The sequence below is a fragment of the Pipra filicauda genome, unplaced genomic scaffold (assembly GCF_003945595.2).
Source record: "Pipra filicauda isolate LSUMZ 115617 unplaced genomic scaffold, ASM394559v2 scaffold112_size3218982_pilon, whole genome shotgun sequence".
Lineage (NCBI taxonomy): Eukaryota > Metazoa > Chordata > Aves > Passeriformes > Pipridae > Pipra > Pipra filicauda.
The window spans coordinates 297,973-577,153 of NW_024103574.1; the positions used below are offsets into that span (position 1 = coordinate 297,973).

The window sequence follows — 279,181 nt, forward strand, 5'->3', positions numbered from 1 at the left end:
CATAAGAGTTAAACCAATCAGATCAGAGGTTCAGGAAACACATTTTTCTCAGGTCATCTTAGCAAAAATACGGGTTAAGAAGGAGTGTTTCTCATGAAGCACAGTCTTTTCTTTTAAAAAATATTTGCCATTGTAAATCATTTTAGTCGTTAACAGTAGTGAAAATGCCTTTCATCTCTTCTGATTTTTCTTGAGAATTTGTTTTTGTTCAAAAGGTCCAAAGTTGAATAGAATGTGATGAGGAGTTTGAGAGACTTGCAGTAAAGAGTCTGGAGTACACAAGGACTTCCTATTAATGTCTTCTGGATTTCCTAGCTATAACAACCTGTGTCTGGGCTAGGAGCCCAAATGGCTGGAAAGAGTCCTTTGTGTTCTAGATGCCTAATTTGAAATTTCTGGAAGTGTTAAAAGCTTTTACACCTTGATCAAAATCAAGAGGAACTCTGGCAGTGAGCATAAACATTATCATATACTCCTATAAGCATCCTGAAAAATCAGGGCCTGAGTATTTTGGACCAAATACCTGGGTAAGATTATAACCGTCATTCTGTGCTTCAGTCCTCCCTTTGTAAAACGGACACACAACTTCCCCTTTCTAAAGGAATCATGAAAATTAATGTGTAACGTTTGAGAAGCATTTTGCATGACAGTAGTGAGTAGCCCAGATAAGCCCATGTGGAAGTGAAATTTTCTCTAATTAGAGCAGGATATGAGTATTTCCCACATAATATGAGTTAGGGTCACACATGAAACAACGAAGCTAAAATGCTGAACTCTAAGAACATAACCCATCTGTGCAGTGAATGAGGCAGTGGTCCTGTAGGAAAAAAAACCAGCATGTGATCCAATAATTAAAGACTGTTCATGAAACATTGCCACAAAGCAGGGAAATGCTTTTAAAGGAGCAACCTTAATGCTGGCATTTCCTGACTTGAAAGTTTCATTTTGCAGTCTTAACATTTGAAAGATTTTTTATGACACATAATATATGCCCACTTAGAATAAGTGTATGCATATATTACATTAAAATTTTCTAAAAATCCTTTAGCATTTACTTGGGGAGGACTGCTTTTTCTCCTTTTGTCCAACAAATGAGGTCTTAACAGTTAAGAGAGCTATAAGGACTGCTTTAAGGAATTATGCAGCTCAAGATTCTTGGTTTAAATTTTATGGTGCGAAGAATGGGCTGTTTTATATTTGCCAAAAACAAAGGAAATCTGGAAAAAAATGAGGAGGCTTTTCCCCTTTCCTGACAACACACTTCTATTATGACCTGAAGACTCTGTAATATCCATCCCTAATGCCCTGTCATCCTCCTATAAATGCTGAAAAGTGCTGCATTTTGCATGAGTTTGTATGCTAGACATTTTTATATCAATGCTAACTCACCGAGAAAGGCAGAGGCTCAGTTTGTAATCCCAGGCGAATGTTTAAAGGACAACTTAACTGAATACTGTATAAGGACATGGAGTATAAACTATGGTGTCTCCTTGTAAAATCCAACCAGTACATGAAGCTGTTAAACAATGCAGTGTAAGTGGGTTTGTGTGGTGAATCTTCACAGGTGCACAGAGTTCAGTTTCTTGAAGGCTGGCCATGCCATGGAGCAAAGAGATACCCTGCACAGGAGACCTTGCTTTCTCTCAGCTCCAGTTCGCATGAGGCTCATTTCCTAGATCTGAAGAGTGAATGTTTAATAGCAGTCATGTCACCAGTTAAGTGTACACAAAACTCAGTTTGTCTTTCCCCTATAGTTTCTCTATAAATGCTACATATCTGTCAGAAGTTTGTTTTGAGAATCACTAGTCAGGTAAAAATCTCCATTAGCAGAGAAAAAGCATGTCTGAGACCTAAACTAGCACTCATGCAAGTCAGTTGGCAGGGGATTTGATTTCCATATGAACCTTTCCACAGCCCACAGGCTACTACAAAATCATCAGTCAAAGTACTCCATCATTTCAGCTGTTTGTATTATTTTTGAGGGCATGCCACAAGCAGAAAGCCAGAAGTCACTTAGATATCTGACCAGTTTAGTACCATTCCTGAGGCAAACCATCATTCTTTTGGGTACCTGGTAATTTACAAAAGTTAGAAAATGAAATGTCCTTCCAGGCAGGTTATGTCACACCGTGGACAACTGTGTGTTCTTGCATTTTTATCTTAGGAACATGCCTCTGGCTGGATTCATAGACATAAGACTGGAAATAATACTGGGTAGCATTCATAACTGCTTCTAAATACCTTTGGAAATAGGGATCTAGGGAACTGGTTGCATAATTTAAATCTAGACATCCACTTTGGTGATTAAGCTAAGCAATTGTACTGAACAGGGCCAACCAGAAGTCTTTAGAAAATGTTAATAGAATTAGTCATTTGAGCGTACCATAGAATAAACTGATAATCTGTTTATGTACATGGTTCAGCATTCAGGCAGAAATTAGACATTTCTTTGCTGTACCACTGCTCTCCCATCCCATATGATTCCAGGACCAACATAAGAAAGCTCAAAGATTAATATGACTCTGGTTTAGTGCAGAGTTATACAAAAGAGAAACAGAGCATGATGCAAGGCTTATGCAAGGTAGGAGTTATTTTTCAGGTAAGCAGAAAGCTGGTGGGTGGAAATTAGCATTTATTTCATATCCAACTTAATCCTAAAATTCAGATCTGTCACATTGCCTGCAGCATAATCTTTCACCTCCACCTTCATGAACCTGCACACCAAGTATAGTTGGTCAGCAGGTCTCTGAGTCCCCAAGCCAGTACGGCACCAAGGGTCACAGGGAGAGAAAAATGCTGCAGCATTTGTAGCCCTGGAAATCATCTACTCTCTCTGAGTAAAAGATGCCTCTTTTGACAGATTTAACCAAGCAGCAGCCTGATATCTACCAGATTTCAACAAAAATATCAGAGAGTCAACTTTCAGAACATGAGAACATAATTATATTTAGAAACCAGCAGATCTCTGAGACCCCACTACAGAATTCATATGCTCCTTTATTACCAGTTTGCTTCTAAAGAAGCAAATATATAGATTTCTATTTCTATAGGGTCACAGAAGAACATACAAGCTTATTACACAGATCTGATATATTTTAGATAATAACTTTATACAAGCAACAGATGTGATTTAATAGAAGTCAACTGTCTGCTTTTCCACACAGGAAGCAGAGGGTTTGAAAATATCTTCATAGAAAGAAGAGGCAGGAGGGAACGTTGTCTGATTCCCTGTAAAATATGCTATCATTGAAATACATTTAACTAGTCATCTTCTGTTTGGGGAATTCACAGTGACTGAGTTCCAGTTCATTACTTTGTCTGTGGTGCTATTGCCAGGGCCTCAAAACCAGTAAGATGGGTCTAACCCCAGGTTAGAGAGGCTACAATAGCTGAAAGGCAATTATACTGCAGGAGAAATGTTGTCCACTAATCAGCTAGCAATCAATTACTAGGAAGAGAAGATAACCCTATCCCCACTCAAGCTCTTCAGTATTAATAGTGCCATCATGTAATTACTTCAGGCATGGGCAGGTGCATGAAAGGACAGACTCTACAGTACACTGCGTTTAAGATTAATGAGTTCTGTCAATTTGCCCAGTAGACATCTGATTCTTCAGCTTTATGTAGCTACTAGTTTTACACATGCCTCAGGGCTTTTTTTTCTGAAAAAAAAGCAACTACTAATTTAAATACATCCAAAAAATATCCATCTTTGAAAAATCCCTAATTTTACAAGTAAGACTGTACCAAAAAGATATCTAATGTGAATATCAATAGAGCATGTTTTCCTAGTTCAGTTATTCTTTAGTCAGAGTAATTAGTGAAACACAAGGTCCTATAAGCATATAATACCTGCTAGAAAAACTGACAGCATACAATCCTGCAATCACAACATTCTGAATTTCACACACACAATCAATTCCAATAAGTAAAAAAAAAAAAAAAAAGAGAGAAGAAGAAATGTTTCAGTAAGTGAGTCACTGCTCAGAAACCAAGACAAAGCAAATACAGAAGCACTTTGCTGCTAAGTTAGCAAACATGCTGAATGAGCACAGCTTCCAAAAGCAGAATCATTCTCTGTGACAAGCTACAGCCCACAGAGTTAAGTCAGGCATACGTAGGCCTATGGGTCAAGAGAAAAATGGCTTAAAATAGAATTTCTATCTAGAAAGTGGATTCTTTTTCCTTAAAGTTACATCTACTGGAGTAAGCAGTAAAAGCCAGTTTTTAAGGAGTTCTCAAATGAAACACGACTAGTTTTTAGAAACATTTTTCCCATTTGGTAGGTGCATGAACAACTCCCATCCCCAGAAAAATATGACCTATTAAGGATTTTAAGAGACCTTCACTCTTACTAAAACCCTGTTTCAAGAAGGTGCTTAAACACTTGTCTAAATCTCTCAAAAATAATCCGAGATATTTAAAGTCATTTAGCTGCTTAAACATGCAGACAGTCTCTCAAAGATCCTCTTAGGCATCTCTCTGAAAGTTCAGACTCTTAAATACCTTTGAAAATCTGGCTCAAAGTACTTGGCTGCACACACACAGAGCCCTCGTGAAATAGCACACTGATCTCCATTTGTATTTTTAAGTGCAGTCCATCGATAATAACAATAAAATAATAATTTTTAAAAAATGGACTGGACTCAAAATAGAAAATTCCTGTACTACAGTTATGGAGATTACCACTCATCAGCCAAATTGCATTAACTATAATCATAGGTAAGGTCCACATCCTTGAATTGTAAAAACTTATTTTACTAAAAGTTATAGGAATTATGATGAAGGTAGGAAGCACTAACTTTTTTTTCTTCCACTGACTTGGGTTGAATTTGATCCTAAAGCACCAGTGCAGTTTCTGCAGTATAAATCTCACTGGCTTGTAAACAATCTTTTCTTGTTTTTATTTTTCAAAGTATTTCTTCCAAAAATTTAAGCCCTTAAAATGGGCCTAAGCCAAAAAATATGAAAAAAATTGTTCTCCAAGCTTTTCTGTGACAGGTACAATAACTGGCCTATTTACTTCTCTCCAAAGTCAATGTCATCCTGTTTGTTCCTTTTCTGTTACTTCTGTTTGATTATGGAAAACAGCTAGCAGTATGTATTTTTTTACTTTCCATCTAATGTCACAATTGACCACCCACAAAATCTTTCTCAAGACTACATTTATTGGATACTAGATTCTGTTAATTAATTCTCTGGATTAATTTCTTCTGAAGTAATGTTATCAATTGTTTCCAGTAAAGAAAAAGCAGGCCAGCAGTAACTTGATTTTCGCATAAATGGATTATGCCTAAACAAATGTAGTGGCTGAAGATACCATTGATCCATGCTCATTGGCTGCTGCTGCTGCTTCAATTGTTATTTGATATGGTAAAGGACAACAGAGTAGGAAATGGTTTTGATCTCAAGCAACTGTTTCTAAGAAGATACCAGCAACTCTCACAATACATAACTTACAAAATGTATTCTATGCATTGAAAAGCATTAATCCTTAAAATTATAACTATTTCTGAGACTCGTGGTTTGATCCTGAAAGATGCTCAAGTTCACAGAAGACATTTGAATTGAGGCTACTCAGTATGCAATAAAAATGTGTGGGAATTGCCAGGGGGAGGAACTATTCTACAGATTGAAGAGTGACAAAAAATATGAAGTGTCCTTGAAACTATGAACTGGATATCATCAGTTAATTATTTAACATAGAAAGGAAAATACTGCTGCACTAGACAGCATTAAATGTTAAGCAGAGACCTTCAAAGACATCATGAAAACTTAGGGGTACCTCTCTTTCTGAAAGTTAGTGGGAAATCATCACCAAACTTGGGGTTTTTCTATATTTCAAAATACCTTCTTTTCAATTTCTTGTAAAGTTACTCTTGGAAATGTTGGTTTGATATGTTGTATTCCTTCTGCACTGAGTGTTGTACGGTGGCATCAAATCCAGAAGTCCAGTTTTGAACATTATTCTTTCTTGACTTTGTTCAGCTTTGACCACAAAACAAAGCTGAGTCGTCTTAGGGTTGCTACAATTCATGTCAGCTGACAAAAGGTTCAAAGGGTATCGAGGAGGCTATTCCTTTCAGCCTTCGAAGGTGGGAAATGGACTGGGCTGGAAAAAGAACTGACCTCTGTATTTAGGTTCTGCTTTTGTGCTCTCTCTTTACCAGCATGACACGTCACTGACAGAGTAGGCAGTTTTTAGCATGAAGATGCAGGAAATTAAAGTTCAAGACAAGAAGAAATGAAAAGTGAATGGAAAACAAATCTCAAAAGGCTATTGAAGATACTACTGAATCCATTGAATTTTATGTTTGATGGCAGGGATTCCTAAATTTATTTCAGTCACAGTTACTGGCATAAGCAGCACTAAATAAGAAGGAGATAAACTCCTATCACTTCCTCCTCTCTCATCTTACCTCAAAACTTTCTGCTGCATAACCTCACTCCCTCTGGCACAGAATGCCAACACCTGCCCTGAGCTAACGGCACAGATTAAGGTCTCGGGCTCTACACCTCCCTAACCTTTCCATACCAGTGTTGGCCACACAACTTCATTCCAGATATAGAGGTTTTATTTCTTGCCAGGTTGCTGTCAATGCACTGGAACAGGTATAGCAGACAGAAGCCCATGGCCCAGCTGGTTGGGCCAATAAGGTGCTGTACAGCTGTACGAGCGGGAAGCAGCTCCCACAGCCCATGTACTTGGTACTCTACAGTGTGGGAATGTATTTGTACAGATTTGCCCTGGACACTCACAGACAAACTCTCATCTATTTTGCATGTCTCATTCTCACTGGCTTCTAGAGATAAAATGGAATCTGTACACATATTTCTGTCATGTCAGAAAGCAACCCTTAATGTCTGCTTTCAATTCTGATTTGCGTGGCCTTATTTGGCTTGCCTCTACAAAACTCTTGCATCTATCTTGAAACATTTTGCTCCACCTTTGATGATGGTTTTACCAACAAATCTAACATTGAAATACATTACCTCTGCATCTCATACAGACTCTAGGCAACATAAAACAATCATTCTTTGTATTTTTATTTATGAAATTTTAGTAAAAACAACATCTTTTCAATGCAGAATCTTCTGAAGCTGCACAGAACTTGAACATTTTTTAAAACTCGCCATAAATTCAGATAAATCCCTGCTATTCCTACTAAAAAACATGTAGTAAATATTTAAAATTTTTTCATATCTCTAATATTTACAGTCAGAGCAGTCTTTACATACTATGTCTTTCATTCTCAGTAATTCATTAAGAAAACCTTATGATACAAAGAGGAATCTGCCTGGACATTGTGAGCATTCACAGTTCTTGTTCGTTGAACTGCTTAAGATGTCAGTGTTTATGAAAGGGTTATCATTGTAGGAGACTTGCAATGTAAGTCAAAGTATGTCATAGTAATAAGCAAAATAAGACTGAAGAAGTTTCTAACTGTTTCAGTTCCTGCTCAGCAGAATAGCATCAACTGGTTAATATACTCAGTTCATTTGATTAATTAGCTTCATAAATTAGTGCAAATGATCCTTTTATCTCTGTGGTATTAGCAGCTTTCTGTTTTGAACATGTACTCTGCCTGCAAAAATAGTGACTGCTTATTTAATCAGTCTGCTCCTCACATAAGAATTTGTATCTTCAGAATCGTACCTATTAACTAGTGAACAAATAAATAACCATTAACATACTATTTTTACTCATGCTAGCATTGCAGAGACAGTAACTAAAGGAAAGCAAGATAAATTCAACACATGCATTATGAAGACTTAGTTTTATAACATAAACGTAACCCCAAAATTGAATCATTCCACAAGGAAAAGAATTTCCTGTATTCTGCTTACAAAAGATATGGAGATTACCTGGCTATAGCTGAAAGCAGAGTTAGACCTACTGATACTTTTATTCCTGATAATTATGCTGGAGCCAGAAAGCATCTGAGTCTGAAATTCAGAGACCACCGGAGACTGCTGAAGAGGCAGTTCAGAAATTCGTCTTTGACATGTCATCTCTGCAAACATAATAGGGAATCACCGACATAAATAAACAAAGAACCTGCTCCTACTTTAGCACTACATTTTTCACAGTACTGTTGAAGTACACAGCAAAGGCTGAAACATTATGAAAAAAGAAACAATCTAGCCTTGCTGTACATACTTATTCACTTATCATGTCATCAGCCAACTCCCTTTCTGCCAGCAGAAGTGAGCAGAATTGTTGAACAAGCATTCATGCTTCTCCTCCTGTTTGTCCTACTATGACCACAATATTCACAGACCTACTTCACTATGTTTCACATTTCTCTTTACCTACTTGCACTGCACCCTTCACAGAGCACGATTTCCTCTTAATGGTTATGCAGGACAAGAACGCAAGATCACTTCTGATTAGCTTTTTCTATCCTTTCATGGTCACAAAAAGCCCCAAAGAACTTGTCGTACTTGTGAGGTGCTAGAATAACTCACACTTCCTTTTCATCATCCATTTCTACTCGATACAGCCATATGCGAAATATTAGAGAAAACAAATTTCACTTTTTGTGGTGAGGTGGGGACCTATAGTTGGTAAAAAAACCTCACTTGCACTATAAGGTTTAAGCAGTTAGAGTTTTTAAATCCTTTCAAATCAGAAACAAAAGGATTTGAAGAATACTTCTTAAGACAATGTTATAATTTGTGCTTAAAATTACCTTTTTCATGAAGTTAGTTATAAGGTGTACCAGAGTTATTTTCGATAAGCACAGAGGACTCACTGTAGTGGACTTTGGTCTACCCAATTCCCATCTGATCTATGCAATTGCTAAGAAAGTGCTTGTTTACTGCACAGCTCCTCTGACAGCTAGGATCAGCTGCTAATATTACCTGAATACTTTCTGGGTGTCAAATGTAAGAGATTTCAACCAGACTATTTTCTGTAATATCTTTTTTGTTTAGTGTACAGCTTTACTGAATTCCAAATTCAGTGCACAACTCGTCTTCTCAAACTTGAAGGAAGTAGACGTGAACCTGAAAAGTTTAGAACTGCACTGCTTGGGTTAATCATATGCTTATAAGTTTTAATGTGCCTGCTTTTGTCAGACAGGCATATTTTATAAACAAAGTTACACACAGAATTAGAACTGCACCATAGCTTTACTGTTTCATTATCATTATTCTTTTTTCTCTGTACCCTACAAATTGAATTCCCTCTATCTGGTAACCTTATTGGACAACTTTTCCTGACTGTATTTGCTGCTTTGTTGTGCTTTTTGTTTTGTTGGGTTTTTTCTTTTTCATTACTAATCAGTTCTTCCAGAAGTGCTCTTGAAAGGAACTATACATATTGGAACTATACACATCAATGGATCCATTGATGTAAGTCTAAATAATAAACTGAGAAAAACAGGTAGGATAAAGACAAGGAAGGAGTGGAGAATATTTTAAATAGAAATGTGAAACTTCCTCTACAAATTGAGTTGTATCATAGGAAAGTTCAGGCAGAAAGAGACCTCAGGATGTCTCTAGCCCAAACTCAAGCTCACAGCAGGGCCAGCTTTGAAGTCAGATCAGGTTAAACAGGGCTTCATCTAACTTGATGTGAAAAACTTCCACGGATGGAGACTGCACAGCCTTTCTGCATCTGCAACTCTATTCCAATGCCTTCCTGTTCCTCAAGAGAAAACAGTTTTCCCTTACATCCAGTTAGAATCTCTATTCCCCCCTCCAAATTGATGCCTGTTGTTTCTCCTTCTCTCCCCACGCCCCACTGTCAACAGCCTGGCTCCATCCTGCTTAGACCTCTGCTCAACTTGTCCCTTTATCAAGGTCCTTCCTGTATGAAGGGGCACAAAAACTGGACCTGGTATACTTGATGTGGTCTTCATGGTCTACAGTGCTAAAGGCAGATAAATTATAGTAATTCTCTGGAGTGATCCCCTCACCTCCACTGTCATGTCTCTTCTAGTCTTTATTTAAAGTAGCTGAAAAGCTTGTAACAACAGCTCTTAGCCACAGCTCTGCAGCAGAAGAGGTGTTAAATGCAGGTGCTCTGCCTGTAAAAGTAAGTCTCTCAAAGGATGGAAGAGGACTCTGTCACCATGAATACATTTTAAAGAGACTTTTTTAGGGTTTTTTGGTCAGAGTTCCTCATTAGGAAAAGGAGCAAGTTCCACAAACAGCCACTGCTGCTGTAGAAGGGCTTGCTCCTCCACACTGCTTTTTTTTGCTCACCAACTGGTGGGACAAGCTTAGTGTGTAAGGCAGCTACTTCAAAAAGAAAAAGGCCTCTTCCAAGTCATCTTTAAAGAGAGCTAACCTCATTCTTCTAGAATTTCTGCAACTTTTTAATGTATGTTTCAGTATTACAAAATTGATTTTTTTATTCTTTCTTTTCATTCTCCCCCAACACCTCTCTGCTCCCTTCAGTTTCTGTAGATCATGGTTTTATATTCAAAGAAATCTCTTAATACTAATCAGAGAGATTTACCAAGGCAACCTGAAGGCTCCAATTCCCAGGTTGCATTGAATTCCTGAGAGAATCTGGCTCCAAACTCCTCCAGGTGCTTTTTTAAAATGTCATTCTTAAATTAATATTGTGCAACTGGAAGTATTTGCTCTGAGTATTAAAAAAAAATCTTTGCTGTTCTGCTAGTTTAATTTTCTAAACATTTCTTCTTACAGACTGACTCAATAGCCACATCAGGGTAAACCTAAGTGGAGTAAGAATAAGCTTCTCATTCAGTCACACAGTGCACTCCTGCTTGATTGGAATGGATATTGTACATAATATGTCCCTGCAGATGTTTTCTCCAGTGGGGCACATTGAATTTCATTTAAATGCCAAGGCTCAAAATCTAAAACAATGTGACTTTAACAAAAAATCTGATGAGGAATTTGATGAGAAAATGGCAAGAATTCCTGTGGCATTTGGGTAACAATTTCAAGCCTTCATTTTAATAGAATAAACAGGATCATATTTCATTCAAAACTGGCAATGAGATGAGCTTTGGGTATTACATTGATATAAACCAATAAAGAATTTGCAAATTTGAAGCACTAATTAACAGACACAATATTAAATGAAAAAAGTTTGCTCCAGGGGCAAATATATTTTGAAGACTTTAAACTTTTATTAAAAGACAATTTTGAATAGCTTCTTCTGCATTTGACTATTTTGTTAGTTTCAAAGCGGGGGAGTCTTGTGTTTTTAAACTAGCATGTTTAATATAGTTGGAATATAAATGAATAAAATAAAAGTCTCTCTTTTTCTTTCTGAAATAATAACTCAATGTCATGTCACTTCACGAGAAAAGAAAAATATCTCATAAGTCGAACCTACACAGCTGAGAGCTGTGTAAGAGGATGTTAGTATTTTATTATCTACATTGAACTGCAGTGCTATTTCTATTGAATGATTTTTTTTTTAGTCTTATAGTGCTGAATCGAAAAGCACTCATATTTAGAACCTGACTGTACTATTATGAGAGTCCTAGGAAAAATGTATAAACAACAACAAAAAAAATTGGAACTTTTGGTTTACTGGTCACATATGTACCATAGTAAGAAGATTTTCTCTACCTAAGTGCAATGCTGCACATAGTAGCCTTCTTGATACTGCAATATCCAAGACTTATGTATCTAAAGACTCATACTTCAGGAAATGGGAATGTCAGCTAGAATATTAAGGAATGAAATCTATGAGACCAACCTTCAGATAGGATACTAGAGACTGTTTTTTGAAACAAGTGGTTATTTCATCCTAAGCATAATACCATCAAAATCTGCTGATGATAAAGTCACTTGCTCTGACAACTCAGCAGCTGTGCTTCACTTAAAAGTTGTCACATATTTAATTCATTAGCAAGCCAGCTACCTGCTTCAAGAAATTAAGGATTTTTTCACTTCCAAATGTAAGTTATCATTTTCTCTTTTACACTCTGTGTGATAATTGTGCACCAGTATCTAATCCTAGCAGGTCCATAGTCCCTTGTACCTGATCTTCGGTGATGCTTCAATTTTTTCTAACTGCTTTCATTTTTTTAAATACAGTTGATTGTAGTACCTTTTTTTTTATTATTTAAAGGAAAATTATGAGGTAAGTGTTTAGAAAGGTAATTGATCTGTAGTCTAGAGATAAAAGGCCTGATCTTTCCTTCTCATACTGAGTGTGCATCAAAGTCAAGTTGAAGCACTTCACATGCACTGCTTAATGAAAACTTGTAGAAAATGGAATATAAAAAAAGCCATTAGCTATAAAAATAAATGACAGGAAGTTCTGCAATCTATTCACTGGCAATTTGTGTATCGCTTGTATTCAAACCTATACAATCTACACATATACATGCAATACTGCCTAAGATTTATGAACACCTGATTCACAAAATCTCACACGTTGCGTGTGTAATTTGTATGCCCATAATTCTACATCTGAAAAATGCCCGGAATAATTTGGGGCAAGGATCCAAAGTGAGGAAGCTTGTATATTTTTAAAATGTAGACATAGAAAGCCCCCATAAAAACAAATGCAAAGTCTGGAGGCAGAATGAAATCTGTTCCTCCCTCTCTACATCAATGCATATGTCAGAATTACAGGGCATAACCCCACACTAGACTAGCGATCTTTAATTTACAAACAGAACATCCAGGCTTCCTCATGCATCTATCCCAAATTTATAGCCTGGTTCAAAAACCAAGGGAGAACCACCTCCTTGGAGGCATAAAAGCATGAACTGTGAATAGGAACACACATCCTCCATGACAGAAGTCAGAGCAGAAGGCCAGGTCAATACAGATACGATCTGGATGGGAGAAGGAAAAGAGGGTCCCTGTCCTATGTGTCATGCTGGGTGCGATCACATGCTCCAAGACATGTGGAGGGCAGGACAGAATCACAGAATATGCTGAGCTGGAAGAGGCTCATCAGGATCATCAAGTCCAACTCCTGGCCCTGCACAGGACAGCCTCAAGAGTTACAGCATGTGTCTGAGAGCATTGTCCAAACACTCCTTGAACTCTGCCAGGCTTGGTGCTGTGACCACTGCGCTGGGGAGCCTGTTCAGTGCCCAACCACCCTCTGGGTCCCCCTAACCGTCTTCCTAAAACCACACCCACATTACTAAGGAGTATGTTATCTTATATTTACCATGAGTTAAGAGCAGTCAAGCCTGCAGTTTGCAGATGGGAAGGAGAAAAGTTAGCAACACTGACATACAGGGATCCCAAATCCAGCCCTATCAAACCAAGCAAACCCATACAACACAGAACTGTATAAACTCAGCCACAGTGTACCCAGGCTCAGGTCAGCTCAGGCAGAGCAGACATGATTAACACAAAAACTTCAATAACACAGCTGGAGAACTTCACTGTAGAATATAATACTGATCACAGATTTGAATCTTTAACAGTGCAACTTCTTAATCCCACCATTTTTTTACACTAAGTACTTGTAGGGACCCTTCCACATAATAAACAACCTGAACTATACCAAGGAAAAATTACAAAGTTTTAAAACCCCAAAACAGGATTTTAAATAAACACTTTGTGCAACTTCTTTCTGCCTGTAGTTAGCTAGGTTGAGAGCTTGCCAGCCATAAAGAAACAAATGGAGTATTTAGCCACAGAAGGATAACTTCCATAACTACAAGAAGGTCTAGATCTTGCAAAGAAACACCTACTTTGCAATGTCAATAGGAATATGAACATTTTACGAGGGTACGTAAGAGTCTGCAAGAATCAGGTCTCAGAAAGATAAGATGTACCAATGCTATCAACTCTCACATACTTTTCTGGATTAAGGGAGAGCTGTTTCCTAAACCAAGTTCTATGAGTTCATGCTTTTCACTTTGATTTCAATACTTTTAACCTGTTCTGAAAACAGCCAAACTAGATGAACCACAAGTATAGTACAAAAGGCCCTGAAACCTCTATCTTAGCAATTCACATGTCTTAGTGGAAGAAAACACAGCACTTTAAATGTGGCAGAATTTACTGACAACTACGGAAACGAGAACTGCTGAAATCAACCAGTCAGCCCAAGAAGCAGCTGTATTTGTTACCCAGAGTCACTCTTCTCTGCTTTATATTCAAGCTAATAAAGAATCCAGATGCTTATATTAAAAATCTTTAATATTTCTGAACATGGTGTCCTAAGTAAGGACAGTCCCAAGAAAGCCACTGAGGAAAAGGACAAATTTAATTGTGTATTTTTGCAAAAAAATGCTTCAGGTTGTTGAAACATCTATGATTCTTGAGTAGCTATCTGAATTGGAAGTTTTGGATGTAAAAGAATAATTTACTACATAGTAATTGTAATTTATACTTCTTAAAATTCTTCACTTCTCAGATTCTGGCAGAAGTATTTTAGAAATTTATCTAAGACATGGTTAGATTTTCAGTAGTATGGCAGTTGACCATCTTCAATAGCAGTTCTGCTCTTTTCCATAGTCATTCCAATAAGAAAAGCATATTACTGGAACCATCTCATTCTAAACAGCACAAGCAGGTACAGCTTCCCACCAGCAGGCAGCAGGAGTTTCAAAAGGAGACAAAAGAACAGGGAAGTGTTCAACAAATTCTGGAGATTAAGAAAATTGTGCTTACCTTAGATTTTCAACAGTAACATATCAGAACCAGGTCAGACTATTCAGTCACAGTTAAGCAAAGAATTTGTTTAATTTTCAAAAGCTTTCAGTATTGATTTAATTCTGCCCTCACCAAAGTAAGTGGGAACTGCTAACAGGTTTCAGCATCAGTCAGATGAGTCTTGAGCAATTTTAGAAATCTGAGCTTCAAACTCTGCCACCTTGGTCATTGTTCAAGTACACATGTACAAGGTGTTTCTTGACTTTTCTTCCTTTCTGCCAAAATACACATATGAATGCACATATAGACACAACAACTGAAATGAAGATTTGAAGTACTCATGGGATTTCTCCCACTTAGGAAAAACAAAACCAAAACAAAACAAAAAATCCAGGAAGAACAGTACACAGATCTATTTCACCCACTTTGTGGGTGGTATAGCAAACTTTATAATTATGGATTTCAGAAAGCATATATTTTAAGCTTACATACATATCCATTCCATAACATTGTTCATGTTTTCACAACTTGGAACATAGCCCTTCAACAACCCAAAAGAACATGTCTGTTTTTAAAACAGGTACAGTGCTGACTAAGCTGCCAGGAAAGGTGAAGAAGTTACTTTATGGGTGAGATAGAATGTTTAGAATAAAGTCCCTATCATGACTGCCCATTGATTTTTCTCGTGAAATAAAAAAATCTGCTCTCCTCCACGCTTGGATTCAGACTCAGGTCTCTGAATTTGAAAAGACATAAAGAAAATTCTATGTAAGTGTATCACAAGGATTTCTGAGAAAAGGAAAATGCTGTGTGTGTAACAAGCAGGCCTTCTGTGAAAAATACAAACTAGCCATATCCACAGAAGGATATTATTGCTAGAGAATTAAGCGACTGTCCAATTAGAATCCCTCAAAGAAAAAGTGGCTTAAAAAACCTCACACATCTCAGGCAATCAGTACCTACCAGTCACTCAAAGCAAATCTTTCCACTTCTCAAGTCTTTCAAAACCCATAATAATTAGAAATATACAGAGCTCCACTTGCCAAACACCCTCTAGACTCTTTTCTTGTAGGTTGCATTTCAGAACACAAGTTTCTGAGAAAAGGCCCACTATCTGTCCCTCTTCTGTAGTGTGTCACACTTCTTGGGCAGTTTTCATCTCCCTGTCCCTTTTCCCCCAAGAATAGCACCACTCAGAATTGATGCTCACATCATCAAGATCCATTTGAGACTAACAGACTTCCCTCCAGCATATCCATTGACTTTTCCTACACCCATGTCTTCTCCCGTTATCAATTTACTCATCCACATGTAATAGCAAAGCCAGAAAACATGGAGGTTTTTACAAGATTTCCGTATAGAGTTCTTTTTGGGAGAGTAGAAGAGTCTCACATATAAACATACTCGTATAGATATATACTCATGCATGTGCATTCACACATAAAGACACTAAAAATCCACATTCATTTCCCTTTCCTGAACCTTTTTCTGGGCTCAGGACTCATGGGTCAGTTCTCTCTCAAATACATACTTTTGAATAGCAACAACTTTTTCTCTAACAGTCCACATCCATTTTTTGAAATGTGTTTTTCCCTTTTTCCCTCCACATCAGTTGTTTGCCCATGGCAGGCTGTACAATGAATTTCCTTCCTCGTACCCTCCCCTGACTCAAGCATTCTTTAAAATGGTTTCTATAATTTTTTTTCTTTATAACCCCCAACCATTTTTCCACTGGTGTCCCTACAAGAGGCTCAAATAGTCTCCGGCACATAAATCAAAAACCAATCCAGATTCATGTATTTCACATACACAGATTATGCAAGCAATTTTTCAGTAATAATTTTCCAGTAATACTTTTCTGTTCACAGATTCTTTTGATTACTTTACTTTGCACGAGAAATGGTTTAGTGAAACTCAGCCCTGTGTGCGCATGCCCAGGTGCTGCCAGGCTCCCCTGCCAGGCTGCAGCACTCTAAGCAAAGCCTCAAGTTTTCAAGTTTCTCCGGGACCATCATTTGTGTGACAGAACCTTTTATGTTAACTTCCAGACATTTCTAGCAAGTATTTACCACTGATTTTGCTTACACAGAGAATATCCTGTTAAAGCCAGCAGAAGGAAAAGAATCAAAAGACTCTCTCTGCACAGACTAAGCTTTGATTAACCTTGGAGGTTAGAAACTCAGCCAAACATGTGACTTCAAAATTAGAACTGTTCAACAAAATTAAAACAGATAAATGTTATGCTTATAAGAGAAAAGAGAAAATGTAACAAAAGATTTTTCAAGGCCTGAAACATTAGTTTCAGTTAGGCTTTCAGAAATCAATGTATCTTAGTATGGGGGATAAGTTCAATTTATTGCTAATATCAGCTGGAGCTTAAAATGCTACATAGAAATTTTTTGATGCTTGATATCATATTTAAGTTAGGTAAATTACTCATAGTATGAAAACATAAACTGAGGCACAGAAATTCATGTTCTTACCTGAAATCACACAGTATTAAGCAAAGCCTACTTTAAAAACATAAAGCACTTCACTTAGAAATTATTGTTGATGAAAATCAAGTACCTAATTATAATCAAGTAGTAACAAGTTAAGCTGTCACATGAGAGTAAAAATGAAAAACACACTGAAACCTGCAGGCTTGTTTTCTGGACGCAATATATATGGGCTTGGAGTGTTTTCCAAATTATAAGCTCTCATTAAAGCATTATCTAAAATCAGGAAATACATCGTATAGTATATTATTTGCCCAGAGCAGTCATCCTCTCCTATGAAAATAGGATACATCCTTATGTACATTCTATCCTGTTCCATGCTTTTTGTGACAGTGTGCTTCTCCTTCTCTGTCTCAATCTGATCTTTATTTCCCATAAACCTGCTCAAGTGATAACCACCACTGGTGGTCCTAATGGATGGTCTGGTCCTGATGGCTGCATCCAGCTGAAAGTGGATTCAGGGGAGCCAGACACAATAGCCAAGGACTAATTTGAGCAATGTACTCTCCTTAACCACAGTGCTGGGCAATATCCTGCTCCAGGCAAATCTGGAAGAAACTAACCTCTGTAGCTGGTAGGCAAACATGTCTGTGAGTCAATCATCTTAATCCATAAACACTGGACAGCCCAGGGTCCATTGAGCTCTCCTGCATGGCAGTGGGCTGCACATCAGGATCAGTCCTTGAATATGCTAAAATAATCCCTATTGTGTCAAATACTTGGTAAGTGAACTGGGAAAAAGCACACCAAAGCTTTGAAACCTTACCTAAGTGATATAAAGGAATGATTGTGTGTATATAATCCTTTAGACATAAATCGTTGACCAAGTCTGGGACTAAATCTGGATCCTGACACACCTTAACTCCCGTCTGAGGAGTTCAGAATGCAAGGGGGTCCTTTCTGAACCTCATGGCCCAAGAGGAGGGTCTCAGACAGTTCTGTCTGACTCAGTTCTCTAGGCAGTAAATACTCAAATGTACCTTGCCACACTTCTTGTTAAAGCAGTAACGTTTACAGTAGAACTTTGCTAACTCACTATCCCATAAACACTGAACACTTCGTTTCTTCCCTCTTGCAAGTGAAGCACATGACTTCATCCGTGACAGTTTTCCACCAGTTTAAATAAAAAGTCATAATGAAATCTACCAATTTTAAAACTATTACACAATATTAATTCTTCAAGCATCAGCTTTAACTATGGGCCCCATCCTGTATGGTGCTGAGTGTCCTCAGTTGCAATTTGACATTCACTTTGGCTTAAAAACCCATAAAATTGATTACAATGTCACATTTGACTGATAAATGCCTCAGAAAAAGTCATAATTTTATTTAGGATAAATAAGAGCAAAAGGTAAAAAGCCAAACAGATATGAAAACCAGTGTAGCTTCCCCACGGGGCACTAGCACTCTTTTTCATATCACTGCACTGATGGAAAATGGCCTAAGAAATAAAAAGGAAGACAATGAGTCTCTCAGTTGGAAGTTCCATAATATGTAGTCATTTATTTCCTTCTGAGATTGTTCAACAGACAACAAAATCTCTTAAGTTGGTAAATATTAAGGGAAAGGAAGAATGCAATTTTTTTCTTTGACAGTTGTATAATATCTAGGTATAAAGGGAACAGTTGACACCAATATTTTTCATGACAAGTTGTATGAACAGTGAAGTCATACATCTTTAACGCAAAGTTAAAAAAAAAAAATCTACGTTATTTAGGGTGGCAGAAAGGGTTGTTCTCTTACTTCGAAAAGGGTTTGTGCATACTGTGAATACAACTCATTCAACTGCCTGACATCATTATATGTAAGAAAATTTAGCAGGAATACTTCAATAAACATGACACCAGCATTTTTTTCCTATTTTGGTCCTGAATGTGCCAACATCTCTGCATACCAGACTAATTAACTATTACTAGCAAAGACTGTTTACATTCTAATACAATGAAATGGGAAAGAAGTCTCAGAAAGCTCATCCATTAAAAAAACCCCAGTACAGGTTAATTAATTTTCAAGGCTAAAAAGCATCATTAGATGATTTTATTTGACCTCTTACACAACACAAACCTTAAAATGTCACATGGTTCTCCTTACACTAATTCAAATGACAAAATACTACTGTCTGACTGCACATCTGCTCCACCTTCCTCAGAACTGTACTTTCATAGTGTACAGAAAAATATGTGCACAATGGGAAAATGAAAGGTTTTAATCTAAAACAGTAGCATTTCCCCTTCTTACAGAAAACACTATTTGTTTGGTACAAGTAGTTATTTTGCAGCCAGCACTAACTAGACCACTTATTATTGTAGCCTGCCCAATTTCTCATCCAAAACTGCAAGTGGTATCCAACATCTACTGAGAGCCCAAGGATACAAGAATTAGAGTTGTAGTGGCTCTAGCTCAGTGATTCTTGCTATGCAGTATTTGGGCTTTGCTCCATTACAGAGAAACAGATTTACCGCAACTTGTGGACGTTCATTCAAGCTTCAAGCAGCAGATAAGTCAGCCCCAGCAATGATGCATTACAGTATTTATTATATTGACAGAATGATCTTTCCGTTATTGTTCATGTGGATTTACTGACAGGAGGAGAGTAAAGAATGAAAAGTAGTGACAGGAGAACAAAGCTGACAAAAGGCCAGAGAGCAAATGTTGCCTTATGTTAATCATGAGGCTATAAATATGTGAGTATTTTTGGCCGAGCAACTTCTACTGGTTAGCAAAAAGAGGATTTTAAGATTTTTCCTCTCTCTCCATCCTAAGTTAAGCACTAGTCTAACTTCAGAATTTCAAGACTGGTAAACCGAAGTAGGCAGGCAAGCCTCCTACCAAACCGACTTGATACAGATGCCCCGCAAACACACACTGTGCAGTGACTGAGAAGTGGGAGGAATCAACAGTCAAATAACAACAGGTCGTGTACAGTTTTCAGTACTAAAAGCTCCAGCTGACGTATCTGCTAATCAAAGAGATGGGTTGGAGACATGTTTTTCTCAGAAACGTAAAAATGTCTACAGTAGAATTTTTCATGTTCCACATATTCATGTTTTGTACTTGTTTTGTATTTAGTATTTGATGTCAATAGTGGATTGTTTTGAAATGTACCTTAATTATATTAATAGTAAATATGATTGATGAAATTTATTAAAAAACTATATTTAGGATGTGGGGGAGCTAACTATTAAATTACTATTTTTTAAACTCTTAAGGAGAAAATGCTGATAAAGTTCTATTACCAAAACAATTCTTCAGAAATAAGAACTATGAGGGCTGACATTAAATCAATTTGAGAACAGTAGTAATTTAAGGGAGCTTTAAGGTTTATGCTTTAACTTTATTAGTCAATTCTGAAGAAACAAAAAAAATAATTAAATGGATTTTTTTCAAACTGCAGCATAACTCAGCTCTTCTAGGACTTCTACCATATGTGCTGTTGAAAGCTAACTTCCCCTTTTAGTATGACAGGTAGAATTGTCACTTAGACCATCAAGCCATTAAACTAGTTTTTAAAAAGTATTTTGTAGATTCTATAACATTCTAGAGAATTTTCTGGTGCCTTTTCAATCAAGAAAATCTTGTTCTATCTGACCTTCCGATTAATGGCCCTGCCTCCTGTCTATCATACTAACACAGAATTTGGGGAATAGTTAGAATTCAGCTGGAAGCAATATAATTTCTACCTTTGTCTTTCTTTTCTGGACACTAATGGCTTTTAGTCAGTCCTCTTCACTCAGTGTATGACACATATAGGCATTCTATTTCAGTTGTCCATTAACTTCAAGCATTACGACAAGAACAAAGCAACTTCTTGAAGTTGATTTCAGCTGTACGTATTGAATTTCCACAAATCCTTTGCTTATTACGTGCTGTTTTCAATTACCACTAATCTGAGTGCAACAGTATCTATGACTAATTAAAAGTGGCTGCTTAAACAAATAAAAAGGTCATAAGGTTTGTGGATTCAACATTAGTGTTACTGTTCAATTTCTCTATCCATTTCTGTTTGATTTTTTTTTTCTACAAGTTATCTACCTTTTTTAAGGAAGTACTGTGGAAAAACGTCAACAACCAGAAAGCTACAGTTGGTCTGAAGTCTAAGGCCTTGGCAGGTACTTGACAGCACTTCCTCAAGACCATGCAAATAACAGACTACAGAGAGCACTTATAAGCAGAAAATAATACATTTCCATGGACACTTACAGGATCATTGATATAAACTACTAGGGGAAAGAGATTCTATTAGGAAAAGTGACGCCTGTAGTCCTACAAGGTTTTTAAATAATATTACTGCTCTTAAAATATTTATCACCAAGATGCAAATAAAAGCATCTGTAACATCCTGTGAAAATAACATGCGTTGGATGGCTTTTAGAAATGTTTGACCGTATTAAAATTTTATTCAGTTGTACCAACCTGACATCTGGTCAATGTCTGTATTAAGTCTGCATTACAAAGCATTTCAATTTCATTTTTATTCCTCATACTGTTTAAAAGAAACAAGAAACCTCCCAATTCTCTTTAAAGGGACACTAATAAGATAGGAAGTCTCTAGGTATTGCTGAGGAGTTTGAGAAGCTCTCGGCTTCTCAAGAACTATTCTTGAGAAGAACTGGAGAATTGTTGGAGCTTCTATAGCCATACAACACAGTAAGGTTCCATTTGAATTTAGGTGACATTTAGGTCTATGTGGCAGAGGTGTTTTTTTCTGACTCAACTGTATTTTGTGTGATTGGGCTCTGGTGGAAACTAACAGCAATTTGCCTCTTCCCTAGCCAAATTTTCCCAGGACCAGCCACGTTTGTGAAATAACACTTGCAGTCATGCTCTTCTGTGTTAATGACACAGTGTTCTATCCTAATCCTTAGGCACATACACAGAGACTCAAAATAAAGGAAGCATATTTATCTTCTACCTGAACCTGAATTTTGCATTGGGTATTTTGCACACAGTGGTTTGTACCACCTGATACTTCCAGATGTACATGAGCCACCTTCTCTAGTTTCTCACCTTGGGCCAGACCAGGAGTAATAGACAGCTATGTTCTAACCTCCATGACATCCTGGCCTAAAAACATCAAAGACCTCTCTTCAGTTGAGTGAATCTGCAAGACAATGAATAAACCAAACTTTGCTCATAAATAATATGAAACCTTGGACGCAAGAAAGTATTTTACCGATCTGAACTATCTGGTCATACTGCAGTAACCAAAACAGAAGAGGCACCACTCATTAAGGCACTAAAACATTTCATATGATGTGCATTTAAATACCCATCAGTCTCAAACCACAAACTTGCTGCACTTGAAACAGAATCATTCTCCACTACTTCTCTCTCTATCAGACAACAAGCAATATTCAAAAGATGCCTTATTTCAAAAGCAGACTGACTAAACCTATATGTAGAAACTTCTGTGTTGTGATAGATTTTCTCCCTATTCTTGTTAGCCCTTTGTCAGAACTCCTCCCTGCAGAGCAGCAGTATAATAACAGCTTTGCGCTTCAATGAACAATCATCTCCTTCCAACATGTGTACCTTAGGACTTATTCCCTGAGTGTCATCCTTTCCTCAGCCATCCACTCAGATTTTAAGAAAACACAGTCATCATTGGGACAGAGATGAGTAAGAGATCAGACCAGTAAGTATCAACAGGAAGGACCTTTTCCCTCTGATCCCAAGACTTCTCGGTTAATCTGAATCCTACAGATCAAAGAAAATTGCTGCGTGCATTTCAGACATTCAACCCTGCACTGAACCCTACAAAGCCAGCTACTGTCTGTTCAGCTGCAAGGTGCAAAGTTGGTGGTGGAAGTGGAGATAGGATGGTGGTGTCTATGATAAAAGGCAGCTGAGAAAAAAAAACAATCTGTCACACGCCCAATGCCAGGCAACTCAAAGTACTCATCTTCATATAGGCTGATATCTCAGGTGCTCTGAAATCAGGGTAATGGGAGGTAGAAGATTTTCCGAGATCTTCTATGCCAGTTATTTGTCATTATGAATATAATTTGGTAGGTGAATTGGAATTACAGACTGAGATATCAAAATAAACTACAGAAATAGCCCTTTAAAACCAGCTATAAAGCAATGGGGTTTTATCTTCTTCCTGAGAATAAAATTTTCCAGAGTATGTTTGCGCTTGTAACATAAGCTAATCACACAGGCTAACAGCAGGAGGTAAGTTTAAGCTCTCACAGCAAGCTATAGCAAGGAAAAAAAAATCAACACGAAGCTCTACAGGTAGCTGCAGAGTCCCCATGGATACTTACTGCTCTGCTTGCTACTTCAGTCCTACTTCATAGCAGTATAGTAAGAGCTATCATCACCTGAATCATTCTGATACTCTGTTTTCCAAGAGTACTTTCTCCCTCTGTCCCAAATGCATTCAGTCCATCCCCTCTAGCAGCTTGCTGCCACCTGAGCAAGGTTTAGCTTATACATGCTCATGTAATTGGGACTGTTCATTTTTGACTGCTAAAGAAGACCTCACATGATTGTCTACGTAACCACAACCAGCCCAACCACCTGCAAAAGGCCACCACTTGGCACTATTCGTCCAGCTTGTGTTTGTTGTAGTTAAAAACCTGTAATGCATATTTCCAGCTTGAACTATATAACAAGTGTCTATGTAAGACTTTGAAAATGCACAAGCTTTTCAAGTCACTGTTTGTTAAATATGGGAGAGAATCAACCCCCTGTTGCCACCTCTCTTTCTTCCTTACATGGTGTGACTATATAGTGTATGAAAATACTTTATTATATTCACAGACAACGCAGCTGTGTAATAATGTTAGCTTCGTCCTTCAGTGCAAAATTTTTTTTTGCTGACATGTGTGTCTTAGGACCCATAATACTGAGACTTCTGAAAATAGTGATTCATTTTAAAAATTTCATTTGAACATCTGCACTAAACAGAATTTACAAAGAAAGAGACATTATTCTGATCATACAACTTCACTGCTTTATGCAGCCTCCACTGCTTTGTGTTTCCTACAGCTCAGAGTCACCCACAAGGGATTATACTAAAGGCCACCTCTTTTTCTGCATGATGCTAGATCATTTCCAATTACAATATAAACCTAAATTTCAAAGTAAAAGGCATTTCATTCTTAAGATTAGTTAAAAATGTTAAAATGCCTAAAAAACTCCAGCCATTAAACATATGAAAAGGAATTGCTGAAAAAACCAAGCTCAAATCAGAAACCCCAGGGGCATGTGCATGTCTCAGGCTGGGGGTATTAAAAAGTGCAATGAGCTGCAGAGCATTTTTTAAAGTAAAATGCTTTAAACCCTTGAGAACTATATACCTGTGTATGTGTATGCCCATACAGACATACACACTGAAATTAAGGTAACTTGCCCTCATCTGCCCCGGTGCAGCTCTTTCTGATACCATGATTGAGGTCATGTAACAGAAGGAAATCGCACCAGCTGAGATAGATGACTCAGGTTCAGATGATTTTGGAAAGCATGGGAGAAATAGAAAGGTGAATTACAGTGTAATGACAGAAATCAGTTTTTATTTCAAAATTTAGATGATGGATTTATATGACACATGAGTATTAACCAAAATCACTCTACAACTTTAGAAAGTGACTGCATTATAGGCTGAAGGAGAAGATATTTGCAGAGATAGTCAGTGGTACTAAATGCAGAGAGCAGAAATAAGACAAGGAAATGCAAAAACAATATAAGAGACAGGTCTTATAAAATATATACACCAAACTGATGACAAATTAGCTTGGCTACATTAAAGTTCGGCTTTAGCATAAGATTGACAATATAAGTAAACCCAAAAATGTTTAAGTCATTTTTCTAGTATACTACAAATTAACAAAATCACAGATACAGATTTCATCTAAAGCAACCAGTATTAGCTGGATGAATAATGAAACCTCTTGTTCTAGTAACATACAACATCTTACCATAAATGTTCCTAATAGCGTAGTTTATCATGAAAAGTGGGACTCAAGAAAAGCTGAATGGAACAACTAGGTTGTCTATAACCTAACTGTGACTAAACAAATAACTGGTAACATTTCCTTCTGATTAGATAGTGTCTGCATAAATTAAAGAATTATAATTATGTCAGGAACTACATTTAAATGAAGCTGATTGTCAAACACTGGGAAGTATATTGTTACTATTTACTAAAAATCCACATACATAAAAACTTTGCTTACTCTTGTTTTACTCCCAGCATGCAGAGTATATTAACCTGTCCAACTTCACATAGTAACCAATTGTGACTATTACAATCCATATAATTTATCAGATTTTAAAAAAAAATTAAATCCAAGCAACACCTTTCCATATGGCCAATTAGTGAAGTCATAAAATGCAGCAAATATATGATGCCGTATTGAACATCTGTGCTGGTTATCCTATGGGAATTTTTAATAAAGGACCAAACAGCATATTGATGTTAATTCTATGTTACCGGGACTTTAAATAAAAAACTAAAATAAATAGCATCCATTAAACTGATCATACTGTTGTAACTCAAATTGTGTTTATTATGCTAATGGAACATGAAATTAAGAAAAAGACCTTTATGCCAGTGGAATTAATTAATGAGCTTTATGAAGGCATTGGGATGTAATTTATTTCTAGATAAGTAAGTCTAATTTGCAGTTCCATGGGTCTCTGCAATGCTGATTGTAATAGTTATTCCTGCAGATGTGCTGCTCACAGCATGTCTTTCCATTAGAACTGAACACCTCATTATATAAACTGTACCTAATTAAACATAATACAGTGGTGACTTGTTAAACTGGCCTTTTTAAGTCAGCAGCTGCCTAAGCTAATAATATCGTACACAAGATTTATATCATCTACCATATAATACTGATATTAAAATATACTGCCCGAGGGATTGACAACTAATTTACCAGTAAGTAACAGGTATACTTCAGATTCTGCAAGGAAGATTAAAGACTACTAGTCTATAAAACTCAAATGAATTAAAGTCTATTCTGAGTTCTAAATAACTATGGAAGTTTTTTAATAACTTTTTTCTTCTAATAGGTTATTTTAAAAAACATAATCAGAGAATAACACCTTTCCTTAGTTCTTTCCCCATATATGATGGAGTGTTTTTATGTGGTTTGAATTCTTACAATATTTGAACACAATTAGGTATGTGCAGACTCCCTTTGTTTGTTTCAGGCAAAACAAAATGAGAAACCGCAAGAGAGAGACGTCTATTTTGCATGTTTGATTCTGTGACTATTGTTTGATTCTGTGACTGCTCTGTACATGTCATTTCTACCAAAATGTAGATATATCTCATATTCAAAATACGACAGTCTGACCCCAGGATGTCTATTTTGGTCAGAAAACAAGAAATTTAGAAAATACATTGAGAAGAGATTGAGTCTCTCATGAGGTAACATAAGAATATTTGAAAATTAGACAAGAACAAATAGTTTGGATAAACAATGTCTGATCATAAAATCTTCACATTATGCATAGACCCTGTGGTTTAAGACTTGTTTTCTGTTTCTCTCTTTTTCAGACACTGAATCAACTCTCACTTTTATATTCTAATGTAGAGTAGCATTACTTTTGTTCTTCTCATTGTGCCAGTCTCTGTATGAAGTGGATACGTTTTGCTCACAGGTGTATCAGCAGAATGACATAGCTATGCCTTTTCCCCACAGAAGCCTGTGATTCTTTAGTTTTTGCTCAAGTATGCAAAACTGGCTCGTTTTCCATTAACTCTTGCTCTAACCCATAACTACACCAGCTGAAGAAATGTGAGCAGTTCTGCATATTGGTGCCACCTCTCCCTCTGAATGAAGAAAATGAGGCTCAAATTCTAAACATCTTTTCACATGTGCCACTTAAAGGAATACCTTTAAAACACATATAAATTTAGTCAAAGACTTGAGTCCACTGATGTCCAGTATCAAGAATCAAGGGCAAAATTCAGAAGTCTCAACATGTTTATTCAGTAGGGACTTCTAAAGTTTCTGACAATATTCACTCTCTTGCACAACCTTTCCTTGCACAGAGAAGAAGTTAGAAAACACACATAAAAAAGGAAACATCATCATATTACTTGAGGCCCACCACTTTCTTTGGATTCTCTTCAAGTTTTGGAGGAAAAGATTCAGAATTAGATCAGCTTTACTCTGAGTCACTTTCTCTGTCTTACTGAACACATAACAAAAAGACAGCGTTCTTAAATAAACCACTGCTTTATCTTTGTTTTCAGTAAGCTGTGACAATCAAACCACAATCCTCTTTTAAAAAAGACTGCTGCTCTGATAGCAAACTCTATCACTCTCAAACCTTAGTATCTGCAGTCATACTTTACTTTTAAGTTTTCTTGGTAAAGATAGTTTGAAAGTCATTCGTGCCAGAATCCCTATATCATTCTGGACCATAGTGTGAAATACATGAATCACTGCAAATTAAGGTAAAATTACAGTTTGAACTAAAGTTACAGATTCAGAGAAGAAAGATCTGTCCTGTCTTACAGGATGTGCATCAAGTAACAAAACTATGTGCAATTTAACTTTATTGGCAGAAAATGAAGAACAGGCTTCCAGACTGAATCAGCCTGTACACAACTAGCTTATGCTACCAACAGAAAGGGGGTTCTTGTGGTAAAACTGACAGCAAGCTCAGAAGAAACACAATATTCCAGGAAAAAGGACAAAGCAGGGAACTTATGGTTAAAAGCAAAGCCTGTATGAGAAATAATTTCACTGTTTCCCATAATCACTCTGTTTAAACTCTGTCTTTACCAAGGCTGTATTTTAATTTCCTGTAAGTTATCATTTGCTTCGTGCTTTCAAGAGAGTCCTCTGACTATTTAATTCTTGTACTTAATTCTTGCTTGGGATCTTTATTGCAAAATCTTTCATTATAATCACTGTACTAAAGCAACTATCTTTATTTTAAAAGATACTGTTTCAATGCAAAACAAGGACTCTAATTTTTTCCTAGAAGTCACATTTAAACTGCCTCACTATCTCTCAGTAACCAAATATGAAATGTAACAGAACAGCAACATTATTTGCTGTGAGGGTAAAATTTAGCAGAATCAATCAACAATAAGAAGAAAGTAGGACTTCGTGAGCACTAAGGGTCCATTATAATTATTATTTTTAATTAAAGTATTCCAGATACACATTAATTTTCTTTGCTCACTACTTTTATTGTTTGACTTGCCTTCAAATGGGAACTATGAGCACTTTGAAAAATGGGTTGAAAGTCTGTCTTGCTTCACAACAGATTGAGTAGTTACTTCTCCATCCGCTGCCAAAATGCATTTTAGTAACATATCACAGCTAAACTCCTCCATGACTCACCACAGATGTCCTCTGTTTGTTAAAGCAACAGAAAACTAGGAAAATATTTTCTCTATACCCCCATCAATGAAAGCACAGAAACCTTGAATTTGATAAGTATTTTCAAAAGTGTTGTTATCTTTAAATTCACAACCTTTATTAGTGTCTCCAAAAAGAAAAGAAGAATCTTGTCATTGTGCTCCCCAACTACATAACAAATTTTAAAAATATTAAAGGCAAACAAAAGTATGATAAAATAAAACACAAACCTTTTGATTGAGATCCATAGATGGTTTATGCATTTAATTAAAATTTCAACATTTTATAGAAGAATTTTACAGTTTCTTACTCTGCCTGGATCTGGAAAAAAAAAAATTCTACATACAACAAGTAGGGTGGATTTACAAGCCTACTGGTGTGATAGTTTTAGGAAATCAATAAGATTGAAAGAACTATCTTGATAATTTGATGCTTATGTGAGCTGAGCTTCTAAAACCTTTCTGGAAAGTGACTCACAACTGGTCTGATCTCACAGGTGCCTAAGAAGACAGGCTTGAGAATTGTACTGTCCATTTAACTTCTTACTTTTACAGTTAAGCAGTACTACACACAAGCAGTTAATCCTGGAAGCATAAAAAAGATCTCAGACTGTTTCTTATAGCTGGTCTTCAACCTCCTGAGGAGATGAAGGAGGGCAAACAACTGGGATCAACCAAACAATGTTCTCAGGAATATTCCTCCCTAGAGAAAACTAAAAATATGCAATATGGTGAGCAGGGAAAAAAACTATTCCATATTAAAGACCTCACAAAAAGACAGTTATTTTAGCCAATTGCTGCTACCATAAAGTCAAAAGAAGCTGTTGGATGAAAGAAAACGTTATGAAGTTATTCATATCTTTTCCTTCCAAACCAAATGCAGGAGCCTCTTGTCCACTGCATTGCCAAATTATCACAGATTCTCTAAAACTTTACTTCTCTTCCTGAAATTCTTCAAAACATAAAAAAAGACTTTTAAAAAATTGCTAACATATTATTAACTGAAAAATTAGTATCACATGGTGAATTAGGACGATTGCAGGAGACATAAACAATACCTTCTTCCAAATAACTCTACAGCATCCATGTCTGGGGGAAGCAAAACCTCCTAATCCACACTCAAGAGAGCTGAAAATCAAGACAAAAGTTACATTCACTAATGCCCTGCACTATCACTTCTTCTCCAACAGGACAAACATTTTGAGACCCTGAAAAATACTGAAGCTTTTTTCTAATGATTGGAAGACAAAGAGAGTGTATATGTATGCATGTTACTTTGAGTTCATTTTGCTGCCTGAACTCTGTAACACTGAGAGGTCGCGCAGACACCTTGACAACAGACCTGACGGGTTTGTTAATTGCTGACAAAGTTACAGCCCTAATATATTTTCAATTATAACAATATTTTCATGATTTGAGAGGTCAGTCTCCATTCCCCGTGTGCATACCATAAAGAACACTAATGAAAGGCTGTGAGAAGAATTCAGACAGTTGTTTCTGCTCCCATCAAGGACAGAAATTTCCACTCAGTTCGGTGTAAACAGAATCAGGCCCTTCATGTGTGTATTAAATAAAGCAGACACTTCTGCCTCAATCTATTCTGAATACATGCTTTTGATGCCACAAAGGAGATAAGATGATCTGATAAAAGTAATAGATGAAAGTATATTATTATCTAAACTATCTCTATTATAAGATATAAAATACTCTGTAGTGTCTGTATGTATTACCATAAGCTACAGTGAAAGCTGACCTGGTTTCTAGAGGACAGATTTTTAAGTATGATGCTGCAGCAATTTTTGATGACATACTTTCCTACAACATTTCTCATGCCACTGAAGATTAGATATGTCTGCAAAACACAATATAAATACAGCACCAGAATTTTATCTTATCCCTCGGCCATCAGCTATGAAATAAATGTTTCAATATTGGTTTATATATAAATAGGAATCAGTAGGACTTCCTTGGAATTTTTTCAAAAGACAGACATTATTATTATTGTCATGTCACTAACAAGAATTACTACTTTTTAATTGCATGTTCTCTTTCCTCCCTCTCAGGAGGGTCCAACGCAGAATCCCTCTACAGTATATTTTAAAAGCACTGGCATTCTGAGTTAGATTTCTCTAGCTTCAGAAGGAAATTCTCTTAGCATCAGGATGAAAAACAGTAAAAAATCCAGAGAAGGAAGCACAGCTTCCCCAGTGATGGAATACCCCCTTCAGTAGGTCACAAATCCACAGGGAGAGACAAGAAGGTGGGGTTTGTACACAAGCTGGCATTTGTGGAGAAGAAAAGTAGGCTGTTCTCATTTAGATGGTGCCTCAGGAGACACACAGGGTAAGCCAGTACAATCAGGTGACATTGTTTTCAAGACCCAGAGCACCACTGAATGACAATTTAATACATTAGGAAGTACATTGGAGCAGACCTCAGCTAGGCATGTGCTCTGGAGACTTTAAACTCCGTAAGGAAGGCCTTACACGAGGTGAGAATGAAAGGAATTGTTCTGACTCTACAAACAGAGAATCAAGTCAGAAAGGATTTTGGCAGAAAGCTACTGGATGATTACTGTGTGAAGGAATCCCAGGCACACTGGATCCCAAAATAACACTTCCCCTTGCCAATCACCTCCTAGTCTCTGGCCTGCATCAATTACTGGAACACACATTCCATAATACTCAACAGTGCTGGTGTTAGTGAAGTTATTTTTCCTGAAACTGAGACCATCACAAATTCAACACAAAACCTAAGGGAAAGACAGTCAGTGGGAAAAGCTAAGAGAAAAAAGCCCGCAAAGATGCCTTTGATTCCTCCTCGCTGCATAGTGAGCCAGATTCTCAGCTAATGCATAGCCTCATTTTTCCATTCATACCTCCTGAGCTCTGATAATCTGTACAACTGCTGTGTTTAACAGCAGGGCTGTTAAACCTGTAGACCCAGCCTTAGCACTTTCCAAACCCATACAAGCACATAATGTGGTGAAAGGTCATAGAGCTGCCCACATTTTTACCCTCTGCCCAACCATACCACTACTTCAGCCACCTCTGAGCTCCAGCCACCAAGTTAGTTGTCAGGTTTAATCACTGAGTCTTTGTACAAAAGCTCAGTTAAATCCAGAAGCACACACACAAATTCCAACCTCCGGTGAGAAAAAAGAATGCATATTTGTGCCACTTTTAGCTTTTACTGGTTTCCCACCAAATCTCTTAATATTTCTTCTGACATACTCCAAATTTTCAACTTTTGAATAACTACATTTGCAGCTCTGCTAATTTTGCTGCTTTGGGAACACAGCAAAATCTGGCTGCCACAACTGTGGTTCTTTTGTGTTCAAAACTGCATCACTTATGTATTTAAAAATACATATGATATTTATAAAGCCTACTCAAAACATTACTAAATTGTCCCATTTTCATATTTTCATGACAATTTATATGTTTTCCATATGGGCAAGTGCTGACAATATGATACAAGCTTAATGGAACAAACTGTGGTTTCTCTTTATTGTCTTGGCATCAAAAATCTACACTTGTATAAAAATAACTCTCTCCACTATTTTCCAGGGATGCTTTTTCATTAATGCAATTTTAAGTGCCGCTCCCTCTCTCATTTTACTTAAAAGTGTGTCAGAAATTTTCACTGCTCACCTTACCATTGTATCACCACTGTATCTGAGAGCAAATCTATTGAAAAAAGCAGCTGACATCCAGAGTGTGCAGAATTATTCAGATGAATTTTCTGTAACTCATTGCAAGTTCAACAAAAGACTTGGGTTTGGGAGGGGAGGGAAAGGTGCCTCACTCTTTTTATCCACAGGCAGACAGAATTCATCCCTGCTACTTCTGTTTTCTCCTTCCAGCTTTCCAGAAGCAGGAAGATCTAAAGCTGGCAAGCAGTAAGAGAAGCCTGTGTGCTAAAAATCTAAGGCTGAAAAGCTGACAGTAAATGATTTCCTTAAAAGTTCTCAAAGGCTCTGATACGGCACTGAAGACTCCATCAGCATCATACGTATTTCAGCCATCTCCATCCAGTCTTTGCTGCCTCCCTCTCCCTACCTAACTGCAAGGCTGTCCTTTCCTTCTACTTTTCTCCCCTTCCAATTACTGCAGTTCTAATGTAGAGAAAGCTTTCCCTAACCTGAAGTTCCTTGCTAGGCAATCAGATGAGCCAGCTTTCCCTTCATTTAATCCAGCTCCTACACATGCTTCACAATATGACAGAGATGTCAAATGAGCCATCCACAAGGCCACTGACAGCAGGGTCTGGGGCATAAGAGAGGCAGCTGATGAAGAGGAGATTGTTAGAGGGAGTCAGGAAGCCATAGGTAATATCATGAGTGCCCTGCTGAAAACTGACAGCTTAATGGGTATGATACTGCCAGTTATTTTATGTACCTCAAGTCTTGATCTTGAATAATATACTTACTACTGAGAAGCTAAAGTGGAAAATACATTTTGCCAGAGTTAATAACAAAGGTTGATGCTACAGAAATTGTGGGTAACAGGTTCCACCTCAGTCTAAAATGTTTTACTTCCTAAGAACTGAATATTGATGAAAGTTGCTGTGCTGATGAAGTAAAACCAAGTTAGTTCACCCACAGATAAAGCAGCTGGTATCATACACAAACCTTCTCCTGGACAGCCTCTCTCTAGGATAGGCATTGGACAATCTGTTTAAGAAGCAGGCTTAAAAGATAGTTGACTCAGACATCCTCCGAACAAGCTTCCTGTTAACTAACTAGAGATACTCAGCACCAATGGGTGCTTCCTCCTTTGAGGAGAAGAATGCAGCACTTCCACCCATCTGTTCTCTTTTGAGATGGCTCACCTCAGAGACAGTACTGTACCTAGACACGCACATACTTCCATTTGTCACCTGACAGGAGAAAACATACCGCACTAGAGCACTGGAAAAGTTCATGGATTGTAACTTCCTTTTCTTAGCAAGACTTATGTTTTATCAGTTACGTGGGAAATGCACTTCAGGACAACCTTATTGCTCCCTGTACACATCATCCCATGGTCACAGCAAAATGACACTTTGTACTGGTTTGTGCTGGACTAGAGTTATTCTTCTTCAGTAGCTGGTATGGGGCTGTAATTTGGATTTGTGCTGGAAATAATGTTGATAATTCAGGAATATTTTAGTTATTGCTTAGCAGGGCTTACACAGCATCAAGGTCATCTCAGCTTCTCACCCCACCTCACCAGGGAGTAGACCAGGGATGCACAAGAAGTTGGGATGGGACACAGCTGGGACAGTTGACCCCAACTGATCACAGGCATATTCCAGACCATACAGCACTATGCTCAGCATATAAATCCGGGAGGAGAAAAAGGAAGGGGGGAATGTTTGGAGTTATGCCTTTTTTGTCTTCCTGAGTAACCATCATGCCTGATGGAGACCTGCTTTCCTGGAGATGGCTGAATACTTGCCTCCCTATGGGAAGTGGTGAATGAATTCCTTGGTTTGCTTTGCTTGTGTGCACAGCTTTTGCTTTACTTGTTAGACTGTCTTTACCTCAACCCACGAGTTTTCTGACTTTTCTGATTTTCTGCCCCATCCTGCTAGTGGGGGAGTGGGCAAGTGGCTGTGTGGGGCTTAGTTGCCTACTGAGTTAAACCCCAACACACTTCCATGAATGTAAATAGGAGTGAAAGCTTCAGCAGAAGTCTCCATTGCTGACATTCTCCAACTCATTCTCTCCTGTTTAATCTGAGTCATGTTTTCTTCACCCATTGTCTTAGTTTTCCTCATTTCATTACATTTGCTTTAAAAGTGCTTGTGGCTGAGGTCTAAGAAAGTTCAAGTAATAATTTCTTTCCTCTTTTTATTTAGCAGGTATTTTAAGGATAGATCTCTCAACAGCATTCATAAGATGAACATTAGCAGCAAACAAAATGAGCTTCTGTGGAACAGAACCTAACTTCTCTTAGTTTACTTCTGTTTTTTTTTTTCATATTAGGCACAGTATTCATATATAGTTTAATTAGGACAAATTCTCTGCTTGCTTATGATCTCATCCTTTGCAAAACTACCATGCTAGTAGTGTTGAATAGGCTATAAATCATTCTGATGTTCATGCATAGTGTTGAATTTCTCTCACCAATTAAGCAGAGTTTTGGAAACACTCTGAATCCAAAAGTTCACATGATGAAAATTTTGGCACAGAGCTGAATTTTCTCTATTAAGATTCACTCCACAGAGTAGTAAGTTATATTCTGCAGTGGTTCATTTGTCACCTAAGCGGAGTCTCGATTAAACACCTGTCTGTTCCTCTGATGTGTCAATAGCTTGTATTTCAGGCAACTCATTGCTCTGTTACAGGGAGAAAGTTTGCAGACAGGAAACTGCTTGAGTCTATTCTATGCAGTATAATAGAACTACTAAAATTAGGTAAACTTCCAGGAAGCTATACAATGGAATGCAATCACTACCTATAGCCTTAAGTCTTAAAACTTAAAAAAAATTGCTCATTTGTTCAAATAGCAAGTTGTCATCAGTCTATGGGTGATTTTTGATTTTTCATGTAGCATCAAAACCTACCAAGTTTGATTTGGAGTTTTCACTTCAGGTTTTCATGATAAAAATGATTTACTAGTCACCAAAACCATTAATCAAATAATAACTTTTAAAATTGTATTGCAGTAAGATGAAACAGTATAGAGTACTGACCACTGACACTTTCCTAAGGAATTTTGTTCCTGGATGGACAAATATGATTTTTTTCTTTATAAGGAAATTAACAAGTGGAAGAAATCTGTTCACAGGGAAAATGAAAATAGATATTTTTGCTATTTCTCCAGGTTGAATTAATAGTGCTAACACTTCCAGGGTAACCTGACCTATTACAGTAAATGTAATTCCTTGCTTTTCAACAAACCATTTGAAAATTAGTTTTTCCACATTATTAATCATACCGTTAGTCAATTTCAGTTACATCATCAGCTTCAAATGTTCTTTTTCTTCTGGCACTTCTCTGCATTTCACCCTTGAAACTTGCTTTGCAGTTAAAACATCCATGCCAAAAGGTACTGCACCATTTGCTAAACGTTTTATAAAACAGAACCAGAGTACATGTATTAAAAAACCACTGAAAATATACATATTTTCAGGAATAATTACAGACTGTGGTCACACTGCTTTAGTGCTTATCAGAAATTCAACAGTTTTCTCAAGCGGACAGTAGGGTTTGACCAGCCCTGATAATGTTTACTAGATGATTTGGAATTAAAAGCATTCCCTTCTGACTCTTCCTTTCTTTCAACAGATGTATTTGAGGTGTACAAACACTGAAAGTCTAGACTTCTTTTTACATAAATTTGATTTTTCTACCTTAATTATTGTTGATATTGTACATCATTTAGGTGTGATTATGTTATATTTAAGTATTCCTAAATTAATTCACATTAAACTAGTTACCTAAATTACAGTTGAAAAATTATTTTAATGTGACATCCTGTTAATTTCTTCCTTTGGTACTTCAGTTCTGCATCCCTGGGGCAATACAACCATATCCCATCTAATGTAAGAGTTTCTAAGCTCCAATACAGTACACAAACTTAGGATCACAGGAATTGCCATACATGATCAGAATCACAGGCCATTTAGTCTCACATCCTATCTCCTGAAGGGAAGATGCTCCAGGGCAAGGTGAAAGAAACCCAGCAGTAGCAATAACAAAATATAACTTGCAATGTGGACATCTGACATAAACAATGAAAACAGTGATTTTAAATACAACTATCAAAAGAACAGAGATGAAAAAACCAACAATAAGTAATCACTTTAAAGAACAAGGGACGCTTCTGTTATGCAAATTTTCATTCCATAGAATCATAGAATAGAATCATAGAATCAGTCGGGTTGGAAGGGACCTCCGAGATCATCAAATCCAACCCTTGATCCAGCACTGCCGTGGTTACCAGACCATGGCACTGAGTGCCACATCCAGTCTCATCTTAAAAACCTCCAGGGACGGAGAATCTACCACTTCACTGGGCAGCCCATTCCAATGTCTGATTAACCTCTCTGTAAAGAATTTCTTCCTAATATCCAACCTAAACCTCCCCTGGCAGAGCTTAAGACCATGCCCTCTTGTCTTGCTGATAGTTGCCTGGGAGAAGAGACCAAACCCCACCTGGCTACAACCTCCCTTCAGGGAGCTGCAGAGAGTGATGAAGTCTCCAGTGACTCTCGATACAACAATGATACTCCAGTATGTGCTACAACTAAAATTATTTCTCAGGACATAGCTATGGGCAGCAGAGAAAAATGTGAATTTATTCTATATAGTGCTGTTTAAGAAGTGTTTCCAAGTGGGCCACAAATTTTTATTCAGGAGAAATGCTTTTGCTTATGCTAGCTGAAATCAGTAGTAAAACTAATTGTACTGCTTTTGGTTTAGAAGGGCATAATGGAAAGCAGAATTCAGCCATTGTGCACCTTAAGACAAACGTACGCAGTCTGTGAACCATACAGAGGCTAATGATCTCAATCAACAACAGAATAACAGGAATCCAAAGGTCTGTGCACAGAGAAAGCCCTGACAATGTCACAGCTGCAGAAGTCCCACTTCTCTCACTCCATCTTGAGTATAGTATTTCACTAGGGCTGAAAGGTCGGATTTTTGTTCCCATCTCTAGGCAAGACTCAATCCACACAAAAACTGAGAAGAGAGACCTTGGTTCTCCTTCAGTGGATACATTCTTAACAGCTCTCTTCCACATCTTCCAAGAGAAGGCCCTGCATAAAGGAAGCTCCTTACTGAAGAAGGTTTGAAATGAGCTTCCACAAAAAGCACAGGTTTTTGCAATAAAACCTGCATCAAATTTTACAGAAAAGGGAAAGCTGTTCTTGAAGTCCATGAAATCAAGCCTTCTAGCAGTGATAAGACTCACTCCACATAATGGAACTTTGTTTTTTAATAATTTGTATAGTAAAAGATATTCAACTTGGAGATTTTTCAAGAAACTATGTTTGGAATGTCACATGACAGCCCAGAAACTCTAAATCTTTTTAGCTGTACACCTTCTGTGTATACTTTGCAGTACAGTCTAATTATGTAATCACTTGTCAATATCATCCTTTTTCTCCCACAGGGACACATGTAATATCATATATTTAAATTGCCATAATGGCCCAGTATGTATTTACCACAGACTTCTTTGTGATTAAATTCTCATCTTTCTTCAGTAAATATTTTATTATTTTAGTCAGCAGTCATATACTATAGACTTGTTTGTTTTAAGCAGCAGCAGTGCTGCCTTCAGTTCAGTTTTGAAATGAGATTTCACTTTGAAGCTAACTTAGCTGTGTGTACAAGTATCCTAAAAAAGCAAGTCACATCTCACAGTGTTTTAAAGCTTGTTTATGAATCTGACAAGTAGTCAAACTATGCAACAACAGTGGCCAGCCCATGACCAACAAACAACACGGAATATTTAGCTGGAAAAAAAAATTCTAGAATTTTTTCTCAAATCCTGGAAAATGAAAAATACATCCAGAATAGAGTTTTGTTCTGTTCTAGAAAGTTAATTCAATGTATCTACCCAGATTATCAGCCAGGCTTGAAATATGGATGATCACACCTGCAATGTAGAATAAACCTGCAAAGTGGCTGTGACTTATGGAATTATTCACTAGGAAGTACTCAAATGTTGGTGGATAAGCAAATTCACGCTTTGCCCCTGACCATGAGAACAGAATAGAGACCTGTGGTTAGAGATTGCTGTAGTTATGAATGCAGATTTGGTTCATGCACATTGAAAAGCTGAGACAAATAACTGATTTGCCAGATTTTCTGGCACATACAAAGTGTTCAACAGCACAAAATGCAACATTATCTGACGTGATGTAATAATTGTACTTCAGAAATAGTAGCTGACAATGTAGACAAGAGTTGCTTCTTAGAGAGATTGTATAAGTGTGACATTTCTTACCTTTTGAATACTTAACCTCACTCTTGCCTCATGCATTTACCATCAGGGCTGTTGAAGGAGTGTGAACAAAAACAATGGAGCAGAAAAGAGCAGTCCTGAAAACGATACTGTCCAGTAAGAAAAGATTACAGAAAGCTGTACAATCTTGATGGTAGTAAATTTATTATTTTGAAATCTCCAGAAAATAAACTCAGAATATGTAATAACTATAGTACTGTCAGAAGTGGGGCATTATTTGCAGTATAGGTGCATAAACACTAACAAACTAGAGCTCTCCCATATTGGTAAAGGATAATTTAAGGAAGGTAATTTTTTCCCCCTTACATCTTTCTTGATGAAACAAATTATTTCCCTTTCCAGTATTTTGCCTCACCCATCTCTGAGAAGTAGGGAGTTTGAGCTTCCAGCCAGGCTACATAATTTACTAGTTACTATACTCATTAGCATAGCCAAAACTGACACAAATGTCCCTTGTAAAAACATTCCATTTTCTATTTTAAAAGGCATATTAATACATGCACAGTATTTCTGTGGCTCAGACACAGAATATACTCATAATTGAAATTGTTCTTATGAATCCTTTTCTCTCCAAGAAAGTTACTGCCTTGGCTGAATTTTCCTTATGGAGTCATCCCATTTCTGCCTGATAGAGATTCAAAAAAGTCAGACTTTCTGGGAAAATGTAGAAGGCCAAAGAAAGGGCACACTCACTGAGATCAGATCCAGTTCTGAAAGAGGGAAAGTCAGTTTAAGATTTTATAAAAAAAGCTGGTTTGACATAGGGTCTTCCTTTGTACATAAGACAAGTAACTTTGAGAAACTGTTTCACTGAACCACATATAGGGCCCTGTAGGGTTTTTTCAGATGAAAGGAAAAGATGGCAATGTGATCTGCACAGGTGTCAACAAGAGTCTAATCAGACAACACTGGGACTGCAGAAGGCAGGCACTGAACTACAGAACCATTACTGCAAATGATGACAAATAGGTGGAAACAGCTTGGTTTAATGGTCAGACCTCAAAGTGAACTTGCGAGATCTATATGCAGTAAAAGCCTTTAATGCTTGTGCACTGAGAATCAGTGATATACTAGGGAATATGGAGTACCACAGTGCTATTATAGTATAGGTATTTCTAACAGGACCACTACCTTAATGACTTCTTGGTAGATGTGTTATAATGTAATCAATTGTTGGAACACGTGCGTGTGTGACGCCTACAGCGTCATCCCTAAAAACCGGTTCAATCAGAGGTAGACTGCAAAGACTGATGGAGCTTTGACATCTCTCACCTCTATAAGGCTTTCTGTGACTGTGAGCACCTTACTGTTTTTATAAGTCTGGTCTATGTCTATTGGAACACAGGGACTGATTTCTACATGAAACAACACAGCTATGTATGAACTGCAACTGCAGTTTCTTGTAAAAAACATTTACTCCATCTCATTCTAAATAACTCCAGATCTGAAATACAGAATCATAGAATCACAAAATCACTAAGGTTGGAAAAGACCTCTAAGATCATTGAGTCCAACCTAGTTCCACCATGTTCACCACTAAACCACACCTCCGAACTAAACAGGAAGTTCAGATTAACAAACCTTTCTCTATCACTTCTAGAAAAACTTGGATCCCATTTCCAAATAGATAAGAATATTTACAGAAAAATTCACTCAGAAAATTGAAACAAATCTTTGGAGCCTCATACACTTCAGAACATGGGTATCCTTAAAGCAATAAACTTAATTTCCCAGATCTGCAAAAACAAATATATTGCCTTAATAAATATTTTCAATTGTGTGCCATGCAAAGAGTCTGTTGGCAGGGTCTTGATCCTTTACACCAAGAAAACATAACAGGAAACTCCAGGGAAACAGAAACATAACCAGTGCTGGACACACAGTGGGAGGTGCTCACAAGTCCAGTGCAGATCGTAAAAGGTGTCTAAAGGAAATTGTTCAGTTTATTACTTCTTACTTAAAAAGCAATATATACCTTTGCTCAGGGCCTGGGAACCAAAGAATTTACGTACGGGTAAAGCAGAAGACCGAATGATCCTCAGCTGGCCAAACTTACCCACTCTCTTCATTGAAGTACCAAAGCACAGAATTTGACACCCCCCTGAATTTGTAATAATCTTAGTAAAAATTATTTCCATACCTGAGACATCACTGGACAGAATGTTTGCATAATGGTTCTGAAATGCTAGTACTATGGGTGGATACTTTATTAATTTTAAACATAAATATAACTATATATGAGACAGAGTTTGGCTTGAAGTATCCCTCATCTAATGAGCGTCTTATAGGTTCAATCATAAACAGCAAAATAGATTTTTTTCCATCGAGTAGAGGGTTAAAGAATCAAAGTTTCAAAAACTATCAATGGCATGAGATGACCAGCTTAAGATATCATAAAGACGCTTGATCACCTTTGAAAACCTGGAGCAGGCACTCAAATCACTCTCCACTCTTGAAAAAATACCTTGCTCTCTGAAATAGCAAAATGTAGAGCTTGCAGTAGTCACACCGCAAGAATAACATAGAGGAAAATAACGAAGGTACTAAGGTGACCAAGTGTGGTAGAATTGTAACACAGAAGGAAAAGGGCACAGTCCCATTGCAGTTATTCAGTTATTCATAAGCATTGATTTCTTTTGTCTATGTGTTTCAACGGGGACAGGTACAAGGTATGTTGAGTTGTTCTAGTGAAAGAAGGTTGCACTACCCATCATTGACTCAGAATGTAGGAAGGGCTGTGTTTGGGCATTCAAAGGGGCACAAAGAAAGCTTGCTACTGCTCCTCCTTCATTGCTTCTTGCAATGAAGTTAAAATGTGGTTTTTTAGACAAGCCATCTTACAAGATAATTTCTCCTAAAAAATAAACTCCTAAAAAATGCTCTTAAAAAAATGCCTGATCTATGTTTTCGGCCCACATAGATATTAAACCTAGTTTCCTAGACCCTGAAAAGCTAATTATGCATTCAATTAGAGTTTCTTAATAAAGATTAAAACTCTGAAGTCTATTACAGGCCCATATTTAATTCAACTGCCATTTTATCCACGCCATGAAAGTGTGAGTGGTAACAATGAATATAAATTATAATACATGCCATAGAGTGAATGCTATTTGTCCAAGTACGTTACTATAAAGAATTAAATTTTGCTATCGGTTCCATAATCTAGTTAAAATTGGTATTCTTTATTTGGTCTTTCAATGTAGTCCAATTTCCTACTTTGAAAAACAAATTCTAGGGAATAAAGAAAAGAGATTAATTTATCATTAAGACTCTGCTTAATTGAAGTCAATTCCGAACAAACTTGAATTCAATTTCTACTCATTAAATTGAATGTGCTCTGCGTTTCTCTCTGCATTGCTTTGAGCAAGCAGCTGAGAACAAGGGACTAACATCAAAATTATTAAATTGAGGAGATTTTATTTGGTCTTCACATGCCAGAGCCGCTTTGATGAGGAGCTGTTTTGGCACTGAAAGGAAACGAGAGCAGCTGGAGGAAAAATCAAATGAAACTAAGCCTCGGAAAATTGAAGAAAACGCAAGCTTAATAATATTTAATAATTAAATTTCCACAAACAATAGCGGCAAATGAAGTAATCTGCAAAGTCTGTGAACTCATTTGCATAATTGATGCCGGTCCCCTGTAAATGAATAATGAAGATAATAAAAGATGTTGCTAAAAATGGGCACAATAACAGCAAATTTCATCAAGCCGCGCGCTCTGATTAATCTGCTCTTGCAAATCAGCAGTGAGGGGGGACGTGTGATTACCCGCGCGGCGGCCGGCAGCAGGCGGCAGCCTGTCCCCGCCCCAGCCCCTGCCCTATCGCTGCCCCTGTCCCTGTCCAGTCCCTGACCTGTCCCTGCCCCAGCTCCTGCCCTATCCCTGTCCCTGCCCCGTTCCTGCCCCAGACCCTACCCTATCCCTGCCCCTTTTCCTGTTCCTGTCCCTGCCCCAGCCCCTGTCCCTGTCCTGTTCCTGTCCGTGTCCCTGCCCCAGCCCGGGAGCCACCCCCGGCGTGGGGCCGCCTGCAGCCCGGGGGCACCGCACGGCTGCGGCACAGCTCCGGGGGCTTCCCATCCGCGCAGCCCGGGGGCGAAGGCGAGCTGGGAGCTGCCGGGAGCCGCTCGCTCTGCCCACCGCGTGGGCTCGTACAAAGCTCTGCCGCTCGGGCTGCCCTGAGCAAATCGCGGCGTCCCGTTCTGCGCCTTCCCGCAAGCCCAAGCGTTCTCCTGGCGAACGCTGTGCCCGGTTGCCCAGGTGAGGGGACACGGTCCCGATGTGTCATTGTCTGGAAGGGCCCTTCAAGGATGGAGAAGGTCAAGCTCGGGCCGCTGAGCGCCCGCAGTTTCAGCGCAGCCTGTCAGTCCTACCAACACTCCTTTATTCCTAAGAATAAGGCTTGCGATGTGTATAACCACCCAACCTTCACGCTGATGGAGCCCCTCATGGCAGGATGCATGGCCCGACACTTCACACGGCAGCCTCTGCTCTACACAGATGAAGAACAAATGCCACAAATATGAACTGATGGCCAGATTATCATCTGGCTCACGTGCTGGTAGCCATAAAATAGTACTTTAAAACTTAATACTCAGTTTACCCTGATTTAGCTACTCCCACGAGGGTCCAACTCCACAGATTTCACCAGCATTAATTAGTGCTTTTCACAAGACTGGGATTTTTCACAGATCGAAAGAAAAAAGAAAAAAAAAACTGAGAAAACAGTGACGCTGCTTTCTAAAGCTGATGCGTAGGCTGGCAATGGACACTGTGCATTGGAAGCAAGCAAGTATTCCAAAAAGCCGTATCTTTTTATAAGACAGCTACTATGCTCTTTTAAAGCATTTAGAAATAATCATTTAGGAAGAAATTATGTCATTGGGATTACTTATAGGAATATTCACAATAAAATATCTAGGCAAAAATAATAATTCCACTGAACAATTCTGCTTTGCACAGAATCCAGACATACAGGTATATCACTTGTCATAAACACAGAAAGGTGGGAGAATCAAAGTCAAAAGGAAAGGTTTTTAAAGATTTCATGGCTTGATCCAAGAGTGGTAAAGAGGATTTACTGGAATTCTTAATAGATAAATAGTTACACTTTGATATTAGGCTATAACTTGGCATATAAAGACTCAAACAGAAATGTAATTATTTTTTAGATCAGTTTTGGGGAAAAGTTTAGTTCATTTTTAACTTAAACAGTTGTAAGAAAAAATTAAGTTTGATGGCTTGCAAAATTTTCCTATATTTATATAACAAAACTTTGATATTAAAAATACGCATTTTCTAGCAGCTAAATCATGTTGAAGATTAAAACATCACACACTCCAGAATTTCTGTACCAGAGCCACAGCTGAGGATCTGCATGTATCTCATCATATTGACAGTACTAAGCATAGTTAGTATGGGGTTTGCTTTGTTGTGTTTTTTAAAAAATACTTCCAGTTGTTTTAACTAATAGATTTCCCAAATTTTTAGAACCCTAAAACTTAGGGGTTTGTCGCATTTTTCAAAAACAAGTGACATCAAAAAAAACTCATTACATGTGAACCTTAAATCTGGAAGAGCAGAGCGTGAGCTTTGGAAGAAAAGGTAGATAACCATGCCAATTTGTATGAAAAAATTAAAAGTAAGATTCTCTCCATTCTGTCTTTTCCCACTGCCAGACAGACCTCTTTCAGCCAAGGCCCAAAGGTGGGATGCAATGTGTGAAAAATTCAGAACAACTTCTGTAGCCCCAATACCACGACTCATTATATTGTGTAAAATATGTCCAATAGTAGAAGTGAGTGAGTGTCAGTGTGTGTGAAAAAAGAGTGTAGCATGGGCTAAATGCAGTGACCTTCCTTGTAATGTGAAAAGTTTGAAAACTATGTCAACAAGCTTCAACAACACTCCTTACAATCAGAGCAAATGGAGAAGCTCAGTGGGATAGTAGTCACAGATTTTCAAAATCAAAAAGCAGATGTTTGATTGATTTAAGATAGTACTTGCAGTTCTTAGATACATATGTTGATATAAAACTGATTTTATTTTGAAGAATCATCTTTTATTTCCTCCTTTTTTTTTAGCACTATCATTGTTACTCTGTTAAAAGTCATTATCAAAACATCTTTGTCTGACAGTAGGAACTGGGAATAATTAGATTTAGTCCAGTTCAGTCCAGTGACTCTGGTGCATTGACTTAAGACCTGACCATTGTTGACTAATTAATTAAAAGGATCCTGTATCAGATGCAAGTGTTGTGATTGTTTTTAACACCCTACAGTAGTCTTAGTCAGAAAAAAATATTCTAGTTTGCTATTCTCTGCATGGTTTAGTTCTGGTATTCTCCATCTTTGAAGATGGACAACTGTGTTGTTAATTCTTTGCCTTTCCAGCCAAAATATTGTTTAGAAATTAATTAGTAAGTTCGCACCTCAATGAGGTGATCTTAGCTGACAGTTTTCAGGCAGAAGCAAATTACCTTGCTCTCAGTACAGACTGTATGAGCTCTCATTGCAATGGGAGGAAAGGACTAAGGCTCATTCTTCCTTTGCCCCTGATTTTTACCATTCCTAAGTGGAGTTTGTGGGTTTTAACTGTAGAGCCTCTCAGTAAATCCAGCCAATGTCTTCTTAGGCTAAGTCAATCTGGGAAGTTGTGTTAGACCTTTTCATACCCTCCTTATCATTCAGCTGCCATGCTTCCCTCTATTATAGTCATAGTTAACTTGTCAATGTGCTTGTTAAGAAACAGGATTTCTTTGACCACTCCAGCTGGTTTTTTTTCATTGCATCTTGAAATTGTATATGATAGTCTTCCATGCTAACTGGCTCTAAAAACTATAACCTTCAGCTCTGTGTTCTGCTGTATTTCAAAAAAAGAAAAATTAAAAATTGACCAACTAACAGGACTTCTATCATACTTTTGGAATAGACTTCTTCCTGTGAGGGATTTCTCCTCAAACCTTACACCATTGAATTTTGTGGCAATTTTCATATTTTAAATGTTCCTTTTTCTTTTTAATTGCTAGTCTAGTAGCTGTTACTAGGAGAAGACATAAAAAGGTGTCACATAAACTTCTGACCATGGCTTAAAGATTGACAGAAGTATCACTAGAGACTGTATTTCTTCTACCAGTTCTCATAACTAGGGCTTTGGCTCATACTGTCATGTATCTAGTCATAGCTGGTGACATTTGTTTATGTAATGTGCTTTTTTCTTCTAGTAAATGAGGAGATTTATCGTCACGCTATACTAAATTCCATATCACAGCAAGTAGCAATGGACAACCAAAATAATCTCATTGGAAAGCTGATGTTGAAGGGTTATTTTGCCAAAAAGTTAAATTCATGACTTAATCACACAAACAGCATTATATAAAATCCAAGAGGGAAATTTTCATCCAAAAATAGTAGTGTCACTAAAAAACATTCCGGGACAATTTTCTCTGGCTTGTTCAGCATCATCAAACCATTAATTCTAGGTGATACTTTCAATGACACTCCCTCAGAGGAACAACATTAGACATTCACTTGTATGATCTTCACCTTGTATGAAGAGAATGAATAAAAAATGAAGTTCTTCACTGTGAACTATTCCCTGACTAGCTATTTTCATTTAAAATAATGTTTATTTTACTTTGACAGTCTGAAGGTTAAATTAACTCTGAGTTTTCTGTTCTTCTACTGTGAAGCTAGTGGGAAGACTCAGTGCATACTGCTGCCTCTTAGGATGGTAAAGGAAGCGATAACATACAGCCCAAATGATAATACTCTTAACACTATTGAAAGTCTAAGTCATAGATTCATCAAAAACTTTCTGACCAGTGATACTTTGTTCTGTCAAGAGCATTCAAGATCTTGATTACTAACACAGAGGCATGGGAAATAAAAATGAATTAAGATACTGTTTCAAAACAAACATTTTCAGGGATGTTTCCTATTCATTCCACACCACATGGCTACGTACCTCCAGTAGAGATACTGTTCCTGGGCCAGAGATGGAAAGGATTTAGGTTCTTGTACATATTTAAGGATTTGATCTCTATACTGGATTTGCTACCACTGCCTAAACAGGAGAGGTGGTTTTGATCACTCTGCCTATGAAAAAAGCATAAGTGTATTAGTCATGCATATCCCTTTGCCCTTCTTAATAACAACCTTTAAGTAAAATTTTGGACATACTCTGCATTATAGATTTTGTAATTGCCTTCTCCCTATCATTAGTGAATATTAACTGAATTCACACGGAAGGAGAGTTTTCTAAACAATGAGGATCAGTCTTTTAGCTGAGGTTACCAGAATCTATGTGGGAATAGCACGTGTCACTGCAGTCATGTCACAAAATACATACACTGCACTGGGAAGCTACACTGAGAGAGCCATACCAGCTTTTTCTAGAATAAACCTGTAAAGCAGACTGGTACTGGAGATATTTGCTACTAGCTCATACAGAAATGAGTTCAGAGCCTTTTGAATTATTTGTTCCACACTCTAGCTGATAAACCACAGCCTATTTATTACACTATTTATGCCTCATTGTTCAAAATTCACTTGCCTATCATGAAAGGCTGCTACATTGTTAAAAAAACGTAAATCTTAAATACGCAAAGTCCTAGCAACTCTATGTAGAATATCTTTTAAAAGTATATCTACAGTTGGTTATTCAGACTGACTACTTGTCTTAATTTATGCAAATATAGCCTATAGCTAAAAGCTTTGTATATTTGTTTCCCTGTGGTATTAGTATTCAAAAAAATAGGACATTCTTTCAAGGGCATTTTATAAACACAGAACTATAATTTATATAGCAAATTAAAGCTCATACAAAATGTGTGCACTGAGCTACAGATTAACATATTTAATTTTAGTATTACCTGCAAACCTATTTTTTTCCATGCACTGCTCTAATTAGCCATATAAAATCAAGTCAGTATGTTGTAAGCAATTATTTTAGTGGGAGTAGAAAGAGAATCTGAATTAAATATATGGCAAGAGATAATATCTTATGGAAATTAATATACTCATTTGTGTCAAGAAAAATGTGTTCTAGCTAAATTTTATAAGATAGTTTGGAGTTCAAACATATGACTCATGTAGAAGTTGTAGTTTTATAGTTATTAAGATGTTAGACTGTGGATCTGCTTTTAAGTTCCTTATTAATGTGCCAGTGCTCATTCTTTGATATCTACAGATTGTCAGTAACTACTGACATTTCATATTGTGAAATTCCTCCTATTATGAATATTCACTCCCCCTACAGTCAAATGTGCAAACTGTTAGTAATTCTGTATGTTAAAAGAAGGTTTTCTTCCATCATTTAAATATATATATCATACTTGGCTCTTCATATTTTTATTTTTATAACTATTTATTTAAGAGAATTAAATTATGTTGAAAATCAAAATGTAATTTTTCTTTCATTGAAATGGAAAAGGAATCATATAAACAGTAATTTTTTCTTCCCCATTTTACCCTCAAAAAGTATGAAAGCTAAATATGAAAATTCTGTTTAAGGAATGAGAAAACAAAAAGTGATCCATTGTGATAGTAAACTTCAGCTGTTTCCTCCTAATACAGTTCCCAATTTTGATGGGATTCAGACAGCAGAAACCATTTTCTAGCAGTAAGAGCATTTAGCTGATCAAGTTGCTGTAATTCAGAATTTTACACTCAATTTTAATTGTAGAGTCTGCAGTACATGCCATAGTTAAGTTTCTTTTGTAAGAAGGATAACAGACCCAGACAATTCCTCCTACTTCTTGCTCATGATCTCAGAATATCCAAAAAAGATCAATACTAACCACATGGAAGTCTGATGACTGCATAACGATCTTGTGGCCTTAAAACAACTCTTCCCCATTTCTTGGCACGGAAGTTGCTGACTGACATAGCTGCTTTATACCTCCACTCTGCCTTGGGAGAATGATAACATAGAATTCTATTGCTTGGAAGGGCCTCCCTACGAAAGCAAGCAGAAAATAAAGTCATTTAGAAGAGATACAAAAAATGGAATTATATTTTTGCCTTCTTGCCTCCAGCATCATATAACAGAAGCTAATGCACAAGAAACTTCCTGGATCCAGAACTGTGAAGGAAAGTTTTCCCATCTCATGAAAATTCAAAACTTTCATATGATTTATTGTTTCATATCTGAACAAATCAGTGGGCACTACAAAAATACAGTGTACAGAGGCATATCCTAGTTCTTTCTTTAGCCTTCTCTCACATCCCAGCTGAGCATCCTGGCCACTTGAAGTATGAGGTAAGTTGTTCTCAAACTTCCCACTGAAGCCTTTTCATCTTCCATAAACAAAAAATTTTCATTTTATGAACCTTTACGTGGACAGAACAACAACTACTGACCATTCTTAAGCAGCTGTATTTTATACATATATATAAAAACACATATATACACACACATACACATACTCCTATGAAACAGCTGGATTTGGACATCTCTAGTGAAACTCATTCTGTTTTACAGATCCAAAATAGTTTCCTCCAACTATAGGAGGAATAATTTCCAATCTTCTATATTACAGTGTACAAGTAAAAGGAGTGTGAAAAAAATATTTTTATTTAAAACTTTCCTTAACATTATAGGACAAATTGGCAACATGGCCTCAACCCAGACTGTAAAAATATGTGGAAGAACTTCAAACGTGACAGCTAAACCTTGCACTCAACATAAAGTGCAGTAGGAGTGACAGAAAAAGTGGCAGACAAATTAAAGAGCTACCTCTGTTTAAGCAATTTTTTTGTGACAGCATTTTAAAAGTTTGCTGGGCAATTACTCTAAAATGACAGCGTACTGCTGAGCAGGTAGTGCACTGAGAACATAAAAGAACTTGTCAATAGTTATTTCAATAGGCACTTTCAAACTCACAGGAGCTTTAGTATACATCATTACATCATTAAAATATTAAATTATTTCAGCTATCACAGATGTAAAATTGTTGCTACACCTATTTTGCTAATTAACTCTGACATTTATGCTTATGCATAAATGTTACATATTTCAGAGATGGTTCATTTTTACATGCTAGTTACTAGTCTGTGGATTGAATCAACATGCTTGTAGTATCAGAATCAGTTGCTGTACCGAAATACAGCAAACTTTTGGGTCACTGATGCGGTCTTGCATTTAATTTTTCTTCCTCACCTTATTCAACTATCTAAGTCCACCTGTTGGGGTGATGTAAAGAAATTATTTCCATGTAGCATTTTAAAAGCATGTTCATTCTGTTGTACCAGAAATTATGTCAAGTATGAGTTGTGATTTTCTTTCAAAATAAAACAGTTAGCCTACAAAGCAAATACAAATATGGTCATGTAACAGAAAATACTCAAGTAATATTACTAGAAAAATATTTTGCATCTGCTTTATATTACGTAACTTCTGTGTGCTTTTTTATACATATTTACTCAATATTAATAACGGACCATTTTGGAACATAGCCTTGTTTTAGCATTTTAAAGATTCTCTGCATATTTCAGTAAAAATGGAATAGGTTTTCTCTAGGAAAACATTCTCCTCTGATGAGTGTGGCCAAATTTCCAATAGACATTTTTATCAGTGAACTAACTTCTCCCTAGTTACAACAGTCCAACTGGAGTGTCAAAGAATGACTTTTGTAACACTTGGGCTAAACCTGCATGTAGGCAAAACTCCCATCAAAATAAATGGGAATCTCTCCTACAGTTCTGTTTCTGAACATGTCTACACATATGCCAAACTTCAGGCTTAAGTAGCCCTATTGAAGTCCACAGGACCACGTGCCTAGAATTAATCCCATATAAATTTGTGGGCTTAAAGCCTAAAGAGGGAGTCTAAAACTGAGCCTTACAGGAACAATGGCTCAGAGATTCTAAAAGGAACTGTTTAGGAAAACTTACACTCAGACTGCAATGCCTAATTCCTCTAGTCTCCTTTGAAAAATCTCTTCATTTGCTCCAGTTATTTCCTGAGTAGTTCAAGGCTCCTGTGTGACAGGCAAAAAAAGAGAAAAGATACCCTCTCTGCTTTAGCTACCTCCAGGATTCATGCAGGATATGAATAGTTTTGATCCAGATCAAGCTCTTCACTTTATCAACTGGCATAAATATCTAATATGATAATGCTAGACCTGTATTCATTAGTGCTTTAGTCAATGAGGACATGTTTGTAATGGTAAGACACTGTCATTTAGTGGGGAAAAGATTATTTAGTGACAGGTAAATTATTGCTATATCTCATTAGGAATGTTATGTTCTTGTGCTGAGCTAAGACATACCAATTGCAAAGAGGTAATCATCATAATAGCATCAAGATGTTGCTATATTTGGATATGATTTGAGCTCACCACTGGATCAGCCCATTGTCACCTACCAGCCTGGAGTACAGGGAAGATGCTGCTCTACAGTGACTCAGGCACAGAGAAAAAATACAGACCCTACTATGACCACCTACTAGATGTATTTAGCAATTTGTTTCTAGAAGCCTGTGATTTTAAAACTGAAGGGTGGAATATTTTGAAAGTTTCTGAACCTGCAAGGAAAGGTATCTGATTTATCCAGCAAAGCAATCTGTCTACAGTAGAGTATTCTTATTTTGTGATAGTTGGTATCTGACAAAATTATACAAGTCTGCAAGCCTGAATCAGTTATATTAGATCATTTTGCTTGATTCCAGTAGTAGAAAGGGATATGATATCCATTTGCACTCCTTTTACTGCTAGCCAGCTCAGTCAGTCTTTGTTTAATAAAATACTGTACCCTCCTAAGGAAGATGTCAGATGTAGCAGAATTGTCTCTGACAAACAAAAGTGCCACAAAGGGTTCAAAGACTCCTACATTTGATGAAATTCTCTCTCACAGTAGGAGGTGTAAAGATCTAATATACAGAAATTCAGAAAAATTTCTTCTCCATTTTCTTACTGTAGTGGGAGTTCTTCAGGTACGAATGGCTAGAAGGTGTTTCTAAGTAGATTCCAAGGCAGTGCTATGTGCCAGAGAGTATCTCTCGTGTTTAATCTTACTCATAGAACTGCAAGTTCATTTGTTACATTAAAAAACTGGGTTTTCATCCACCCCCTGGATGCCCTTCAAACTCCCACAGACATGGTGACAGTGTTGCACAGTGATCCCCAGGACTTCCCAGGTCACTAAGAAAGGAAGAAACATGTTCTTTTCTTGACAAGTCTACTGACTTGGGCAGTTCTGAGAGTTGGTCATTTTCTCGTTTCTGTTCTCCTACACAACAAATAACCCAATACATACAGCTCAGTAAGAGCGTTTTCCTACGCTCAGAAGAGAACAAGCCCTTTGGTTACACTGGATCCAACGACAGGTGAATCATTTCTTTCCTGGAGACCTAGGCACAGTTTTCTTCATTTCTGAATGACCAGGCACAGTCTGGCTCCAAACAGATTGCATTAAATTTTAATAATTGGACTAATCTAAACAACTTTTGTTTTAGACTAATGATGTGCATGGCTTGCATCTGCAAATACTTCTCTATATATGCTTATATTTTAATTAGATAAATTAAAGTTTTACGTTGTTATTAATCTGCAAATTATGTTTTAATTCACCTGTCACATATTTAGCAATATCTAATGATCAAACAGAAATTTTAAGATTTTAAAATTACAAAGAGAATTGTCATTTACTAATGCATTCAGCAATCATTCAGCTTCACAGCTGAGTTATGGTATTCCAAGCTTTTTGGCTATGTCCTACTCTCCCTCCTGTAGCCAATCAGATCTAACTAAAGATCCTTGCTTGTTATTGTTTTAGGCTTTCTCTTCCCTCAGCAAACCTGTGGAGAGTTAATCACAAAGTATAATGAAGAAATTAGTAATGAACAGCATTACTAACATGGTCCAAAGTATTTCTACACCACTATCAAAACAGTTGCCCATGGTGAAAAAGAGAAGCCTACTGCCATTATAAAAGGAAAACAGCATCAAACAGCATTTCCTTTTCCTTGAATATTTCCTCAGAAGTAGGAAAGAAAAAAAAAATGAAAGAACTGAAGAAATTGCATTCTTCTTCTAAAGGAGAAAATATTTAAAATATTTTAAAGTCTATACAAATCTCCCATTAAGGGAATCTAGAAATCAGAAGAATGTGTTCCCATTGGACCTGCACAGAAATTTCAGTGCAATTATTAATACTTTCCAATTAATTTCTGGTATCCTTTATCCCATAAAAGCAATGGTGAACACCAGTTCTAAGAACCAAAACTTTCCTTAGATCGGGAGCTCTTCAAAATCCTGTGCTTATAAACGCCAGCTGTTTCTCTCGTACAGAATCAGCTGTGTCAGTACCATCAAGGTACCAGCAAGGAAGTCGTAGAAATAACTCTCCTTGATGCTGGGGAGAAATGATAGTTCCATCTGACCTGAAGTGATCCTGAACATCACCTGAGAGTTCAGTTGATCTTACAAGCAATTCTCTATCCCCCTGCTCTCCTGACTGTACCAGTCTCATATGGGATTTGTTGGATCCATCTTGAAGACGACAGAACCTTGAGACATCAGACTTTAGATCAGAAATACTAACAATATTTCCTCCTGTTGCGCAGCTAAAATAAACCATAAGTAACATCAATACTTCTAGTATCAGGCATTCTAAATGCAACTAAAATTTCCCATAAAAAGGAAGTCAGTTTTTTCACCCTGATTAACTGCACTGACAGAGGAACCCCTCTTGATTTACATTACCTTATAAGAACGAAAAATTGCTATTATATATGCCAAAATGTTACCTGATAAATTTTTTAGAATTAGAGATTACACCAAAATATTTTCAATTAAATCTAAAAACAGAGAAGCAAATTTAAGCCTCTAATTCATTAAGGGTTAAACTTTCAAGGCTGAAGGTCATATGTCACTTCTGGGGGGGATTACAAACAAATCTAAATGTTTCACCATGATTTTCGCATCATAGGAAAATGTGACAGTACTAATAATACATGGTATGATATACTGCTAGACACGTTGGACAAATTATGTCTGCTACTGAATAAATGTGGAAGGAGTCTGCATCAGAAAACTTCCTGCTGGGTCACAAACATACATCAGGAATGGTTTGTTTTCAGCACAAGAAAAATTGCCATTGTCATACTCCAAAGTGAGTGTAAATTGTTTTATTATAAACTCCCTGTTGGTCCCTGTTTAACTGAGAAATCATTCAATCTAAATTTATCTTTTCTCTGCATGGCAGTGCCATGTGTTGATATCACCAAACTCTGCCTCAGTAACAAGACCAGCATTCCTTTAAAAGACAGACTGCCCTCTTGATCCTAAGCAACCTTGCCATACATTAACTCTTGGTTTGCCTCCACTTACTTTGATTTGTAATCCAAGGCTCTCAATTTTACGAAGACAAGGCTTCATTGTTACTGATTCACAAGGCAATCAGTCTCCACAAACTTCCACCATGCTTGGCAATTATACATGTATGTATATGAATATACCCATTTCGAAAACATAAAACTATTCCCTATTTACATGACCTCTTGTAGCTTCAACAGAGAGAAAAGCCTAGTCCAGATTGGCAATGATAGATAAACCTATTCTGGCCATCCTCCATTCACTTGATTTTCATTTGATTTCCAAGTGAACTGACCTGCTTAAATAATGCCACTTAAATGTACACAAAAACAGTACGTAGCCCTTGTGGTTCTCCTTTACATTTGTCACTCATCCATCTTGTCTTTAGCATCTGATGGGAACAGGGGAAGTGTCAAAGCCCCAAAAAGAAGAGTGAAGCAACCACTCAGCTATCACAGAAGCTCTAATTAGTCTGAGAAGGTCTTAATGCCTGTCTCCAAGAGCTCCACCAAGGAAGGCTTTGTTGAGGATGTAATTTTTCACACTTAATGCTATGAAATGTCAACCTGAAGCAAAATCAAATCCACCGCAACTAATGTCACAAACAGTTCCATTATACCATTAAGAGCACAGCTGAGTAAGCTTTAGCAGCTTACTTATCTGCAAAAGATTAAAAGTTATATACTTGGATTTATTTCCATTTGCTTTTCTTATGTAAACATCTGCCCACATTCAAAAGAGGACAGAGTTGTTCAAAACAAAACAGGAGGATTTCTTTCATTTTCCTTAATTGGCAATTACAAACAAGCAAGTCATCAGACAACACTTCTACCCACTAATTTAACCTCCAGGGAATAGGAATATATTTTGTATCTTACCACTCTTCACTGAAAACCTGGAGCAATTTGTATACTTTCTTTAAGAAAGAAGGTTGAAAGACAGCATGTTGCTAGAAAAGGTGGTGATCCAGTCTTTCCTGTATCCAGCTTCTCTTATGTTCTCACTGACCAAAGTTGCAGTCAGTTTAGTGTGACTTGCACAGGCAAGCCAAGCCAAGAAGAAAGCAGAAGACAGTATTGCTTCTCTAATTATATTAATGAAAGGCATCCTTAAAGCATATAATTAATTCCCCTTTTATAGGTTTTCCAGAAGAGGATATCTAAGGAAGGCCATAGCAGAAGGGTGACTCTTCCCTTCTGTTATGCTTTTTGTTTTTAAAGAACCCGTTATCTACTGGATGGAAAAAAATCAGCAGTCCTTCTAAATCTCTTTTTAAAATGGGATTTTTCCAGTTCCTCTTCTGGAACCAGGTTTGGTTTTTTGGGTTTTTGTTTGCATATCTGGAGAAAGTAGGAGCCACAAGTAGTAAAAACGATAGTTTACTTCCAGGTGATTAGGAGATCTTCCAAATTAAGAAGGGCGTTTGCCTATTGTATTTTTGCAGTATGCAGAAATTTAAGCAGTTATCTGGAAAGCAGGTGTTAGAACACAGCTTTGACACAGCTAAAACTGAGAAAGGCTTATTTCCTATGACAGGAAAGAGAACCCAAGTTTGCCACTGCCCTTCTCCTGCCTGATTGCTGTTTTTCAGTTCAACAGCACGTGACGGAGAAGCTGCGAGTGTTCCTGAAGCACAGGCAGACTGCTGCTCCCCACGGCAGCCAGTAGGTCCCAGCCAGGCCAGCTGTGGCTAATTTAAGAAGTCACAGGTGCAGTAATAATCTAACAGCAGGAACTAAGTCATCGTGGTTATTCTTTTGGATATAGAACTGCAGCTAAAGACTGAGATCTGTCTCGGGTATGAACTTACATCAGACCCTGTAAGACAGTTAAAGTAAATGTTCAGCAAGGACCTCAGAAGTTAGAGAGGAAGAGAGAATGTAGCTGTACTCTGAGTTTTGGACATGTGTGTATACTGTATTATTTTGAAGATTCCCTAGCCTAAAATGAGACAAAAATTAAAAATATTTGTAATGAACTGCAGTGGCAAGTATTCCTGCTACTGGCTTTCTTTCCTGTTGGGAAAAGTAGTTTGTGAAATATCATTAGACAGTTTGCTGTAGCTGCATGATATTTGTTTATTAAAACCCATTGATGTAAATAGGAAGCAAAACATTGCATTTGCCAATAAAACTATTGCTACAGAAAATCACATATCATCACAGTTATTATCATCACAAGGGTGTGCTCCAGAGAGTGCCAATCAATAGGTTGTGGGTTTTCTGTTAAAAAATTAGTGTGTCATGATATTCAAGCATAACTTTAACCTCCCTTTGGACAAGCATCTAAAAATGAAAGAAGAAATTATGCATTTGAATAGAAGAGCCTTAGAGAAAAAAGAAGATTTATTATTAATCCAAGTCAAGAGCAATAACTGTGCACACAAGAAATGCATCCAAAATATGGTATGTTTGGTGGTAGGATCTCACTTATCTCAAAGCTACCAAAAATTAGAAATCTCTTAATGAAGTACAACTGTATCATTCAGATGCAAAAACGAAGAAAGTGTTCACCTTGTGAGAAAAGCAGCACAGAGACCCCATTAAAGGAGATATTAGAGTTGGAGGATGAAAGTTAGGAAACCACTACAGATAAAATAGGAATAAAAAAGCAAAAGTGCACATTTGATTTCTGAAAACTTTTGAAAAGGTACCAGTTGAGAAAAACAAAGGGGAAAAAATCAAAACAAAGCTTGTTTTCTGACATTTCCCTGCCAAGACCAAAAGAAAATACAGATAGGAAAAAACAAAAAGCATTATCTGAGGATGATGTGAACACACTAATTGGCAGGCTGTAGAGTGAGTAACTCAAGGGACTTACAAGGTGAACAACATTCTGAGTGCTGGGAGAAATTACTTGTATGTTAATCATTCACAATCTGGGAAAGAATAAGAACGCCTACCCATTCCTCCATGATCATAATTTCTGGGGTTTATTATGGTGGGAGTATTTCTTAAATTAAAAACATGAAAAAGTAAAAAAAAAATACTTTGTTTCATAATACATTTCATTGCTATCATTATTCAATTAACATAAAGTCCTAGACAGAAAAGATCCTTTTTTAACTGAATCTCTTGGGTTTTTTTCAAAATTCAGCTAGTCAAGCTATTTATTTCTATCTGTACATTTTAAGAAACATGTTCGGAATGAAAAATATCCTTTCTAAAGCTGCTTTTCCCCCATCTCCAATGTTGTTTATTCTAGCTGTGTGTTACAGCATAACTGTAGTGCACTAGGAACACTGCGGGGGGCAGGGGGGGGATGGAGGGGTTTGGAAAGGGCAGCTGGTTCAAGGTTAAGCTGAGATAAAGCCATAACTTGCTTTAGACTTATCTATGTCTCAGCTGTGCAATATGCCCCTCTCTTCTTGCTGAGCTGCACTATCTGATTCTGATACTGTGATACTATCAGCTGACAGACATCTTGAGCTTCATTCTTGCCTCTGTGATTTCAAAAGATGAAGTATGGACAAATATTTAGCAGACCAAAGGAAATTTGGAAATAATTTTGCTAGACAGTTTTATAGCAATCTATTTCACAACAATTAGTAGTTTCAAACACAAGAGTTAGCTAAACCTGCTTCTTGTAGTAAAATAAGTACAATTATTGTTAGTGAAATTAAGGTTTCATTAATTCCCAGTTCATTCTTAACAGTGTCTTGGTATTTATATGTTATTCCAGACTATTTTAAACAGACTTTGCTGTTTGAAGTGCCCTATGAAATATTTTCAAAAGTGACTAACTGCAGAAACAACAGGAGCACAAGTGAAGGTAGGAAAAACCTGCAGCAGAAAAAAAGGCTTTAGGGCCTTTATTTTAGAAAGCCAAACACTGTCTTAAGCACAGGAGATGGCTAGAAAATCCAGAGCAGGTTTGAGAAGATTTCAGTTGAATTCTGGAACTACTAGGTAGCGCTATTACCCAAGCCACCAAACTTCAAGAGGCTTTCAAAGGTTTAGTTTTGGCCCACTTCAGTGCAAAAGCCATTATGTTGATTCTAGAATATTTTTGTCTTCCTGCATTACAGAAACAGCTAACAGTGCTCTACCATTAAAGACTCACTAGAGCTTTGAGCTTCAGCTGGAATGAGTCCAGAGATGCTCACATCTGGTTTTATGCTTCAGTGACCACTGAGTCTCAGCAAAGAAAGTTAATAGTTTGGACTTTGATCCTGTTCTACTCTTATGCCATAACTATTAAAAGACATATTTGTATTCTGTGTCCCATCAACCATTCCAAAATGTCTTCTCAAAAGAACATGTATTTCTGAGAACAGCTTCAAATAGTTTAAGTTTTGTGTTGAGAACAAAGGACACTGCTTTTACAAGTAGATTCCACTTACATTGCTCCTGCAGCACCCATACCTGACATGTTTTGTCAGAGCTTCTGATTCATAAATCTTAAATTTATAGCAGACAACTATGAGCCCAGAAATACTATAACTGTAAAATACTTGCTTCTGATTTGTTTTATTCTATTTCCTTGATTAAGCCTTATTACAGGACAACTGGACCTTCATTACAAATGTTATGCAATATGCAAAATCTGTAGGTTTTGTTAGTCCACTACTTTTTTGATGGCAAAAATAAATTTTCCTAAAACAAAACTAAAAATTACTTATGAGCTATCCCCTGGTCTGTTTTCCATTCAGCATCTACATATTCAAGGTAAACCAAAGCTTAACTCCACACAGTACAAAAACTACCATTTAAAATTTATTTATGTTCAAAATGACCTATAAAACTTTTCTTCTAAACCTCAGCTGAGGTATCAATTGCTTAAATATATTCATCACATTTAGCAGAACCTATCATCTCTTCTGTTCCTATTTAGTTAATAATTACTTTTGCCAGCCACAGGAGAATCAGAAGAGCTTTCTTTTGAGTTATTCACAAAGTGGTAGAATAACACATGCAGATACAGCAGCTGATAACATAAGCAGGGTCAGTATTAGGACAAACTGGCCAAAGAGAGCAGCTTTTGGCATCATTTTAATCAGTCCTTGGGTGCATGAAATGTCATGGAGTTTCATACGAAATGAAATTATCCCTTTCTCTTAGCTTATTTTTGTTCCAACTAATCCTCTAACTCTTTATTAAACATTATCTTTACCATCTGCTCTGGGTGACTGTTCAACACCTTGCAGAAGAACTCTGGGCTGATTGGTTTTTATGGGCAACATGATCTGAGTTTTATGCACATACTTAGGATTATGTCAAGGACAAAGAGGATGAATAATCCATTAACTATAATAAGCAAGAACCCATATCAGTGCAGCTAGAACATGTGTTATGTTTCAAAAGCAAAATATGAATTAGAGATATGTGGCTCATAAAATACCCATACCCAGGACCCTCTCTATACCAGGACATCATTTCCATACACACACGCTCCACTAAAGCATTTCTGGAAGTGACGTTTAAGTCTTGATGTATCAGATTTCATAGTGCTGAAATGGCATTTCCAGGCCTACAACATGCAAAGAAATATTTCTGCTGAACTGGGCATTTCCTCTAACATGGAACAGATGGTAGCCCCATGCACAGGTCTTTCAACCACACCTATATGGTCAATAATAGAATGTTACTCTATTTTCATACTTTTTGTAAGCCTCTAAAATAAATCATCAAGGAACTGCTACTGTTTAAAGTCACAGTCTAAAAATTTACATTTAAAGAAGTAATTGTCAAGGGTCAGTCAAATGTTCTTATCAGTTAGATCCAGTTATTGCTTCCACTCTTTGATTACCACAACCATTAAGATAACATTATTATTATTAATCATAACATTTAGTGTAATGTGTATCAACCTACCAAAACCTCATTTGACACAAAACACATAATTGTAGAAGTTTCACTCCTTGTTCACAACATTTCACATAATTACTCACCTCTTTCACTTTTCTGCATCTGTCACAATAATTCATCTTCCTTCAGCTAACCTTTCAGACCAAAGTATTCACCCTCTCTTTCACTATAAAGGTTTATGACCCCAAAATGAACAACAATTATGATTGTATTTGATCACAGTATAGTAAGAACAGAAAATATCTGGACAATATGTCTTTCTTCATCTCCCTGCAGAAGGTTTGCAGCAGATATCCTTGCAGTATGCTCTAAGATGTAATGACAGACTACTCTTCTAAACATTTTCAGCAATTTGCTGAGAATTATTTGACCCACAGTGAGCAGTACACGTTACTGCTGTATCATTCTATACAGGAAGGAAAGGATCAAGGTTTTCTACTGGTTTAAGTCATCTGGATTCTGCTGATTTCAGTAGAACTGTTTTAACTTAGGCCAATGGTGTGATCTCTACACTTCTAGAATCAGTGAAGCAGTAAGGACTCTGAGAGAGAGAGACATTACTAACTACTACTGGATATCCTGCTGAAGACTCTGAGGATCGTGCACCTGAGAGCTTTGACTGGCAACAGAAGGCTGTATTAAATCCCAGTATTCAAACATCAGTACTCCACATGCTTAGGCTGACCAAGGACCTTGACTTCTTTACCTGTTCCTGTAGTACCCACTAGGGGCAAAACAAGTTAAGAAGAGAATCACAGAAACCATGCTCCATAAACCATACTCCAGACCACTGCCCTCAGAGCTCACTGGATTACAGGGAGATCAGATTAGACCATAGCTCATTTACCGTATGGGAACCTGCTCAAGTTGCTTACCCTAATATAAATCTCAAGTGTGATAGGTAATAGATGAAAAGATACACAGTAGTTGCATAGCTCAGGTTCTTGGTAAACTTATTTTCCTATACTTCCAGACTAGTGACCAACTTGGAGGCACAACCTATTAAAAAAAAAAAAAAAAAGAAACAGCCAAAAGAGCCCAAAATAGTGTTATATTAAGCAGCAAACAATAACCTACTATTTTCCTCTCCAATTCCTCTAGCCATAGGCAGCTTTCAGTGACAGTCAGACACAAGCAAGGATCACTAGATGCAACACCGCACATTTCTTTCCTCTCTCCCTTTTCCTTTGCTGAAGTCTTTCAACCAGGAATAAAATAAAAATTCACATTTCTACTTCATCTCAAACACAAGCACAAAAGCCCTGGGAGGTGAAGAAGGAAGTGAAGGGAAATGGTATCAGAACAGTATCTTCGATACAGACACTTCAAGCTGAAATCCTGGCCTCTAACCATTGTGGGATTTTTGCCCCTGTCAGAACCACACTTCACTACTTTGATTAGTTTAAACTTGCTGTTTCACATTCTCAGATTTAAACAGCCAGCCTATTTTTCAGTTAAATCTATTATATGTTGGAATCCTTCTGTTTCACAAGAATAGGGGATAATGTATGGCACAATATGACACATATTCTGAGTGTTGTCTACATTACTGTGTATGTTTATGTCACAGAATTTCTCATGTAAATAACTGCTTAACACACATGTGCACATGCACACATACACAGAGTTAGAGTTCTTCTTAGACTAACTAGTCTTCATGAATCCCAAAGTTCAGAATACAAACACCATTACTAAATGAAAGAATAGAAGTATACATAATATTCAAAGTAAATCCCATTTAAGATAGGATGTTTCTATTCTTGAGTAAACAGAAAAATGGGTTCCAAGTCTGGTCAGAGGTCTAGGCCACTCACCAACAGAGACTCCTATCAGCTCCCATCCTAACCACTGAACTTCAAAGACTCTTTAAAAGTATAGAATGAAGTTACTTTTTTTCTGCTAATACATTCATTAAACCTCTTCATATAAAAGTAAATTAAAGTTGCTTTTCACAAGTGTCAGTTGAAAAGTGCCAATTTTCAACCCAATGGGAATTTTAAAACAAAAGCTAAACTTAGTATTCATTCTCATCTAGAAAGTATCCCTCCCCTTCCCAAATCTTGTTTATTACATACATACGTGTGTGATTTATCTGAAGTAGAAGGACAGTGGGAGATGTAAAAAACCCCCCTCCAAAATAAAAACCTTCTAGTTATAGAAATAGGAAAACAAAAGTTAAGTAAAGTGTTAAAGGGCAATAAAAATTTTATACATATCTTAACTGTTAGCATCAGTAATACACAAAATGGATTTGGTTTAGGTTACCAGCTTTTATCCAGATTATCCAGACTATCAGCATCTGGTTTAAGTCCCCTGTGTAACCATCTGTAGTAATGTCACATGAAGGATTAGCCTTATCTGACATTTGTAATGAATATATGGATGGAAGAAGAGGAAGGAGTATGACATGGAGTACAATTGTTAAACTTTAAAATCAAGTGAAACCTCATCTTTATTTGTTGATTCTAACTGTGGGTTTTTTTCAGTTTTCAACATTAGCATATGTATTAAAAATCAACATATCCCCGCTGATTTTTTAAGGAAAGGCAGACAAAGAAAAAATATTTTTATATTTGACCTTTTAAACATAATTAGAACATTAAATAAAAATAAAGCCTACTTCACCATGTTCAGTTATGACAGATGGGTGTGATCACAAAAACATCAAAGGCAGGCTTATCCTAATCCTGTAAAGTGGTAAGTGCCTCCTGAAAGGTCCTGAGTGCCCTCTAATCCTCCTGAGGATAGGATGCAAGTGCATCAAGAGGTAATGGGAGCAAGTAACAGGGGTAACGGCAGGCTTTCCTGTCCCTATGAGGAACAATGCATACCAAAAAACATCTGATACGTTAGGAAATAATGTGATTTATCTAAACACAGAGATCAAAAAGTGGGAAGATGCGTGTTTATTTTCCACTCTCTGTGAACTTATATTACATTATATGCATAGCATGACCTTAGGCCCACACCACGCAGCTCTAATACAGAAAATCTGGTTTCTCGTCCAGGCTCTGTTATCTGTACAACATTGCACAGCGCCCCAGGACACTGTACTTACCCCTTGGCATCAGTGTCTGCTGTCCACAAATGGTGAAACTGAAGTGATCTCTTCCTAATAGACAGTGAAGTTGTGCAAAATTGACAAGATGTAAGAATTTATGACCATGATTAGTTTTAATGCATTGGAATGTATAGTGAAAAATCGAGTTTTTGAAGCAGAAAGAAAAACTCAAATTAAATCCTTACAAATGGTTTGATTTTGGTGTTTTCATCTTGTGTGCAATCAACTCAGGATAGGGAAAATGAGAATAAAGGATCCTATAAACTTGAGGCAGGTAGCACTACCTTTGGAAGAACAATTGAATTGGAATGACTGTTGATCAGGTCAAGTTTAACAATAAAAGTCTTTCTATTGTAAAATGTCCAGGTGAAAGGTCTAAACGAAGATTGGGCTGAGAATTTTAGGACAGGTGATATGGGAACATAGTGAATAGTACTGCAGTGGAGTGTAGCAGCTAAAGAAACCGGGTATATTGTGACAATGCCAACCACTTCTCCCCAATTTAAAACAAGCCTGCTAAGTCACACTGCAAAAGTAACTTATGAAAAGGCACAGATGACATCTAGCACAGCCTAAGAACTAAGCCTCAGCCAGTTTTACCTTGTCTCGGTGAAACTCTAGGATGTTCCTATTGGTCATATAAGACATGGATATCTCATTTCCTTTGGTGAAATGGCCACAATTAATATTAAAAAAAGCTTCTTCATATGTGTATTATTAGATGTCGCATGTCCATGAGGTAGCTCAAGGTTGGGGTTTTTTCAAATATCCAGATACTGCTGTTGCCAGGCAGAATGTCACTAATGACTACATTTTATAAATTTGTGTGAGACATTTTTATAGCACATGCTGTATTGGCACCATTGCCCAATAGTGCATGCAATTACTTTGTTGTTGCTGTTGTTGCTGAGGGCCAAGCTCTAACAAATTAAATTTAGAGAAGGGAAATAGGCTTATATGCAAATGGAATTAAATGCTGACACAAGGATAAAACAGCCCTGGATTTAGACAGGGCTCTCCCCCCTGACTTTTTAACCAATCATTAGATTTAAATTGAGCAGACAGATTCATCTTCGATTTAACTCCACTGTAATCAATGGAACTGCAGCAGGGATGAAGCCAGAGCAATATGTTTTTGACAGTTTTTATGCAACGGCTATCCAGAATGAAGTAGATGAAACAGATTATTTTTTTTTTGCTTATAATTTATGAAATTATTTTTCCATCCTCAAATCCCTACATCAAGAAAATTAGTTAGTGCATAAAAATGGATAAAGTAGGCAGTTGCATGCCAAATACCAACTGCTGACCACAGGCTCTGTATCCAAATACGCAAAGTCAAAATATTTATCTGACTTACCTGTGATCCAGAATGACCTCCCTTAATGGTGTAAGTACAGCTGGATAATTGCACAGGTTTTCCTCAATGTCACTTGCACTGCATAAAAACAATGAAGTACATTTACCATTTCTATAATATTAGTATCACATATAAATAATTGTTGAATCTAGAAAATTATGTTCTTCAGTGATCTATAGAAGTCCTAGAAGGAATAATGACTGTTGGTCCGATCGTTGCATTATACGAGAAATGTATTTCAGTAAATTTTTAGAATCCCTGGTTGCATTTTGTGCCTTAATTACATGACTGCTCCTAGACATGGCCTCCTCCTTTACCTGCATCCACTGGCACATCTGAGGGAAATAATGAAGTGTTTATCAAAATACTTTGTAAATTAATGTAGGATCAAAGGACTCTGGCAACATGCTTTGTATATGCAACTAATGAGGAACTAGGGATCATTGCTCGTACCAATCTGACAGATCCCAATTTTTTTGGCACTTTCTTTTTTGGCACCTAATGCTCTTCATTTTTCTCTCTCTTTCTAGTTTTTCATTGCTTCTTTTCAGCTGACAGCTCATTGCTTATTCATTTATTCATGGGTCTCATTTTTTTGGTGTTGAGGAATCTTTATTCAGTGGTAAGTTCAGAGGAACAACAGTTTGTTATTCCACACAGCTGCTTCTCTGTATTAAAGCCATCAAATGATACAGAGAACTTCTGTATGGGTGTGTAGCTTTACTATTCCTGTGTCATAGTTTTCACTCTTACATTGTTTTCTCCCATACAAACTTCTAGCTGCTTTTTCACTGTATATGTACATATAATGCTATTTTAGATAACTGCTAATGGTTAACCACCTATATTTGAAGGAATTATAACAGACTTCTACTGGCTCCTATGACATGGTCACCATCAGTCAGAGTTTGCAGATGATCTGGCTGAAATACTGGAGTAGGACAATGCTTTTTACTTTGAGGCTCCTGAAGCCCCTGGGTCCACAATAGGTCATTAAGATAGGTCTATTGTCAAGAAGTCCATGCATCGAAAAACTGTTATTAACTGCTACAGTAGAGATATCCTCAGTTGGCAAAGCAGTCTTGGGACTATAAATTCTCTAGGAAAAGACAGCAAAGCAGACAAATTCCAAAAAGCAAAAATAATTTCAAACCAAACTCACTTCAGATCAAATGGGCCTGGTGAAACATATATTTTCTTTGTACGTCTTGCCTTACCTACATAAAAGCCAGAGGCAGTAACCAAACAAAGCCTAGTATTGCACCTAAATTGGCAGGATTACTGACCTTTGTTTACATTTGCTGTTCTGTAGCAAATCAATAAGGACATTGCAAAATAGTGCTTATCAGTACTATTATACTAAACAAAGGTGCTAGAATCAGGTCTGAAGCACATAGAAACTTGTCTCCCTTTTCTCAAACATATGTATTTCCTCCTTCCTCACCCAACCAAAAAAGCACAAAACATTTGCTACCACCACATTCTGCTTATTTGAGATTTTTAAAAGCATAATCAGAATTACTTCGGCAACATGCAGTCTTATCAAAATATGAACAACCAAGAGAATTACTGTGGCATCATGTATTTTAATGAAAAGCCAGTTCCAAAAAAAAAGTTAGCGAAGTTATGAAGATATAAGTCAATAAAAAGTGTGGAAAGCAATTGCTTTCATAATACAAATCCAGTTTTAAAGAGAAAGAAAAGATACTACTTTTGCAAGTACATCACTGTGTAACTTACAGGAAAAGCAAGATTTTACAGTTCAGCTACTAGTACATTCCCCCTTAACTGGTAAGCATCCACAACAGAGAAAAGGAACACATGCAAGTAAAAGGAATCGACCAAATAGAACCTGAGAGAACTTCCAGTGAAAGCATTTTACCACCTCTAATAAGATTAAATAATCATCTTGCAAATAAACAGTCCAAACAGTGTGGGGGAAATTAGTTACAATTTCAGCTCAAATTAAAATGAACCATTGGATGGCACTGAACTGTGAAACAGGAGAATCTGGATCCTGTTTGCAGTGCTGTGTCTGACTTGTTATGAGATCTCATTTGCTACACTGCCTGCCTCTGTGTCCTTCATTCGCATTCTCAACTCCGGTGAGCTACAGAAAGTATGGACCAGGTCTCATAGTGGACACATCTATGCTAAAATCCAAGAGTGGCAGAAGGGGGTGAGTGAAAACATTCCCAGATTAGCTTTACTCTCACTGGCGTGCTCAACTGTCCTAGTGAGGCTTCGGTTGCCCCAGTAAGCCACGCATAATGTCTAGCAGATTTTTGCATCCTGTGCTGTAGTCCGTGTTTCCTGTCAAAGTTCCTTGATAAAGTTTCTTTCAGTAGTGCCTACAAGTCCTTCACTCCCACCACTTACTTACAGAGTCATTTAGTGTAGGTGGCACCTGGATCTCAATGGCATGACTTAAGTACCACTTTACAACACACAAAACTAGGTGCTGCTGAAATACAAGCCACTTTCTTGCATTGATGGTTTGTTGATGAACTAGTCCTGCTTTTCTTCAAATTTGGTGTTTGGAAGAGTTTCCTGCAATTCTGAGCCATTCATACCCCATCCGCCTGGAGTGTAGATCCCTGCAGTTACTGCACTGAGCAGTCCCAGCCAGTGCATCCCCTCTGCACCAGTCCCTGCAGCACAGGCACACACCTGAAGTGTGCCAGGGAGCCCATGTATTGCCTCCCCATGCAAGCACTGAGACAGCTACTGCACAGGTGGTTGGTTAATGCCAACAAAATGATGCATATTTCCTGTGCTGAGGGGAACTGCACCTTTCAAGAACTGTATCAGTCTCTGGCAAAAAAATAATACAGCTAGGGAGAACATATTTCAATAGGAGCGAGCTAATTATAATTTTGGCTCCTAAAGCTTTCTAACAGCCAACATATAAAGTCCATCTGGCATGTCCTTCCGCCTGCCTGAAGGAAATAATCCCAATTTATAGCATAATCAAAAATCATGTTTCTATATTTTGGGGGTTTTTTAAGTTACTGCCAATACATCAGCCTATGGAAAAGCCTCAGATTGCTTTCCAAGTGATGGAGTGCCAGGAGGAGAAAGTTTCAATGTATAGACATTTTACTGCCTCTGCACCAGTTTAAAAAGCACAGAAGATTGCCTGGCTGGAAGTAAGGGGAAAAGAAGTACCGGTCAAGTAAGAACTTTGTGAATTACACAGCCCTGTGCAAGTAAGGGGCCATTGTTAATTTTCAGATTGTCGTAAATCCATTGGAGAATTTGAGACAATTCAAAAACCAATTACCACAGAAGGAAGAGAGGATTGGGCAATCAGCTGAAATTAAATGCAGCCTACAGAAACACAACCTTGCAAGAACCCAGGACTGAAATATGCTGGGAGAATAAAAAGCATACGGAACTGAGCGAGTGCACAGGTACAGTCTTTTAAAGACCAAGGCTATGTGGTACGAAGGCAGAAGATGTTGCATAGCTCTGAACACTGGTTTGCTGAGTACATCAGGATCTTACTTCTGTCTGTCAATTATATTCTAAAAACTCTGAAACTACCACAGATGTACAGGGAAGCAGCTGTATGGATTTTCACTCACTATGCCTGTAGTAATAAATCAATCAATATCTCTCAGAAAAATACTATAGCACTACTTGCCCTGAAATAGCATTTTGAGTACACACCTGCAAGGGCAGATAAATTTTTCCACATCTCATAACTAGAACGCTGCACCACAAATAGCAGTTTGCAATGATCAAAACAGCATTTATATGTCTATTTTAAGTGATGTTTCTTTAGCAATATAATTATGATTTTGATTACTTATGCATCGATGTAAACTAAATGAAGCATATTCTCAGTTTTATCAAAAAAATGTAAGTGACCAAACCTATAAACTATTAAAATGCACAAGTCTTAAATAATTAACAACATAGACTGCAGCGTGGCTCTTTACATATGTAAGAAGTTGATGTAATAATCCTAAATGACTTAAAGCCTAGGCATGCGACCTTGATTAGTAATCTTGCAAACCAAGGATAGGAAACCACATTTACTCTTCAACTGATAGTCACCTCATAGGATCTATAGCACATGAAGTATAAAGTGTAAGGTTGGCTCAGGTTCTGAGATTGACAGTTGAATAGGGTACCTTTTCTGCATTCCATAGTGCATTGTGACTTGAATGCAATTTTCTATGCCACACTCAACCATCCTACATTTGTATGCTCGGGTATTCAAATTCCTTAAAGCCAATGCTTCTCCAAGCCATCCTGTCTAACACCAGAATCTAGATGGAGGACTTTAAGTGTCTGAAGAAACTGCTACTTTCAGCAATTTCTGCACTTGCAGAAATTCTTTCTGGTTCAAAAATTAAACTTAAAGCATGCTTTGGATGGCAACAGAGACAGAATGGAAACCTGCCTCTACACACTGCCTGCTACTTCAGCCTTTGGCCTTTATAACACCAAATCCTTCAACTGTTCCCTGTGCCTCTCCTCAGCATGCATTACATTATCACACTACAAAAGGTGTAGTTTGAAGTACCAGTATTTTTTAACCTCCTTCTTCAATCTATTGCTACATTATAATGACAGATGTATCTGTTACAATTGCAAAGCATCTATCAGTCTCCCAGTACCTAATAACTATCAGCAACTACTTCCAGAACACTAATTTCCTCTCAAGGTCCCTAAGGATTTTCTGTCTTATCAGTTAAATACAAAATTCCACATATCTTTATACCTTTATTGTCTGGGTATCTTAACTACATGTCCTTTGGAGTTAACAATTCCTTGGTAGGGATCAAGTTTTTGGTCTACCAAAGCTGAGGAAGTGCAAGCATTCAGGGATAGGAATCATGTGGCAAATTTACTGATAAAATTATACATGTGAGGGCTACCAGCACTACATAGCAGTGAAAATAGCCTCCTGCATCTACAGAAAGAAAATGTCAGGCCACTGAGTCACATGTTTAGGGGTAGTGGTGAGAACAGGTAAAGACAGAATATTCAAAGAGCCATCACTGTCTCATGGTAGGAAGAAATGGACTGATTTCCACACAGACAGCAGCACTGACTGGAGCAACCACCCCTAGCGCGTCAGAGGTCTTAACTCAGATGAGTTCCTGAGAGAGGATGCCATTCTCCAGGTCTGGGGCTGCAGGGATTGCCAGGGTTCCCTCCCTGGGGCTAGAGCAGCTGAGGCAATGTCTTTGTGTGCAGCAGTGAGTTGACAGTATGCCTGATGAAGACAGCACACATCTTCCTGGACTGTAGTAACAGCATAAATCAGCAGATTGAGGGAAGGGAGAATCATCACTTGATAGACCACATCTATAATACTGTATTTGGGTTTGGGATCTCTGCCACTCGTAAGACAGTTGGTAAACTGGTGTGTCACCAATACAGTCAGAGATAGAATATGTAGAGAGAGAAAGGAGGGTAACTAACTGCATAGAAACCACCATAAGCACTTCTTGACTCACAAGTGGCTGTATGCTAGAAAAACATTGAGGTGATATATTTGATGTATATTTTCATATTTTTCTCTGTGTGGAGTTGTGGGGTTTATTTAGCTACTGTTAGGAATGGGATACTGGGCTAGAAAGACCTTTAACATGATTCGATATGAAAGTTTTTATAAAGCTTATTTTTAACGGTTTCAGTAACAGGTTAAATTTACTATCTCAAATATCCACACAGCATAATTGAAAACAGTCCCAATAATTTAAAGGGGTTTGGATTAGCTCCTGTTTTCCATAAGGAACATATGAGGTTCAAGAGACTGGAAGACAAGATGAGCCACAAGAGAATCAATCTGCAGCCATGGTCCACGAAAGTCTGAGAACTACCAAATCACTAAGTACTCAAAATTGTGTGCAAAATATGAATAAAATATTGATTTCATTAAAAATGTTAAGGACTACTTAATTCAACAACATTTTATATGTTTGCATATTTATTTCCAAATTTGCATATCTGTTTGCATATATCTTGTAAAGCTGAACGTTAATTATACTTTAAAATCATGTATAAATTGTAACCAAGAATGTTGTATGAATTTCTGAAATAAGAGACACGCTCAAGTACCATTAATTATAAACTGCCATTTAAAGCACACTGAAGCAGACCTCATATTGAAAAAATATTGAGCCCTTGACAAATAAAAAAGGCAGCAAGAGTTATTAACTGGTCTAGCTGATTAAATGGTGTCTCCTACAAGCATAGCACAGATTATTTTTTTCTCTTTCTCCCTCCAGAGCATGGCTTACTTCTACTCAGAAGAGACACATGACAACTTGCTGGCCAAGGTAAATACTGCTATAAACAGTGGTATATAATTTCTGTTTAAGGCATTCATATAGAAGCAACAGTAATATGTAACAATAGACAATACTTCGTGGGTTGCTTTATGGACTCGTGTCAAATGAGGTGAGTTGAAGTGATTTTATCACACGCTAATTAGATTTATGAAATGATTCTATGTAATTTAAAAAGCATTTATACAAGGTCAGATCTCAAGCAGCTTCCCCAAACCTAGATTTGCTAAATATACAAGATATGATGACCCGACTATCACTTAAAGTGGCAATTAGAGACAATTGAATTTCTAATAGCTTTAGATATAAATACAAGGTCAGATATCCTAGTAATCATTAAGAGCCAGGACTTTCCAAAAAAACTGTTCCTTAAGAATATTGGAAAAATATTATTTGCTCTTGTTAATTTTGAGATGTGTAGAAGGTCCATTAATACTGAAAGAACAAAATTCAAACTCTCAGCTTGGACTGAGAAGGTTCCACAAATTTATTAGTGCAAATGAGTGTTGCTGCCCTTAACAGTTGCCTATCCCTGCAAAAGGTTGTCCCCTTAAGCAAGGACAGCAAAAAGGTAAAAGTCCACACCTCTCTCTAGTCACTCCAAACCTGACATCTTCATTTACATGAACAATGAAGCTGAGTTTGCATTAATCCATCAGGCTGGAAAGTAGATAAGCAGAGATGCAAGCTCACATATCTCGTTCTGCTAGCTTTGTCTCAGGGGCGGTAACTTCAGTGCAAGGAGCAGACTGACTGCCAGGAGCAGTGAAGCTCAAACTCCTGCATGCACTATGCAAATGGGACCACCTCCATCAGCTTTAGTGATGCTGCACATACAGATTGTATTTGGCCTGCACAGATGTGGCCTGACATTGGCATGTTATCAGCCATTCACACTCCTTGGTCAAGCAAGAGAACTTGCTTCAAATCTATGGAAGCTTCTTTGCACGATCTGTATTTTCCACTAAAAATATAGGTCACTACAGTGAGGGGGAGAGCCAAGAGATGCACCATGGAAGTACAGTTCTGTGGTTACCATTGTGTTAAAGTTGGATTACAGGAAAATAACCAAAGAGCAGCTACCTTACAGACATAAAACTCTCATTTAATTCTGTCTTAATTAACTCTCTGGCGTGAGACACCTATTCTCCCTGCACATCCTTTCTTCTTCAGCCCACACTGAAGACTAAGCAAGTGGTTCCATTAGAGGACAGACATACTCTAGTAAGAGGACTACTGTTAACATTTCTTCCACCATGCAAACTGTTCACATTTGCAGAGCTGCGTTAGATTTGCACTAAATTTTAATAGTTGCGGATTCATAAAATAATGTATACTATGTCAGTGGTAAAAAATCATGGCCAATTTTCTTGCTGTCTGCAGGAAAATAATGTGAAACCCCATGAGTTCTGACTTTTGATTTTTCAAGATTTCCTAATTTTTCTGTTTCTCTTTCCGTTTTCACAAAATAGTTTGCAGAAGGAAAGAAATGCCCCAGTTCCTGTGACCTTTTTCATAAAATCACATGTCATTACTTCCAACAGTAAATGATTCTCAGCCTTGGTTCTTTCTCCTGTGCCAGTGTAGAGCTTAGAGAACTTTCTTTTGAAGTAGCAACCAGCACAGCTGTATAGAGCAAGGAACTTCCACCACGGTTAAAACCACAATGACTAAGTTACCAGCCATTTGATACTTTCCTCCAATGCCCATGTCCTTCACCTACAACCACGGAACATTTATTTTGAAAATAGGGAAAAGGAAAAGGCTGCTTCTGCTTCTTGAAACTAAGACATTCCTACAGCTGTAATTTTCCATTCTAATGAGGATCTATAGAGAATGAATTACTAAAGCATGAGACAAGCAACAAATAGTTCTCTCTCCTGATAGATTACACTCTAACAGCAACAAAATCTCATGGTTGAGGCCCTAATGAGTATTAGATAACCCATCTGTTTGTAATAGGAGCATTCTGTAGGGGCTGTAACAGAAGGACATCATATTGGTATTTTGTTACAGAAAGGTCTAGAACTAGATTTTTTTGAAGAATCAGGATCCAAACAAAGATCTTTGGATCAATTGCTGGGAGAAGCCAAAAACCTGACTCAGTGTATGCACTCAAACTCTGGTATGACTTTAAGTATTTAAGTATTGAATGAATTTCTTTTGCTGAGCTTTCATGATTATAGTTACCTATTTAGCTAAACCTGGAAGTAATTTGGCAGAATGATTTAAACACATGCTAAACTAATATAGCTTAAACTTTAACTCTTCTGTTCCTTTGTTATGGTTTGATACTTTGACACAAAACAGCAATTGTATTAAATTTGGGCCTCGGTAACTAATGAGTAGGTGGTAGTGAAATTAGTTAATAATGGTTCAGAAATGTTAATAGAGCAATTCACAGTTTGCACCATCTTTGTTTAACTTTAGTGCAGGTAGGTAATTCTTTAATGTTTGATCATAATCACTGTAGTTTGGCACATCCCAGGCTTGCAAGGCATGTAAGCTAATGTCTAATTAATATATATATAAAGAGGCACTCATCACTTCATTTATGCAAAAACTACAAATATCAGTATAGTTGTTGGTGATTTTCACATGCAGCATGCCTTAGATAACTGCTTTGAAGTCTGGAGCAAAAAGTGGAGAATCTGATAAATGTACTAATTCCTTTATACTTAGCAGCCTATTTTCAGTGTGATTCCCAATTAGTGAAAGAAACAGAGAGGAGGAAAGAAAGAAAGAGACAGAGGACAAAAAAATGTAATTTTGTCCTATTTCAAATTAAAATAAAGAATGAAGAAAAAAAAAACCTGTGAGAAAGTGAAGGGAATTTTTTCAGATGATTGCCATGCCTTGTCATTGTAGTCTTATCAACAGACCATATTTTGATCACATTTCATGGAGAACTGTGCAAAAGTAAGTTTCAAATTTTACATTTTGTTCTCATTGATTTTCATTTAAAAAATTTGTACTTACTGGAAGTAAACCTTTAAACTGTTTGGAAATGAACTATGCTTCCAGGTACTCTATCATGTGTCTCCTAGTCTTGCTTCCCCTAAAGGTGCAAAAAAGACCAGGGGCCTTAAAAGACAGCCCATCAACTTTTGGACTAACCTGCTGGCTGCAGTTGTAGCCATGAGAAAAAGAGATCTCAGACAGAGTTTTCTGGATTGCTTCCATTTTACAAGGAGTTCTCTGAATATAAGAGTGATCCACAAAGGAAAACACAGGGGTTGTGCTTTTTTGCTGGTTTTATACATTTTGCACAATGTCAAGATGATGATGTTTTACAAGTTGCTTAAAAGCTTACCTTTTGCTTTTTGAAATACAAGGGAGACCAGGTTTTGCTCAGTGCTAATTGGAGGGGATGGAAGTGCTGAACCTTTGTCAGTTTTTTTTCCTCACAACTGTTGTCGCTTAGCAGTCGAACCATACTGACTATACTTTTGTTATGCTTGTTGTGAACTTGAAGACAGCATTTTCTGTAGTGTATCAGCAATTAGTCCTGCTCAGCTCTGTGAAATCTGCTTGAGGAAAAATAAGGATATAATATATAGACAGCTCGTGGTGACAGTCCACCTTTTCATGCACGCTCACATGCACAGAAAACAGTAAGACAACAAAAACTCATTTGATAATGTCAGGAAAGGAAGTCTCTAATCTTCAATAGCTTGATTTTTGCAACCATTAGGCTAATCTATTGTGATAATGCTACTTCATCCTTGCTAACCCTGCTCTATAACTTGTAAGCAGTGATGTCAGCATTGCAAAGGAAGGGCTGCGTGGCCATTTTAACATTCTTATCACCCGCTTTCTAGCTAAGTGTCACTTTTTCAGTGGCTGTAGAAACTCTCACTGCAGAGCCTGTCCAAAATGCAGTAGCAGTTAAGCACATCACCCAAGACGCTTAACTTTGTATAGCTTTGGGTCTTTTAAACTAGCCACGTATTTCTCTCTAATGTGATATTAAAATGAGACTTACGGAGAGAGAATATGGGCAATAGTAGTCATTCATTAATTGGAGAGAATATGGGCAATAGGAATCATTCATTAATTGGATACATCAAAATTTTCCCTGAATGTGTACAGTGTTTGCAGACTCTGAGAAATTCCTGTGGATGGATAAAGCCTGAGCAACCTGATCAAGGAAGGGGTAGAATCAATGCCATTGTGTGTATATAATACAACAAAGTCTTAACTACATAGAAAGAGGTTTTCCTTCTTTTCTTTCCCTATATTGAAATGTCCAGTTTGATGAAGATAAAACCAATGTTACTGGCCTATTCAAAGACCAGTCGGTTGTATTAAGAGAAAAGGCAGAGTTCTGTTGCTTTGAGAAGTGTCTGTGCAATATATGACACCAGAGTAAGCACTGACTTCAATGACACTTGTATTTGTCATGGCTGGGCTTCGCAAACGAAGATTTGGGAAGGCTCTATCCACATTTGTTACAGTTTGTATTTGTAGTATTGCTTAATTTGGCTCTGAAACATGAACACTTCTATGACTTTGCAATCTAGTTTTCAGATGAGTTTTGCAAGCACAGCCTCATATTTCCAAATCTGTACCAACCTAATTAAAAGGAACAAAAAAATGAAGATTTCTTCCTTAATGCAAGACACTTTTCTAAAAGGATCAGTATATGAACATAAATGCATCCTTAGAGTAACTGCTTGGCTGACCTGAAAAAACAAACAAGAAATTCTGATTGTGGGATTCCCTCCAGCTGTTAATTGGAATCTCCTGAGAACCTTTCTCTTAGCCATGGTTCTGAAAATTATTTCAGCTAGGGGGCGTTCAACTAACATATTTTCCATGGCTGCACTTCAGACATCAACCTGTCCCCAGCAGACGTGACAGCAGCCTCCTGGTGAGAGCTGCAAGACAAAAACCCTGATATGTCAGGATTTTAAATTTCTCCCTTACCGTAAATGCAAGGGCCTCAAAATTCACTGTGAAGTTGTTGCAACGTGAGTAAATAAGAACCAGTATCTCATACAGAAACATGCCTGCCATTTGCTCGTGCTATAGCTTTACTATAGGCACTCTAAGGCAGGGATACCCTCAAAGCTCTCCTACTCTGAATGTAACAGTGATGTGCATGATACCAATACAATTAAGCCATAATGCACAGAACAGATTTCAGCAGCAACAATTTTGCCAGTGTAAGTTCATGTACACAAAACTTCTACTGGCATAAAGCAGAGAGAGATCATACCTCACGTTACTTTAGCTTTCCTACTTCCTGTAAGTGACAGAATTAGCATAACTAGAACCTTAAATACTTACCATTGTAACTATTATATTTGAAATATTACATTTGGGGTATTTATGGGGGCAAAAGCTTCATATCAATTAAGCCTCAGCTTCCCTGACCATGTGTCACATGTGGCTCCAGGGCACCTACACCTCCCTTGCTGCTTAAGTTTCCTTGGTGGAAGGAAGTCAGAGGAAGTTTCATCAAATGTCCACCCACCAGGCTCTGCAAGAACAGAACTTTTATTCCTGCCTCTTCAGTGTAGGCAAGACAAGTGCATCAGTGCCTTTTAACTGGCTACAACAAGGGACACAGATTTCAAAGTGTTGGACAATCAACAAACAAGATAAATATAGGTCTATAAGCATGGGTTAGATAAGGGTAGCTAGACACTGAAGTAAGGCTAAAAATTGCCTTCAGAAACTGTAATCTCTTCAATACTGATAATTCTCTGTCTGGCATGTCATAGGCTGAGCTGACTCTGTGTTGGGGCAGGAGGTCTGGTTGAGAGAATGCTATGATACCCCTTCAGTCCATATTGCAAGAGATTTCTTTTGCTGTCATCTCCCCCTCAGCAGATAAATAACACAGGAAAATACACATTGCAGCAGGTGACTCACTATATTAGTAGATGCCCTGTACTAAATTTTATATATGAGAATTTCCATAATTTCATGGGTACCACTTTAAGAAACAAAATACGCTGAACTTTCATTGTGCTGTAGGAAGTAACAGCACATCAGCAGTTATGGTATTGCATATGGACTTTTCTTTCCTCCTGGGAGTTGTTTTCCTTAGAAACAAAGCTGATTCCTATTTTCCACTTTGCTGATAACTCTGTTCCTGCATAGTTTGTACTACGGTAGGACCTATTATGCACCATTCCCTCTCCCTCCCACCCCTGCATACCTACACACTTCCTTTTTCCAGAACAAAAGCTTTTTCCAGTTATTTATGGAATCTTACAAAATTATATTTCCTATCCTTATACAGTAATATAAATCATAGTTCCCAAACATACTTTCAAAGGAGAAAGTATAATTATTACCCAGGGGCCGTGCCTCTATCAACTTTGTATTTAATCTTAAAATAGTCATGAGAGAAATGCTTTTGGGGAAAATGGGATTCCCTACCCAGTTCTGATTGAACTACCTTGGTAAAAACAATATGATTTCAGAGGATTACTTATGCAAGGATTCCAGAATCAAAACTTACTATAAATTCTGGTTATCTTCAGATACTCACAGCTACTGTCTTATGTCACAGCTACCATCTGGGATTTAGTTCACAGTCTGCAAGCAGTAATGATAGAAACTGAAGACAGGTCAGGTTACTACAGCTTAGCTATCAGACTCCTTGAAAACACACTGTGTAACCTTTAGAAAAACAAGCTTCCAATAAACACAAGAAGCAAGTTCCAGTCTCTGATCAAGAATTCTCTTATCTCTTAACCCTGGTTTCCAGGCTAATGAGACTACTTTGAGAAAACTGTCTTTAAGTGTCTCTCCTTTATGGCATCCAGAATTCTGCAGGCTGTACAGCTCATTACATGTTCTCATAATACTGACTAGCCTTGCCATAATCTGCCTCCTTGCTGCCCGAGTGTAGGAACTCCTCACATCAAATTAAAGGGCCAGAAGCACAGGACATTTCAAGAAGGACAAGGAGGTGGCAAAGTTCGCTGACTCTACAGGGAGTAATTGCAATGCTTTCTTAAGAAAAGTACTTCATCTACTCAGGAAGTCTGGAAGATGTACTTTCTAGGAGAAGGTGGTTCAGTGCTGATAGAGGTGCTAATATAAACTATATATGAGACTACTGTTATATTTTTAAAATTAAAGACATATACAGCCAATCTTTCAGCCTTTCCTCTCACCCAAAGTCAGTATTTTATTGTTTTTAAAGCTTTGCATTGACACAGTGCCGACCAAAGGCAAACACTACAAAATACAGGCACAGACCCAGCATATCACTTTGCAAAATAAAAATAGAATGGGGAAGAAGTGCTACAATGTCATGCAAAACATTTCCAGGCCTAATTAAAAAAGAGAAAAAGAAGACAATTTTAGATGGAATGAATTCTCCTTAACCTAGGAAAAGAAACATATTCAGACCCAAGAACTAGAAGAAAAACAGTACCATACACTTACATTAAAAAAAAGTGCCTTAGCTAAATTCTGTAGCATTCTGTAAATGAAGATTGAATGAAGAATTGCAAGTACCTGAACACTGAAAATTACTGTCTTTTGCTACAATCTGTAAGAAAATAGCACCTAAAACTGGAGACAAAATTTTTTTGGAACTATGAACTTTGTTTACAACACCTAGCCACACACAGACAAGAGGAGTAGAGTACTTGAGATGAAGGAGTTGTGGGGCACTGTACACACACAAAACACACAGAGCCTCAACTGATCTGTGATTAGCACAGGGCAGTGGAACAGCTCTTGATAATCAAGACTCAGAATAGGATCAGACTAAGACCAGAGCTGCTCTTGTCAGTAACAACCTTATTAAGCAAAGCACTGACATCCCTCCACATCTAAATAGAAAAATAAAACTCCCAAACACTTATTTTTATTGATTATGCCTTTCTTTTGGAAGAGTAAATTTTCAAACACCATGGTGGAGCTTAATCAGTGCCACTGTAAGCTTAGTTCAACTTGCAGTGAATTCAAGAAAAGGGTTTGCCTTTTACATTGTAGTTAGTCTCACTGGGCCAGGTTTACAGAGAGCACATCCCTCTAAATGTAGTCAAGTTGAAAACAATGGCACTGCTCATACACATAATGACAATTTTGTACAAGTAATGCTCATAGGAAGGAAAGTGTTCAGGATACAGTCCTATTGATAGCTTTTGTGGCACAGAATCACCTCAACGAAAAAGAATCAGGCAACATATACTGAAGTTTCAAAAAAGAGGAAAATATACCTTGTTATATAAAAGACAAAACTAGAGTGTCTTTGGATACTTTCTTATCATGAAAACTCAAAATAACACGGAAAAATTCACTCAGCGGTTTCAATCATCCATCCAGCATGAAAATAATTCTCTCATAATAATTTGTGATGGTTCTGAAACAATAAAGAAAACATGCAAATTACACCAATACAAAAAAGACTTGATTATGTAACTGCTTTGCTTATTTCACTCCAGCAATAAGCAAGTAAATAGACTGAATTGAACACAATTTAGCAATCTTATACTGCAAAAGAATATTCACTTGTGTTACTGCTTCAGCTACTTAAAATAAATAATTTTGGTAAACCATTACCATCAGGGGACCTTATTTAAGGTCTATATCACTGGGACTAGTTTCATCATGTTTGTGCTCCACTTCCAGATTTTCAAGACAGAATTGCTTTGTTGTTAAAAGACAGCAGAATACTTTTTACAAAATCTGTTCAATGAATTTTTAAGAGTGTCAGCATTCCATTTTTCAGAATTAATATTTTGAAATAATCTTTCCTAAGCACTTTTTCAGCGAGAATACTTAAGCATATTAGAATTTACAAGTATATTTTAACCTCCTTAGAGCCAACGGAACTTAAGTACAGGCTTAAGTGTGTTTCAGGTTATTCCCTTATATTTTATACTAAGATAGAAAAACACTGAAAACTGTATCAGGCAGTTTCCAGAGTGCACATACAAGACATTCTATACAAAAAATGGCAATATAATATGCTAATATACTTGGTTATTTCTTTTTTCATACTGTGGTAAAAAAAGACACCAACAACGTTGTTTATGGGGTTGATGAGAAGGAAAATGAACCTTTTATTCAGCTGCATGAAATCTAAATTTAGGAGAAGGTTCCTCTTTCCTGGTTCCTTCTCAGAGTGATGGACTTTCCCACACCACTGTGGATGAGAATCCACACTTAAAATCTGATTCATTAATGGTGCTTGAAGCAGCATTAACTCATCCTTCAGGCTCTTTGAGCTGTGTCAGAAGAGGTCACAGAGTACTGGTGCTGGCCAGCAGCCAGTGCCAGCATGGCGAGCAGCCAGCCATTCTGCTATGAACCGGAGGGGGTTCCTGAGAGAATGTTAGAGTTTTTCTGTACTTCCACCTTTATTACAACCCAAGATCTCCTGCAGAGTTTGCATGTACAGCTTGTGGATACCAAAGGCTATGCTCCTCTTTCGCTGAATGCTTTCATAAAGAAACCAAATCAACAGTAAGATTTTTATACAACTTCATGCATCTTAGGTGCATGAACTTCTTTTGGCCAAATCACATCCACATATAACTTTTCAGAATTGAAAATGTGAGGTAATTCCTACTTTCCTTGCAAGCTGAGAACAAATATAGGAATTAATAATACTATCTTATCCAAGTTCCCTATTTAGGAGGAAAATAATCTTCTTTGTTACAGTTTCTTGTACTTTAACATTCTTACCCATAAATTACTGGATTTGGTCCTGAAAAATTCTGTAGTAAGATTTGAAAAATTTGTACATGTATTATGAAATTAAATCAAGTTACACGTGGCTTCCAAGAAAATAAAATAATTAAAGCTTGTATATAACAAAAAGACACAGTATGGGTTATGGAGAAAAAAAATGCACTTTGGTATGGTACAACAGAAGTAGGCAATATCAACGATACATCATTTTCTCATACATATTTATAGAGGTCTATGTGTAAAGGCAGCTACCCAAAAATGCACAACACAAAAATGCACAGTTCTTTGGGAAATGGACTTTGTATAATCTGATAGAAAAACTTTACTGCAGCATACTTGAAAAAAGATTGAAAATTATTGCCTCGCTTTGAACATTTCCTGAAATGCACTGTAATATCAGTACAAAGCTGACAGCATCAATCAGGAATCTTCAGATACTTCATTTGATTTTTCAGAGAGATGAGAAAGCAACAAAGTGACTAGACCAAGCAATTCCTGATACTTATAGCACATTAATCAATCTGAAATGAACTCCTTTTGTCTGCAGCTGCAATGGTTTAGAAGATATTTCCTAAACAAATAGATAATATTTTCTTTTCTATTACAACTGATCAAACTCTGAGACTTACATGAGAATTTTAAAAAAAAACACCTAACAATACTAGTACTTTTTTTATTAAAGAGCATGCTTACAATTGTGAAATAATGGTTACAGAAGTTCAAATAAAGCTTATTTTTTAAATTCTATCTGACCTTGGATTTGACAAAATTGTATACGGGTCAAGATTATGAAAGGGATTCCATTACTTGAAGTTATCTAAGTATTGTTCAGACTGGTTTTCAGGATGAAATACTAGCTGAAGTTTGTATTTACTTCATGTGCAATCACTTTAACCTTGCTATTTGCACAGCAGATGTCTTCTTCACAAGACTACAGAAGCTATTGACTATAAATCTTGATAAAATAAGCTGTTCATTCTGTGCTTGTCAGAGCACTCTAAAAAGTCGCATAAAAGAAAACAATTACTGAACTGAGCCAAATAGTAAATGCTGATCCTAGTGCTCTTATGGGGACTGAGAGGGCTTCTGACCAAGTAAAACCAGCAGAATTAGAACCCTTGTAAGAATGTCATTATACAGAATTTGATTCAGTTGTGAAATTTAATTCATATGAATGCCAAAACTGCAGTTACAATTTTTCTAATTGGCATCATTGCTGAAATCTCAATAGTTAGAAAGAAGATTAAATGAGCATAGTAATTCTGCTACTTCCTTTATCCTTGCATCTACCCATGCAGTCATCAGTGACACAATGTGTGACTAAAGCGGGAATGGAAAAGCTTGTATTCCCATCCTAGTGAGGAAGAGAGTAGCCAAGTGCCAACTCTATAGTTCACATTAACAAAAGCCTCCACTGAGTGCTTTCCACTATCTCTGGAAATAGTTTTGGAAAGCCGGTTCCATCCATTTTTCTGCTTTACTGAGTTGATTAAGGAAGTTCGTTCCACTTAAAAAAAAGACATCAACACAAGAAGAAGGACTGAGGGCTGCAACTTCCTGTTAAATAGAGAAAGGTATGAAAAATACACAGCAGACGGTATTTTGGGCACATGTATCTTCCCAATAATGGTTGAAAAAAACTAGACAAGGTGAACTACCCTGTAGAGATGGGAATATTGTTCCTTCACTGGAGAGCTATTAACATGGTCTGGGCAAAGTTTCTAATTGATCCCAAAAAAAGTTTGGCATTTTTGAATTTAAATTAGTTGCCTTCAGAGAACTCACTACAAGGAGAAAAGTATTATCTTCTTAATCTTTGTCCACCAGGTGAAACAAAAACCCACCACTCCTGTAATTTCAATTGTCTTCTACAAATGAACTTTCTAGAAATATAAACCAAATTCTGCTTTTACTTATGTGATGCTAATGAGCTGCTCCTCAATTTTCTGAAGTTGACAAGCAGTCGGGCTATTTTCTAGGGCAAAACTGACTTCTGTGGGATACCAATTCACTAATGCTAAGCATCAAAAGATGCATTATGACTGAAGTAGTTTTTTTATACAGGATTCCATGCTTTGGCTTATAATATTCTACAGCCTCTAGGCATCTGGGAATCTCAGAACAAACAGAAAAGTTATCTGCAGCCCTACCTTAAAAGACAATGGATAAAATAAAAAATAATTTCATAAAATTGATAAAATAAAAATGGATAAAAATGATAAAATATATAATAATTGGATAAAATAAAAAATAATTGGCCAATCACACATTGGCCAAGAATGACATATGATAGTACCACCTTTAAGGCATATGTACATAGGGACAAGCCTCAAAAAACAACATTAGCATTACTATCATATGCTGTTTAACCAGCTGCACACGGGATCACAGCAGTGGGCAGCAGGAATATGCAAGCCTCCTCAAGAGCTCCCTTCTTTTTTGTCTTTTCATCTTTTCAAGGTGTGCAAAGGAAGAAGGCATCAGAGATGTCTGGATTAAACCTTTCCTTGAACCTTTTCCCTTTTGAATTTTCTCCTCATTTTCATATGACTGGGAAACACAGGTGTTTTCGCCTTGATTGGCATAAGAATTCCAACTGCTTACAAAGTATATTGACATTAACAAATCATCCAATTAGTTCATTATTATTATGAAAAGTACAGTATCGATGCTAGTTAAGGTTCGGATGAACCAACCTGCAACTGAAATTTATCTCATGTTAGAACATGAGATGTGTCTCAGTGTGCTGTACTCAGTACATGATTCACTGTGTATTTTAACTCTTCAACAAAGAACCAGAGACCTCCTTCCACTGACATAAACAGTAAAATTCCTCAGAAGAAACTGGAAGGAAAATCAAAGTTTTTACCTTGTCACATGTGGAGTTCCCTTGGTAGAGGACTTTCCCATGTAAAAGAAGAATTCAATCTTAAATTCCTAAGAGGCATAATCACTACTAAAGGATAATAATCGCTACAGCAAAAAATCAGTTATAGCAGATTGCCACTAGATGGAGCAATTTAATATTAAAATTTCCCTTTATAAAGAGTCTTTCACTAATTCACCTTTGCCGTTACCGATTTTTTTTTCCTTTTTATGCTAAGGACACTTAGAAATACTGTGTCCTTGCATATTATGCAAGTAAGAAAAGTTGTAAATAAAAAATGAATAAACACTAACATTTCTATATTTTGCCTATATTGCAGCAAAGACTGGAAACAGTGTGAGGTAAACTGCAATTGTAAAGCTCTTCAGTTAAACTGTTAATTTAATTAATCCACATCCACTAATCTTCAGAAACATTAAGCATTAAGAAATATTAAGCAGTTTATCAGAGTACTATGCTCCCTATTCACCAGAGACAACAGAACTTTTTGCCAGTAGAGATTATTCTACCCTACCCTGAACCTTAGCCTATTATATATTTAGAATTCTTCTATACTTTTATATCAAATGGAGAATTAAGAATATTTTGTACTGACATGAGAGAAAAAGAAACTTGACCTCATTAGCTTGAATCCCAATTTATATCAGTTGTATCTAAGATGGTTGTAGAACTACAGTGCCTTCTGCCAGCGTAAGACCAAAAGTTGAACCTATGTCTACTTAAATTTCAATTGTTAATTTCAAGCAAAAATTTACAGTTGTGACTATTTAAAATACTTCCTGATAACATCTATCTGTACCTTGTAAAGGTGATGTGTATGTTTAAAAAACAGAACAGCAGTGTTGTTGCTGAAGGCAGCTCTGAGGCACCAACAAAGTAAATCCTCAATGATTACATGGGTCTTACAATCCTTCTTAAATACTGGATTTGCTGGGAAAAGGGGAAGCAATAAACAGAGTTAAGGACAGCCTGCGAATGGCAATCCCCACTGGCCTCTGCTTCACCTTTTCCTTTTCAACGACTTCTGTTATACTATACTTATGAAATATTCATATTTCTGATTGATAAGCTGAATGTTATGAAAACAAGTTATAATATACTGTCTGCTGTATCTAAAGTCTGAAAGCCTAATAATACAGTATACAATTTTATTATCCTATTATTATCCTGCTTATTACTGCACTTTTCTAATGTTAAATCAACTTCTACCGGCATAGCAAGTGTAAATAACAACTGGATTTACTGTTTTGTTTAGGTCCATGGGAATATATATGCTTTTAATGTCTAGTTGTGGAGTTTTTTTCTAATAACTGTTACTATTATCTAGCACAGTTAATTAAACAAAACCCAAACATTAGGCTGTTCATGCAACTATCAAGGTAATTGTGCACTTCTGTGCTACAGAATTCAGCCATGGTTCCAAACATAGTGAAGACGTATCACTGATATATCCTCATCATGTTCATCATTATCACGACCACATTCAGCACAGGTCCAATTATCTAAGCTCTCTTATCTCAGTCAAATAGTCATTAAGGACATTGCAGTGCAATGGCCTACTAAACTGATCTCAGAATGGAGAGAAAGAATACAGGACAGGAGGAGGGTAAACCTTTTTATTTTGGTTTTAGATTATTACACTTCATTTTTATGCTTTGCTCCATCACTGCATTAGTTCCAGTAAGGGTGGGGGGGGGGTGTGCAGGTAACAGATAGAAGAAAGCAAAGAACATGTCGAGAGGAAGAGAATGAGAGCATGCTGAATAAGGCACTCCATTAGCTGGAGACACTTCTAGCACTTGTGTAAAAGCTGCCTTCATTAAAGCTAACATGTAAACATTGCAGCAAGCAGAGGTAAATGAACATAAAAAAACCCCTAAATTATCATGTTTCAAATATCAACCCAGTATACTTTAGCCCTCTCCTCCATTAACTCCACCTCAGTGTTTGCCTCTGGCTGACTGCTCCTTGACAGTGTAGATACAGAACACAAATCAAGGTTCCAAAACATTTTTCCACGTGTTCTTCAGCAGCTTCTAGCTTCATTTTTCTTATAAAGAAGAAACAAGTTCACTAACTGCAAACTACCTGCTAGGCAGCAAATCAACTTGAAAGTGTTTTATGTTTCTAATATTTCATTATGTGATTATAATAAATGGTTCAAATCCAAGGCCAGACTAACAATGTGGGATTTCAGTGAATGCATTTCAAAATACCTCGAAGCAACTTAAACCAAACTGATACAGCTTAATCCTTTAGACATTCAGTGTTTGCTCTAGAACATAAAAACCATAACATTAAGTGCTTACAAGAAAATTTATTAAACTTCAAAAAAATCACTGGCTTCTGTGTACCTAAGAAAACTAATTGAAGCATAAAAATTTAATTAATCTCTCAGATGCCTAATAATTTCACTTTCCAGTCAGAAGATTCACTCCACAATCAACATTGCAACTAGTTTCCAGTACAGAAATCTCACCTAAGCCTTTCTACACTGTGTTTTTATCAGAAAACATAAGAGTGCCAGTAGATTCACAAAAGAAAATGCCTTTGAAGAACCTGAAATGTGTGAAAGTTTCAGTTACGGCTAGTTAAAAAGGTACGTGTGATTAACTTCCCTGCTCACTCCTATCATGACCATCCCACTCCAGGGGTGGAGGAGAAAGAAGAAAATAAAAAAAAAAAGAAGGAAAAAAAAAGAGAGAGATACTAGTCTTACTTCCTCACTTATGCCTAAACAACACTTAATTAAGTGGAATACACTTTAACAAGCCATCTCTGAACCACAGGGTTCATAAGCAGCAGAACATGAATCAAAGCAACGTGAAGCTGCAGTAAATTACACGACAGCAAGTTTGTCTGCCACAGCATGAGAATAAAAAAATTGAGGGTGAGAGAAGACAGGGAGTTAAGACAAGGAAGAGAGAAGGGGAAGCAGCAACATATTTTGTATCAGCACTTTTTTGACTGTGTCTTTCTCTTGATACTGTTTGATGCAATTGTCATTTTCTCTGAAAGTTGTTCTGTTCTCTCCTGCAGATGTTAGTCCCAGCAGAGCAAGGAGAATGCAATTAGAGCTAGCTATAAACCTGCCGGGTAACTCTCCTTCTAAGTGTTCATTAGATGAAGATAGATCTGCCCTTTTAATTCAGAGACGTTGCATACTAAGTACAAGTTAATAACTACTTAGGACTTCAATCCCTGACAGAGTTACATATGCAGGCTACTGTCTCTGAGAAGAGATAAAGACATGGAGAGAAAAAACAGCCATCAAGTTAATCATGACCAAAAATCATTACCAGCTAAGACTGAGTGTCTGATGAAGTTTGTTTCAGGACCATTTGACATAGTTATATGTTGTGTCCACGAACATATTAGAGCTGAAGAAAGCGCTGATGTATAGACACTGTATCACCAGACATCACTGCAGCTGTAAATGTTTTCATGCAAAGGACCCAGTTCCTGTTTCTGTCAGTCTTTGCTGTAGATTTCAAAACAGCAAATTAAAATTGCTTGAGGACAACCAAAAGTTCACAAGTCACACACATCAACTTCCACACCACAGGGTGAGACCAGTCTATCAGTACCATGATGCAGAGGAGAACGGACACAACCTTCTGCAAACCCTGCTGGGAGCTGCTACAAAATCTGCAGTCCAGTATTCCTGGCAGCAAAACACCGCCCACAGGCAGGTCGAACCCCACCTTAGAAGAATGCAAGAGACATCCCTGCAGCAGCCTTTCAAGCACAGACCTCCTGCTCCTGCTTTGCAAAGATTTCTCTGGGGATGCCCATGTCTGACTCATCCTTTGCAATACATTTCCCTTTCCTCAAAATGCAGATTGGGACTTCAGCTATGTTGTGAAACTTTTTGTTTTATATTTGAAAGGCCTTTTAGGAATTTGATTTTCCTAGAATCATGGAAAGTTGCACACCCTAGTGCTGCATAAGACAACCTTCAATTACCTCCTGAGCCCAAATTTTCTAATGTCTATTCACAGCAACTTTAGGTCCCAGCCACCTACATTTCTTCAGAAAATCACCCTTCTTCATAACAGGAGAACATACTGTGAATCACTCTTGAATGCATCTTGCCTTGGTTTTGTAACAAACTAAGGTACTTTCAACTAGTCACCATCTGAAGGAATGCACGTGCAACTGACAGAAGTAAAGCAATGAGACCAGGAACTATCCAAAGGTACAGTTACCTTGCTTGGAATGATCCTTTATCCACATGGTTTGAAAACAACGTTACCAATGCTGCACCAGGCCTTATTCACTCAGTGCATTCAATGCAAGCATGAGAGTCCATCTGGGCACAGCTCATTGCAGAAACACCACCAAGTATAAGCTGGATCCCACCATCAAGTTTAATTAGAATCACTGGGACTTAGCAAAGGTGTACAGATCGATCATGTTGATCCACTTGTAGGCTCATAGCCTTACTGTAAAGACATAAAGCATGTTGTTATTACTTCAAATAATCCAAGCTGATCTTCTTTAGAGAAATGAGGTCTGATCTTACAGCTGGTTCTGCACAGGTAGGTCTTTCCTCTCCACAAGGTTCCAGAGACATTAACTGGCATACGGCAATTTTTCCTTGTAAGAGGATGGAAAAGAAAAACAGGAGGCAACAATAGGAATGAATCTCCTTCCCCTGGAGCACTCTTTTCTCACTGTCTTCAAATCTTCCCAGGGTCCAGAATTATTAAAACAGATAGTAAGATAAAGTTTGTTGCACTCCACTCCTCATAACATCTGCCTACTTGGCTGGGTGACTATATGCCTACACCCAGCCCTGGGTAATAGTATGTAAACATAGAAGACAAATTTTAAGTAGAACGTGTGCAGCAATTGCTAGGAGGGTTATGATTACATCACGGAAATCCACTCAAAAGTTGTAAGATTAGTTGTGTAATTAAAAGAGTAATAAAGGAATAGTTTAAGAATACACAAAATTTGCAAGCACCACAAGAGCTAAATAAACTTACGTATTCATTTCAGTTTTCTGTTTATGACATGTCATCAACTTGTGCTCGTCACTGGCAGTGGTACATCAGTAAGAGCCTCAGAGAGCTCTTATGCTCTCTCTCAGGAGCCATTTCTTAACACAGAATTCCCTTTGAGAAATCTGAGTGAAAGCCAGGTAATTAACTTTTTGAAGTACTATGGAAGAAGTGAGTTTTCAAAAAAGAAAAATTATCCACACTTTTTTTTCAATTTTTTTATTTTCTCCTTTTCGGCATTTTCTTAAATAAACACCAGCAAGTTGTTGGTCTAAAAAAGATTATTATATTAATTTATTTTTTAACTCAAAGTTCAACATGACCTAGACATTTATTTCTAAATCTATGGTGAGATGTATTATTGGAAGCTTTACAAAACAAGGATTTCTCCTATGGTCACAATTTTTTAAGAAGCAAGATAGAAAGTACTGTTCTTCATTAATATACTATTTTTTCAACATCTCCAGGCTGAAGTAAACAAACAAAGAAGGCAAAGATGTATACATTCTCCCATCGCTTTTTTTCTGTGCCTTATAGTTCCAGGATTTCATAAGATTTTCAAAGGATCCAACCTAGACATGAGCACAGTATTACAAGAGTAATAGTGCCATGTCTAGAAGTCAGGGACAACAAATGGTTGCATTATTAAAAATCTGCTGTTGGTGGTATTGGGTTTTTCTTAAACTAACGTTAGGGCTACAATTCTTTTACATAGTTTTCTTTATTTCTAAGTGAAAGAATTTAAATATTATCCCAAAGTAGACTTGAACTGTGAATTTTAGCATTACTACTTTGTGAGACAAGGATTTCCTTTAACAGGTATCAACATTACTTGCAAAATTAAATAACCTTTACCCCACCCCATTAAAAAGGTGGGGTAATTTCTGGAGTTCATTCTGGGCCTAAAAAGGTGTTGGGCTGGCCTAGAATTGCTCTGCCTCCACTCATCTACTAACAGTACATGCAGAATTGTATCCAATTTCTTCCTTCCCGAGAGTTTCATTTAGCCCATACCCAAGCACATCTCTACATTGTTGTCCCTGTAGACCTACATCACCGATTTAAACAAGCAAGATTAACCAGAAGCTTAAATAAAAAAATTACTTTTTTCCTGGTAGAGTTTTGCCAGTAATAAGCATAATAATATAATTAACTCCTATCTAGTGTTCTTCACATCTCAGTCCCCACTTCTATATGCATCACCCAGTGAAAGCAAGTTCTTCCTTAGGTGGTATATTGGACTAGTCAGAACTATTCTAAAAAGTACTCTAAATTTTGCTTACAGTACCCTGCACATTCCTCCAAGAGTTCTGTACTATGCTCAAGGGCTCACAAGGTGTTTTGCATAAGGAACACTGAAGTCTCAACTATTCACTTTTCCAGGTCTTTGGGACAAAGACTTTAATAACACGACCTGAAGAAAAGGAATAATTAAAGGCCTCAGCCAGTTGTACTGGCATCCCTTTCATTCAGTTTGCTTTTCTAGCATGCTAATTGAGTGCAGGAATGAGCTAACATAATAATGGCTGAAGAAATAGCATTCAGATATTTTAAGGCACGGGATGAACTCAGGATTCCATATAATGCTAAATTCTTGGACTTACGTACTTAACTGCCTTCTATTTTGGGACTCACTCAGAATGTTCCCGCTTGCTCAGTAATTCACTGTCACAGTACTTAAATGTAGAGCTACAGTTGTCCAGGGCTGCCTCGTGTTTTCCAGACTCTGAAGGAAGAATGATTGAGTATCAGAGATTCAGCTAAAGCAATGTTATCAACCAGTTTCTCTTTTGATTCCTGTGCCACTACACTTCTATCAAAGAATCTAGGACTTTGTCTTTCCAAGTTGCATAAATAACATCGGGAATACAAAAAAAGATTACAGGCCTTGTCTTGAGAGGGGTAATAATATGTTCTAGGCTACACTCAATAGGCAGGCTAGGTTAAGCATGAACCAAAGTCAGCTGCCTGTGTTTAGAGAGAATCTCAAGCTTCGCTAACTTTGCTTCACTAACTCATACATCTATGAATTTTCTTTGGGGCACAATCTGTGTTTCCCTCTCACCACGTCTTATAAAATACGCGTGCAATCACATTCCTTCTCCTCCTTTGCAATGGGAGCAGGCCAGGAGATGAGCTGTAGCAATGGACCACATACACACTGACAAGTGTACGAAGACACTTGTAACCCAGTCATTTCTGATTAATTCTTTATATCCTTCAACATCTATTCTCAAGACCAGTTCAAATGAAGTTTAAATACAGTTTGGAATCATTCTATCACGCTCAAAATGAGAAATTATTCTATAAACGTCTTTCTTTCCCCACCAACCCCCATCACCTTCTCCTGCAATGTGCCCAAAACTACACCATGCTCTACAAGTAAATCCATTTCATGGCTTTTGACACATGACCACTAAAGTAAGACTACTTCATACCACTGACACTGAAGCTGTGCTGGCACAAATTTTAGTATTCTTTGTAGAATAGTGAGTTTTAGACAACCAGCAAGTAGTTTTCTTCCTGAGCCTGTAGATGCCTGGCCACATAAAACAGAAGTTAAGCCACTGGCTTCATGTGAACGAAGTCTATATGTAGATTTGCATATGTGGAAGACTATGAACTACATCAAACGGCTACATAGGTTTAAGTAAGTGAAAAAGTGTAATTTCAGTAAAAATGTGCATTGATACTGTAGAACTGTCTTAGTATTACTTTTATGTGAAATTAACTGTGTGCATAAGTTCATAAACTTCTTTTGTACTGTAGCATAGTACTTCAGATTGTCAGGTTTGTTTGGTGCTCAACAGTAGAAATAAAAGCACCCTTAAAATGCTTCAAATTTGCTAGGAACAGTAGCGGTAATTTAAATGTTTACTTCTCCCATTCCCTTTTTCCTCAAAAAACCCAAAACAAACGAACCCAACCCTCCAAAGTTTAACTTGCAGTTCTAGAGCAAACAGACTACTACTGGCCTGTATCCATACAGAGATGCAGTAGTATAAACAGAACAATTGCTGATCCTTGCATGAGGTTAAATCTGTTGAAAATGCCTCAGCTTATATGAGTCTGCACAGACTAAAAAAAAACCAAAACCAGCTGTAATTGCTTCCACAGAGCATTTTGCATGAGTCCAATTAGCCTAATGTAGCATCCAGTATTAGGGTGGAATGAGAATGCACAGGTGTATAGACTGGACAACAGAAAGAATGTTTATGGACAGGTGCAAAAACCCACCAACACTCGAAACAGGCAGGAAGCTGAGAATAAATGGTCGTGTCACATGTTGCCACGAGGGAAGAGAAACCATTTCCTCCCAGACACCCAAACTGCCTTTGAAGCTCTCAGCAGCTCATTACTCCGCAAATTGACTGAATTGTGCCAGCCCCCCAAAAACCTCACCGAGCACCCCAAGTACAAACGTTTAGCCCTTTAAACTATTAAAAACGGCATTTACAGCCCCCACTCACCACAACCTCCCGGGCCACTGCTCCAGGTCCCCAGGGCGGCAGGTGGCTGCCCTCTCTCCGGGCGCTTGAGACAAGCGTGACCTCTCCTTCCTGAGCTACCTGCCTTCGCTAACCCACAAACCGAGGGTTTCACCTGCCTCCTGGGCCTAGGGGAGCCGAGCCCCTAAAGCCCCCAACACCAGGGATGTGCCACACGCCCCCCCCCCCCCCAAACTCCCGCCACCACTGGAGGATTTCCCAGCACTGGAGCTTAACGGACGGGGAAGAGGTACCGGCGGAGTGTGGAGGGAGGGAGAGAGGGAGGCGGCGAGGCGGCCGCGGAGCTGAGGAGAGTGAGGGGGCAGAAGGGTCTGAGGGGGCCGAGGAGGGTGAGGGGCCCGTGAGGGCTGAGGGGCCTCGCGCCGCGGAGCCCGCGCGGGGGTGTCACGGGGGGGTCGCGCGCCGTCCGCGAGCGAGGCCGCTCTTCCTCCCCGCGCCGTCACGTGCCGCCGGGAGCCGCAAAGCAGCGGCGGCGTTTGCGACAGGGTGACAGCCAAATGGTGCGACATCGGCGGCGGCCGCAGGCGCAGCAGCCGCGGCGCTGCCAGGGCCGAGCGCCGCGCCCGGGAGGGGAGCGCACGGCGGGCACCGCGACGCGCCCCGGACACCGCTCCGCTCCGCCAGGAACGCACCGCGGGCAGCGCTTCGCACCCCGGACACCGCTCCGCTCCGCATCGCGGGCACCGCAGCCCGGGTACCGCACCGCGCCCCCGCGCCCGGCGCGACCCCCATGAGAGCAGAGCGGGCGGCGGCCGCCCCCCCGCGCACCCCCGCCCGCCCGCCTGCCTGAGCACGGAGCGCTCCCCCCGCCCCCGATGCGCCCTTAGTCCCGGCCCCGGACCCGCCTCCCGCGCTCCCCTCCCCGCCGGCGGCGGCGGCAGCAGCAGCGCCCAGGTGCGGACTTCAAACCCCGGCGCAATGGCGTCCAACGCGGCCGAGAGGGAGATCCTCTTCACCGAGATACAGGTAAGCGGCGAGGGGCGCCCCGGGAGCGCCGCCCCAGCCCCGCTCCCCTCCCTCCCTGGCGGGGAGCGCGCAGCAGCCGCCGCGCCCCGCCGCCCCCTGCCCGCCGCTCGGCGCGGGACGCCCACCCCGCACCCACACCCAGCCCCGGGCCGGGGGGGCGGTGGCGGAAGCCCGTGCCCACCCCAGGCCTCTTCCCGCCGCTCTCCCCCGGGAGCGGAGGCGCCGCCGCCCGGTCACGGCCCCACCCCGCCGCCGGCCGCGACCCGCTTTTGTCTGCGCTCGGCTCCCTCCTTCCCCCGCCGAGCGGCCGCGTCCCTCCGGCGGGGCCTGCCTGCGCCGCGCCCCCCGCCCCGGCAGCACCCCCCGCCCGCCCCGGGGCTGCCGCGCCCGCCCCGAGCCTGCCGCAGCCGCTGTGGGGCCCGGAGCTCTCGCCCTCCCCCGCCGCCCGGGCACGGCGCTGGTCCGGGCCCCGCCGAGCGCTCCCGGGGCCACCCCGCCGCCCGCGTCAGGGTCAGGCAAAGAGCCTCCTCTCCCCTGGACATGGCACCGCGCAGCAGCCGCGGCAGCTTCCTTCTTATAGGCCTTGAAGAGGAGAAGCCCGGGAAGAGGAGAAAATGGTGCGAACAGCGTTATTTGTCACACCGCGAGGGTTCTTGTCACTACATAAAACTAACTCTAAACAACGCGCGACACTGTTAGAAGTCCTGAAGACTCGAGGGTTGGAGTTTTTCATCCCTGTAGTTTGACCACTTTTGGTTGCCTGTGCAAGTGTTACTTTTCTGCTTGTCAGCTGCAGGGTTAACAGGGTTAGATGCAATTCGGGAGCTTCACTTTTGTGTTCTTATCTTTAAATGTTAGCTCAACCTGCTACCTCTTAAGCTTCCTTGTCCGGAAGAAAGTTTGCTTTCCTTTTTTTTTTTTTTTTTAATATACGTCGTTAAGTCTATGTAAGTTGTTATGTTTAACCAGGCAAAGAATGTGTGTCTGAATTTATTAGATAGACAATTAACTGAAATAAGAAGACCATAAATGGAAAGTATTGAATTTAATGCTCAAAAAGAAAATAGAAAGGCATTTTTTGAAAAGGAGAGATTTTATTTCCCAAATGCTGTTAAATTCTCCTGTAATTTTGACTGTTAGCAATGTGCTCACTTGAGTAACAAAGGAAAAGAAGGCACAACAGAGATGTAGCAGTCTACTTAATATTGTAGCACGTGAGATGGCTGAAGGCTAAGAATCCATCTAAAATGCTGAACTTTAATCAGTGGCTCATAAGTGCTTAGGAAGAATCACTATGTTAATACAAACTTGATACGATGATGTATAAGCTGGTAAACCTGTTTGAAGTGGTGAGCTGTGTGAATAGCTAACTATGGTAGTGTTACAGGCAAGATAAATGGAAGCAACATTTCTGTAGAAGTACCAAGAGTGAGGTTCACATTACTTTAAACAGAAATGAATGGAGTATTTTGGGAATGGGGAGGGTTTGTTTTTTGTTTTGTTTTGTTGCTTTTTTTTCTTGAAAGATGAGACTGACAGTGATATTAATAAAAAAAAAGAAGGTAATATAAAAAATAGTAATTTTTAAAAAACCAAAGCACAACAACAAAACAAAAAAAATTCAGGATGGATTAGATTCTTTGATTGCACTGCCTCTTCCATTATATGTGGTAACTTCTGTATTGATAAATACAGTTCCTCGGGCAGGACAGAAAGGTAAGAAGTTAACACGGGAATCCCGGGGGTTTAAGCTTCGTGAACTGCTAACTTTTAGGTATTTTTAAGAGGAACTTCTATATTAGAAGGAAACATTGTAAAGATGCTATTTTGTTTGTGGTGGTGTATATTAGCAGTGAAACGTGAAGGCATTAATATAACTCTTCTTGGTAATACTTGAAAACAAATTGCTGTTCATATACCTGTACGTAAAAGTTGGTTTAGTGGTATGGCCCGAAAAGAAAGAGAACTGCTGTGAAGTGTGAGATACGCCATTTCACACATGTTTCTTCAGGAGGGAACTTCCTCAATCTAAAGAACTCCGACTTAAAAAGTGCTTATATGTAAAATGGGCTTTTGCTTGCATATTGCAATCCTGCGCAGAAAGATGAGGAAGTTGTAGAATGCGTGGTTGCAGTAAAGGTTAAAAGGGTCAGGTAGTTGGATGGATTTAGATCATGGACAATGGTTTAGATGTTTTGCTAATACTCGTGAAAACTTACTGAAAACAAGCTAAACCCAGTGTAAATCCCAAGCTTGTTCCTGACATGGACTCTAGAGTGAGTACCGGTCAGTGATCAATATAATACATTGCTTTCTGCTGTTGCGTGTTCTGCATGCACTTGGTTATGACAGCCCTGTGTACTCCAGCATGGTATAAGTAAACTGTTAGGCTTGGGTCAAGTTAATTAAAGTGGATCACTAGTCAAGAATCAGTTGAACTCTCCTGATAAAAAGACTGGCAGACTGTCACAACTACTGACTTAACAGGATGTGAAGTGGATTCTGAGAAAATATAAAAAACAAAAGACCAAAATAGCTAACTGCTAATAAGAAAGTGGTGGTACATGTACTTGTTTTAAAGTGTACTGGGCTTAATTAAACAGGCCTTAAATAGGCCCTAGGTTGCACTTCTCACAATGACAGTTTTGTATTTTAAAAAAGTGACTCCATAACAGATAAAGCAGTTTCTTAAAAACCTCTGCTAGCAAATATCCACTTGATATTTTTGTCCCGCTTTTCCTACAAAATATGGTATGCATTCTTTTATAAGATGTGGAAAGTATGTCTTGCTTCTTAGCAGGTTTTCAGCTGAGTTTGTTCAAGGTGAAAAATGCAACACTTATTCCTCAGTAGTTAGCAAATGCATAATATGAAGTAAACTTGGCATTAAAAATCCTCCTTTTGGTTTGTTCTGTTTAGTAGCTTCACCAGTGAAATTGCCTGATTACTAAAGATTGAAAAGATTACATAAAGCCAGATTACCCTTTTTTACCTCTTTTTATCTCCAGTACAGGTTTTTTTGTAGGAGGGGGAATGAGTTTGGGTAAGAACCACTATTGCTGATGTTGCCTTCCATTCCATTCGCTTAGAACTTTGTCCACCAGGTAAAGGAGCCTCTCCAGTGCTTGTTCTCAGGTTAATTGCACAGTCTTTAACTCTTTGCTTCCTGGTGGAAGTGGCAACCTGTTACTTCATAAAATTAAACTTTAAGGTATGGTGCTGCAGGCTGTTAAATAAGGCATCTGTGAAATAAATTTTAAGTTTCTAATGGAAAAAAAGTTTGTTCGGTTTTTTTTTCCAAATCATTATTAAAAAGAAAAGAGAAGGTCTTTTGTGAAGTTGTGTGTGTTTCCAAAGATGTGTGCTTTCATTGGCAGTGATGGTAGATGTCAGCATAGTAAGTTGATATGGCTAGGTGAACAGAAATTATTACTAGGAGTATTTAAATAAAACTATTGTGTATGCATAGTAGTTACACTTTTGTACTTTTAGATGTTCACTACCACTTCTTTTCTAGACAGTACTGTAAATCTTTTAAACTTGGGGCTTTTATTGTTGATGTTACAGGATTTATTTTAAGAAAATTTTAGGTTCACTCAAAATTGTGCTTTCAAAACAATACTTGTTTAATACGAGGGGAAAAAGAGCATATTACTTGGTTTTATTTGCTTAAATGAAATTGTTTGGTCAAGATAGAGAACTTGGGCTGTGCCCTGAAGTACAGCATGTAAGAGATCTTCAGTTATTTCAAATGGAAGTGTAAAGGACTACGTCTGGAATTAACTTTTCAAACTCAGCCATAATACATATTTCTAATATCACAGAACATTGAAAAAAATGTCTTTATTTCTATATTTGTCAGAATAAGGAGGTTTTTAATGGATATTTTGTTTTAATGCCATAGTCATCTAAGTTCCTAAGATGCTGTACTTAGGAATCTTAAAGCAGAAGTGTTATGACAGAATCATGTTTGAAATCTCTTGGTAACTTTTTTTGTTTTTTTTCAATAGTGATGAACAGTACCACAACTGAAATATAAACTGAAATATATGTAAATTAGGGTTATATGATGGCACACTCACTGTAGTTTTTTGTTTGTTTTATTTTTTCCATTTCATACCTGGGACAAGAATTTTCATAAAGTGAATGTGACTGAACTGAGTCAGTATTGAGTGCTGACTGAACTGAGTGCTCAGTATTTTGTTAGTCTGCATGATACAAATCGAACAGTTGAGTCTTAGATTATACAACTATGTTTTGTATATAAATGTGTATGAAATTGGGCACTTGTACCTTGCCATGTTGGGTTATACTACCAGATGGGACTGTGAAGACCTGTATTTCATTCCTGGCTGCTCTGCTCTCATCTAGGTGACATTAGGCAGATGACTTTGCTTACTCATGTCTCAGTTTCCTCATCTTTAGAATAGAGGTAGGGATGCTTGTTTTTTTAGAGATGAAAAGTACTGGGTATTTATTATTAGCTGTGGTCAAGTGCCTAAGGACACCATAAAAAGGGACAAGTAACCTAATTAATCTGTTTTGAGGAGGAATTGTAATTGGGTTGAACACTCAGCAGTAAGACTGCCTTCAAATGATGTTCAGCTAGAACAGATTAGCTTTCAATAATTTTGAATCACTCTTGTTTCTTCAGAAGAAGAAAATGTCACATTCAAGTGAAAATATCCTGAACTAGTCTACTGCAGTTTAGAAATGAAAATGTGTGTACAGCTGCTTGGGATTTCTTAGGCCCCTACAAATGCTTTCAGAACTGGTGGATCTAGGGAAGCGCTTCAGGTTTTTTTCCATTTGTGGATATATATTACTCTTTAAACAGTCCTCTATTCAAAACTTGTATTAGTAAAATATACATCCTGTTCTCAGTGGAACATAAACAGTCCTTAAAATACCTTTAGGTAGGTGCATGGGTGGGGTTTTTAGTTTTGTTTTGATTTAGGTTTTTTTCCATTTGTTGAATTCTGTCAGTCTGTCTATTAACATAAGAACTTGTATATGATGTAGACTTGTATACATTTGACTGAATTTTCTTTGTCAGAGTAGCTGTCTTTTTAAGACCCAGATCTGTTATTTTAACTCATGATTAATTATTAGTGATGGCCAGTAGAAAAGTATTTAGTTACAGTATGTGTAATAGTTCTTCTGGAACAGTTTTATACATTGTGAGTGGTCATTCTTTACAGTGTAACCAAAAGTCTGTAGTAGAATAAGTCGATAAACATGTCCTTTACATTGGGAAACAGTGGTTTAAGAACTTAATGATAGGATTAAGAATTTTTTCATCAGTGTCTCAGTGCTTTGCTGAATTAGAGATAAGACCTCTACTTAGATTCAGAGTAACAAAGCCTTATATGTGTGTTATATGCAATGCAAGGCTCAGTCTGCTTTTTTTGTGCTTTTGCTAGAAATCACTTGTACAACTGTTACAAAATGGTAGATGGTAGGCTTTTTATTTGTTTGTTTTGTTTTTTCTCTAGTGGATTGTAAATAAATGGGTTCAGGAATAGACTGAGCTAAAGCATCTCTCACGAGATACTGCTCTGTAGCATGGGCAAAGCATTTGTATGGTACTTTGAAGCTTTAATAATTAGTACTTGTTCTGCAGTTCCTGGTGCAAGTAAAAGAGCATCTTTGCTAGTGTTTGGTGTGGATGGGGGAGGTTCTTTTTAGAAAATGAGATTTATGTTGTAGGATCCAATCCATGACCTCTGTTACTTTGAGACCCAATTCAGAAGTACTACATTGAAGCAGAAACTAGTAGTGCCATTAGCTAACGAAATGCTTTGGGCCTGTCCTTACAAGTAACATTATATCTGATATATGTGTTTGTTTATTTGAACTGCAGCTAAACAATTATGTCACAATGACACAAATCGACACCATTTTTGTTACTGCCATTTTACACTACTGGTTACTTACTGTTTGGCAGCTCATCAGTGAATTGAACTACTTGCATGGCAGTCTGGACATGCATCCTATGGATCAAAGTGCTGCTCGGTGGATTTTCTCATGATTTTGTGGGATGATTTCCCAAACCTTGAGGAATTCTGTGACTGTGTGTCAAATTAGTGAAGTTTAGTGTCATCCATCAGCTTTGCTGGTGCAACTTCTGGCAGCTGGTGAGGATGATATGGCTGAGTTCTGTGGCAAGCAGACATTCACGTGAACAGGATAGTAGTGTGTAGTTGCAGGCTTATGTTCAGCTAAATGGACCAGCCCTGCTGGGAATCCTACTGCTGTTGTACTCTGGTTAATAGAAGAGGCTGAAATCGAGTTATTCAGGCTAATGCTTTTAACTTAACGAGTAGGGCGAGTTGAGACAGTTCACATGGTGAGTTACCACGGCTCAGTTGTGGGACCACCAGCTGGGTAGTGGTGATGTGATTGTTTTTTAAGAGCAGGCCATACCTTATATTTTTCTTGACATGAGGTGTAGATGCAGTTTCCTATAGTCTGTATCAGCATTATGCCCAGGGTGGCTGTACTTCCTGTTTACTGCTGCTGCGGTGTACAGAGCACTTCTGGAGTGGATGCACCGAGGTGGCAGAGCTGTGCTCTCATCAGTGCAGTTTGTGGCTTCCGCAGCCAGGGAAAAAATAGGACTATTAGCGTAAGTGTATTTCCTTAGGACAGCTCCATCTATACTAAAAGCCTTTGTTATTTTATTATAGATATATAGATAGCTATCAGGTACCAAATAATAAATGATTGACTGGGAAGGGCTGGGCTGAGTTATGAAAGTTTAATATATGCAGCTTTTCCCTGTTCCTTTTTTTTGAGACATAAAGAAAGGTTGATATATGTCAAGACCCAGGGAGGGTTTGCTCTGGCCCATCATACAGATCAGGATTTGAAAAAACCCTAAATGTGGACATTAAATTAGCTAAATTAGCTAATTAGCTAAAGCTAAATTAGTTAGCTTTTTCTGCCTCCAATTCCTGTGGATTTCTTTAAGCCTTGTCTTCACTGGAGATGTATTGGGTTTTAAATGACAGAGAATTTCTGACTTCTTCTCTAAATAAGTGCAGATCAGAGAACTTGAATCAAAAGCCTGTAATATGTGGTTCATGTCTGCAGTGTTATGTATGGGAGTCCGGTGCTGAAGCAAACTGGTTTTTCTCTTGAGTTTTTTCAAACACTTGTTACCCTGCAACATGGTGGTAGGGCTCGCAGATTTTAAGTTTCCATTAAACACAAGAACATGTTAACCTGAAAATGAAAGTAGCGGAATCAGTTCTGTTTCTATTGAGTAGAACCAGGGAGACAAGCTTTCCATCAACTTTCTACAGTTGTTATTAGAGTGTCACAAAATACAATAGGTAGCAGATCTATAGCCAGGAAAGGAATAATTAAGTCTGCAATACCAAGGTACTAATAGATTGTATTACAGTTCTGAGATAAATCACAGGAGTATTGTGAGGCTCTGTCAGTGTGATAGAAACACTCGCAAGCAGATCTGATCAGAAAGGAGAACGTTTTGTTTGTCTGACTACAACAGTAGTAGTTTTCTGAACTAGTGCTGGGCCTTAAACTCAGAGAATATTGCTCAACTCTTGGAATGTAAGGGCTGATATACCTTTTTGCTAGCTCTTAAAAGTTAATACTCAAAGCGCTTGAAGATGACTATCGTGTACATTTTCTTTAATGAATTTTAAAAATTAAATACATGTACATGAACTTCATAAGTACATATATAACATTCTTCTATGTACTCACATTTGTTAGGCTATTGAAATAAATAGATTATTAAAATGAATAAGAAGTGAGAGTAAGTGTAGTTGTTATTTACCTGAAATAGTACTTGCAAATAATTTTGGTGCATAGGTGTTCCAAAATTATTCTTTTATTCACCTGTATGTAATTTTTTTCATATATGAACTTCATGTAACTTTTGAGGAGAAATTGAGAGTTGATGATTAAAATAGGCAGAAAAAAATCCTTTTTTTAATTTCAAAGTACCACACGAACTGGCTAATTAAACAGGAAATCATGGTATGGTTCAGTATATCACTGCTGCTATAGTTGGCTTGTGAACTTAGGAACTTTCACATATGTATTTTTGAAAACTGTCAAAAGATGTACTTCGTTTGGTGTTTTTGTTGCAGATCACTAAGATGTAAGACAGATTTGTGATGTAAATTCAGGGGGGAAGAGTTCTGGTTGCCTCACTGACCATGTCACGTGCAGAAGCTGGACGCTTTGCCCGTGCAGACTTGAGGCTGTTGCTCAAAGAAAGTGTCAAACTTTGTCAGCTGGTACTGCTGCTGAAAGTGAGGATGCTCCATATTGTGTTGCTTTACATTTGCACAGACAGCTGTCTGGTGAACAGATTTTGTTGTTTTGCTTTGGTGGGGTTTTTTCACTCTAAATTAGATTTCAGTCAGATCAGGTTCACAATCCAGTTCCCTGTGTGGCCATATAAAGGTTTGTACTGGCATATATCAGTGAATGGTCTGGGGCAGGAACAAACTGTTAGGGGCTGGGACTGATGGTTCTTTAGGATGCTTTTTTTTGCCTGCAGTGGTGGTTCATGCAGAAAATGTTTATCAGATTACAGGCTGAGATTTACTCTCATGTATGTGGCTTTAAACTGAGGACTGGGGATAGAGTCCGATTCTGCTGCAGATGAATATACAGATAATGAACAGTCCAAGCAGTGTCCGTGGCAAGTCTTTTCTAGCTTTGTATTCTTCAAGCAGAAAGTCTCACAATATGCATGCGACAGTGAAAACCTGTTTGTCTGAAAAAGCTTTGAAAATACTGAAAATGTTGAAAGTCATGCATGAATAGATAATGTAGCTATGTTCAGTTTGATGTGGAAGGCTGAGAGCAGTGCTAAGGTTTTGTAGCAGTATGCCAGGTGAATGTAGGGATATGACCCAGCTTTATTATCTAACTTTCAGAAGTTACTGTTAAATCTTTTATGCACTCAATGCAAGAAGTAGTTTTGAAAAATCTTGAGTATTTTTGTTATTTCTCTAAAATGAAAGAAAAAGTGAGTATACAATCAAAATGGATGGGATTGAATTTTGGAGTGAAGGCAAAGTACTGTGCAAATAATACTATAAACTTACTATCCATAAAGATAAGGAAGAGAGTGAGGTATTACAGTTTGATATGAATACATCTGTCTGTTAATGAATAGCTCAATAACTGTGAGACATTTGAATATTCAGTAGGAAAAAAATCCCTAACAGTGATGAGTTGAATGTTTGCAATAACAAAATATCTCAAAATAGTCACATGAGCATCAATTAAAGCACCAGTTAGAGAACTTCGAACTATTGTGTACAAGATTGATGCTGTTTTTCGGAAGTCTAGCCAAATTTAGGGGGGGAAAGGCCTGAGAATATGGTGCAGAAATAAGAAATTTGAGGTAACAAAAGTGATTCAATGTTTTCAAAGTTCTTGTGTTCAGTTAATTTCAAAATTATCAATTCTTTCTCATTCTCCTTGTACTTACTGACAAACTCTGAGTGTATTATCTTAAATTTGTATAGTTGAGATGAAGGATTATATTTTAGAATAAACAAGGAAATTGTTTTTGATTATTTTAGGTGTTTCAAAGCTCTCTACTAAGAACTGGGTTTTGTGTAATGTGAGCTAGAAACTTTATGCCAGTCCTTAGATAAATGGAAAAAACTTGCTTGGTTCTGTTATTCTGCATACCCTTCTCTTCTACAGGAAAAGGTACATAACCCCCTTTATTATAGATTTTATGACTTTCTCTGTTTACATCACTAAGGTTATTGGATATGAGATTGAAGTTTCTTTTTCATCATTGTGATGCACATTATCACTTGGATTTTTAAGTAACATAATCCCAAAAGCATCCAAAACTATTGTTGAGAATTTAGAAGGAATGCAGATTGACTGTGTGGCCTGTTGCTTTTTGCAAGCATACTATGTAAAACCATCCACTGCTTTTCAACTTCTTATGTTTATTTATATGGGAAGACACTGCAAAACAATTAAGTGGAATGTGTTTTAAGAGGATGTTTCCTTTATAGATAGATCTGCATAAGACATGACAAGATTATTTCTTTCCTAATACTCAGATCATGTAAGCTAAAATTATAAGACAAATGATGACAAAGAAGTGTCAGCTTTTCTTAAAGCTATTAAGCTCTGCAGTTGTAAGGATGTGTGCTGCCTGCCACCCACCTGGAGCACATGGGGAAATACATGGGCATAGCCAGGTGGGGAGACAGAATACAGTAAACTGGATCTAGCAAAAGGTTATAGAAGACAGAGTCAGGGTTTCAAAGGCTTGTATTGAAAAGTACCAAAATAAGCATACTACAGATCTACAGAATGTTTTAAAATCAGCGAGGCCTTTTTGTAGGACGTGTTCTAAACTTAGTGGCAGCAGTAGGAAAGTAAAAGTACTGTAAATCGTACATGCCTGACTACTAGTGTAGCATTCTTGAACTGCTGCCCATTTGGGACTCGGCAATCTCCTTTAATGGAAGCATGTTTTCTTCAATATTTGAGTTTGTTTGTTGCTTATTTATAAGCTCATATAAAGCCGGTGTTTTAGGCTGAGAATGATTGGATGTCAAAAGTTATCATTTGCAGATTATAATATCTATATTATTAGAGATCCTTAGGAAAACGATTTAAATGTTGTTGTTGAAACTTAACCCATTATTTAATGATTTTTCTTCAAGTTGCTAGGATTTATCTTTGGTTTCTTCTTTCCTGAAGGGATGGGAACATGACATTTTGAAATATAAAACAGATAGTACTTAAACATTAGAAAAAAAAATTTCTTTCAAAGGGTTTTTTAATGGTTGTTCTTTACTTTATTCATACCAGTTAGTGGGAGTCAAACTAAGTATTTGTCTGTTGGATGAAAAATGTAGTTTTTACTATTCATTTTTATCTAGCTGGTTCAGATATGATTCTTCATCACATAAGCCACTTCACAAAGTAACATGTGGATCTTTTTTCCTTTTCATTTTGTAGATGCACTTTTTAAATAAAAGGTGTGTCTGTGGCAAAGTAGATGGTATCCACCAGCAGTTAATTTTTCGTTTTGGGGGGCAAACTCCTTTCTTGAATTCTGCATTTAGTTGTAATATAGTACATAATGCAGAAACAATTTCTGATTGTTATTTTAATTACTTTAGAAATTGGTGTTCATCTGTATTAGGATTCCATGCAAGAGAGTGAATTTATTCTCTAGCTTTAATTAAACTAATTCTAACAGATTTTTTTAGAAAGTTCTTAGAAGTTTCTTAAGTGCAAAAGGAAAAAGAATGATGGTCTGTTGTAGAGTGGTATTCAGTATCATGATCTATTTTTCAGGTTAGCAGCTAGCACTAATTCTAAAGTACCCTTTTTTGAAGTGTTTCTTTTTGCTGGGAGTAACTCAGTGACACTGTCAAGGCAGCAGCTGCCTTGCACGTGGGAATTGGTTTCTTTAACTCCAGTGTGATTCTTGAACCAGAAGACCTGGGGTATGAAAGAAAGGCAAGGGAGATGCAAGTTCTGCAAAATATCTCCCATATTTGTATTTTTTTCCCTTTCTATAATAGACAATACTTTTTTATGAACTCAGAAGTAGCATTTCTTTTATTTTGCATTTAATTAATTCACTATCAATGTAAGGTTTATACAGTACTTCAAGTAAACAGATTAGTAAAACTTAACTAGAGGCATATTCTGAATTGATTCACATACACTTTCTGAACTATACAGCTGAATTATTTTCTTCTTGGTTTACATCTGTCACGTAGTAGTTTCTGCAGATTTCCTTCACTGATTTTTGTCTTGCACTTTGCTAACAATGTACATTGAAAATATCGGATGTTTCTAATTACTCATATTACTTTTTCACTGTTATAAAATAATCTGTTGACTGTCCTGAAGTATTTTTATGTTTCTTTAGTGCAATGAATATACTTGAAGCTTAGTACATCGTGAGGTGCATCCACTGGGAATTCCTGCGTATCTGCGATACAGAAGCAGTGAGCATTTTAGTGGCATATACTGGGAATGATCAGAGCTGCTCCTTGCTCACTTAGGGTTAGCAGAAGGAAAGGGCTGGCTGTGGTTCTGGCATCTTCAGAAAATGGGGAGAGCTTGTGCCTAGAAGCAATCATGCTAGTTCATTGTGTCCTGATGAGGTAAAACAGTGGGAAGGGCATGAAAAAGAAACAAGTAATGCTCAGAGAGGCCAGGAAAGTTTAGAGTTGAGAGGATGGTAGCCTGATCTAAATATAGTATCTTAGTTTGGAAAATAGTGTAGACAGATTGGGACTGTACTTTATTTTTGTGTAGTTTAATTTCTTTTTTTATTATAGAGACTGATTTTTATTTTTATCCTGTGACTCTTGACATCTTTAATAGAATGCTTGAGAGAGCATCAAAAGAACACCCCCCACCCACTCAAAATCACCCTCTTCAAATACAGCTAGGAAATAGCCCCAACCAAATTGTAAATTTCTGTCAGAATATATGGGTCTCTTTCATCAAGTAGAAGTTATATTCCTGCTGGGATTTTTCCGTCAAAAGTTAGTTTGTATATTTTTGTCTCCTAAAGATGAGATGCCTTAGATTAGATAGCTCATTATAGAGGAATACATTGTAGATACTCTTGGGAATGCAGCAGGTTAAACTTCAACCATAAATAGCTTCTGACTGCAGTACTTTCTTTAGCTTAAAGGACTTCTTCATGAAGGTTTTGCTGAATGTCATATCTAAAGTATTTTTTGTAGCTCTTGGTTATTGATAAAGCAGAATAATCTACTTCTATTTACCACAGTTTTGATGCTACAGTTTCTGTTACTACCTAAAGCTTTTTCTCAGGCTGCTAACTGAAATGCTTCTGAGCTGAAATGAAGTGGAAAACTTTTAGCCTTGAAGAAGAATGCCTTGAAAGTTATGAGCATACCAAAATCAGTTACACTGGAATATTGGCAACAAATATTGCTAGGACGTTTTTTGAAATTGTAAGTGTGTGGGAAAACTACTGTTCATATGTGCCCTGTAAAACAGAGTGAGGCTTTTAATATTCAAAAATAGATCAATTTAGGATATACAGAGATTACATAACACATTCAAGATTCCATTCACATGGTTGGTGCTGGAAAACATATAGAATGCATGTGTAACCTTCCCTTCTCTGAAAAAGGAAGGGTATTGAGGTCACTAACAAGTATACCTCATTGTGGGTTTTCTGAATGCTCAGCAGTATAAAAAATAACATATCATTCCCCTAATTTAATGCAATTGTAAGGTGAGAACTTTTTGCCATTGGTATGTATACTTGGGTTTATAGAATATCCTATAAAATTTAGTTTTGTAGGTATGTCTGTACATGATGCATTGAAAAGCTGTTTGTGCTGCTTTATATCTGTTATGTTACAGGTCTCATTGGTGCATTGGTTATTTTGAAACCGATGCTTCCCATTTTCTATTTAACTGATATTGAAACTGTGCTGATGACAAGAGCTAGATGGAAAAGAGTCCTATGCAAGTACCTGTGCAAAACAGGAAACAGCTTACTTGGGAGATGGTGCTGAGACTGAACATAAAAAGTAAAACTTGTTAAATATGCATTAGGCAATCCTTTGCTAAAATCCTAGACTTTTTTCAACACTTCTCACTGCAAACTTCATATATAAGTCAGATGTTCATTTTGGGTCATAAGAAAGTAGATTTAATTAGAGTACTGTATTGCAGTCAGTAGGGGATCAGGGCTCCTAAAAACTAAGAAAATGTAGAAAGTTTTTAAAACCAAAACTTTAAGCAGATTTGTATTTAGAAATGTAAACTTATTAAGAACTTTTTGTAATCCATATAGTAAATGAAATCACCTGCCTCTTTTTCATTGCTGTTGTATGTAAAGCAGTAAAGTCAGGCAATTTTCTTTTGGCTTCTGGTGTAGTTTAAGACAGGGTTCTATTTCTTCATGATTCTGTAATGCCTAGGGAATTCTTAAATAGAAAATGGACATTAAGAGCCAATGAGAAATTTTCTACCATATTCTAAGGGCCAGAGAAAGAAGGATTGCAAAAACACTATTCAGATGTATCACAGCATACATCAGCGATGCTCTGTAGAAGTCTCAGACAAATGGGGATGTGAAGTAATGCTTCCATAAATAACTCTGTGTTCATCCATAAACTTTTACTGGAAAGGCATGGAATGAGATGCCTGCATCTCTGCAAGTGGAATTTTGGGTGTGGCAGCCCCAGTAGGAAAAAGTGATCTTTTCTACTGACCACCTGTAAAAGATGAGGAAAGGATTTAAGGAGACTTTCCCATCCTTCTTTTACTGCTGGAGGTGAAAGTAGGAGCAGGATTTCCAGCTGGGTGGAGTGTAGGCTGTGAAATTCAGTAACTTCACATATAATAACCCAAAGTACTGAGAAAGGGTTCTCGATCCTAGAATATAGCATAGCTCCTTGGTATAAATACAAACATACATCCCTTTCCTGTAATAACAGATTCAGGTATCAGGCTGGGAAACCCATAAGCTGTGGTAAAACCACTGTTGCAAAGTCCTAGAAAGCAAAAAAGTCTGGTTCCTTCACAAGGATCTAGTATTTAGCCATTTGGCCTCTTGCCTCATGAAACAGATGTTAGTATTATCTCTGATATGTCTTGCTGCATTTATAATGTACAAAATAGTTGGCTGCTAAAGGTGATGGCTTAATTACAGTGGAATGTAGACTCTCAACTCTTCCATTAGTTTTGCAATGGCTAAAAATAGCTCCTGTAAAATATAGTAAAGTTAAATGGACTAACATCAGTAGTCTGTGCTGAAAGTTGAAATTGCCAGAAACAAAGAAGTTTGGGGTTTTTTTCTTTTCAATTGATAATTATTCATGACAGAAATGGAGGTTCTGAGACCACTTTGTTGTGCTTTTCAGATTAAAGAAGTGTATTGGTCTTTAGCAGTGTCCTGGTACTTGTATGTGTTATTGAGAAATTCCTGTTTATTAGATGAGGATTTCTTTTACATCATTTCAATGTTAACCTGCACTAAAAGAACAGAGAAGTTCCAATTGTAATGACTTCTTTGTGTGGTAAGACATTTTAGCATTCTTCTCTTGCAGTTTAGTTAGACTGTGTTACATTGAAGTACCACCACTTGAGATGTGGCAATTGCTGATATTGTGATTTGTGGATGAGCAGAATGGTCAGTCTGTTGCATTATCTGAGATAGATAATAATGCTTTTGTAATAGAAGCTATTATATAATTTAGTTTTATCATAATAGAAGAAAAACACCTTACAAATGGGAGTGGACCTGATTGTCGGTATTAATGGCTGGGGTTTGAATTCCTTGGGATTTTATTTTTGTATTTCTGCATAGTAACTAAAACTCCTTCACAAGCAGAAGTTTAACCGCACATGTTTATCTTAACAACATTTCAACATTTTATCTTAACATTTCAACAGCTGTTGAAAATGTATAGTTGCAATGTTAACTTCACATTAAGGTAAGTATATTTTTGGATGCATGCCCAACAAATTATCACCTTTGTACAGTGTGTATTGAGTTTGAGGAGGAGTTATCGAATCATAAGGTGTGACTGTGACTCATGTCTGTTGACTTGACCTTTCTACCTTTGAAAATCTCTTCTACCAAGTTAAATATCACATCTTGTAGCTTGGTTAAGGTAATGATATTTTTTCGAACATCTTGAGCTGTATATGTCATATTATTCTGTTCTGAATGTTAGACAAAACCAGGTAAATATTTTATATTTAAAAAACCAATGAAAGCATTTATATTGGGATAACATAAAAAATTTACTTTCTGTAGCAGCAGAAATCCTTGGGTTTAGGTGTTTGCTTTAACACACACTTCCACAGATATGCTGAAACTAGTATGGGGAAGGGGGAGAGTGTTTCTGTCTTGGGGACAGATTACTAGTTTCTGTATTATTAGTACTTAGAGGCAAATTCTCCACACAACATTTGCATGACCTTAGCTTTATCTTAGATAGTTCTGTTTCTTGAGTAAGTCATGTTGGACTTGAAGTATTTCAAAGCCATAAAACAATTTCTTGCACCAAAATTGAGCTTAATGTAACTACAGAGGAATCAATCAAGTCAAACTGAGACAAGTCTAGTGATAAGAATTTCTCTTAAAAAAAAAAACAACTGTTGTTTCAGTCTCTAGCAGTAATTCAAAATGGGTGTATTAATTTCTAAAAGAAATGGATATCCATATGTACTATTTGGCAAGTATGTTAAAATACACACTTTATTTTAAAAGCTCATGCTGTATATATTCAAGAAGTAATTCTAGGTCATTAGGACAAAGTCATTTATATATTTATATGGTACAGAAAATTGCAGATGTTTACATGATTAAAACAGTAACTCTTGTGTTTATTTGAAAGTGTTTAAAATAACAAACAAACCAAAGTTCACCAATACCTAAGTCTCTTTCAATGCATGTATTTGCTATCAATTTTAAAACTTAAAAGGTTCTTATTTTAAAGCAGCCTCAAACTGTTAAACACTCAAAAAGAGTAATTTCTCTGCTGTTTACCAGTCTTCATATTTTTATGGGATCTTAAGAATTTTTCACCAAAGTATGTCTCAAAAGAAGACTAAATTTTCCAGTTCAAATTTAGAAAATGCAAAACAAGTTTGTGCATGAAATTCCTGTGTTGGCAGTAGGAGGTAGGACACAGATGCCTGTCCGTTTTCACTGCCCAGTCCAGTCCAGTAAGTGTACAGCTCCAGTTCAGAATCTGTGACTAAGGGACTTAGTCTTAAAATATTTTGAACTTGCTTCTCTTTCATTTATTGAACTGTCACTTAATCCACCTGGCTTTCCTCATCTTCCAGAGGGGTGTGTGTATTCACCACATTATGAATATATGCTATGATAATGTTGCAGGAATTAGATGAGAAATTATCATTTCAGTGCTTTGACTGCATGCATGTTGGTGAGGCTGCATTTTAGACTGAACTACTTCAGTCTTCTTGACACAGTTTTACGATACATCATTATTGGTGATATTTTCAGTGTGCAGTGTGGTATTAACATTTCATAAAATCTTTTTCCCTCTATCTTGAAAAAGATTGTTTATGTTTTGGTATTTAATAGAGTTTCAACTAATGTGTGTGGTCTGCTTGAAACCATACTAATTATGTAAAATGCAATTTTCTTCTGAGTATATTATTCTCATATATTACGAGAAGCTAAATGAAAACTAAGACTGCGAAGTCTCAGAGAATGGAGGAGTGGTGGTATTATAGGCAGCGTTTCATGTGCTGATCTTATTCACGGACACATGTTAATAAAGGTTGTGACAGCAGGCCCTGTTCATTGTAACTGGGATTCTGCTGTTTCTTTTTCACATCTGTAACTAGAAAGATTAAGGTTTGTTTCCACCATGCTGGACTCCATTGGAATTTTTTGGCAGGGAGTAGGAACTTCCAGTTACAGATAAAAGCTTGGAAACTGCTGAAGTGTTTGTACCATGCCTGTTGCCAGAATATCTAGTCACGCTTCTTGGATACTGTAGCCATCTGTGACCTCAGATTTGGGTGCTCATCACCTGTGCTGTGCCACAGCCTCCATCAAGTCCTTGTGATCGTGAGAAAGGTCACTGTGGGGATTTTCTTTCAATGTCACGTTTCTTTGCAAGCCTCTTTGCAGGTTCTTCTCCTTGTGTAAAACCATCAGAAGCTGCTACAACGAGAAACAGCTGAAGGCTGCATTTCTTAAAATGTTTTGATTCCCTTCTGTAGCAAAGAAATCTCTCTCTTACATCCCTTTCTCTAACTGCTGTTGGCACAGCACTGCATGGACACAACTTCCAGTTCTGTAAGCAAGTCTGTACTGCTCTTGGAGCACATTTGGGGGGGGGGACATGTTCTTTGTGTTAGTAAATGCTGGCCTAATCAGGGACTGTTGGTGGCTGGAAGCCTGGATGTTAACAAGGAATCCCCAGGGAATTGTGTTACCTGTTTAGATGCAGTGTTCTGGGGCGGGTCACACAGCTTTTCATGGAGGAGTTGGAGGACCAAGTGCTGCAGCCCAGCAGCTGTTACCTGAGTAAAAGCAAACATTCCTCCTGAAGTATTCATCGGGACAACAGCTCAGACTGGGAGAGAGGGGCAGAGAGGACCAGCTGATTGAGGATCTCCCTATTTTAAGGAACACTTTTTTCTTTTTTTTTTTAAATCTGTTTCATCTCTTATAGCTGGGCACTCACTGTTTGCTCACAGGAATTGAACCCCATTTAATCAGTGTCCTACTTGAATCCATCCACGTATAATGCAGTGCACTATGGATATTTCTGCCTTAAACAGCCTCTTGTTACAAAGCAGAGAACTGTGACTGAGATTAAATTTAAATCCTGATTTGTGACATGTTAGCACAGCAAACTAATGCCAAAATCTATTAAGCCTCCAAGGTTTTTTTTTTTGTTCTTGACGTTTGGTGAGTGCTGAGATCTTGACCACAATCACATTTGCTTCTGGGCAGGAGGAAATAGTCCATGTAGTTCCAGTAATCCAGACAAGCCGTCACATCTGGTTTTATGAATGACTTCGGGGGGGGAAGGGAAGTTTGCAATTGATTAACATTGTTCTTAAAATCAAAGACTACTCTAGTTTCAGGAATTACTGTAGAGAACTTCAGGGACCTTGGCAGTTAGCTCAGAAAAGCAACTTTTTTCCTTTTCCTCTTTTTTTTTTTTTTTTTTTTTGTATCCTAAAAAACTATTCAGAACTTATATTAAGAATCATAGCAGTTCCAAATCTGTAATTCCAGCTCTTCAAAATTAAATTACAAATTTAATAATGCATAAAATGAAAATCATGAAAATCTTATTTTTATATTCAAAACAAGTATGCTTATATTAAATAGCCAAGCATTTTAGCTATACTTGTCAAACAGGTTTTTCTTACTGTCTAATTGTCTGTAGCAACTGTTACTAAAATTCAAGACCATGTAAAAACAGAATGCCAATACTTCGAGGAAAACATATAAGCAATTTTACTGTGAGTTTTGATATTGTCTGGTTTGGGTTTTTTTCTAAAGGGAGGTTCAGTGTGTTAATAGCACATTGGAGTGAAGTGTAAATAATGTGCATGCACTCTCATCGGGTGTTAAGCATGCTCTATTTGAAGGCTCCACTTACCTTTCTATAACAACTCCTACCAGAGGTCAGCAATCTAAATTCTTGCCCTAGTCAATATTCTCTATATTGAATATATGATATAACGCAGTACAGTTGTACTGTGCTCTTAGGAGCAAGTCTTTGGGAGTTATTAATGCCCAGGTTTTTAGAAATATCTTTTTTTTTCCTAAGAGATGGCAGTTTGATAATCTCATTTTGAATTCAAAGTCATTCAGTTTACACAACTTAAGCAGATTCTCTAATATCTTCAGCTTCATGGTCCTCTCTTCTGTTCAGCAGTGCCTTTGCCATCATTCAGCAGTTTAGGTGTTTTATTAAATGGGATTTTGGGTGGTAGATGCAGTATCTCAAGGCACCTGCTTCACCAGTTATTTGGTTCAGAATTGACCTGAGGCAAAAGTGTAAGCGCCCTATGGGTTCTCGTAAACAGTATTACTACTTTCTTTCACCACAACAGCCAGAATAGACTGTATTATTAAAAGACATGCTCAGACCACTACGCATTATTTTCAGCAACTATACTTAAAACATTTCCCAGGAGTAGAGAAATTGAAGGCTGGCATCTTGAGTTAATCTATGTAAATAGATAGTTTTGAGCCAGCAATCGAAGTGAGGTTGAGTCTATTGCGGAGGGAAATATGTGGACTCCTTTGTTTTTCTTTTTTTTTTTTTTTTTTTGATAATCAGTAGTATCTAATTTGTGGTCCTTGATAGTTTATTTTGATAAACATAGCTTTGGTTTCATTACGTGCTGAAATGTTTCAGAAATCCCAGTGTGGCTCCCAAACGTGTATTTTCCCACTGCAGAGGTGTGCACTGCTGCCTCCAGTTGCTGGGTGGGCGATGCCGCCCTTCTCTGCTGCTCAGGCCGAGAACTGGGTCACCAGCAGCTGCCGTGCCGAGTAGTCCAGTGTTGGGACCTCCCAGCAAAGACTGGCCCTTCTCTTCTAACCAGCAGTCAAAACACTACCAGAATTTAAAAAGAAGCTGAGAATCAATAACTGGCTGCCCATTCTTTTGTCTTGGATTTTAAAGCAATGAGGCCTGTTCTCTGTTTTGCCAGCAGGAGTGGTTTAGTCATTATCTGTTCGGAGCATTTCCACTCTTAAAATATTTTATGTTAAGTGATTCTGAGAGGGAGAGTAAAGGAAGGTGCTGTGCAAAATTCAGTGATGGCTTCTTGACACAGAGAATGTGAATGATTTCTCCTGTCTTTGCACCCTGCCTGCTTGAACAGTGCAAAGGAAAGGACTTGGGCCCTGCCTCCAGCTGTTGTTTCCTGTAACAGATTTAATTTTCAGGTTCAGGGGACAGAACACCTACAGCCTAAAGGATGTGAGGCTCAACCTGGGAGGGAGTTTATCCAAGTGGGGAAAATAATTTTTTGAAAGAATATTCAGCTCTAACAAGAGACTTGTAATAGGACGTCATCAAATAAAGCTGGAATATCCTGTATTTTAAGTCACTTGAGTTTAAAAAGTGTATTTTTGAGTTTGGAGTTCCTGGAGGTGCTTTTCTTAAAGAAAAAATCCTACCTCATTTCTCTTACTCAGCTATTAGACATTCTGCCCAGTTGTGCCAGTGTGGGCATTATCTCCATTTTAAATGCTTTTGAGCCTGCTCATCTCTGCACTGGGAGGATCTGTCTCAAACCTTTGCTGCATCCCAGCAGCAAAACTCATCAGCGCAGACCCATCAACAGGCCCAGAACAGCTTCACATTGCAGAACACATTCTTGCTCTGCATTCACAGTGACCTTCAAGGGTCACAGGGGTCACTGGGGGCACAGTTGCCTCCTTGGAAGAATTTATTTCACAGTGACCTTTGTGCCAGGTGACATGTCTGGGTAACTAGGTGAGAGAGTACTTTTTGCTCAAAAGTATCATTAACTGGGAATGTTAGGAGAGACTGAAGGAGTGTCATCTGTGGCCTTTGGGGGGATTTAAAGATGAATGTTTAAATGCACGGGCAGTGTGACTAGCTTCCAGTGTTGGTATCCACAGTGTTAACTCTCAACTTTCTTAGAAGCAGATTGAAGAAGACAGCTCTGTATCCTGAAACTCTTAGGTCCAGGGACAAAGATGCTGCTAAGACTGCTTAGGCTGAGGAGAACTTTAACTCAATTACTGCAAATTTGGAAGGCAAATTACTAATGATCATGAAGATCTAATTTCATTGAAGACTTGCTAGAGACTATATTTGGAACAAGGGCTCCAAAAACCTGTTTATGGAAGAACATAACATCCCTTTAACAGATGGGATGTAGGGCTTGTAGAGGGATAAAGACCTCCCCTGTAACAAAATACGTTATTGTTCAACAGATTAACAATTAACTGAAGTCTCTTTGGTAAACCCTAGTGAAGAATATTTCTGAATTATTTATATTTTAATTACATTGTTCTGTTTGAGAAGTGTGCATTCTTGGCATAATTTTAGCATACTTCAGGTGCTATTGAAACACAGAATAAAGGTTTTCTTTTGGGTTTGGGGTGGGGTTTGGTGGTTTTGTTGGGATTTGGTTTGGGGTTTTTTAATTCCATTTATTGTTTATCTTCCTTCTCTGAACTTTGGAAAATGTAATATCCTACTTCGAGGGGGTAGATGATGAATTTATTTCTAGGAAGCTGCAGAACAGGCACAAAGGATTATGGTTTAAAAATACATACTTTTTATTTGCAAACTTTTTTTTATCTCTGTTTTTAAAGGCTGTATAGTAGTTTGCGAATCTTGACGCTCTTTTTCTACATCTGAAATTTTTATATGTTAGAAAAACAGGGAAATCAAAGATCTTAATCTAATTTGGATATGTTTACTGCTTAAACAAATAGTTTGCCATACAGTTGCTATATTATTTTATTTTCAGTTTCAGTTTTTTCTCAGAACAAAACACTCAACACATGGTTTCCTTCATTGTGGATATGCACCTTTTACTAGTTGCTCATTGCTATTGATTATTCTAATTAAAAGAAAGTTGATTCTTTTTATATGCCTATATATGGAAACAGTGTCATGTATTTCCCAGTCCAACTATTAATAGCCTCTCTACATATGCATAATTATTTATTTTAATCTGCACAGAGAAATGCACTCACAAGTGAACTTAAAGTAAATTTGCATGGGTTTTTTTCCCTTTTGTTTCTCACTCAGTTTGTCATTTCAACATTGCTTACTTCTTGTCTTTCTTACTGATAGTCAAATTCTATGGCAAGATAGTGCTTCAGACTGCTTTTAATACTTAAGAATCCTTGAGCTGTCAACTTTTTGTACTAAAAGTAGCAGCTGCGGGTAGAAATGTTTTAATGAGAGATTCAGGAAACTTATAAAGTTATAGCTGAGGACTAGCAGATTGGATCTCGCTTATGGAAGGCAGTTATCGCTGCAACGTGCACAGATTGAAATACTTTGACCTGCATTATCTGTTGTCCTATATGGTCCAGGCACAACCTTCATGACCCAGAGTCTTTTGGTTTTGTCTTTTGAAAACAAAATTACTGTGGACTATCTCTAGTGATTACGTGTTCTGGACATTCTTCAGTTTATTAGCTGATGCTGTCCTCCTTGAACTGCTTCCCAAATGTTTTCTTCTACTGTTTACTCTGTTGTATTGTTACTTTTTACAACAACAAATAGTGATAACAACTAATTTTACAGCAAAAACATTCAAAATTTTAATTACCCCTTCAAATACCTTACTGTCCACCCAATTTTTCTGAAGTCTAAGTAATTTCATTATCATGCTTAAGAAAATTTACTGGAATTTTGGTCTCTTGGGTAGTTACGTGCAAATCAGACCACATGTTTATTAAATAAATCCTGAATTAGGACTGGATCAAATTCTAAGTTCAGGAGAACCCTTCTTCGATCTTCACTCACTTAGCTCTACCTGGGACTTCTGGGTAGGATCCAGTGTCTACTCAGTGTCCAGGGTCCCTGTATAAGACAGAGGAAATTCTGTCACGTGTAATTAATTGTATTTGACTTTTATTGATGTAGGTTCTATAACATGCCCTTTGTGCTCTTACTTCTCAGTGATATGTGATTGCATACTAGGCACAAGCACGAGCTCCTGTCTGCTGGGGATCTGACATTTCATCCCTTGCTCCCTTACTGCACCAACTCCTGTTCATCACTGCAACAATTTTTTCTTTTCATTTCAGCCTAGCTTGCCTGCACAAGAAAGCAAGATTTTTTTTTGGCTATTATTATGATTTTTTTTTAAGTGAAAGGCTTTACTTGAGGAACTTCAAAAATAAAAATAAAAAACCCCTAGTAAATGTGTTTGACAAATCTTCGTAAAGATGCCAGTATTTCTTTAAACAACTGAAAACAACGCCATGTTTTTTCTTTTTTTTTTTTACAATCTTTAAAAGGAATCTATTCTAATGAATGTATAAAAATTCATCATAGATAATAATTGTTAGAAGTTAGTCTTATTTCCTATATCCATCTGGTCTATTAAAACACAAATTAAATCTAGAAAATTACAAATGTGAATCATTAGCTCTGGGGCATATAACTGCCAGGCAAACAGCCATGACAAATCCAAAAGTATTTAAATCTCTTGGTGTTAAAAATAGGCATAGTAAAGATGTCACTAAATATAAAATCTGTTGTAAAATGTAACTCCAGTGAACATGTAGTATCTTGTGAGATTGTTGCTTTAGGTCAACGTTGGTGTAAAGCCACAGTTCGTAAATGTTCTTGCAAAGCAAGTGTTTAGCATACAGGGACCTGGCTCCGGTCACTTTAAGTGTGTGGCATGTGTTGACAGAAGCAGTGTTTCCTGATGGTTATGTTACTGTTTTTCTTCCTAGGGGGATGCCAAAGGTCTTGTAACCTCTGAGAACGTGAGCACTGGCCAGAAGTTGGACTTCTCAGATACAATGGTACAGCAGAAGCTGGATGAAATAAAGGACCAAATCAAGCGGGAAATAAGGAAGGAACTTAAAATCAAGGAGGGAGCAGAGAACCTCAGGAAGGTCACAACAGATAAAAAGAACTTGGCATATGTGGACAACATTTTGAAAAAATCAAATAAGAAGTTAGAAGACTTGCATCATAAGTTACAGGAGCTAAATGCACGCATTGTTGTAACGGATCTAGAAGATGTTCCAGGTACTATGTGTTACTGTGAAATCAGTTTTTCCTCATAGCTGAGATAAGCTGTACCCCATTTCACTGGAAAAAATTGCTCTGTGAATGAGCGAATCCATAGTTGGCAAGCTTGTTACTTATGTATGTCTCTTTGTTTTGATTCACAAGTGAGTGTACAGTACTTTTGAGTTTCTAGGGAACACTGTATTTCATGGACTGTGAGTTCTTCACTTTCAGTTCTTACTGTATTAAAGTATTTTCTCAGTCACTGTAATATTTCCTAATAGCTTGTCACTGTATAAAAGCAAATATTAGTAGCTCTCCCAGTGACATTCTCCATCTTACACTGTAGGCATCAGCATTAATGCATCTTTTTATTCTATGGGAGAAAAATCTACAACATTTATACTTGAAAGTTTTGTTGGGTGGTTTTTTTTTAAACTTAAGACTTAACTCAGAAAACGTTTTTATGTTATGCTGTTTTCTGACTAACTTATCAAACATTTCTTACAGTGACACTTCTTAGGATGCGTTAAGTCTCCAGGCTTTTCCACGGCAAAGCTACCATTTTAAAGACAATTGGAAATTGTTTTCACGGAATCACAGAATGGTTGTAGTTAATGGTTTTAATTAGTATTTTCTGTGGTGTGGCAGTGAGTCAATACTAATTTTGAATGTGTTTTTTAAGAATACCAGGCTTGGTATTTTAAGATGGAATGTTGTGAAAGTAAACAGTCCTTTTTCAGCTTTGTGGAATGACCTGCTGGATACTGCCAGCTTGATGATTTCACATTGCACAGACTCTTCTTGGCAAAAAGTTAATAAATGTGCACGAGCCACTGAGGGTTTATGCGAAGTGAATGCAAACCCTAAAGAAGCTGGGGCAGCAGAACAAAAATCTGCATCGTCCCTGTGATGGAAGGTTGGTTACCATGAGAATTTAGGAAAGTACTGGCAGGACTATCTGGCCCAGTGACGTACTGCCAAGGTGCTCAGGTGCCCATGTGTGGTCCAAGGTGGCCTGCACAGTATCCTCTGTATTCTCTGCTCTTTTTTGCTTTTGATCTGTGCGAGATACAAGAGGCGGAACAGGGACACAGCTGGAATTAGTGAGGCAAAGTGGTTGCTGCAGCGTGAAATGGGAATGAATACAATAATGTGTGCTTCTTAGATAGCCACTGGGCTTTTGGTAGGCATAAAGCATTCTGTTCCATATAGCTAAGGTTTATGAAAATCTGCCTAACTGTCGACAGTAGTGTGGCTTTTAAAGGAACAGGAAGAGTGGAACAGAAAGAAAATGGTATACAAACTGTGTATAGACCAAATATTAAAAATCTGTGCAGACATAAATTCGCAAAATTCGTCTAGTGCTAGAACTCAGAAAGTGGATGAGCATGAAATGCTCTTCTTGAAATTCTCTCTTCCAGTGTAGCATTTTTAAAACCCTTATCATAATGAGTTAATGAGCAATATTGTCATTGTGCATGTCTTCGGAAGTGCAGTAGAGGTTCAAAGGATAAAAGATCAAGGTTGATAAATTTAGGTGCTTCTACATGCTTTTGATGTGTGCTAAACTTCTTAGTACTATGTTTTTAAATTCCATTCCATTCTAAGTGTTACTGGTAGATAGGTTGTACATTCTTAACTATTGAAATATGCAAGAAAAAACGTATTAATTCTGTGGAGATCTTTATATTGTCTGTAAAGATCTTTCTATTGTCTGTCTTTTATACTGTTTGCCTCGTAACTTGATTGCTTGTCTTCTTCCTCATTCATAATCAGTAGTTCATGGAGGAAGAGCATTATCAAGTAAATGTTCTGTGTGTCCTGAGACCAATGGGTGCGAGTCATCTGGGTGGTAATCTGATTTTTAACAATGAAGTCTTAGGTTTGACCTAAGGTATTAGTGAGCTTGGCCTTTGCAAAATAGGGTTGGTAATATAGAAACTGTGACATGCAAACTGTGCGTGTGCGTGTGTGTATGTACACACACTCATTATTCAGGAAGTACATAGACACATAACCCTAAAGGTCACTGCCATCTGACATAAGATACCTCTGTGGAGAGGTCACAGGTATCTCACTTTAGGAGTTCTTGCTTTTGCTGGAATCAGCAGTGAATTTAATAACCATTTACTGATGAATATGGGAGCTCCCCGAATAAGTGCATTGTTTCCAGGGGTTATCTTTATTCCATGTTACTGCTTTTCACTTTAGCTCATGTTTAACCTTCTTCTGGTCAGTTAGTAACAAGTTATTTAAAAGAGAGAAGGAAATATATGGGAAATTTTTAGGCTGTGCAGATCATGAATGCTGAAAATAAGTTAAAGAAGGGTTCGAGAACTGTGGGAGTCAAGGTCTGTGTTCTCTTTATGTACTTGAGTATTTTTCAGGGATGGCCCTGGTTTTCATTCTGTCTTACAGAATATATTGTTTGGGTTTTTGCAGGTTCTAAGTAGCAAAGTCAGGATTGAGATGCATTGAGGTGATGATCTCTTTGACTCATCAGGCCTGAACTCTGAAATTTTTTGTTCTGTTGACTGGTTGAAAGGTCATTATGGTAACTTAAAACAGTCATTTAATCTTGCCTTGTTCCTATATCTGAAAAGTGGGTGTGAACATATATTTGTAAAGTGGTCCCAAGTTGGAACTGAAAAGTGCCATGAAGCTGTTGTGACTCTTACTGTTGCTTATTGTATCAAGCAGTAACTTCTATTACTTTTTAAACAAACCTCTAATTTTTGGTGTAACTGCTTTGTCATCAGCGTAGTGTAATCAATACATGTTTGAACGATTAAGTATAGTGTTAACGAATCTACTGTAGAAAAAGGTGTTTTTGTAACATTCCATTTCAAGGAAGATGTTTTTATGATAGTTTACCTAGAGCTGAAGGCTTTCCAAGTCTTAATGCCATAGGAAATTATTTTCACAATTATTTGAAGAATTGGTACTAATCTTTAACCAAAAAGTATGGTTTGCCAAAAAGCTGTATTACTGAGTGTGAGGGTAGATTTGGCATGTGATTCAGAAACAATTTTTTAGCATAATATAGGTGTACTTTACCTTATGGGTTGCTGATGAGTCTAAGTTCGTTTTAGAAATGGGACTTTGTACCCAAGTCTGCCCTTGTCATGCAGCGTATTAGTCATACAAGGATGTGGAATTTTAAAATTTGTAGGTGAGCACTTAAAAGTAAGCAGAATCCAGCAATAAGATTAGGACAAGCCTAATGACCATTACTGCTGAAAGTCTGAGAGATGTAATGTAACATGGAGATGATTACTTCTGTTTTAGAGATGAAGAAATTTTGTATCTTGAAAACATACATCACAGTAAGACAGATGAAATTGGTATTTTTCTTGTGTGTGTAAAAAGTAGCAGTGCAGATTGTGGTTTTTAATATGATTCAGTGGAGGTGCCAGACTGAAATAGCTTTCCTACAGCAAATCACCAATTTAATTAGACATAGAGTTAATACATAGAAAATCTATACATTGGGAAATCAATTTGTCTCATAGAGCTGAAGTTAAGGTGTATAGAAAGGTGTGATGGTAGAAAAACATTGAGGGATTTGAGGAAACTGGATAAAACATGAAGAACATGAACTCAAAAAGACAAGTTCATGCCTCTTCCATTCTCCTAACTAACTTGTAAGCTATCGTCTTCACATCAAATTTGGCTGTAGGCATCACAAAGAAAATAAATTATTTCTTTTAAGAATGTGATTAGCTGACAGGGGAGTGAAGGAGATTTTTGTCCCTACAAATGACTAGGTTAATCTGTCAGACACCAGAGTGTCCATATAACACCAATTACTGCAAATTGGTAGAGGCAGCAACAAAATTGACGTAGGTAGCGACTTCTTAGACAGCAGACTCCACTTACAAGACTCATGCACAGGAATTTCATGGTAACTTTTGGGAACCTTAGTGTAGAATACCAGTATCGAAGCAATTTGAAACAATCTCCTGTGACTTTTTTATTAGTTAAAATTGACTGTTTCCTAATGGAAATTCAGTTGAACTCCAGAAGTTTCCAGGAGGTCAATGCTGGATGTTTTCTGAGCACAGAATATCCACTGCTGCCTTGGACCTTCTGATGGCTTAGTTCAAGTGCTGATCCAACCGTCTGACTCCCTGAGAAAAACCTGATGATGCCTCTTTCTTCCTCCCTTCAGCTATGCCTGAACATGCATCGCAGGTATTTCTGTTGGGTATGACACTGATGAGGCTAACTGCAATTAAATATCCTCAGATAAGATTAGCTATTTACCAAAGGGCACTTGGTACTAATTGAGTAGCTTAACAGCATGCTGCACTACCATCTGGGAACCCAAATTCAGAAAGTTACTTGGGATCCTGGATTTCACACTGAGCTCACTGAAGAAATAGTGTATGTACGCATCTGGGGAGGAGTCTCCAAAGGAAGGAGCAGTCTCAGTAGAGTAGAGTTGTGTAACTAATCTTAATAAATATAATTTAGATGGGAGTGATGGTAAAAGGCCATTTAGAAGAAAGAAATTTTTGCTTTTGAGCACTGTACAAAAACTGAAACTGAAAAGGTTTTCAGAAGAGCAAAGATCACAGTTCAGATAAACATTTCAGACTGAAAACTGCCATTGTCCTCATGTAACCCAAATATTAAAAACCAATCCATTAAACCATCCCTATTAACCTGTTCTAAGTCTGATGACTAAATTTGTATGAAAACAGGATATTGCAGGTGCTGGGAAAGCAGCACTGCAGCTCTTCCAGCAGCCTGGATGTGTGCTAACAAGCCACACAAAACTCACTAATGTTAAGCAACAACATTCATAGTTTTTCAGGAAAATAACTGTTTTACTTCAAGTTAAGTTCACTTGAAATGCATCTGTTACTTTACTTGATATTGACTGTCAAGAAGAATATTTGGGCCTAGGAGCCCAAACCTGTACCGAGCAAAGCTCTTACTGTCCTATGCAAAGTTGTATTTGAATGCATCCAAAATGGCGAGTCTTGTACTGCCTGTATTGACCAGCAGACAGGGCAAACTGGAGGATCTCTTCTGTTCCCCACTCCCTACTTACCTACTTTGAGTGAAATATCAGTTTGGCATGAGTAGTTAACCCTTGTTTAACTTCAAGCATGTACATAAATCCCATTGATTGCAATTATCTGGATGAATTTTTTGCTTATTTGTACTATGAAGATGACTAAATGCCTTCAGAGGAGATTTGAGCCCCTCTGTGTAGTGCCTTACACAAATAGATCTGAGATAACTAGCCATCCAAAGTCATTACAACCTTATATTACAAAGAGAAAGGGAAACAGCTAATACAGATGTAGCTTGTAGTGTTGCTGCTAAGATTGCCAACGCTTTCCATAATAGAACCGGTTTATCTGGCTGATTTAAAAATTTAATCTGAATTCTATAAGAAGCTGCCTCGGGCTGCTTACTGGGTTGTATTGGTAGGGGGCTGTCAGCAGGAGTAGAAGGAGTCACTTGGAAACCATCTCTGAAAAGCCGTTGATAAACATTTTTTTTTCTTTAAAAAGATAGTATCTTTGTTAAGCAACCATATTGTTCCACGTTTGGGAGTTTAGTGAGAAGCTACTATGCCTGAAGGCAAAAAATTACTTCTTCCTACCAATTAGTCGATACTGCAGAAAAGTTTCCTTTGCTGTTGGTTACTAACAGAGCATACAGTGCAACAATTTAAACTAAATAGTAGAGTGTAGGTTAGGCCCACAAGTACAGACCAATTCTTGAGATGACCCAGGTAAGTGATGTGGTTACACCTTCTCAGTGGAGACATGCAAAGGGAGATAATAACAGCTGCCTGGGCAACCTGAACCGAGCTATCTCTAATTAGTCCTTAACTTGCAACTTGAGTGTTGTTTTAATGCAAAGGGAGACTGGTTGTGTGCATCTTTGAAAGCTGTGAAAACAGACTTCAGGAGCCCCACAGTCTTCACAGGGATCATCAGAGGGCTGGGATCTGTAAGTGGTAGAGGCTTGCATCTTAAATCTAAAGTTGGTAAATATTCATTTATATGATGAATCTACTTTACAAGGAGACTTGACACTGTGACTTTCAAGTTTCATGTTTGTTCTCATTTTGAATAGATTATTAGGTGAGAATTAGTTAAAAGTGAAGACTTAAGTGAGAGGAAAGCAGATTGTTAATTTTCGTTTTACTAATAACAGATTTAAGGTAAAGCTGTTCAAGTGCAGTTTTACAGAGAAACAAAGGCAAAACATTAAGGAGAGGATCAACAACAAAACACACAGATGAGAAATAATGCAGATTTTTTTTCTTTTTTAACATATGGTATTTTCTGTCCTACCTTTAAGTAGTGAGGATGCAGTAAGAGACTTGAAGTGGCTTTGAAGTGAAGAGTGAATTAGCAGCAGAGGAAATTAAACTTCTCCTTACATGAAATCTGTATGTAGACTCAGCAAAGATTGCAATTTAGGAGGAAATTACCCAGAAAACTTGGAAGTAAAATGTATTAAATCTCCAAAAGTAGTTATCAGAAGCTTTTACAGAAGAAATATGAAATGGCAGATAAGAAATCTCCCTATGAGATCTCTTAAATAACAACTTGTAAGTTACTAGTCCACTGTGTTTTCTGATAATTGAGGATTTCAGGAACTTTATTCTTCACGCTAGTTTTAATTCGAGAAAAATTATTACAATTGGAAAAAAGATTGTACTGTTCGTACTGGGTAAATACTATCTTCCAGGACACCAATTAATGTCATTTGTCCATAGAGAAGGTATTCTCTCAGTTGTTAGGGTAGAGGGAATAAAAATTTCTAAAAGAATTATTAAAGTGGAAATTAATTTATTGACTTCTACCAAAAGGTTGGAAGAGAAGCCATTGGGACTGTAGGGAAGATAACTAAAAGGACAGTTGTGTTGGAAATAGTTGAGTGCTAGGAAATAGTCCAGTGACCTTATTTTCAGTTTGCTAACAGTTCATTTTGCAGAAGCTGACATATGAACCAGTGATTAATAGACTGGTTAAGAAAAGTTAAGGAGTTTGACTGTAATTTAATTGATAAAACTTTAATTTCATTAAATTAATCCAACAAGATGGAGATCCAAACACAGTAATATTGTCAAACAAAAAAAGCTTTATCCTTCTCATAGATCACAGCTGTTCGATAACCTATCTGCCTATATATCCAGATATCCCTGAATTCTGGTAATGTTTCCCGAGCAAAAATCATTCAGCTTTACGACTAAGAAAAAGGCTTATTTCGTCTGTTCTTAATTTTGACATAAATAGTGTCTTTAGTGTTCACACTAGAATAGATGAGGATCTACTCAATAGCTGTATCCAGACAATGCTCATTAGTACTGAATATTATTATCCAAGTTTGTTTTTAAAACACTTAGATTTAAAAGGAGGAGCATAAAAAAGCTTAGTGTAAAACTGCATTTTTTTATTGACTCGAGACATTCCAGAAGAAATAAATCTCCTTTGAAATAAAAATAGACCTGGCTGCAAACCTGCCTGTTTGACCACTCCCGGAAGTGATTCATGTGAATTAGGACATGAGTAGGAGTCACTGGGCTTTCGGGAGGCTTTTCATGTTAAGGCGCATTTGCGGTGCTTGTTGCAAAGTAGCTCTGGACAGGAGGGTCGGTCTTGATTCTTAAGTGTGATGTTCCAGTTCTGTTTAGTGTATAACTTAATAGAATAGAGTGTAAGGTGGGTTGGGGGGGAGTGGTTTGGGTTTTCTCTTCCTGTTTTTTTTCTACACACGTTACATTTTACCTTTAATTCGCAGATTGTCCCAGCACTCCTGATACTCCAAATAGCGACCCTCGGTTTTCTACTAACAACAGATTGATGGCCTTAAAGAAGCAGTTGGATATAGAACTGAAGGTAAAACAGGGAGCAGAAAATATGATACAGATGTACTCAAATGGCTCTTCAAAGGTAAGAATTTGGAATGCTTGAAGAACATGAAATAACTGGATTTTCATACTGCTGTAGTGTGACTGTACAATGTATAAACATTATGCAAATTCAGTATTTTTTGTTTGGGGTACATTTCTGTTAAATAGTTACATCAGAGCTGCTACAAATTACCATTTTCTGTTGTGGTTTGATACCCACTGAAGTGATTGTTTTATCAGTTTGTGCACATGCAGTTCAACCTAAATAACAAATCCGGCTTACTAAATTTAGTACATCTAGTAATCTTTGATCATGTGTGATTCCCTTAGCAGCAAAGCTTGGTATAACACTGGCTGGAGTCTGATGCTTTTCCTAGCTCTGCTCAAAAAAAAAAACTCAGTTAGTTTAAAATTGTAATGTGCACAATAAATACAAAAAAGACAGCATTGCAAAGTATGCTTCTGAAATGGTCATCTAGTTGTAGTTAGCAGTAAAAAGATTTTTTAATGGAAGTGTGGTAATCTAGAGGTAGCATCTGATAGTGAAATTAAAAATAATCCACACTTATTCCTATATCTGAATTTTAAATTCTTGCGCTCGCTCACTCTTGATAGCACCAGAATTTTTCCAAGGAGGTGGAGGGAAAGTGTCTGCTAACCTCTAAATGGGTTTGACATATTACATATTCCTTACTATGTAATAAAATTCATCATACCCTAGGAATCCCCTAACTCTAGTGAAAGACAAGCCAAACCTTTTAAATGAAAGAAAACAAACCAAAACAAAAACATTGACAAAAAAAGCCGCAGAAACCAACAAAAAAGGGGCTGCAACACATATTTTATTAGAGAGTCATAGTTCTCAAATGAGAAAAAAGGGAGGGGAAGATCCTCTACTTATCTGCCCCTTTACCTTTCATTTGTTACTCATTAGCTGTTCTTTTCATTTACTAAGTCATTAAGGAGATGAATTTCCAAACTAAGGCGAAACACAAGAATAAATCTCACAAGTAGTATGTAGTAGCTTGGTTATATGTTTTTGTGTCCAGACAATAGTAAGTAAAATAGAAATATTTTAAGATCTTAACTGGGGCAACACCTAGCTAGGTCAGTGAACTTACTAAAAAGAAGTGTTTGACTTGAAGAGTAGGCATCTGTGAATTATGTTAGAACTGATTCTAATCTGAGTGTTGGAAAGGGAACAACTTTCACTTTTCTGAGTGAATTTGTGCTAAGGGTTGGTGGAGAGGCAGATCACTTCGTATCTGCCTACTGTATGACTTCCTTATACCTTGAAAAAATGGCAGTGAATGCTGCTTTCTCCCAGAAAAATGAGTTTAGACGAGATGGACATAGGTGCCATCAAGTTCCTTCTGTCCCAGGTAGCCTTATCTGAAAGTGACCTCTAACATACTAGCTTGGGGCAAATGGAAGAAATACCTGGAGTGCACATTATGACTAAGGGCCTAGGAATGCTGTCCATGCACCACAGTCCCTCAGCTCCTGGAAAACCTTGGAGTCTACATCCTCTCAGGCCATATACTTAACATCAGGTACACTTAAAACTAATGATCTGCTGACCCAAATGGATCAAAAGACATACATGAATTAAGTTTCTAATAAACCCTCGGTAAGTAACCTTATAACAGGCTGGAAAAACTTAACTAAACACTTGGGCTGTAATATTGTTAGCAGGCTTGGATCAGACTAGGTAGAGAGGATGAATTCTGCCTTGCTTTATGATTGAGGCATGTAATTAAAATTTATGATTGAATCTTGAATTTGCAATTGGTAAATGCTTAAGTCAGCCTACCAAATTGGGGTTATATAGTATCTGGGCTGGAGAGAGCAAGCTGGAAAGCACAAAAGCATTGCCAGCCACTTCAGCAAACAGGATGGAAATGGTGCGTATTCATTCTCTCATTTTTGTAATGCTCAGTAGTGAGTTAGTGTGGCAGGTTTGAACCATAGACTTGAGCATGCTGATAATGTTTTAAAAAGCAGAGCTTGAAAAGAACCCAGTGTCTGGATGAGGTGGGCAAAGGGGGCAGAAAATTACAAGTTTGAATACAACCCCAGTAATCCAGTAGTTCTTTAAAAAGTAGTTGCAGGACCCTCTTTAAACATATTAAACTAATTTGTGACCTTTTATTCAAGTGTACAATATGATCTAATTTCAAATCTGTTGTATTATTTTCAGACCTAAATTTAATCGAGGGAGGTCATAATTTATTTTCTAAAAATGAAAAAGCAGTCTGTTAATAAACCCATCATCTCATGGGAAGCTTTTCCCTTTGTACTTACTCTACTTGCTTCAGTAACATTCAGCTCAACCTATTTGTACTTAAACATTTCTGAGATAAGTCATCTTTTCTTGGATATATGTGGGTTCCCTGAGATCCCCTGACAGCTTTGCAGATCAGCTTCACAGGCACTGTCAGTTCTATACTCAGAAGATGCATTGAAATACTTTGTATTCAGCCTCCAACACTGAAAGAGCTGCTCAGTGTTACACATACATTTTGATTCTGAAGATGAGATCTTCTGTCTCTTGAAAACTTAAGGATATCTCTATAATCCTGAATTGCCTCCGTTCTACACGTTGAAGGGTCAATGTGGCCCCTGAGCAAGCAAATCCATCGCAGTAAGAGGCTATGAGGGATAATCAAGAGGAGCAAGATGAAAAATGAGATAAAAGTAAAGACACAGACAAAGAAACACTGAGTATTTATACATCAGAATGATGTGTGGATAAGGTTTAATACAGGATTCCAGACTTGCTTGTAATCTGTTGCTTAAATCCTATGCTCTGCTAAAGAGAGTGGTTATTTCAAAAGTTCACATTTGTACTTGAGAAGGCACCGATTTAGGAAATTCCGTGTGATCATTAGCTCATTGGATAGCTAACATGGAATCTTAAAATATGAAAACTAGTGGTATCTCTCTGAAATGTTGATCCATACTAAAATTTAAAAGCAAGAGTTCTGAGCTTATGGTATGCAGAGGGGGCACAATTTCTTCCCATGCAACCAAAGTCTTTTTATGTGTAGATCTTGGTCTATCTACCCTGCAGAACATAGGGCAGCATTAAAATATCTGAGTGAGTAATATGTCAGGTGCAAGGTCACAGAGGAGCTCTATGAAGGTAAATTTCTCAGCATACAAATTTTTCTCACCATATGCTTCATGGTGCCAGTATTTCTAGCTCTGGATATGTGCTTCACTGCAGTTCTTTGTCTTGGTTGTGGCAAGGGGAAGAATTTAATTTCTTTAACTTCTTAAATAATTGATAACTTCATTATAAAATTAAAAATACAAGTATAAACCATGTCCATGGGAAAGTAACTTATTAATGAGGTTATTGAGTGACTACAAAATGAGTTAACCAAAATACCCTTTGGGCTATAACAAGGGTGATACTCATCTGCACTGACTGCTATTAATTACTGTGATTGATTGGTAGTGCACGGACAGGACAAATAGAGTGCCTTAAATTTTCTTACTTTTTTTTTTTTTCTTACTGCAAGTCAGATCACCTTTAAGTTATCTGGTAATTTCCAGAGTGTACAGGGAGAACCACATGGCAGCCCATAGGAGTTCATGCAAGTTCATTTTCAGGAATGTTCTCTTCTAAACGGCTTCTTGTGATACTGCTTTTGAAAACAAAAATTGGTTATCTTAGTTTATTTAGATAAAAAAGTACTGTACTCAAGCTACTGATGAAATAGGTAATGAAGTAGCCATGGTTTGTTATGTATTTACTAATGCAAAAAATCTTCAGCTCTGATTTGTTCAGGAAAATGTACTGCAGACTTATTTATAATGTGCTACATAAGCAACTTCATCTTTCTAGTTTCAATATTGAAGATCAGCTCAGATGAACTAGCACGATTACTTTTATATGGGCTTAGTCTAGCAAATTTGTCTATTACAAGAGTTCTTAGCATACTTGGAAGATTTGAGTCATTCTACATAATGTTGGGGGTATTTTACACTTAATATCTTGTCCTTTCTTTAGTATCAGCTTACAAAACATTAATTTACACATGTTATGTTTCTAGATCATGCCTCCTTAATTCAGCTTGAAGCATATACAGTTTCCATGGGAGTGGCTTACAGTCTTTAATCAACCAGTGCCTCTGTCCTGACTTGATTTCCATTAATATCCTTATGTGCTTAGATGAATTGGTCTGCTATACCAAATGAAATACATCGATTTAGTTCTTGTTCCTAAGTATGTATGTTTTGAAATTTTCAATGTGTTTTGTTCCACGAAGAAGTTTATGATTTAAACTTGTCTGTTTGTTCTAATAGGATCGAAAACTTCTTGCCACAGCTCAGCAGATGCTTCAGGACAGCAAGACAAAAATAGAAGTTATAAGGATGCAGATTCTTCAGGCAGTCCAGACCAATGAATTGGCTTTTGATAATGGTGATGGTGTAGAAAGGAAATATGAATCAATTATGTCAGAATGTCTTGTAGATATGTACCCATATGCACACAGAGATACCATAAATTTCTAGTAGGAATGTTTGACAAAGCTTGCATGAACCAAAAATAATCAGAGACTAGGCAAAACTTTGTGTTGGGGTGCCAAATACATCTGACTTGAAGGAAAATACCTTCAGCTTAATGAATTACAATCGCTTTTCATCATCCTTTTTATGCCTTCTGCAGTCCATTTTTGCTCTGTGGTTTCCTTCCCTCTTCATGCATGCTTTATTTTGTCATAATAGTAATTTTCTTTAAAGCATATTATCCTTTCATGATCCTAAATAAAAAATCTGATGCAGGTACAAAGCCTGCTTGTCACACTTAAGTAGGTTGACCTTATTACTAATGGGAGCACAGATGGAGGAGAATTTTTCTTGTCTTGATGGGTATTTAGGATAGATTTGAGTGCTAAACAACTATTTTTAAAGCAACAAAAAAAGTGTTTTTAAAGCAACCTGATTGAAATGCTCATGCTGCATTTCAGAAATAGTTTTAAATTTGCATTTCCTTGGAAGTCTTCAAAGAATAAAAAAAAATTACCTCTGAGTTCTAATAACTTGATTGTACTAGACACTTGTGGGCATATCGGTACATCTCTAAGTCTTGACATTTATTCATGTGCATTTCTGAAGCTGTATGACAATGTCAGGGCCTGCATGTATCCTAGATAATGAAAAACGTGGGTGTGTGTTTGTTGGTGTGTGAGGTGTCTGATTTTTCTGTGTTTGTTTTTACACACCCAATTTCAACACCTCATTTTAGTACATGGATTATGTATATCATTTGTTTAAAAGAAAAAGGTATTCAAGCTAGAAAGGGCTTTCAAATGCCTTTTTGTGTTTCGACTGCTCTTAGAGCTTTAAACGGAAAGAAATACATCCAGGAAATTTTTCTTTTTGGGAAATCTAAGGACTGTAAGATGTGGACATTAGAATGGTTTACCCAAACCATTTGGGGAAGGCAGTGTGTGGGATCTCTTACATTCTCTGTGCTGACAGAAGCCAGATTCCATGGGATTTCATGTGAGGCAGGGGGATTATCAGAAGCTGAGCAGGGATCTACTTGGCTACAGAGTAGTTTAAAAAATAAGTCCTCACAGTGTAATTCAGAAGTGTTGAAGTCTCAAAACCTCCTTGCCAGTTGAATATTTGGGAGATTTGGTTCTTGTCCCTTAACTCCCCTGAAGACATGTTCTTTTTCATGCGTCCTCTAGCAATTATAGCTCTTCAAGCAGTAGGATCTGTTTATTGAATTGAGGCCCTGATCAGTTATTTCTTCATTCAAATGCAGATGCTTAAAATGTTACTGTTGCTTTTATGACATACTTGGGGCTTCTCTTTGGACTACCAAATACGCATCTCTCTCTTTTATTTCTTTTTCTTCTCCGCTCTGTTTACATGGGGGAGGGGTTAATATTCAGGAAATTAAACCTGGGTGTTATCTTCATTGAAGTTTGTTTGTCTGTATCTCTTTGCAGCAAAACCTGTGATAAGCCCTCTTGAACTGCGAATGGAAGAATTACGGCATCATTTTAGGATAGAGTATGCTGTAGCAGAAGGTGCAAAAAATGTGATGAAATTACTTGGATCTGGGAAAGTTACCGACAGAAAGGCACTTTCAGAAGTAATTTATGTCATTACAATTTCTGATAGTTTGCTTTAAAGGTTCTTTCAAGAAAAAAAATTGAAATATTTCAAATTTTTGTCTTATTTTAAAAAGGCGCAAGCAAGGTTTAATGAATCAAGCCAGAAGCTGGACCTCTTGAAGTATTCACTGGAACAGAGATTGAATGAGCTTCCTAAAAACCATCCCAAAAGCAGTATTATTATAGAGGAGCTTTCATTAGTCTCTTCACCCACATTAAGTCCTCGTCAGAGTGTGATATCTACTCAAAACCAGTACAGTACACTGTCCAAACCAGCAGCTTTAACAGGTATGATTTATGGAGCTTTTTTCTTTTTTTAATCTTAATTAATGGCTTAAAGCAAGTCTTTAATGCCAACTGTATTTCTTTCTGGACATACTTAATTGTTGTTCTTTTCCTAGACAGAGGCATTTAGAATTTCCAAGTGTCTATGCACTGCAAAAAAATGCAGATAAGTTTCTATGATTTATTTGTTGACCTATTTATAATCCTGTTGAAAAAGTGAAGTTCTGGCCTTAAATTAGCTCACTGTGGAATGATATTGCTCGCATTTACCTAATGCCTTTTGTCTTTAGATTACCAAGCACTTTAAAAGGTGCATAAGTATCATTATCCCCATTTTACAGATGGGGAAACTAAGTTGCAGAAGGGTTAAGTGAATTGCCCTGGTCATACAACAAGTAGGTGGCAGAGCTGGAAATAGGCATCCAGCTTTTCTAACACAGTTCCTGTTTTACCCACTGAACTTCACTGGATTTCTGGAAGGTGAGATTTATGCAACCAAAACATGCATTATATTTGTATTCCAAAGAAGGAGATCCTAACAAACATTCATGGAACCCTTGAACACTATTGGTGTTGATTGTTCTCCTGTTGATTAAACATGGAGGCAATTTTTTTAAGAGACTTAGCCTACCTACTGTAAAGGACCAGTACATTTATTTATAAATATAAGACTTAGGAACTTCTCATAGTTGGGTTCACCTGGTTGTCCTTCCTTGGAAGTAAACTTTCAAGAGATGAACCCTACTTCAACAAAGGTCTTGAGCATTTGCCTCACAGTGTTCTTAAAGAAAAACATGCTTTTGACTACTTGGGATATGTTGCTTTATTAAATTTATTTAGTGAGTGGTCATAGAAGAATTGCTAGAACAGATAGGTTTTATTTCATGTTTTTTATCCTCACACATTTTACATGTAACTATTAAGCCTACTATTAACAAAGTAAGTTTATTACAAAAAAATCTGTAATTCAAAGGTTACTCTGGTTATACTTGTATAACTGAAACCAGAATTTAGTTTTGAAGTACTGTGGGGTTATATTTTAAAACAAAAAGAGGAACTCTTCTGCCGAGCTGCAGTGATAATAATAAAATGGAGCAGCTCTGCTTGTCTTCCACTGTGGTTCATCAGGGCCTCAGCTGAGAGTCCTTGTAAAGTTGTGTGGTAGGGGCAACGTTTTTCATCAAATGCAATCTCAAATGATCGGTGACCATGGGCAGGAAGTATCATGCCTTGGGATTAAAACAGCTTTTTTTTTTTCCTTTTCCTGTAATACCATAATCAAGAGTCAGATTCAATAGAGTGACAATTTCTCTTTAAATGTGATTTACTGATACATATGAACAGTTTTTAATAGAAATTGTCAAAACAGAGCTACATGCTTGTGAAGTTCTTAATAGTTTCACTTTCACATTGACTACACAAAGAGCTTTTGTATTGAGCTGGTTTTAAATGAACAGTGTCTTTGTGTTTTGCCTCTAACGCTTTGTGAAAAATAGAGCAGTGCTGCTGTCATACTTCTTAACGTGCATCAACATAACTTTCTGATATAAAGCCATTCCTTATACAGGCTTATAGCTTTTCTGCTTATTAATTTCTTTTTTTTTTCTAAACAGAGTTTGGGAATGAAGTATTCTTTTACCTTTTAACCTGTTTCGGAAGCCAATAGCATCTCTTTGTCTTCATAGCCTAATGCTTAGCTGTCACTTACGGCTGTTAGTTTCCTACAGGTTGGGATTTCTTCTTGGACTGGTTTCTTGGTGTCTGTTCTGTGGGCTATGATGTTGCCAGATCATTTTTAGGTCAAGTCTCACTTAAGTTTCTGTTGCAAAGGAGTACTTTTAAGTTTCATGGTTAAGTACATTTGCTATTAAAAGAAGACTGCATTTCAGCAGTGCATTTCTCACTGACACTGTGATTATGAACTGGCTAATTTCACCATTTCTAGTAGTTAATTTTGTCAGTGTCAGTGGTGTCACAGTTTTACAGATGTTATCTTCTACAGGATGAAGTCAGCCTACGGTTCTTGTAACCATCTGTGGTATTTAGATGTTTTTGTGCTGCTGGAGGAAACTCTTTTCAATTTGAACCGCAGCTTCTATACCTCATTTGGTTAAAGATGTAGAAGACCTGGAAGAGTACCTTCTTGAAGAGTAGCTTCTTGTCTCAGCTTTTATAAATCTAAATTCAGTAAAGTTGGAACAATTCAATGATTTTTAATTACGTACTAACTCAAATTTGACTTTAGCATATAGCAGGCAAATGTGATTTCTGAGTGTATCTTAAACAACTTTGTAGTCTCAAAGTCAGTATGTTATTTTTATTCAATATTAATTAGTTATATAAAACTCATGAAAAATTGTTATTGTTCCATCCACAAGATCTATTGTTTTAATAAGAAATTCAAAATTTGCAGTCTTAAAAAGTGACATTGCTTACAACTTAAACCCTAGTCAGTTAGGTTCTCAAGTGAAGAAAACAAAGATACTTCTGAGACACAGAACAAAAACTTATTTTGTGTTAATTTGGTAAATGGTTGCTCTTTCTAGAAGGTTGAGTCCCACATATTTGACTTTTGATGCATTTATTTTCAGTATATATGTCTGTCTTGGATTTGTCTTTTGATTTCATCTGATATTTCTGTTATACCCTGTGGGGGTCAGAATGTGAACTATTGCCATCAATCAATCATTAGTCATTCACTTGGTTTACTTAATAGCAGAAATCTTTGATAAACTGTTGTCTGTCATCTTCTAGGTACCCTGGAAGTTAGGCTAATGGGCTGCCAAGATATTTTGGAAAACGTCCCTGGTCGATCAAAAGCCACATCAATTACGTTACCTGGTTGGAGTCCAAATGAAGCCAGATCATCTTTCATAAGCAGACCCAGTAAAAGTAAAAGTGGGAGTAGTAGAAACCTTCTGAAAACTGATGACTTGTCCAGTTCAGTATACTCTTACTTCTCTTATTTTTATGGATATCTTTTATTTACGTTTTCATGTGCATGATGTGTTCTGTAATTTAAAGTATTAAATTGATTCAAAGCTTTAAACTTACCTGTTTCTTCACCTGTCAAGCTGTTAATAAAAGCACAACCACACTATTATGCCCATAAGAATCAGTTAAATATGAGATTACATTTTTAAGGGAAACTTACTAGAGATTTTTTTGTTTGTGGAAAATCCTCTTAAAGACTTAAACTGAGTTTGTGTACTTTACTTTCAGATGAAGTCTGTGCTGTACTGAAGCTGGATAACACTGTGGTTGGTCAAACTAGCTGGAAACCAATTTCCAATCAGTCATGGGATCAGAAATTTACACTGGAACTAGACAGGGTAAAAATGTAGCCTGATTTCATTGACATCTGTAGTTGATTTTTTTGATTAATTTGATGTTGCCTTTTATTTTTCCCCTGTTGCTGTCATTTTGTTCAAATTTCATACGTGCAAGTATTCCCATCCTTACCAGAATGAGCTGCCTGGGGTTAAGCCATTGTGCTGGGCCAGCATTCTAGAAATTGTACCTTTTCTGCCTTACAAGTTGATGTAATGTTTTTACCAACATCAAACAATTAGGATTTTTTTAGCCCATGGTAGATGGTTCTTACATTTTAATTTGGATTACCAGATTTTAGTTATTTATCAGTAAACTGTAAAAGCAGATAGATACAGTTTGGTATTTTGGTAAAGCTATGTCATAGAGTTTTTACAGTGCTTCTACAGAAGTGTTCTCGTGTAAAGCTGATCAGTGCTTCAGAAATAACAAATTCAGTCATAGTTCTTTCTTACAACTTTAAATATTACTTGAAGGGCACAAGTACTGAATTGATACCCTTGAAGTAGAATTTATGTTATATAGGTTTAATCAAGCATTTGTTTTTTAGATATCTGATAGTCACAGCATTTTAAGGTACAAGGATTATTTTTTCCATCAGTGTTTAAAATAGACTGAAAATTAAACTATATTTTAGGAGCTTAAATGTTACCTCTAGTATATGTCTAAAACATATGACAAAAAAAAAGCTACCTTCCTGTTTTTGCTTTTTCCCCGACGAGCCCCACCCCTCCAGCCCCAGACCAGACTCCCTCCGTCTAGGAAGGAAGGAAGCAGCTTTAGAGCTGCAGGTAGAGAACTTCAGGTTCTGGTCAGGAGTAGTGCAGAAAAAAAACGAGCAGATGTGGAGCCCTGAAGCCTTGATTGTTCTCAGATTCAGACTAGAACTACTCAAAGCGTAGTAGCTGCTCACACCAGCCTAGTATGTGTCATGGTCTCTGTTTAAGAACTCAGCTTTTTGGTGCCAGAACAGGACCTTGCTCCTGCTGTTCATGACCACATATTTCATGTATTTGAAATGCACAATCCAAACCCCGTCATTTTTCAATCTGTTGCTTCTTCTTATTTCTTTTAAAACCTATCATAGCTATCACAGACAGTAAACTGATGCATCATTATGGAATTAAACTGGTAACATACAATGCTGCTGTTATATTGTATTGCAGGATTCTTCACATTTTGTGACAAGCTTTTGTAACAGGCATGTAAGACAGCCTAAGAATATATAAATCCCACCAGCAAGATACAGCAGTAGTTCTTGTTAGTTTTAAAGTTTTTGGCCCTGCTTCCCGACTGTGTTACAAAACCTGTATGTACTTTTAGAAATACTGTATAAAGTTTTGCATCATTGTGTGTATGCAGGTACTGAATTGTCTGCAGCCACGAAATGAAGTTGATAGTTGTAAATAACATGGAAAACTGCTAAAGCTGAGGTTAAACTTTGTTGTCAGAGCTTGAACTCAAGTGTCTTGAACAAGCAGTATTGTTAGACAGACTCAAAAAGTCTGGTGACTGTTTGTGACTCTCTCCCTTTACTCTCAGGGGAAATTTTACACCTGTACTTTTATTTGTACACTGGTGTTCACATCTGAACTGAATTGAAGTGCCATGGTCATCCTCATGAGAGCTTGTTAGTCTGGCTGGTTAAACCCTGACAGTCCTTTAAAGTAACAGCTCTGCATCTTGGTTGTTGGATCTTACAGTGGTAACTCTTGCAGAACAATTACTAATAAGTAATTTCCTGTGTATATGTTTCCTGTCATAGTCACGTGAATTAGAAATCTCAGTTTACTGGCGTGACTGGAGATCTTTGTGTGCAGTGAAGTTTCTGAGGTTGGAAGATTTCCTGGATAACCAAAGGCATGGCATGTGTCTCTATCTTGAACCCCAGGGCACTCTGTTTGCTGAGGTAAGAATGTTTCTTTGAAGCACTTGAATATACTTGCAAGTATTATGTCGCAGAATAGTTTAAGAAGTTTTCCTTAAACTTTTAAGAATGCATTTGTTCTGAAAATTAAATTGTAACGCACATTATTTGAACTGCAGGTTACATTTTTTAATCCAGTTATTGAAAGAAGACCAAAACTCCAGAGGCAGAAGAAAATTTTTTCGAAACAGCAAGGTGATTGTTTTATATAAACATGTAAAGCTTAGAAATTGTATAGATCTGTGATATTTTTTATACAGTCTTAATGTTTGCCTGCGAATAAAGCTGTTGATAATGAAGGATTTGGCATTGCATTTAGAAATGTTTTGAATTAGAATTCCTTATTGCACATTAGCATTTAATTGTGAATAATTAGGAATTGCTAAATAATATGACAGATTTATTTTGTTCTTGATAAACTATAAATGGATTAATATTGGGGGGGTTTAATTATTATTTGTGGTAATAAGTAAGGAAATTACTTGCACCCTGTTTTCTTTTTTCACAATATCTATAGGCAAAACATTTCTCAGAGCTCCTCAAATGAATATTAACATTGCCACTTGGGGAAGGCTGGTAAGAAGAGCCATTCCAACAGTGAATCACTCTGGCACCTTCAGCCCCCAAGCACCAGTGCCTGCGACCGGGCCGGTGGTGGATGCCCAGCTCGCTGAACTGACCCTGCCAGCTGGGTACGTGATCTCTGCAGGGTTTAAGTGCTCTTAAGTGCAAGAGGTAACAGTGAGATGCTTCTGCCCTGAGGCAGAAGAACATAACGTTTGTTGAGTCTGTTTATTCTGCAAGGCTGCAGATCTTTCCGTGTTTTAATTGTGGAGATCCATTTTATAGCTAGATCCACACACATAAGGTCTGGTTTAGAAGAGATCTACATAGCTTAAAACAGTCTCTGCTGTACACTGAGGAGTTATTTATTTTCTTGTCAGTGACTCTCCTGTAGCCAAATTGGACTTTGAACTTGAGCCTGAGCCTCCACCTGCTCCACCCCGTGCATCTTCCCTTGGGGAAATATGTGAATCTTCCTCTGAGATAAAGGCTCCTGATGTGCCTTCTCAGGCAAGTAACTTTTAAGAATCTTTATGATGGATTTCTTCCCTTACATATCAGCCTATGCTCCCTTAACTTCCACATACAGAACTGTCTCAACAGAATGCTCTGACTGCTCTTGGTGGCAAACTGTTTCCATGGTTGGTGTATTTAACTCTCCAAGTCATTGGTTCCACCACGGGAAAAAAACAAAAGTCCAAAATCATTGGAATATTAAGGATAAAATGGTTGTATTGAGAAAGAGCAGAATGACTGGAGCAGTAGGTTTCATCAGTCTGTTAAAAGCTTGTTTGTCTGTATCATCTGAAAGGTTGCCATTTTAGCCTAGGTAATGAGTGTATTAAGAATTTTACACACTTTATAGTAAAATTTCTATATTCATTTGCCTTCACAATCAGTTTTAAATTTTCTGATCTCTTGTTCTTCACAGGATGAAGTAACAACTTGTGATTTTGAAAATGGCAGAAATAGTATTGTTCCAAAACTCCAACCTGAAATAATTTGTGAGCCTGATGCTCCCCATACAGACATGAAATACACCAACACCAGAGAACCTGAGGATAGAAGGTGAGACAGCAATGGGTTTGCTGTTGATCTGAATAATATTTCTTAAAGTTAATAAACGAGAAAGTTTGTGATTTTTTTTTTTTGTATTTACATAGATCACAACAAAGATTTCAGTTCAGTCTGAAGGATTTCAGATGTTGTGCTGTACTGGGCAGAGGACATTTTGGAAAGGTAAATGTCAAAAGGCTGTATCAAGTGTCAAGTCAATATCAAAAACTAAATGCAGCTCTTAAATTTCTCTCTTCTGTTTTAGGTGCTGTTGGCAGAGTACAAAAACACAAACGAGATGTTTGCTATTAAAGCCTTAAAGAAAGGAGATATTGTTGCTCGTGATGAAGTAGACAGGTCAGTTTGTGAAATGTGACACGTGAATTCCATAATTTGTTTTCTTTCTGCATGCAGCTCTTCCTGCTGTAAGCTCTACCAAGCAGTACTTGAATTGAGTGGATGAGCAAAAGAAGTTGTCATTTCCCTGTGTAGTTGGCTGCTGCAGACATGTAGTCTTGTTCTGGAACAAGGGGAGAGCAGGGTAACCCAGGAATGCTGCTTTGTTTTAGTGTCCTCACCATGTCTGTACTACAGCTCTGACTTAAAGCTGGACCTGGTTTTGATTTCAGGTTCTCTTGCAATTATTTAGTCTAATTACTGGTTCTGTAGATTTCCACCATGTTTCAGGACAACAGTGACTGTTTACTTGCAAAACCCCTGTGTTGCTTTTCTCAGCCTGTAAAATACTGTCATACTTTGTCCATCATATTTTTCCCTGTGTATACTCCACTGTTGGGAGTGGAGTTTCAATCTTTTTGACCCAAAACTGAAATTATTTTTTTTTTAATTTACTTGGAAGTGAAGAGGCCTTTACAAAACTGTTTTTAATTTTAGTGCAAGGTGTTTTTACAACTGTTTAAGGGTGAGTATATTCATTTGCAGGAAGAAAGATGACTGTATTAACAATAAGCTAAAAATTAACCAGTTAGCTTAAGGAGAAATAATCAGGAATTACTATTGATAGATATTTATAATGTTGCCACTGGTTTTCTACTTTATGTATTATATACTATTAAAATGGATTGAAGTGAATGTCATGATATCAATGCATAGTTAATGTGATCTGAGTATTTGGAAGGAAAATTATCAGGGCACAATTTTCATGGACTACTAGGTTTCCTCTTTTCATTTGGGGAAGCTAAATGTAACTTCACAGAAATCAACTTAATATGTGTGCAAGTATTAAAATCTCTCTTGGAATAAAAAAATGTTCTTACCTTCTCCTGAGGAACAGAGGAAAAAACATAAGGTGTAAAGTACCAGTAGTTTCTGAGAATCAAAAGCATTCAGCTTTAAATTGTTCCTGATTTTCTGTTTGCAGCTTGATGTGTGAAAAGCGAATATTTGAAACTGTGAATAGTGTAAGACATCCCTTCTTGGTGAACCTTTTTGCTTGTTTCCAAACCAAAGATCACGTTTGCTTTGTAATGGAATATGCTGCTGGCGGGGACCTGATGATGCACATTCATACTGATGTCTTCTCTGAACCACGAGCAGTGTGAGTATCACCCCCCTTCTGTGGCACCACGGGAAGGGCACTTTGTTCACTGGGTAGGAACTGAGGTCTTTATCACCACATGCCTCCATATTATGTCACTTCAGCCAATGCTGCTTAAGTTTTTAAGAGGGTTAGAGATTCTAACTGATTTTGTTAGAAAATGACATGCAGATTTAATGTACCTGAATCTGCATTGAATTCAAAATGTATATACAAATGTTTAATTTTTATAATTTGGGTTTTTTAAGATTACATAACAAAGCTGAACAAGAAGTAAAATAGCAGACAAAGCTAAAAAAGGAGAGAATAAGCCTGTTTAGAAAACCTTCAATGCTTCTGGCAATGGGCACTACAGAAAATTTATCCTCCAGGCCAAGCAAATATACTACAGTTCAAAGGCTGCACTTTTGCCATCTGGCTTTAAAACTCTGACCTCGTATAAAAGTAATCTGTACCCAAAAACAACAGTGGGTAATCTTCAAAGGATGGCTCATAAAAAAAATCAGTAGTAATGGACTTCACCTTCTGAAAAGAAAGACTAAATTCCATTGAAATTTTAACTTTAATTTTTTTGACAGATTTTATGCTGCATGTGTGGTTCTTGGACTTCAGTATTTACATGAGCACAAAATAGTATATAGGTAAGTAGTCACTGGCCCATTTGCAACAGAGGAATGTCAGCTATTCTCAATAGTACTGAAGAAACATCAAGTGATGCAATTTTGTTCTCAAATGTTCATTTAGAGATTTGAAGTTGGATAACTTATTGCTGGACACAGAAGGCTTTGTGAAAATTGCTGACTTTGGTCTTTGCAAAGAAGGTAATGGCAGTTAAATTTTCCTTCTAGGGGAATTCCATAGTCTGTCCTGCTCTTGACTGTTCCTTGAAAGTTTTGGACTGCCAGATGTGTTTAGTGTCTATTTACCATGTGTCATTTGAAGGGAAAAAAATACATCTCTGTGTCAGTGTGGAGATAGAAGGAAGTTCCTTAGTGGGGAAGTATTGGGAGCACCTGAGCATTGCCCTATTCTTTTTATATATTTTTTGTCAGTTTTGAGCATCACCTGTTCTGATTCTTACTTGAAAGCATCTCTGCTTTATTAAGAAGGCACACTGCTGCGTTTTACAAGTTAGAAGAAAAAGCATTAGGTTGTTTTTCTAATTCTAAACATGTTGACACTGTACAATGAAATCAAGTGCCATTATAATCCATCCCGAGCTCTTACTTTTTTACAAATTCATTATCTATTTTTCTAGCTCTGAAATAGTTGCAACTCGAAGCATACGGAAATGATGTGCAAAGTATACTATAGATAAAATTGAGAAATTATCCCAAAAGGGAAGCCTAGAAAGTTACTTTCAAGCATCTCACTACTGACCTTTTAAATAACACATAAAATAGAGGTAGAAATTACAGTGTCTTTCTCAAACCCCATTTCAGGGGGAAAAGATCTGGCAAGGTCCATTTTCTTCTCCAGTTTGTATGGCCTGCCTTCCATATCTTTTCCTTTTGGGTAGCCTAAGAGGGAATTGGGTAAATTCAGTAGGTGTTCAAACATGACTGCTGTCTTCAGTCTCCTAGGGCGAGTCCTGTGACTCTAGGTACAAAAGTTCTGTAAATGACAAAAGGAAATGAGAAGGAAAGCTCTGTGCTTCACTGACTGCTACAATAAATGGGTTTTTTGAGTTTTCTGCAGCACCTCCCCTTGTAGTGTCACCTTGTGGTGCTGATGTCCCAGACTGTGCCCCCCTGGCACATACACAGGGCTTATTTTGCTCAGAGTTGTTTCACTACACTTGATGTTTTACTTTACTATATGTAGTTTGCCACTACAGAAGCACCCAGAGCAGGCATGTTTGACTAAACCAGCGTGCTGCATTTGCTTCTACTACCTGGCAGTACCTTCTGCTTCTGCTTACAGAGCCTAAGATTGTCTGTGTCTTTCCACACAAAGGTAACTGGGCAACAGAGCTGTAACTGGAAGCTGAATTTGGCTCACTGCATATAGTTAGGGATAGAGAAACTTAGAAAGAAGCACATGGGCCAAAGGCATGGGAAGGTAGAATGGGGGAATGTTTTACCTCATTGGCCTGAGCCTTCAGGACACAGCCCCAGGATCTACAGTGTCTGCTGAAGTTGCTCTGGAGAGAGGTTCTGCTTGGAGGAATAGGTTGTGGAGTGGCAGAAAATACTGCTCACTTTTCATTATCTGTAACTTTTCAGGAATGGGATTTGGAGACAGAACAAGCACATTCTGTGGCACACCGGAATTTCTGGCTCCTGAGGTGCTGACAGAAACTTCCTATACAAGAGCTGTAGACTGGTGGGGTCTTGGTGTTCTTATCTATGAGATGCTAGTGGGTGAGGTAAGTTCTAGTAAGGTACAGTGGAGTCATAAAACTAAGAACTGTTTAAAAGGTTACAAAACTCAAGATATCAGCCTGTCAACATTGAATATGCCCTGCATTTTTGTTTTATTTTTAATTACATCATTATGTCTTAAATCAAATTACAGTAATGGCACATAACCATCCGTGTCTCTAAGCAAGAACGTAGTACATCTATGCATCTAGTTTTGGGGACCTCAGTTTCCAGGACATACCTGTTATCATCAAATTTGGATGTGTACAGTGGTACTGCTTTCAAATGCTTTTGGGAAAAATAAACTTCTTCACTTCCATTCAAGGTACAGGAGTTAACTTTAACACATAAAACTGGATAGCAGTGAAAGATTGTGCCAAACACACTAAAATAGGAAGTCCCAGTTCCACATAAATAGGCTGGTATGAATAAATCACTGTTGAGAAGTTATTTACCATTGCAGATACTGCTCTACCTTCTGGTCCGTTATGTTACAGTATTTCCCAGATGGCACAGTGAGAGCTCACGTGCTAAAAACTGGAGAAAAACTCATCATTTTGTTCTCTTTCAAAAAATATGACCATTCAACTTACTTTCACTTCCTTTCAGGTAAAAAAAGGACACAAAGCTTGTACAGCGTCACCTACATCTGTCTGGCCACTTCAAAATAGTTTGAAAACCCTTGAGCTGTAACATGTCAAAGATATTACAAAAACAAATTGGTCTTGATCATGCTACTTGTGAATGGCAGCTTTCCCAAAGAAGAGCTGATACTTTCCACATTCCCCATACACCCTGTGTCAGACTTCAAAAAAGACCACGGTTTTAGGTGTTCCTACTTCTAAAAGCACATTTTTAAAGCACAGTCCTTCAGTAAGAATCAAGGGATAATACCAAGTTGCCTTTTCTCTCTTCCTTATGGAAAGCTATATCTCTGTTTCTGGGAAGGAAAACTTCATTTCAGGGTGTCTAATTCCAAGCATTCAGCTGAGTATATGTTGTTTTCAATTATAAGTGATTTCTAAGCCTGTTTATAGCAATTTTTTTTATTAATTTCATTATAGTCTCCCTTCCCTGGAGATGATGAAGAAGAGGTGTTTGACAGCATTGTAAATGATGAAGTAAGATATCCACGATTTCTGTCTACAGAAGCCATCTCGATAATGAGACGGGTAAGAACATAATCATAATATTATAGTATCCCCCTCTTGTCCTGTTTTCTCTCCAACAATTACATTTATGAGGAACAAAATACTTAAGAAACCTTTGCTTGGTATATTTTTTTCTGCAATTAAATTTCAGACTTCCTTCATTTATACTGTGCCATGCTGCCTTATCACCTTAAATGAAAATTGTTGATGCCATTCCACTTTATTCAGGAGCATTTTTTTCTTTTTAATATGTAAAACACTTAAGGCCTGATTTTTGTCCCTGAACTGTGTTTCCTAGTTGTATCTAACTGGAAAACTTCAGCTCTCTTTTCCTAGCAGAACACTACTGCATTGACCTATTTGGTAGATTAACATTGTCACATGCATATTTTAATTCAAAGACTTCTAAATCTTTTTGGTTTTATTCCAAGTGGGGCAGGGAACACCCTACACATGGCATCTGCAGTCCTATTCTTAGCAAGCAACAGCTGATTTTGTCTATGATTGTTATTAGTGCTGTTCTTAGTGCCATGCCTCTGCTTATCAAAAGGAGATGGTTGAACCTGTCTGAGTTAGAACCTTATCACAGCTGACAGAAAAGCAGCTACTGGAGGTAGTTCCAAAGCCTTTGGAATCGGCCTCTCCACTGAAATGTCTGATGCTGACTATCAGTCTAGCACCCAATTCAGCAGTGTGCTGCAGCACAGTAACTACCGTGCCATAAGTATTTAAGTAACAGCATAAATATTCTATAACTGAAAAGGGAGAGTGTGTTTGCCTAGAGAAAGAAGGCAGAATACAGTTTTAAGGCAGTACCTGGGGAAGGCATTTCTACTGTGAAAATTATGATGCCAATATTCACAGGGGGCAGGGTCTGCTACACTGCACCCACAATATGTGTACTGTGATCTTTGTGCTTGCACTTTACTAGTTGTGCTGTTTCCATCAGAGAATTTGTACATAACACAGTAGACATTATTTTTTGATGGCTACATCATGAATATCCACCCACCCTGCTGCTGGGCACTGCCTGGAACAGGGGACTGCTCTCAGCAGCACAATTCACAAGTGGGAGCATCAAACTCCTGGAGTTAACTAGAAAGCCTTTCCTTTGCCTGAGTGTGTGAAGCAGCATTGAACCCTCTCTTGGGTTCAATGCTGCTGTGAAATAGCTGAGCACTGGAGACAGCAGGGTAGTTTTCTTCTGAGCCCTGCAAGAACGACTGGCTTACGTAAATCTGCGCCATCAGCAGCAAAAAGCACATTCTGCCTATTCCCTGTGCTGAGCACTTGCCCCACACAGCCTCTGGTACCAAGACCTGGCAGCACAGGTCTGCAGGGAGGCAGAGGAGTCTGCTCTGTAGCTGTTCTGGCTCGGCTGTGGGTGGAACTGTGCTGGCAGGCTGAAAGAGCACCGCTGAAAGCTAAAGCTTTGTCCCTTTCTTTGAGGGCCAAGCATTTTCCATAGATCAGGTAGTATGAATTTCACTGTCCACCTAATCTTGGTGTTGGCTCTTACTTACTCATCCTCCCTCCTACCTCTCCCTTCCCCTGAATTTCTCTGCTGAAACTTTGCATGTTTTGCCAGCTGCTGCGTAGAAATCCAGAGCGGCGTCTTGGAGCTGGAGAGAAAGACGCTGAGGATGTGAAAAAGCATCACTTTTTCAGAGTGAGTACAAACTAACAGTATTTCTAAGGACATGAAGGAGTAGAGATGGGAAACTAAACATCAATTCCTTTATTTTACAGCAAATAGATTGGAATGCTTTACTGGCCAAGAAAGTGAAGCCTCCTTTTGTACCCACCATTAGAGGACGAGAAGACGTTAGTAATTTTGATGATGAATTTACCTCTGAAGCACCTATCCTCACTCCACCTCGGGAACCAAGGATACTTTCAGAAGAAGAGCAGGAAATGTTCAGAGATTTTGATTACATTGCTGATTGGTGTTAACTTCTAGACACTGTGAACCCCCAGCTGACTGGCTCACAAGAATGCCTCTCTCGGAAGAATACCGACCCTTCAATTGCTCTCTGTGCCACCTGTAGCTTCTGGGTTTTTTTTAAATCACATGAAGATCCTTTTAAGTACTGTTTTAACACTCTTGTGAAGAGTGGCCTCTTTGTATATTGTTTTTTTATCTGAGCACTGGAAAGCAGGTCTATGGCGTTCATAAGCTGAGTTGGTGAACCCCGGCTGTATTGAGCTTCTCGCACATGGGCACACGTGGATCTTACAGTCTCTCTGGCTCTTCCACAGCAGATAACATCACTTCTTAAAGTATCTGCGTAAGTGGGAAAAGCAGACTTTGAGCTACGTAATCTCCACTCAGCCACATTGGAGTAAGTTGGGATACTGGTGACACTCACACAGAACACGGTTCTAGTCTGAGAAGGCAAATGATTTCAGCTAAATATTGTGCAGTCTATAAAACTACACATTTCTATGTACACCTTCATCTTGTGTTCTTAAAATAATGGTATTGAGAACAGATATGCCTTGTTTTGTAAATTTTCTATGGTATTTATTAGGAAAAATGTTAAATGCCTTGCCTTTGAGATAACAACTGTGTAAGTGCTTCCATTACAAAGAAAAATCCAGAAAAATCCGGAAAGTTTACCAAAGTCACTTGCCAAACAGTTTTGCCTTCAAGCTTCTTAAGCACGGCTTAAGCCCCTGGTTGGTATGAGGAATGTAACAAGGACATTGCTCAGTGCAAGCCCAGAGCGAAGCGTCCGCGTGGCCCCAGCCCGGCCACTCCTGCATCGGCCTCCTGCCTTCCCCAGCCCCGAGGGGCAGAGGAGTCACCCAGTCCTTATCTAACCACCTCCATCATCCTCTGTCTGTCCTACGATGTCATTTAGAAAACATAAGGATTTTCAATGTATACATGTGAACATGTATATTTGGAAGTTGTAATGTATTCTTACCTTTAGGCAAGTAATTTAATTGTACCACTTCATCAATATTGCACGGTGGCAAAAAAACGTATCCATGTAGGCCACTGACCTCCAGCCCTTGAATTGGCAGTTACTGAGAGTAAAAAGCAATACCTTGTAACAGAATGTATAAATATTTTTGATAAAAACAGTGTATATTTTATAAACCCCTTAACACTAAAAGCTGTACCTCAAAAGTTGAAAAATAATTTTGACCAGACACTGTGTGTATTTGTAAACCAAGACCTACTTTTGGCATCTGCTGTTCTGGGGGCAAACATTAATTCTTGGAAAATAAATTTCCCACGTAGTCCTTATCTCTAGCACCATTCAGCACTAACCTCACGGGTTCATCAGGGCCAGGAGTTTGCTGTTCATGGTCTAAGGCAGTGAGAATCAGCACCCAAATTATTAAAGAACTGGTAATTTTATTAATTCAAAGAAGAAACACAAACCACTGGAGTGTGCAATGCCAAGGTGGTGGTTTAAAATCATGATGCTGGACAGACCTGCAGGGTCAGGCAGGGGAGAGGCTTAAGGGAGAAAAAAAAATAATGGTTAATAGGTCTAAATCAGGCAAGTCCCCCACAGGAAGGAGGGAGGCACCTTCCCCAGTGCTGCAAAGCATGTTGGGCAAAACGAGTCAACTCCTCAGCACTCATTGTTTCCAGGTTCTAATTAATAAGAAACAAATTATGTTCCTGTATCAGGCTGAAACCAATACTTTTGAGGTACAGTCAGCTCGCCCTTTTTTGGTTCCCAAAAATATATATATATATAAAAGCATCGAACAGGGTGCTTAACACTTATGAAAGTATCCTCAAACATACTTTTTTGTAACTACATCTTGTACAGAAATCTTTTTTTAATCTAAGCAAATCACTAAAAAAAAAAAATTAGAAAAAATTAGAGGGCAGGGTATGTTCACCCAGTTAAGATGGAAAAAAGCACTAATTTTATCTCTGTAGTTTTTTAAATATTTTTAGGCAGATTAAGATTTAAACCCTAGATTGTAAATATATTTTGCTATACTTTATCTGTATGTGGCTGCTCAAGCACTTTGTAAGGAAATTAGGATATTTTAGAATGGTACACTATGCATTAAAATGAAATGTGCCTTTAACAAATGTCATTCTAAGTGTTTTGCAGTCATTAATATCACAAATTAAAGTTCTAAATAGAGTAATTTGTAAATTGTGTCGCAAACATGATTTTGCTGTTTCTTGAAGTAGCTGGTCATGTTTTCTCCACAGGTAACTTCAGAAAAAAACTTACAATCAGGAGGGGACCCAAATCTCTTGGTAATAGTTCAGTGTGCTTCCATTCTTAAAAAAAAAAATCAAATTTACTAACTCCCTCTGACCATACCTTCTTTCTGAAGGAAGGTAGCCTCCTCTTGCTTGGAGCAGTCCTGAAGGCAGCAAAAGGCCACCTCAGTTGGAGTCTGGCCTGTTTGAATCAGCATTCTCCCCTTCACAGGCTTCTTCTGAGAGCTGTGACCCCCCTCCTGGGTGCTGCACCATTACAGTCTCTTTCCTCCCCACCCTTACACAGCAAGCTCTGTAAACAAGCCAAAACCTATACCCAGCCCACAAGGAGCTTTTTCTTTAGGCAGAGGATGAAGCTTTCTTTTCTGAGTGCATTTAGAACAGAAATCTTTACTCTTAAGAGCAAAGCGGAATTTCACGAGGCCATTGCCCAGAGACACTTCATACCTACCTAAGCAATCATTCCAGAAAGGGCTGGTTCCAAACCAACAGTTTCAAGTATCTAGTCTGAACTGGAGATGAATTAAAGTAGGAAGTGCTTGAAGATATTATGCCCTTGCACTTGTGTGGGGAATGCAACCCTCCAGCCCTCCTGCTTTCTCCCGGGCTGGCTGCTGAGCTGCCTCCCACAACTACAGCCAAGTGTTAGCAGAGACCCCAAAACGTGCCACCACCCCAAGTGCAGCCGGTGCCTGCAGCACTTCGGGCTCTGCTCTTCAGGCAGCCTTTGCTGCCCCTGCCCCTGGCTGACACAAGCAGGTCATGAGCTAAAACAGCCGCAAGCAGCAGCTACCAAAGGGGTCATAACTGCCTAAAAATTAATTCAGAGCTATACCCTTTTTTTGCTGAAATGCTTCACATAACTGCCGTCTACTGGGACCAGTAGTAACTGTTTTTCAGAATATACCTGCCCCTTCAAGCATATTCCTAGTTCTGCCTCTTAGGGCTGCAACAGTTACTGCCATCTCCACACCACAAGAGATACAGCAACTGCTTTCAGAACTGCAGGGTCAAGCCAGGATAGCGTATCCAGCCTCCATCTGCTGCACTTCAGAGCCTTGCACAGATGTGTTTAAATTCCTGTCCAGACAGCTTTAGCTGTATGCTACAATTTCAACTGCAAACACTCACCCCTCACGTGTCAAGTGCTCATGCATAGTGCCTGAAAGGATTTAAAATGTGAGCATTATGGGAAATGAAAGTTTCAGTCACTTTTAACCTTCATGTAGCAGATTTAACCCACTCATGCTGGAAAGCAACACTCAAAGCAACTTCCACCTTTGCACTTCCAAGCTGTAACACTACATTAAAGGTCAGGCCCTGCCCCTTCAAAGCATCTCTCCATCTCCCACAGAGGAGGCAGATGGAGTAGCTCAGAGCAAGACAGGGACTGCCCAGGTAATAGAAAATGTTGCAACAAAGTCAAGACAATACATCACACTTGAATACATGCCCTCCAAACTACCAAGCACACCACCTCCAACACCTGCACCCAAACCTTTCTGGCTGCAACCACCAGCTTCAGTGGTGTAACAGGACTGTACGACCTTTGTTATTTGTTTACAGAAAAAACGTTGAGCTGCCACATTTCAATTGTCTCTACTGGCAGAGGAGGATTAAAACTAAACCAGCAAGAAAACAGTGAGTGCTATTGACAATTACTGCCATAGTACTGGACACACAGCCTTCCCTCTGGACAGCTTTAGGACCAGGCATGCAGCAAGCTGACCCTCAGCTGTTCATTTGAGTGGTTAAACTGAATTTGCACCTGTGATACAAAATGAACTCAGGAACCAGAAGACTCCCAGTTAAGTGCATTTGTTGCTTTGCACACAAAGGGATACTGTCAGGAGGCATCTGGTCTTCAAAGCTCTTAGTCTAGGGAGGGCTAAACAACTTCAGGCCTTCCCTCAGCACCTGGCACATCATTTCAAACTGGACTGGCAGGTCAGAACATTCAACAGAAACACACTAGAAATGCTTGGGATTGTACAAAGGAAGGTAAAAGGCATCATGAAGTTACCAGGAATTGAACTAAAGAGAGTCCTCACGCTTCTCTTTAGTTGCTTTGTCATCACATCCAAGAAGAAAAGCAGAGACATCAGTGAAAATCACAGACACTGGGCCAAGGATGCCACTAAACCTTTTGCAACCAATTTGGAAATCTCCTGCAGCAGTTGTGCAAACCTTTAAACAGCTTGTCAGCTGCTTGCATTCTGGGTGCAGTCATCCATTCCCTACAGCTGCCTACAAATACTGGAACACACTAGAGATTAGAAGTTGTGCAGAAAGCAAGCATTTAAGCAGCCTTGTGACCAAGCCCGTGAGTATGGAGCTCACTCCACCATTCCATGGACTGCATTCCAGTTCTCAGCATGTACAACAGTACATGCATATCACATTGCAGTCATACCCACAAGATGGTAAGTGTTTTTGGAAAACAGTTTATTTGGGAATTACACAATATTTAAAATTTTCCAAAATACATCTTACTAGATCCCTACAAAAGAAATCTAAATAAGTACAACAATTTAATGAAATTAAATTTGTTGCAACAGTCATTAAATATTTTCTTCCACTAGTATATACATACAAAATGCCACAATGAGCTCGTTTACCCTTGGAATGTGTGCTGCGTTCCAGCAGTTACGCTCCATCTCCATATCCTCCAGTTCCACAACATGAAGACTCAATATTAACACTTTATACATCCTTTATTATAGGCAAAAATAAAGAGTTTGTTGGGTTTGGGGTTTTTTTAATAGAAGTTAACCCTCTGCAATTTCACAGCTGTGGTAGTTTGTCTACTGGGGTATCAAATTTGAAGTCTGCTGGGAAGAGATCTGGAGCTCGAGGATAGATCAGCCTGTATGACTGTCTAATTGTAACATCAGCCACACCAGCAATATCACCAATTTCTACAATAAAAAGCAGAGAAGTGATTAGTTTTTACTTTTGCCATTTATATTGAAGAAACCAGCAAGCATAATTTATCAAGAAGTGCTAGACACTTGCTTCATTTGTAACTCTCCCAAAAGCCTAGTAGAAATGGTTTTAACTGTGGAGATTAATACTTTGCATACATAAGTCTATCTTCTCACATACCAGAGTTCAACTTACCCATCAATCTTGGAATAACATCAGTTTCAAATTGTAGAGGGCCAAGAGTGTTAGAAACATCTACTGCAAACTCTACATACGATCAGCAATATTTCAATAAATTGTCATCAACAGCAGGATCTTCACTTTTGTGCTTTGATTAAATATAGGCAAAACAAGCAAAAAACAGCAAAAAAGCGATACCTTCAGCTAAACATGAACTACATTTACCTTAAAATGCACCGAGAAATAAGGCAAAGGCACAGAGCACTGTAACGAGCTGAGAGAACGCTTGAGATGCACAGAAACTTAAATTTATCCAAGATTTAACCACATTAGGAATTTAAGCCTTGGACTGCATGAAAGCCTTCCTCACTGTCTGAGGACACTGGAGGAGTACAGAGTCCTGGTGTATTTTAACCATCACTCCTAAGAGGTACAATCCAACAGCTCACTCCGAGCACGGATGACGGCACTGCACTGCCTGAGCTCTGCTTCACTCACATGCCCAGGAAGCTGCCAACATGATGAAAGCTCCAGGGACATCAGCAATTATGAATGCAGAACAAAACACCACAACTGGACAGATAAAGGCTATTCTTTACCTAAAAGCAACTCTCCACTAAGAAATTGCTACATTTTAAACATTTCTGATCTGAACTGGACAAGACAGTTCAATGGAGCTTCCCCAGCCAGCTGCCAGTACTTGGATCCACTCCTCACATCAAGTTCTAACCACTGCAGCCTTAGCTCTCTTCCTTCCCTAGGGCATTATCCTCATGTAGGTCTTATTCCCATGAGCCCTGGGGGCTGATCCATGCTGCTCTGAAGCTCAAGAACAGCCCTGAATTCCTTACTGGCTCCCCAAGGGCTCCCATACCAGCGGGGAGTCATGCCCAAGGCAATCTACAGCAAATCCTGCTGTCCCACTGCTTTCAGTCTACCACAGGCTCACAAGAAGTCAAGGAACATGTACTAATGTAGGTGATTCCCTGGCTCCTAGAATGATCGAAGACTCAATGTAATCCTAAGCCATAGTGCTACCTACAACTGCCTGCAAGTTGGTGTTTGGAGTATTTTAGAGCAGCAGGATGTACACAAGCAAATATTTGCATGGGTAGGCTTAAATTATGCTCCTTTGAATGCAGTGGTCCATAGCATTCAAAAATGCAACACTCCTAGTGCCAGATGAAAATGAACTCAGTTACAGTGAGCACAGGCAGTTACTCCATTTCAGGGACTGGGAGATCCTGGTTTGGTCCTTGCTGTATGCAGTCAGATGGCAGCTTATCACTACTTGCACACACCTCATCCAGGTTTCACAGCAACACTCAATATTCTTTCAAGAAGGAAAACATGGTCAACTAAAAGCAAAAAAGGCTGTTTTACCTTTTTGTGTCCTTTTCTCTGAAGAAGCTTGTGATGCCATGTAAATAGCTGCAGCTGCTACAGAGATAGGGCTTCTCCCAGGAACCAAATCTAATTCCACAGCTTTACGGGCAATGTGCGTTGCTGCCATTTGTACTTGTTTGGGAAGCCCCAGATTGGAACAGAATCGTGACATGAAGTCTCCAGTTGTAATCAAATCAACGCTGGTTTCAAGAGCTTTCAAAATAAGTTTAAAACACCGACCTATCTCCTTCTTTGAAATCCTGGACACTGCACATATTTCTAAAGAAAGAATAAAAATTAAACTTTAGGCTCGACAGCATTTGCTCCCCCAAAATAATCAAGTTTGATTCCCACTAAGAAGGCCACTGTCACTAAATAAGCTTTGAACATTTGTCAACTTCAGTCAACCACATTTATCGTAAGGAGCAAATTAATACAGCTCACTTAGTATGGGAAATTTGGTACTCAGTGCTAGAGAGCTGCATCCCTGTCAGGGAAAAGTTGCCTAAATTTACTGCAGAACTGCTGGTTCAACAGTCCCCACCATTCTCCCATCAAAGCTATGCCTTTTAAGTTTCCCCAGCATTCAAGAGTAACTTTCAAATGCTAAATTCTTTTTAACGCAGTATGACCAAAAATCCCATGCCCAAGAGCCTACTCCACAAATGCAACAAATTTCCAGAGTCTTCTACCCTCCCCCTCAAAGGTGAGCTGTAGCTGAGAACAACCAATTTGACAAAGTCCAGGAATGAGAAAACCAACCTCCTACAGTGACAGTAACTAGACCTTTACTTCATAGCAAAATTGAATCTGCGTCACTGAAAACTTACCTTTAAATGTTCTTGGAACGCCCTCTTGCCTACAGGCTATGTAGAGACAAGCAGAAGCAATGGCATCATTACTCCTTCCCTTCAGGCTCTTTTGCTCATACACTTGCTTGAATAAATTATTTGTTCGATCCTTCAACGCAAGAAGATGAAATTTAATTAAATCTAGGCCATTTAATTAGCAGCAATATCAAAAATTCATGTGCTCATTATATTATGCTAACTAAGTCAATGCCAGAACAATTTAAGGAAGGGAGACATGAACTTACAACTATATTTCTAGGGAGGTTGATTCTGTCTGCCATGTTCGTAATTTCTTTAAAAGCATTCATCATCGCACGATCAGAGCTGCTCATAGTTCTGCGATTTTGGTACTTTGAATTCCCAAATTCATCAAAACTTGCTGCACCTGTGCCCTGAAAAGAAAGATTTGTATTGTCAATAACACAAGGAACTTCCTCCTCACTTCGAGAGCAAACATTTCCAGCTTTGTCCGTTTTATTTCAAGGCATCAGTTCAAGCAGTTGTTCAAATAAACATCACTGAAAGTGAATCATTCACTCGAGCATCGTTCACACCTCAAGTTCTAGGCTTTGCACCAGTCTCAAATTGTGAATTGCTTTCCAAAGACCACAGATTACACAGGGGTTTTTCCTTCCTAACATAACAATAGTTTAATGTGTGCATCTCAATACTCCTGTCACCAATGCTGAGGTCCAAGATTAGATTCGATGCAACCCATGTGTCCTTAGGACTGCATCCGCACTGTGGCACACTGGTGAGTCGCAAAAACAATTTTGTGGCCAGCTGGAAACCAGTTGTTACAATGATAACTATGACAGTGAAGGCATGGGCAAAGAGAACATCCAAACCAATGAGCTATTCAGACCCAACTTGATACTGTGCCTGCTAGCAGTTGAAAACCTTAGTCACAAAATGGAAATATCCATAGATTTTGACTTTATCAGAAAATGATGGACCTCCTAAAAGAAAAGTTTGAGGTCTTAGAAGAAGTAAGAGCCACAAACTCAACCTGGACACTTCAAAACAAGCTTCTGACATGCGTTTCATTTGTATCTTACAAGTTACAGTGCAAATTGCACACTTCTATTAAATATGCAAATTTGCCCAACTGCAAGGGCCTAAAACGGCTAATGTGTTCAATTAGCCAGCAGTCCAAAACATGTCTTTAACAAATAATGCCATATCAGATTAGTGATAGCTGATGACAACCCCATAGCCTGCTAAGTTCAGAAGACCAATGTCTGTAAATTATATTGATTACTTATGTGGTTGCTGTCACAGTGCACAGGGGACCATGAGTTCTCTCGAGTGGAAAATGCTTCTTCACAACAATTCTGCCATCAGTAGAAACCTGGATTTTCTGAATTTGTATGCATTTATTCCTTTCTGGCACCTTCAAACAATTTATCTGGGCAGGGGCATCCAATTCACTCCAGACAGACTTGGTCATTTAAGCAACCCGCTGCAGACACCAACTACTACACTGTCTGTTCTGCCAAAAACAGTAAGCACAAAGCAGGTCTTGCTCTGTGATTGACTGATAACCTGGCTAGGCACTTGCACACAGTTCTCATGCTGAAGACTGAGCAATGTATCAGGATGTCCAGGTTGTACAAAGCAGGGTGAGGACACAGTGAACAAAGGACAGAACATGCCCTGGCATCACCTTTTTCTACTGAGCTGCCCAGTTTCTTCTTTCCTGACCCATTTCTTGGGAATTGTCCTTCTATTTTGACACAGCCTCTAATCCTATAATCTCTCCGTGTGCTTCTGCATTTAATACATGTTCTTTGGCTGAGAGTAGTAACACTCACTCTTGACCATTCACTTACACTGGCCCACTTCCCCATGCCCAAGGTCTCCATCCCACCCCATTTCCGATGGGCTCAGCAGACACCTCCACTGCTGAGACACGTACCTGTGGTGCACACACACTTTGATACTGCTGTGGCAACTGAGGACTCTGGCACAGAACTCTCCCTCACAAGTTTCCCTAGCTCCTTGAACAGGCCCTCTATGACAGATGCTAGATTCCAAGAGTGTTCTTGTTTTTCTACTTCTTCAAACATCCTTTCATCATATGAAACAAGCATCCAGAAGTGATCCTGGCACCAACACAGCAGAAGGATGCTCAGACAATCTTACTTTCTTGACTGGATGAACACTTCCAACTAGCCAAAGGTTTCCAGTAAGATATAAAGATAAACAAAAAGCAAGAATCAAGCAAATCAGACTTCAGGCCACAAAGAGCAACACTAGACCTTCCTTTCAAAAATTATGCCAGAACTTCCTTGACCCAAAACACACAGAAGTCTGAGGTCAAAAGGCTCCTTCCTGGTCATCACTCACATCCCTCTTCCCTACACTGTGTTACAACATCCATGTGCATCAAATGGCTCCTAGACCGGCACTATCCACAAATGCTTACAGGAACTGCATGTGCTCAAACTCTTGTAGATGCCAGAAGAGTGATCACAAACAACAGCAAGTCCCCAGTCCTTGTCTATCAGGCTTCATGCCAGATAGTATTTTACCAGGAAATACTGCTCTCTCCTGGGGCCAGAAAGTATTCCCCTTCACCACAGAGATTTTCCCTAGTCCACTGGTTAAGAACAACAACAACAACAACAAAAACACCACCAACATCTTTTAGGTTTTAGGTGCTGTACATTGGAACTAGGCAAGGATTTAACCCTGCTGATATGACTGCTCTCCAAGAGCCATACCCAATATACAGTTCACAACTATAAAAGGGGTGGAAAACACTCTTCCATCTCCATTGCTTACATAAACCACAGCTATTCTCCCTGCATTTGCTATTTAAATGCACCATCTACTTTCCTTCTGGAGTTTTCAATTGAGGGACAATGCTTTGTTGACTTCAGCCCTTGACAACCATGTTAGGAGTGCCTTTCCCTCCATGGAAAAAAAAAAAACAGAAGCCATACAGTTTTAGCTGAAATAAAACAGACTTTAAGAATTGTGTTCTACTGTTGTGGCCTTTGAGACATCTACTTCTATCTTTCCCATCTCAGCAAGAAAAGTATCTGTCAAAGTCAGGAGTTCTACCTGTTTGGCTTTCGAACAGAAGAGAAACCTCCTAGAAACAGCATTCAAGATTGCTGAAGTGAGAAAGCACAGTCAAATAAACAGTGTTAATTTCTGAAGGGGCTCGGTGGTGGTCAGGCTTACAGTGCTGGCAGCCAACAGCTTTATACCCCAGTATATACCACATTTAGCAGAAAGTATCACCAGCATCATCCACATCACTGACTTGGGGTTAACCACAGCATCAAGGCATGCCCCCAGATCCAGTAGTCTTCTTGCCCAGCTCATTATACAGTGTGATGGATCCTTTCTTCTTTTTCAGTCATCAGCCCCTGATATTGTGCCATTGCTTCTCAATATAGCACTACCAGATTCAGGCCATGCAGTTTGACAACAGCCAGCTTCCTTTCACAGATATCTGATCAAAGGATATGAATTCTATGCCAAGAGATTGCATTAGTTCTTTGTTCAAACAATCTAAATTCTCTTGGGAGTTGCAGTCATTGCAAGAAGGAATCAATTAACTACCAAGGGTGACAAAAAGACATTTTCCACAAGATAGGAAACAAAACTTTCAATTTTCTTTTAGATTCATAGGAAAGAGTTCTTTATATCAAGGCAGATCTAGAAGCTGCTTGTGCAGCTTTAATTTTACAAAAGAATTTTAGAAATAACTATAGCATTCTGGCAATCAAGTCACAATTAATGTGAGACTTCGCCACACCTCCAATTGATCTGCATTGTAATCAGATCAACTGCAGCACAAAGTATCTAATTTCAGAGACTTACAGTTCTGTGCCAATATCCTGAAGATCTGCCTGTGGAATTCAAACCACTTCCACCACAGCTAACTATGCTATTCACCCTCCTCTTCACAGACAAATTAATCTTTCTTCCAACACAGGCTGCTGCTGCCTCAGACAGATGGGTTCCTTAAGTAGTAAACCCAGTTAGGAATTAATCCCTTTGCATGGGCAAAGCAGCCTCTCCTTTGCTGTGAGCAGATACAGACCACACATCCCCAGAAGAAAGGAGCCCTAGAGCAGCACCTCCTGGCTTCCAAGAGGAAAGAGTGACAAACCATTCTGTGAAGCAGAACTGGCCCCCTTCCTTTACTGTGTAAAGGCAATAGCCAGTCACCAGAACTTTACTGTTGTAATTGGTTTAGACTCCACTTACACCTACATTCCCATGAGTTTAACAATCATCTCTAATACAACATGCCAAGAGAATTACCTAATTCCTTCTCTTTTGGATTTTCCACAATAATGTTTTAGGGTGGGTTGTTTTTTTTTTGGTGGGAGTGTTATTGGGAGGGCAGGGCAGGTCTGCTGTAAAGATTCTATTATCTGCGGTCCTACATGGCAGAAAGGAATACTCCTGTTCCCTGTCCCATGCAAAAGGCTAAAGCCATCTCTGGCACACAGATTTGGGGTCCACTATGGGCCATTGTAAGAACTGGGAAAATAACAATCTTACCTTCTTCATTCTTTGGAATTCATGGAGGTTGTTCTGTACTCTGTCAGATACTACTTACCCTCCTCATGACTACACCAATTTCACCCTTGTTCAACCACTGTGCATATCTAGGTCAATTCTCATCCCAGCCTACTGCTGGCAGGGACTTCAGAAGACTGCTTGAGAAATGTACTACTTCCTTGGTTTAGTTATTTTTGCTGCAAAATTCATGCCCTTTCTGCACTGATAGGAGATTTCTTCAGCATCTTCTGATATAAGCCATTCTCTTCCTTCCAAATGACTGAAAAGAAAAGCAGCCCCTCATACAGAGTTCACATCAATGAGCTGATATCCCAGAGCCTCAGCTCTGGCAAGACAAACACAGGAACTCTTGTACAAAAACATCCTGGTTTGTCAAAGAGACTCCCAATTTCACACAGACAATAATGCATCTCTTCTACAATTCCTCCCCATGCAAATAAAGTATCCAGAGTTGGACTAACTGCCCCTTCTACATTCCCCAACACGATCCTGGCAGTTCCAGTACTCGGACATTTTTACTCAGATCTCATAGGTTAAATCATGCCACACTAACATTCCCACATCTTGTCTTCACTGAATGGCACTCTTTGCTTCAGCAAGTTTGGTCATGCCTATCATGGGATGTTCTGGTTAACAGCAAAACTGTTTCATTAGTTGAATGTCCATCTCTGAAAATTTTTAGTTTTCATGGACAAACTTTTCAGAGGTTTCTTTATGTCTTCTCTCACTGAGGTTGCCATCCCTCTTATTCTAAATTAGAATCTGAACCTCCAGAGAGAAAAGTGTTAACAACACAAGTCCCGATTCACCTGGATAGAGAATCCAAAGGAGCTCAGGTCATTCTACCTACTGAATCAAACTGAGTTCTCAGAAATAAACCCTGTATTTACACAGTCCCAAAATGAGAAACAACATGAACCTGGAGCAAACAGTCCATTTCTCCATCTATCTATAAAGGACTATTTCTGATCTTTACCACAGCTGACCAAATCAGTAACAGAAGTCCATGCCCTCTCAACTACAATCTTTCTGATCCTACACAAGTGACTTTTAAAATCCCAGTGACTTCTATGGCACTGCTTCACGGAGCCAATATTTTTAATGGAGCAGTACAGATTTATTGCCTGAATGGATTCCAAAAGCCACTAAAATCTTACAGGCAGCAATGTTTGGAGTTGTCCAAAACACAAGCATCTACTTGGACAATTCCTTGAACACAAGGTTTCTTTTTCACTAATGGTCAAAGATTGGCTGTCCATCAGTATTTGCTAGTCAACCTCATCTCTTTGAAAAATTCTTGGCTGAAAAGTATGTTGCACACCTCCCTATACATAGCCATACATATTCAGGCATGTCTACTTCTTCATCCTAGCAACAGCACTGGAACAAAAGCTTCCGAGAAGCAGAAGCAAATAAAAAGCAGCAATACATTTTTAAGTTATTTATGAGCAACTGCACCACCTTTCATGAAACATTCAAGAAATCCACAAAAATTAATTTGGTTCTTGCAGCAAAAAATGTAACAGAAAGTACAACAAAGAAAACTTACCTGGGTCACTACTTCATTAAAAGGGAGTGCATTTATGTGACTAATCTTGCTTGCCCTCTCATGGGAGACAGCAAGATATGATTTACCACTAAATTTTAACCCAAATATAGATGGAATACTTTCCTCTGGGACACTCACATCATGAAAGAATTCTACATTTAGTGCTTTAACATTAATTGGAAGAATATACACAACAAGCATGTAGATCCCCAGGTCTCCAATATGAACCTGATACAGACTTTACTATAAAAAAAAATTCAGCTCAAGTTTGCAGTACTAGCTATTGAGATCTCAGAACTAAGCATCTTATTTCAGAATCATCTCAAATACACTTGCTAAGTCAAAGTGCTTCTTTAAAAATTGCAACATCAGCTTTCCTATTTATAGCATCATACCAAAGGGTGGCAAGTATCCACACAGCACTGCAGACTTTTCTTGCTTTTGTGAAGGCTGGCCCTTTCCTGCTACCCCCAGGAAAAAGTCACATTTTACACACTGTTGAAATGTATGAGTTCAGTTCAGGCAAAATATTTGTAAGTAAATACACTGAATATTTTCCCTATGGTCATACAATCATGTATTTGACATAAAAACACTCAAACTTAGTAAAATTTAGTATTTTAAATGTTACCTTGCCAATCATTGTACTCAAGTCGCCATCACTCAACAGAGGATTCTGGGTATCCCCAACTCGAGATGGATCTTTTGTTGCTTTGTCATTGCTGAAAGTTCTCCACTCTGACCCTACATCTATGACCCGGTCACCTGAGATCACAGAAAGCAATAGTCTGCATTAATATAATGTTTCATGAAATATTTCAGAACATTAGGTTAGACCTCTGAGCTCTCCGTTGTAAGAAGGCAGTCTGTTGGCGTTCCCAAACAGAACAGTAACTTGCAGGACAATATACCAAAATGTTTAGGATTACAGGTTAAGGCAATGGAAAAAAAATGCTATAAGAGCTGCACAGAAGACATAAATAACTAGAGAAATGCATCCAGAACACAAAAAGGTACAGTTATCCAAAAAGAGATTTTCAGTATGCAAAAGGAATCAAGACCTTGATTTCAAGTTGAAGTCAGGATGTTCTCAGCACTTGGACAAATGAGTCAGTTGTTATAACTTAACAAGTTCTCTCACATTTGCCATGTGTTCAAGGTGCACATGTGAATTATCTATCACACACAATCCCATTAAGTTGTAGTAAATCACTTCTTTTGCAAGAGTTCCAGGTCCTTTGTACTCTCAACTTTGCACCTTCTAAGCCACCATGACATTTTGCAGCTCAGTTCTTGTTCTTTGAGTTCTGACCCTGCCCAATTCCCCTTCATTTACGATGCTTGACAGTATGAACATACAATCTATATACAAAACTATTAATCTCCCCTGTTATACCTGGAAGAGTTTCAGTACAGATTTAGAGCAAGCAGAAAAAGCACTAAACCCACATTCTCTGAATGAAACAACTTTGCTTGCAGTCCTCTGTTCATCTCACATTCACCTAAACCTTTCCTACAGCAACTTCGTAGTTTGAGAAATAACTAACCCACACTCAGATGCAGGCAAAAGCCCCACAGTAATCACAATAATAGAAACTTAGGGGGGAAAAAAACCCCAAACACAAAAGTAAACATACAAACCCCAGCCCCCACCCCACTGTTGGCAGTGCAGTTCATTCTATTCACAGATCTCATAAAAGCTGCATCTCAAACGTGTTGCCTCTAGAGTAATACTAGAGAATTTTTAAGAATACGTGTACAGAAAAACATAAAAAGAACACTAAGAAAAGTGTTATGCAGTAAAGGAGATTACAGCTCTGTGTAGCATATCAGAAGAAACTTCAGAGTAATTGTCACCCTTTTTTGCTAAACCTGAGGAAAAATTCACCACCTTTATCAGTGTTTAAGTGTGTCATGAAAGAAACATCTGCACAAAAATAAGTAGCACTGACTGCAACAGAAATTTCCGGTATGGAAGTCTTAGTACGAAACCACAGAGGCTGATTTAACCCAGTGAAAACTAACAGACAGATAAAAAAGCACTCTGCAAACCACAGTAATACAAGATACAAAGCTGGAGAAAATACAGGAGGTATGGACAGTGGTGCATACCTGGGGGATATAGGAGGGATCTATTTTGACAGAGTAACTCTATCTTTAACATAACATTATGCAAGGAGAATACTTGAAATTGAAAGTTGTGAATGAACCAAAAGAAATTGCCACAACCAAAAAGAATAACTTTAGGTTAGAGGCATTCTCATCAGTCTGTCAGACATGCTCACAGCTATGGCTCCACCTTTATTTGCTGCTCTAATGAAAACCAAGAGGGGAAGGAGAAAAAAAAAACATCAAAAGCTACAGGGCTAAGAAAACAGCAGAGTAAAAGGCAGCACAGATCCATTCTTTCTGCTACAAAGGTCTCCCCCCTGCCCTTGCAAGCTTGAATCTGCAGACAGTGTGCTCCTCTGGCTCCCGGATTCTCTGTAAATATTTGATTCAGTAATGGTCCTTCTATGGCCTAGCAGCAACTTTACTTTTAGACAAGCCCCCAATACTGTTTACAGCATCTAAAAAAAGCAAAATGTACTTAAAATTCTGGCATGGTATAAATAGAACACTGAGTACAGGGCAGTGATGTAATATTTTTCCACACAAGTGGGAATGACCTAAATGACTCACCCAGGGATCTGCCTCTTGTGAGTTATGAACCATTCCTGCTCTAACAAAAAAGTGTTATATCACTGCCTGCTTTGGCAAACATATTACAAACAGAGGATTGAGACTGCTATTTCAGAGTGAGAAAAGATTAAGTAGAACAAAACACTGAATATAAAGCATTTGTGTAATTAAGACACAGTATGCAAATATCTTTACTTTGCCAAGAAATCTACTATGGCAGAAAAGAAGTTTTCTTGTATACTGTCAGTGTCACCGAAAATATACAGAGGTCCTGGGCAGCACATTCCACCTAAGGGTCCTATAAAAGTGTGACACAAGCTAGAAGTATTAACAAAAATGGAATAGGTCCAAAGGTTTCCATAGATGGAAAATGTATTTGGCTACAAGGATAATTAACTGAATTATCCCACTGAACAACAAACAAAAACAAAACACTGAATGTGGCATTTATTTTTAACTCTTCAAAACATAAAGAACCCACTTTGTTACTATGCTATTAGTACGGATGCAATTAAGCCCCACCCTAAGTGATCAAAGCAAAACCTTAAAATACTAAATTCAGTCTTACAAAAAGCCGTGTAAGAAATCAGCCTTGAAAACTGATCCTGAGTTAAGATTTCAAGTCCTAAACGGAATTTGCTGGGTCATACACTACTGATTGGCTTTCCTGAAGCAGCTGAACACAGGCCCAATAGGCAAACATGAGAGTAAGAAAGCTCCCAGTAAGTACATTATAAAACTGTCTCTGCTTTCTCACATTATATTGGTTTTGGCAACTCTATCAAGCTACAGTGAGGATGGGAGTGGCTGCATATTCCCTTTGCTACTTCCTTTTCATGCAGTTCTTTTGAACAAAAATAAGCTTTACTAGATACAGTTACATTACACACGCCTTTATTTAATTTTCCTCAAATGGGTGAGTTCATCTTCTCAGCTTCCTCCTCTGATGGACATAGAAAAACAACAGCTTACAGGACCAAATCTTTGTGAAATGCATCTCCAGGCTGATATCCTAAAGCATCTTTCTGAACAGATAAATTTTTCTCCATTGCTCCATTTCTTTTCGTAAACCATTCTTCCAGTATTCAGTTCCTCTTTAAAATACAGTCCAACAGACTCCAGTGCAAACACACACTGCAAAACTTCCCTGACTCAAGTTGCCCACCCTCTGAAAAGCTCATTTAGTAAAATGCAGAACTGCTGCTCAGAACAGACAACCTCAGACCAAGGTTACTTTTCTTCACAACTGACAAACACAAAAAGCGTTCACTGCAGAAATGTAGGAGAAAACTCAGGTCAGACTCAAAAATTAAAACATAATTTTGAACAGTTCTTAAAAATTAGCTTAAAACATCTATACATCAAAATTTACGTATGTTTACTCCTCCCCTAAAAATAGAAGGTGATTTCTCAAGGGAAAATATTTTCATTCAACAAGGCCTGAATTTTCAGTTACATATTTACAGAGTAATAATACCAGCTATTTTAATGTTGCACTCCACTTGCAGTAACTCATAACACACACTTATTTTCTTATTTTTCTGCATTTTGTTACACAAAGACGATATAGCTGCAAATTGAAGACATTTGACCAAAACAAGACATGTGATGATATTCAAGCCCCAAGTAACGTAATCTTCCATATCCAGTCGTGCAACAGTTCTGAGAAGGCATGTTAAGTTTTTTTCAGAGGAGCTCTAATGTTAGCTCCACATTCCATCAAGTTCTACACATTACTAATATTTTAATCTTAGCATGAATGCGGTATTAAAAGTTTATTTGCACTCTGAAGTCCCAAAATACCTATTTTTAGTAGAGAATGTTTCATTCTTACAGTTAGTTAAGGAATCTGCTGCCATCTAGTGAGCACATATATTATACTTTTAATTAAAAGCATTTTACAATGCCAAAATTAAAAATATATATAGGATTATACTTTATTTCAGTCAACTCCTTATTAGCCAGAGTGAAGTGCTGAGACAAACTACAATGAAAAGCTGTGTAGCAGACTACAAGCTGGGGAGAATCATGAAGACATGTAACTGCACAGAGCCAAGTTGAACAGTCTGAGAGTAACAGTCTCAGCTCTCAGCCTCTTCTAACCCCTAAATACTTTTGCAACCTTCTGCTGATTTGCCCCAGCAAGACTCTCTCTTTCTGGTACTGAGAAGCCCAGAGTTAGACACAGTATTCCAGGTATCTACTCCTCCACATTCTATTTATTACCTTATATACTTCCCCATACAGTAGTACTCAACCTTCCCCCCCACATTTTACAGATTTAGAACTTCTGTTTAAGACCAGATGTATTAAATGTTACCAAAGAATAAACTCATGGGACAGAAAAAAGTTTTACAGCCACAGCTTTTTCTACAAAATTTCCAGCCGTTTGTAAGATAGTAGTATTCTTTGCAAAAGTTATCTCGTTTTCAATAAATTACTGTCAACACTATGAATGCATCATCACCAAGCCACACCAGTCTACTCAAAATAACTAACGCAGGCTTTCAGATGCTAAACAAAACATAAAACCCCTAAGCAAACAAACAAAAAAGCCACAGACAACTTCAACTGGTTGCCAGATGTCAACAGCATCATACAAGTATCAAAAGGCAACTCTGGATTGAAACACAGTACAGCACCACAGGCAAGTGACTGGTACAAGAACAAAGGTTTAGCAGCTCCTGCATATCACAATTATGACAAATCTAAAAGGATTTCCAGGCTTCCTAAGCCATCAGCTCGTACAATGGTTTTGGAGGAAGTAAATGAGAGTAGAAATGTTAAACGATCTGGTGGACAAGTCTGGTCAGCTCAAGTTACACCCCTCTAGGACTTGAGGCCCTTAAAAGATTAACAACCCAAGTACTTGTGAAGGATGCTCCAAACTACAGAATCTCCATAAACAATGTTGTGCCTGACCTACACTACATCACAAAAATTAGAGGCTATGGATGCTTTTTCCATCAGAGGAGTTCAGATTGTTTCTAGCCCTTACTTGCCCTAAGTCACTTTGTCAATCTGATAAGAAGCGAGTCATTCCCTAAATAACATGATTCAAAATATCAGTGTTATTCCACTAGATAAATCTGGTACTTTACCTAATAGAAGTATTAGCAGCTCTCAAACACCTCTGGCCTCCAGCCAAGAACCCACTAACTAGAAAGCTTCCTAAACCCTAAGAAATTTCATGCTGTGAGAGGTGCTTATTACAAAGCCTGACAAAAGATGCCAACTTTTGTCATCTAAAGTCTGTTTCCACCGTTACAAGCATTATTGCTGAACAGCTAGAACCACCCCCCTTGTCTTTAAAGCTGAAAAGAGTTAGAATTTAAACAGACTATTTGAAATGCTGGCTGAGAAAGACCAGTAAATTATTTTCTTCATATTATAAATTCCCTGTATAAAATCAAGCATCCATGAATGCTCATATAAGAGTCAACTATTCAGAATGTTTTTAAGCATCAGTATTCTTTATAACTAGCTTTCCTCTGAATGCAAAGAGTCCTTTTGCAAGGACCAACTGTTGTCAGACACTTTTTAGTGCTCTGGACACCAAGCACAAAAGCAGCAACCAGATAAAAGCTGCTAATACACATCAGTATCTAAAGATTTTTGCCTATTTTTTCAAGCAATACTTTGAATTAAGAATTCATATTTTAAAGATTGGTAATACTTGCAGAAAGAAGTAAATGTGAACATGCACCCAAATATTAAAAGATTTTTCCCTATGGACATAACTGCCCTCTACTGGATCCAAGTCAGAAGTATTTAAGCACCTTCCTCACTTACAGGATACTACCAGCAGCTGAAAAAAAATGGTTTCTTTGGGTTCCAGAAAACAAGCATCTATATAGAAGCAAGCAATCTTATCCCTAATGACAGACATCTTGAGTAAAGAACTGGCCAGTTGAGAGGCAATTGTGAAACCCCTTCCTACTGTTTATTATATTGCAGACAAAAAAAAATACCTGTGGTATAGTTAAGTCTTACCTAATCTTCACAGATCACACCTGAATTGACGACGCACCATTCAGACCCCAAACTTTTCTGAAGTATTAGCCAAACAAATACTCGGACACAATTTTATAGCAGCCTTACTGCTGACCACAAGCTATTGAATATTTTACCCCAAAATCCTTCAACTGAACGCTCAGGTATACATAGAACATGGAATAAATATCTGAATATTGGTCATAATTCAATTCCAAGCTTTAACAAGTCAACACGTGTCCAAGGATCCTCAGCAGCAGAAGACAGATTTCTGCTTTTTTCCTGACTCCCTACAAGAGCACTGTTCCTCTCTAAGCAACTCCTGCCTACTGAAGCAGACAGAGCTAACCAGTTACAGAAAATCACTTACTCCATGCTGAAAACAAACTCCTCACTGCTCCAACTCCTGCACACTAAGACAACATATAATGAAGCTATACAGAAGTTTAAGGAAAGTCTTAGATCAGAAAGGCACTCCTAATTAGCTGAGGTGCTACACAGCAGTACATGCCACTGGACTTGTTCTTATCTTCCTCTGAAATTCAGGTCACCACCTTGCTACATGAAGAAAATTCAGTGCTTTGTCTTCCACTTTGATTCTGCTTTCTTCAGCCCCTTCTGGCACATCAGCTGACTTCTAGCCTTTTTTACTGTCTAAAAGGTAGTAAGCAAAATATTTACCTGTTGAGAAAGAAGATTTACTAGACTTCTGTTCTTGAACAACATGTTTTTCCCCCACCAAGTCTGTCTGAAGAATGAGATACAGTGAACACTTTAAATAAACAAAGAACTAACTACTTCTCCAAGCCCTAGGAACTCTCTTAGTGAGTTCTCACGTCAGCCCATGAACACTTATTATACCACATAGCCTAGAATGACTGGAGAAAAGTATGTAGAATGAAAGAATACTTGTGACAGCAGAGAAACTTTGACATAGAGTTGTAAAGTTTCAGATGTGTGTCAATCCAGATCAATATCAAAATTCCATGGATAATTGTAATTTAGGTCTCCAAATGCCTTTCATGCAAAAAAAGCAATTAGCAGAAGGAAAAGTTAACAAGTTGGAAATAATTACCATGAAAAGACAGAACACAAGCTAATCCACAAAAGGTAACAGTGAAAAGGCAGATGAGAGTTTTTAGTAGACTGAAGCAGTATTTTGAAACAATAATAAACCAGACATCAGCTTCAGTCGTACTGACATTACAAGATTTAATTATTTTAATACTGCACAGCAAAACAGCACAGTTAATTTAGAATATGTGGAAAATGCTGTGCAAAGAAAAAGCAATACATTAGATTTAACTTCAATCTTATTGAGACTAAGAACCTGTAAGTAGAATACAACTCTGACTAAAACTTTCTTAAAAATCCCTTTAGAAAGTAGTACTTGCAATATACAGCTCTGCCTAAAATATGAATTCAACTGCTAGAGATCAGCTCCTCCTCCTAGCCTCCTGCTCCCCCAAACTTTTCCAGTGCTTTACCCTTTCAGATGCAGACCTGATAAATGCAAGATCAGTCATAATACTATTACTACTGATCTGATCTCATATTCCCAGAAAATTGATTACAAAACTTGAAAATTATCTATGCACCAGCCATTTGATCCTATGAGACAGTTCTACATTTAAATTAACTCACACTTTTTTCATAAATGCAAAGCTTCAGTACTTTGCCATAGCAAGCAGGAAAAACATCAAATGCAAATACACTTAGTGTAGGCAAAGTCTCTTAGCTCTGTCTGCAGCTAAACTGCACACACACCAGAAAAAAAAATATCAGTGTTACAACAGTAAAATAAAGACAAATTCAGCATTTACCATTCTGTTCCACATACACCAGCAGTGCTCTGCAGACACTAAAAGCACCATTTTTTTAAATAAACCTGTAGCACTTCAGCTACACAATATATTGAGTTTTGTGGGGGGTTTAAATGTTCTAATTAATTCCATTCAGCAATAAAGATCTCACTAACTTTCAGTACACCCCAAAATATATTTTCAGTGGGTTCTGTTCATATGTGATCATGACCTACGTAAGCCTTGAAACATGAAACTTTTCCATGTAAGAACAGGAAACGAAATCACTACTCTCTTAAGGGGAACTTGCATCATGGTGTCTGCAACAAATAATAGAAGTTGCATTTGGAACATATGAAAACTAAATTTAGTCTTCACTCCTTTAAAACGTGCCTACTTCACATGCATCTCCAGAAAACGGGCATCAAGAACTGGATCTGGTTTACACCTCCTCTACATTTCCTACCAGACCAGACGAGAAAAAAGTCTGGAGTGCTCACACTTCTCTTTGGCCATACTACCTGCTAGATACCCTAGCTAATGAATTGGACATAGGCAGGTAAACTAAACACATGAAGGAAAGCAAGACAGAATGAGAACAATCAGCATAACACTGTTAAAGCCTTTTGGTGACAAATCCATAGAAAAGCCTACTTAAAAACACTTTTTACCCTACCAGTAATGTTGGCTGTAAATTTCACTAAGACCATTTTAAACACATTTTAAAAATAACTCATTAACAGTTTCTATTAATATTCTAATGAGTCTGCCCATTGAAAGTGTTAACGACTTGAACTAAAGAAATCACCAATGCTATTAATTCAGAAAAGCCAGAGAATAAACCTCTAAGGAGAGAATACCTTGTGACTAGGTAACAAAGTACATGAAGTGAGACTTCTGACAAATTCCAAGTTCCTAAAAATTACATTTATAAAGAAAAATATTTCCTTCTTCTCCTAAAGCCAGAATTATCTTAAAAGTTACAAACTGATCAAGAAGGGTTTTTCTAAACTTTTGTTCAACTTCCATGGCAGCCACAGAAACAGCTGAACATGGACCAAAGTTTTTTTAAGCAGTAACTTAGAAACCTATTACCATATTTCAATAGGAAATATTGCTGTGGATATTTGAATTTTTAACCAACAAATTTTTTCTGATTCATTGACCTTTATCAGAAATTATGCAATTCAAACGAGCCCTTCTTTTAAGAAAGCAGTAACAACCCTTCCTCTAGCTTTTCAAATGGTTTCATAATTTTAAAGGAAACCAGTATTCAAGTTAAAATATTTAAACATTCACTTTAATAAGCTATGTAGAAGTTTACTCTTGCATAAAGAAAGCACATCTGTTTTAGTCACCTGGCTAAATTAGCATTACCTTTGCTGCAAATTCTTTAAACTTTTAGCTTTTTACAAAAATTTTTAATTTGACGAGCCAAAATAAAACCACCACAGTCTAAGAGAGAGGGACATAAACCATTTGAAATATTTAGCGCCACTGAATAAATTACCCAAATGTGCACTCTTCGAGAAGAGTTTTCTTTTCACAATGGCAGGCCCAAAATAAATTAACAGAAATCAACAGAGTTTAAAGAATTAATAACACAAGCACGGAAAGTTTCCCACATAAGAGGAATAAAGACATTCAGGTGCACATAAGATGCTCATCCTAGAAAAGATACATAAAAATGCATGTGCAGCAGGTTCTACAACTCTCTCTCATTCAAACAAAGACAATATCTAAAAGGTCTTTTATTTTAAATATTCCATTATACTTAGAAATAGAGTTTAGTCTGTGGAAGTTGCTGCTACACAAACAAAGTAAGAGAGCTCAGCAAAATTTCCAGTGGAAAAACAGGATATTCACTTGGGATAGTCTTAAAAGCTTTAGGAGAAGTAATTAACAAACACAGGTGCTGGCAATGATGTAAAGATAAATCCTTCAGGGCAGAAGATAACCTCTAGCTAATGGGAAACTGAGGTTAGTTGGGGTTTGGCTTTGTGTTTTGGTTGTTGTTTTTTTTCTTGTAAGCAAGTTATTTCACAAAGAGCTCTTATAACACTTCTTATACTTTCCTAACTGAAACAGTCATGATTAAAGACAGAATATTGGAGTAGACAGCACAATACTTTAATTCATATTATGACATACTTTAAATTTTCAGTCTTTAAAGAGAGTTTGATTCTTCTCATAGTGCAAGAAGTTACCAGAAGACAGACTATTCAGAACAGTAAGCTTTTAGCCAACAGACAATCACCAAAAAAAAAAAAAAATCCACCACGCACAGTCGGACATCGAGGGAGAATCTTTAAATACTCAAATTATCATACACCACTTTTGCAGGAAAGCAAAGCCACACACCCCATTTAAGTTACATGGTAACTCAAAAACACGAATAGCTACTTACCTACTACTAGCCCACACTCAGAACAAATCATATCACCAGCTCTGTAATCCTCCACTAAAATGGAATCCGGATGATTTGGGCAAGTCACCCGCGGAAGTACATCCAAACTAAGAAAAAAAAATGAGAAGTATTAATTGTTTTTAAACAAGCAGGCTGCATATCCAAAAGCGTAAGAGTTCCTTACTGACTAGAACACTTAAATAATACAGAATTTACAGCAATTTGACTATTAACCTGCATACCTAAGCTGCACCTTTTACTTAAATGCTGTAACACTGCATTTGACAATCAAGACTTCAGATCTTAAATTCCACATCTTTTTGCAACGTATCTTGCACCAAAACCACCTCAATATAAAACATTAAAAATCTAAATAAGAGACTTAAGAAAATATATACTACAGCCTAAGCTGTACATTCCATCTTAATTTTTTAGATATTTCTGATGAGTCAAAAACACAAAGAAACACTCCAAACGTTTTAATCCACTGACTGTTCAGAAAAATATCTGACTTGAAAACAAAATCAATATCACCATTAATATTAAAGCCTCCAGAAAGCAAATGTACACACAAGATTCTCAGATGTAAATTATGCTCAAAATTCTGCACTGGAACTCTTTAAACTACTTTCCTTCTCACTATACCCAGTCAGTAGTTTCATATGACAAAACTGTTAACAAAGCATTCACAATCATCTGACATTTGGCATTACACAAAAGGCTAGTGACACACTAAGCAAACCAGGAAAAAAAAAAACCAAAAACACAGAAGTCTCAGAGAATAGCATCAGAGTTTTGTTTCAGACTTTACCTTCACATAACATTGTAAAAATTAGTCTTCCTATGCCAATTTTAACTCGTATATCTAGAGAGATATACCGTACTCCTTGCAACATACGGGCTCGATATACTAAGCTGAAGGAAAATGCATGGCACGTGTGTAAAGGCCCATCTCAGCAAAGGAAGCACTTCCTAGATCCTAGGACAGGTTTAGCAAGAGTTACAGAGTCATTCCACAGTCTGCTTCATGAGCCTTCCTTCATTCCTGACTGGAAAGAAAAGCTCGACAGGTCTCCAGGGAAAAGAATTCCGAGCCCGAAACCCGTTTGGTCACTGGCTGGTGCCGGTACGGATTTAGGGTGGGAACCTGCAAGCAGTTTCCAGGCCCGATAGGGTGGAGCCGGGCCAGGGCGCTGCTGAGCGGGGTCCCGCCAGGGCTGCCCGGCCGGGGCACGGCGGGAGGCCCTCGGGGCCCGGCCCGGCCGGAGCCGCGCTGGGGTGCGGCACTGCGGGGCCGGCCCTACAGGGAACCGGCCGGGTCGCCGTTCGCACCGAGCTGCGATAATGAGGAGCCCCCCACTCCAGTCACGAATCGCCACGAAATCCTGCAAAGCGCTGGCGTCCCCTCGGAGCGCTGCCCGGCAATAGCCACACGAAGATGCAAAGGCGGCGAGCTCGGCCCCTCGGAGGCCGCTCCGCCGGGGGCCGCCCGGCCCGGCCCGCACGGACAGACGCGGCCGCCTCACCGGCCTTCCCGGCCTCCCGCCGCCCCAGGAGCCGGGGCGAACCCGGCACACGGGACACCGGAGAGGGCCCGGCTGCGCCGCGCCGAGCCGGAGGCACCGGGGCCGGGCGAGGGCGGCGATGGCCGCCGGTCCGTCCCAGGGCGGCAGCGGGGGCGGCGCGGCCATTTTCTCTCTGTGCCGCGGTCGGGAGCGATGGCGGAGCTGCTCCCACTCCTCCCTCGGCCCCCGCCCCCGTACCGGCTGGTGGACGCCATCTCGCCGGTGCCGCAGCGGTGCCGGAGACGGTTCGGGGGAACGTCCCGGTTATTAAATACCGGCAGCGGCGGGCGGGGCCGCCGGGCGCTCCTACGGGTCCCGCGAGGGGGCGGGCGGAAGGACAGAGGGCCCCGCCCTCGCCGGGGCCGGCCCAGCGGGTGTTGGGCGGCTGCGGGCCCCGGGTCAGGCCGGGGAGCCTGACCGCGGGCTGCGCCCCCCGAACCGAGGGCGGCTTCGAGACAAAATCTCGTTGTAATAAATCAGAGGATGCGGCGTGCCCTGGGGCCGTCATTTAAAGGGTCTGCCCTGGGTTGGAACCTTGCCCTGGGGCCAGGCCCACGAGGAGCGGCCCCGGGCTGCCCGCAGACCCCCTGCACAAAGCCCGCCGTGCTGCCCCCCGGGGCGTGACTCCGGGTCAGCTGTTCTGTGCGAACTCCAGCAGTTTAGTGAAATGCCGCAGAAAACAAGGGTAAGCAAAACTGCCCCAAGTTTGCATAGGGCGCACAATACGTTCTTGGCCTTGAAACTAAGCAGAGACAATTCCCAGAAAGGGGAAGAAAAGACAAGTTTAGTTCCCCCTTACTTGCATCTCCTGCTACAGCTGTTCCGCTTTGCCACTGCGCAGATTCCCTCACGAGAAGAACCTGGCCCTTCTTGCTGCAGGACTCGCGGGTGTCGGGCAGCCCGGCTGTGACTCACGGAAGCCCTCGGCAAACAGGCCATGCACAGACTCGGCCTGACTCGAGCAGACACACACACCTGCTGGCTTGTCTGGGCTCCCTGTGTTACCCTGCACATTCCTGCAGGATGTGATCAGCTCCCCTTCTGTCCCTCCCCCTTGCACCCACCCTGGCAGCAAATATCAGGCCAAAGAGAAGGAGAAACCACAAGAACTGTTGCAAAACCAAAGCCCTCCAGCACTGGACTCCAGTTGAGGCTTTAATTCCCCAAGAGATAATCCTTATGCAAAATTAGTCTGTATGATAAGCAGCAACAACAGGTTTTCAAACCCAAGCTATAAAACAGTGGAAAAAATTTATTCCTTCGGTATGAGCTATTCTCACTGAAAGAGGGATGGATAGGACAGGACTGTCTACAGATTTTGGAAAGTGCCGTTACTTCAATGCTTTAAAGCACACATGACTATTATGGGAAATAAAATAGTAACTATGCAACTTAGCGCTTTTCATCTTATTTAAACTGATGCAATTTGTGCACAGACAAGGTAGGTAGGCAGGTATGTGGAAAGTCACTGCAATTATCTAACATGAGGCATGTCTTAATCTTCCTCTACTGCAGGTTATTTGGTTTCACAAACCATGATGTTTCTAAGTCTCTCTTTTTAGTTCCTATACTATTTCATAAAAAAAAACACCTCCTACTTTTTTCTTGTAAGCTTTAAAATACCTATATCATCTATTTATTTTACACAGAGTCCTACCAATTTTTTCTTTCGATAAAAGAAGTGAACCCCATAGATTTATTTTTTTTTTAGGAAAAAAGTAAATTATTTTGAAAAGACTGAAAATAACCTCTGAGTTGCATTACACACATTTTAGGTAAATCATTGTTTTAATTCCTCAGCAGGTGGCAGCAAAAAGTTATTTCCAATGTCATATTAATTCTGTACTGTATTAAGTAATTTGTTCTTAAATTTCCAATAAAACTCCCCTACTAGATAATTATACCATATGGAAGAGTTAATAAGAAAAATCAGCCTGTCTGCTTATTCCAGTTCTTCAGAATCACTTCAGCTGCATCTAGTGTGCTGTCTTTCTGCAAAACAAGGAACAGTGGCACTATTACTGCAAGTGTGGAGTTCTTGAAGAGAGAGGCAGTCATGATTATATCATCCCAAATCAGTCTTCGGCAGTTTCACTCACATCCTGTAAATATCGTGTCAGCCAGTTTTTTCCTAACAGTTATTAGCTACAAATCTGGACTGCACAAAGAATTCAGTGCTGATTCCTTGAAAATATTTATTATATATATTTAAAAGATAACACATTTTCTCAGCATTTATACTATCACATTTAATGAAAGCAATACTTATATAAATGCTTGGCATTAATGCAGTGATGTAACTTGGCAGCTCTGTTTTGGAGACATGCTAGCTTGTCTCTCTATACCTTCCTAATCCCTATGTGTGCAGTTGGGATTTTTTAATCTCCATGCAACCATGTTATGCTGTGAACCACTTAAAAATAATCCCCCCAAATATGGGTAATCTATCCATTAGCCATTTGTGTGGCTTGGCTACAACCTGGTGAGTCATACAGGTTGTCCAACTTGATTAGTCCAAAATGATTAGTGCTGCTCATTGCAGACAAGCCACATTTACAAGCAGCAAGTTTCATCCTGGTTGTTAGTGGCTGAGTTTATACCAAAGACTTTACACCTCATCAAAAGAACTAAGCAACACAAGGGGAAACTCCCCTTCATTTCTAGTTCAGGCTAAAGCTCTGATCTTTACACAGAACAGTTAAGGATTTGCACATGTTCCATTATGCTGACTCTGCTACAGAACAACTGGGAAACATCTCAGGGCTTTGGACTTATCAAAGCTTACCTACCTGTCCCCAAAGTCTTTCAGTCTTTTCAAGAACAGACTCAACAGGGCAAAGAAAATATATAAAGGAGGTGTTCACAAAATGGCAAAAATTAGCTAATTCACAAAAAAACATGTTTTCTTTTGTAATTTGGAGCTTGTGTGAAACCCTGAGTATTTTCAAGCAAGTGAGCTCAACTTGAAGGTGACTTCTTTACTGTTTTTCTGTTGGACACTGCATGGGCATGAGGCATACCACTCTGCTGTACAGTTAGTCTCTGCTCTGGATTATAGAAATCACGTCGATAGTTTACCCATCTCATTAATTTTCACTGTCACCACTGGTCAAGAATGTTTTTAAAAATCAATATAGTAAGATACAAAATGGTTACCCATCCAGTTGCTTTCTGCCAGTTCCCCTTCTTAGCCATGCCACCCACATTCATGGTGTAACGTCCCACAGCAAAAAGACAGTTGAAGCTACTTTGTGCTGAATTTTACATCAAGCTAACTTTCTGTTCCTAAAAACATTCAACTCAAGAGATCCTGGGAAAAACGTTACAGTCAGTCTTTTGCAGATTTCTGCACTGCATTGATTTTCAGGACATAAATTTACCTTAATGAAGCAAAAACGTATATATTTTTCAAACTGTTTCTTTGTTTCAGGACCACAGAATGCTGAAAGAGGAATTGCTGACAACTTCTGAAACATAAAACAGAAATAGCATTTGCTTATTTATATGTGTTAAAAATCTGTTTTAAGCATGATGATTTTACTATTCCATTTCTAGAACTCTCCCTCACAACATGTGATGGAAAGATAAGGTTTGGTTTTGTATGCACAAGCTAGGCTTTTCTAAACTCAAATTACTTTTCTTAGGCAAAACATTTCAAAGGTACTTCTATTCAACAAACATTTAAACATGCCGAAAGAAAAGTGCTGAGGTGTAACACAGACCTACAGGGTACATTTTCAGCATATTTAGCAATATTTTAGTCACATAATTAACAGCAACACCAAATAATATTTTGAATGGAACATCTCTACTACACTATTTAATAACTAAGTTGCACTGCTCTTGCTTTCAATAGAAAAGCAATTCTAAAACCAGAGTATGACTCTTACCTTAGATGCTATCATCCATCTGACAAATTTATAATCATAAGGTTGTTTCTCATCTACACCAGAGAGATCCACATCTAAAAAAATAAATTTGAAACAAATATGTTGTAAGATTTCCTAGACTCCACTGGGAAAGCATTCATTAACAGCACTTTATTATAGTTAATATTTAAGAATAAAGATATATGCTTTCATTTTCGTATATAATTTCTAAATTATAACCATTAAAATGGGCCAACAGATTGAACCTTTCCATTCTGACCTGAGCACTTGCTTTCCATCCAAAGCAAATTCAGACATGTAGCTTGGAAGAAAGCCATGCAGTATGCCAAGAAGTCTTGAAGCCTGGGTTATTGAGGAATCAGGGCTGTGAAGGGTACTGAAGGGGGCATTTATTGCAGGGACTGCAATAATCCCTGCAACTGCAGTTTTCTCATCTCTGAAACTGGAGTACCTAAAACTTTCTGTCACATGGTAAAGCTGTGAGGTCCAGCTGTGTTTAAACATTTCTCACTGAATAAAAAGTGCCATTAAGATCAGCTGGGAAAAATGCGGAACTAGAAGATGTTCCCCTGTGGGAATTCTTCCTCCAAAGTTGCCATAACCTGAATTTCCAAAAAGTTTTGTAAATTTTGGTAGCCTTTTACACTTCAGAAATCAGAATGCCTCAAAGAGCCTTCAGGGTATGACTTCGGATTAAGAAAAACAAAGAAACCAACAAAAAAAGACCAGAAAGAAAAAAGTACAAATGGTATGAACTGAAGGTGCAAGGCTCTCAAACATTCTCACAATCATATACCTTTTGAAAATAGAAATGTTTATCCACCTCCTTTATCCTCTCTAAAAACTTGACAAAGTTTTGCAAAACACCAACAGTAGTTAGGATCATAAAGGCTTTGCTGAAGCTCATAAAGTCTACCTTACACACTGAGGTCAAACAGAAAATTTCAGTCCCAGCGAGTACTTCTGACAACGTTATGCAAACATGAAATGAGAATACAGTTTAAAATGAAAGTTGCATTTTCAGATTAACTATAGTTACTTTCCACACCCATTTTAATGAACTTTATACTAACTTAATGTGGAAACATCAACAATCATAAAGTATCCTCCATCTGGAATGACAGGCTTTAGTCCAGCTTCTTTAAGTAGTCGAGCCATCCGATCACGCTTGCTTTCCAGCTCTCGAGACAGTGAGTAAAAATAGCAGTCTGGGTCATCCATGCGCTTATAGTCTATCCAAAATGCTTGTGCCAAAGCCTCCTGGAAACATAATCAATGTTCAAAGTACTCATGAACAGTCAGTAAACTCACAGACACTCACACACTTCCTACTGAAATCACATGGATTTTTATTCAATCCTGGCCCTCATTAAGCAAATCAGCACACAAATTACACAAGCTACATCCAAGTCTGTAATTTGCTTGTTACTTTGTGCTGTGGCAACACCCAAAGCACCCAATCTTTTGCTAGGCACTAATTGTGTATGGAAGTCACAGTCTTTGACACAAGGGTTTACAATCTGAATTGAAGCTAAATTTAAATTATTGATAATAATGCATCATAAAGTACTAGAAACTAGTAGACAGAGGTAATGCTCAGTAAAACAAGACCTTGTTGTAACAACTTTTATTTGTATTTGCTAGGAAATTGCTAAGATTGTCAGTTTTATGCAAGTGAAAAAAGAAAGAATCTGCAAGACTGATTTTTTTTTAATGTCTGGTGAGCAGATCAAATTTATTTCCTCTTCTTACATTCCATTTAACATTTCAAAAACTAAAGATTCGTTGTTGTGATTACTGTTTTATTACAGTGAGGCCAACAGCTTTCCTACACCAGAAAACAACCTCCTCTGCCCCATCAATACATACCTGTAATGGAGTTGGGCAAGTATACAGTGTATTTTGGTGAACAACTTGCAAATGCCTTATCAGGTTTTCAGGGCCAATGGACCATCCAAGCTAAGGGAGGAAAGCAAGCATAATAAAATTAAAAAATAATGAAAATTAGCCAATGTCTCAAGTTTTTCATTTTAGGCAACATATTTTACAGAAATATGAGCCATTTCAAAACATACCATATCACCACAAAACCGGGAAACTAAAATATCATAATATCCAAGAAGCTTGACTGGTTTTGAACAAATCATAATGTAGTGGGTTTTTAGTATTTGTTTCCTCACGGGCGCACATCAATCCAGAGACAAGAAGATAATTACAACATGGGTGTTAAAGACAGGTAATTGCTCCAGCTGAATGATATTGTCCTGTTTTGGAGACATGGAGATTTGCCAGAAGCTTCCAAAACACAAGTCATAAAAACAGAGGCTTTTTTAGTGTAATAAATGCATTCTGTTATTTATATAACTGAAGTCTTTTATATTGAGCCTTCTTACCTTCCAGCCAGTTACACTGTAAGTTTTCCCAGCACTTCCTATAGTTACTGTTCTTTCCCACATCCCTGGCAAGGTAGCTGTATATAAAACAAAATTAATTTGGTACAGGTGAACTCACCCATGCCATGTAATCCAAAGAATTACTGTAGTACTGCCCTAGCTCAGAGCTGTGTGTTCATATATCATTGCACCATCTTAAGCAAGCAACGAGAATATTCTAAAATTTCAGCAATTGTAACAAATGAGAAAGGATATATGGGCCAATGCTTTTTAGCATGAAAAGGAGGTAAGGATTAATGGAAGGTGATAAAAGAGGCAGAAAATAAGAGGCACAGTTTTAAAACTACATGATAGTTCTCCTCAGCAAAAATGCATAATTATTCATAAGAAAGATATGATCTAAGAAGTGGCTACCCATTCACCTGAGGACAGCATTATTTCTGATGCCTGACAACAGCACTATGCACAACATTAACTCGGGCACTGCAACCCACTTTAATAGAATTGTCCAGGTCAATGTCACTGGCTGTCTTAGACATCAGAAAAAGAAAATAATTACTAAGACTTCTAACCCAGAACCAAACTAGCAGAGTGAGTAAATAAACTATGCTGTGTTATATAATTTGAACAGGCTTGGAACTGACTGACAGTAGCAGTTAGCTAAAGATGTCTGCAAGGATTAAGGGAGGCATGGAGGCCTGTCTCTGTTTCTGCAGTTGTATCTGATAGGAGACTAAAATCCTTTGTTTCCTTTCCAAGGAGATGACAGAGTAAAGGTCTCTTCCTGTAGTTTGCAATTTTTTTTCTGTATATTGCTTCTGGAAGGGCTATTTGGACTCTTTAACTTAAGTAATTTTCAACAGAAACAGATAAATCAAGACACACTTAAGTCTGAGACACAAAGTTAGACTTTGTGTTAGACAAGGTTGCAATTGCAGTGGTCACCAACATCCATCTTCACCTCATCTGTATACTAGAACCGCTACCAGTGAACCTGTCAGTTGTTAAATCCCCTCTCTAGGGAGACCAACAAACAAAGATTTTCCAAATTAAACCACAATATTTCACACTGAAGTTTTTGCAGCAGTTATCTGCATTAGACATGGTATAAGTCTTTACAGTTATTTGAAAACATGTATTGTAATTTTTTGAGCAAACTTGCCAAGAGAAACCAAACAGCATGGAAAAAATTGATATTCCTATTAGTCCACCCATATTGACTTTACTGCTCTGTGACCCTGAGAACAAAAAGGCAATATGAACAGATGCATCTTCTAGCTAGCTCGACCAAGAGTACAGATCACTTCCTAAAGGCACCCAAACTAGCTCTCACAGGCTGCAAAAATAATTGGCTTTCAAAACTAATGGCCTCTAGCAACACTGTTTTGCCACACAGTCCTAGGTATTCAGCCTTGGAGACAGAATGTAACAGCATTTCAAACAACAGCAGCAGCACAAGGGCACAGGGAAAGAAGCTTTTACAAGTTTTAAATAGAGAGGGAAATTCTCTATGCCATATGGTAACTATATGGGACATCATATACACTACAACCAAGTCTGACTAAATTTAAAATCTAATGAAGTGCAAACTAACACATATAAGAAGCCTGTTACCTGGGATGGCACTCAGCTTGTTCAGAGGCTTGTTCAGAATCCTCAGTTATGAGATGCAATCTCTAAATCTGCCAGTTCAACCCTAATCATTATTCAGAGTCAGATGATGAGAAACATGATGAAGTGCTCTATGCTACAGAAAACTGCTTCAGTGACAGCACAAAGACTGTATTAATTTTATGATCTGTGGCTAGCAACCCCTGTTAAATTGTATTAAGGAACCACCATTAGAACATGTAAATTGATGCAATATCCATTTTGTATCTCCCACAAAAAAAGTGTCACTGCATTCAATGGAATATGTAAAGGTTAATATGGAAACACAGGAGTTTATAAATAGTGAAATAACACACTTATTTTTATTGTATTATTTTTTGTAGACTTAAATAAGAAATCTAATCAACTTAGGTTAAAAAAGAGCAGACCTTATTTCTTTTACTGAAATAATGTTATTGTTTACAGTGTTACCCTGAAAGTTTTATACTACTTTTAACACTAAAGTTGAAGATGATATCATGGGATCTGTTAGAAAATATGCACCTAAACCTAGTTGGCCAACTTCCCAGGCTTTAACTTGCATTTTCATTAGACAGTACTTTTATATTTTATGCTGATCTACAGAATATCCTTTGTTCAACTGGAACATGTTTTGGTTTGAAGCATTAGATGACAATACTGATGCCAACAACAGTGGAGTTACTGCCTCTTAAGAATCCGTCACCTGTCCACTAAGACAAAGTGTGACTGACAACATGAGTGTTTGGACCTGCTGCTTTTGCAAAGCAAAATGGATTACCTTACACCACCCACAGAGATTTTGGTTCTGAGGACAGCTATTTGCACTAAATACCTGCTAAACTCATGAAGAAAGCTTTAACTGATTTTACTTTGCAATTGGGACATATGATCAGTTACTGTGCTAACTTGGCTAGGATGCAGTGACTCAAATTACTATCACATGAATGTACCCAAAATGTTCCCCTTTTTCCATATCTTAAGGTTTTTGAGAAGGTATCACTATTAAGGCAACCACAACAGCCATGGAATTAGGTCACTCTCAAAACAGACTCATAGCCTATGCATGACCAGTACAATCAATGTACTGTCAGCAACTGTGAGGCTGAGCTAATAAGTATTGCAAGGTCATTTAGATACAATTTCCTTTTTATTATTTACAAGATTCTGGTTTTACAATGATTTAGCCCCCATTAATTGAAAGTTTTTTTATTGCCACTCCGCAAATATGGAATTGAAGCACAGAAGCAAAGTTATTTAGCATTCAACCAGTGGCAAAGCCAGGAAAAAAGTTAAGCTTTTTCTTGTCTAATTTATATTTATATGTCTTGATTTCATTGTTTATTCTCAACTAGATGCCTCTACTGCACACGACTGAAATGTGCCTTCATAACGACAGTAACTACATCTTAACAGACAGTTCATGCAAGATGCTACCATGAGAAACAAATTTTGGACTTTAGCCAGCTCAAATACATCAGGAGAGCCAAACTAAGACCACCACACTAGAAACTCTTACATAAATGCTTAGCTGTAGCATTATGGAACTGGGGAAGGAGTTCAGTACCCTGCACTAAATTAAATTTTCTGAGACAGTGGGAGTAATTCCACTAGCTTCAGTAAAACTGAGATCAAGAAATAAAACAAGAGGGACAGGGACATTACATCATGTTTGTTTTTCTGGCTTATTCTTGCAATAGTGCTTCACCCCTGTAGCAACTCTGCCTGAAAACTTTAACGTGCTTTCACATTGCACTTGCAGTGACTTAGTTCACTGAATCCAGTGTCCATTATTTGGACTGAATACAATGTCCGATGTCTCTGCACTTTGGAGGGACACTGCTCATGCACTATCTCCACACTGACCTTTATACTGCTTTTTAATTTTTATAACTAGTGGAGTAAAACTGATTGTATTCCTCATTATCCATTTCCCTCATTGATTATCTCTGCAATACTTTGAGAAGGAAGTTCTAATCCCTGTTCCTTCTATTAGTCCTTTAGCAAAGCACAGTCCAATACACATACTGTAACAGAAGCTATATCTGTCATGGCCCACAAAGTAACCAAATAAGGATGGGATATTCATATGATCATAAATGACTTATGAGCATCAATCCCACTGGTTTCTATGCATGTCTGCTCCAAAGGCAGTTGAAAATTCTATTTGGAAATTATTCTTTAAAACACTTTTCAGAAAAGGGAGGGGCTCTCCTCCTTAGACTCTAAACATTGCTAAATAGTCAAAGCTTGAAGTTTGAGCTCCTTCCAGCAAGCATTATCTCTGAGAGTCAAGCTTACAGCATCATTTCACAACCAATTCTAAGATACCACAAAAAATCAGTACCTATTTTAATGTGTTTATTCCCTTTATACACCAGCCATTCATACACCTCATCGCTGATGCACAGGGTATCATGTTTAATACACAGATCAGCTATTACTTGAAGTTCTTCCTGGGTAAACACCTGGGATACAAAAAAGTAGGGGACAATGCATTAATTATAGTATTTAAGGCATTCTTTGAAATGACAGTAGTGTCAAAGCAGGACTCTTACCTTGCCTATAGGGTTGTGTGGGGTATTCAGAATAATTGCTTTTGTTTTGGAATTAAATTTATTTGCAAGTTCAGCAGGATCCAAGACCCAATCAGCACTAGATGCAGAGTTTCCATTATTTTTCTAAAAAAACAAAACAAACAATAAATGTATGCATTACTTGAATACAACAGCCTAAAGAGAGATGCCTAACTTACCACCCTCAGACACTTCCATAACAATACTTGACAACCTAACCACTCTGTTCTGCTCTCCTGGGAGAAGGCAGTTCTAGGAACAGGCAGGGAGGCCTAATAGCAAGGCAAATTATTGTGACAGTGGCTGTCTTCTTGGCCACAGACAGTGGCCAATGTCTGTCTTAAAGCCTCTGCAGGAACTGGTTTCCAGGATGTTGTTGTACACCTGAGGATCATTACAGCGTGTGCTGCAGAAAGCCCCGTCACATGGCAGGAGTGTTTACAGCCTTGCCAAATACTAGAGCAAGTGTGTGCGTGCCTGACTGGGAACATCACCACAGAAGGGATTCAAGATCTCTTCCTCCTCCTTGAACATATGAAAATAGACAAAGAATTAAAAATCTGCACCACTGAGGCTCTGGATTCATACGCTACACAATACAAGTGTCCCTGTGGTATTACACAAGGGTAACAGAAGTTTGGGCCAGTTGCTATGGAGAACATAGAGCATGGCCACACTAACTTTCTGACACCTACACATGACTGGGAGAGAGTCAGACCAAAAACAAGGGTGTGAAACAGAAAATACTTGGAGGAACGCTGTCATTCAAAACATCCCTAGAAGGAGGGCATCCAGAGGAACAGTCTCACCTACTCCCACTGCAGCTGTGGAGGTTCTGTCCCTCTGTGTTGTTCTGATTTCAGTGAGTTCATTCAGCAGTCCTACCTAAAGAGCCCTTCCCATGCAAAGCTACCAGTTGCACAAGGCAATGGTAACAGGATCAACACTGCATCCAGAACAATCCTTGCAAGCTGCCAACAGAATGCCAGCAGTACCAATTTGACAATTAACCCATAGCAAAATTAGTCCTTTTTAACAATAAACAAAACAATAATCCTTGAATATATAGCAAATATGTGTACTGCACGATCAGTCCTTATTTAGGAATTTAGGAAAAGTAACTGTATTCTGTCATTGTAGGAGTCGCTGAAGGGATCAGAAATCAAATCATCTGAAAACCAACAGATACTGAAATGGCACTGATATGTGATCCCCTTCCATTATTTGCACTGAAAACTGAAAAAAGCAATTTTAATCAGCTTTCAGAATGCCCAAATTAAAGCAAATGAGAAACACTGTTGCACCTTCTCCAACACTAATAAAATATTCTATCTGCTTTGGACTATCATTGTCTCAGACTTACACTCATCCATCTCATTTTTATGTAATTGGATGTTACAAAAAACTATACAGAAAAGCATCTCATAGAAGGGGTTCATCAAACTGTATTGAGTACAGATGAGAAACTTCATATGATAAATAATTTTTAAAAAGCTACTCACACATCTCAGTGAGATAAAAACAGGCTTTGCACCCGCCATCCTTACCATTGGCTCATAACAGTCATAAAATGGCTCTATTATTATTACCTGAAATGACAACAATCAGTATTAGAAACAGAGAATTTACCATGCATGATGCCATCATATTTGCAGATTTACTTTGGTGGTATAACTTGTTAATGTTTCTGGTGCTCCAGATATAATGATACAACACTGCAGAACATTCCTCCTTTTAGAGCATCACACGACAATGCCACCAGGCTGAGTATGGTAAGCACTACTCATTTTTGACAACACACACAGGCTGTTCATCTATAGTTACACACTGCAACCATTAAGTTACAATATTACAATTTATGTCCTATACATAGATTTGAAGGTGCAAGGCAAAGATGCAGAAATGGTAGATAATGACAGCAAACTGTTGAACCACAGCACAGCTGCCCTAATTCTGTCCATAAAATGCCAAGATTTCCAAGTATCTAGAAATCTCAGAAGAACAGCTTAAGTCCTCAGATTTTATCCTCAGCAACAGAAGAGGAAGATACAGATGAGAATGCAATATATAGAAGCAAAACAAACAAAACACTGAAAGCAAAATGCATGACAACACAAAAAGGTTTTGTCCGCTACGTACAGAAATATTTCAGTAAAATGACTTCTAGTATCGTTGTCAAAAAGGCAGACATCAGTAATGATGAAGGGATGACTCATCACAGCTAGTACAGTAAACTAACAATCCTTTCTCTGAAGGACTTTTCTGCTACCTATGCTGCCACCATGCCATGGTCCAAAACAGAATATGGTACCTAAAGGTCATTCAAACATCAACACTTCTTTGCACCACCCTTAGTCCTCTGTTGCAGACAACAGCCCAGTTGCTTTCTCAAGTAAGAAATCAGTGTGTACTGTGTCACCTAACAGTAACAGTGATAAAGAAACTGCTACAGGTACCATAAGTATGAAAGAAAGGTGTTTGTATGTTGGTGAATGATAGGTAGACATCCAAAAGATATGCTCTTAATCACAGCTTCTGAAACCATAAGTCAGGTGCACAACTGCAACAAATCAAACTAATGGAGACAGAAAGAAGCCCCAACATTAACTTATATTTAAAAGTGGACAAATAAGAAAACAGGAAAATTCTCATTTCTGCAAGTATATGTGAATACTTCCAGTAAAAACTTACTTCATCTCCCTCTTCTATTAATGCCTGTATTGTACTAAACAGAGATCCATAAGCTCCCACCGTCACCAGGATATCTGTGAGAGGATCAATCTTTCTTCCACAAACTCTCTCGTACACTTGAGACAAGGCTTTCACCAGCGATGGATGTCCCTGTTCAAAGCAAACAAATGTAACTGATTGCTGTGTTCCAACAATGTACAAAGCCTGTCTTTGGGGGTTTTCCACATATATCAAAATAGTACATTTTGAAATAGAAAAATATGACATAAGCCCTCAGTGTTAATGGCTGTTAGCAGGTAGCATGTTTTAAGCTTTTTGCACATTAGGAAAGAGTGCTTTCAATTTATTTGCATCTACTAGGAAATTCTTTTTCTATCTGGTGGTTTTTAATTTCTGCCGTATTATCACACCTCAGAGTAGCACCAGGTAGCCCATACCAGAGCTAGGACAAGAGATAGGAGGAGAGAAGGGAATACTCTGACACCAATTCACCCTCACCCTCCTTTTGAGTCTCTTTCAGCTCCCTCTGTTTTCTTCCTTATCTTTCAACTAAAAAGTATTTGGTGCAAGGGAAATATTTTTATTCTGTTTATATACTGCTAATAAACAGCACTTGTAGTCAGAATAATGATTCATATAGTCACATCCCAAATCTCAGAGCACTATTCACCATTTGTGTCCCCTCCAGGGACACAGCAGTTAACACACTCTTCTCAAAATGTGCAAAGAACAAGAAAATAAACATGCAACAAAGATCATATACAACATGGAAATAAGAAGACACAATGTTGTTTGCTCAGAAAAACTGCAGAATTCCTGCTGTAAAAATCTTTTTTCTTTTGGGATACTTGATAGAAATAGAGAACAGCTCCTTGGGAAAACACAACTACGTAACAAAAATCCTCTAAAATACTGAACATTATACCTCTATAGACAAGGCATTAAATCATGAACCTTTCTGTAAACAAAAACATTACCATAAATTAAGCTTATAAGTCATTGCTGATTCAAGTGACAGCCATTTCTTGCTGTGTCATGGCAAGACAGGAATGCTACAGCATTCAAATCACAATAGGCCACAGCCCTACAGTCAATGAGAGCTCAATTATCAGATGGATAGAGATCATTCATTCTCATCCCTCCCACCTCTGCTACCACAAACACTTGTGCTCAAAAACCTTAGAAGTGTAGAAGTTTGCAGACAAAGTACAACGGCTGAAGATGGGAATATTGGTAAAAATTCCTCTTTAAGTACTATTACAGTATAATATATTTTCCAACATTCATAATTATCATGGGAATTATCAAACCATTTGGATATAAAGAACAAAGTGATAAAAGTAAATACTGAAGAATTGCATGCGTTAGGAAATTATATTTATGCTTGATTCGCAAACAGTTTTAGAGAATCAGTCTGTGAATCTTCCTCAGAAGGTAGACTTGGCCTGGTTTCAGCTGGGATAGAGTTAATTCTCTTCTTATGAGCTGGTAAAGTGATCACTGGGTTATGTCTATCCATGGTGAGCATTGCTGGGCCTGAACTGTGGATTGAATTCCTGGCTTGCTCTCAGGTCCACCTCACCACCACAAGCTTGTCCGGTGACCTCAGCCACCATCTCTGGGCCTGCCTTGCTCAGGTACTGTGGGACTGGGCCCTGGCTGGTGAGACCTCTGCCCTGCTCACTGTGATAGCTTGTCCTTCAGGGAACTGCTGGCCACTGCTGCTCCCCATCAACTTCTTAGAGAATAGTCAAAAAGTTATCTTGGAATATGTACACAGTGATGCCATGACTACCAACACAATTTCTGGCTTTCAGTCTGTAAGATGCTTTTATATCCCTGTTGTATAACATGGTCATCTAGAAAAATATTAAATAGATGCCTTAGGGTCTTGTAGCAATCCTGACACACAATTCTCAATTGGGCAATATAGTCTATCTTTACCACGAAATAAAAGATAGGCAAACCAAACAATGAAGTGGTCATAGTAAAACAGTAATAGTCACTGGAATATCCTGCCTTGGACAATCATAAATGCCATACACTCACACCCAGCTCAAGACATAAACTCTACAAGCCAACTTCCAGAATGTGTAGTGACTATCTTCCAGGGGGCAAAAACTTACTCTTTTCATCCCTTCCTAGTCTCCAGTGAAATCTACTAAATGCTATGGGTCAATCTTTTCTTCATTGTAGAGTCTGTCTCAAGTGCTACTCTCTCATTCTACCATTATACTGTCTGATTTATGTTTACACAGAGGTAAATGTAAAATGTATCATCTGCACTCTTTAAACTGTGAATTCACTCTTCAGAGACAGTCTATCCCAGATGTGCTCCACCATTTTGCTCTAGCTGAGGGATTTGCCCTTGAAGAAGCCTACACAGAGGAAGTTCATTAATAACAGATAAGGCTACTGGATCAACTTAGTTTGGAACATAACAGTACAATCTACAGATAAAAACCAATTTAAAGCAAAGTCAATTTTTTTCCCCTGTGGCACATTCTCCACTGAGCTTGGGTCCTTCAGTTCCACAATACTTACAAAGCCTCGTGTGTACTGGTTCAATCTGTCAACTGCTGCTGCCTTTGCCAGCTCCTCTTTCACATAGCTGGGAGGGGATATATCAGGAAGGCCTTGACCGAGATTAACGATAGAGGGATCTGCTGCCACTTTTGTAAATTCAACCCTAAAGCGAAAAACATCTTAAAGTTAACATAACAAATAAAATTATCTTTTCATTTTTTAAGATTAAAAGGTAAAAAAAAGTGTTTCACTTGGACAAATTCACAGCAGTGGAAACAGGTTTAAGTAGAGTGTTCACATGGAGAACCGAGGGCTGGGACAGTGGTAAGTAACCACAGGGGTCACAGGGCACCCAAGAAAACATTTGACTTTCTCCATCCACAGAATAACTTTTCTGCCAGCAGAACTGTGCTCAGATGTGCAAATGTACAAACACACAGTTACTCTGGATATAGGCAGAAATGGAACACCAGGCACATTAAATGATTTCAAGGCTAAATTCCGTCAAGTGAAGGTGCCATTTAAACTACTCAGACACCTCTGAGTGCTATTTTTTTTTTTTTAATTTTAGGCAACAGACTGCTTTAGACTGCTCATTAACTGTTCCTAGTAGCCTGCCAGATATGAATGTTAGGATTCTTGAACAGTTTTTCCTTTTTCCCTTCACAAGTCAGCTTTACATTTTACTCTTTCCTCCCTACCAAAATATTAACAAGACTTTAAAAAACCCCAAACTAAACTAAAACCCCTCCACGTAGCATAACAGTTCTGTCAAAAATGAAAACAAATTGCTAAAAAAATTAGCTGGAAGCTGAATGATCAAAATACCTTGTGTATATGTGCACACATACATATATACATATAACTAATCTAAGCCCATAATAGTGTTTTCATCACCTAAGAAAATTCCATATTTATTAGTGATGGCAATATTGTTTTAAGACCAATTTAATACCTAGAAACACAAGTATTAAAAAATAATGAACTAAATTATAAAGACAAGTATAATGGCTTTAAAAAGAAATCTGACTTATTTGGTAAACACGAATCAAGTGTAATGGAAATACATTACCCAACAGAATTAACAGTTAAATTTAAAAGTCAGCTAAACTACCATGCCCAAGAGTTATGTTTGTCTTATGTGGTTTACTGGATGAAGAGAAGTCTAAGCCTAATATTTAAAGCTCAAAAACAATTAATCACACCTTTAACTGAATTTCATTCACTGCTTCTAAACAGGTATCACATTTATTCCAGCAGAGATAGCAACTGCCATGTACCTTATTATCAATTTGGAAAGGAAATACATCCACCAAAGACATTTTCTGAAATTTGCAGATATTTTCCTTTTACTCACCACACATTGCTATCAAGGCCTTCAATTCGTCTTGTGTTTTTGTGTCTGAAGGCCATTGTCTGCAAGATCAAAATATACAGACAGAAGGGTTTTGTTAAGAAAGACAAAGTACGATATTGTTGGATTCTGCATGACAAACCCTCCTTCATGCTTTCTCAGTTACACCACTGCCAGCTGAACTCAGTAGTTACACAAAATTATAGACATGTTCTTTCATTAAAGCTTCCATAATAGCTTGAATTCAGATTAACACGAAAACACACAAAAATATCCTAAATTCTCATTCGTCATTATCTAAAGCCACTAAACTTTTAGCAAGGATGGAGGAGGGGCATAATTTAGCTCAAGAGCTTTAATAGATGTCCTAAAAAGAAAAAAATACTGTACATACTTTCTTTTTCTTTTCTATGATATGCTAAAACTTAAAGACTGTGCTATTTCTAGCCCAATTCCTGCTCAATCCAGTTTGGAAAGCAAGCACTTGCAATGTAATTTTATTTGTTAAATTGATGGGTAAGAGGAAAGTAGCAAAGACATTTGCTATTTTCATTCAGATTTTTAAAACTTTAAAGCATCTACTCAAACCACTAAAAACCCACAACAGAACATGTTTTTGCTGTATATTCAGACCTTAAATTAAGGTATTGGAAGACTCCTGTAGAATAGACTTTCAACGACTACTCTATATAGAGGCAGAGAAAAACCTACTGATAGTTGTGATATTTTTAAGATAAAAAGAGAAAGGAAATTTAGGAAAAAGAAAACCAGATTTATTTCTATGGGCAAACAAAAAAAGTGCAAGCTCGTATCTATTTTTGTAAACCAGCTTGATACCGGGAAAAAATTACATAGGAATCACATAGTCCCTCAGTACCCCAGACACTCCTGTTTCTTTGAGTCAAACAACTGAGCTTTAGCACCTTTTACCACTACCAGCTATTGTTATTGTCTGAAAGATTCAAAAACCATATTCTAGCCACCATACTCTGAGAAAAAAATGTCAGCATTACCATTACATTCCGAGTTTCAGCTTTGAATCAATGGAAATGACTCACAGTAGAAACATTATGCAGCAGGTACACTTTTGTACTCAAGCTGTTTATAGTAGTGAATACACCATATACATTGTGATTTGAAGAATGGGAAGCTATAAAATTAAACAGATACTTTTCTGCTCATGTCTTCTCTACAGATCTGATTCTGACCTCATCAATGTGACAAGAACACCAGAGGAATCCAACACAGGACACCTTTTATTTGTCCTCATGAAGAAAACTGTAAAGATAACTAGACAGGTGAAGTCATACTTCTTAACACAGAACAAAAGAGAGTTAAGAGAGAATTCTGACTAGGTAATCTGTACTGTATATATTTAAAGATGCACATATGGTTTAGAAGAGTAATCCAATTTTACAGTGTATGTTTTGTTAAATATGACATGTTTGGCTGTATTTCAAAAAGACAAATAACACTGGTACTACTGAGACTCAGCCACATACACATCTTTTTTTACATGCTGATTTACGTGACACAAAATTAGTGCATCTCTAAAATATTGCATGAAACAGTTTTCTCTACAAAGCTGAAGGAATACTTACTGCAGAGGCTGAATGTTTGATGGATCTGGAAAGCAAATCTGTTCGTAGCTGGCATGTTCTAGTGCCACGGCAACAGAAGCTTCGTGAAGCAAAAAACATCTCTGCATAATAAATAAGTGACCTGAAAAACCTTACAGATTCTAGGAATGAGCTTCTACACATCACTAAGCAATTTTAAAAGATAAGAGCCTCTCCTCTTCCCTCCAGTGATTTTGTTTCAATTAAGTAAACTCTAGTAAATTATTACCTTGCCACAGTTCTAACCATAGACGATGAAACTTTCTAACTGACAGGGCTGCAAAATGTTTCTGAATGTCATCTCAAAGGAAGGTTTCCTTTCTTTGTCAGCACTGATCTTCTTTTCTTTGAATAATAATTAAGACTAAATGAAATTCAAGCTTCAAAGTCTCCATTAGAATTGTTGTGAAAATGTGTCTGTGTAATAAAAATTTATATTACAGTTGCCAATACAGACAGAACAGAAAAAGAGCCTAATTTCTAAAAAAATTACACATCTTTAAAATTGGTCTCCATTTCCAAGTGTTTCAAATCAGGTATGCTGAAACCATTAAGATCACCAGTCACACTAGAGAGGCAGGCCTACACACTTTATGTAGCTATACCGAGTTCTGCCACAGTGACTTGGAAAACATCAAATATCTTCCACAGCAGAACACAGAGAGCTAGAAAAGGAGTTCTGTGTGGAGTAATAGATCGTTCACTGACTGGAGAAAATATGTCCTGTTAATCAACAACTATAAAGAAAGAAGTAAGAGCTGGTACTTCAAGCAACTACTTCCAGGATGTATTTTTAACACTATCATTTTTGATATTATCAAAATGACTGGAATACATTAGAGAGAAGCATGTAAGCCACAGATCTATGTGAGAAACACAGTAGCCACAGCAGTATAATTATTAACTTTGTTTTCCAAAGTTTACTCATTAAAGGATAACTCCTGCTCCACCCAGACTTTCCTACCTGAAAAGGGGAAGAGAACAAAAAAAAAGGGTTCTTTACACTTACAAACTAATAGAAAAGGTCAATCAACACTCCCTTTTAAGGATGTCTCATTGAATGACTTAAGCTTTAAAAGTATGCTGGTTTTGTCTTTGTCTTGTTCCAGGTGCTACTAACTCAGTCTCAATTCTGAAATTAGGGTCTTTCTCACACAGTACTGAGTTGTAGCTAACTCAACCAGACCTTCAAAAATACCTGTGTAATCCCATTGCATTTAGCAATCTGCAAGTAATCAATTGTAGTTCCTTTACAAGAAGAAACTCTGCTGGCCTGAGGACTAACAAAAGTAAACAGCAATTAAACCTTTGACACTAGTTTGCAGATACTCTGAAAGACACAAAAGAAATATATCTGTTTTAAAAAGACCTGTAAATCCATTTTAAGTTACTTCTAATATAACCACTTAGCATATTCACCGTAATCTTTGATAATAACTATGTGAAATCAAAAAGATTGTGAAGGTCTCTATTCCTCTCCTTGTGCAACCTTACAAAAACTACTTATGCAACATACTGATACCAACTTAAAATGTGACCATGATAATAGTGCTATTCCCCTTTGGTGAGACCAAAGGCAGCATTGCTCTTTCAGCTGCAAATGCTTGCAGTAGTTAGTTAGCACTGAGGGGCAAACGTATATCTCTGCCTGTTTCATTTTGTATTGAGAATAGAAAAATTAAATAAAAAACTTGCAAGCCTTACATGCAAAACTAACTTGAAATTGTTGTTAGAAAAATTATTAACAGCTGTAAATATTTCCAGCATTAGTGCCAGGCTGCACTGAAAGGCAGTGTGGTATTTGTGAACCATTATTCAACACAAGGCAGTCATGCAAAACCACAAGATTGCATGAGCCACAGCAGACCTGTATCACTGTGGTGTGGCCAATCTCTGCAAGTACCTAAAATACCTGAAGTGAAAAAATATATCCACCTTTAACACCACAAAATGCAGGAACTGTGAAAACTTTATGGGGAGCATAAAATGGAAACAATACTTTGCTGAGCAGCCTCAGTAAGAAAAGGCACTAGCAGGTAACATTTCTCCCACTGTGTTTCAATCTTTGTGACACTTTTCCAGTGAATGCTGAACAGCATTTGTTCAGACTCAAGAGCACTCAGAGACAACTACTGACTATCAAATGAAAAAGCCTCATCTAAAATACTTTTATGACTTTTTATTTCCAAAATACCTCTTCCCTCATCTGCAATTGAATATTTCCACTTAAGCTACTCTAGGGAGTAAAGGGAAAGGCCTCCTTAACATAACCAGATACTCTCCTACATTGATCTCAAAAAAAAAAAAAAAAATAAAAGAAAGAAAGAAAGGCCTACTCTTTTTTTGCCCAGGCTCATCCATTCCCTCTGTAATTGTCTGTGACATTAAAACCTATCACAGGCTCAAAAGAATTATTCACTGGTACTTTTAGGATGAGTGCACTCTTAAATACTACTGCTGTATGTGTTTCAGCAACAACCAAGTATGTGTAAAACACATTAATGAGATGGTTTATAATATCCTAAGCTAAGTTTTTCTCATCAAGATGCAACATTCCAGCTCAGGAAAGTTACACAGTGTCAGGCAGCTACAGAAGCAATGCAAACCCTGTCTCAACTCTCTTCAAAATTGGTAAAGTTCTTCCATCACAGAAAATGCACTGATCTTTGTGGGGGAATGAAAAGGTATTTTCCTTTCTTGATCCTATTAATGTTTCTTTTTTCAATCTTGGAGTCAGATACCAGCATTCTGGCCAAGACTCATATCTGTTAAACTAAGAAATTAACAGTAAGGAATACTTTTCCTCCCATTCTAATTTTCAGTGCTCTGAAGTATTCATGCTCTAACTCAGCATACCTGGAATTCAGGCTTACATACCCATAGAGAAAAGAGGAAAATTAACACATTAGGGTAGAAAGGATAACAAATTACTACTCCTGCAGCTTTCTGTATTTTTAGGGGAGTGAGAAGCAAGGAAAGCTATCAGAAACGTCAGTGCAGTAAATGTTTTTTAATGGGAATGGGAAGAAGACATATTCTGGTTGCTAATCTGGTTTAAACTCAGGTTTGGTGATTTGAACTAGACTGGAAGATACAGTTAGACTTTGTCATGGGAACTATATGAATGCATCTGTGTACTAACAATCATTTAGCTCATGCTGTGCTTTATAACTGCTCCAGCACAGATACAACCTCTGAGTTGTAGACTGTTATGCTCCCTTCACAGCTGCCAATCTCCTGGTCATACAGTACCCTGACCTCAGATGCTGCTGAACCACCAGGACATTTTATGGAAAGTTATAATTTTGTAATTATTTAATTTTGCTCCTTTGAAACTAAAGACCAAATGCATCTCAGCCAAAGGCTGTGAAGCCTTTGAAGGACTGTCTCTTCGTACTGTCTAGAGGATGAAAGCTTCAGAGATAAAAAGGTGCCACCTTGCCATGGGAGGCCTCTCCAGAACTTTTTTTCCCTTACCATCTACAGGTGATAAAATGAGTTATCAAGCCAAGAGAACAATTGCCAAAATCACTGTTCTCAGGAACTTCAAATCACTGAACGTAAAACCTGCTCTGTGTGAAAGATTTATCGTAGTAGCCAACATTTTGTCCTTTCTTCTCCCATAATCTACAAGGAAAGGAGAAAACTGCGTGCAGAGAAATAAATTTTGCCGTATGGACTGAGGAGAGTGATGAGGTTGCGGGGGGGAGGTTTACTTTTTCCCCCTCGCAGAGCAGCTTTACCATTTAGCCATCCTATACTGCACTTAGGCTGCCACCCACGCGTATTTCCAACCTGCAGCACAGAGCTGGAGAGGCCAGAACCTGCCGGGCACCAGGATCCCCGGCCCTCACCGACAGGCCCGCGGTCACCAGGGTGTTCCCCGGGCCCGGCATCGGCCGCTCTGCGGGGCCACAACCGCGGCCCCGGCTGGGAGCGGGCCAGGCCCGTCCGCCCCGGGGCGCCTCCCCCGCAGGCCCGAGGCACGGACAGGCCCCGAGGCAGCGCCTCCGCCCCGGCCGGCGCCGCCACAGCTCACTCGCCGCCACAGCTCACTCACCGCCCCGACGCCGCCTCGCCGCCCGCCGACACCGCTCCCGCCGGGGCGGAGCCGGGGCCGCCCGTCCCGCCCGTCCGAGGGGCGGAGAGCGCCCGTCCCGCCCGGTGCGCCCTGTGGGCCCTGAGGGGCGTCAGCCGGTGGAAGGAGGTGATTGTTCCGCTCTGGGGCGGCCTCACCTTCGATATTGTGTGTAGTTTGGGGCACCACAATGTAAGAAAGACATTAAGCCATTAGAGAGCGCCCAAAGGAGGGCCGTGGGGATGGTGAAGGTTCTGGATGGGAAGCCTCATGGACAGCAGCTGAGGACACTTGTTCTGTTCAGCCTGGAGAAGAGGAGACTGAGGGGAGACCTCATTGCAGTGTACAACTTCCTCACGAAGGGAAGTGGAGGGGCAAGTACTGATTCCTCACTCTGGTGACCAGGAAATGGCAGGAATATGAGTCAGGGGAGGTTTAGGTTGGATATCAGGAAAACGTTTTTCACCCAAAGGGTGGTTGAGAACTGGAACAGGCTCCCCGGGGAAGTGGTCACAGCATCAGGCCTGACAGAGTTCAAGAAGAATTTGGACAATGCTCTCAGGCCCATGGTGTGATTTTTGGGGTGTCCTGCAGAGGGCCAGGAGTTGGACTCAATGATCCTGATGGGTCCCTTCCAACTCAGCATATTCTATGATTCTATGAAACTGGGTTCACTGGTTACCTTCTTTGGGCTGTCTCTCTGGATGAAATAAAGTGTCGAAATCATTAACAATCATCTCATACCTAAGCTGACCACTTATCAGAAAAAGTTCAGTTTTCCAGATTTCTTCAGGTATTCCACTAACTCACAGGATTTGCATTTTTAAGGTTTCCCTTCACAACTGGGACAGAGACCTCCTCTCTCTGTAAATAGAAAAGTTCCCTTTAATCAGGACCTCAAATCACAAAGAGGATCAGCAGGCATAATGCAGATATCAAATGTGATAGATACACTACTTGCATATCACTGTATGTATTGTCTTGTGCATATAATCATTGTGTATATTCATAGAAAATGAAAGTGAGAGCTGACCGAAGAGAAACAGTTCCATAGACCAGACTAGAACACCTCTACTTGGATGTATAAATGCTCTGACAAAGCCAAAACAAACCAACAAAATTAAGAAACGAGTCCCAGAAATTATTTTAGATCCTAAATAAGACACACAAAGAACCTAACACTTTATTCTGTTTTTCTGTCATGCTTTTTGAGAATTCTCATGATTGACAGAGAAGACCTCTGCAAGCATGCACCGGAGGGCAGCAGATCCCAACCTGGGCTGTATCATGAGGTGCTTCAAAAAGGGGGAAAAAAAGAAACTTTAGTTTAACGTTGGCCGTTTGTCCCGTTGATGGCCATATTTTTCACAGACTGTTGTTTACAAAGCAGATATCATGGGGAAATCCATGCAGTGCTATATGTCCCAGGCTTCTGCACCACCCTTACTCTAGGTCCATGATACAGATAGCTGAAGGGATGTTGTTAAGATAGTGTTGATTCATCCTCAGATGATGAAACAAACACTCTTACCCTGTTAAGTGATGCTCAGTGTTTACCAGATCAGCAGAGATAGTAAAGAATAGAGGAGGTTTTAAATCTTGTCTGCCCCAACTGGCCCTGATATTTCATCTCTTGCAAGACACCTGATATGTGTGACTCCTGTTGGTAAAACAGAATCTTATAAGCATGTGAGTTAACAGGATCCACTGCAGTTTAACTAACACAGCAAAGGCAGTAGTGTTTGTTCTATTAGTTACAATTCTGTAGCATCTGGTGCATCAGTTTTGGTCTAAATTTCAACTGAAGTAATATGAAAAACATACAAGAGGTCCAACTTTTGCAACAAAGTCTGCTGTAAAATGGACCACTATGAAAATTCAAGTTGCTACCTATGCTCAGTAGCAATTTTTCAAGTTCTTCCCTTCAAAATCACAATTTAGCTTTTTTTAATGTAACGACGTCGTGTTTTGAGCAGGAAAGCCTCAGTTTGCATATCAGTCAGAAGGTCTCGAAGGAGGCCTGTTTCAACAGCGTTAGAGAAACCAGATGAGCAGTCCAACCTTCCCACACTTTGAGCAGTGTGAAGGGCCAAAACTTTGTTTCAAAAATACTTAGCTTAAAAGAATTTTACAAGTTATGGCACAGCAGGGAAAACAGGAACACTGAGCCTAATGGTTAAATACGTTGCCTTGTGAATGCAGCATTCAACAGTTTTCATAAAATTAAACTGGTCCTGAACCCCAGGATTCAGCTAAAGCAGTAAATTTAGGTGTGGTGAGGTATTTGCTTTTTCAGGTTTATCTTTCATATTTATAAGTAATATTTATTTATATATTTAAAAAGTAATTTTGCTAGCACCTGGATTAAATTTTCTGGACTATTTTAAGTACCCCAAGTATCTCGTGCTGACTTTCGGTTTAGAAGCATCTCACTCATTTTGTAAGTGCACAGTAATGCCTCCTCAATTTTTGATAAAAGTCTTACATGGCTGGTCTAACTGCTTAACACGTTCTCCTTCATTAGAATTAAGAATTAGTGCATTTTTAGGCAAATTTCTTTTCATATAATCTGGCTCCATCTTTTTTGTGAAGTAGGAGTGGTGGTCAGGAGTTTCTACACTTCAAAATAGTTTGGTGAAGCAGTTCAATTGAAGAGGAGAAAATCACTTGGCAGAACTCGGATGCTCAAGCACACTATTAACAGTCCATGGAAAATCAGCTGACTTTATCTCTGTTTTGTCCATCAGAGTTTTCTACCCTAAGCTGCAGTAGATAAGACTCTAATAAACCTGTATCTTGGTCAAATCAAAATTTAAATCAGCTTTCCCTTGGGATATAACCAGTGCTTTCCAAAGTGGTATTATACAAGTCATAAAAATAAAACCTTACACGTGGCAGTTCCAAAAGACACATATGTGTTGTAATTTCCTTTTTATATAGATTTAGGGCCCCAAAGATTTTTTTTGTCAAAAGGAGAAGACATTTAATTACTGATGGGACATAAAAGTCTTTGTCACAGACTTGTTTACCAAGAAGAAATAGACAAAAGCCTATTTTTCTGATCACAAAAGCAACTGGACAGCAGATGAGAGTCTCTTTGCTCACAATTCCTCTTCTTAGTCTCTTTCTCAATTCCTTTTCTCCCCCAGAACTGCTATGCCTTTCAAGTCCTGCTTTTCAAGCAAAAGCACAGAAAGACATGCTGCTGTCTGCAGCAGTTCAGTGTCCAGTCGTGTACTCATGCGTGCAATAGATGAGAGAGGACACCCACACACCTCTTAGTCATGGGTAACTTGGAGTCTCTCAGTGGGAGGGACCATCCTTACCCCCAGCCCATATTGCCACGCTGCCACTTCGCAGTCTGCTGTATTGTGGCTGCAAGCCCTGTTCAAGAAATAGTCATAATTTTGTCTTTTGCAAATCTTTATTAAAGAGATGTTCTAAGAAATTAGTGAGCCATCTTCAACAGAATCTATTGTAACACAGATGAAGAAATACAGCACAAATATCTTGCAGGCCTGACTTTGTTCCTAAAGGCTGAGTCCAGCCAATATCTGGATCGGAGAAGAGGATGTGGCTATCTGACTGCTCCCTCACTGTGTGACTAACACTGGATTGCACAAGGAGAGTCTGAGAAGCTGGAAATACTTCAGTGAGAACTTCCTATATTACTCACAGTATGGAGCATTAAACAAATGCATAAGACTTTTCAGTCATTTGGGGTGAGCCGTGTGACTCATGTCTAACTACATTTTTTTATGATTAACCATTCCAAATATGTGCCAAGGAACTCCCCATAACAGGCTGTGCTGTAAGCATTTATTTTGAATCTCATTCAAAAATAATGAGTTTTTCTTTTTTTGCCTGCTAGGCTGCACTGTAACAATTTGCTTATCAGATAATAGCTACTGTATATGCTTGGCACTATTTTAAAAAAGACATCATAGCAAATTAATGTGATACTGGAGTTCAGATTATACTAGTTTTATTGCCTCTAAAGATCTAATCTTAGCGGGTGCTGAGAGCACTCCAATTTTAAATGACCTCATACATTTTGTATATCTCAAAGAAAATGGAATATAACTGCAGAGTGAAGCAGGCATTGGATAACTAGCATTTCTTAGCAATACTCATAAACATATTAATATTCATTTATTTGGATATTGCTCAAACTGCCAATGCTGATTTTAAGTTGCATTGTATCTTTTTTAATGTATCTTTGACTTTATAAAATTATACATTTTTATGTTGTGAAGGTTTGTGGACAAAATTAGCTTTTTTCCCCCTGTGGAATCAAGCCATTAATAACGAAAGAGGGTATGACAATGGAAGTATTTTCTGGCAGATTCCAGAGATGCCTTCCTTGTATGTGAATTTGGGTAGGGATATTTTGGTATAACAGAGCTTCGTCTTATTTTTCCATGTTCCCTAGAAAACAGAAGGCAAGGTTCTGCTTGAGATGTAGCAGAGATATTTCTTATTATGGGTTCTTCAAGTTACCAGAAAGTGATTCTGTGACATTTTTTCTGGCAGGGGCTACAAATAATACAGAAATGATGTTTACACTTTCTGGAGGGATACTGGGAATAAATTTTTCAGATAAACCACTGGCCAACCTCAAAATACACATTAGGAAAGAAGACCGAAGAGAATGAGAGGAAAAAGGTCCGGAACGAATGTGTGCTGAAAGACAAATAACTTGCCTTTGATCTTTTGGTCTAATAGCTTCCACAAGGATCTGGGTCTGCAAGGTGCAGAGCAGATACTGCTTTTTTGTAAAAGCATGTTAAATGGGAAAGAGCTGATACTGGTTGATCCCAAATTGGGTGTTTCAAAGTGATGCAGAAAGAAACCCCATAACCAAAAGGGTTTAAATTGATCCAGTTAGTTTAGGTAGCACCAAAATGGGGAGAACATCACACATAAATCAGATTGCAGTTCTGAGGCAGCAGCATCTTCTGGTAAAACATTAGCTGGGGACTATGATCAGCAATAAGGGGTAACTGGAAGGGGATGACCCTCTTGGGCTGTCAGCTGAAACCAGGGCTGCACGTCTGTGGCCTGGCAAGTAAAGCAACAGTGATTATGTAAAACAACACAGCACGTAGTTCCCTACTGGAGGAATTCTGATTGCCAGCAAGCATAAAGTTGTCTCCAGACAAGTGCTGAATTGACTAGAAATCCAAGACTTTGCAAGACTGCTGGTGTAAAATTCTTTCACCTCTGTGCAAGGTGAGTGAAATGTAAAAAATAGGATACCCTAAGTGAAAGAAAGGCCTAGGACAGTCGAGGGAAAACAGGATCTGCGTAAGAATACACTGAAGTGTATTGCATATGTTTTCTGCAGAAAATTATGTGATGTAGAATTTCAACTGCTGGATTCTTAATTGCTTTTTTACGACTTGTAATTGCAATACTAGAACTGTACAGTGGAGTCAAAGCATTTGTGAACAATAGGAGTGAATGCGTTGGAATCCCAAAGCACTAATTTATTTTTTTTATTATTTGTTAGTAGCACTCTAGCAGACACACATCAATTTTTAGTAATGCAGTGTTAAGTGTCAAATGTGAGCTGATAATGCCTGTAGGGCTTCTAGAGCCAACAAGTATTTAATTTGTGTTGAAAGCTCTTGGAAGACAAATACTCATCTCCAGTTGCTCTGTCTACTTGGATTCCACCTTATAAGTTCTCTTGAAAACTCTCAAGCAGACTTTACAATTAGCCAGCAAGATGTAAGGATCACCAGGAGGCAGAATGCAATACCATCGAAATTAAGCAGAGAGGAATCCTTATTCTTCAGCATTTACAAACCAGGCGATGACTGGAAATGTCTTTCTTAAAAAAGCATTGCCTATGCCACATTATGCTGCTGGTTTTTGTTTCCCTCTTGTTGTTTCTCAGGATGTCTCCCTGATCCTGACATTCTGGTTTCTTTATTCAAGCCTTTTATTTCCTCTCTAAAATTTTTGAAAATCTTTTTTTTCATGTGAAATATTTCTCATATGCTATTTTATAACTAGACCTTCTGTGTGCTTACCAGAGACTTTGTTTTGAACACAGATCAAGAACCACCTACTGCATAAGCACTTGTTTCCTGTCTTCTAATGAAGGTTTATTCCAGTTTACCTCAGTATGGCTTTCAGCAGTCTTACCTGTTCTACCTTTCAACGCGGAGTACCTCCTTGATCCAATCTTTTGACAGTTTTTCTGTGGAACAGAAAAACTCTGTCCCTCTGTCTGCCTTTTCAAAGCAAATTTTGCTGATGGCAAAAATACTGGTTTAGGATTATATCTGTATTTTCAACTCCCCCTCTTCTATCTTCAGTTTATTCATCATCTTACTGTGTTTTGAAGTCCACCAAAAGTCTTTATTCAGCAGAGTATATGAACAGAATCTTTGTTAAGCAAAATGCTTAATTATGTTTTTCAGTCGTGTTTGTGCAAGTGAATTAGGAGCATGTGTAGTACTGCACTGGGACCGGTTCCCATCCTTGTGAAGGGCAAGAATTAAGCACAACCATTATTACTAGCAGTTTGGAATAGATGGCCAGGTAGGAAGTGTAGCACTCAATTAAAATCCACTGTAGCACTATTCTTGGCTTCCATTAGAGTCACAAAAAGTGCAGCCAATGTTTCTTTAAAAATATTGATCTTTTTTTCTGTGGTGTCCTATATACGCACTCTACAAAGAAATGCCTGCTGATCTGGGTAAAATGTGTTTCTACATATTGTTCTAATTTCATCTGTCATAAAGTTGTCAGGATTTTGGAGTGAATATGAAATGTCAGACCATAAGAATCTCAATTTTAGCTTTACCTATGACTTTGAGATACTCCTGTCTTGATCAGAAGCGAAATTGATATTTCTGTCCAGTTGATACTGGATTAAACTTTTATCTTACCATATTCATCTGATAAATTAATAAGACCTTTGCTAGTTTCGTACTGTCCAATGCACTCTGGGAGGAGCAGAGGTCTTGTCAGAGCTTGGGGCAGAGGATGTGTGCAGGTCCCTCCAGCGCAGAGCTGTGACGGCCCACAGAGCCGGCAGAGGGAAGTGTTGTTCTAAAATACCTATCCCTGAAGGGAGTGCCTTTGTTGGTAACTGCAAGCCACATTATTGCACCGGGAAATCAGTGATCTGGAGCGTATGTAACATGTGATTTATAAACTCGCGGCAGAAGACAAAGAAGCTTAAGCACATGCCAAAAAGAGTGAGTGAGATGATGGATGTGAGATGTGGATGTGCCAGGGATTGAAATTAAATTATACAGAGAACTATGAAGCTTACATGTTTTTTATTCATGGTAGCATGGAATTCTAGAGGTTAAAGAGTTGTGATCTGCTGGTTCATGCTTCAGCTAACTATGAAGCTGTAGGCTTTCACATCAAAAGACGGACTCTTGAGAAACAGACAGTCAGAAAAGCACTTGGTGATCACAAGGCAAGTTGTCATAGGGTGCTTTATTGACAGAACTGGCTCGGCTTCACACACTGCTGCCAGTGCAATTGCCAGTCAAGATGTTGTTGCTCCTGCAACTCCAAGTACTGCTAGAGGGTTAAAAGACAAGTATAATGTCATATCTCTGATATTAAAAAGAATTTTCAAGAGAAAATATTTTAAAGTGAAATTTTTACTATATTGCCCTCTTTAACATACAGCTCTCTGTTATACAGCTTTCCCTTTCTTACTACATGAGATTTCCCCAAACTGTGCAAGTGAAGGGGTTGAAGCACATGCCCTGGACACCCATTAGTCACACTGAGCATAGCATTTGAAACTGGGGGGGGGGGTTATATATATATATGAATATGTATATATTCAATATATATAATTCAATATATATATATATTAAAAAAAAAAAAAGCTGGGTTTGTAGCATCTAAATATTAAGTTAAAAAAGATCAGGGGGTGGCAAGATGTGTGAAAGGAAACTCTCCCTGGATTGTCAAGCTGTTGCTTTTCAGTGTCTTATAAATGGCTGTCAAAAACGAATAGAAAGGTTGTTAGAGCTTGAAGAACATTTTCCTGATAATATGGCTTGAGAAAGACTGGAAGAAATTCATCCTAAAGTAATTGGCACTAAGCTAACCCTAAAGAAGGACAAGATCTGTTAGGTATACAGTCAGGAGCTGCACTGCTAAAACAGCGTTGTTTTTGAATAGGTGGTTAACAAAATATTTCCTTTGCTGAGATGGCATTGCTCAGGGATTGGTGGGGTTGAATGATGAGTTGAGTCCTCTCCTTGTGCTTCCCCAGGAGCTACTCAGTGTCACAGTAGAGAAAATGCAAACCTATGTAATTGTGTTGCAGTCTTTTGTTCAAGCAATTATGAACCTTATGACCATTAACTTCAGTGTTCTGGCTTAATTCAGTATTGCTATTTTTAGCACAAACAGTTCTTGGTTTTACAATTTAGTTAAACATTAATTTGTCTTCCTAGCATATTACTGACAAATAGAAAACATGGCAGGTTCTGGAGACAGACTTTTCATTTTTTTGTTAATAGAAAGCAAGATTATAGAATGAGATGTACTTTTATTTATTTTGATCACAAATAGAGGAAATAGTCTCAGCAAAATGCATTAAATAATTCCTCAGGGAACCCCTAATAGAGCAGAAAATTTGTCTCCATGATGGAAATTGAGATACAGAGAGTTAAAAAGGAGGCAGGTCATGAGATGAAGGGGAATTGGTCTCCTGGGAAGAGGCTGGCCTGCTCTCTGCTGTTTACCAAACCTCACCAAAGACTCTTGAAAAGGTAATTGCAGACAATGCCACGATGCTGACATCTTTGTGGTGACAATAGTGGCTTCTCTGAGGTTACATTACTATCAAAGTACATCACCTTAAGTAGAAACTATCAGCCTAAAATAAATACATTCTCTGCTAGGCTACCACTGTGACTGCAAGCTAGGAAAACAAACGGCTTTTTTCTTTTTCCAACACGTTTGCATTAGTATTTTTACATGTTTGGACTAACAAGTGAGCTTCACTTTTGTTTTAATTAGTTTCATTTTTGGCTCAACTGTAATACTTGTGCTTCCACAGAAGTATGCTATATTTTAATGGATCTTTTAAGTTGAAAGTAATACTAGTAGCTAAACATGTACTGAATACAATTTGAAAATTGTTAACTTTGGCAAAATTTAGTGTCTGTGCTGTTTAGAATGAAGGTGGGTTTTGCACAGCTGTGAAGAAAAGGATTTTGGTGTTTTTTGGAGAAAAAGCAATATTTTGAAAATAGTCCCTTTTTCCATGAAATTGATGGCTGGGCAAAGAATAAACATTACTATAGCAGGGCAAGTGTAAGGAGTATAATTAGAATGTATAACTGTAGAGTTTTGACTAGGTCCTTGCAGTGGAGTTAATAATAGTGAAAATATGTCAGGACAATTACTTGAGTAGATTGATCTGTTTGCACGACTAAGAGGAGGTAGACAGAGCCCATTCGTCCCAGTTCTTTGCAGAAATCTAGATAGGTATCAAAATTTTCTTTCAGACTTTCATGCCTTTACCCAGCAGAATCAGCCTCTTCGGACATCTGGAGGAGGGGGCTGCTCTGTGGGCTGGAGAAAGGGGAGGTGAAGTAGGAAAATCAAATGAATCTGTGATTTTTTTTTTTAACCTTGTGTTTATTTGTGCAATTTATTATATTTCTATCAGGTTTTCAGTGGAACTGAAGAGCCATAGAAGGGTCTCGCCGTACGGACTTCTGTCTGCTGGTGTCAGAAAGGGTGGTGGACACCAGGTGTCCCCGGCCCCAGTGGCGGGACTCCCATTGCTGCAGGGCAGGTGCAGCGGTGCTGTCCCGGCGGGTGTAGCTTGTACCGAATGTGCCCGCGCCGTTACGCTCCCCAGCACCGCCAGCCCCGCTTCCCACGGCCGGACCGGCCCCGCTCCTTCCGCCCGCACCCAGCTGAGGCCTCCGCGGGGATTAAATCGCCTCTCTGCAAGTGTAGCATTCTCTATTTTTATTTTCCAACGGCTGGCGGTAATTACTTTCTCACTTCCTCCACCTCCTCCCGCTCTCCAGCGGCTCGAGCTGTTTAAATGCCGGCACCGAGGGGGCGGCTGCTGCTTGCGGGTCGGCACGGCCGGCGCCCCGCACCGGGGGGGCTCTCAGCCGGGCAGGCACACCGCGGTGCCGGGAGCCGCCGGCAGGGGCGGTCAGGTGAGGTGTGTCCGCGGTGCTCGCGGGGCCGGGTCGGGGCCGGGCGCGGCGCTTTGTCCGCCGCGGCTCCCCCGCCCCGCGGCCCGGCCGCGGCTCCGCCGGGCGCGGCCCATTGGCTGCGGGGCCGGTAACGTGACACGGGCGGCGGGCGGGGCCGCGCCCGAGACGCGCCGGTTGGAGCCGGTGCCTCGCGCTGCGCCGGCGGCTGCCGCGCGGACCGAGCGAGCGCGCGGAGCGGGCGGTGCGGGAGGGCCGCTCCCACCGGTCCCACCGGCACGGGCGAGCCGGCCGGCACGGGCAGTGGTGGCGGCGGCAGCAGTAGGAGCAACGGCGGCGGCGACGACGACGACGACGGCAGGTAAGGGAGCGGCGGCCGCAGCTGACAGGTGCCCCGCGCCCCCGGCGTGGGAGGGACGGAAGGAGGGGGAGCAGCGCGGAGCGGGGCTTTCCGAGCGCGGCTGGCGGCTGGCTCTCGCCGCCCCCCGGTTTTCCCGGGGCTGCCTCTGCGCCGGCGGAGCAGGATGGCGCTGCCGTCCCGCGGGGCGCCCGGCGCTGCCCGCCCGCTGTCCCGGTGAGCCTGCGCGGCGGCCGCGGGAAGGGGCGGCCGCGGGGCCGCTCACCTGCCGCGGCCGCGGGGCCGCCGGGCCGGGGGGCGCAGAGCGGGGCTGTGCCTGCCCCGGGCCCGCGGGCGGGGCTCGGCACAAAACCGCTCTCTGGTTTGCGTAACCGGTATCTGCGTGTCCTCGGGTGACCCGGGCGCTACAGGTCGCCTGGGGCCGCCTCCCTCCGCCCCGGGCTCGCCCCGCAGCTGCCACCTTCGGCCCCGGGTGTGGCGGCGGCACCTGCCCGGGGGAAAGGGGCAGGCGGGTGCCAAGTCCCAACCTCCCCGGAAGGGAGGGAAGTGTTGAGGCCTGGCAATTCTGCGTGTCGAACAAGAAACAGTCCTCTTTTTTGTTCTCTTCCTTTTCTCTGTCTGGCCAATGCATTTCTCATGCTCAGGAAGTCAGTGATCTTGTAGCAGCTCTTGCTTCTGCTTGCACCCTGGCTGAGTTGTCCTGGTGACACCAGGCTTGCTTTGGGCCCATCTGTTCAGTGGTGAAACTGAGGCGCCTTCCTGTCTCCGGTTCAGAATCTGTCCATAGTGAATGCTGCAATTCTGTAGGATTGATTAAAGGGGACTTCCCTAAAGCTAATTTTATGTTAAGAATGTAATTAATTATGTGATGAGGTAAACTGTTTGAATTGGCCTATAGTGTGGTCATTTAAAAGCATACCTTTGAGGTAGTCCTAGAATAAGCTCGGAGCTGTGTGGCCACTTGTGGTTTTAAGTTTTTGTGCTGCTGACTCCCAGCTTTCCTTATCTGTTTGCTGAAGGGATAAATAAGGTGAGGTATAGTTATTTCTTCCTAAATCTTCGTTAGCGAAGCCTAGCCATGATGATAGTTATTTCTAGCGTCTCAGAATTTTTCCTTACATACCTTCCTAGTAGGAAGGGCAACAGATCAGGGCTTATTGATCTGTCTTATTTAACTTAAACTGTCAAGAAGGGGGCGAGAGCAAAGCCCATGAGGTTTAAGTAGTGACATTTTAAAGTACTTGTAGAACTTAAGTATTGTCTAACTGTGTGTTTTCTTTACTCTGTGTAGCTCAGCTGACTGTGTGGGGAATAGAAGAGTTATGATGAGTGACTTTTCTTCAGTATCTGTGGTGCCGAGCAGGGCAAAGGACATGAAATGAAATGAGAGCGGAAAGGAGAATGACTGTAGTAGAGAACCAGTAATTAGTATATGGGGGTTTTTTTAAGGGTTTTCCCCAGTGTTTAAAGCATTCTGTTGTAGCTAGATAACAAAATGTTTATCACATTAGCATATGTTATTACATTCTACTGAATTTTACATTAGCATAATGTAACTGACTTTCGGCTTCAGTAGGATTCATGTAACTTCCAGAAATTTGCAGTATTAACATGCTTCTTCCCTTACACTTTTGAGAGGAGTGAGTTGCTGGTCTGACTTGTATTTTTCTTCCTTTTTCAGGTAAACAGGATTTTCATGGGGAGAAAAAGAAAATTGCCTTTTGTTTATAGCAAGTTACCAATTCAGCTGCTGTTCGAAGTTAATGAAAGCGTATTGGATAACTTTTAGGCAGGGACCAACAATGCTAAAGAAACATCCATCAGCATTTCAGCCTTGTAAAATGAACTCGATAGAGCAGTATGTCACTGTCAAATAATTGTTTTTCTAAGGGGTTTCCGAAGGGTGGTGGAGGGGGAAATCCTGTGTTCCTTTAGCTGCTGCTGTGCCTGCTCTGCCTGATGTGCTACAGGTAGCAAAGAAGACTGTGGTACTAGTAGTACTATTTCAGCTTACAATACCTACTGCTAAAGCCTTAAAGCGTTACTCAGCTAGGATTAGAAATGGATGTTTCATGTGACTAAGGGGATAAGGTGTGGTTTATATGGGTCTCTGTGCTGCCTATCTGTTTCACACTGCTGTCTGTATTCTGTGCACTAACCTGTGGGCGGTATTTATCCTTTCTGTAGGCATCCTTATAACAGGATGTTCAGCTGTTGCCTTGCAAATAGTGTTATTCTGCCAGTTGTTCTTGCAGTTACTCTTCCTAAAGATAAGTTAGCAGTCTGTGCTGTGGCTATGAAACTGTTTGGTTCAGATACCATGGGTAGCCATGTAGAAGAGCGAGGAATGTAAAATAGAATTAATATTCTAATGTTTAAATATTCTGTCTTTTTAAAGTTTAAGTGGTATAGGTTATATAATTCCAATTAGAGTTTTACCGGACTTGGTTAGTGGACTTCAGTTTATTGTAGTTATGGGGATTCTTTTCCCCAAGTGGTTGTTAGTGGGCTACAAACAAATTCTGGATTTAATTTCTAACTAGTTGAAATGAAATTGTAATTCAATATTGAACTAAAGTGTCATAACACTTATGAATAGTTTCCCCAGATATTTGATTTAAACTTACTGATATGAAAGGGCTATACTTTAAGGAAGGCAGATGATGCAGCTCTCAATAAAGCTGTTACAAATGCAATTTGAACTATAGTGCTGACATACCCTCTTTTGGTGTCCACCCAAGAGAATTTTAGTGTCTTTCAACATCAGAAGCGAATTGTGGAGAAAACTTGTAATGCAGTATCTTCAATTTAGTGCTCATCAGTGCCATTCTGTTTCAAAATAATGTGCTTACACACCTTTAAATAAATAATGTGAGTTCATTTCCATCATAAGGGCTCAGCTTCTAAGTATGTTCCAATATTGTAAACTGGAATGCAATTTATTCTACTGGAATTGAGAATTTGGTTGACTGTGAGAAACTGAAGGATTGACAATGCCAGGGGGCCAGTGATACCAATAAGAATATGGTAGTAACACAATCTGGTTGCTGCTAATTGTTACAAACACTTTGTTTCTTTGGGTGACAATAGTTTGAGTTGTGATTTTAGTTTAATGGAAGCGATGTTTCAGTTTTGTGGCACAGCAGCTATAAATCTATGGTCATTTAGTTTACTCAGGCTTAATTAAAGTGACATTGATTTTAGAGCTCTTACTTCAAACCCCAGAAAATGTAACCCCTTATTTCCCAAATATTATTGCCTTAGTTTTGGGGGAAAAATATCACTAATCTGTGACTGTTCAGGTTGTTTCACTATTTTTTTCACTCTTTTTCACATTTATTTCACTAGTTTTTGGTAACTAAAGTTCATTTGCATCCAAATATAAAGGTCTACTGATCTGAAATTGAAGAATTGCACATTTAGATTGTAATGCTAAAGTATTTCTCCTTTAAACTAATTTTCCATCTGAATCAAAACAATCTTGATGTGCATTTGTTGTGTAATCCAAAATATTTGAAGAAGTGAGGCAATTTGGACATTTTTAACTAAAACCTCTCTGTTTCTAGACTGTGTTTAAATTATTTACAAGATAAACTGTCATTTCAAACCCATGCCAGTGCAAGTGTGAAAATGATTATTACTTTGCCTGTGCCTTTGCAGTACAGGAAAACTGTTTTCCAAGTAAATACTTTTTATTAAACAGTAACGTTGTTTAAATACTAACTGTGGTGACACTGACTCAAAGTTAGGAAAGCACCAAAATATTGTTTAATTGAAGTGAGATGGGATATGTCAATACTCAAGTGTTTTACTGAAGAGGAGTTAAAAGTAGTGTCTGCTTTGCTTCCAAGTATTATTCAGTTTCTTACAAGTATGGGGTTAGAGGTTTTTTACTTCAAAGTTCTTAATTGATTCAGTTGATGATAAAACCTTGACTCTTGTTTTTGAAGTTATTAAACTTGGCTTCATACCAAAAAGTGTTTTTCTTGTAGTACTGCTGTCTGATCTGTTCGATCTGCTCAGACAGCCTACTCAAAAAAGGAAATTCTGTGCAGTAAAGGGCTGTTGCACAGCATACTTGGTCTTGATGGAAGTACACAGGGTGAACATAGGTCCTAAACTAACTTTGTGTTTGTTCAGGAGACAAAGAAGGATTACTGTGGATTTACTGTAGAATTCAAGTCTGATCACTTGTTTGCGGTTCTGAAACTTAGCATTGTCCCGGGAGATGCTTCTGATAAGCACAGCACTGCTTTTGGCTCTCCTGATCCCATGGGGATGTGCAGCTCTCCAACTGTAGAGTTGTGTTTAGGTGTTGGTATGTAATTTGTACATAGCTATCACACAGTATGTGCAATGTGAAATCTGTCTTTCAGTCCTTTCATTTTATCAAATGTCAAATCCAAACTCCCCTGAAATGGAAATGGAATAGGGTTTTACCAATCCTCCAGCAGAGTGCAAGCTGGCTGCATAATCACCTCAACCTCTTAAGTGTCTTCCTATTCGTATTACTCTGCATTATGTATTTATTAATTGGATAAAGCAACCAGATACCTCTTCTTTTCTTTCCTTTGTTTAGTATGGCCTGTGACCTGTCTCCTTTTCTGTGAACTCCTTGTAACTTTTGTGAAATTACCAGCTTTGTTTTAGCTGACATAGTATGGAGTCACTCTGGAAGGTTGTGGGTTTGTTTTTTTTTCTGTAACCTAGATTTAATCTCTTACACTCCACTTGTTTAGAAAACCATTTCATTTATCAATGAAATGCACCTACTTGGTCTGGCTAGCTCTGTTTAATTTTTACAAGTTGAGCACCAGATTTTTTGAAAGGAAGAAAAAAAAGCCGTGAATCTGTAACTGGATTTCTTTGTTTCTTTAAATATGTATGAAGTTCTTGTTTATATTTTTGTTGGATCTGTCATACCATGAACCTGTCTGGGAAGATGTTGATGAATTAAGTACATTGCTGTGAATTAAGTACATTAGATCACAAATCCATTAGCATTTCATTAAAAAAAAGGTAGGCTTGCATACAAGGAGATAACTGATAAATGCTTTGAATGTGCTTGGCTTCAACATTATTTGTACAAAAATTCTCTTGTACTGCTTGGGTGCTGGTTCTGCTTGTATCCCTTTTCTTGAGACTTAACATACACTGACTTTCTGTTGCATTAATGTGTGTACTTCCTTATGGACTGTCTAATGCCAAGCTTAAAAATACAATTCTTTAGGCTCTTAGAATCACAGAATGGTTGGGGTTGAAGGGACCTCTGAACATCACCTGCTCTGAGCCCTGCTAAAGGAGCTTCACCTAGAGCAGGTTGCACAGTGTATAGATACTTTAGAGCAGTAGGAATACATGCCCCTCTCCTACGTCTTATTTAATACTGAAGGTTTTGTTTACTTGGAAGTGTTAGAGGACCAAAAAAAGGGGAATGGGGGCTGACAGAGAAGATAGTGCTTTACTTTACATACTAACTTCTTTGTGTTGAAAATGAGTGAGATGTGATCAGACTGTGTGGTGTCACATAATGGATATTTGGGACTTGTTCTTTGTTTCAGGTTTTTGGACCCCTGTTATTACTTCATGAGAAGTTCAGAACTAATGTTCTGGAAAAAAATCTATATGGTTTGTTTTGCACTGAAAGGTGCTGGTCCATGATAATCTCAGTAAGAAAGACACTCAGACACTGTACAGTATAATTAGAAATGTTTTTTATTGGGTTTGACACTATAAAGAAGGAGAATAGTATAAATAATCTTACATCTGTTTATACTGGGAACACAGACTGTGTATCATCGACTGAGCCTTTAATCCTTGTGGAGCACATTGTGCAGACTCTGCCTGTGGACAGGGTTACCTCAGTTTGATCAGTCAACCTATTATAGAATTTTCTTACAAGAAAACAACTCTGTGCATCATTTCTACTGTTAACGAGGAAAGACATTCACAAGAGAACTTCTTGCAGTAATCCCAGGTACCAAGTGGGAGCTTACCTGCAGACTTCTTGTGATCTGGCCAAATTAATCCTGTGGACAAAAGATCTGCATAGCATAGGTTTGAACCTGTTAACTGCCCGGAGTGGATCACTAACACCTCAGCATGCCATGGTCTTCCAGTCAGAACCACTACAATTTGTTATACTTTTTTATTTTTAAAACCTTATGGAATTCTTTCCAATAACTAAAATTGTTAATGAGGTTTGCTATGTTTCTTTAGGAATTGCCAAGGAGACTCATGATAGAACTCTTTTTTAGCGGGCAATACCAATGTGGAGTTTTGGCACTCTTCCTATAATTTCCTTTTTAAAGTGGAATATGTGAAATGTACAACTGCTTGGAGAAATGCAAATTAATGGAGCAAATAAAAAGAGTGCTAGAGTTTCCAGTGAGAACACAAATAAGTTAAATTACTTGTCAAATATTAGGATGAAACAAGATACGTCTCTATTGTATGACCAATACAAAGCACTCTTCTAAACAGATGCTTGTGTTGTTTATTGTAGTCAGTATTTTAGATGCTAAGAGGTCTCTTAAGTTAAAACCTTTTTTTTTTTTAATGCATGTTTGAGTTAGGAAACTGTACAGCTTTAGTGTCTCAGTATTAACTGTTGCTTATCGGAAGTGTTCAGATTTGATTCAAAGTCTGGGTTCTGCTTATTTGGGGATCTGAGAAAGCACCTTGGCTATAAATGGAGTGATACATTCTGGGCAAGTAGACAGCTTGCTCTAAAAGTGATCAGTCACATTGATGCAATTACATGCAAAACAAAGCTGGTCTACCTTTCATTTTACTGTAGTTTTTTTACCATTGGATGGCTTACCTGTTTAATTGGGAAACATACTTGTTCAGAAACTTAGGTTTGTACCTGCTTGTCAGTTTTTCTACATTTTGGTTTTCAGAGTTTTTTGTATAAACTGTTTTTCTCACCTACCATCTGTTTGGTTGTAAACTTCAGTTTAAACAATCTCTTTCTCGCTAGTACAGGTCTTTCTAGGAGCATAGGTTGTGACCTATTTCGGCTACAACACAGTCCTTAGCACTTTGGACTTAACTTGAGGAGAGGCCTGGAGAAAGTGCTTTTACTAGTCAAAGTATTTATATATGAATTTGTATTTAAAATTGCTCTACAGGATAGACTAGTACTAAATAAAAAGCACATTTAACTTTTGAATATGTATCTTATAATGCAACTTCATTACAGAGTTAAATCTTCAAAGTAGTTGACTTGTTTTTTTCCCTCCCATCTGCTATTCAGAGTTAAACTCAAGTAACTTCATGCACTTGGGCTGACCTAACTGATACGATTCATTATCATGTGGCCTACAGGTGTGTAATTTTAACTACCTAGGCAGCTGGAATGTTTGAAGATGATCCATCTCCCCTGTGAGTGTTTGACCAGTGACATATTTTACAACCCAAGTTCACCTCTTTACTGGGTTTCCTTGAACAGAGAAAAGGCTCAGTACTTGGCTATCAATGATATTTAGTGAGAACTTAATATGGCTCAAGAAAGACAATGGTCTCTTCTGGAGTGCTGCAGGCATAGGATGGAAATGCATAATGTAATGTATCTAATCTTGTGCACTGAGATATGAAGAGTAAATCTTATGCTTTTAAAGCAAATCAGATTGGAGTAAAGCATATTTTCAACTTAGATTATACTGCAGAATAATTTCTTTTTTTTTCTTGGATTAAGTGTACCAGAGAGAGAAAGGAAGTAATAAAACAAAGATGTGTACTCTTGAGTTCAGGTGAAGCTGCCTGAGTGCTTTTTTTGCCTGAGGCCTTTTGTATTGAACCTGGGAATGCTCAAACCTTTAGGTAGTTGACGAAAATGAAACACACTTGCCATGTTGGACTCCTATTTTTCTCAGCTTGATGAAGGCATGGTAGTGGTAGGGATGGGTAGTAGTTGCTTGATTTTTGCCAGATTTTTTATCAGTGTATGTGCTGTGCAGTTAGCTCTGAAGCAGTAGCAGAGAAGAGTAAGCCTGGTAAAGTAAAAATGTAAGTGTAGCCTAACTTAATAAATTTTAAACTATGTTTACACTTTTTTCCCCAGGAATTATTTGGCTATACAGTCTTATGTAAGCCTTCTCCAGAGAGCGAGGACTGCTTCTTAAACAGCATAAAGCTTTGCTATTACTGTTCTACATCTTATGTTCCTGTCTTGAGAGTGGGAGTGTTTAAGGCAAGACCTCTAGTTAGTCCAGGTACAGATGGTTGAGATTGTTTGTAGTTGTAATTACAGTCTCTGAGTGTTTGGAAGGAGTTTAGGTCTTGATTATTTGAGCAGTTGATATGGCAAACTTGTAATAGTGTTAGTGCCTTTGTGAACATCTGGTGCTTGAGGAATATGCTGGTTAATATAGAATGTTGGAATGTCTTTGGGCTTATTTTAAATACAAAAGGATAATCACTTATACATGTTTAATTATCACCTGTGACCTTCTTCAGACGGAATTGGAAAGAAGCTTTCTCTAATCTTGTTTGTATATTCCGCATTCAGTGGAATACGGATTCAAAAACACAATCCCCATCAAAAAGGTCCTACAACTGAATCTGCCTGTGGACACAGGTGACCAAAGTACAGATTCTGAAAAACCATGTATCAAATGCAGTGTTTGAATTCAGCAGTCTACTGCTTAAAAAAGTTAGAGGCAGTTACCTGACTGCTTCTGCTAAAAGCAAGTATGACAGTATCATTCTTTATGAAGTTCAGAATTGCACCAGAACTCTTGCAGCACCTGGCTGTTTGTTTTCAGAGAATGCCTGAGAAAGGAAACAGCAGCACACCAATAGAAGCGGAAGGTTTTGCCAGGAAAGATCTGTGTTGGGTAATGAGTGTGTGTATGGGTAGAGTTTGTTTTTTTTTTCCTTTGGGAATTTTCATGAGGGCTTATTTGCAAGTGGAGGCTCAGGCTGTGCATGTGAAACCATAAGCAGGAACTAGGCATCCCATAGGGGAGTCTCAAAGCTACCTGTGAAGCAAAACTGATTGTGTGTTTAGTTTATTATTGAACTTAATTTTCCATCCGCAACTTCGGAAACTAGCTAGAAGCTAAGTTGGTACTGTAGTTCAGGAATCACTTTTGATAGAAAATTGATAGAACAAACATGTTTGCTAAAAATGTCAGCATCTCCTTATCAAAGTTGAGAAGCAACTACTTGAGTCTTAAGAGATTGACTGACAACTTGGTGGCTGTGTTTCTTTGAGGGGGGGGGGGGAAGCAAGATAGAGGAGCCACAGAAATACCTCTCAGGGTATGTTTTAGTTGTATAAATCTATTTTTATTAAATTAGTGTGTCAAAAACACCGGTTGAATACCCTTTGGGGAGGACAAGCAAGGCAGATACCTTGCTGCAGAGCCATCCCTAACTAAATGTGCCTAAAATTACATAAGCAATGACCAAATGACAGAAATGCAATGTTAAGTAACCTTTTGGCAGCTGGGGGCGGTGGTGGGTGTTTGATGCTTATAGATAGTGTTTTTCAAAATAACAGCCTTTTATTCACATTCTGGGTATGTTTCTATTGATCAGATTTAATAAGTCTTGAAGTAACTAAAAATTGCCTAGGTATCAGTGATCTTTATTACTTTCTTTTTCTGGCCTATATCTCTGCACTGGTCTGGAGTAACTCTCCTAAAGTCATTATTTTGCCTGGGGCTAAACTTCACTCTCTCGTCTTCTAAGAAAGATTGCCAATTGAATTAGGCCATTTTGAAAAGCTCTTATGGCTTTGATATGAGTTGAAAGCTGCTGGAGATGAGGTTTATCAAACCCATTACAGTTCAGCATTATTCCATTTGATTAGTCACTCTTGGCATACAGACAGGATTTGAAAGAAAAACATCTTTAGCAAAATTATCATTAATAATTTACATGTTTACATTACACTTGTATGTACTGTGTATGCCTCCAATGGGAAGCTTTATTTCATATATATAGAATTGTAATGGATACACATGCTTCATTGGAAGGCTTCAAAAAGTAGCTGTTCACTAGTCCAGAGTTCAAGTATTTAAATACTTAGTGTTGTGACACTTGCTTTTTGCTAGAAAGTCTTGTAAAACCACAGCAAGAATGTAATCTTTTTTTTCTGGGATCTGTGATAGGCACTAACAGCTTTCCAGTGCAAGGTATAGAAGTGACAAAGAAAGCATTTCATAGAAACAGACCTCACAAAGTTACACAGCTCAGTCTCACTTGGAGTTTTCAATCTCTACAAAAAGTAAATTTTTTTTTTGGTAATATGGCATTGCTTGAAGGGGTACTAGGTGATGTGTATTTTCAGGTATACCAATATGGTTTTCACAGAATTGGCTTAAGTTTCGTTTTCTGTTTTCTTTTCTGTAACTTTTAGGGAAAATACTTTATCCAAGAGTTTTATTGTACTATGAATTCTGTCCTTTATACTGAATAGGTATGCCCTAGTCCCCAAGAATGCTCCAATAAGCATTTAGTTATATAAAACACCTTCTTGAAACATTAGTATCTGCCCAAGTCCCTGATGAGGTTTACATGATTGTCAGGAAAAGAATAGTTCCCATCCTCATGCTAATTAGATCTCTCACACTTTTTAAAGCCAGTTCAGTGATAATTTTGACTTTTCAAATGTTTTTCATTGTTGGAGTCCAAATATTTCATGATCTGATGACAGTTTATTTTCTCTTCAGGAGTGTATTGGAACCATCCAGTCCTCCTTCAGCTGCTTTCCCTTGAGTGGGCCTGGTAAGTTTTTACATTCTATTACAAGCAGCTTTGTCAATGCAAGAAGAGTTATTTTCAGTCATCCTTCCCCTTTCAAATGTGAATGTGGAGTAAGAATAAGGTTCTACCTTAGTTCAGCTATTGTTTGACTTTTTACAATTTATCACCTCTGTTTGGACTTGAAATGTACAGTACTAATATATTATGAACATGAGCTGTCAGTGTGCCCAGGTAGCCAGGAAGGCCAATGGCATCCTGGGCTGTATCAGGAATAGTGTGGCCAGCAGGACCAGGCAGTGATTGTCCCCCTGTGCTCGGCACTCATGAGGCTGCAAATCCTCTGTCCAGTTCTGGGCCCCTCACAACAAGGAAGACATTGAGGTGCTGGAGCGTGTCCAGAGAAGGGCAGCAGAGCTGGGGAAGGGTCTGGAGCACAAGTCTTAGGAGGAGCAGCTGAGGGAGCTGGGGGGTTCAGCCTGGAGAAGAGGGGGCTCGGGGGGACCTTATCACTCTCTACAACTCTCTGAGAGGAGGTTGTAGTGAGGTGGGGGTCGGTCTCCCAGGCAACAAGTTCATAGTTATTTGGAAAAAAAAAACCACATTACTTCCCAGTTGAAGTAGGGCCTAACTGTAGGCAGTTTCCTTGGGGGGGGGGTGGGGGGGTGGTTTGTGTTGATGTGACTGCAAAACTTTGACTTCACATTCTGCATGACCACATATGAATATGTACTGTTCCATTTTATGTCGCTGTAGCAATGCAGAGCTTAATGGATCCACAATGAGGCAGCAGTTCTAATGAAAGCTGAAATGTTTGCTCTTTATTTAGTTTAAACCACTAAAAATAAGTATATTAAATGTTTTCTCCATCCAGAATGAAGACAAATGTAAAGATGGCATGTCCAAGGAATTTTAAAAGGTGTAGACCTCCTGACTGAACAGTGCTGTGTAATTTATTCTCTTTAATTAGTAAAGTAAGTATGAATCAAACCTATTCTTCTGGGGGTTAAATGTGACATTTTTATATATAAATTACAGTATTGAACAATAATAAACTTTGCTAGCTTAATTTTCATTCTGTCAATGTGCTTAATTGTCTTGATGGGAGAAGATGGGGAATTATATATAAGAATATGTAATGCAAAATATTTTTTGGAGAGTTTTTTTATGTATTTTTTAAATTGGTTAGAAATATTTAATCTGGTAGAAAATTCTAGATTACAAGAGACATCATGTTAATGTATCACTCTGATTTTGGAATTCTTTGTAAATAAGAAATCACTTCTGTTATTTAAGTTTAGGATGGTGGTGAAGGACTGCAAGTAATGTATCAACCACTTCTTTAACTTATACCTGCTTGTTGCTTCTACTTGAACAGTGCCCAAATATATTTTCTCCTAATCTCTGATGCTAGTTTCACTGTTTTAAGTTTTTGTATTCCAAGTACCTTTCCTTAAAATAAATCCAAAAGATGATGGTTAGGGTCAGGTGCCAGGAGTTCTTGGATCCTTTTGCTATGCTCTGGAGGCTAGGCCAAATGTTAGACATATTTAAAACTCTGAAAACAGTAATAAGCTTAAATTGTTTAATGGTGAGATAAATTGTTTTTTACAATTCTCTGACAATGTCCTTTCTCTTGTTTTCCCCTCTACCAGCTGCTGTTCTCTCACAGGTGAAAGTCATGATCACGCTAACAGACCTCAAATGTTTAGCAGATGCCCAGTCATCCTACCAAATACTAAAACCATGGTGGGATGTCTTCTGGTATTACCTCACCATGATAATGCTGCTACTTGCTGTGCTCGCTGGGGCCCTCCAGCTTACTCAAACCAGAGTATTATGTTGTCTTCCTTGCAAGCTAGAATTTGACAATCATTGTGCTGTGCCTTGGGATTCAGTTAAAGCCAACCTTAACATGTCGGCTGGCTCTCCAGCACCGATAATCATCCCGCTTAAAATCCAGAACTATCTCCATCGGCAGCAGTATTCCTATATCGATGCAGTATGTTATGAGAGAGAGCTTCACTGGTTTGCCAAATTTTTCCCATACCTAGTGCTTTTGCATACCTTTATTTTTGCAGCTTGCAGTAATTTCTGGCTTTACTATCCTAGTACAAGTTCCAGGCTTGAGCACTTTGTAGCCGTTCTCCAGAAGTGTTTTGATTCTCCATGGACAACACGTGCCCTCTCAGAAACAGTTGCTGAGCAGTCTGCGAGGAAGTTGCCAACAGCCAAATCAAAAACAGTGATTTCATCACCTGCGTGTTCAGGAGACATAGGGGCCAGCAGACAGTCCCTGCCATATTCACAACCTGGTTTGGAAACAACAGGAAGAGAAAATTCAAGTGTTCTTGACAAAAAAGAAGGGGAACAAGCTAAAGCTATATTTGAAAAAGTGAAGAAATTCAGACTCCATGCCGAAGAAAAGGATGTCGTATATACAGTGTATATGAAACAGATTATAGTGAAAGTCTTTGTAGTTGTCATAATAATAATTTATGTCCCCTACTATTTATCATTTATTACACTTGAAATTGATTGTGTAGTTAATGTTCAAGCCTTTACAGGCTACAAAAGGTACCAGTGTGTTTATTCGCTAGCAGAAATTTTTAAAGTTTTGGCTTCATTTTATGTTGTTTTAGTGATCTTCTATGGATTAACTTGTACTTACAGTTTGTGGTGGATGTTAAGAAGTTCACTTAAGCAATATTCTTTTGAGAAGCTGAGAGAGAAAAGTAATTACACTGATATACCTGATGTAAAGAATGACTTTGCATTTATTCTCCACTTGGCAGATCAGTATGATCCTCTTTATTCCCAACGATTCTCAATATTCCTGTCTGATTTGAGTGAAAATGAACTCAAACAGATAAATCTTAACAATGAATGGTCAGTGGAAAAACTGAAAAATAAACTAGTAAGAAATTCCCAAGACAAGACTGAACTTCACCTTTTCATGTTAAATGGTCTTCCAGACAGTGTCTTTGAACTGACAGAAATAGAAGTCCTAAGCCTGGAACTTATTCCTGAAGCCAAACTTCCTTCAGCTGTGACTCAGCTTGTCAATCTCAAAGAACTCAATGTTTATCATTCATCACTAACGATGGATTATCCAGCAGTCAGCTTTTTAGAGGAAAATCTGAAAACACTGCGCTTGAAATCTAGCGAGATGGGAAGAATTCCATTTTGGGTCTTTCATCTAAAAAACCTACAAGAATTGTGCTTAACAGGATATTTCATGCTAGATCATCACAACTCCATATACAACGAAGGCTTTCAGGGGCTAAAAAATCTGAGATCAATTCACTTGAAAAACAACCTTTCCCGTATACCTCAAGTGGTTACAGATCTTCTGCCTTCTTTACAACACTTGTGTATCAACAACGAGGGAAATAAACTGATAGTGCTAAATAATCTGAAGAAGCTAGTAAACCTGAGAACCTTGGAATTAATCTGCTGTGATTTAGAGCGCATTCCCCATTCCATTTTTACACTAAACAATTTGCATGAAATTGACTTAAAAGAAAATAATCTCAGAACAGTGGAAGAAATAATTAGTTTTCAACATCTTAAGAACCTTTCTTGCTTAAAATTGTGGCACAACAGTATTTCATATGTCCCAGTGCAGATTGGTGCATTATCGAACCTGGAACAATTGTATCTAAATTATAATAATATTAAAAGTGTTCCATTGCAGCTATTTCTTTGTAAAAAATTACACTATTTGGATCTTAGCTATAATAAGCTAACCTCCATCCCTGAAGAAATCGGTTTTCTGACCAATCTGCAGTACTTGGCTTTGACAAAGAACCACGTAAGTAGAACTTTGAATTACTACTCAAAAAAAAAAAAACAAACCAAAAACAAAACAAAACAAACAAACAAAAAAAACAAACACCAAAACTTAACCTAGTATTTCTTCTGGAACAGCCTCTGGCTCGAAATGATTTTGTGGTTATTCATGATAAAAGTAAAGCTGAAAAAAAGGGGTGGTGCTTGTTTAATTACTAAAACTTTGGTATCAGCAAAGCTCACATAATACTGAATAAGTACTACCCTGGTCTGTAAGGGCTTTGATCCAGAGATAGTATAGGTTAGCGTGGCTGCAGAAACATATCTTCCCTTTCCCTGCAGCTGTCTATCCTATGTAGTATTTTAATGGAAGTGAAACCAAAAGATGTAGTAAATGAACAGCTAATTGATGAGCAGCTCAGCTATCCCATTGGGAAGAGGGAAATAATTATGGTTGGTAACCTTATCAGCAGTGCTAAACTGTCTGGCTCATTAGTGTGGTGCTCAGGCTTGTGACTTCAGACTTCTTTTGAGGTTTATAATTGTTTTGCTGGTGAGGTTGGGTTTGGAAGTTATATGTCAGTAGTGTGGAGCAAGACTCCTGCACTGCACAGATAACTGCTTGTACAAGTTTCACGACACAGGAGCTGCTACTGTCTCTCCACAGTCTGTGTTTGTCCTTAAATGATCCTTAGGAGGCAGTAGCCTTTTTATCTCCTCTGCCACCTGCACTCCTTTGCATGCACTCCTTTGCATGCACTTGTGTGCATGCACGCAGATATGTGCTTCCCCTTCCATGCTTGTCTTGACTTCTGCCAGTAGCTTTGTTACCAGAACAGGTGCAATAAAACCATTGTAATGCTCTCAAGCGCTTGATCACATAATGATAAAAGCATTACAGTCTTCCTTTTTTCTTATCCTTTCATAAACTAAGAGAATTTTTTACCCTAAAAATAAAAATGGTAAATGTCAAAACGTGCAACTGCACGTAGGCTAACAACTTCTAATGTACTTTATTTTTGTTCTTCTCTTTCCTTTTTCTAGATTGAAATGCTGCCTGATGGATTATTTCAATGCAAAAAGCTGCAATTTCTTCTTCTGGGAAATAACAGTTTGATGAATTTGTCCCCTTTTGTGGGTCAGCTGCCGAATCTTGTTCAGTTAGAGCTCATTGGAAACTATCTTGAATCACTTCCTGCTGAACTGGAAGAATGTCAGTTCTTAAAGCGAAATAGCCTAATCGTAGAAGAAAGGTTGTTAAAAACACTTCCACCTCGTGTAAGGGAGCGTTTGCAGACATGCTCAGATAAGTCCTAAGTTTAAAATGAAACTGCATCATTGCATTCTACAAGTTTTTTGCTTAATATCTCTCTAAAGACCTGTATTGGTAGAGAGAAACAAAGGAGAGAGAACGATTTACAAATCAGTCTTAAATGCATTGAACTGAATTGATTGTATTGGAAAAGAAAAAATTATTTAGATTCAAACAAAAAATGCAGGCTTTTACAGGTTTGAAAATTTGAAACATAAATTGTTGGTTAGGTTCTACTGATTGGAATAATTCAGTTAAATGCTTAAGGTACTATTGAAATGGAAGAGTTGATTGCCTGGCTATCATGAGAGTGTACATACTTTTTTCCTATGAGAATTTTTTCTGTTGATAGTGATGATTTTAAACAGTTTCATCTCCTGCCATATGAAGTCTAAGGACTGTCTGGAATTATTTTCTAAATATGAACTCTTCACTAACTCAGAATGTATTAAATTAAGAGTTTAAACTATTTGAGCAGTTTAATTGCATGAGGTATACTGAAAGTAATTTTGCAACATAATTTTTAAAGCTTTTGACAAGTACTAAGTATTAATCTGATAATTGTGGAAGATGCTATTTGAATCTTGCTATTAAATACCTAGAACCAGTTTCAGCATTTTGTCTTAAAAATAGTAAATATAAAATAAATTGTTGCCTAGAAATTGGGAGGAATCAGAAGAATCTGAAATAACTGTTGTACTGATGTACCAGACAACCAGTCTCACATTACTGATCTTCAGAGACAATGGTGGTGAACAGAATGCAATATAGTTGCAAAGTTGTCTTCTTATGTTGTGAGCATCCCAGGTGTTAGTGTAGTGTATGTTGCTGATTAATATTTTTATAACTTTTCATTACTGACTGCCTCAGTGCCACTTCTCCACACCCAGTTAGTGGGGAGAGGATGAAGGAGGTTTGTATTAGATAGGGACAGAAAGACACAGTTAAAACAAACTAAATAAGCACACAGCTTATTTCCTTGGGAGGAAAAGACAGGAAGCATTATAAGCTGTGCCTCTCCTAGGGATGTAATAATTTCATAAATTACAGTGGTGGGATAAACTCTTATGCCATCCTTAGTACGTGCACAACTGGATGGAAATAAAATGGTTCCTGACTTCATTCTTCTGCTGTGCGCTGTTTTATTGTATTTGAAGTCTTAATTCTCATTATGTTTATCATGTTCACTATAAACATAAGTTATGCCCTTGGGGAAAAAATAGTATGCTTTCCAAAAACATATTTGAAAATGTTGTTTTTTAAAAACTTTAAAATAATACAAAATCTCAATTATTAGTTAAACAGATGATGCAATCTATGCTCTTAATGACTTTGTGTTCATGAGTGTGCTAACTGTCCATTCCAGTTTGTAATAACAAATCATCACAGATAAAACCAGTTTTAGTACTAGACTATTTTTAGTCATCTCTTGCTCCCATTCCACTGCCAGTTTTGTGGAGTGTAAGGTTTATTTCAAATGAACATCCCCAAACAAGTCTGATCAATGTGGAAGTAGGCGATATCTCTGCAATGGCAGTGCAAGAGGTGCGTGTTTAATCACTATACTGATGGCATTCCAAAGACCTTTGTAGTTAGAGCACTTTTCTTCTCAGGGAACCAAAATGTGGTAAAACTATTATTTTCTATGTAGTTTTAGAAATGTTTGGTGTAAACTGGTTTGTTGTGTTTATGTGGAGACCAGTGCTGCTGGAACAATCTTTCATAGTGTCTGTTTATAACTCCTCCAAACTCTGTCAACTAATTTTGAGTTGTATAATAGTCCCATAGGAATTTACATGGTTCACCAACAGAGCTAGTTGTAGTAGATGTGATTAAGCCAGAGTGCATTGATTTACAGCCCTGTGGCAAGACTTGTGTTAATAATTGCAATAGGCCTGTCTGGACTTTATAACTTAACATTAAAGAACACTTTATGCCAGAATTTGACACGCAAGACTTGCAGTCTAATAATTTTTAAAAGATTAAGCAAGCATTTTCTTTAAAGCTTTTTTTCTAGATAGGAAATCTGTTTTGAAAATGTAAAACAAGTAAGTACCTGACTTGGCCAATAGCTTCAACTTTTTAGCAGTACATCTGTCCTTTTCCATAATCAACCAAACTGATGAAGGCGAATAATAATCTTAAACATCCATTTTACACTCGTTCTGTCAGGAGTGAAATAATGGAAATAACTTGGAGAAAGGTACTTTGTTTCTAAAATGTGTAACCTCAAAGGATTTGAGGAAACACTCAAAAATGCATAAGAATAGTGACACTGCTATATAGGTTAAATGGGTCACATTTTTTGCAGACTTAAATATTGGTTCACTCTGTAGCCCCTCAAGAGGGTTACATTATTTTCGCTGCATGTTTGAGTGTTTATAAAACACCCAGACAAAACCCAGGAAGTGTAAAGGCTATAATCTCTAGCCTTGCTTTCAAACCACAGTGTGCCTTTACTATCCATTTTGTACCGCAAAACCCAATCCAAGTGCTTAGAATTGAGGGTGGAGACAAATGTAACTGAATTTCTTGAATCCACTTCAGGCATTACCTTAATATTCAAAATTTCTTCAAAATGAGGGGATTTTTCAGGGAATCAATATATAAATCCACTGTCAAACTTTGTACAATAAGTATTGTTGGCATCTAGTCTTTGTATTAAAAATCACTTCCAATCAAAAAAGGCTTTTCAACTTGTTTGTGTTGTATTGTGTTTATGAACTTTGTATTGTGACCTTCCGTATCATGAACATTTTGTTAAAAATTAAATTTTTTTTTGCATTACAATTCTATGAACTGTTCTTTATTTTACATATGAGACATTGCATTTAATGCAAAGCTCAGAAGTCTGCTGCCAGCTATCTGTACCTATGTGCAACCAGCTCTGTCTTCCACAGGAAAGTGTGAAGATAGTGAACAGCAGTGGGAAATAATATTATGCTCCATGTCCAAACAGTTTTTTGTATTCTGGACTAGGAGAGAAGTTCCTGTGTTTACTTAGAACTAAGCTTCCATCTTAATTGTTGTTACAGAACCTTTTCCAAGTCTCTCTTTCTAATTTTTGTGAGCTGGGTAAGTATCAAATGCAGCCTGGAATTGTACTAGGAGAAGTGGGTTAGCAATGATTCTCTTCCCAGCTTGGCACATACAGCTATTGTGTGGCTAAACTGCCATAAATATTGCTGCTTGTAGTAAATCGTGAATGTATATAGGAGCAAATCCTGAAAGCAGGAGGCAGTGCACATCATCATATGGATTGTTTCTAGGAAGGATTTTGCAGGACTTTACGTGTTTCTGGAGATCAGGAATTTATCAGTTCTCATGCTTCATTTGGCCTTGTTGAGCAGGCAAGTCCCTCAAATGTGCAAGCATGGTAATGCATTTCCCAGAGGGAATGTGGAGACTGTGCAGTTCACTTGCTGCCATGATGGAGCTGACAGGTGATGTAGGAAGAAGCAAGCAGCGATACTACAGTCCTATATACTTGCAGGATACATCAATGTCTTAGGAATTCCTGTGTTTGGAGAAGTCTCCATCCTGATGGTACATGAAGAGTTTATGCCAATGCTCCATTGCTAGGACACGTAGGAGGGGAGAGTAGCAACCCATTCTGGGGCTGGAATGGCATCTGAAAGGGTTCAGGCATTAACTCCATCTAGTGTGTTTAGTAAATGAACCATTACATCTGTTCTTGTTGCTTCTTTATGTTACCCATTTATGTGAATATCCATCCTCTTGTTGTCCAGCTTCTAATAACTTATAATTTGCTATTATTTTGTACAAGCGTGCTCTCTGCTTGGCAGGAGCCAGCTAAAAGGCTTTCAGGTAGTACAGATATGCAAGCCATATGCATTTAACACCTGGAGGGGTGAAAAATAGAGGATGAAAATGGGTCTACCTGCAGAGTAAGGGGAAAGGAATAATTGCTCAAAGTGACAGGAGAGATCTAAAAGATCATTATTACTACTTAGCCCAGCAAGGCTATTGGGAAGTATTACTTGCTAGTAGGCAGCTATGACAGCATGGTGCTTAACACAGTCAGGTATTAGTCTGTAGTGCTTGTGGGCCTGCTGTTAAACAGGTACATTTATTACTTGCTGTTGCTTTTTCCTGTTATAGAAATGCTAATTCTAAATTTACCACTACTGTTTATAAATCTTCATTATAAAACACTGAATAAAAGTTTCTTTTCTTCCCCCCCCCTCTTACTTGCATACCTATGTACTGTAGAACCAATACTCTTGTCAAAAGACATTGCAAAGCAACTAATGTGATTAGTATTTGAAAAGTGTGAAAGGATGAAAACCGTAGCAGGAGGTATGTGGAAAAGCCAGGCACTGCAATCTCATGGGCAGTGCAACGTGAAAATCTCTTGAGCCAGGGTTCAGGCTTGATATAAGGGAAAAAGGAGGAACATAGCTCACTACTCTTCATTGAAAACATAGCTAACCTGCAAGTAAAAGTGAATTGATGGATCATTTTAAATTGGCCTCGCTCAGTAGCAAAACTGCATAAAATTGTGCATGAAACACTTCTGCTGGGGTTTTTTTAAGTTGTTCATTATAGCTAAAGGTGTTCATCATCATAGGGGAGGTCCCGATCCTCTGACCCCTGTGCCTTGGCCCTGTGGTCTAACCATTGTTTTGGCTTTCGCTGGAGCTTAGGCTGAGCTGATTCAATGCAAAAGCCTGGCAAAACACTATTTAGTGTACTAGTTTTCTGCTGGTTTAACAAGCTGAATTAGTTTGCTACAGTCTGACAAGTACCCGAGTCAGGAGAACGGGACAAAGATCAGTCTCCCTTATGACTGCTTAGGGTGTCACTTTGTATTTGCTTGCAAAGTAATTATCCTTGGTTTTGGTTTGTGGTTTGTTTTTTTTTTGTAGTACATTATTAAACCAAATGGCCATGACTTCTTTACACGGGTTGTAATATATATGTATATAGCTACATATATGCATGTACGTGGGTATTGAATCCAGATCCTGGTATTAAACAGGCTTAGGATCCATACTAAATATATTTATCTAAAATAAGAATAAGTAGGAAGTGTAAGGATAGAAAGATCTCAAAAAAATCTCTTCAAGAGCACATAAATAGCATGTCTTGAATTGTTGTTATCAGAAAACAGATATGCTCAGTTGCTGCGGCTGTGATGGTTGCCTGGAAATTTAGGAATAGAAGGGAAACTAATCAGAGTTCCATGATGCATAACCCATGATAACTGGTGACTACGTGGGCTCATTAATCCCTAACACTGTCATCTTTCCTCAGGTTGCCTATGTTTTGTCTAGTTTGGTGCTCTACTATGGAGCAGTGATAGCGGTTTCTGTGCTCCATAGAGAGTTTTCTGCTACTTAGGGATGACTCAGGTTCTCCAGCAGCAGTTGCTGAACTGTTGTATTTCAACAAGTGTTATTAAGGCAACCCAAAGCTGGCATTGCTTTTTATGAGGTAGGCAAAGTTAAGTGGCTATGTCAAAGCAATAGAGACACTCCTGTAGTGGAGATGAAAAACTGCAGAGGGGAGAAGAGCTAGAGCAGGAACTAGTCCGACTGTTGTAGAGCAAGCCATTTTCACTCCTGAATCAGTTCCTTAATCTGGCTGATGAGATATACTGCTAATTTTTCCTTCAAAGCAGCCTGTCTCATTAAAGAAAACTGGTGAAGTAACTTGAGGACTGTGCAGGGACTGATTCTGTAAGGTGCTGAGTTTCTGAGTAACTGCTTCGTGAATGTGCTTGGCTCCCACCCAAAGCCAGTGGAGTTAAGGGTGTTCATACCATTCCAAATAACCCTTTTTATTCTTAAAGATGTCTCGATAAAAGGATCTTGTAAAACAAAGATTTGTTTTCTTCCATAGATATAAATTATAATATATGTGTGAAAAGGTAAGTATTCTGATTTAAAAAATGGCTAGACACAAGCAACAATGTCAAAGGCAAGTACATCTGAATCTTATTTGATTTAAATCTGTTTTTATGCCAAGTATGTGTGGTTTTGCTAGCTTGAGAAATAAATCCACTAAATAGTCTGAACCGATAACATATTCTTACCTGCATTGCTTCAGAGGAAACTGATAAACTTTAGTCACAAAGTTTTAAATTTATTGAGTCTTCCTTTTCACTATAGCTGCCTGTTTTTCTGCATTTAATAATGCTAGCAGCTTATAAAGACAGATTGATTTTCATTGCCATAGATTTATACAGATCCATCAAGAGTATAAACAGAGCCTAATATTCCATAGCAAGAGACTGAAATTCTACATTGCAGTAGGTTACCATGCATAGTTACATTATTTATTATGTTAGATTTGAGTCTTTTAATAAGTTAAGCTCACAGATAAAGGTTAATAGTCGATAGAGTAGTACTTCTGATACCTTGATGAAAAGCACTGCATGTTTTATGCTGCCCAGCACTTAGTTCTTAATATATCAAAGATGTTTGTGCTGTAAATGTTCAACTGTCAGAGAGAAGCTGAAGCAGTGGGCAGATGGGGAAGTGGAATATGCAGGCGAGCTGAATGTTCTTGAGTCAGCAGTGAAGTAGCAAATAGTGCATGACAACCTGTCTTTTAAGACTTCAGGCTTAATCAGTTCAGATCTCAGTCATTTGCTTCCCTTGGAATATTGCTCCATGACCCTGCAGACTCATAACAAAACTGGAGGAGAATACAAGCTGAGTTTTGGGAACTCTTTTTTTCCTCTGAAAAAAGCTGCTGTTTTGTTGCAGGGTTTTTTAAAGGGAAATAACAAAGCTGTGCTGCAGAAGTGTACTACGGTTAATAAGGCTTTGAGCTCCATTAAGTTGCAAAATCCCACATTTTTCAGAATTTTCTCTCTTTAACTGTATGCCAGTTGATTTCAGCTCTGCCTTTTCTCATTAACAGCCTACCCTTAAGTGAGTTTTAATGGTAGGAATAATTCCATAGGGCAAAGGAGTCCCCTAAAGCTTCTAGATACATTGAAAATTATTTCCTGTGTGTCTAGGTAAACATTCCTTCTGTTCCTGTATTGAGGTCAGGGAGATGCTAAATCACTGTGGTTGCTGCCTCTCCCTTAGGGTCCAGCTGATGATAAAATTACAGCCTGGTATGTAGGAGAATTAAGGCTTGTGCTGGCATGACAGTAAGAGCTGGGAGGGACACAATGGGGCTGTTTATTTCAGTGGCTGTGCCACTTTTGATCATTCATAGATAGAAATGTGACCTAAATAGTAGCCACAGCCAACTGTAGAACACGGAGTAAAAAAAACATACTGATTTGGAGGCAAACTCGGTAATTCTAGAGACTGTCCTTGCTGTATGTTGAAAGAATTGAGCTGACAAAGAGTACTGGAAAAAATACTATTTGGTAGGGAAAGCTTTGGTTGTAGGTCTGTGTCTCTCCCCTTATGAACATTTGTTTGCATCTTTAGTGTTCATTTAGCTAGCAACTGTATTTTTGCCACCTTCATGGAGTTAAGTCCGTGGCTTTTTTGACAGTTACATCCATAAGTCAGTGGGGAGGGAGTAGCATTTACCTGATCTTTTTTCTCAGGCAAAGTAATATGCTAAAAAATCAGAAGTTTTTCAGTATAAGCTGAATATACTGATATTGAATCAGATTGCCATTGAAGCATGGAAAATGCAGCCTGTGCAGCTGGGTACCTGACACATTTGGATATGCCTAATCATGTCTTTGCCTTTCCCTCCCAAAATGATAATGTGTCCTGAGACCATCTCCAAGTAAGAGAGAGAGAATATATGCTGAGGAATTACTGCAGTCATTTACAAACAGTCACACAAATGTAAAAGGTATGTGTGCATGATAATTAAAGATTCAAAAATTAAGCTACTAGCTAAGTCTTCAGAAATAATCAGCTATTAAGCTTAAGCGAGCATTTGTGAAGCTCCACAGTATTTTGTTTTTTATTTGTTTTATTTTTTTTAATCTCCTCTTGGGATGCCAATTTATTTCAGCTTTTAAATGCTCCAAGACCTTGCATAAGGCATTTCTACCACATTCTCCTACTTGTGCTTTACACCGCCTCAGGCAACTGTACTCTCCATCTCCCCCTGACGGCGCTATTGCCTGATTCCGTGAGTGCCGTGACAGGATTTCAGGTACGGACATCTGCTTTGCAAAGACAGTTTTAAAAAAAAAAAAAGTCTAAATGAATTAAATACAAAAAATAAGTTAAGCTCTTTGAAGTTTGGTTGTAAACACACCCTTGAGTTCCAGTCTCTGCAGTATGGAGCAATGCCCTGGAAAGCAGGAATGGAAAGCTTATGGGGGGAGCAGTACCAGTTTATCTTTGCTGTGTACAAAGCAAATGCACTACCCAAATAGCAAAACACTAAGTGATTTCCTTGTTTTAATTTATGTATTTGAATGCAAAATGTGCATTTTTAGCTTACTTTTTGCTGCTGGGGTGTCTGCCCAGTTTTGGTGCTAATCAGTCCAAGCTGACAAGTAAGCTGGGTTATTAAGATGGATGTTACTATTACAGAAATTGTATTAAATGGAAAAAGTTAGGAAATGAGAAAAGTCATTTTCTATTGAGAAAGAACTCCCATTGCTTAGTTCTGGAGGAAATAGAAATTCTGTTCATTTTCTTCCCACTTCCAGTCCATGTCAGAATAGTTACCTGGAAGCATGCTCTGCTCCCCTAATTTCCCTTTTGCTGCTGCTCTCCCCACTACAGTGGGGCACTGTAGTCACTACATCGTTTGGGCTGTGTCACTCGACTGGAATTTACTCTCCTTCCCAATCCTCAAGTCACTTTTGTTGTTTAACCTTTTCTTGAATATCTGTTATTTTCTTCAGGTGCCTTGAGTGGCTCTGCTGAGAAGAGTTTTTTCTTAATTTCTTTTAAATAAGTAGGAAAATAAAACACTTGTTATTTTGGATCTGTGCATAAGTTCTGAATAACTTCCTAAGGCATCATGTATTGTCTTCTGGTTTTATTCTGTGAACGTGCAACATAACATACTCTACATGATCTTCAAACATAATTGAAGAAATGTTTTCATTATGTAGAATGAATGAGACTTAAAAATCAAATGCATAACTTGCTGATGGCAAGCATTTAAATGTCTAACAATATTTTCCATTACTAATAATCTGGCAAAATGTTGATTCTATCGGGTTATGTCAGCAAAGAAATAGACAGTGGGTTGCTTGGGGTGTTCCTTTGCTGTTTTCCTTATTTGCAATGAATCACAATTGTCTCCTCTTGCTTCATTTCTGTATTTTGAGAAATCTGTTTAATTCATTGCTTCCAGCTCAGGTCCTTCCCTACCTGACTCCTCATCCTCTGATTTTTTCCTGGATTATACCATGATGTCTACCTCCATGAGCTGCTTTGTCCAGTCCTTTCACTGTGGGTGCATTTTCTCTCTTGAGGTTGCAGTCACTGTGCACTGTGTCCTCTATTTAAGTCTCTCTGCATGCATAATTTAGCCTTTTGGGGTCTTTGTTTCAGCTGGGTGTTTCTGTTCCATGAAAGGGATGTGTAACTGCATACCCCCATGGGGAAGGGTGACTTCTCATGTGCCAGCTTCAGTGACATTTTTGGCTAGCTGCTTACAGGAACGTTTCACTGTGATCATGCCACCAGGTATCCCCAGACTAGTCACTAGAGGTCAACATCATCTTTTACTGGAGCACTACCACATAATTATAGGATAGTCTCTTGCTTGTAGGAGACCATTACTGCAAACGCTTTGAATGTTCATGATGGGATGTTACTGATCCTGCCACTGTCCAAGGTTAGGAGGACAGAAGATGAAAGACAGGGCTTAGTACTTTCTCAGTGTGTGCTTTTTAAAGGTACCAGGAACAAGAAAATAAAAAATCTGAAGGCCTTTGCCTTTCTGTGCCTGAGGCAGCTTTTGGTGAGTGCCTTGGGGAAACAGTGGCAAAGCCAAGAGGGGAGAACAATAAAACCTTTCTGGAGCCGTTGCCATATGTCAGCATTGTAGGTCTTCCAGCTAATGTGTGTAGCCAGGGACTCCTGTCAGTACAACATGTGCTTCATCAGCATCATAACACCTAGGGGTTCCTAGGATTTTCAAGACACACAGGTATTATCTTTACATTCCTACTTGGAGATAATTTTTACTGGTTTTAGCTTGGACAAGCATGCAGTCAATCTGAAGCCTCTGACAAACTGTTTCATAATTGGAAGTTGAGAAAACTGAAACCAGGGAAGAAAAGCCTACACTGCAACATTTCATAAGCAGCTGAAGGAATGAAGCCTGGCCTACAGATCAGTGTCCCTGAAGATTTCCTCATACTTGGGCTATTTAAAAGTGACCTCCCTTTTACAGATTTTCTGGTGTTTTAACTTAATCTTTGAGGCTTTCTCTTGGCTGGAACGCTTGCAATTACTATCTTCTTCCCCTAGGTAGTCAGTTACCTCTTTTCATGCAACTGGAAGGAATTCTGTTTATCTGAGATTTCTATTCTTTTGTTACATTTGTTTGAAATCTACCAGCACATTCAGTATTTACTAGGAGAATGACGTATCACATCATTACTTTAATGTTTATTCTTTGCCTAATTTCCTGTGGGAATATGATGTAAGTATTCTTCATCTTAAGAAATCTGCAGAAACCATATTTGTTGCTATGAATACAGTATCCTCCGGGCTAATTCATCCACTCTACATTTAATAAACATTGAAAGAGGTGAAGAAAGCAACACTTTCAGTGAGAGCAGGGGTCAGTTTCAAGTGTGCATCTATATATACACCAAATCTCCTTTCAGCTTTTAACTTTATCTGCTAGGTCTCAGAGGAACATTGAAGATGGGAGAGAGGAAGGGAAGATGGACCTATCCAAAGGCACAAAACAAGATTGCCTGGGTGACCCTGGGTGTAATTATCAAGGCTTTAACTAGTCAGGGTTTTCATTGTTGCTGTTGCTTCTGTTGGAAAGTTCCTCATCATTTCCTGTCTTTCTGGTTCTTCATAATGACATAGTGTTCTTGTCAAATTCCTAGAATTTGAGCCAGTAGTAGTGCTTTATTAGTTAGACTGGAAGAAAAACTGAAACAGTAATTTACAATCTCTTTTTTTTTTCTCCCTGTAGGAGTTCTCAATTGCTGTCAAGATACTTGCCAGGAGAGGGAATGCAGACTGCACTCTGTTCTGGCTGGGCTGCCATGCATTGCTGTCTCCTTTTCTGCTAATGCAGCTTCACTGCTTGTGGGTTATAAGCTAAGGCCCGTGGGCTGTGCCAGGCAGCTCTCCCAGCTCATTTGGACTAGCTCAGGATCTCTGCATCATGGTGCCATACTGTGATGCAGTGAGTAAAGCCCACACCACTGAGATGCTGTGAAGGCATAATATAGGTGCAGGGCAAAACAATTCTGTTCTTGTGTTCTGTTCAAAGCTGGTGTATCACTTGTTGTAGCCTGACATTGCTGCCTGCTTTCCCAGTGTAAGCCTGGAGGAGCTCTGTCTATCTGGTATCCAGTGCTGTTGTCAGGGCTAAGCTGAAATTCCATGAATAGCGTGAGCTGGCACAGGCTGATGGTGCTGCTGAGGGAGATGGCTCTGCTGCCCTCTCCTCCCTCCTTCCCCCGCGTGTGTGCAAATATTTCTGCAGCTGTGCAGAAAATGTCTGCACGGGTAAGCTGAGCAGGCCTTGGTTGGAGACCCAGGCATGAGCCTGCTCTCTATGGATACTGCCTGTTGTGGTGGATCCATGGCACAGCTCTGGGCCGGTCAGCACCCTTCCTGCAGTGCTCTGGGTGACAGAGGCCAGTGACTGTTTCCAGCTGGCAGTTTGGATCAGCCCTGTTGGTGGCAAGGGAGTTCAACTGTATGGATACAGGCTGTTCTTTGCAATAAGTAGATGTGAAAAGTAACTATAGTATCATATCACTGTTCTTTAAATTTTGATAAGCTGACCATGTCTAGTTGCTTATTCTTGGATGCACATAAGTGGGTTTTTCATATTTCTGCCTCTCTCTCTTTGCTGGACTAAAAACTAAATAAGTAACAGAAATATGAAAGCATTTGAAAACCTGTGTCATGAAATGCTATACCTGGTTTTTGTGTTCCATTCAAGCATCTTTGTATATGGTGGAAAGACCACCTGAAATTGGAAGAATGCAGACACTGAACAATAACTATATCACTTGAGTTTGAGACCTGATGTCTTATTAGAAGGTGCAGACTTTACTCGCTTACAGCCAAAGCCAGGACCTGAGCTAATCTTGATAAAGCTGAAAAGCAAACACTTCCATGACGGAAACCATACCAGATTTTGCATCTCCAAGAATCCACTTATTTCTAAGTAAGCCTTCCTCCAGCATGTCAGAGCAGAGGCTCTCTGAAAGAAAAGAGCAGAATGCTTTCATTGCATGCAGAGATCAAACTTTTATACATGCTATATAGTACTTTCCTTTGAAAGTGCTCTGCTTAACCTCTGCTCCAGAGTAGGTTCTAGTCAGCAGCACTGATTTCTTAATACACATGAATGGTCAGGCTTCCTATTGCTTTTGAGCTCCCAAATACAATGCTCTCCTTTACCCTCAGAACTGCAAAGTTCACCTCTTTCTATATAATTATTACCTTTTACCTAGTCATTGCTTTATTCTTGCTAGATGGAAGTATGGGCATGGAAAGGGGAAAGTAAAAAGGGGAGCTCTTAACCTCTTCATTAGCACTGCATTCAAGTTAAAAGTGGATTTAGCTTCGTAAGATAAAATCAAGGAGAATTTTATTTTATGCTAAGATAATTTTGCACTGCTTTGTTTCAGGATTTGCTCTTGACATGTAGGCTTCCTGTTAGCCTAGCAAAGGTCTTAACAGCATGTCTTGTTTTTTTCATTCTTCTTTTCACAAACTAAAATAGCCTAGTGGTGCCCAGACTATCAGCATTACCTTTGTTCCTTCTTTATACTTGTATTTTATACAATAATCTCCAGGAAACAATCCTATTCCTGGAAATTCATTGCATTCCATGCATTGTGTGGCCTCACTGATGGTGTTCTTCAGCTGCTTCAAGTGATTCAGTGGAACTTCCATTTGTGTTTGGGATTCCTGGAAGGTTTGTCATATACAATGCTCTAAAAATGCAATACAGCAGATGAAGCTAGGCATATAAAAATGCACAGTTCTGTCTCTTAAATTATTATTAGACAGTCTAAAGGGGAAGTTTTCTGCTGCATCATTTGAGTCTTAAATGTCTCAAGTGTAAGCAAGAGTCTTTAGCCTCTTGCTGAACAAAGAGTCAATGTACCACATACAGTTCAACCAACAGCTAGACCAAACAGCTTGTTTCATCCCCTTAGGTTTTGCTATAATAAACAATCCTACCTCTAATCTCAGCTGCATGCAGGCATGTTTTAGTATGTAAGCATATATGTATGTATATGGAAATATACACAACCTGAATTCTAAATACTTTAGCCTGATAGTTGTTCATATTGATAGAAAGTTCTGGCAATGCAGCCTGGAATGCTTGGACAACTCTGCAAATCACATTCACCAGAAACTCCTACAGTTGTGAGAAGGGAAGATTAGAGCACTTGGACTATCATCCTATACCTGTGTGAATGGCTCAGAGCCAGAGCTTGGAGGATACAAAAGCATTTCTAGAAGACAGACCTTTAAACGTGGAACACTGACCTAGCTGAATTTGATGTAGTCCCAGTGGAGAGCCAACCAGTGACAACCTAGGAAAGGGGAAAGTAAAAATGAAAATATCAGGTGTGTGCTATGTGTATGATGCCTGAATAGTTGGACTGGCAATTAGTGCAGGCCACAGATCGCTGTTATTTATGCCCCCTCATCACAAAAGACTGTTCCCAGCAGTCTTCCTAAACACTGCAGTGAGATACATGGTCTTTTGGGCTGTTCCCTCACTGAAGAGGTGTGAAGTAGCCAGCCAGAGCTGAAATTGTAAACTATCCCTAAGGTTTTTTTTGGTGAGATGTTTTTCCAATAGTTGGATTCAAATTGATTTCCTAGTGAAGTGCAAGGTGCAAAAACATGACTGAAAAACAACAGAGGAAAAAAACTCTTTTACCTGTGTGTACTGAAATGGGGGCAAGTCTGAACATAGCAGACATAATTGCCGTGGGGTCAGATACATTCCACGTGAAGCGACGAATGAGCACAGTGCAGGATGTGTGCCGACTTCCGCTGTCGGAAGCAGAGCTGGCCTGGATCTGCGTCACGTATAAGCAGCAAAACATGCACCCATTCACCCTCTGCGTGGGCCTAGTGTAATGACACATGGAAATACTGAGAGCTGTCTCCTGCCATTACCCCACTGATCTAAAGGACTCCACCGGTACCAAACTAGAATGATGGTGTGATGTTCATGCCATCCCACCTGCACTGATGGCAGCAGCATGGCCTGTGAGCTGTGCCTGCACACCGGGCAGGAAAGCTTACACCTGGACATGCTTTTACTGCTGACTAGTTCAGTGAGGCGTAGCACTAAAAATCCAAAAATATTATTATTTTTACCTGACTAACTCTTCTGCATTGAGAGTCCCACAACTCTTAAAGCTACTGAGCTCACAGAGAAGCCACCAAACAATACTTCACATTTTGCTCCTTATCAGCTATGTCTGTATCACATCATCCCCTTTGCAGGTACATTATGGACTAGCTCATCCCCATCCCCCTGAGGCTTCCTCTCTCCTGCCAAGCAGCACATTTCAGAGAACCATTTAGATGTGTGGGTTTTTTTCAGTGTTGATCTGTTCCAGCAATTAGCACAAAACATTGTTTAAGTTTAGGCAGCCAAGACTGCTGCTGTATTTTAGTGCTTTCTAATTTTGAGAATCTATTCTAATCCTGACCCTCTCCCAGCTAACAAGCATACCATATGTCTAATTACTCAGGTTCCCATGCAAAATAGGAAATTAAAAATTCCAGATGATTAACAAACATTTCTTTTTGTTTATTTTGAGATGACTGTTCTAAAATACCACAAAAAACATAGGGACCGCTTTCTCAAACACTTACTTTATCATTTAGCTGTGTAAAAGGGTATTTCCATTAAGAATGTGCTGTTTGTACTTTTTAGAATATGATTTACAGACACAGGTTTGCTAGCAGTAAAAGATCTGCAACTAACTGGTTAAAGACAGTGGACAAAAAGGTGGGTAATTCAACAGTGGAATTTCATGGGGGGAAAACATTCCAAGCTGAGGTCTAATGACAGTGAAAGACTTGAATCCTCTTTGAAACAAGCCCAAAGCATGATGCAAAGAGGACCACCAGTGGCAGTCTGTTATCTCTTAGCAGGATATCAGCCAGGGGAGCATGCCGTGTAACCGGTGACTCAGTCCAGCACAGCATTGGAGCCAGGATACTGGTCGGGATAGGTCACTGTTCTGGCAAGTATAGACTTCCCTAAAAGTAGAGCTTCTTTGTATTCTATGCATGAATTAGGTTGTGGGCAGACTAACTTGGCGAGGAGCAGAGAGTTGTTGAGAAAACCAAGCGTGATAGAAAACCGAACACTTGAATTAAGCCATCTCTCTGTGAGTGCTTGAATGAGGCTAAGAGATGGTGCCCCTGTAGAAGAAAGCCTAATTGTATGTCAGACCAGCTACAGCATTTCAGTAGAGAACATCAGAGGGGGAAGGCTGGGAGGCAGGACTGGGGCAACCTCAGCTACCATGTGAGGACAGCAAACCTGCTGATTGACTCCTGTCCTAATATCCTGCCCAGAATTGTTTCTCCTTGCTACCACTTGTTTATTCAATCACACCCATAACTGTGCATTGGTAGTAATAAAAGCCTCTGTTGTACTGAAAGTAGCATTTAGTAATTGTAAAGTATTTGCTCTGAGCTCGTGCTGCTGCGCTCCATCCCTCCTGCCTCACATGAGCTACCCCCACTCATTGCATCACATCTAAAATTAGATAAGATGCCGTATCCCATGAAGCACACGGCTCAGTGGCTCAGAGCTGCCAGAGCCACACCAAGCACAGCTGCGCAGCTTCTCAGTTAGGAAGATGTTTTCAGACAGGTCACTGAAGAAAACCTGATGATGATCAGAAGTGTAACAGAGGTAAAGCATCCTTCAAATCCAGGAGCTCCAGTTCAGCCAAAGGTCAGAAAAATGGGAGCTAGTCCTATTTCTTTTGTTATGTCTTTAGCTCTCTGTTTTCTCATCAGTATGTGGAGACAGCTGTCAATATCTTCTCTAGAGAGAACTAGTTGGCCCAAATTCTCCCCTGATGTAATTGCACTGCTTTCATTGTAATCATACCAGAATGTGGCTCCTCTTTATTAGGAACAAGAAAAGAGCTCATGAGATTAAACAACCTTTCAGTGTTTTCCTTCTGATTAAAGCAACTTTTAGTATTTAGAAAATGCTGCAGGCTTAAGAAATGACTATTCTTCACCTTGCTCTGAAGCTTTGCTTCTCCTTCCCAGAGTCAGCCCATAGCATCCATGCAATTTATTTCAAAAGTCTGTATTTCCAGCGTACTGCTATTATTTAAACATCTGGTGCAATTAAAATTTATATTTCAAAAACTAATCTAGGGGGAGAGGGGTTAAAACGTAAAGCTAGAGAAAAGCAAACTACGGAAAGTGATACATTCTGACAGAAACTTCAAGCAGATAGGAAGCACTAGAGCTGTCAAATCATTCATTTTGGATTTGAGCTGAAGCAAATCACAGAAGCAGTTTTTCAGTGCTTCATCTGAAAGCAATTTAGCTTTTCTGTGTTAGCAGATTATGCTGTTTTCAACAGTTGTTGGAGAGATGACTGATGAAAAGCATTTTCACTGTGGGTGTGTTTCCAAGTATAGACAGAGCTCTGGCACTCAAACCCTGCATTTGTTGCCCTGATCTCTCCTGAAGCTGAGGGTAAGTGGTCTGCCAAGCTCTGTGCAGACCATCCCCTCAGACCCAGCTTCAATGCCACTCTTAGGACCCCAGACCTCAGAGTATGGAATGGTTTTGAGTTTTTTCAGGGTGCATCCTCAAATTACGAAGGGATTAGAGACAAAAAAAATAAAGAAACAAAACTGAGCAGGAGTCAGTAGCAGGTGGGGGCTGTATTCTGGCAGGTGCTATGTTGGTGCTGAGTAAGGACTTCAGGATTAGGCATCTTGAACCTGGGTCACACTTGAGATTCAGCCCATGGCTACAGGAACAGAGGATAACTGCAACATAAGCACTGGCAGTGTGATCTGTTCCTGTGTCCAACTCAGTTTGGAGGCTGGTCTGTGATACTTTTAACTCAGGTGTAAATCAAACCCTGCTCTTGGTTCTGTTGTAGTGTAAGTACTGCAAGGTAACGCTCAGTAGCAGCAATAACACTTGTAGAATTTGTAAGTTATGAATGACTAAACAGGCCAACTGACACTAAAGCAGATATCTTAAGTTTGTAGTAATGACATTTCTCATGTGACCTATCCCACATTCTTCTGGAGTCAGTGAAAAAGAGGCAACAACAAAATCAAAGGATGTCAAAAACTTGCAGTCAAACAAGTGGTTGAATCCAGTTGCTGTTGTCTACCATTTTAGTAAAATAAACATCCCAAAATTACTTCAGATTTCACCTGCTTAGATGCTCCTTAAGAAAATAATGCAGAAATTCACAAATAAATTACAGTTTTCTGCAGAGAGCAGAATTTTTCCACTAGAGCAAAGGTGTTTACTATCAAACGTATTTTTGGGCCTTCTTCCACCAGAAGCTCACATACCAGAACTGCACTAAGCCTCCATCCCCAAACCCACCAGCTATAATTATCCATGGACCATATTTCCTACTGCAGTATCAGTGACCTTGCCTGTAATTATTCTTCACAGGGGAAGCTTAGCTCAGTCCTCCAACTCCTGCAGCAACTCTGAACAAAAATAACCCAAAAGTCCACAACAGGAAACGTTAACAATAGCAGGATTACTGGCCACCGTATCACCATAAAATAAACGAGAAACTGAGAGGGAGTTCAAGGAAAAGCAGCACCATGCTTAGGTAACGACTTATGAGAAAAGATTAAATGAGCTAAGCGATGACGAAAGGGTGAAAGGAACGACTGCCTCCAAATGACTGAAAGAAGAAACCATCCAGGACAGGGAGGGATTCTTTAAGCTGCAGCCAGGAGTTAAGAGTAATGGAAAGAAACCAATAAAATGAACACAGCAGTCATCATAACTATTTCTTTAGCTCAAAAAAAAAAAAAAGAAACCCAGTGCTTTTATCCATGTGGAAACCTTGCTTATTTATCCTGGTTTATTCTTTAGGCATATCCCAAAAAGCATGAGGCTAACACTTAAAATTACATAATGGTGCCATATTACTGATATCTTTTAGGTTGGCAGCTCTGAAGGACTGTGAGGGAGCTATGCTGACAGCCCCTTCCAGCTCCTGTCAGACTCAGACCCTCACTTCTTCAGGTTTCTCAGAAAGCCTCGAGGCTTCAGCTGAGGAAAGCAGCTCTGCACAGCAAAGCACTTAAGCAAACGCTTTAGGAAAACGATGAGCTGAACTCCCACAGTTATAAATCACATGCACGATTCCCAAATGAGGAACCTGAGTCTGCCCTCAGCAGTCCCTGAAGCAAATGGGTCAGAAAGCACATGAAGTCAGAATTACCCACAGCTATCCCTGGCAGACCCTTCGGTTCACATCCCAACCCAGTTAATATTTTTGCAGCAAAACAGCTGTGATGCCTCATGTTGTGTTTGTTTTCATTAACTCCTCCCCAGTGGGCTTATGTATTTGTATTTCCTTGTTTACATACTTGTACTGTCCCTAAGGGGATACACATGCTACCCCTAAGGTTAGGGGCAAGTTATCGGAGGGCAAGTACTCCCTCTGATGCAGAATTTGTCCTGTCTCTTCGTTCTGCCAGAGATGTAAATCTTTCTGGAAATGTTGGACAAAAGTCTCTTTAAACATGTGGTTTCTTTCAGCAGCAGTTTTCAGACTGTGCTTTTTGAATTGCTGGGCCAGAAGTTTGTGTTTCCAATTGTCACTCTCTGAGACACTTTTCCATTGTTAATGCAATCCCGGGCGCTTTACAGCCTGGTGTCTTTATAGTTGTTCCACGGCCCTGTGTGTTGAGGTCGAGATCTTTCCATCACAATTTCTGCTGTCACCGTCCCGACGCGGCGCGAGGCCGCCCGCGCGCGCGGGGACGGCGACTCGCGGCTCCCTCCCCGCGCCCGGCGCTGCTTCCCGCGGCACCACCCCCGGCCCAGCCCGTCCGTGCCAGCGCTCCTCCGCCCGGGGATGCCGCGGGCGCTCCCCGAGGCCGCGGCTCCCGGGCAGCGTTAGCGGCGCCCCCGGGGGAGCGGGCGCGGGCGAAGTGCGACCGTCCCGCCCGCGGGGGCTGCCCGGCCCGGCCCGGCCGACGCCCCCCGGCACCGCCGCGTGCGTCAGACCGGAGACGTGGCCCCGCGGCGGCGGGGGCGGAGCGGCGGCGGGCGGAGCGCGACTGCGGGCGGGCGGCCTCTCCGCCCCGCCCGGCCCGGCCCTGCCCGCCGCGCTCAGCCCCGCACGGCGCCGCGGGATGTTCGCGCTCCCGCCCGGCCGCCGCCCGTGACCCCGCGCCCCACGCCCGGCCGTGCACCAGGTAAGCTCTGCCGCGCCCCGCTGCCCCTCCCGGGGCGCTGCGCTGCCCGCCCGGGGACGGGGCATCGCTGCGGGGAGGGGGCCCCGGGGGCCGCGCAGGGACGGAGCCGCCCCGCAGGGCTCGGCGCTGCGCCCCTGCGGGGGGAAGAGAAGAGACCGACCCGGCCCGCGGCTGCCGGGACGCCGCTTTGCCCGCGGCGGCATCGGCGGTGCCGCCCCCATCCCCGGGCAGCGCCGGGGGAGCCAAACTTTATCTGGGATCGCCGCCGTCTCCTCCCCCGCGGAGGGGCGCCGGGAAGCGGTCACGGCAGCCCCACTCCCCATGCATCCCACCACATCCCTACTGGGCAGGGCCGCTCTGCTGCCGGGCGGCCCCGGGGGTGCCCCGCGGGGCGGCGGCCCGGGGCCGAGCGGGGCCGGCAAGGGGGCGGTGGCGAAGGGAAACAGTCGCCGTGGAGACGGGCGGCTCGGGGAAAGCCCTTGGCGGTATCTTCCCCGAAAAAAAGCCCCAGACGAACCCGCGTTACGGGGAGGATGCGAGCAGCGCTGTGAGGAGGCGGTCCGGCCGCGGGGACCGCGGGGGCTGCGCAGCGTCTCCGAGGGCAGAGGGTCCTGGCGGGTCCGGGAGGGGAGCGCAGCCCCGGTGGCACTGCGAGGCTCCGGCGTCCATGGCTCTGTTTGTGAAGAGATTTAAATAAATAAAAAAGTCCTGATTTTAAATCGGCTTGAAATCGGCTCTGCCTTGTCGCGGAGTGATGGGCAGTTTTGTTCATTATTCACGAAATGCGGTTTGTCCAGTTCACTGGAAAGAGTTGACCAAGCAAAATGAGAGGTTTATGAAAGACCGCTGAATGTATCCTGCCAGTATTTCATGCGGATGAAAGTGTTTAAAAATGAGGAATTTTGTTGCTCGGATAAGAATGTTAGTTATGGCTTGGCTTTTTAATTTTCTTTACTCTTGGAATAACTACTTCCAATTAGGAGAGACTCAGTATTATAAGCACCACTATTTGAAGACTCCCATGTACATGTTACCTCCCACAGAGCACTGTAGGCTCGAATGATGGTGAAAAAGATTGGACAGGCAGAAAGAAGGGTGCTTTGCAAGACAGTTAAGAAAAACATGGCAAAATTGGAAATAATAATAAAAAAATCTCCCTCCCCAATTCAGCTAAGTATATTTCCTCTCTCCCCCCTGGCTATATTAGACCTGCTTTTACTTTTCTTTTTGGCATGATGAAAGCAGTCAGGAGGGTAGCTCTCACTCCCCTGGGTTCACTCTTCGCCTGGAAAAACCTGTTTTCTCCTGTGGTGCAGATCAGCATGGAGAGCTGGGCTGAGCACAGTTCCGAGTTGATCCCTAATTTTAACCTGGCCTTGGATTCCTGCTGTCTCACAAGTGCCCGTGTCCCAGGGCTGCCAGCAAGGCGCAGCAGCCTGGTGCTGAGCACCTGTGGTTTCTGAATCATTTCCTTTTCCAGTTGCTTTATGAGTTTGCTAAATTTGTGGCAGCTGTGCTGCTGTTTTCTTCCACTGTGAATACTAACAGGCCCTGCTAGAGGTTTTACCATAATATAACTTTGTGTGCTTTATTTGTTATTATTTACTCTTGTACGCATTTTTAGAAAGAAGCTTTCTGACAGAAAGCCTGAAAATCTAGTTGCTTTGTATGCCCAGTATTGGAAAAGGCTAGTGCTGGTTTTCAGCAAAAAGCAAAACCAGAGACTGCTGAATTCTTCTCACAAGTTCCTTGCCTTGGTGCTTGGTGCTGTCTTGCAGTCAATTCCTGTACCAGTTCAAGCTGATTTCCTGAGGCAGCCTCATCCCACCTCTGGCTTTTGAGATCCACAATACGGAGCTCCAACCAAGAGGGGGGAGGTATCCAGGCTGGGCAGTACCGAAGGTTAAACAATACTCAGGTGGCCTTAGCGCCAGAGTGACAACACGGTGAGACCCAAAATAATGAACTGGGTCAGAGTGCTGGGAGGAGCAGTTCCCCTGATTGTCTGTTGACCTCAGTTGCAACTGGTTGAAGTGGCCCCTATTCACCGTCAGAAAGGCACTTCCCAGCCCAAGGCTTTTTGAGCGCTGCAGGAAGTAAAAAAAAAAATTCTTTTACCACCCAAACAATTCACAATAACAGGAGCTAGAGTTTAATTTTATAGTTTTTTCCTCTTGGAGAAAATTTATTGAAAAGATGCTGTCCTCATTGTCACAGAGTTGTGAAGGTCAGGGGAGAGGCTATATAGTAAAGAAAACACTGAAAATTAAACAATTGACCTCAGAAGAAAAAAAAAACAACCTCAAAATGCTTTAAAACTTTACTTAGTAAAGCAAAGAAGCCATTCTCCTTCCAAAATGACTTGTCAGAAGAATCTTAACAAGTGTTGGATTTCACACGCTCAACATAATGGAAACTTTCCTCTCTTCTTCATCCTTTAGCTGTTTGCCCAGGGATTTTGTGCAACAGAACTCTGATGCAAATTCAAGCAATAGTGCAATGACTTTTGTTGGGGTTTGTGTTTCTAGGATCTCTTTTCCACTAGGAAGATACTAGGTTTGATTCAGCCTCTTAGCCATGTGTGAGTATGCTGTTCGTTCCATTACTTTCATTCATAACACAGGGCAGTCCCATCCCCAGGCAGGCAAAGTGTCTTAGAGCTGTCTTTAAACCTGGCAGACACTGGATCAGCTTTCCTCACTGTATTCTTTTTACATCTTGGTGCCTGACACAAGTAGCTAATCAGACACAGCATTAACTTTACAACCATATCATCCAGAGAATTGTAGGTTTGGATGAGGATGAGGCTTGTTTCAGAATTTTTTTCCAATATGGAGGTTGAGTACACTGTCTCCTCCTCTCATGAAGAACTGATTTACAATCTTGTGTTTGATCTGCTCAGATCTTTAAAAGGCAGGATGATGCCATGCAGGTGCTGTGCATATTTTCCATTTGTTTGGGAGAATCCTGCCTTAAGATACAGTACATGTTTTTTCTTGGTTTTAAAGTAAAACAAAGGCCTCCCCTGAAGAGCAGGATGGCATGGTTCTCCATGGAAATTTGCTAACACTGCTGTTATAGCAAGTGTATAAAGTTCCACTAAATTTGAACTGGAATATGTAAAAACATTTGGTCCTGTACAGTGCTATTAAAAATCCATTTTTCTCTCTGTCAAAGTAAACTTTAACTTTTCCATTGACTTCCAGGTGAGCAGAATCCAGCCTTTTATATCAATTTCAAATCTTGGCTTAACCTATGATCTGCTGAAAATGGAGGTGGCTAGCTCACATCTCCCTGCAATGGCAGTAGTACACAGTGATTTTGTATTGATGGGAATACTAACTTCAACAAACCAGCAATAAGACTGCTGAAGTGCTGAGAACATTTCTGATTTTATTTACTCATCACTGAAAGGAAGGTGGGAGTTTGGACTAATTGCTTGCTCTGGAGCACATGGTAAAGCAGAGCACAGGTCAAGCCCTGCCCTGAGCATGCAGCAGTGTAAGATCCTGATACACTTGTGATTTACAGCCGAGTGCAACAGCTCAGAAGTGCAGGTTGCTGTCAGCAAGCAGACTGGGTGCTCTGAGCAGGGACCATTAGAGATCTCATTTTCCAGTTGATGTGAATGTTTGATGAGCTGTCTCAGAGCTAGATAGTTTTCACCAGTGTTCACAGACATTATTCTCGGAAAAACCCTTTGTTAAGTGTAATGTGATTAAAAAGAGTATTTGTTCTTTGCAGTCATTTACCCATGATCACATAATTTCAAAGATCTATATACCTGCGTTTTCAGAATCCCCCCCCCCCAGCAACTGCTTTGATCTCACAAAGTTTAGGCTTGATGGAAACAGCCTTTCTTTCTGTTTTATTATGCATCAACAGACTCTTTGGTGGAATGAGGTTAGAGCTAATCCCTCTTTGGTGGTCCATGGCTGGACACTGTCCTGAAAACGTCCAGTACAGAATTCAGTTAGGTAGTTCTGGTTTTCCAGTCTATGATCTTTAAAAGTCATCTTGTATGAAGAGCAGTTCTGTTTCTGTAGCTGTTAGTGTTTGAGTATGTGTATGTCACATCCAGTTTATTTACTTGAATTTATCTGCGTTAGGCTTTCTTTTTCTTTCAGGAGTATGGGTGAGAACATGAGCTTTATTTTTATTGTCATGAAGGATGGTTTTGGGGGAAGAAAATCCATCAGCTGTTTCAGGCTGAGAATACCTGTATGTTTATCCAGGCGCTTTGGGAGGGAGACGTGTATTATGAGACTGTCGTGAAGTTTAGAAAGCTCTTTTGTGTTGCATGCAAGTGGGAGCAGAAAAGATTCTTTATATGAAAAGTCTCACAAATCACGAAAACAGGCATTTCTTTAATGTTTTTGGCTCAATCACTGCATAAAATGTTTTTAACTAACTTGTCAGATGGTTGAGCTGCTTAAGACTCAGAATGGAGCTTTTGTGCTTCCTGTCCCAATTAGGAATTAATTTTTAATTATATCAGCTAAACATTTTTTAATATGAGCACTTGTATTAGCCTGAGGTGTTTGACTATTCCTTTGATGAGGAATGGCACTGATTTGTGTAATATTGTCTGTCCTATAATATTTTATGGCATTGTTTCTGTGTTCATTATCTGCGTATGTTAAATACTGGAAAATTGTGGAAAACATGGTATAATTTGATTAAAACATGATGTGAATTTACTTTTCTCAAACATTTAGACATATTTCAGGAGTACTAAAATATCACTTACTGGATAGTTTCTTGCTCAGTGCTTTGGTTTGCTGTTAGAGGTTTACACTCGCGTTAAAACCATTTTGCAGGTCTGGAAAGAGGGCTGGCAGCTTGAGTGATAGCCCTGATAAACTAAGAATGTTACTCCCAGAGATGAAAAATGATTAGTGTTGCCTTTGAAGTAGTCTTTGACATAGAAATGCATGGAGTGTACTTTAGTTTTGGACGAATAGCTCAGCAAAGCTAAATCTCCACACAGGCCCATGTGCTTGGTACGGAAAGAATTCCTCTTGATTTCACTGAGATTTTATCTGGCAGAATCTAGCCCAGAATATCTTTTTATCTTCAGTCCAACCAAGTTGAAGTCAAAGAGCTGCTGACAATAGGAAGTCTTTTTGGTGTGTAATACATGAAAAAGTGCTATGACTCAGTTGGAACAAACAAGAAGGTTATTGTCTGGGATTCATTGCCAAAGCAGCACTTACTGTATATGTAGGTGGAAATTGCAGCATATATTTTCAAATGCAGTTTATTAAAGGTACTTCCTCTTTATGTCCTTTATGTCTCCTCCTTGTGTCCCTTATGTCTCCTCTGAGTTCTGGATTCAGGTCTTTGAGCTTCCACTGCCACAGCAGATGGTACCAAGGGCAGAGCAGGGGGGATTCATTGCTGCCTCTGAATCCACTACGCTCCCTCCTGGCTGTTAGGCAGAGGGGCAGCTGAAACCTAAATGCACACTGGATGCTTGCACATGTGCCTCAGTAATTCAGAGGGAAAAGAGTAGACTAGGTATTTAGCAAGTTTCTGGAAGTTACACCCTTTCCAGTTTCCTCAAGCACTAAATCCCTAGTGATTTGTTGACGTCTTGCCCACGGTTGTGGTCCTGCGGAGCTGGGGCTCTGGGGAAGCTTGGCTGTGGCAGTTGGCATAATGGAGGGCAGTTTTCCAGTAGAGGGGTTGTGACTCTGCTGGAGTTCAGGTGGCACAACCTAGCCGTCTCCTGTCAGTGCCCCTGGCAATGAAACCCAGCATGTTATGATTTTATAGTACTATTCATTCATATTTCCCACCAAAGGTATTAAAGAAAGTAGATACCTTTCTGTTTTGCAGCTGGAGAATGATGGCATGGCTCGTTGATGTGGCGTGCACAGGCTGTCCATGGCCATGTCCCAGTGGGGACTCCTGACTCACGCTCTGTTGTTCCTCTAGGTCACATTTCCTCACCAGCTTCAGCCTCAAGGAGATGAATTTGTTTGAAAATACAGTAAACACATAGACTTTTAAAAATAACTGCTTGGATGAAAATGGTTTGTTTTTAATGTTGTTCCAGTTCCTTAACATGGGATTTATGTTTAGGCAACAGCATCATTTGTTTGTATTTCTTACTTCAGAATGATGGTATTTCTTCCTATGAAAATCTTGGGTGCAGTCAACAGAACAAGTAAGCCATCGTGTTTGAAACAGAGGCAACAGGAGCCAATGTTCAAAGTAGTTTTTCCAGGCAAAAAATGTTTACCTTTTTTTAAATTATTTTTTTAATTAAATTTTGTATTGCAGGAAACACCAAAGGCAATAAAGCCTAGCAGGGAAATTGGTCTCCTAAAATGCTTCAAATACAGGGAGAAGTCAGTAGCAGAGGTATTATTGTATGTTACATGGGAACTGACCAAGCACCTACACTTACCAAAATGCTGGGCATTTTGGCCAATACAACCATATAGCAAGATAATTACCAAAACTGAATGTCAGGGTAGTTCAGAAGTTATTTCACTGCGTGTACAATGTGTGTGAGAATACACAGATAAGGAAGGAACATCAACCTCTTGGGAATTAGGAGTTACTAATTCCAGCCCTTATCATCGTGTTTCCCCCTTAGTCTAATCTCAGTTTCCCAGACCTGGTGTCTTGTCCCTGCGTCCACTTTTAGTCCTCTTCTGGTTAGGTGATGAAGTGAAGCAGGTTTGCTGTCTGTCATCTATAGTGCCAGCATGGGCAGTGCCAGGAACTGTGAGGGGCTCCTGGACATATGCTGAAGATGAAGTGCTCAGTTGCTAAGATCAAAGGACAGATGCAAACCCACAATTTCCAAAGGCTTATAAATTATCCAGCTATAGGCAGCTGTTCACACAGCAGTAAAAACTGCATTCCTGGTACACAGGCCAAATTTTGGGGCATGGGGGCCTGGGAAGTTTTAAATAAAGAGACCACAAGTTTTGTAGTGTGGACATCCAGTGTTGTTCCCCTAATCTTGTTTCTAGAGTGGTTTGAACAATTGCTGGCTAGATCTTCGTTCAGATTTTGTTTTAAAATTACACAGGTTTTTCTTTATGGTCATTTTGGGGACCCAGTCACACCTAAAAATACAAATTTGGCAAAGATATAATCAACAGAATATATGACTGATGATAGTAGCACCAAGCCATTTTCATGCCAGGCTGTGCCTATCAGCTCTGACTAGAGGAGACTGTGGCCCTAAGCTCTGGGGCTCTGCACTGACCAGGGATTTTGTTTAAATAGTCTATTTGAGAATACATCACCATGAACCTCACTGCAAAACTCCCTCACCCCTGCATATTTACCTATCTCAGTGTGCAGTTCCAAATCAGGTAAAATAGGAATGGAAAATTCTGTGTTTCAGTGCAGCCTCAGGCCCCGTGCTGAGAAGCACTCTGGCTTGATTTCACCTCCTGGCCCGTGACAGCCGAGGCCAAACAGCACAGAACACTTGAAAGGTAACTTCATCGTATTTGTGCAGAGTAACAAATGTTCACAACCAAGGACAGTGGGCTGTGGTGTTCAGGGTGTGCAGTGCCATGTCCTGTGTAAAACAAAACCCACTGGCATGCAGCCCCTGCACATGTGGCCTCAGTACTTGGGCTCTGCTGAGTCCCTGCTGCCAGGTCACAAGTTAGTTGTATGTTAAATATGTGCTGTGCTCTGTTCCTGTAATGAAGATGAATATGCAATAAATCGTGTATGGGAACCAACTCAAAGACCTTCCAGTAGTGCTGTTCCCAAAAGGCATTTTATAATTTATCCTAGCATATGCAGTATGTTTAAAACAGCCAGGAGGGCAGGGGTTGCCTAGCCTTTTCTCCTTTCAGTAGATCTCTGGTGTAGAAGACCAAGCAGCCCCAGTCTGAATTGGCTCTTGAGGACATTTCAGCCTTGACCCTTCCTGTTGTACTCAACTGGACTGCGATTGTGGTCCTGCAGCCACCAGCCCAAAGCTCCTCATGCCAAGGGGAAAGTATCTTCCCTGGTGGTGATCAGGGCTGTGTCCATACCATCTGGGACTTGATTGGACTCTGTGTTGCTATTGAGATGGTGGTGCTGATCCTACTGCATCTGAAGAGGATTGATCGGATGTCAGGAAAATATGGTTAAATGTCAGCTGGCTAATAATTTAAACATCTTTTCTAGTCAGCTTTAGAAATCTCACCAACTTTTTGTGCTTCACAGTTGAAATATCGCTATTTCTCTCTCCTCCTCCTATACTCCTCCTCATTTTTCCCTCTGATGTGTAACAGAGAAGCAGTGACTCTGCTTCTCTGTGACATGAGGGTCAGCAAGGCACAGAGAGAGGCCCTTGGGCTTTGCTGGGCAAGGAGGCCATAGCCAGGGCATTGTCTGGCTGCTGTACACGGGTGATGCCGAGGGTGGTGGGAGTCTGCCTCAGTGAGGAATGCGCGCGGTGAGATGTGCTGCAGGTGAGATAAAGGCAGAGCCTCCCAGTTACTCCCTTCTGTTTTGCTCAGTGTGGTTTTTTAATGCCATGTCTCTGCAGTCTATACCTTGAAAGCTGAGGTGGGGCAGAGTGGGAGAGGCATGGTGCTGTTCACCAGTGATGGAGCGCTCCCAGCATCGTGTACCCTCTGATTCTGCTGGGGGCTGGTGCCAGTCCACACAGCTACGCTCCATAAAATGAATGAAGTTACTCTTTGAGAATCCACTTAAAAATAGTAACCGTCACCTAGCAATAGCTCAAGCCTGGGGCCTGGAAGGTGCTAGAAACCAGAAGTGGTTTTGTTCACAGTAGTACCACAGGGACACTTCTCTGAGCATTAATGTTTTTGTTTTGTGAAGTGTCTCCCAAGATGCAAGATGAATACAGCTTGATGAGGGGGTGTTTCACCTTTCATGTCCCCAGGTGTTTGCCCTCCTGTCAGAGTCGGCCCTGTCTCTGACTGGGGTCCCTTGTCCCCTGCTGCAAGGCAGGGCACAGAACCTGGGCGGACACGGAGCCGCGGTGAGCAGCTCACAGTGCCTACCTGCGAAGCCTTAAGCCAAGGCCAGGGTTTGCCCCCGGGGCTTTGCGGGCTGTGCTGTGACAGCACTGCTGAGGAGCCCCGGCAGCGAGCAGTGCCAGCCTGGGCACACTGTGCCGTGGCGGGGCAGGGCCGGGCCCTTGGGTTGCTGTCGCTGGTGGCTGTGGGGCTGTTGGCACAGAGGCCCTGCTGACACAGCGCTGCCCCAGCCCCGCCGCTCGGCCCCTCTGGCACCAGCGCTGCAAAGGCGGTCCCTGCCCAGAAACCCCCCGGGCTCTGCGCCTGAGCACCCTCCGAGCTCCCACTGGGCAGGAAGCTCATGAATTGATTTCCTTTCTATTCTGCAGTGCACATCATGTGGATTGCCTGGTGCCTCGTTTTTCTCTTTAGCTGCACTGGCAAGAGCCGTCATTACTTCTGAGCTGTCCCCACTGCTTTCCTTTATTCCCTCTGATGTAAACCAATCGCTGAGAAACTGGTTTGCTCCACAGTGCAGCCGTTTCACAATCGTCCTTTGACTCCATCTCTTAATTTATTGTCTATTTTTTTTCCAATATTTTTCTCTTTCACTTGGATCTATTTATTCTCCTTAGCTCTTTTAGGTCACGTTATTAATTTGTTGTGTCTCACTCCTAATTGTCCATGCATTAGCTGCTTCCTACAGGATAGGTTTTCCGATGGAATAGGTATCTTACTTGCACCTGGATTCAAATATTTCATCTTATTATGACATATTCATTTTCACTCACCAAGATTTCTACATTTCATAGAAATTTTAAAATTACAGTAAAAAACCCTACTAATTTCTCTCCTCTCAGATTTTTTTTGTTTGGGGGGTTTTGTTGGGGGGTTTTTGTTGTTGTTTTGGTGGGGTTTTGATCTGGCAAACTCACAGCTCTTTTCTGCAGCGTTGCTTAACAGCCAGTTCAATTGTTTTTTAATCCAAGTTCCTTTTTTATTTCCTTCTGGTAGCTGAATACCGGATGATTTATCTCATGTACCGTTTTGTTTCCTCTAGAGACTGAGAATTATTAGAAATGCAAAAGGAAAAAAAAAAGGTTCTGATTTTAATTGGAAAAAAATCCAATATTTAGAACTCTAGTAAAGACGGTTAGAATAATATTTAACAATAAGTCAGACTCCACATTTCATCTACAATATATTGTGCAATTAAATAACATTTAGAATGTGACTGAACTGAAATTAGTAATGCTGTCTTAGTTTTCATCAGCTGAAATGTTGAGCTCCTTGTCTTCTATCTCCTTGTTACAAAAAGAGATAAGAAACTACAGTAGATGGTGTGCTGTCCCAGAGATTGCTGTGACTTGGACTGCAGTGTGACTTTTTAGCACCCCTGTTTTGGTTTGCTGATATTGATGATTGGCTGAACCACTTTATTTCATGCAGACCAGGTTTGCGCGTGATTATAAATGAGTGTGGCAGTGATGCAGCTTTGGGTGTAGCAGTGAGGAAGAGCCGGACTCTGGACATGGCCGGGAGGGATTTTTCAGGATTGCTCTGAGCTATGTGGACCTGCTGTGTCTTTTCTGAGGCCTCAGAGATGCTGCTAATAGATGTCCTTTCAGTCACTGGACAGGCCAGAATGGAAAAGAAGCTAGAGGGAAGTGGGAGACAAATGAAAAGTGATTTGGTGTCATTTCGTTCTGCATGCAGATGCCAGCAATGCTGGTAGGCCTAGACTGCTCTGCACTGCTTTCCAGCACTTTCTCTTGACTGTTAGTGCAGCAAGTGAAGCAATAGGGGTTCCTCCAGTGAGTGCTGGGAAATGGTTGTCCTACTTCTTCACATCCAATTTCTATTTAAAGCTTCTCGTGAATGTCTTTTTTCCCTGAAGCTAAAAAATATCGTCTGTCATTAGACATTGTTGGTTTATTTACTGTTATTATGTGCAGTACTATTGCCATCATTCAGTAACGTTTGTTTTCTTTCTTTAACAGTAGAGGAAGACAGTAGTGGCAGACAGATTTTGATGTTTGGTGTTGAACTGCAAACCTTCTACCCTCAGATAGGTTTTCTAGGATAGATGTAGCTCTCCCTCTGCTTGGCCCATTAATCAGAGTAACAGTATGTGCACTCTACTAAAGAGGAGTCACATTATGCAGGGGATCAGGGCAGCATGTGTTTGTGCTACCAAAAACTATTTACCTTCATCTAAATTCCCCACATATCACTTAGAAGAAATAAAGCAAATATATAATACAACAACAACCCCTAAAAATACATAATAAAACCTATAAGAAAGCAACAGCCAAAATAATTTTTGGTCTTTAAAGCTGTCCCTGGACAGTAATTTGTAAGATAGTTTCCAGTCCCATCTGCTGTCAGGCGCTGCCCCTGTTTCAGTCTTGCCAACTTTCCTAACGCTGTGGCTCAGATCCACAGCTGCTTAGATGTCTAACCAGCAAGGCCTGGGTCTCCACACATTTTGGTGCATGTGAGCACTTGTGTTTTGTCAAGAATCTCCACTCTAGGAAACATAATTTTGTCTTTACCTGACGCTCAAATTGTTTATACTTTTGCAAAAAATTTTACAAATAGGATGTCTAGAGGCTGTGGCAGCAGAATACAAAAGAGCACTCATAAGCCATTATTGCAGGGGTGGGAAGAAAGTGTTGTGATTTTAAAGCAATCTGTTGATAGGTATTCTTGGGTGTACTGATGGCATTCCAGTCAGCCAGCTGGCCTCAAAACCCTAGCCAACAGTGATATATGTGTTACAAAACTTTGAGCAGGACTGTTGCATGGCAACTGCTTAGCTAACATTTGTATTAGTGTATTCCTTTGACAATTTTCTAAGTTTTTCAATACTTGATAGAAAAAAAGAAATTTAAAGCTTACCAGCAGCTATTCGGTCACCTGCATTTTATATGGAAATAAAAAAGAGAAGGGTAATTCCTTACTAGTGGCAGTTAAATGCATACAGGAATGGAAGAGAGATCATGCGTGATGTTCTTCAGCTCATGTGCCACTGGGAGCTGCCAGCAGAAGTTCAGCTGGGCATGTACTTAAAGCTACATGAGGCACCTCTAATTTATGGAATCCATTTTTTCCACCACTATTTCTAAAATAAAAATGAAAGGCAACAAAGATTTGTCCCAGCAGCTACCCCGGCTGTTCTCTGCTGTAGAGGTATATCTTCCCTAATACATCTGCTAACATTTGCAAGACAAGCGCACAAAAAGCAGAATTGTGGCTCCTGGCTGCCTGCCATTTGATAACGAATGCTGCATTCCTCTGCCAGCACTGCAGCAATTCAGGCCTGTTGGCATGGATGCTGCCAAGCCCCTGACCTGGCCATGTGAAGTCAGGCCTGCATTGCCATCCTTTGGATGGTGTTAATTTGGAGGTGCTGTGGAGAACTGCTTGCTTTCCTCTTGAGGATTGCCAGTCGTGCAAGAGGTGTGTGCAATTCCCTCTGGCATTGTAGCATGCATCCTGGGGACAGCTTTTAGAAGGGCAGGAGGCTGAGAAATATTCTCCTGTCTGACCAAGCAGTGCTTAAAGCAACATGAGAGGGTTGCAAGAGGAGAGGGGGGTAAGGAATAAAGGTTTTTATGCTGCTCACTCAGCTGCAAACCCAACCTTGATATTTCCCCAGGATATTTACAGATATCACCTTATGCCTTTGGGGACTGCAGTATCTCCAGAGGATCAGCTGGGCAAGAAGAGACTCAGCAGTACCTGAGAAGGTGCCAAAGTGAGCATCCTTCCACACAAGTATGGCCAGTGTGGTGGTCAATTATTAATTCTTAGGATGGCTGTACACTTGAGATGAATTGCAGCCATTAGGGCTTGAATCCTTCCCTTCCCAATCCCTGGCTCTGAATGAACTGAATCCTCTAAGTCCCTCAGCAGTGTATCAGCAAGTGTGTGCTTATCACTAAGCATGTGCATGGATGGATGTCATCAAACCGACATTAATGGGTCCCAGTGTGCAGCTGAATCAGGATTATAGACTTCTAATATTACTGTGATATGAAGTGATTGTGGTGGGCATTTATGATGTTAGTTAATGGACAAATTTTGTAAATTGCCCTTGGGAGTATTTTTGTTACATTTCCATGTGAATTTATCTTTCCATTGTAACTTCCTAGGGAGTTTCAGTACTAGTTTGATCTCAGGGATTCAGTTACACAATATGCTGTAGGCTTTAAAATCAGTTGCTTTGCCTGTACATGCTCATGTGCTAGCTGATTTTTCAGAGGAGGTGATGATGTAAGCCTAGACATCTGAGGCGAAGATAAAGCCCTTGATCTGCCTGTATTTTGGTTACCTAAAGCAGTTTAGAACCTTGCACTCAAAACACAGTAGATTTAAAATTGCAGTGAGTATGCCGAAAAATATTCCAAAACCTCCTTGAAACCACTATGAAAAAAATGGAAGTGAATGAAACGTGATAGCTAAAAGGGCCTGTGAAATTTGAGTGCAGGACAAGCACTTCAGCCAGACCTTTCAGATTAAGGCTAATGTGTACAAAGCTGAACATCTCTATCTTCAGAATGGGCTGATTTTCAGGGATGCAGAAGGCCTGACCCATGAGAGATGGCTGAGTCAATGCAGAGAAGGAATTGCCTGCCTGCACCAGTCTTCTCCCTTCCTCACAGGAGCTGCACAGGGGCAGCATGAGCTCTTCTGAGGTGGGGTGTCCGGGGGACTGCTTGGGCAGTAGCTGGAAACTTTTGTGCCAGCTCCTGGGACTTTCATTTACAGAGGGGGTTTTTTCAAACCTCAGAGAGTACTTGCTCTCACAGCATGAGGGGTAAGAGCTGCAGGAGACTGAGCTGCAGGAGACTGAGCACTGGCCTTGCTCTTTTGCAGGACGATGATTCCTGTGACCGAGTTCCGTCAGTTCTCGGAGCAGCAGCCGGCGTTCAGGGTGCTGAAGCCCTGGTGGGATGTGTTCACGGACTATCTCTCTGTCGCCATGCTGATGATCGGTGTGTTTGGGTGCACATTACAGGTAAATCAAACGGGACGGAGGCGTGGCGGTGCTCAGCAGTGGTGAAAGAACACCACAAATGAGGAAGGACCTTGTAAGGATGGTTTCCCATCCTATTTGATCTCTTGGGTTTACCATGAACAAAGAAAAAATTTGCTGGTCTGAGGATTAAAGCTGTTTAGGTAGCAACCTCAAATAACACAGACCAGACTTTTAGCAGCTGTAAATCAGCAGAACTGCACTAGAGTGAATGGAGCCACGCCAGCTAAGATAAGAGCTGTTGGTTGGACTGGTGCCTAGATCAGTGTTTTCACCACAATTTGGCATAACAAAACATGGTCAACTTAAGTTCTTATTTGTTACCGTTTTGCTGTTTGAAAAATGTAATTTTGTAATTTCTATTTTTCTTTATTTGACAAATGTTAATATTCTTTCTGTCCTTATGCTTTGAAGCATCAGAATTGAAATGACTGTGCTTATTTTGTTAACACCACTCACTGCTGATATTATATCTCTTCCATCCCAAAACATCTCTGAGGATGCTTACAAGTAAACAATTGACATTACTGTCAATCACTGTTAGTTACCTTTTGCTAAAGAGCCAAAAGCAGAAAAGAAATTAAAAGTACTCTTTGGGATGACTCCACAAAAATATAAAGTTACAAACTGGTTCAAACATGGATCTAACATTTCTTGGCATGACTTTGAAATGGAACTAAAGGGACACATTGACAAAGCTCTTATTTCAGAGGAATTTCCTTACTTACATGGTCCAGGATTTTTCACATGAAATCAACTGTAGTTTTGCCTGTATTCTCCATTCACAAGTATTTTCAGTTTAAAGATACAATGTTCATGTTTAAAATTCTCTTTATAGGGCTGAGTTTTGCATTCATTGCTACGTGTTTGCTTAACCACATGAAGTAAATCATCTGTTATTTTTAACTTTACCTGCTTGATTGGATAAAGCACACTGGAAAATAGTGTGTGGAAACACTGAAATAGTAGAGTTTTTTTATTTCAACTTATTGCCAGATCCACGAATCCAAGGTGTAAGTAAGAGTGTGTATCACAATAGTGTTTACAGGGAAAGATAAACTACAGGAGTTTTTGATGTGTCAACAGTTACAGCACTGATACTGTTTAAAGCACATGTGATCTTATCTCAGCATCTCTGTGCACCAGGGTGGATCATCAAGGAGGATCTGATTTTGGTAGCTCTTGTTGCACACCCTATATTTAGTGCTTTCAACAACTACGATGTGAAAGAATATATCTACACTACACACACATTCTTAGTTTGGACCAATCCCAGTTAATCATTCAAGACAAGAAACAGAGCTCGTTATTACATGGATTAGCATTGTAAATTCATACCTATAGAAAGCCTTGCATTGAACTCAGATCTGTTATCCCAAATGACACCAAAGGTGATTGGTCCCGTAAGGCACTCTGACCTCCATTTGTCAACATGGATGACCAGCCCAAATTAGGAAATTTGCTTTTTTGTTTTTGTTTATAGACAGACTCAAGGACAGAGCTACATTTTTCCCCCCAGGTGTGTAGTCCATCCTACAAAAGTCCCCCATAGAGAGGAATTTTTTACAAGGGCATATAGTGGTAGGACAAGGGGTAATGGCTATTAACTGAAAGAGGGTAGGTTTAGATTAGATATTAGGAAGAAATTCTTCACTGTGAGGGTGTTGAGGCACTGGAACAGGTTAAAGTTCCCAGAGAAGTTGGGGATACCCCATCCCTGGAAGTCTCCAAGGCCAGGTTGGATGGGGCTTTGAGCAGCCCGCTTGAGTGGAAGGTGTCCCTGCCCATGGCAGGGGGGTTGGAACAAGATGATCTTTACGTTCCCTTCCAACCCAGATCATTCTATGACTCTATGAGGGCTCTGTTGTATTATGTATGAGAAACTGAATAAAATTTATGTCCATGCACATACAAATGCCATCAAAGAATTATCCCTACCTGTCTTTATTAAGACTGAAGTTCAGTAATTGTCCAGCATAGATATGCCCACATTATCCCCTCGTCAGCCATATTTTGGTATGATAAGACATTGCCATGTGAGAGTATGGCCATGTGAATACAGTTGTGCTGCTGTCAAGCCTAAGCTGTCTCAGAACATCGTGTAGCCAGAGTGGATACACGTGGCAATAACAGTCTGTTATTGCTCCTGCAGAGCAATTCAGGAGATCTCTGGTCTTTTCTGGAATCATTACCCACACTTGTCCTTTTTCTGGATTGTCTCAATGCGCTCTTATTCAAATTATGGAAAACTAACTGTAGATAAAAAGGGGTGACCTAGTTCTTGGCATATGGAACAAGAGTCTTGTTGGAAATAATAATAATAATAGCACAGCCTGTGGGGCCAAGTAGCAGACTGTGGGGAGGAATGCCTGACAGCTGGAGGAACTCGAAGGACAGCTACCCATTGGTGCTGCCACCATTGTTTGTACATCAGTTCAAAAGATACCTTTTTATGTGTTTCAGGTCATGCAAGACAAGATAATATGCCTTCCAAAGCGCCTACAGCCTTGCCAGAACCAATCTAATAGTTCAAATGTGTTTAACACAATCCCAGATACAACCCCCCTTCCACCACTGAAGCCATCCACCCCTCCAGCTACAGTTGAAATGAAAGGATTGAAGACTGATTTGGACCTTCAGCAATACAGCTTTATAAATCAGGTGTGTTATGAACGGGCTCTGCACTGGTATGCCAAGTACTTCCCTTACCTTGTCCTTATACACACACTGGTCTTCATGCTGTGTAGTAACTTCTGGTTCAAATTCCCTGGATCAAGCTCCAAAATTGAACACTTCATTTCAATACTTGGGAAATGTTTTGATTCTCCCTGGACAACAAGAGCTTTATCCGAAGTATCGGGGGAAGACTCTGAAGAGAAAGATAACAGGAAGAACAACATAAACAAGTCTAATACTACTCAGCCAAGCACTGAAGGCACTTTGGTCAAGACACAGTCTTTAAAATCAATCCCTGAGAAGTTAGTTGTGGATAAGGGAACACCTGGGGCATTAGATAAGAAAGAAGGTGAACAGGCCAAAGCACTGTTTGAAAAGGTGAAGAAATTTAGACTGCATGTCGAGGAGGGTGATATACTCTATGTCATGTACGTTCGCCAGACTGTGCTTAAGGTAATTAAATTCCTTATTATTATTGCTTACAACACAGCACTTGTCTCAGAAGTTAATTTTACAGTAGTCTGTAATGTTGATATTGAAGACATGACAGGATACAAGAATTTTTGCTGTAATCACACGATGGCACATCTGTTCTCTAAACTTTCTTACTGCTACCTGTGCTTTGTAAGCATCTATGGCCTCACATGCCTTTATACACTATACTGGTTGTTCTACCGTTCACTGAAAGAATACTCTTTTGAATATGTTCGGCAAGAGACAGGAATTGATGATATCCCAGATGTCAAGAATGACTTCGCTTTTATGCTTCATATGATTGATCAGTATGATCCTCTCTACTCCAAGCGGTTTGCTGTCTTCCTGTCTGAAGTCAGTGAAAATAAGCTGAAACAGCTGAACCTAAACAATGAGTGGACTGCAGATAAACTGCGACAGAGACTACAGACAAACTCCCATAGCCATTTGGAGCTACAGCTTTTCATGCTTTCTGGACTACCAGACACAGTTTTTGAAATTACTGAGCTGCAGTCATTAAAACTTGAAATAATTAATAATGTAATGATACCAGCAACCATTGCACAGCTGGACAATCTCCAGGAGCTCTCATTGCACCAGTGTTCCGTGAAGATCCACAGTGCCGCCTTGGCTTTTCTGAAGGAGAATCTCAAGATCTTGAGCGTCAAGTTCGATGACATCAGAGAGCTTCCACATTGGATGTATGGCCTCAGAAATTTGGAAGAGCTCCATTTAATTGGCTCCCTAAGTCATGATATTTCCAAAAACATTACACTGGAGTCTTTTCGGGAGCTTAAAAGCCTGAAAGTTCTTTACATAAAAAGTAATTTGTCCAAAATCCCACAATCTGCAGTCGATGTTTCAAGTCACCTGCAAAAATTGTGCATCCATAATGATGGCACGAAGTTAGTGATGCTCAACAACTTGAAGAAGATGGTCAATCTGACACAGCTGGAATTGGTTCATTGTGATTTAGAGCGCATACCTCATGCAGTCTTCAGCCTCCTCAGTCTTCAGGAATTGGATCTGAAGGAAAACAACCTCAAATCCATTGAAGAAATAGTAAGTTTTCAACATCTGCGAAAATTGACAATTCTAAAGCTGTGGTACAACAGTATAACGTACATCCCAGAGCATATAAAGAAACTCACTAGTCTAGAGCGGCTTTCCTTCAGCCATAACAAAATAGAGGTTCTTCCGTCCCACCTATTCCTATGCAACAAAATCAGATACTTGGATTTGTCTTACAATGACATTCGCTTTATCCCACCTGAAATAGGAGTTCTGCAGAGTTTACAATACTTTTCCATTACTTGCAACAAAGTGGAGAGCGTGCCAGATGAACTATACTTTTGCAAAAAACTTAAGACTCTGAAAATTGGGAAAAATAACTTGTCAGTCCTTTCACCTAAAATTGGTAATTTGGTATTCCTCTCCTACTTGGATATTAAAGGCAATCACTTTGAAATCCTCCCACCTGAGCTTGGTGAGTGTAGAGCTCTGAAGCGGACTGGTTTCACTGTAGAGGACACCTTGTTTGAAACGTTGCCTTCTGATGTCAGGGAGCAAATGAAAGCTGAATGACTTCTTCTCACTCAGTTTTACAGAAATAACACTTCTACCAAATATGCTCTAGAGAATGCATACTCCGAATATGCATTTAGTTTGTCATTATTTTTTTCTTTTTCAAATCCTTTCTGTACAAACAAATATGGAGTAAGGAGTACATATATTTTTAAATAAATTTTTCTCATATTTTTTCACTGTTTTAAGATATTTTTGTTTTGCCCTGAGAACAAGGGCATCTGTAACTTAATTTTTACTGGTAAAAGTAAATGGGTTTATCTGCTGATTTTTTTTTTTTTCCTTTTCCTAATCCCACCAGGGAAACTGTGTTTAAGCTGTATGCTTTGGGTTGCATAGTTAGTAATAGATGATTATATTGTCTTCCTGGTTACTGTTAATCCCTTAGGACATGGTCTTCAACAGGTGGTGCTGCAGGTGTTGAATGCCTCGTTTCTTCTTTTCTTCAGTGGCAGTAGAAGGTGTTCAGCATCTAACAAGATCAAATCTGGGTTGACAATCCTTTTTGTATTATTACATGGTTTTCTCAGATGATCAAAGCAAATAGAAAAGGTTCTTTATATATTTTAATAGGTGTGAGGGAGTGTGCAGAACTCCTTCAGAGCCTTTTGGCAAGTTCAGTCTAGCTGTCCATTCGTACACTGCGCTGAGCTGGAGGCACTGACTATGATTTCCTCTCTGGTGCAGGAAGAGTAAGGTCACAGTTCACAGAGGAATCAGCACCAAAATGACTCATGCTGAAGGTTTTCCAGACAGTGCAAAGGGATGCAGCTGCCTGATTCCTACTAACTTGAATGGAAGGGGTGGAACGAACTCACTGTGTTGGAAACATCAACCCAACAAGATGAAACACTATCTTGAAAAACCCCATCCTCCCCTAAACACCCAGTCCTGCAAGAGAGAAAGTGCCCTCTGCCCCCCTCAATTCACTTCTCTACCAGATTGCTTGGCACCTTGCAGGAATGGGATCCAGAAAAAGTGCAATCACGTTTAGTTTGTAAAGCTTCTGACAAGGAAATAGTATCTAATATGCTCCTTAATTGAACTTGGATATCATAAACCCAAGCTCAGCACAGGAACATTTGCAGATTTGCAAAAATGAGATTAAATGAATATAGTAACTTCTCACAAGTCTCAGCCTACCCAAGGACAGTGATGAAGGCTACGTTTTTATCTTCCAGATAGTAATTAAATTGGAAATCATACAGTTGGAAGTCTGCTTTTTAAAATTATATAATAACCTCTGATGATTATGCATCAGATTGGGAACTTTATCCTCTGAAGCCATGTTCAGCTGTTTATTTAATCCAGCCATTTGATTTCTTTTAGTCAGGTTTGACAGGGATGTGCTGCTTGCAAGCTAATTTAAGCTAGTCAAAAATGACCATATGATAGTAAAATATTTTGCTGGGAGGAGGTCTCTTCATCCTATACAACAACACGTATTTGAGTCAGATGCAGGCAGTGCATAAATATTTCACAAGAATATCTAGGAATAAGTACTTGTTTCTCTAGGAGGCAGAGATTCTCTAAATCGCAGAGGTTGAGTTGCTGATTGTTTCAAGTTATGTAAAATAATTGACAGTTGTCAGATTGGTTGCTCTTCATGTTTTCTAATTGCCATTGCATGTCTTGAGCTACAGTTAATCTGAGTTCTTGAGCTTGGTACAAAAGCATACTGTTGTTTTAAGAGTCTGACTTAAAAAGATGGGAAGACAAACTACAATGAGAATTTCCTCATTAATCCGGGGTGTGCTGTGCAATCTGGTATGTGGGCTTGCCACAGTACCAAGTCAGACTTACTTTTTGTGCTTGGATATGTTCTGGAGAAGATCCATGTGATTAATCAAAAATGGGTCAGGCATGAAGGAATCAAATCAAGCTTTTTTAAAGGGGTTGGATTTAGTTCTGTTGGAAGACCTATAATTGATGTAGCCATTGGAGAGCTACTCTTACTCGTGTGGAATGCACTTAATGGAACAGCTTGGCAGTATATATATTCTAAATGTATTTCACTTTGATGTAATGGGAGGGAGAGAAACGTTTCATTGCTCATATTAACCTAATTATGTAAACCAAAGTGCTGTTGTCCCTGATGAATGTAAACTGTTCAAAATGTCCAAGTAATTGGTGGAGCTGTATAATTCTCTTACTTACATTTGAAATATGGGATTACATTTAAAGTTTTTTAAAAAGTCTTTATATTCCTAGATGTAGCATTTTAAATCCTTAATTTATTTTGTGTCTAATGTTGTTTCATGTGTAGTTTGTGGTCTGTTTTCTGAATGGAAGTTATGCACACCTCATAACTGAAGGTTGGAGACTTGTTCTATGACATTGTTGTAAATATATCACTTAGGGGATATGGGAGTTTCGTTTATTACTGATTATATTTTTACCAGTGCAACCCCTCATGTGGACACAGTTACATGAGTATAAAGTGCCTTGTGCTGGCATATCTTTATTCGCTTTGATAGGAATAAACTATACCGGTCTAAGCACTTTCGCACTAATAACTGTATCTTCTCCAAGGATTTGGTCTGCTGAGACAACTTCCTCAGTCTAACAGCTCACTGCCACAAAAAAGGGGCAGTTCCCTCCTCCTCCCATGTTCCCTGTTCCTGCCAACACATTCCTGCTGCTTCTCCTGTACCTTTACAGGTCTGGTGCTGGTCTGATCCCTCCACAGGACAAATCAACTTTTTAAACCAGCAGAAAACTATACCAGTTTAAAAAAGGGACTAATTTTCTGCTGGATCAGCTCTCCAAAGGATTGGATGGACACTAGGGTGGGAGTAACAAGGAGACAGGATTCTGCAGCTGGAGTCTGGGCAAGGAGAAAGTGGGATAAGTCACTTTGGAGGTGCTAGGTCAGTTCGTCATCTTGCCGAGCCGCGTGCTTGGAGAGCTGTGCTGTTGTATCTATAGCAGCATTAGGCAGCTTGGCTTTTGTGAGTAGACAACCCTCAGGCTCGCAGTGAATGATAAAATATCACATTACTGTTAATTTCTTAATGAAACAAACTCAGGTAGCTGCATTGTTGACTTTTCTAAACTTCTTACTGTCTAATCTGGGGAGTATTTTCCAAACCCATATTGCAGTATTTTAGAAATGTGTCAGCTGAGAGAAGATTGTTTCCTAATTCTATATGACATCCAGGAAAATATGTAAAAGTGCCATATTTACTCAGTGAATCATGTACTGCTCATATGTATATTCACATACAATTCATACTAGACTTTTCTGTGACGGATAGTATTTGACTTAGAATGGATGGACATTTTGTGGCTAATACTTTAGGCATGGTTTGTATATATACAAAGAGTTTATATAACTACTTACTTTAATCAGGTGCCTAACAAGTATGACAATTCCAGAATTTAAGCAAAGTGTTTTTTCACTATTGCTCAAAAATAATAAAAATCTTCCTTGGTAATGGAAGCAGAGATGACAAAGGTTGCATCAAAAGTAAGAAGACAACCTTAACAGTACATTAAGCCTGAAAAACAAATCTACTTGGTGAGATGTGCATCTCCCCCTTTGTCAAAATTAGGATGGATATTTGTGCTGACCTCATGCATCCAGCCAGCCCAACAACTTCTGCAAATTCCAATTGGAAAGCGCTTGTTGCAAGTCTCATATCATTTCTGGTACTTCAGTAATTCATGTGCTTAAGTGGTGATGAGTCCTGTAAGAATGCCAAGGAAAAACTTTGAAATTTGACCAAATGGACAAACATCTTAATTCTGTAGCAAGAATCTTAGTATGATAATAGACCTGCATAGTGTTACATTGCAATATAGTACACCCAGAAAAAAATGGAAATAAAATGCTCTTTTGTAATAACGACCATGTCAGACTGCAATGTGATTATTTGTTTGGGAAACATTTTGTTTCTGGGTTACCTAAAGATCAGACTTTGGGTTTGGTCCCTTGGGAGGGAAATCAGGAAAATATGTTTGAAAAAACATCGTTATACTTGACAGGATTTACAGTCGCACAGTCTCGCTTCCTGTGCACCTCTTTCCATCCCCTCACTCTGAAAGCCAGCAAAATGGCCAGGAAAGAAGCCATCCTCGCTGGAGCAGCTCCCCTGCTCCAGTCCCTGTGCTCTGCCAGGGCTTGAGGGGGATGCTGGGAGCCCTGCCAGCCTGCAGCCAGGGGTGTGGGGGCTCCTTCCTCCCCCCACTGCATGCCTGCACTGCCAAGGGAAATGATGCTGTTGGTCCTTGCATCTGACATACTCCCCTATAAATCTCCTGATGAAACTTGGAGATCACTCCAAAGGTAACTGGGCTGTCTGCATTTGGTATGGGGCATTTTCCTCATTTCTCTCTTTCTCAAGTTGTGAGCAATAATGTGTTTCAATTTTCGGTTTTTATGCTGAGACAGCACTGTCCTGCTGAAATGGAGCAAGAAATACTCCTGTCTGATCCTTGTAGTCCCAGTGGAGGGACGGGAGATGTAAGCATAGCAGGCTGGGTTGGCTTTGCCTTTGGATAAGCCCTGGCAGGGCAGCTCAGCACAGCAGCTCTCTGTAGGTCCACCTCCACCCATGGGTGCTTGTGCACACCAGGCTCAGAGAGGCTCATCAGGGTGTGACAAATCTGGACAAATCTGGACAAATCTGGACCTGCTGGACAAATCTGGGCTGGACCTGCCCTGTTCCTTCTGGGATCAAGAGGACTGGGGTGTCACAGGAGGACATGAGGACGTGGCAGATGTGTGGTGGATGGCAATGGTCCCAGAGCTTCCACATAAGGAAGTCCAGACCAGCATGAGAATCTCACTTCCAGTCCTCTGGCTTCAGGCACACATTTGAAGGAGCTTGTGGTGTCAGAGAAATTGTTTTTATCACTGTCTCGGTACGAATGAGGCTGTGTTGTGACTGGGATATGGCTGATGGCTTTGGTTTGGACAGGTAAGCTGTCAGGCTGCTCATGGTGGTCTGTGGGGTCACGCTGGGTCCTCACACATGGGCTGTCTGCAGGTGGACAGGCCTCTGAAGGGGAGCTGGTTATCAGAGCAGGGCTTCCCCCACCAGTCCCAGGCCAAGGAGAGACTGAGTGTGTCCAGAGATTGTGCTTTCAACAATACAAAGAGAGTAACAGTCATGGGTGGTGGGGTTTGGTGGCTTTTGGCCAGGGCCGGATTCCCAAGTACCACCACGGGCAGCACTGGCAAGATGTGTGATCCCAGGGTATGGAATAAAACACCTGTATTGCAGGCAAGCTTGAACCATTTACTATCAAGCATGATTTTGTCAGCCCATACTCTCCTCTACTGCCAAGGCTTATGAAGATGCACCTAAAGCAGAGGGTATGGGAAACACATCCAGCAGCATCCTTTATATGGCAAGGTGGCAGTGGCATGGACATCGAGAATAGTAATAGCAAGATGGTGCTTCCTTCAAAACCTATGTCAATGGGCCAAATGGGACAGGTCTGACCATGTCCCTTTACAGTGCTGCAATACACTAAAGTATATGTACTAAACTATAGTTTATACTAAAGGCAGACCCTGAGCTACTTCAGATAACTGAAAGGTCCCCCAGGAACCAGACAGAGGTGTCAAGGGAACTTAGGACTTCCAAATGCACCGAGAGCCCCAGAGCATACAGAGATTTCAGCTAGGAGTCACTTGCTAGTGCATGTGTTGCTACCAGCCTGGTGTGATGCTCCAGAACATGGCCTGACTTGATTTGTTGTGCTAAAGTAAGAAGGCTACTAATCTGCTTGTTGGAGGAATTTTGTCACATGAATTTTATGGACTGTGGTAAATAAGTGTTGATATTTTTCTGAATTAAAACTGAATTTAAATATAACCCTTGTCTCTTGCCAATTGGGGTCATGTGGCACTGTTAGACTGGCTTGTGGAGACTGCCTGCAGTTCTATTTATTTAGTAAAATATTTTGGCAAAGCTCTGGCATCCTGTTTCCTTGCTGTGAGCAGGGAGAAGAAAGTAGTTAAAGCAGTACAGAACTTCAGCACAGCCACAAGGTTACCCTTAGGAGCAAGTAGTCAAGTACAGTTAGTAGCTAGATGAGATTTTTACAAGTTCAGAACAAGTTGCAAACAAAACCACAGAGCAAAGTAATACCCTCAGCAAAGAGTAACTTTGGGAAGCTGAAATGGAGGAGCAAATACAGGCAGGATCAGTGCTGGGGAGATCTGCAACCTCATTTACGCCTGTCTGTCCCTCTCCCCAGGCATGTGATGCTCTGTAGTGCAGGGGTGGAGAGTGAGAGGGACAAGCTCACTGTGGCTGGATATAAGACAGCTGGAAGTAGCAGAGCTGCACCCCTTACCTGTGTTTTGAAGGTGATGCTACCCATAGGGAAGTTTATTTGCCCACTTGACTGCAGCATCTCTAAGCTGGATGTGCTGAGTAGAAGACTGGCCAGCCTCAAAGGGACAAAATCTATTATTTTCTTTAAATATAAGAAATCTATTGCTACATCCTTTCTGCAAGGTCTCAGTGGGCGATCTGTGCAATACTGGGAACACTGTCCCATCTCACTGTTGCCACCAGCTCATCAGAACCCATACATGGACCCTGAGCAGGGTAAGACATAGTAAATGAATACCATTACAGTTGTGCTCCTAGCTGGTTAACAATGCTCCTGAAAAGCTTCTACAGAGCCAAGGACCTGGACATTTTTTTCAAATCGGAGAGCTTATCAGGGGCATGAATTAGTAGAATAGAAGAAAAAGGTTGGTAGAAATGGCTTTGCAAGGCCTGGCACTTTCCCAGTGGAAGAGCAACCAAGTGGTCCTGCTAGTTCAGCTCTGGATTGGCAAAGCAGGTTGTGCTAGTTCCTCCTGCCTGAGCAGCCCTTCCCAGGGGCTTGGCATGGATGCCGTGATAAACTGCTGGAGGAACTGCTTTGCCTTTGCCAGCAAATATTTCTGCTGAGGTTGTGACAGCAGAGAGGTACTGCTTCTAAACTGCTGATTGTGCCCAATATCAGAAACCAGCTGCACAAGGTGCTCATCCCAGCCAGCATCCAGGCACTTTGGGCATCAGTGGTCCAGTTCTGCCACAGTACTTGTGCTGTTCACAGCTCCTCCAGAGCTCTGGGACGCTTTTCCTAGTACTGTAATCCACACTCTCCTGGGAGCACCCAAGTACTTGTGGGTGTTTTCTTCAGGGAAGTGAAGCTGGGACCTGGTGAATGACCAACTTGTGCATCAAAAGGAGCTTGAGCTTGCACCTGCTGCAAGTGGAAATTTGCCATAAATCTCACAAAGAAAAATGACCTGAAAGGAAATTCGGTGCTTATCAAGCCTCTGAGGGGGGCAAAGATAAGCTTTCAGGTCTGGAAAAAGGTGAGGTGATGAAGCAAAGGGCTGCTGCATCCTGTGGGGTGTGACGATATCAAGGGCAGAGAGGGGTGCTGGGGTGCTGCTGGCCCTGATGCTGCAAGGGCTCAGGGGTTATGTCGCTTTTTCAAGAGCAGGGCTGCAGTAGGAAGGCAAATCCTTTGTAAGAGAGTAAAGGTTTTTATAGTCATTGAAGGCGGGGCTGTGGCCTGCAGAGCGAGGATCCAGTGAAAAGGTGTTTTGTTGGAACTTGGATTTCTCCTGGGCTTGTGTTGATGCCGGCAGGGCCAGTGCTCTCCCTTGGCAGGGAACGGGAAATGGAGGAAGCAGATGTGTTGCCATGGCAATGCAGGGAGCAGCCACCACCGGCACAAGCCTCCTTTTCTGCTGCATTCCCACCCGCGCTCAGAGCCGCATCAGGGACCGTCTGCCACGAAGGCCATGGCCACCCTCTGACCCCACTGACCCCGGACAAGGGCAGGGGACAGGGTGACTGCAGCACCCTCACTGGCCCACTAGCACCAGGTTTGCCACTCGGACACTTGGGGCTTTCATTAAAAATAAAAAAAGCCTTTGTTTACTTAAACGTCTTTTTTTTTCCAGCTTCGCTGCTCCAATTCCCAGTAGGTAGGCTTCAGGAGTCCTCATTCATAAGGGGGCAGGAGGTAAATCACACTCTCTGGAGGAAGTTACACCTAAATATGAAAAATGTGGCTGCCCAAAATTTACAGACTCCAGACCTGATTATCTCTGTGTCCCAGGTCTTGCAAAATATTTATTGGGGTTTTTTTAACCAGGGGGAAAAAAAAAAAGGAAAAGATTCCTTTAGTGGGCCAGTAGGTGACTGAAGTGGTGAGTTTCCCAAAAATGATCTTCCCCTCAGGCTCCTGGGACCCCAAGACTGCAGCACAGGGCACCGAGGGTCCCCATGTGTCATCTCTTCCAGAGAGGGCAACAAGCCCTAAAACAGCAGGAAGGAGAACATGTGGCAGAGGCAGGTGAGGCCAGTTAAGGTGCTCCCAGTGTCACTGATAGCTCTTCTCTCCATGCTGCAGGTGTGCTCAGTCCTGCCAGGAACCACAGAATCACAGAATATTCTAAATTGGAAGGGACCCACAAGGATCATCGAGTCCAACTCTTAAGTGAATGGACCCATAAAAGGGATTGAACCCATGACTAACCAGTTCTGTCTGTCTTAGTCTTTGGCCCAGGATATTTTAAACAGGGATTAGAGGAAGAAGAATAATCCTGATTGAACTAATCAGTAGGCTCCAGGGGTAGGATGTTTAGTGGTACAATTAGGTATCTCTTCTCAGACCCCTCAAGTAGCATAGGCTGCTTACTCCTTCTTCAGCTCCTTTCTGCATCCTTTGGCTGGAGGTGGAAGGTGAACAGTAACAACCATGTGATGCTCAATCCCCAGCAGCTAAAAGGAGGTGAGAAGATCCCTTCCTGAATTACTTATGGTCAGATACCACCGTCCCTGGATGTTCGAGGCTGCTTGATCCCAGCAATTGAGTGTAACCCTCTATACAGCACAGGCCAGCTGAAAAATTGTTGTCAGGATTTTGGTATGTGCTGAGACACTGTCCAAACAAAAATGAGCAATGTCTCCCCAAGTCAATCATTAATAATATGTGTGTGGATGTTTTCCCTTGACAGCAGCACAGTCGAGCCTTAGCCTTATCTAAATCTCATTTAACCAGCTTTCCAAGAAAGTTTTAAGAAGTGGCTGGAAAACACATTGAAATGCATCCATTTGAGCTGTAGTTTCATCCAGTGCTTGTTTAGAAGAAGTTATGCCTGAGAGATCTGCCTAATGTATGAGCATGTTTTCCTTACACATTGCCTGCCTTGACATTTTTCTATTGGAGATCACTCAGCTGTTGGGGATCTGTGATAATGATGATTTAGAAACAAGGCCAACTAGGAATTCAGAGTACAAACAAATGGCCCAAAGCTGCCTCCACCCCAAATGTACTTCCATTTTTCACACCCTTTTTCTCTCCAGCATAGAAGGCCCATAACACTCTGTAAGTACATGTTTACAGTCACTTCAGGCCTCCAAGGGCATCGTACATGAGAACATCTCTCATTATATAAGAAATGTTACAAGTTTAGGAGCCTTTAAAGTGAATTCCATTAATGTCATGCTTCTACTAGGCCTGCAGCTCTCTCAGTGGGTTTTGATCCCATCTTTACATGTGCCTTGGATGCTTTGGTTGCCTTCCAAGATAGCAAGACTTATTCCCTGTTTTTTAGTTACATGATGTCCCCAAGCACTTTGTTTTCAGGTCTTTAATGTGTTATTTGCCGTGGATGTACAGATAATGCAATAGATGCCAGATTTATTACGTCTTCTGGAGATTCTGTGAATTTTTTCCCTATTGCAATCTTCATGAAGAAGTTTGTTTATTCTACAAAACTTCAAAGCATTCAGATTTAAACATTTTGCTTTCCCTTTTATGGCTGTGAATAAGAGAAGTGAGACCTCAGGGTGTGGGCCTCTTCCAGTGTCACTGACAGGCAACAGATATTACAGAGGCCAGCGGAAACCGGGAACACCCCAAACATCTTAAAAGGGTGAAGGGCAGGGGCTGAGGCAAGGAGCACACTGAGCAGTGCTGCTGTTGGAGACAGCAGGAGCTGAGAGGCCTCAGCTCTCACACAGCACTGGCTTGTGCGGCAGGGGATGGGTAATGGTTCCTCTCCGGATTATGACCCTTTCTGTAGAGAAAAAGTAGAATTCACTAGATTCTTCTGGGGGCAGGGTTGGAGAAGCTTCTCTCTTTCCCTTGCTAATTAACTCACTAAGCACACACTGAGCATGATGCCAGCCATTGCCCCAGGAGAGGGGCTGCCTGGTCCCAAGTGTGGGACACTCAAGCCAGGAGGGCTTCCCAGGACAGCTCCTGCCAGGGCTCAAGCTATGCACAGAAGTCAGAGCTGGTACCCAGCCTCTCACTTGCTGCCCTGCAAACATCCACCCTGTGACTCGCTGCCATCTCCATCTCATCTTTGGCATGGGTGGAGCATTTAAATGAGTTTGTCAAGCTGACAAGAGATGATGTAAAATACTGTGAGATCCTCAAGTGAAATTCACTAATAAAATATCCTGTTAGTGCTTTGCATCTCAGCAAACTTCCCTGAAAATCCTTCTGACGGCTCTGTGTGAGTAATGCAGGGGTGTATGCAGCCAGCAGTGTTTGTACAGGGGTCTTCCACTTTCCAGGGGACACAGATGCAGATTTGGCCCAGCTGACAGTTGCATATACACCAGATAGTAATTATTCTGACATGCCAAGTCTCTCCAGGGGTTTGCAGCTGAGCAAAGTTCTTGATCAGTGCAGTAAGTAAAGCCAGTAGGTGACACAGCACTGCAGGAGCCCTTGGCAGTGTAGATGCACTCTTTGTCAGCAATGCACCAGTTTGGTTTGCTTGGTTTTGGACTTGCTTCCCCTCTCCTCCTCTTCTGCTATTGAAATCCTGTCTGTGTCCAGCTCTTCATTGCCCCATGGAGCTGTGGGGTTGTGGCTGGGTCTCATGGGGTATGAGAGCAGCAGCTGGTGGGGTCAGGGAAAGCAGAATAGGACATTGAATGGCTCCAAGGCAGCTCTTATCCTTGATATCATTCCTCTTTAATTTTTCTCTTTTTCCCCTCCATTTGCTTTGAAAGATTCTTTTGTTCCTTTGCCTCTTTCCCAAAGCTTCTCCCTCTCCTTGTTTCCCTATCACTGAGGGGAAAAAAAGTTCCAAAACCAACAACAACAAATTAAATAAATAACCCAGACTTACAGGAAAAGGTCGTCTATTTTTGAACTTCCTCTGCCTAACTTTATTTCTGACTCCTTCATTTCCCAGTGTCTTCTGCCACCCACCTCTGGGCTTGGGCACATTCACAAGCAAGGCTAGAGGGGTGCAGAGTGGGAGCCTGCTGGGACCCTCCCAGGGCATGGTCACCTTGCTACCTCCAGTAAATGTACTTTCTCCAGGGAGTGGGGAAAGGGAGGTTTTTGCTGTTGTTAAAAAGCAAAGGAAGTACCTCAGCTAGCCAGGAAATTCTCTTATGAGCAGGGTACAAAATCAGTAGCTCAAATTCTCACCAAATCAGAGTACCCAAAAAACTATACCATAAAAGCAGCTTGATATCACATCACCTTAATGGGAATGCAGTATTCATGGGCTGATAACATAAAACTGAGCAACAGGTAAAATGAGGAAATACTGTATTTCTCTGTTTCTAAGTGCTTGCCTACGTAGTTCTTATTCCTGCTTTTGACTTCTGTTTTCTGCAAAACCAGTTTTTTAGGCAGGACTATCATGGCTTATTTGGTGAATGCCTCACTTCGATTTGCCTTCTGCAGCCCTTTCACATTTGGATCCTCTGTTAATAAACAGTCTCTACTGTTTACCTCCCTAGGGGACTGTGAGAGAGCCTGCAGTCAAAGGGGATTGAAAGCATCATCTTTCCTCCGCCACTGAGCTGGAAAGAGAAGCCTCCTGCAAAGCCTGTGGGACAGAGTGTTTGTAGGAATCTCACCTCAGGTGAGGCCAGAAATAGGACAGCGATGAAATGATGCCTAGAGGGACCATGGACACAGGTGGCTGCTAGAGGAGGGGTTGGCCAGAGGGATGGCTTCTCCTCCAAAAGCTGCTGGAAACATATGCAGTTCTCTTCCTTCATACACAGAGAGGGAGAAATGTCTCTCAGTTGCCACAAGAGAGTTATGTAGAAGGAAGAAGGTGGATCTAAAAAACAATCTACAAATCAGGACCAAAGGGTTGTACCTTCCTCCTCTGTTACTATGCAGAAGAACATCAGAATTGAAAGCCAGATTATTTTCTGTGAAACAAATTGCAAACAACTGCAGGGCTTCAAGTGCCTGATCTATTTATAATAAAACCAGTGGGAGGTTTAATTTGCTTATTTTCCTAACACTTAATAAAATATCTGGCAAACAGAAGTGATAAAACCACTTATGTTAAAAATTTTGTATTTTCACTTCTTCAACAAGCATTTGACTGTAGGCTCTGCTTACCCTGGGAGACCATCAAGGGAGACTGAAAATTTGGAGACTTGAAAAATAAACACACAAGCTAAAACTCTGTGAACAAATATTTCATTACTTATTTCTTGTCATTAAAAGCCATACCCTCAGTTCTTCCAATATAATTTCACATCACTTTAACAAAGATTCAAAACATAAAGAAAAGCAGAGGTCTTTAATCCTCTTCCACTGCAGTCAGCAGAGCTGGTCCCAGTGGAGCCATTCACTGTGGGAGTTTCTATGAGGAAGCCCTGAAACAAGCTGAAACTCTGCTTGGTGAAGGTGACATATTTGATGAACATCTACATTCACAGAAGCCTACAAACCATTTCACAGTGCCTTTGAACAAGGCTGGGAAGAGGAGGATGCAGGGAAGGTGTGGACAGTACATTCCTCTTGACATTTATTCTCTAAGTCCTTCTATAATAATTTGAAAATGCGGTTGAGCGTATTGGAGAGGTCCAGGCAGGCTGGTGGCCTGGCAGTGCAGGACAGGGGTTTGGTTTACAGCCAGCAGGTGAGCAGTGGGATGGCTGTCACCACCTGCTTGACTTTGGCAGCCCTGGGTTCCCCTCTGGGCAGCACAAAGGCAACACCAAGGGAGCCGTGCCCACCCGAGCACTTGCCGCAGTACACAGCTCAGGGAAAACGGCACGTGGGAGAAAAATACGTACAGTTATTTGTTTGCATGTATTTTAAATGTATGCAGGACCTTGAGCCTTAGAAGCAAGAAAGAGAATGCGAAGGATTTAAAGATCTGTGTTTCTACCATGCATGTGATTTGTGCACACATTTTCCTTCCTGTATATTTTACAATAAGATTTATAAAGAATGAGGGACTTTGCACTAAAGGTGCTAAGGGCCATGGTGTTGCTTATTTGAGCAGGCTGTAGGACCAGCTGTGTTGGCGCAGATTAAATCAGAAAGCCAAAGGCAGGTGTAGGGCATTCACCTAGGATCTGTGCTGTGCTCAAATGGCTTCCCTGAAGCTGAGTACCCAGCTCTCTGCCCTGAGTGGCATATGCAGTCCATGCAAACAGGACCCTTTGGGCCTGATGAATGTTTTTGTGGAGGATGTAGCTGTCATCTCAGGATAATCTTTGGGTCTCCATCCTACTCTGGAGGGATGTGTCCTATATTTCTGCTGCTGGGCACTCTCTTCCCCCATCTGTGGATCCCACCTCCCACTCACAGGTTCCTTCCCATAGCCTTGCATTAATCCCTGCAGCTCCAGAGTCCCTGCCACTGGCTACCTTGAGTATAAGGGCTCTGACCTCTCTTTGACTTTCTGTAGGAAGCTAGAGCAGAAGATGGAGGATATAGTTACAAGTTTGTGGTGATGCTGATGGGGAAAGTTAATGTCTCCTGGGCACTGAATGCTCTGTGGTATGTGCTGCAGTGCTGGTAGCCACTAACTAATGAAGGTGCATGTAACTGAGAATGAGCAATCTCAAGGATGGGCAGGGTATCCTACTGAGGAGATGAAGGGAGACCTTGTGTGTGAGGAGTTTTGGTTATTTTTTCTGTTGTTCATGTGCCCTGCTCCCTTAGGATTGTCTTTTCTGCTGATCTGCTTTCAACCATTGGTTCCCACAGTATTCAACATTTTTCTAATGCAAATGAGCCCCTTCTCAATGTCTTCCTTGAACTGCACAATACTTGGGAAGTTCAGAGAAACACTGATGCCCTGAGGGCAGGGAATTTTCAAAACCCCTATGTAAGTAGCTGATGATCAAATCGTTGTCTATATCCTGGTTTCTCTCATTCACCTGACATTTACCCACACTCTATCAGTGTGGCAGTGGCTGAAAGAGGCATCTGGTCTGTGTCAGCTTTTATCTGCCTTTTTTCTACCTACTGTGCCTCATTATGTGTGCTCACTAATTCAATTCAAATTTGAAAGGAAATACATGAGAAATTAACTGGCAAGACATCAGCAACTGCAGGAACTCCACGGGAGAAGAAAAAAATCCATAAACTAATGGACTTAGTGGCAATGCAAAACCTAGACATGGCTGCAAATTACTTCAGCACGTGTGAGTCTGAAAACAGAGAGAGGATCCAAGAAACTGGAAAGGAGTCGTGAGAAAAATATCTGTCAAATGACATTTTTCTTGCTCCTCTCAAGGCTGTAGCTGGACTCAGCACAGTAAGGCATCTTGCAGACTAGACACCACCAGGACAACACAGCAGGCACAGTACTCAGTAATGCTATCACAAAGCACATCAGACTCGCCCACAGTGGAATGGAAGCTGCCACCAGGACCCAGGGAATGGTGCCAGCAACATCCCTAACCCCTGGGAGCACCTGAGGCTGCATCCTGGGTGGCTGCATTCCCCACCTGCCTGTGCTGTGGAGAAGGAATATGGCTGTAAGGAGGTTGCCATGGCTGTCCTTTGCTTGGCATCTGTGGGATGGTTGGGTCTGAGTAATTACACACTTTGAGCAGCCTTACTACAGATATAGAGACAGCTCCAAAAAAGCACTCTGCCTAATTACAGATTTGAGTGGTTGATGTCAGGATTAAAACCATAGCTGCTTCCCCCGGAAGACCTGTGATGCCACCCAGTTAGCAAGAGTCCACCTCAGCCCTGGAGCACTAGGGTGTTGGGGTCATTGCACATGTTGTGTTGCAGCTGAGGGTTCCCTCTATCTATCTATCTATCTACCTTTCTTCCTATCTTTTTCTCTCTTTCTTTCTTTCTCTTTCTTTCTTTCTAATTTTCCTTTTGTTTTATTTTTGAGACAAGAGACATAAATATTCCCTACCACTCAGGAGCCATATCTTTTTCTTATAAGACTAAACCTTATATAACTAAACCTTAATGTTTAGGGCAGTTTCCTAAGAGACCTGTGCTTACACAGACCTCCTGCCTCTTGCTGGTAGCTGGTGCTATCAGTTGGGACTCCCAGACTGCCCTCAAGCCAGGGGATGGACTGGGGACATGCCACAAAAGGATGCCAGGCACAGCACAGGTGACAACAGCCAACACACAGAAAGCCCATTTAAGGTTACAGGTTCTGCACTGCAGGTCTGCCATCAATGGGGAGAGCACTGCAGCCAGGAGAAAGACTACCTTCTGTCACTGAGGTCTGTGTTTGGCCAAAATGGGTACCCACAGGCTATCGGGATGTAGTTCCACTGCCCTGAACCACTGTACAAAGTGCTGGCAGCATGAGGTAAAGAGCCTCCTTAAATAACTTGGCTGAAAAGTACCCCTAAATCAGCAATTCTTACGGTAGCCCTGAGATGTAAGGTCACTGTGAATTGTTCTTTTTATCTTGCTGATTATAATAGCAACAGCAACGTTTTTCTTGGTGTGTTGTGTTTGGTTTTGTTTCTTAGGAAAAAAAAAAGATGGACCAGTGTTCTGCAGGCACTATGGAGATAAGCAGGTGTCCTTGGCCACAAAATGAAATCTCATTTTCTTTCTAGTCCCTCTTCCTAGGGTGCTTGCCCAGCTCAGCTGGTGAGGCTCAGCATGATGAGCTCCAGTCCTGTGTGTTAGGAGGAGAGGCAGTGAGGGCTGAGCAACTCTTCCTGACTGACATACTGGATCAGGAGTCCTGACATGGAAGCTATTGTGGTATGAGGATTACAGTTCCTGGAAACCAGCTGACCTCCAGAGCTGGGGTGTAGAACTACCAGACGCAGAGCCCACAGGGCATTCCTGTGGTGTCAGCGTGGTCCAGGACAGCCCTGCCATTCCCTCCTCTCCCTGCAGGTTCGCGACAAGTGCCTTGGGGCAATGGCAAACACAGAGGCAGCTGGAGCTCAGTCACAGGCTCTTTAATTGACCCAAGTGTCCAGAGCAATCCCAGAATCTAACAGCTTCTCTGTCTCACACTGGGAACTGGAATACAGGAAGCTGCAGAGGTTTTTAGACCTATATTGCCATCTTCACCCTTCCACTCACCCCTGGTACTGGATTTGCTCATGGCACAGCGAAGGGGTTGCTAGCAGTGCCAGCACTGTGCAGTTATCTACATCTATAAAAATCGGTCATATGCCTTGAATGTGATTAAAGAATGGAGGTCAGAACTATTTTACAGTGATTTGGGATTATCCAGAAAGAGAGAGACTTGAATTCCAGGCATCAATAAGGGGATACAGATAATGCAGCAGAGGCAGAAGAGCTGTCCAGAAGTCTTTAAAGAATAGAAGACAGAATTTGTAACAGACTCCTTGGAATGTAACTTGAAGAACAAGTAAGTAGAAAAAAAGAAAACAAATGCAAATAATTTCTGGTTTCCAGTTCTTTAAAAATTATAATGGTTCAGGTGCGTGATAAGCAGCTACTTTCTCTGAAAAGCAAGCAAAATATTAAATCAAAGAAAAAGGAGAATGTATGTATATATGTATGCACTTTGAAAGCTTCCTGCTGAATTATAAATACCTTCAAGTCATAAAATACAGAGCCTGTCAGTGGTTTCTATAGAAGTTTGAACATGCAATTTCACTTGTTCACAGTGCAGCCTGTGTGTGCTATCACATTAAAACCAGAGAGAAGTAAGAAATACACAGAAACATTCTGTAGGTAAAAAAGAATAACAATCCACAAACCTGACTGACAGACTGAGTAATTATTAATGGGAATCTCAGCATGGATAGGCATGTGGAGCAGACTTCTCTAGCAACTGGCTTTTATCACATAGCAGTTAATATATGAAGTGCCAGAGGTAAGGTTCTTCCTTCCCTTGGAAATGTGGAGAGGGTAAAAATGAGAAGGTTCTTCTGTAGCAGCCAGCAGCTGCCCCGGTGCAGTGTAGATGCTGCAATGGGACACTGCTGTCATGCTGACAGAGGCAGTGGCTTGCAAGGCTTTGCTGTGGGCACCACCAAAAGGAGAACTGCTGGGAATATTCGAAGCTGTCCTGTGGTGGAGGGCATGACCCTGAAGAACAGCATGTTAAGAACTGACAAAGCATTGAAAAGCTATGTGTTTGGGAGTAGGCAGCCCTTCCAGTGCTTCCTCCATTCCATGTGCCTGGGATTCTTCCTGTAGCTGGAGGAAGGATGTGCCAGGATGGGCTGTCACAGCTGTGGAGTTGGGGAGGTCTATGGAGTGAAAAATGTGGGCCTTGCAAGCAACTGGGTAACCACAGGCAGGAGAGCAAGGGGGCCTGAGGTGTCATGACACTGGCAGAGTAGAGCTAGGCTGGCAACGGGCAGGACTTTGGGCAGCAGAAGGCTCTGCCTATCCTGGGCAGTCAGTCCTTGCTGGAGCCAGCGAGCCAGGACCAGCAGGGGACAAGCCTGGATGTGGCCCCACCTGCAGCAGCAACAGCTGCTGTTACTTTAGGGATCCAGGAAGGGTGCTGACATTGCAGAAGCCCTCCTCCCATGGTGGAGGATGCAGGATGGGGAGTGGTCTCACTGGTTTACAAAGCCTCCACTTATGGCCCAGCTGTGGGCTGACATCCTGGCCCAGTCCCATTCCCGTTCCCAAGAAGGTGGCTGACAATGGGGGCTGGGGCTGCCCCTGGTGCCTCCTGGCCTGCCCTGCTCCCTGGCTGAGGTGATGGGATTGGTCCTGCTTGCTGGGTTCCACTCTGTTGTCCCAAAGAGCCCACATGGCTCCCACCTCCCAGACAGCCCAGGGTCCCAGTGACCTGGAGGGCCATGGAAAATAAAATCTCATGAACTGCAGGCAGCAAAGAAAACTTTCTAGCAAGAATTATATGACTGAACCTCAGCTCATGACTGTTGTCTGTAACTCAGGGAGGGAAACTGTGACAGGAGGTGGAGACAGGGTGCACAGCGCAGGAGGAAGGTACTGCATCTGCAGGCACAGCATGAGGAACATAGAGGTCTGCCCAGGAAGGAAGAAGAGCTGTGGGCAGCTCAGTGAATCTGGAGGAGGAAGCAGTTCTGACGGAAATAGTGACCTGGATTCCCAGATCACTGAATTGCAGGAAGGCTTGGAGTCTAATGGAGTAGCCAGGAAAAAAACCAAACCAAACCAACAAAAAAATCTGAGCAGAAACTCAAATTAGAGCCTGAGGAGGAACTGGAGGTCCTTCAATCCAGCAGAAAAGCTTTCTGGATGGAGAAAAAGGGTGGCACTGAGAAAACAACTTGGAGCTCAAGCTGCACAACAGTAGAGGCTTTCCAAAGCACTGGAAAGGAATTTAGTTGAACCAGCAGGAAGTTCCTCAGCTGGACAATATACAGGAGCAGACCTAGGAGGCAAACCTCAACATGTGGCCAAGGCAGGTGGAGACAGTTACACTGCCCTGAAACCATAGAATGATTTGGGTTGGAGGGCCCCTTAAGGTCAACTTAACTCTATGGACAGTCCTCTTCCATTACCAAGGCTGTGCAGCCTCAGCAACTGGGAACTGGGTTTTTCAGTAATTATACATCATTATTACATATAATCATATCACATTATTGATTTTCTTTGCTGCTAAAAAGGAAGTAGTTTGAAATGAAGCCATTAATACAAGGAGATATATGGATTTCTAGCAGCAATGTGTGGAAATATGAATAGAATTCTACAAAGGAAAGACCTTCCTCCTCAGTAGAGTGTTCATGATGCCCAGAAAGGCCTTAAGACAAGGTGTCTCAATGACTGGAATGCACACGCTGGAGCACACGGACAGAACTCTACAGTTTATTGATTCAAACTCTCATGTGGATGCACCTGCGTTGACTAGAGTGACTAGAGAGATTTCCATGTGTCTAGCTTGCCTTCATGGATATAAAGAGCAAGTTAAACCTGAATAATACTATCTGGATTCAATACACATTAGAGTCAGCTGGTTTAAAGCAGTGCCCTGAGGCCAGATCTCTTGCCTCTCCTGCTAGCAGGATGTACAGCTCAGAGCAAAGTCCTTCGATGCAGCCGTGCTGCCACCAGCCCCTCTGGGGGTTAACCTGCAAGCTTCCTTCTTTCTACCACCCACACTTCTGGCAGGGAGGTAATTCCTGTCACCCAGTCCTGTGCCCAGGGCAAACTATGCTTGCAAACTGTAGCTGGCCCAGCACTCGTGTGGGATGGACACGTTCCTGCTCCATCCTTGCTCAGCATGGTCTCTTTCACACCTGCCTATGCACAGCTGACAAGCTGATGGGAATTTGGGGTGGGGTGAGTGTTCATTTCCCCAGGCTGGGTGCCAGAGCAGCAAACAATAGTGCTGGGGAGGGGTGAAGGGGGCTCTTACTTATGTGTGTTCAGAGGAGGCTGCTTGTGCTGTTCCCTTTCAGAAAACACTTGGAGATATGAAAGCTGGAGCTTTGTGTGACCCCAAGGAAACATCCAGAAGTGCTGAGGGATCCATCAGCTGTCATCAACAGACAGACATAGCTGAGGTGGGTGACCAGCACAGGCAGAGTAATGCAACTTGCAGAGACCTGGCCAGCAGCAGACAGTGCTGGTAATAAAACACCTTAGTGAAAAATTACTGGTAGGTAGCACTTCACCATTAAATGCTTTTGCTAAATGGGTGAGTGCTGTCTCTCAGATCCCTAACACAGCACCAGAGGGGGTAATGCTGCTCTGCTCAGTCACAGTAAAGCTGCCTTTGATAGCATGGAGTAGCACCCAGTTTTAACCTGTCACTGTGGAAGTATGGAGAGATCCTTTCCTTTGATGGATCTCTGAAGTAGCATATCTTGTTCTCCCCTCCCACCTCTCAAGCTGCAGGTCTCCGGTATATCCTTGAATGCCCCTCTGCTCTCCAGCTGCTGTTTCTGCAAGGACCAGTCTCCTGAGGCTCTACACTATGTCTGGCAGCTCATGGGAGAAAGAATCTCGTGTTTGTGGGTTCAGATGCCCAGCACAAGCAATAGTCATTAGCCCTGGCAGGTAAGGGCACAGCATAGTGTCACTTCTTTGTTTCTGCTGGTTATCCAGCCCCATCAGGTAAGTGAGGCCAAGGATCTGAATAGGGTAGGTCTAATGGAGAATCTCCCTTGACAGAAGGACTCCTGTGAGCCAAGAAGTCCTTGCAATTTCCTTCATCCCTAATTTTATGATAAATTAATTAGCTGTATTCAGCTTTGGGGTTTTTTTGTTTTTTGTTTATTTTTTCCCCATGCCTTTTCTTTTACCTTCTCTCCCTGTTAGTCCCTTTAAATATTCAGGTGTGTAATGCCTTCCTGACCACAAACGTCATTCAGAAGGGAAACAGAAGTTAAAAACCTGACATCACTTTGAAGTTCATTCATGGTGTGGGTGTAAACCAGACCCAGCTTTAACAACACAACATACTTTCTCCTGTGGCTGCCTCTCTTTCTGGTAGTGGAAAGAGGACAACATTATCTTTTTCCAGAGCATCATCATCATGAATCCTTGTGAGTAGCAGTGATGGTCCTGGAGTGCAGTGCCAGGGTGATCTTTAAAGGTGTAAAGCCGTGCCTGCCCGTGAAGAAAGGAGGCTGCACTCTGACCTCTGGCGATGGCAGGGACCAACCCCAAGGTGAAGCCCGAGCTCTCTGCCGTGAGCTAGCCCGCCGGCACTGCACGGCACGGCCCCTCCGAGAGCTCCGCGTTCCCCCCGCACCGAGCCAGCCCGGGGCAGGGCGGGCTCGCCGGAGCGCCAGCGCTGCCCTTTCCCCGCCACTCCCCTCGCA

The 279,181-nt window shown here is 39.5% G+C and overlaps 5 protein-coding genes and 1 long non-coding RNA gene across 13 annotated transcripts; 4 read left to right on the plus strand and 2 right to left on the minus strand.

The window, feature by feature from the left end:
* Positions 1 to 91,822: 91,822 nt before the first annotated feature.
* Positions 91,823 to 146,881, plus strand: PKN2 (protein kinase N2). Its single transcript, XM_027713073.2, has 22 exons — positions 91,823 to 92,247; positions 116,204 to 116,504; positions 124,263 to 124,414; positions 128,689 to 128,806; positions 130,347 to 130,492; positions 130,589 to 130,802; positions 133,554 to 133,739; positions 134,022 to 134,131; positions 135,895 to 136,038; positions 136,176 to 136,251; positions 136,574 to 136,748; positions 137,001 to 137,130; positions 137,552 to 137,688; positions 137,784 to 137,859; positions 137,942 to 138,033; positions 139,058 to 139,234; positions 139,813 to 139,875; positions 139,979 to 140,055; positions 141,460 to 141,602; positions 142,662 to 142,769; positions 144,337 to 144,417; positions 144,498 to 146,881. Exons 1-22 carry the CDS (start codon positions 92,200 to 92,202, stop codon positions 144,699 to 144,701), a joined length of 2,958 nt encoding a protein of 985 aa, XP_027568874.1. The 5' UTR covers positions 91,823 to 92,199; the 3' UTR covers positions 144,702 to 146,881.
* Positions 146,882 to 149,383: 2,502 nt separating this feature from the next.
* On the minus strand, positions 149,384 to 171,872 carry GTF2B (general transcription factor IIB). Of its 4 annotated transcripts, none has more exons than XM_039382926.1 (7): positions 171,643 to 171,872; positions 169,279 to 169,385; positions 159,026 to 159,159; positions 152,543 to 152,689; positions 152,277 to 152,406; positions 151,444 to 151,725; positions 149,384 to 149,873 (listed from the first exon to the last, which is right to left on the minus strand). In XM_039382926.1, the coding sequence occupies exons 1-7, from the start codon at positions 171,855 to 171,857 to the stop codon at positions 149,740 to 149,742; spliced, it is 1,149 nt and encodes a 382-aa protein (XP_039238860.1). In that variant the 5' UTR covers positions 171,858 to 171,872; the 3' UTR covers positions 149,384 to 149,739. The 4 variants fall into 4 exon arrangements, with proteins under 4 accessions (XP_039238860.1, XP_039238858.1, XP_027568983.1 ...); XM_039382924.1 differs by lacking the exon at positions 171,643 to 171,872 and adding an exon at positions 170,611 to 170,984; XM_027713182.2 differs by lacking the exon at positions 171,643 to 171,872 and adding an exon at positions 171,042 to 171,139 and having other exon boundaries at positions 149,651 to 149,873.
* LOC113983762 lies at positions 171,003 to 176,740 on the plus strand. The gene is made up of 3 exons (XR_003539212.2): positions 171,003 to 171,528; positions 176,378 to 176,453; positions 176,545 to 176,740. It is a non-coding gene; the product is annotated as an uncharacterized LOC113983762 (long non-coding RNA).
* Positions 172,076 to 193,629, minus strand: KYAT3 (kynurenine aminotransferase 3). 5 transcript variants are annotated; one of them, XM_027713142.2, is made up of 13 exons: positions 189,504 to 191,779; positions 187,906 to 187,964; positions 186,567 to 186,711; positions 184,023 to 184,172; positions 182,834 to 182,920; positions 181,314 to 181,436; positions 181,103 to 181,223; positions 177,127 to 177,203; positions 176,603 to 176,692; positions 175,807 to 175,993; positions 174,734 to 174,807; positions 174,224 to 174,310; positions 172,076 to 172,835 (listed from the first exon to the last, which is right to left on the minus strand). In XM_027713142.2, the coding sequence occupies exons 1-13, from the start codon at positions 189,663 to 189,665 to the stop codon at positions 172,773 to 172,775; spliced, it is 1,425 nt and encodes a 474-aa protein (XP_027568943.2). In that variant the 5' UTR covers positions 189,666 to 191,779; the 3' UTR covers positions 172,076 to 172,772. The 5 variants fall into 5 exon arrangements, with proteins under 5 accessions (XP_027568943.2, XP_039238848.1, XP_039238853.1 ...); XM_039382914.1 differs by lacking the exon at positions 172,076 to 172,835 and adding an exon at positions 193,582 to 193,629 and having other exon boundaries at positions 173,014 to 174,310; positions 189,504 to 189,604; XM_039382919.1 differs by lacking the exon at positions 172,076 to 172,835 and adding an exon at positions 193,317 to 193,489 and having other exon boundaries at positions 173,014 to 174,310; positions 189,504 to 189,604.
* Positions 193,630 to 203,946: 10,317 nt separating this feature from the next.
* On the plus strand, positions 203,947 to 221,074 carry LRRC8B (leucine rich repeat containing 8 VRAC subunit B). Its single transcript, XM_027713120.2, has 5 exons — positions 203,947 to 204,132; positions 214,812 to 214,866; positions 215,717 to 215,816; positions 216,498 to 218,656; positions 219,679 to 221,074. The coding sequence occupies exons 4-5, from the start codon at positions 216,524 to 216,526 to the stop codon at positions 219,949 to 219,951; spliced, it is 2,406 nt and encodes an 801-aa protein (XP_027568921.1). The 5' UTR covers positions 203,947 to 204,132; positions 214,812 to 214,866; positions 215,717 to 215,816; positions 216,498 to 216,523; the 3' UTR covers positions 219,952 to 221,074.
* Positions 221,075 to 239,425: 18,351 nt separating this feature from the next.
* Positions 239,426 to 262,101, plus strand: LRRC8C (leucine rich repeat containing 8 VRAC subunit C). Its single transcript, XM_027713096.2, has 3 exons — positions 239,426 to 239,498; positions 253,337 to 253,478; positions 255,960 to 262,101. Exons 2-3 carry the CDS (start codon positions 253,341 to 253,343, stop codon positions 258,228 to 258,230), a joined length of 2,409 nt encoding a protein of 802 aa, XP_027568897.1. The 5' UTR covers positions 239,426 to 239,498; positions 253,337 to 253,340; the 3' UTR covers positions 258,231 to 262,101.
* Positions 262,102 to 279,181: the final 17,080 nt, after the last annotated feature.

What these genes read in the sequence shown, in the direction of transcription:
- LRRC8C (XM_027713096.2), top strand. Translation starts at nt 253,341, where the DNA reads ATGATTCCTGTGACCGAGTTCCGTCAGTTCTCGGAGCAGCAGCCGGCG. An exon ending in TGTTTGGGTGCACATTACAG is followed by an intron (nt 253,479 to 255,959) that starts GTAAATCAAACG and finishes TATGTGTTTCAG; the next exon opens with GTCATGCAAGACAAGATAAT.
- GTF2B (XM_039382924.1), bottom strand. Translation starts at nt 170,969, where the DNA reads ATGGCCGCGCCGCCCCCGCTGCCGCCCTGGGACGGACCGGCGGCCATC. An exon ending in ACCTCCCTAGAAATATAGTT is followed by an intron (nt 152,407 to 152,542) that starts GTAAGTTCATGT and finishes CTTGCGTTGAAG; the next exon opens with GATCGAACAAATAATTTATT. An exon ending in CGTTCCAAGAACATTTAAAG is followed by an intron (nt 151,726 to 152,276) that starts GTAAGTTTTCAG and finishes TTCTTTCTTTAG; the next exon opens with AAATATGTGCAGTGTCCAGG.
- LRRC8B (XM_027713120.2), top strand. Translation starts at nt 216,524, where the DNA reads ATGATCACGCTAACAGACCTCAAATGTTTAGCAGATGCCCAGTCATCC. An exon ending in TGGCTTTGACAAAGAACCAC is followed by an intron (nt 218,657 to 219,678) that starts GTAAGTAGAACT and finishes TCCTTTTTCTAG; the next exon opens with ATTGAAATGCTGCCTGATGG.
- PKN2 (XM_027713073.2), top strand. Translation starts at nt 92,200, where the DNA reads ATGGCGTCCAACGCGGCCGAGAGGGAGATCCTCTTCACCGAGATACAG. An exon ending in TTACACTGGAACTAGACAGG is followed by an intron (nt 134,132 to 135,894) that starts GTAAAAATGTAG and finishes TTCCTGTCATAG; the next exon opens with TCACGTGAATTAGAAATCTC. An exon ending in ATGAGATGCTAGTGGGTGAG is followed by an intron (nt 141,603 to 142,661) that starts GTAAGTTCTAGT and finishes ATTTCATTATAG; the next exon opens with TCTCCCTTCCCTGGAGATGA.
- KYAT3 (XM_039382909.1), bottom strand. Translation starts at nt 189,665, where the DNA reads ATGTGTAGAAGCTCATTCCTAGAATCTGTAAGGTTTTTCAGGTCACTT. An exon ending in GGCCTTGATAGCAATGTGTG is followed by an intron (nt 186,712 to 187,905) that starts GTGAGTAAAAGG and finishes TTTTCGCTTTAG; the next exon opens with GGTTGAATTTACAAAAGTGG. An exon ending in TAATAGAAGAGGGAGATGAA is followed by an intron (nt 182,921 to 184,022) that starts GTAAGTTTTTAC and finishes TTGTCATTTCAG; the next exon opens with GTAATAATAATAGAGCCATT.